Source organism: Saimiri boliviensis, chromosome X (genome assembly GCF_048565385.1).
Source record: "Saimiri boliviensis isolate mSaiBol1 chromosome X, mSaiBol1.pri, whole genome shotgun sequence".
In the NCBI taxonomy this organism is placed as follows: domain Eukaryota; kingdom Metazoa; phylum Chordata; class Mammalia; order Primates; family Cebidae; genus Saimiri; species Saimiri boliviensis.
The window spans coordinates 35,023,829-35,312,186 of record NC_133470.1 but is presented as its reverse complement, the minus strand read 5'-3'; the positions used below and the strand labels follow the sequence as shown (position 1 = coordinate 35,312,186).

General features: G+C 39.0%; 1 protein-coding gene, 1 long non-coding RNA gene, 1 other non-coding gene and 2 pseudogenes across 3 annotated transcripts; 1 reads left to right on the top strand and 4 right to left on the bottom strand.

Moving 5' to 3' along the window:
• Nucleotides 1-15,743: 15,743 nt before the first annotated feature.
• LOC101048920 (large ribosomal subunit protein eL6 pseudogene) lies at nt 15,744-16,669 on the bottom strand (annotated as a pseudogene).
• A 43,904-nt stretch (nt 16,670-60,573) lies between these two features.
• Nucleotides 60,574-187,078, bottom strand: TSPAN7 (tetraspanin 7). The gene is made up of 8 exons (XM_010334819.3): nt 186,939-187,078; nt 83,221-83,409; nt 78,412-78,486; nt 75,551-75,646; nt 73,666-73,821; nt 68,199-68,282; nt 61,820-61,895; nt 60,574-61,552 (listed from the first exon to the last, which is right to left on the bottom strand). Exons 1-7 carry the CDS (start codon nt 187,017-187,019, stop codon nt 61,827-61,829), a joined length of 750 nt encoding a protein of 249 aa, XP_010333121.1. The 5' UTR covers nt 187,020-187,078; the 3' UTR covers nt 60,574-61,552; nt 61,820-61,826.
• Nucleotides 142,029-142,090, bottom strand: LOC120366682 (U7 small nuclear RNA). The gene has a single exon (XR_005581262.1). It is a non-coding gene; the product is annotated as a U7 small nuclear RNA (small nuclear RNA).
• Nucleotides 187,079-187,285: 207 nt separating the features above from the next.
• LOC141582769 (uncharacterized) lies at nt 187,286-230,099 on the top strand. Its single transcript, XR_012515640.1, has 5 exons — nt 187,286-187,676; nt 189,145-189,304; nt 222,345-222,432; nt 227,056-227,296; nt 228,261-230,099. It is a non-coding gene; the product is annotated as an uncharacterized LOC141582769 (long non-coding RNA).
• A 31,895-nt stretch (nt 230,100-261,994) lies between these two features.
• On the bottom strand, nt 261,995-279,657 carry LOC101052208 (BAG family molecular chaperone regulator 1 pseudogene; annotated as a pseudogene).
• Nucleotides 279,658-288,358: the final 8,701 nt, after the last annotated feature.

The following is a 288,358-nucleotide window of genomic DNA, read 5'->3' as shown; positions in this document are numbered from 1 at the left end:
AAGTACCACAGAAAATGGAGAGGCAAACTGCACCTAAAGTGAGCTCAGATTCTGAACCAACATGAAACTTTCTCTAAAATCTAATGGATTGTGGTTGAGTCCACGTAGGTCAGCAGCCTTGCTGTATGATTGGGGATTCTCTGCATTATAGTCCATGCAGAAAACACTTTATTAAAGAGTAAGTCATTAAAATATGCCAATTTGAAACTTACATATGTTCTTTAAATCTCAGCGGTAACCTCTGCAATTGTAAAACTTAATCTAAAAAGATATTTTGGGGGTGAAAGAGAAGTTTTTTATGACTGACATTGTTTAGAATTACTTAGACATGCTAACAAGAAAAAAGAGACCAACCTGTGGTTGGTTTTAGTGTTGTTTGTATTTTCTTCACAAAAAAAGTGTCCTCTTATTGCCTGCACCAGGACCCAACTGCGCCCACTGCCCTGCCTACAGTACCCATAGCTTCTAAGCATTGAGAAAAGCAGCCAAGACAGTACATTCAATATTGAATATTTAACATCTTCAATATACTCTTCTTCCGTGAGTTCTATCATCATTCCTCACCTCTTACCCACTCAAAGCTTACTCTCTATGCCTTCATTCATACATATGCATGACTAAATGATTTTGAGCCAGGTGATGGCGTGGCAAGCTAACTGACAAATCCAGCATCCTATAATGTTTGATGACAAATAATCAACAGCTTAGGCTTTCATTCAACACAGGCCTTGTCTGGAGTTCTTCTCAAGGCATCTCTCACACCAAAAGGTAGATTTCTTCCAAGCTGTTTTAGCATGTGGGTGTGGAGCTATCACTACAGGGTTTGGCCCATGACCCTGTCATTCATCTCTGCTCTCAGATCTGTTCCCATCCTTTTGTATCCTCCACAATGTATTGCAAAGCACTTTATTTCTCTGGCTTCTGGGAAGGTTGAGCCAATAGAAAGCACAGGAAGACTGGAGGGAGAAAAGAAGGAAGAAGCCAGGTGATCTCCCTACCCTTTCACTGCCTAAGGCAGCATCTCTGCAATAGCTATGTCTTCTCCACAGAGACAAATTTCCTGAAAAGTTAATGAAGCTGAAGCTCCAGGGCTTCTCACTTGCGCAGACCTCTTCCAATGCCTTGTGTGTATCACTTTTTAACAGCTTTATTGAAATATAATTTACATACCATAAAATTCATCCATTGTAAGTGGATGCGGTTCAACGATTTTTAGTAAATTTATGGAGTTGCATCACCATCACCACAATCCCATTTTAGAATATTTCCATCACCTCCAAAAGTTCCCTTGTGTCTGTTTTCAGTCAATCCTGGCTCCCAACCCCAGGCCCTGGGAACCAGTAATCTACTTTTTATCTCTGTGGATTTGCCTATTCTGGACACTTCATATAAATGGAACATGGTCTTTTGTGGCTGGTTTTCTTCACTGAGCCGAATGTATTTGAGGTTCATCCACATTGTAGCATATGCTGATACTTCATTCACTTATATTGATGAATAATGTTTTATTGTCTGGATAGTCCTCATTTTGTTTAAATATTCACCAGCTGATTGACTTGTGTGTAATTTTGTATTTGTAATTTGTATTATTTTTCTTCAAAAGGGTTCCCCAGGGCCAGGCGCGGTGGCTCACGCCTGTAATCCCAGCACTTTGGGAAGCCAAGGTGGGTGTATCACCTGAGGTCAGGAGTTCCAGACCAGCCTGGCCAACACAGTGAAACCCTGTTTCTACTAAAAATACAAAAATTAGCTGGTGTGGTGGCAGGCGCCTGTAATCCTAACTACTTGGAAGGCTGAGGTAGGAGAATTGCTTGAACCTGGCAGGCTTAGGTTGCAGTGAGCCGAGATCATGCCACTGCACTCCAGCCTGGGTGACACAGTGACACTTTGTCTCAAAAAACCAAAACAAAACAAAAACAAAAAAAGGATTCCCCAGATTGTGTAAACTTCGGGCCCCCCAAAACCTGAAGCTGCCTCCTCCTCTATGTGTACAGCCCCCTGTGATCCTGGCCTCCTAGTATCCATCCCTTGTGTCATCCCCTCTCCTTGAGTGCTTTCTTCTAACAATATAGCTGAAGTATTGGGATGTCATTTCCAAGATTAGATTACAAAACAATTGTGACTTCCATCTTGTTCTTCCTTTCTCACATGCTTTATCTCTCTCTCTCTCTCTCTCTCTCTCTCTCTCTCTCTCTCTCTCTGTCTCTCTTGATTTCACACTCTAGAGACTAAAGAAATCTGTCATAGTGCTCTAGAGTAGCCTTGTGGAGAGGGCCATGGGACAAAGAACTTATGTCTTCAACCAATAGCCAACAAAGGCTTGAGGCCGGCCAGCATCCATGTGAGTGAGCCTGAAAGCAGATCCTCCCTTAGTTGAACCTTAAAATAACTGTAGCCTCATTGACACTTTGATTATAGCTTCGTGAGAGGCTCTGAGCCAAAACCATCAGCTAAGGTACTCTCAGATTCCTGACCCACAGAAACTGTAAGGTATTAAGTTTGTTGTTTGTAGTGGTTAAGTTTGGGGATCATTTATTTTGCAGCGACAGGCAAGTACAATCCCCATCTGGTAGCTTTACTTCCCACAGTCCCAGCAGCCACCGGGCAGCCTTCTCTACGTCTCTGGCTCCTGCCCTATGGCCCTAACTCCTGATCTCTGGTAACATCACTGCCTCCCATGTTGCCCCAGTCCTAAGGGTGGTAGCAACTTCCTGCTGTGACAAATCTTCGTATTGCCTTATGGGTCCGTGTTTGACTTCTCACTGTTCGAGGACCTATGCAACAATCTTCTGGTATCCCCACTCTGTATTAAATACCGAGAGTGGTTTCTGTTTCTAACACAGCAAGGCAAAACATTTCATCTTCGATGACATGTAGCCTCACTCGAGCCTTCACAAGTCTGTTTAGAGAAAGAAAAAAATTAGCGTGGGACTGAGAGTTCTGTGGATCCTAGAATCAGTCTTCGCAAATAAAATAGGCTAAGACAGGAAGGCACCCGCTGAGCTACCAGATAGCAAAGCAACAGCTCTGAAAGGTGATGACAGAGTGACTGAGCAGCTCTTGTCACTATCCCACTCTGAGGTGAGCATTCTGGAGCAGGGAGAGAAGGTGTGTGAGCAAGAATGTGTATTCTCTAACAGCAGCAACCATCCTTGGGATTCCCCTATGCAGAGTCTCCCTGAGGCTACAACAGGCTGAGGGGAGGTCAGAGAGATGTGTAAGGGGAGGACGTGATCATCATGATAGAAGGCAAAGCCCAATCCTCTGGGGCCTGAGCAGCTTGACTGGGGGCTCCATGCTGCTTATGCCGATGGCCTGGCTGCTCTGGGAATAGACTTAAGCCCTCATCACGAGAAACCAGTTCCCACAGGCTGCTGTAGTCTGCAGACTGGTGCTCCAGGCAAGGTGAGGCATCCTTCTCCACCAATTGGACAAAGAAGCTGCTCTTTCCTAGACCAACTGGGAAAACAGAAAAGAAGCCTTTGGGCTTGATTTCTATCTTTCAGTTCTTATCTTGGTTGGGAGGAGGGGCTGTTGGCTGGGGAAACTGTTTTCCTGGAAAGCTCTCTTTTTTTTTCTTTTTTGCTCCCAGCCCTCAACACTGTTATTGTCTCTTCTGGGTGGGGGTCCAAGAGTAAACTGAGCAATAAAGACAGGCAGGGGCATCTTTTGGCCCCTTAAAGGGTAATTGTCCTGAACAGCCAGTCATCATTCTTCACTTACACCCTGTAGCCCTGGATTCTGTCTCCGCTGCTTCTGGCGGCTTCTCCCTTTCTCCTGTGTTATTTCATGGACCAACACCTTCGGATGCACCCCTCCAGCTCTGACTGAGGAATTGGCAGCTTCTTCTGACACAAGTGAGCTCAACAGCTCTCCCCACATCGCAGAGGTGATGAATTGCCTTGGAGTCATCATGCCCCTCTCGTCAGTGCAGACACCCAGCTGACAGAGGGACAGACAGAATGTTGGCAATAGGCAAGGCTGATGTCAGAAACCCTATGTGGAATTTTTCTCTGAGTGCACAGTCTGAAAGAGAAAAAGGGCATACAAAGAGGGAAATTAGGAATAAAATGGCTAGGAGTATTATAAGATTGATTTCACTCTCGCTGCAACTGTCAGCTGTTTGGGGAATCTGAGCCCAGGCCTCAGCTAGAGCTGGGGAGAAGTTACAGAACAATGGCTAATAAGAAAGACAGTTCCCCCTCCTTCTACAGACCACTGCTGCTTTCTCTTGCTGGAATAGATTTCACCAAGCAATTTAGTATTGACTCTCATCATTTACATCTTCATTAAATATTAATCAGATATCCTGCAATTGTTCATTGCTTTTAAATCTGGGCTGGATTCTTTGAGGCACTGTGCTGGTTTGTTCTGCTCTTGTTTGGGCCTCCAATTTCTCTGGGATGTCATCCTCAAAGGTTATTGGGCACCAGGCTTAGGTATAATGCAGGGTACAAGCTCAGAAGCAAGGGAGTCACTCATTGCTCACCAGTGTGTTTGATGGTTATTACTTGTGTGATGATGGGGAATAACATACATTATGCAGGCTCTCAGGACTGTGTTGGTGAATTACATATCACTTTGTCCTTTAGTCTGTTAGCACATTCATAAATTACAGCAAAGCCTCGGCAGAGCTTACATGGAAAACCATCATTTAAAAAAAATCTTTTCTAGTGTCTTTAATTTGGGGACCACGAATCAATTAGGTTACCAGTTATCATAAAGTCTTAATGAGTTGAAAAACAAACAAACAAAACAAAACAAAAAAAACGAAAACCATCTTCATTTTGTGGATGCGGAAGAAGATTTGAGGACAAACAGCGGTGAATATGGAAATGGACTCAGGTTTTGACAAGGATCCACTTCCCCAGTGGCAGCTTATTGTTGCACATTTTGTGGGGCACATTAAGGGCAAATTGAGATTGAGTTTTATTGAGATATTTGAAAATGAGAGCATTCCTTCAGTGTATTAGTTCTAATGCTTTTGACTGCATGTATCTAAATACCCAACTAAAAGAGCTTCATCATTAAGGATATTCTCATTTTTAATATACCAAGATACCCAGAGGTGGGTGGTGTCAGAGTTGGTTTGGTGGTTCCACACTGGCACCAAGTACCCAGGCTTCCTCCATCTTTCTGCCCTGACCTCCTGAGGGTATTTATAGCTACCTAGGCTTGGCCCCTCATGGTTCCAAAATGACTGCCATGGGTCTAGGCATTCGATGAAAACACAACAATCCCCAACTGAAGAAACGAGATGTCTACACCCGTGAGAGATTTCTTATTAGGGAAGAATTCTTCTCAGGAGCTCCCCTCTTCCATTCTCATTGGGCAGAACTGGGTCACATGTCCATTCCTTAGCTAAGAGAGCCTCTCCAGTGAGAAGCTGGTATTTTCAATCTCTGGGAAGGGAGGTTCTCTGCCATCAAGCAAGGAGGAGGAAATAGCCTTTGTGTGTATTACCAGCAGCGTCTGCCACACTTAGTTTCAATTTTTATTGCATTCTTAGAACATGTCTAGCACTTTGTTAGGCACTCGCAGACATTACACTGTTTACCTAATTAAGCTGTAATAAAGTTAGAATGGCCAGTGAATAATCTCTGCAGTCTTAGAAGCTAGTTGTTCATCTATTGATCTCCGCAGCCCTAAAGCTGTTCCTTGGCAAATAACAGCTATCCAACTAACTATTCAACTAACTTTAACAACCAAGTGAACTGAAACTCTGTGTTGAAAAGAAGGACTGAAAAATGCTATTAACATGGGTTCAAACAACCTGGATTATTGAGACTTCAATTTTCTTTGTTTCTAGCAGAGAATTAACCTTAAAATGAGACCGAATGGGCCACATCTGATACTCAGTGTAAAAGCCACAGCTAAAAGGTCTTAATTCTTCTTTCAAGTTAGATAAGTACCCCAAAGAGCTGCAGATGCAGACTCACCACAAGGAATGTCTCAGAATAAAAGGGTTCAAATACTGTGGTGCTCTAGAATATTAGTTTAGGTTGACCCCATCGACTGGGCTTATTCATTTGAGCCCAATGAGAATATATTATCATTCACCTATGTTTTGCATTGAAGTTTCTGTCGACAAGTAATCAAGTCTCTCCAGATGTTTCACTTGCTGTAACAAAGCCACTGTGACAAACAATAATGCACAGATGTTCCCTTTGAAACCAGATTAAAAATGTTTTTGTTAATGTTTTCAAATTATCAAATGAATTGAGAAGGATATGGATGCAAAATTGGTTTTAGGAATATCTATTTGAAACTGGATACTTTAAAAATTAATTAACTATAACCTCTTTGAGTAAGATTAATCAAACTTCAACAAATAACATAGAAAAATAAACATTGTGGGCTTTGTTGTCAAGCAAGATTCAAGAGGATAGAGATGAAATTTGCTTTTTCACAGAGGAATTTTAATTCTCTTTGTTTCATTTTTTTCACCTATCTTTTCTTTCTCTTACTGTACTTTACATGGTTTGTATTCACTCTTGTGTTACTCTGAGTCCTTGTTTCTGAAATGATTTTTTCTTTATTTGCTGACTGTGTGCTTCTCCAGCCCATTTATTCGAATGACCTGAAAGGCTGCCAGTTTTGAGTGGGGTCCAGAACAGAAGAAGGCTCTACAACAGGTCCGGGCTGCTGTGCAAGCTGCTCTGCCACTTGGGCTACATGACCCAGCAGATCTAATGGTGCTTGAGGTGTCAGTGGCAGATACGGATGCTGTGTGGAGCCTTTGGCAGGCTCCCATAGGCGAATCACAGCAGAGGCCGCTAGGATTATGGAGCAAGGTGCTGCCATCTTCTGCAAATAACTACTCTCCTTTTGAAAGACAGCTCTTGGCCTATTCCTGGGCTTTGGTGGAAACTGAACGTTTGACTGTGGGTCATCAAGTCACCATGTGACTTGAACTGCCTATCATGAACTAGGTCCCTTCTGACCCATTTAGCCATAAAGTGGATTGTGCACAGAAGCATTCCATCATCAAATGGAAGTGGTATATACATGATTGGGCTAGAGCAGGTCCTGAAGGTACAAGTTGCATAAGGAAATGGCTCAAATGCCCATGGTCTCCACTCCTGCCACCCTGCTTTCTCTCTTCCAGCCTGCAACAATGACCTCATGGGGATTTCCCTATGATCAGTTGACAGAGGAAGAGAAGACTAGGGCCTGATTCACAGATGGTTCTGCATGATGTGCAGGCACCACCCAAAAATGGACAGCTATAGCACTACAGCCCCTTTCTAGGACATCCCTGTAGGACAGCAGTGAAGGAAAATCTTCTCAGTGGGCAGAATTTTGAGCAGTGCACCTGCTTGTGCACTTGGCATGAACGGAGAAATGGCCAGATGTACAATTATATACTGATTCATGGGCTGTAGCCAATGGTTTGGCTGGATGGTCAGGGACTTGGAAGAAGCATGATTGGAAAATTGGTAATGAAGAAATTTGGGGAAGAGGTATGTGGATGGATCTCTCTGGGTGGTCAAAAACTGTGAAGATATTTGTACCCCATGGGAGTGCTCACCAACAGGTGACCTCAGCAGAGGAGGAGTTTAATAATCAAGCAGATAGGATGAACCATTCTGTGAACACCACTCAGCCTCTTTCCCCCACCACCCCTGTCATCACCCAATTGGCCCATGGACAAAGTGGCCAAGGTGGCAGGGATGGAGGTTTTGCATGGGCTCAGCAACATGGAATTCCACTTACCAAGGATGACCTACCTGGCTATGGCCACTGCTGAGTGCCCAATTCACCAGCAGCAGAAACCAACACTGAGCCCTCGATATGGGACCATTCCTTGGGGTGATCAGCCTGGTTACCTGGTGGCAGGGTGATTATATTGGATCTCTTAAATCATGGAAAGGGCACAGGTTTGTCCTCACTGGAATAGACACTTACTCATGTGGGTTTGCCTATCCTGCACCCAACGCTTCTGCCAAGACTACCATCCATGGACTCATGGAATGCCTTATCCACCGTCATGGTATTCCACACGGTATTGACCCTGACCAAGGCACTCACTTTATTGCTAAAGAAGTGTGGCAGTGAGCTCATGTCCATGGAGTTTGCTGGTCTTACCATGTTCGCCATCACTGTGAAGCAGCTGGATTGATAGAACAGTGGAATGGCCTTTTAAAGTCACAATTACAATACCAACTAGGTGACAATACTTTGCAGGACTCAGGCAAATTTCTCCAGAAAGCTGTGTATGCTCTGAATCAGCGTCCAATATATGGTACTGTTTCTCCCATAGCCGGGATTCACAGCTCCAGGAATCAAGGGGCAGAAGTGGAAGTGGCACTATTCACCATCACCCCTAGTGATCCACTAGCAAAACTCTCACTTCCTGTTTCCATAACATTACATTCTGCTGGCCTAGAGGTCTTAGTTCCAGAGGGAGGAACACTATCAACAGGAGACACAACAACGATTCCATTAAATTGGAAGTTAAGATTGCCACCTGGCCACTTTGCGCTCCTCCTACCTTTAAGTCAATAAGCTAAGAAGTGAGTTACAGTATTAGTTGTGGTGACTGACCCAGACTATTAAGATGAAATCAGTCTGCTACTCCACAACAGAGGTAAGAAAGAGTATGCATGAAATACAGGAGATCTATCTATTAGGGTGTCTCTCAGTATTACTGTGCCCTGTGATTAAGGTCAATGGGAAACTACAACAGCTTAATCCAGGCAGGACTACAAATGGTCCAGATCCCTCAAGAGTGAAGGTTTGGGTCACTCCACTAGGAATAAAACCATAACCTGCTAAGGTGCTTGCTGAAGGCAAAGGGAATACAGAATGGGTAGTAGAAGAGGGTAGTCATCAATAGTAGCTACAGCCACGTGATCAGCTGCAGAAACAAGGACTGTAACTGTCATGAGTATTTCCTCCTTCTTTTGTTAAAAATATGTTTGTGCATGTATACACTTGTACTAATAAAATATCTTCATTTTTATTTCATTTTCCATTATCATGTGACATAAGATTTATTGACTTCATATCAGTATTTAAGTACTGTTAACTTTAAGTAAAAGTATTTGGGTTGGGGATTGGTGCATTTCTGGTTATACAAAGGACAGTTGTATTATGTTAGGCATAATTATGACTTTATTATTGTCTTCATTTGAAGATTATGTATAATCTCAGGAGATGTGTATGGGTTCAAGTTGAAAAAGGGTGGACTTGTGATGGTTAATATTTAGCGTTAAGTAACATTGAAGGGCATTGAACACATCCTTTTTGATGATTCAGAAATGACTTTAAGATCTTACAACTCATAGTCATTATTTTATCTCAAATATTTCACTCATTAAATCCTATAATCACTAATTTAACTAATTATGCTTAAATTTTTCTATCTACCTAGATGGTTTAATAGGTATTTATGAAATGAAAATATCAGATTAGCCAATTTTTCTATACATGAATTTTATGTGCAATTATGGTTTTGCATTCTTCTTGATATACTCTAAACTCAGCCCAATGTAATAAGTTTAGAAGCCCCAACAGGTGCTGTAAGCTTTACATTGATATACTGAAGTTGGGCGAGTGTCCTCAAAGTTTCTGCAGTTACAGGACAGACTTGAAAAGTAAGTCTTTAGCTTTCTATCCATATATGCAAGGCAGTAATTATAGGCTTGAGAGCCACAGAATTTTGTATTGTGCTTGATGTAAAAAGGAAAAAAAACAAAACAAAAACATAAGTGGGGCACCTCAGCTGGTGATAAAGAGGTCAGACTCAATCCATTATTTATTTGCCATCATTCAGTGATAGTTTCTCTTATGCTATGAAGTTCGCAGGAATAAGATCACAGGAATGTTTAATAAAGCAATGAGTTTCTCCATATTTCAGCTATTTTCTTGTAGGACTACAAAGCTAATAAGAATGTTTAAGTAGGTTGACAAGAAAGAAACCAAGATATTTTTAAGATCTCTTCTTTCATCTACTATCCTACATTTCATTCTTGCTACCGAAACCTCATATAGAGGTCAAACTGGAATGTTTCATTCATAGATGTGTAGAACAAATCTTGTCATCAATTAAACACCACTCTTCTGATTGACAGCTCAATAATGCAGTGAAAATAGCAACACGTGGATGATGAAATTGTAGGTTACAATAATTCAAGATACTGGAGAAACAAGCTGGCATGATGGCTCACACCTGTAGTCCCAACTACTCAGGAGGCTGAGGTGGGAGGATTAAGCCCAGGAGTTCGAGGCTGCAGTGAGCTATGATCATGCCACTGCACTCCAGCCTGGACGACAGAGTGAGACCCTGTTTCTAAAAAGAAAGAAATTGGAGACATAATTTTTTCTGATATTTACATCAAATCCATTTTCTTTTTAGATAACCCCCACTCTACATCCATCCCCCCAGATATGTGCCTGTGGTGTGGGCACACACACATATAAACATATTTAAATAAGTCAAATGACAGATGACGTAGAGTAGTACAATTATTCCTATGTAGTAATTTTGCTTAGTAGTGAGATATTTGAGATTTTTTAGACATATTTATGATCAAGTCTATAGTCAATTTTTGTATGTATTCTTAGGTGTTCTTGAGAAAAATATCTATTTATAGATTGTTGGACTCAGATATATGCAAGACCATTAAGTAAAACTTTTTAATTGTATTGTATGAATCCTCTATATCCTTATTAGGATTTTCCCCTCTTAATCTATATATTTCTGAAAGAGATATGTTAAAATTACCCACTAATGGCACAGTTTTTAATTTTTTCTGTGCAATATTGTTGATTTTTGCTTTATATATATTGAAAATCTATTGTTAAATGCATGCTAATTCATGATTATTATCTTTTTCTTTTTAACTATGTAATGAACAACTTAATATCAAATAATGTTTTTGTTTTGAAGTATATTTTATTTGATGTAAATATTGCCATATCTGACTATTTTGCTATTCTTTGCTTGGTATATCTTTCTTCTTCATCCCTTTACTTTCAATATTTTTGTGTCATAATGTTTAGGGAGTTTTTCTGGATGAAAAAAACACTTCGAACTTCATATGGAACCAAAAGAGAGACTACATAGTCAAAACAATCCTAAGCAAAAAGAACAAAGCCGGAGGCATCATGCTTCCTAACTTCAAACTGTACTGCAAGGCCACAGTGATCAAAACAGCATGGTACTGCTACCAAAACAGAGAGATAGACCAATGGAACAGAACAGAAGTTTCAGAAGCAACACCATACATCTCCAATCATCTGATCTTTGACAAACCTGAGAAAAACAAGCAATGGGGAAAGGATTCCCTGTTTAATAAATGGTGTTGGGAAAACTGGCTAGCCATGTGCAGAAAGCAGAAACTGGACCCCTTCCTGACATCATACACTAAAATTAACTCCAGATGGATTAAAGATCTAAACACAAGACCTAACACCATAAAAATCCTAGAATAAAACCTAGGCAAAACCATTCAGGATATAGGCATAGGCAAGGACTTCATGGCTAAAACACCAAAAAGCAATGGCAACAAAAACCAAAATAGACAAGTGGGATCTAATTAAACTCCAGAGTTTCTGTACAGCAAACGAAACAATCATTAGAGTGAACCAGCAACCAACAGAATGGGAAAAAAATTTGTAATCTGCCCATGTGACAAAGCGTTAATACCCAGAATCTACAAGGAACTAAAACAGATTTACAAGAAAAAAAACAACCCCATTCAAAAGTGGGCAAAGGATATGAACAGACACCTTACAAAAGAAGACATACATGAGGCCAACAAACTTAGGAAAAAATGCTCATCATCACTGGTCATTAGAGAAACGCAAATCAAAACCACATTGAGATACCACCTCACACCAGTTAGAATAGCAATCATTAAAAAATCTGGAGACAACAGATGCTAGAGAGAATGTGGAGAAATAGGAATGCTTTTACACTGTTGGATTGGAGTGTAAATTAGTTCAACCATTGTGGAAGACAGTGTGGTTGTTCTTCAAGGACCTAGAAATAGAAATACCATTTGACCCAGCAATCCCATTACTGGGTATATACCCAAAGAATTATAAATCGTTCTACTATAAAGACACATGCACTCATATGTTCATTGCGGCACTGTTCACAATAGCAAAGACCTGGGGCCAACCCAAATGTTCATCATTGATAGACTGGATAAAGAATATGTGGTACATATATACCATTGAATACTATGCAGCCATAAAAAATGATGAGTTCGTGTCCTTCATAGGGCCATGGATGAATCTGGAAACCATCATTCTCAGCAAACTGACACAAGAGCAGAAAACCAAACACCACATGTTATCACTCATAGGCAGGTGTTGAACAATTAGAACACATGGACACACAGAGGGGAGCATCATACTGCAGTCAGTTGGGGGGGGTTAGGGGAGGGACAGTGGAGTGTGGGGAGGGTGGGGAGGGATAATGAGGGGAGAAATACCAGATATAGGTGACGGGGGGATGAAGGCAGCAAACCACCTTGCCATGTATGTACCTATGCAACAATCCTGCATGATCTGCATATGTACCCCAGAACCTAAAGTACAATTTTAAAAAAAAGAAACTATTTTATAACTTTTTAGCTTAATTCACATACATTATTGTGGTTCCTAAAATATTTTTATTTATTTCTAATAGTTTACTTTGCATTTCCTTTGTATCATACTTTTTCTTGTTTTTCTTTTTGTTTTCTTGAATTGCTCCTTTTTTTTTTTTTTGCTTCTTCCTTTTTCTTTATCTTCTGGTTTAGAAGTTATGATTCCATTTGTTTACTTTAGTGCTGATACTTAAATGCTTAGCATGCATACTTGACTTGAAAAGTTAGCATCTCCACCATACTCTTGAACAAGGTAAGACCTTGGAGCACAAATTCCAAGCACAATCCACCCACCTTCCATGTTTTTGTTGCCCAGTATTTAGTTGTCCATTGTTTTTAACATCCTATTACTTATCATCATTGCTATTGTTTTTATAGTTAATGTGTATTTAGATTTTAACTCCATGTTGAGCAATGACTTAACTCACATTGTTTCTTGCATTCCACTTCTTCCTTCTGGGTTCAATACCATTCTTACTGAAGTGTATTCTTTAAAGTTTTATTTTTTTTTTTCAGCAAAGATCTTTGAATGGTCAGTGCTGTCACTCTTTGTCTAAGAATGTCTGTTTTGTCTCAATATTGAATGGAAATCTAGCTGAGAATAGAAATGAGGTTGACAAAGATAATATTCAATTGTATTCTGGCGCTATTGCGGCTGCAGTCACTAAGTCTGTTTTGAGTGTAATTTTTGTTGCTTGGTCTTTTTTCTCTGATTACAATTTTCTATATGTCTTAATATTTTTCAATTTCATTGTGATGTTTCTGTATTAGGATTTTTAAAAATTTTCCTATTTTTGAAACAGATGATTAACATCTTTCTTCAGTTATGGAAAACTCTCATTCATTGTTTCTTCAAATATTGTCTCTACCCCATTTTCTCTAATTACATTTTCTGGAACTCTTATTAGTTGTATGTTGGATCTTCCAGTTCTCACCTTCATGTTTCCTAATCTCTTTGACATATATCTATCTATTCATTTCTCTTTGCTAAATTATAAGTAATTTTCTTAGGTTGGTTCTCAGCTGTGTCAAACCTACTAGTTGAATTTTTCATTCTAATGACTCTATTTTCCATTTTCCCTTTTCAAATATTTCTCTTTTTTCATAGTGTTTTCCTTTTACTGTTTTTTTAAATTTTTATTTATTTTTATTCATTTATTTTTTGACACAGAGTTTCACTCTTGTTGCCCAGGCTGGAGTGCAATGGCGCAATCTCGGCTCACCACAACCTCCGCCTCTTGGGTTCAGGCGATTCTGATGCCTTAGCCTCCCGAGTAGCTGGGATTACAGCCATGCACCACCACGCCTAACTAATTTTTTGTATTTTTAGTAGACATGGGTTTCTCCATGTTAGTCAGGCTGGTCTCGAACTCCCGACCTCAGGTGATTGACCCGCATGGGGCTCCCAAAGTGTTGGGATTATAGGAGTGAGCCAGCACACCCAGCCTTATTGTGGTTTTGACTCTTTTAATCATTTTTAAAATGTCTCATTTGGTTCATGTAGCTTAAAAATCAAAACAACATATTCCTCCCTGCAGTAACTTTCTTTATTAGTTTTCTGTGTACCCTCCCAGTGTTTATTTATGCAAATATAAGGATTTTTTGAATGCATATTCTGATTTTTCCCTTTTTTTTTTCTTGAGACAGAGTCTCACTATGTAACCAAGGCTGAAGTGCAGTGGCACGATCTCAGCTCACTGCAGCCTCTACCTCTTGGGCTCAAGCCATTCTCATGCCTCACCCTCCTGAGCAGCTGGGATTACAGGCCTGCACCACCACACCTGGCTAATTTTTTATGTTCAGTAGAGACAGGGTTTCACCATGTTGGCCAGGCTAGTCTCCAATTCCTGGCCTCAAGGGATCTGCCTGCCTCAGCCTCCAAAAGTGCTGGGATTACAGGTATGAGCCACCATACCCAGCCTAATTTTTCTCTTTCTTACCATAAAGTAGTATTATGTAGATGATATTGTGTCTTACTTTTTGCACATAAACTCATGACCTCATTCATTTTTTACAATGGCATAGTATTCCATTGTGTGGACATACCATTGTTTAACCAGTATCTGATTGCTGGATATGTGGGTTGTTTCCAGCCTTTTGCTCTTACAGATAATACTGCAGTAAATAACTTACACATGTGTTTGTTGTCATTTTATATGTGCTCAGGTGTATCTGTGGAATAGAGTCACAGAGTGCGATTGCTGGGCAAAGGGTACCTGCATGTGTAATTTTGACAGATATAAACCAATTGTTCTCCATAGGGGAACATTTGGTTAGGAGTTAGAACACTTGTGCCCCCACTAACAATGCATGAAAGTGCCTGATTCACCACACTCTCATTAGCGGAATATGTTGTCAAACTTCTTTAATCATTTTTAACATATCTGACATATATTATACTTCAGATGGTTACACTGTTGCCGGTTCTCAGTCTCTATTTCTGTGGACTTCTTCATTGTGAACCATTTCTTTTGATGTTTATAATTTGTGTTAATGAGCATCTCTTCAGCAGAGATTTTTTTCTTCCCCTTTGTTCTGTTTGTCTGTTGCTACAAATTCTCCCAAAATATAGAGGCTTAAAATGACTATTTTACGTTGCTCACATTTGTGGGTCAGAAATTCAGGGAAGGCTTGACTAGGCAGTTTTTGCTTGGGTTCTTTCATGCTGTTGCAGTCAGATGCCAGCTGGGCCTATAGTCATCTGAAGGATTTACTGGGTTACACATCCAAGATGGTTAACTCACGGGGCTGGAAGCTGATTCTAACTGTGAGCCAACTGCTCAGCTGACACTGTAGGTGGGAGCACCTACACGTGGACTCTCCTGCATGGCAATTTTCAGATAGCGATTTTTTTTTTTTTTACATGGAGGCTTAGGACTCCAGCATGAATGTTTCAACAAACAAGATGGTAGATTCAAGACTTCTTAAAGCTTAGCCTCAGAAATTAGGTAGTATCACTTCTGCTGTGTTCTGTTTGTCAAAACAATCACAAGCTTGCCTGGATTTATTTATGTTTATTTTTGTTTTTTAAGTTATTTTTTCTTGTTTCTTTCAGGGTCCTAGTAGAAACCTGCCTGGAATTAAGTAGAGGGAACATAGACCTCAATTCTCAGTGGAATATAGAAAATATTTTGGCCAATATTTTTTTAAAGGTAATTGGTTATTTAATTAGATTATTAGGACATTTAAAATACCAATTTGTGAGGATAAATTCCATTTGTTAGGGCAAACACAGATCGCAGGTAGCCCTGGAGCTGAGGAATAGCTTTGATTTTTGGTAGAATTTGTGAGTCCACAGCTTTCTGATCAATCTTGCGCTGCTCTGTAATCTCGTATTTCTCTTTTTCTGTGTCGAAGATCTCACCTTCCTGGTATCTGGGCTTTCGCAGCTTCTTCTTCTTGAAGTAAGCATCAGTAAGATGTTTTGGAATTTTTACATTGCTGATATCAATTTTGGTTGAGGTGGCAATGACAAATTTCTGGTGTGTTCTTCGCAGAGGAACTCGATTGAGGACCAGAGGTCCAGTCACAAGTAATAAGCCACTAGCCAGCTGCTTCAGGAAAACCACCCTCTTGCCCCTGTGGCGTCCAGTGAGGATGATCAGAATGGTCCCGGGGGTAATGCTGGCTCGCAGTTTTCTCACGTGCTGACTAAAGGGTTTTTTTTGCCGTGGCTCAACAGCTTTCGAGGCACATCTTCAGTAGGATAATACCTAGGCATTTTGCGAAGTTTAACCACCCGGGTACCGCCGTTTTTGTCACCACCAACTGGTTTTGTAACAGTTGCAAGAACCTTCTCCTTCTTTTTTTTTTCAACCTTGGATTTAGCGGCTGAGTACTTCCTCTTGTACATGGCCTTTCTGGAGTACATGGCAGATCGGGAATACCTGCCGATTCCTCTGACAAGGACAGGATTGCGGCTGCAATGGGGCTTCCCCTTCTTGGGCTTTTTAGCCTTGAGGTGACCCTTTTTCACTTTGCTACCAGCATCAGCCTTCTTGGCTTCAGGTTTCTTCTCTTTAGTATCCGGCTTCTCAACTTTTTCACCCGCCATCTTGCAAGATGGGAAAGAGCTTGGCCAATATTTTTAAAAACATCTCTGACAACCCCTATACCCTGTATTGTAGGATTCCTCCAAATTTTTATTTTCTATTTCTCTCGGTCAGATGGCTTAGAGATTTTGTTGGTCTGACACCAGTTTTTATTTTAACGTTTTAGACTTTTATACTGTATAGGTCGTAAAAATTTATATTCCATACCCACTGTGACATGTACCTTGGGGTTAATTTTCTTTCAGGAAATATTTTTTTAAAATCCATTTAGAGTTTTGGACAATGACAACCACCCTTGTTAAATTCTTGGGCCAATCAGTAGTTTTTCTAGTCTACCTTCATTGAGGAGACGGCTCTTCTGGAGTCCTTGCTTTATAAAATGAAATAAGTTCCAACTCATCCTTTATGGATCCAAGGCCATGTCTTCTGTTTTTTTATAGACATTTAATCCTAACACCTGGCCATAAAGACCTCCATTTGGGCCTGACACTGCACCCTACTCCCATCTCAAACCCATGGAACTTCGCCTTTGATTTCCTCTTATTTTTGTACTTGTAGGAATTTCACTTTATTTATTTGAACTAAACTATATTTTTAAAAGTTATTGGTGATGTATTTCATACAGCATCTCTATGTGTTTGCAGTAGGATTATCTATAGTAACTTGTTCCACCACAGTCCCAGGAGTCCTCAGTTCTAAATTTTGTAGCTTTGAAAAGGGAGAATTAGTGAATTCCTAATTAAATCGAAGGTAAGTTTAAGAGGTCACCATTAGTGGGCAAGAATGAAAGTTTTCCCTCCACTGGCATGCTTTCCGTAAGGGCATCTCCTTCATATTTTCTGGTCTAGATCAATGGGCAGATGCCATTTCAGCCAACCCCAAATGACAACTGAAATATGTGTAGTCACTGCCTTTTTGCCATCCAGCATAGCTATTCTTCTTGTCTTAGATTTGGCAGGATAATCAATAGGACCCAAATGGCAATCAATTTCATGTGATTGCACTTGGTTTCCCATCAATTTCAATGCTGACTCTATGGCAGAATAATGAGGAAAATCTGATGCCAATCATTGCCTGTGAATGCCACTGCACATCTTTCTAGGTGACTGAACAGCATCAAAAAGAAGAAGGAGAGAAAGTTGTGCTGGCAAAAAGATAGAGAGAGGACAGAGCAAGCCCCAATGCTGGAGATGAAGAAAAACATGTTAATGGAGTTGTGAAAAGGAAAGCTTGAATCATGACATTTCTCTGATCCAGCACCATAGCAAAACCTTCTGGGGTTGGTACAGTGGAGATAATATCAGCCTCCAGGGCACATAGCCTGAACAAGATTCCAAGATATATTTCTCTAACAATCATGATGTTTAATGACTTAATCTTAGTGAAGAAGTCTGCTGTAAGTTCCCACTAGGAGCTGATGTGTCAAATCTCTTTTTGACGATCAAATATCATTTTCCTGAAGCCAAGGATCGTATTTTTGTATACCCATAAGGTACCCAAACATCGTCCATCATATGAATTCTCAATGAATAATTGATGGAAATATATGTTGTAACTGTTATTTATGTATATCTTTCTTGTAATCTATGGACCTAATAGGTGGAATTAGCATTCTCTGGACTTCTTTTAACAATTACATCTTAATATGACATAAGACAGAATCATCACAACAAGCAAAGGATCACAATAGATCCTAAAAAGGAGGCAAAGTTTGTTAACAGGTCGGTTAATACAATGAAACACAATCAACTTAGATTTCTGTAATATATATTTAAAATTTATATTTATATTTTTTGAAAAGGAAGTGCATTCACAATAGTAGAATGTTCAAGTGATACAGAAAGACATATATTAAGGCATAATTCCCTCTACCACCCTCCCCATCCACCCCTTTCTCTACTGCCCCTTTTAGGTAACCAATTGTACTAGTTACTTGTGTTCCAGTGTTTTTCCATATCAGTGCATAGAGAAGAGTGTCTGTTCTATTTCAGCAGCCACATGGTATTCCACTGTGTGGATATGTCAAAGTTTATTTAACTAGTTCCCTATTAATGGACAGTTGGGGTATGCTCAGTCTTTTGCTATTATAAACAGTACTTCAGTGAATAATTATAAACATGTATCACACGTATATGTGCAGGTGCATTTGTAGAATGAGTTCAAAAGGTAAATGCATTTCTAATTCTGAGAGTGTCAATTTGCATTTCCACCTGTAATATATGACTCGTTGCCCACAACCTCATCGATAGAATGTGTTGTTACAAGTTTAGATTTTTGCCAGTATTCGAGGTGAGAAATAATACCTCAATGTGATTTAATTTTCATTTGCATTTCTATAATGATAACTGAGATTAGGCATATTTTCACAGGTTTTAGAGGCAGTTTATATTAGTTCTTTTGTGACTCATCTATATTCTTGATCTATTCACCCATATTTCTTGAAATGCTTCTATGGTTTCTTCTTTTTCTTGTTGTTCTTTTTACATTTAAATCTATGAATCATTTAAAGCTTGTTCTAGCACACAGTCATATGAGATATGTTGAAGTATGGATCCAATTTTTTTTTCAGATCACAACCCAGTAATCCAAAGTCCTCTTGAGCCTACTGACTAGAGATGCTACTTTTTTTTTATCATTTAACTTTTCATTTTATATACACTGAAAGAGTTCTTTTAGGCCTATTTAGATATAGAAGTGACAAACAATTGTGAGGTACCCTTGAGTTCAGAGATATTAAATCCGAAATTCACAGATGTCAATGTGTGAATAAACGTGCATCATAGAACTGATGAAATATAGTATATTTCTTCACTGACTGTGTTTGTTTGCTTATTATTAGCTTCTACCACATTACTACAAGCTCTTAATTCTAATTACTATTTTAGAATAAACGTAGAGATGCTATTTTTGTCATGTAGTAATATCATGTACCTGGTTCAATTTGTGGACTTTCTGTTCTCTCTCATGGGCCTCATTCTTTATTCGCCCACTTTTCCAACTGCTGAGACATACTTCACTGCAGATTTGAATTTCTGGTAGGGCTAGTGTCTTCATATTGTTTTTTGTGGTTTTTTGTTTGTTTGTTTGTTTGTTTGTTTGTTTCCAGAACTTCACTACTCTATTTCTAGAGAATATTGCTTGTAGTTCTCTTTGTGATCATTTAATCTTGGGTGTAAGGACACAAAGAACAAAACAGACTTCTGCATATGTTATAGGAACTTCTTCCTAGATAATTTTTCTTCTCTTATTACAGAAAATTGAAACCGACAGTGAATGAACTTTGTAAGGTTGCAGGACTTTTCCTTAGTTCAGCTAAAGATGGGGTCCTTGTCTGTCCACAGTCAAAAAAAAATTTAGGCTCGTAGATGGTTTAGAGTGTGAGTAAAGCAGGGTTTTATTGGATGAAAAGGGAAAAAAGGCAGGGGGAAACAGGGACTCTTGCAAGACCAGAGTCCCTCCACTAGAGTGCTTCCTGCCAGGCCCAGGTTCCACACAGGAAGAGGAGGGGCCAGGCTCCTCCCAGCTGCAAACTCCCTATGAACTTCCTGAGTTTCCACCTCAGTGGGCAGGCTGGTTGGAGTTTCTCCAGGGACTCCCTCCCACCTGGCTGTCTCATTCCCTCCTCTAAAGAAGTACATCTAACTGCCGTTACATTAAGGAGAAGGACTGGCCTGGCGTGGTGGCTCATGCTTGTAATCCCAGCACTTTGGGAGGCTGAGGGGGGTGAAACACCTAAGGTCAGGAATTCAAGACCAGCCTGACCAACTGGTAAAACCCCGTTTCCACTAAAAATACAAAAAACTAGCTAGGTGTGGTGGCAGATACCTGTAATCCCAGCTACTCTGGAGGCTAAGGCGGGAGAATCACTTGAATCCGGGAAGTGGAGGTTGCAGTGATCCCAGATCTCGCCATTGCACTCCAGCCTTGGCAACAAGGTAAGACTCCATCTCAACAAAAAAAAAAAAAAAAAAAAAAAAAAAAAAGAGGAAGACCAATTTTAACTGCTTCCTGCTGACAGAGGGGCGCTGTTTTGGGGAAGTGGCAGTCAGATCTCCCTCAGAGGCCTATCTAAGGGTTCCCAGCAGAATGGGCCATCGCCAGAGTCTCTGATTGCATGACTATTTGAAATCTGATAGCCTGAAGGTAAGAACTGGGTTATTAGAAAACATGTATCAAAATGAAACAAGGGAGGGGTAAAGACAGCTAAAAAATTCCCGGGGCTTTTACCAGTTTACACATGGAGAGGGAGGCTAAAAGCCTGACTGGTAATAAACTTTACTCTTTTGCCCGCATGTTGGGCTTCTGAGTTCCCTTCCTCTGAGTCTGATCCTAAGCCAAACAGTTTAAGGTTTGGGAAATTAACTCTTTTCAGTTTGGAGGATGCATCTGAGGGGAGTGTCTCATAGTACACTGACACAGTTACCTATTGGTGAAGAGAGAACCGAGGAGAAGAAATGGAAAAGAGAGGATGACTTTTAAAGGAGTCCCAGGGGCTCAGGATGCATTTGAAAGGAATACAGACTGAAGATGAGTGGCTACCCATCTATTTAAAAAGGAGCAGGGGTCCCTGGTTCCCTCCTCTTCCTAGCAAATGCCTATGGTCCATGACGGAGAGAGGGAAGAGTGTCTGCTTTCCGTCTTCCATTCTTGCATCACCGAGTCCCCGCTTCCTTGGCAGGTCCCGCATGAGTGTCAAAGTGACTTGCACGCATGAAGCAGGTGGTTCTAAAGAATAGGCATTATCTGCTCTCACTTATATCTCTTTCCCACCTACTGCCAGTAGCCTTGGAGTTCCCTAGACCTCATTTATGCCATGGATATTAATGTGGCCTTTATCCATGAAACAGAAAGCTTGGGGTTGGCTTAATTGGCAGGAATCAGCCATGCTCACTTACACTGCGCCTTTTAATCTCTGTTGTCATTTGCCTTTGGATCCCTCAGATCCAGTTTTCTTTCCTAGGGCTTTGATCTGAAACTTGGAACTGAGTTTGAGACAAAAACGTGTCTCAGGGTGTTGCATGGACACCTTAACATCAGCTGAATGCTAAGTTAAAAATGTGGAACTGAGTCCCTCCAACAAGGGAGGGGAAAGGATGTTTTGTGACACACCCAGATAACTGGTGGCTGTAGTTGTGCTTGCTAGGATTTTGGTGCATGGTGCTTGGCTTTGGTTAGCTCCTTTGGCCTTACTTTCCCAAAAGGAAACTTCCGGGTGATGGCCATCCTACTTATTCCCATCACCTGGCAGGATTGGAAGGATAATTGCTCAGAACTAGAATATTGATCCGTATTTCTACATTACCCATCCTTTCTGTTCTTTATGAACTGCAGCCAGAAATTACTCATTGGTTCACAGGAACAAGCAGGGTTAATGTAAAAATGTAAGCAAAAACTTAAAAACAACTGGTGAGTTTATAATTTAATGGCACACATAAGTTTTGAAATGTGATTTCTCTCTCGCCAGTCCTCATGTTTGTTAGAAAACAAATCATCATAGAACCGAGTGGTGGCAAAATAGACTTTAGTTTTTATACTTGGCTTGATTATTTGCATAAAGTACAGCAAGAATAATTACTTCTGCATAGGCCTTTTGGATTGGCTTTGATGGAATTCTGTTCCACAAGAGATCTCAGATAAGATCTTTTAAAGCCAAGCCCGGCAATGGATTTGTATCCTCAAATACCTGTGAGTTGAGTGATCCTCTCTTCTTATGGTCCCAAGATAAACTTGGAGCTCCTAGGCCTATTAGATAAAGTGACATTCTTTACTGACTACAGGTCAGGAACCCTGTGCAGGGCTCTGCAAGTTGAGCTTGACTTCTTAAAGGGAAGCATATCCTACCAGTCAAAGCCTTGGTAAAATAACCATTTTCTCCAATTGTGTCCTGTTACAAAAGAAAGATGGATTCTTATTGCACTGATGCAAGCAACTATATTGCCATAAGTTAAGAATACTCACAGAGAGTTTCCAAATCCTAGAGGAACCAGGCAGAGAGAAACAAACATGCTCCAGATTTTGTTCATAGGAGTATATCTCACTCAATTATTAAAGGCTATAAATAGTTTTAAATAAGTTTCCTTTACTATTGAGGAAGGAGACCCAGGCATCTGGGATTACCTCCCCTCTCTGTCTTCTGCACTGCATTTCAAGAGAAGAAAAAGCTGGCCCACCGGCGCCTCCTGACTTTACCTTCCTGTAAATAACACGCTTGGTATTGGGGAAACACTCTGAAAGACACTCTTTTTACCTAAAATAAGATCAAACCCCCACCCCACTCCTCCATCCGGAGACCAAACATTTTCACATGTGATTCCTAAAACTGTAAACCCCAACCCCTTTCATATGTGATTTCTAAGGCTGTAAACCTAAGATTCTTCTATGTGTAATATCTAGAGCATAAGCCTATATAAAGGCAGAACCTCCGTTTGTTAGATGAGCTGAGTTTGAACAAATTATCACTAGGCTTCCGGCTGTAATAATAAACTCCTTCCTTTCCCATTCGGTGTTCGAGGGCTCTGTTTCTTGTGGCTGCTCCTGCAACACTACGAAGAAAACAAATAAGAATCAGCAATATTCCAAGCAAAAGTCAAAAAGATTGCTTCAGCTTTCTGAGTTCAGTCGATTTAGTTACCTCTTTTTTACTTGATATTCGTGAACATTGCAGCTTTTCATGAGTCCTGCATGTTTTCCTTTATTCCAATGTTACAGTTGCCAAAGTTATCAGAAGCCTGTATTTGAGAGCACCTGTTACAGTTCTATAGCTTATTATAAGCCATCTTTTGAAAAGGATTAAAACAATTGAATCAGCAATTTAATTTATCTGTGACCAGCAAAATGTCCAGGATAGTTACAGTTAGAAACACAGTTGACAAGAAAGTTTGGTTATCTCCATGGTTTACAATAACATAACATAGCAAACTGAATTATGATTGACAGCATATATTCAGACATTAGAATTTTAGAAATCCCATCCAATTTTGGAACATATACTAGTATTATTCACAACAGTATAACCTAAAGAAGACTGAAGATCATTTTGGCGATCCCATGTACCTATCCGTGTCAAATAATCCTTTTTACCTCTCTTTTCTGGATGTTTCAGGGACTCGCTGAAAGTTCTGAAAAGCGAGGTGTCAGAAAAGACAATTTTAAAATTTAAATTTGATTTTGGGAAGCCTTTTAAATATGTTTAAAGCACTTCGTATTATAAAATAGAGTTCCAGTTTACCATAAACTATTTATTTGCCCAAAATGATGACTCAGAAATTTTAAAGGAGCAAAAACCTTTCATGACCCTTTTGAATTTAGTTAATACGTATACACAGAGCACCTCTTCTGCAAGATTATTTTCCACTTTCCCACCACTTGTTTGAACCTTCAGTTTTCCCTATCTAACTCAAAAGAATCATTTAACCCTAGGCAAAAATTTATATTTCCACGCCTTCTTATAACCTTTTACATAAAAACACATTTTACTGTTCCTATGCCCCTTGCATGTAAATTTATTTTCAGTAGTTTCAATTACATGTTAAAATCGTAACTCCCAGTAATTTTTAACTGTAAGGTAAAACTTGGTACAATGCTTTAATTGTTTTCTAACTGTAGCCAAGGTTTGCCTTCTTAGTTAAGAGCCTGTTAGTTCCACATGTCCCCAGGCCTTACCAATTGTGAAACCAGCAAGTCAAATAGTTCTCAAAACCCCCAAAACAGTTAGTAACCTTAAAACACTTAGCAAACCTTGCATCTGACCTGCATTTTACCAATAAGCTTTAAGGCTGTTTTTATTTCTCAAAGATTAAAGTCACGTGCACTGAAAGGTACCACAGATTTTATATTCCCTTTAAAAATATTTGATTCAAGTACTTGTCTTTCTTTAGGCCAAATTAATTAGAGCTCTTTTGACAGACATTACACACAGTACACACACCGACATGCAGAAGAATACACAGTCACTGGGCTGGGCCCTTTAAGAGACGGGGATAGGAAAACCTGCAGATACCAAACTAGAAAGAAACGTATTCCCTAAGGCAGGATTGCTAAACAAAGCCTTGCCAAACGGCTAAGGGCCATGTCCCCAGGATGTAAAACAAGATGGAGGCTTGCAGCACAAACCATACAGACATGCAAAGCACACCAGATTGGCCACAGCCCAAGACTAGCCCCACAAATCCTTTTTCACAATTAAAGCTTTACAGGAAATATAAACAGTGATAGTTGGGGGGTCTGGTCTAGTAAAGGGGAAAAAAACAAACTTTAAATGTTAACTGCTGACAGAGTGGAGAAGAGGAAAGAAAAAAATGTTAAAATGCCTGGGAAGAACCTCTTATTTTTATGCAGCTGGTTCCTTCACCAGAGAGAAAAGATTAAGCTTGATTACTGTCCAATGGAGTAAAACCCCTTGGCTGGGAAAGGGAAAGGCTGCCCTGGCTTGTAGCTGGGAACCAGCCAGCGGCTGTACTGAATCCCTGGGCCGTGAATCCCAGCCCTGGAAGGGAGTAGAGAGCGGTGGGGAGCTGCTGCTCACCGGAGTCCTGAAAAGGCAAGGAAAAGGCTCTGAAAAGGCGTCGGAGCGACTGGGGGTGGGGCCATGGTTTCCCCCACCCTCTGAAGTCCCAGGATGAAAAGGCTTAGAAGCAACAGTGAGAGGTTTTGAGTGCCTGTTTCATTCACGGCTTCTTGAGCCCCTACGTTGCATGCCAAAAATGTTGCAGGACTTTTCCTTAGTTCAGCTAAAGATGAGGTCCTTGTCCATCCCACGACCATGAAAATTTAAGCTCCGGGCTCCTCCCTGCTGCAAACCTGGTGAACTTCCCGAGGCTCCACCTCAGTGGGCAGGCTGGTTGGAGTTTCTCCAGCAACCCCCTTCCACCTGGCTGTCTCACTAAGTTTAAATGAAGAGTTTTCTTGTGACCCTAAGGCCAACTCTGCATTGGCCAACATAACCCAGAAGAAGCATGCTGTGAAGAATTAACTTATCTCATTCAGTAACGTCAGGTAGGTAAGCCCAAAGCAGTCAGAGACACATTTTCCCAAGTCCTAACATGGACTAAGCCAACAGGAGTTAAGGCTTTGGCTTCTGGTCCAATAGCCTTAAGGGAAGAGCTAGAGAATGCAGCTGGTTGGCTCCGATAGATGAAAGTGGGGAGAGATGCCATGACGTTTGTGAGTAAACCCTGCACCCAGACTGGGGCAGGTATTACATGCTTTCCTACCCCACCTTCAGCTACCCCTTTCTCAGGCTGGAAAATGGTAACCCAAGCAGCTAGGCATGGCCCAGGAGGAGACATTCACATGATGAGCCACTGGTATTTATCCCAGAAAAAGCCCATCTGCCTGGGGAGGGACTAGGGTTTGGAGAAGTCAGGAAGGACATCCAATAGGAAGGTCCATTTGAACTAGATCTGAAAGGATGAGAAGTTTTCTCATAGATGAGTTTAGAAAGGACATTCCAGAGAAAGGAAACAGCACAAAGGCACAGACGTTCAGGGATGCATAGTGCATTTGGGGAACAGCAAGTAGTTTGGTGGGGCTGTAAATAGGCATTCTGGGCTGTCGGTAGTGCCTATGTGGACAGACAGATTCTGCAGTGTTCTCTATGTTAACACCTTGAACGCTAACTCTAACCCTTTTCTCTAGTCCACAAAATCACCTACCCCCCAAAATATTCTTTATTCAGCCTGTTGTGTATTATAAAAATCTTACTTTCACATAGCAAAAATTTAAACAGTACTCATGTCTTTCTTGCCACCCCCCCCCTTTTCCCAAAAGACCACTGTTACTATTTCTTATGTCGTCTCAGGATTTTCTTTCCAGAAACATGTATTATGGGTACATGTCATTTTAAAAAGGAGATTGTACCATGGTGTTTTGCAACTTGCCTTTTTTTTTTCACTTAATTACTAATCTTTGCTTTGCTATAACTACTTTCGAAAAGTTTGCACCATTTGGGGAATAACTTTTTAAAAAAATTGACATAATGTTTCCTCCACAAAACATACTAAATAAATGCATCATAATAAGGGGAATTTTTACATTACGGTTTCAGGCAAAGATGCATTCACCAATTTACTTGAATAATGGTTTCCAGTCTGAGATTATCATAAGGAACTAACTGGAACTGTGCACCATGCTTGGGTGAAGTCAAAATGTTTTACTTTGTATACACAGACCAAGTGAGAGGGGTGAAGCGTTCATTTTCCACATATCTTCGGTCTGTAATTCACATATGTTATTTCAACATGATCAAAGCACTCCATGTTTAGCCTTTACTCTGCCCCAAAGATGTTTTTCTATGATGTAACTTTATCATTATTATTATTATTATTATTATTGGAGTCAGGGGTCTCACTGTGTTGCCCAGGCTGGTCTTGAATTCCTGGGCTCAAGTGATCCTCCTCCCTTAGCCTTCCGAGTAGGTGGGATTACAGGCGTGTGCCATCACATAGCTATTTATTTATTTATTTAAGATGGAGTCTTGCTCTGTCACCCAGGCTGGAGCGCAGTGGCACGATCTCAGCTCACTGCAACCTCCGCTCCCAGGTTCAAGCGATTCTCCTGCCTCAGCCTCCCAAGTAGCTGAGATTACAGGCATGCACCACCACGCCTAGCTAATTTTTATATTTTTAGTAGAGACAAGGTTTCACCATGTTGGTCAGACTGGTCTCAAACTCCTGACATCAAGTGATCCACCCACCTCGGTCTCCCAAAGTCCTGGGATTACAGGCGTGAGCCACCGTGCCTGGCCAGCTAACTTTATTTTTGAGAAGAGTTTCAGCACAAGATAATTATGAGTCCATATCATGATAAAGAAAACACACAGAAGCAGAATTCCCCTTCCAAGGAACGACTTCCTTGCACCCCACTCCACCACCACCACCCACTGTCAAGTGTCTTCTTTTTGGGGCAAGAATAATGGACCTTCATTTTGTACACACTTGCAAATTAATGTTTGTTACTTACACAAAGTTATTTTCATATTTCAAATTGATTTTTTTTCTGTCTGCAAAACATTTTGGGGTATTTGAGTTGGGTTAGAGCACAACCCAATTTTTTCCAATAAGATTAATGTAGGCAGTTCTTTAGGAAACAGCTCTTCACAGGGTGGCAAGGTTTTCGGGAACAAATAATAATCTTTAAAAGAGGATGTGGAGAGTCTCTAGGGATGTAGATCATGGACAAGGCCACAACAGCACACCTCAATCTATAAGCTTTTGTTTGCGACTTCCCAGTGACCAGCGTATGCAGACACCACAGTGACCCTACTCAGCCTCCTCTTACCGGATGAGCTACATTTTGCTTTTAAAAAAGGAAAAAGAAAAATCAACAACAAAAAAATGTGGCAGTGGATATCCTTTCACACACATCTTGAGGCACTTGTGCAAGAATCTTTGTAGGAGAAATTTCTAGGAGTAAAATTGCTTGGTCAAGGAGTGTATGCATTTACAATACGAAAGTGAGTGCTGAATTTCCCTCCTGGAAGACGTACCAATTTACACTCCCATTAACGCTGGACAAGAGTCCCTACACCCTTACCAACAAAGGATGATAGCAAACATTTTCAAATGTGAAAGCAGCAATCTGGCTTTTTTTATCTGCGTTTCTTTAAATGTTAGTGAAGTGTAAGAGTGAAGGGAAACCTTTTTCATGTGCTTATTATCATACACAGTTCTTTTTCTTTGAAATGCCTCTTTATGCCCTTTGCCCATTTTTCCATTAACTTGTTAGCCTTTCTTTTATTGAACTGTAAGTCTTCGGGATTTTAAATAGGGGTGGGATACAATCGCATTTTAGAAAGTTCTTTTGCTTTAGAGTACCAAATTGATATTATAGTTTATCATCCACTTGGCTAATGTGCTCATATTTTAGTGATTTCTGAAGAATCGAGGCATAGGTTTCTCTGAGGCTCTGTGAAGTAGAAAAGCTACTATTAAAGTATGAAGTTTATAAACTCTTATGGATTTAGTCTCACTGAAGTAGTGTCTTATTATTTTTTGTTGTTGTTGAAGTTTGAGAGTTAAGCAGAAAATAACAGTAACCAGGAAATGTGGCAACAAAGAGAGCAGATAAATTATATCATATGAAAATGAAACAAAAACTTAATTTGTCAGACTATTTCAAAAGTACATAACAAAAGATACACCTCTGTTGTATTAATTTTTCTGAAATGCTGCTTTGATTTGTCTCTGAAGGGCAGGAGTATTTCTTCTTACTCCTCTCTGGAGGATACACACGTGGTCACAGTTTGCTGATAAATAAAGTCCTGTTCCTGCACTGAACTTTCCATTTCCCCTTATACAGCATCTGAACTCCCCAAAGCAGGCACTCATGCCTTTAGACACCTGGCTTTGAGCTACCTCTCGATTCTATAATGTGAAGTGGCTGCCCCATCCATAGTAGATAGTACATTGTCCTCCTCTTTTGTGTGATGTTCCCCTGTCTTGGCGATCCTCCGCCTATGGCCCATTTGGCCCTCAGGGTCAGCCAACTTCTGCTTCTCTTTGAAATCTTCTTGCCTCCCTTACTTTCACAGAGTCCTCTAGACCTCACCCTCCCCAGCTCTTTGGCTCTTCTCTGGGCTGTCATTCGACTTATTTTATGAGTGTACTTTGCTTCCCCCCTAGATTAGAGGGCTCTTGAGATCAAGAATCCTGTGGTAGATTTCTTAGTATTCCCTCTCTTCCCATAATGATTTTCATAGTACTAAATACTCCAATATTTACTAAATGATAATGACATGAGTAGGATGTTTGGATGCTTTTAATCTACCATCTGAGGTTCTTCTCAGAACTTTCTGCCACAAGATGCCTGCTTCTGACCATTCCTTCTCTACCCTAGCCTGGTGACCCACATCTTCCACCTATACCTTCAATGCTGGAGTTCTCTGAGGGTTTAGTCTGGTCCTTCTGCTCTACTCATTCTCTGGAAAAATGTCATCCACCCTATCTTTTCTGCTTCTGGTGACTTAAGATTGCAGTTTAGGCCAGGTGTGGTGGCTCATGCTTATAATGCCAGCACCTTGGGGAGGCTGAGGCAGGCAGATCACTTGAGGTCAGGAGTTCAAGACCAGGTTGGCCAACATGGTAAAATCCTGTCCCTACTAAAAATACAAAAATTAGTCAGGTGAGGTGGTGGGTGCCTGTAATCCCAGCTACTTGGGAGGCTGAGGCAGGAGAATCACTTGAACCCAGGAGGCAGAAGTTGTTGTGAGCCAAGATCACACCACTGTGCTCCAGCCTGGGCAACAGAGCAAGACTCTGTCTCAAAAAAAAAAAAAAAAGATTGCAGCCTAAACAATCTCTGGAGCCATACTTTTAGGTCCACCTGGCTGAAATTCACATGTCTGCCAAATATCTGCACCTAGATATCTGTGAAATACCTCAGACTCTCAAATTACCTAAAACCCAATTCATTGTTGTCACCTAATTATGTTCCTCTTCCTGAGTTCACCATCTCCAATGGTGGCCCCACCGCCCTGCCAGCCATCCAAGCTAGAAATCTGTGTCATGCCTGATTACTCGTTCACCCTCACCCCATCCGTATAGCCAGCCAATGACCAAGCCCTGCCAATCTGAATCCCAAAATGCTACCCCCTTTAACCCCAAGTACCAGTGCCTTAGCTCAGGCTTGCCTCATTTCTAGATCATTGTACCACTTGCTAAATAGTCTCTCTGATCTTAATCTCATGACCCTCAAATCCCTCCAGAACAATAATTTCCCCTACTCAAAACAGCTCTCAGCTCTTTGTTGCCTAAATGTTGCAGTCCCTGACCCTCTACCTGGCATATAAAGCTCAAAGGGCTCTGTCCTTGTCTATTCCTGCTTTATCTCTCACAGCGCCCAGTGAACACAGCAGCAACATAGAACTTCCATGGTATCTGCCCACCCCACCACCACCATCACACCCATCTTATTCTTGACTTGCCTCTTACTAAAAATGTCTGCCTCAGCTCTAATGTTCTTCCACCTTCTCTTTACCTGGTCATCTCTAGTTACCCTTTAACAGTGAACTCAGGGTCCCCTTTCTCAGGAAGCAAAACATTTTCTGATATCTAATCTCTGTCATCTCCCTCCCCTACTCCCAGCTAAGCAACACCCTATCCAAATCACTGATTTCAGAAAGAACGTAATATTCTATTTATTTGTGATATTCCCTCTTTTCTATATCTAGTTTTCCACTTGACTGCAAGCTCCATTAGGACAGGGCTCATATTTTTTACATCTTTAGTCTGGCACGTATTAAGTCTCTAGTTTTCTGAATGAAAAGCCAATAAAAAACAATTTTTATTCCTCAGCATATAGACAACAATTGCAGCAATATATGGATGACACTGGGAATACTTCACAATCCAGCATTGACCACCTTATAAAAAGTTGTTTCTTCATGGGCTTATGTAGGATGAAGGCTTCAGAAATTGGCAGGAATTACATGATTTACTACATACGTCTGACACTTAGTTTTTCTATCTTTTGTAACTTTTCCTGGCTAAACTTCAACACAGCATTATGGGGTGAACTCTTGCTTGTTATGAAATGACTGTGGTATAGGTTAAATATGTTATGTGTGGCAATGGGCTGCTTTATACATTCAGATTTGTTTGGGGATATTGCTTCTGGAATCAGACACAAGTCATCCAGTGATGAGGGAACCACGAGTAAGCCAGAATGCACCTAGTGCCTGTCAAGATGAAAACTGGAGTTGGAGAAGCGTAGAAATAAAACTGTATTGCCATTGCATTCAAGTAGCTGCTATCACGGCCCTTGGGTCAGTATTCCTTATAAATGGTTACTTAGGCATCGTAATAAAGACAAAACAAAAAATTGGGCAGCTTTATTTTGGTTTCTGGTTCTTTGTAAGGAAATAAGATAAATATAAGTTTAACTTAACATATAGGAAGCAATTGTCAGCAGTCTATCTCAAGTCACTCTGAGTGGAAATGGGTTCGCTGGTAACCTGTTGGCCGATTTCTGTCTTCATCTGCCCCCTAGTGGTTCATTTGGAGTAGTTGTCCCTCAATCTGTGGTGTTTTGAACCATTTTTGGCCTTTTGTTCAGGAAAGGGAAGAGGATTTTCCCTAGAAATGTAGACGCCTGTAATCCCAGCACTTTGGGAAGCCAAGGCAGCGGATCACAAGATGAGGAGTTCAAGACCAGCCTGGCTAATATGGTGAAACCCCATCTCTACTAAAAATACAAAAAGTACCCGGGCATGGTGGCATGTGCCTGTAGGCCCAGCTACTCGGGAGGCTGAGACAGAAGAGTCACTTGAACCCGGGAGGTGGAGGTTGCAGTGAACCAAGATTGCGCCACTGCACTCCAGCCCAGGGGACAGAGTGAGACTTCATCTCAAAAAAAACAAAAAAAAAAAAAAAGAAAGAAAAAGGAAATGTAGAAAATAGAGTGTCTTTTTGTATACACCCTAGCATCTTAAAATTGAAATTTATGGAGTATATTTAATTTCTTTAATAACTACCCAGCAACTACCCACTCCTGAAAGCCTAGTTTAACCTGTACAGAACTACATCAACTCTTATTTAACACAAGCCTGGCCATGCCTTCAAAAAATACTGAATCTTCTTGATTCTGGTGGAATGATTGACACATTGATTTTATTACCTTCATCCCATCTAGAATTATTAAAATTTCGTTGTTCTGCTTGATCTTCCTTCTCAGCTAATCTTTGTGAGGTTTGTGGTTTGTAATCGTTATGTAGCCAGCATTCTCAAATAATGTAGTCTTCGTTTTATATTAATCTGAAATGGAATGTTATTGGGTAAAATACCCCTTAGGGGTATAATGAAAAGGACCCATTAATTTTCAGGGCAAGAGGGCTAATTACTCCCCTCCCCACTTAAGTCTAGACTAATTGCTAATAACTCTTTATAGAATTGAGTATTGAAGCTAATTTTGATTTCTTCATTCCAGTGTACAGCTTTTCTGAAATACTTGGCCAGAACAAGAAAAGGAGCTTTAGAAGGTTGGGTGTTTAATAAATATGCTTTATGATGTTGCAGTTTGTAAGTGAGTCAAAATTGAAAGAAATATGGGGCTCCATGAGGGAATGCTCATGTTTTTAATTAAACAGGGCTGTAATTGGGTGACCTGAACATTTTATGAGTGCACACATGGGCAATGCTTCATTGGAGACACTTTGTAGCATCATTATAGAAAATAAAGAAGGGACAGTATAGCGTGGTGGTTAACACCATAGCCCTATTGCCAGTCTACTAATTCATTGAGAATTCGAACTTCACTAGTGTGACCTTCTGGAAAGTTGCTTAACCTCCCTGTTTCTCAGCTTATTAATCGGTAAAATGGAGATAACAAGAGCACTCCCCAATTCATATCACTGTGAAAATTAAATGAGATAATGTGTACAAAATCTTAACAGTTCCAAACATTAATGCTAACAAACGGTGTTAGATATTCTTAGGATTAAAAGACATTCTCAGATTTGCAAAGTCATATTCGTAACATTATTCACAATAGCCATGAGGTAGAAGCAACTCAAATGTCCATGGATAAACAATATGTGGTATATACATACAATGGAATATTATTTGGCCTTGAAAAAGAAGGAAATTCTGCTACTTGTGATGGCAACCTGGGGGACATTATGCCAAGTGAAATAAGCTGGTTATAGAAGACAAATACTGTATGATTCTACTTGTATGAGATATTTAAAGTAGTCGACTTCATAGAAACAGAAAATAGAATGCCGGTTACCAGGGATTTGGGGTGAAAGAAGAATGGGGAGTTGTTTAATGGGTATAGAGCAGGCGTCCCCAAACTATGGCCTGCGGGCCGCATGCGGCCCCCTGAGGCCATTTATCTGGCCCCCCGCCGCACTTCAGGAAGGGGCACCTCTTTCATTGGTGGTCAGTGAGAGGAGCACAGTATGTGGCGACCCTCCAACGGTCTGAGGGACAGTGAACTGGCCCCCTGTGTAAAAAGTTTGGGGATACCTGGTATAGAGTATCAGCTTTCCAGAATGAAAAAGTTCTGGAGCTCTTTTTCACAACTATGCGAATATACTTAATACTACTAAACAGTATACTTAACAGTGGTTAAGGTGGTAAAATTATGCTATGTGGTTTTTACTGCAGTATTTTTTTAAAGACATATTTTCCTAAAGGTGAGGGAGTTTTGGGGAGGTCTGTATCTTGATGTGGGTGCTAGTGATATTAGTGTGTTCATTTTGTGAAAATTCATCCAAAACGTGCTTTTGATATAAATACTTTCTGTATGTCTTTTGCCTTCATGAAAAGTTTTAAAACAAAGCTATTCCATTCCCTCACTGATTTGCACTCACTATCACATAGACAGAAAAAGCACACAATTTCTTGGAGAAACAATTTCTTAAAATATTTCCATACACAGAAATGACTATTTAGAGGCAAGCAGGTGTGCTTTGAATTCAAGACATTCAAACATCCTTCATACATTGCTACAGCCTAAATAAACCTAAGAAAATGTGACACAGTGCAATGGAGATAGAATTCTTACTAACCTGTACAAGAATTTTATTCACTTTTTAAAAACAACTGCCCTTAGGGAAAGACTCAGAAGAATTCAGCAACACAAATTATACCTTTTTTAAAATAAATAATTAACAATTCATAATTGACATAAATATATTTATAACAGCTTTACTGAGATATACTCCACTTACCATAGAATTCAAGCATTTAAAGTGTACACTTATATTCAGAGTTGTGTAACTATCACCACAATCAATTGTAGATCATTTTCATCACCCCAAAAAGAAACCCTGTACGCTTTAGCAATCATTCTTCATTTCTCCCCAACATCTATCCACCCCCAGCCCTAGGTAACCACTAATCTACTTTCTTACTCTATAAATATTATTTATAGCTTATATAAATGGAATTGTACAATATTTATCCTTTTGTGACTGGTTTATTTTACTTAGCTTAATGTTTTTGAAGTTCATCCATGTTGTAGCATATACCTGTACTACGTTCTTCTTTACGGCCCAATAATACAGATGCATCTCAACTTATGATGGGATTATGTGGTGACAAACCTATTGTACATTGAAAATATCATAAGCCAAAACTGCATTTAGTTGGGTGCAGTGGCTCACGCCTGTAATCCTAGCACTTTGGGAGGCCAAGGTGGGTGGATCACTTGAGGACAGGAGTTCGAGACCAGCCTGGACATGGTGAAACCCGTCTCTACTAATATAAAAATTAGCCAGGCATGGTGGTACACCATGTAATTCCAGCTACTCAGGAGGCTGCGGCAGAAGAATTGCTTGAACCCAGGAGGCAGAGGTTGCAGTGCCACTGCCCTTCAGCCTGGGCGATGGAGTGGAACTCTGTCTAAAAAAACAAAACGAAACAAAACAAACTGCATGTAATGGACCTAATCTACCAAATATCATAGCTTAGCCTAGCCATTCTTAAGCATGCTCAGAACGCTTACATTGCCCTACAATTGGGCAAAATCATCTAACATGAAGCCTATTTTGTAATAAAATGTTGAATGTCTTATGTAATTTATTGAATACTGTACTGAAAGTGAAAAATAGAAAGCTTGTATGGACACTTGAAGTACGCTTTGTACTGAATGAGTATGGCTTTCACACCATCATAAATTTGAAAAATTTTAAATCAAACCATCATAAGTCAGAACCATCTGTATTTCATGGTATGGACATACCACCTTTTATTTATCAATTCATCAGTAAATAGACATTTTGGTTGTTTCTGCTTTTGGGCTATTATGAGTAATGCTGCTGTAATCTTCTGAGTACAAGTTTTTCCATGAACAGATGGTTTCATTTCTCTTGACTATATGTATACCTGAGTGAAACTGCTGGGTCTTGACACACATATTTGACATAAATAAAAGTGCACCCATTTAAAGTGTATGATTTGATAAGTTTTGACATGTGTACACACATGAAATCATCACCACAACTGTGATTATAAACATATCCATTAATCCCACTCCAAAAATTTCTCATGCCTCTTTGCCCCTCCTTATCCCAGCCCTGCCCCCAGGCAATCACTGATATAATTTCTGTCACTATGGAGGAGTCTATACTTTCCATAATTTTATTTAGATGGACTCACACAATACATAGTCTTTTGTCTGGTTTCTTTCACCTAGCATGTTGAGATTTATCAATGTTCTTATGCATATCATTAGTTCATTTCTTATTATCCATTCTATAAATATACAAGAAGTTGTTTATTCATTTACCTGTTAACAGACATTTGTGCTGTTTACAATTTTTGGCTATTACAAATAAAGCTGCCATGAACAGTCACGTACAAATTTTTGTATGGACCATGTTTTTATTTTGCTCAGCTGCCTAGGAGAGGAATGGTTACATCATATGTAGGTTTTTCTGTAACATTTTAAGAAATTGCCAAAATGTTTTCCAAAGTAGTTGGATCATTTTACGTTCCAGCCTGCAGTGTAGGAGCTTTTGAGTTGTTGTGGTAAATCAACACTTACTATGGTAAAATCACTTTTTAATTTTTTAATTTTAGGCACTCTAGTAGGTGAGTAGTGATATGTTATTGTGGTTTTAATTTTCATTTCCCTAGTGACTAATGATAATAAGTGTGTTTTTATTTACTTACTTCCCATTTGTATATCATTTTTGGTGAAATGTCTGTTCAATTATTTTTCCCATTTTTACTGCATTGTTTTCTTATTGAGTTTTGAGATTTTTTTATATACTAAAGAGACAAGTTATTTATCAGATTCATGCTTTGTAAACATTTTCTTAGAGTCTGTAGTTTGTCTTTTTATTCTCTTATCAGTGTCTAATCTACAAAATCTTTGTGAAACCACAGGTGAATATTTCCTCCTATTTTCTTCCTAAAAGTTTTATAGTTTTAGGTTTTACATTAGGTCTGTGATTCACATTAATTTTTGTATGCAAGGTGTGGCTATAAATTCATGTTTTTGCATGTGAATTTCCAAATGTTTCAGCACCATTTGATTAAAAGGATATTTTTATCCACTCTGTTGCTTTTGAAACTGTGAAAAATCAGTTGTCCATATGTGTGTGAATTTATTTCTGAACTTTCTATTCTGCTCCATTGATCTCTTTGCTGATCTGACTCCAATACCACACTGTTCTGATTACTGATGATTTACTTAATTATTGAAATTCAGTAGTGTTAGCCTTTCCATTTTTCTACTCTTTCTAAAAAAAAAATTATTTTACTTTAAGTTCTGGAATACATGTGCTGAAAGGTTCGTTACATAGGTATACATGTGCCACGGTGGTTCGCTGCACCTATCAATCCATCATGTATGGTTTAATTGCCCCACATGCATTAGGTGTTTGTCCTAATGCTCTCCCTACCCTTGCCCCCCACCCCCCAACAGGCCCTGGTGTGTGATGTTTACCTCACTGTGTCCACGTGTTCTCATTGTTCTTCTCCCACTTATGAAGGAGACCATGTAGTGTTTGGTTTTCTGTTCCTGTGTTAGTTTGCTGAGGTTGATGGTTTCTTTTTCAGAGTTATTTTGGCTATTCTAAGTCCTTTGCATTTCCATGTGAATTTTGGAGTATGTCCATTTCTACAAATAATAATAATAATAAAAAGCTGCCAGGATTTTGATTGGCATTGCATTGAATTTATCAATTCAGAGGAAGTGACATCTTTTCAATTTTGAGTCTTGTGAATAATTAACAAGGTATATCTCTTCATTTATTTGGGTCTTCTCTATTTTCTCTTAGCAATGTTTTTTAGTTTTCAGTATATAGGTCTCATACACCTTTTGTCAAATATATTTTACAAATATTTACCAAGTATTACCAATTAATTACTAAGCATTTAATATTTTCAATGCTGTTGTGAATGGATTTTTAAGAATGTCAACTTCTGAATATTCATTGTTAATTCACTTGTTAGTTTCTAGTTTTTGAGATTGTATTGTCTGTCATAGAAAATCATATTTTCTTTGAATAAAGACTTCTATTACTTTCTTTCCAATCTAGATGTCTTCTATTTCTTTTTCTTATATGATTGTCCTGGCTAGAACTTCCAGTACAAGGTAGAAGAGAAGTGCTGATTTCTGAGATAAATAAATGATGACTCTTTATCATAATGTATTATTGTTTTTATATATTGTCAGATTAAATTTGCTAGAATTTTGTTTACAATTTTTCTACTCATGTTTATAAGGGATATTGTTCTGTAATTTTCTTTAATGTCTTTTTCAGGTTTTGGTGTTGGAGTAATGCTGTCCTCATAGAGAATTAGAATTATCCCCTCTTAAAGAAAGAATTATCCCCTCTTTCTCAGTTTTCTGGAATACTTTTTGTGGAATTGGTATTATTTCTTCTTAACTGTTTGGTAAAATTTACAAGTGAAGTGATCTGGACCTGGAGTTTTCTTTGTGGGATGATTTTAAACTACACTTCTGATTTCTATAAAAGGGCTGCATATGTTAAATTTATCTTCTTGAGTGAACCTTGCTACTTTATGTTCTTCGAGAAATTTTTGGCCATCTAAGTTGTCAGATATATTGACATAAAGTAGTTCAAAATCAGTCTTGCCAATATGGTGAAATCCCATCTCTACTAAAAATATAAAAATTAGCCAGGCATGATGGTGCAGGCCTGTAATCCCACCCACTTGGGAGGCTGAGGCAGGAGAATCACTTCAACTCGGGAAGCAGAGGTTGCAGTGAGCTGAGATCATGGCACTGCACTCCAGCCTGGGAAACAGAGCAAGACTTTGTCTTAAAAGAAGAAGAAGAAGAAAGTAGTTCAAAACATTCCATTAATTAACCTTTCAATATCTGCAGAATTTTACCGATGTTACTTTGCTCACTTCTGATATATTGGTAAGTTGTGTCTCCTTTTTATTCTGATCATTCTGACTATAAGTTTGTCAATTTTATTCTTCAAGAATAAACTATTAAACTGATTTGTTTACTGTTTTCTGTTTTTCTGTTTCATTGTCTATCTGATCTTTATTATTTCCTTTCTTCTGCTTATTTTGAGTTTAATTTCCTCTTTTTCTAGTTCCCTCAAGTGGAAATTGCTATCATTGGCTTGAGATTAAGATTTGATTATTTTCTTTTTTTCTTATTTTATTTTATTTTATTTTTTATTGCATTTTAGGTTTGGGGGTACATGTGAAGAACATGGAAGATTGTTGCATAGGTACACACGTGCCAGTGTGGTTTGCTGCCTTCCTCCCCTTCACCTATATCTGGCATTTCTCCTAATATAGGCATTTAGTGCTATTGATTTCCTCGCAAGTTTTGCTTTTGTGGTATCTCATAAATTTTAATGTCATCTTTTAATTTTATTAAATTCAAAATGCTTTCTAATTGCCTTTGGATTTCTTTCAGTTATGAGCTTTTAATAAGTATGTTTAGTTTTGAAATATTTGGGGGAATTTCCAGAGATCTTTTTTTTTTTTTTTTATCAATCCCTACTTTAATTCTATTGAGGTCAGAGAATATACTGTGTATGAATTTGAATCATTTTAACTTTATTGAGACTTGTTCTGTGACCATAATATGGTCTATCTTGGTTGATGTTCTATGTGTACTTGAAAAAAAAAAATGTGGCCAGGCATGGTGGCTAACACCTGTAATTTCACCACTTTGGGAGTCCGAGATAGTCAGATTATTTGAGCCCAGGAGCTCGAGATGAGCCTATGCAACATGGAGAAACCGCATCTCTACAAAAAATAGAAAAATTAGCTGGGCATGGTGTTGCATGCCTGTAGTCCCAGCTACTTGGGAGGCTGAAATGGGAGGACTACCTGAGCCTGGGAAGGTTGAGGCTGCAGTGAGCCATGATCACACCATTGCCCTCCAGCCTGGGGAACAAAGTGAGACCTTGTCTCAAAAAAAATGTTTATTTTTCTGTCACTGGGTGGAATGTGCCAAAAATGTCACTTGGGTAAAGTTGGTTGATTTTATTGTCAATTATATTCTTGCCGATTTTTTACATTTATTTTTACATTTCTGAGAGAGGGACATTGAAGTCTCTATAATTGTGGATTTGTTGATCTCTCTTTGTAGTTCTATCATTTTTACTTGATTTATTTATTAGTTGTATAAACTTTCAAGATTGTTATTTCTTCCCGGTAAACTAATCCCTTTATCATTATGAAATGACCCTGTCGAACCCCAGTTATATTCTTTGCTCTGTAATCTAATTTGCCTAATAATGATATAGCCACTCCAGCTTTTTATTAGTGTTAGTATAGAATATCTTTTCCATTTCTTTTGCTTTTAACTTATTTGTGTCTTTATAAAGTGTGTTTTTTATAGACAACATATTAGCTGACTCTTGCTTTTTATCTAATAAGACAATCTCTACTTTTATTTGGGGTATTTAGATCATTTATATTTGATATGATTATTGACATGGTTAGGTTCATATTTATTTTTATTGGAAATGAGGTCTCACTATGTTGCCCAGGTTGGAGTTCATACCTGATTCACAGGTATGATCATACCACACTCTAGCCCTGAACTCATGGGCTCGAGCAATCTGCCTGCTTCAGCCTCCCGAGTAGTAGCTGGGACTAGGCATGTATGCCACTATGCCCAGCTTAGGGTTAAGTCCATTATCTTGCTACATGTGTTGTTTTGTGCTTTATTCTCTTTTTTCCTTTTTTCTATCTTCTTTCAGATTGAATATTTCAAAAATTTTATTTATCCCATCTATCGACCTGTTAATCATAACTTTTTTATTTTATTTGTTGGTTTAGGATTTATAGTATACATCTTGACTAATCACAGTCTATCTTCAAGTGATGTAATACCACTTCACATATAGTGAACCTTATAAAAGTGTATTTCCATTTCTCCCCTTCCAGTCTGTGTGCTATTGTTGTTGTACATTTTATTCTTATATATAATAAAACTTACACTACATTGCTATTATTTTTGTTTAAATAATTCTCTTTTAAAGATATTTAAATAATAGAAAAGATCTTATTTACCCAAGTAGTTAACATTTTTGGTGCTCTTCATTTCTTTGTGTAGACATATATTTTCATCTAGTATCATTTTCTGTCTGCTTAAAGGACCTTTCTTAATATATTTTATAGTGTGAATTTGCTGATTCTTTCAGCTTTTTTATGTCTGAAGAAGTCTTTATTTCACTTTTGCTTTGAAAGATATTTTTGCTGAGTGTAGAATTTAGGATGAGGGTTTTTTTCCTTTCAGTACTTTAAAAAATATTGTTCCACTCTCTTCTTACATTTTTGTCTCAAAGAGAAGTCCATTGCCATCCTTATCCTTGTTTTAATGTATGTAACCTATTTGTCCTCTGGTGGCTTTAAAGGTTTCCTCTTTGTCACTGGTTTTGGGCAATTTGTTTATGATGTGCCTTAATGTAATATTCTTCATTTTTCTTATACTTGGGGTTTGTTGAGCTTCTTGGATCCATAGGTTCATAGTTTTTATAAAATTTGGGCAACTCTAGCCAGGCTCAGTGGTATGCACCTGTAGTTCCAGCTACTCTGGAGGCTGAGGCTGGAGGATCACTCGAGCCTAGCAGTTTGGGGCTGCAGTGTGCCATGATGGCACTTGTGAATAGCCACTGCACTCCAGGCTGGGAAACACAGTGAGACCCCTGCCTCTAAAATAAAAACAAGGCAATTCTGGCCATATTTCTTCAAATACAGTTATAGTAATCATTTCAATGTTATTATCTGCTAAATCTAACTTGTATTTTAGTCCTGAGTCCTTTTTCATTGATTGCCTTTTTCCTCATTATGAGTTTATTTTCACACTTCTTTGCATACTGGTAAATTTTTATGGAGTGCCAGACATTTCGAATTTTACCTTGTTGAGTCCTAGATATTTGCGTATTCCTGTAAATATTCTTGAGCTTTGTTCTGAGACAGCTCAGTTACTTCAAAACAATCTAATCTTTTCAAGTCTGTCTGTATTTCTTTCTTCTTCTTCTTCTTCTTTTTTTTTTTTTTGAGTTTGAGTCTGAGTTAGAGTCTTGCTTATTGCCCAGGCTGTAGTACAGTGGCACATTCATGGCTCGCTGCAGTCTCAAACTCCTAGACTCAAGTAATCTGCCACCTGAGCCTCCTGAGTAACTGGAACTACAGGCATGTGCCACCATGCCCAGCTAATTGCTTTTTTTTAAAGGTGGGGTCTCAGTATCTTGAACAGGCTCATCTCAAACTCCTGGCCTCAAGTGATCCTCCCACCCCAGCCGCCCAATTTGCTGGGATTACAATTGTAAGCCACCACACCTGGCCTGTGTGTTTCAAGATTTATTAAGGGAAACAGAGCCATGTTTATTCCACAGCTAATTATTCCCCACTACTGAGGCAAGAGTCTTTTGAGTACTCTACTCAATGCTTTGTGAATTATGAGTTTTTCTAGTCTGGCTGGTGGGAAGAGGCACTATTCCTGGACTTGTCAGAGCCCCAAGTACTGTTACCTCTAATCCTCTGGGTAGTAATTTCCACAGATATTGGTAGTTTTTCCACATAGATACATTGATCTCTACTTTACTGAATATTCAATTGGGTCCCTCTGTAGATCTCTGCAGAGTTCTCTCTTTGCCCAGCTCTCCCCTCTCCAGTATTCTGTCCTGCAAATTCTAGCTCAAGCTTTACCAACCCATAACTCACGGGCTGCATGTTGTCCAGGATGGCTTTGAATGTGGTCCAACACAAATTTGTAAACTTTCTTAAAACATTGAGAATTTTTTTTGCAATTTTTATTTAGCTCATCAGCTATTATTAGTGTTAGTGTTATTTTAAGTGTGGCCCCAGACAATTATTCTTTTTCCAGTGTTGCCCAGGGAAGCCAAAAGACTGGACACCCCTGCTCCAGCTATTTGAGTCTGCTGGGATTCTCAGCTCTGTCTATTCTCAGAGAGTCTGGCTCAGGGAGTTTCTTCTTCCCACATCGTAACTTTGAAACTCTCTCAAGGTAGTAAGCTGGGGCATGCACAGTGCTCTTCTCCTTTGTTTTCTATCTCTCAGGGATCACTGTTCTTCTTTTCCTGGTTCTAGTGCCTTGAAAACTGTTGTTTCATATATTTTTCCTGATATTTGGTTGTTTCAGGCAGGAGGGTAAATCTAGCCTCTTGTACTTTAAATTTGCTGGAATTCATAGTCCCTTATATATACCTATCTTAAAACAAAAACAATTTCTTTCCAGTTAATCCTTCAGTGGTAGAAGACTTTTTTCAATATTAAATTGTTCTATTTTATTTTTCTGCTTTTATTCTTAATTCTGTGAATTTATAAGTAATAAAGTCTGCATTTTAATTAATGCTTTCAAATTTCACTAGTTTCCCATCACAGTGAATCATGCAAAAAGGCAAAAATTCAACTCAAAAAGACAACTTTTGCTGTAGAAAGGTGATCTTCCACAAATTCTGCCCACAATGGTGTGTGTCTGTATGTGTGTGTGATCCCAGAGACACTACACAGATGTTGGTAGGGAAGGAGCTGGAGGCTGGGTCTCCACTGATGGGATTGTTCCTAACTGGGGAGGCCTGGCTTGTTTCTCAATTGTCTTAACTTTGAAGAATCCTCAAAGAATTTGGGTGGCTATTGACCAATTATTCAGCTATGTTAAAGTGGTTTCATGGGTATTTAGAAACATCTTGTCCTACACCCTTACCATTTTGTAAATGAGGAAATACAAGTGTACAGCTTTTAGGAGACTTACACAAGTTCCCCAGGAAGTTCTGAGATATAAGCTGAGACTCAGGTCTCTGGACTCCCATCTTCAGAGTGTTCCCACTATATGGCACCACAGCCGTGCTCACAGATATGACCATATTAGTGCAGTGGTAACCCTAGCACTCATGGGGCATTTCTGAAACACCATTTTTGCTGACCGATGTTTAATTCATCCTCCTTCTTAATGCCACTCTACTTCTTGCTTGTGAGCAGTTTAAACACTGGGGACTGGGATGGGTATTTCTCATCCAAGCATAGAAGAATAAGGCACTTCTTGATACCAAAGCAGTCTAGAAAATTAGTCATTAATGAAAGGTGAGCTTGTAATACCCCACGGGCATTTCCTTTGCAAACTAGAAGTTCTCAAGATGCTTTCTTTTCACTTTCATCACCCTAGATTAATGAGGTATACTTGACAAATAAAAGTTGTATATATTTAAGGTATAAAACATGATCTTTTGATATACACATATATTATGAAATGATTACCACAATCAAGCTACTGAACATATCCATCAATCACTTCACATAGCTATCATTTTGTGTCTGTGTTGTCAGAACACTGCGATCTACTCTCTTAGCAAATTTCAAGTACACAATACATTATTATTTTGTAGAGACAGGGTCTCATTATGTTGCCCAGGCTGGTCTCAAACTCTTGGGCTCAAATGGTTCCCCTGCCTTAGTCTCCCAAAGTGCTGGGATTATAGGCATGAGTCACAGCCCTGACTCAACACATCATTATTAACTATAATCACCATGCTGTACATTAGGTCTCTAGAACTTACTCACAAGTGACAGTTTGTACCTTTTAACCCAGATTCCCCTACTTTCCCAACCTGCCAGCTACGGCTTTCTTTTTTTTTTTTTTTTTTTTTTTCTGAGATGGGGTCTCACTATGTCACCCAGGCTGGAGTGCAGTGGTATGATCTTGGCTCACTGCAACCTCCATCCCCTGAACTCAAGCGATACTCCCTCCTCAGCCTCCCAAGTAGCTGGGGCCATAGATGTGCGCCGGCTAAGTTTTTTATTTTTAGTAGAGATGGGGTTTCACCATGTTGCCCAGGCTTATCTCAGACTTCTGAGTTCAAGGGATCCACCTGCTTTGGCCTCCCAAAAAGCTGGAATTACAGGCGTGAGTCACTGTGCCCGGCCCCACACGTTATTTCTATGGGTTTGCCTTCTTCAGATTCCACAGAAAGTAAGATCATGCAATCAATAGTTGTCTTTTGATGTATGGCTTACTGCACTTAGCATAATGAACCTCTAGGTCCATTCATGTTGTCACAAATATTCTTTTTTAAGGCTTAAAAGTCCATTGTGTGTATATACATATATACACACATACATGCTACATTTTCCTTAGCCATTCATCTGTTGAGGGACAATCAGGTTGTTTCCATATCTTGGCTATTGTGAATAATGCTGCAATGAGCATGAGAGTGTAGAAATCTTTTTAAGATTTTTATTTCATTTCCTTTGAGTATATACCCAGAAATGGAACTTCTGGATCATATGGTAATTCTACTTATAGTTTTCTGAGGAAACTCCATGCTGTTTTCCATAATGCCTGTACTACTTTACATTCCCACCAACAGAGTTTAAGGGTTTCCTCTTCTCTACATCCTCAACAACAATTGTATTTAAATTATTGATAACATCATCTCACACCCTTCAAGTTTTATTGAGATTTAAAATATACAAAGTGTACAAATGTTAAGTCAGTTGGATGAATTTTTACTATTTATACATCTGTGTAACCATCACCCAGATCAAGACAAAAGGGATTCCAGGAAGACTTCCAGAAAGCTTACTCATGCCCCTTCCAAGTCAATACCTGCCCCTTATAATTACTACTGTAACTTCTATGCCTATTGATTAGTTTTATCTGTCCTTGAATTTCATATTAATGGAATAATAATGTCTTTTTCATATTCTTTCACTCAACATTTTAAGAGATTCATCCATATTATTGTGTGAAACAAGTTTGTTTTCTTTTATTGCTAAGTAATATTTTAGTCTGTGAATATACCATAGTTTAGCCATTGTCCTGTTGATGGACACTTGAGTTGATTCTGGTTTAGAACTATTGTGAATAAAGCTGCTGTTGATATTTTTGTAGGACTCTTTTGGTGAAGATATGCACTCAATGTTCTGAGCTATATGCCTAGGAATACCCTACTATGAACTATATCTGAAGGCTCTTAATACCCATATTGTAACATTGTCAATGATTAATTTTACGTATCCAACTGCCCTTCTAATTCCCAAGGTGTTACTCTGGCTGCCACAAAGCACAAGATGCTATTCCTGACCTTCTTTTCTTCTTCCCCAAAGAGAGTCACTTCTGCAAAGCCATCAAGAATTAGGATAGGTGGCAGCAGAAGAACCCTTGCACATGCCCTATAGCTCCCTAGGAGGATTTTGAATGGAGCCTTGGTTGTCTTTCCCCTTAGTGGGGTTGATGATAGCATGGGATCCTGAGAACATGCTGGGGGTGGGGGGGGAAGCAGAATTGCCCCCAGGGAAAAAAATGAAAAATTGAATATTTTATTTCCTTCAGCAGAAGTACTTATTAAAACCAAACTGGGCAAAAGGGAAGAAACCATCAAAATAATTGCTTTCTCTCTAAAGAGACAGCCCCTTGTCAAGGTAGGTGGTGGGACGTAAGGAACGTTAGCCACATTGTCAGGATTGCTTTTCTCATTGAAGATATGAAACACCCAGAGGCTGGTTCTATAGTTGCTGGGTTCATTTCACTCTGTGCCATGCCTTTATTCATCAGGCACTACGCAGAAGGTAGCACTGAATTAGGATAATTATCCCTGTGTAGCCAGTAACTTTCATAATAATTTTACAGTCATATGAAAAAGCAGACAAGTTGTTTGTCTGAAGGACAACAGATGTGACTGACTGTCACCTTCTTGCCTATCTAGATGAATTTTAATATGTAGTTTTTCGAACTTTAAATAATAGCTTCCCCAAATCTCATAGAACTCTCTGGGAAAGAGGACATTTATCGTCATTGCCCAATCCCTGCCTGGAAAGTTATTAATGATCTTTTCTCTTTTCTCATAAAACTGTTTTGGGATTAGTCTCTGTTAGGCTGCTGGTTTGAAGTTAGGAGGTGGGCTGTGAATGGGTTTGGAATAAATGTGATGTGTCACCCTTGGCCTTCTTTGTTGAAGTATAGTTTTCTTTAGAACCTCATTTTTAGGAGTCTACAGAGATAAATACCATAAGATAGTGTTGATGTTGGAGTAGGAATAAATCACTACTACTAGACTTTGGGCTAACAGGTCAGACTTCATCATTGTGTTTCAGCAGTGATCTAGGAACTAGGAACAATTTTCAGTTCAGAGAAATGCCCTGGCCCCTGGAATATTCTCTCCCACATGTCCTAATGGCACAAACACATCTTTAAGGCTGCTAGCAGCACCTTTACTTACCTAAGACTCATGAGGAAAAGCTACTGGTGTCCTGAAACATGTGATCTAAGAAGGTACTGTGTGAAGGTAATTTTAAAAATCCTATGTTCTCATTGACTTACGATTTCAGAGCCATGTGACTTCAGTTTTGGTAGATTTTCCATTGGCACTGCTACCTACTACTTTGGCTTTATGTTTGCTTCTACACTTATTCAACATAATCCATCCCAGGAAAATGGTTACATTAAGACATATTTGTTTTAAAGGTTTCAAAAATTGCTTGCAATTTATTTTTAAAGTTAAAATTTGAACCAAGCTACAGGTGGCCTATCCTTATACCTACCTTTGTGGTCAGGTCCTCCACCACCAAAGCATCTCCCCTGCCACCACACACACACACAAAAATCTTCTCAATTCTTGCACTCAGAATTAAGAAGTGAACATTCGGAAGATTAATAATGGTTACTCCCAAAGATCTATATCATTAACATAAAATTATTTGGGGAGTATTATAACAAAGTCTATTGATATTTGAATCATTGTTTTAGTTGATACAAAAGCAATGGTGGTGTTCTCTCCCCTCTTTCTACCCCATTTTCCTTCCTATAAGAGCACATTTTCTTTATAACAGTGAAAGTATGAAGACACTAGAATCACGAAGATGTTTAATAATTGGAAAATCTTCAAACCAGTTCACCATTTCTTGTATAACAAGGATATTATGGTGTACAGATTAGTTCAGAAGGAGTTAAATATGAATAAAGGTTGCTGGGAAGATTAAAATTCTTAATTGAAAACAATTTGATTGAGTAAGGGTTATTTTGTGATAAACAGCCAGGTTTTAAATTTCCTGTGTCTTGCTTATAAGACCAGCATATACCTCCACAGAGAAAAGCAAGTTTCTCTTTATTTTAAACATAATCATAGCCAACCAGTAGAGTCCCTTTTGAAATGAAATGCTATTATTTCAACGGAACTGAGTGGATATAGAATCACTTGTGTCAATTGAGGAATGATGAGGTTCATAACTTTTTAAAGGAGAGCTTTATTTTTCATAAAGCATTGCAGCCTGCAGGGTGGCAGTTTTGACAGTCTAGGAAACACAGCCTTGAACCAGAAGCCAGAAACAGATACTCTGAGGAAGGGGAGAATAAGACAGGAATTCCAGCTGAATGAGGTGGTCAAATGTACATATTGAATAAGCCATAGGAGGAGTCATGAATAGTTATGAAACGGGAAACATGAACATGCGCAATTGAGCTTTATGCCCTTCTGTGGGACCCATGTTCAAAAATGGTGGTGTTAGCATGGTCCAGTAGTGGAGTTTTCAGCCCTCTGACGTTAAAAAGTGAAGCAGAGGACATGAAAACTCTCACTACTGCATTCTCTGTAGACTGGCCTGAGCCATGATTGGTGGTCTCTTATCAGAAGGAACGCTGGTCAGTTGTTGTGCCAAAAGGGACGGCCCACAGCAGGTGGTTGGGTGATATCAGTGGTGGAGTCTTTCAAAAAGGTTGGTTTCTGTTTAGCCTTTAGGAAAGAAAGCCTAATGGCAGTTAGCAAGGGAGGAGGTATTATAAGGTGCGTATGACCTCCCATCCTGTCAGGACCAAGAACTCGGTTTTCAAGGTTATTCTGAGGTCCCCTTGGCCAAGCAGGAGTTCATTCAGTCAGCTGGGGGGCTTCTAATTTTAATTATATTTCTCAGTTGTAGTAACTTATTTACAATTGACCACTCGACATTTGCCCATTGATCACACATGCAGTGGTCGACGAGCAATGTGTATTTTCATAGTTAATCTGTGTGAAATGTGGCTATGCAATTTAAGCATATGTTGGCATTTTCAGCTGTCATGAACACTGGGTTTTAAAGATCACGACTCCAGGAAGTTTTAGTTCCTTCATCTAAGAAATAAAAAGAATGCATACCCTCTCGGGGTACCAGTTTTGATTTCTTGCTTGTTATTATTATAGGCATGCATGCATGAATCATACCAAAATCTCACTGCAGCCAGATTTTTGAGCAAGAAAATAGAACTTCACACATACTTTCTTATAACTCAGTTCTCTTTGTGTCTCCGTTAAAGTGACTTTGGGACCATTGAGAACTTAACATTGCAATTTTTTATTTTATTTATTTATTTGATATAGGATCTCACTCTGTTGCCCAGGCTGGAGTGCAATGGCACCATCATGGCCCATTGCAGCCTCAACCTGCCCTGCTTAAGTGATCCTCCCACCTCCCGAGTTGCTGGGGTTACAGGCATGCACCACCATGTCCAGCTATTTTTTTTTTTTTTTTTTTTTTTTTTGAGACGGAGTTTCACTCTTGTTACCCAGGCTCGAGTGCAATGGCACGATCTCGGCTCACCGCAACCTCCGCCTCCTGAGTTCAGGCAATTCTCCTGCCTCAGCCTCCTGAGTAGCTGGGATTATAGGCACGCGCCACCATGCCCAGCTAATTTTTTGTATTTTTAGTAGAGACGGGGTTTCACCATGTTGACCGGTATGGTCTCGATCTCTTGACCTCGTGATCCACCCGCCTGGACCTCCCAAAGTGCTGGGATTACAGGCTTGAGCCACCGCGCCCGGCCTTTTTTTTTTTTTTTTTTTTGTATTTTTTGCAGAGATGGGATCTCGCCATGCTCCCCAGGCTGGTCTCAAACTCCTGGGTTCAAGCAATCCACCTGCCTGGACCTGCCAAAGTGCTGGGACTACAGGTGTGAGCCACCATGCCTGGCCAACATTGCAGTTTTAAAAGCGAAGTCTGTACTTGCCTATTTACACAATTTAGTTTTCATTAAAAAGAAACTGAACTGTGAAGACCGGGTTTTCTAAACCACATTTCTAGGAGAGAGAGGAGTGGAAGAAGAAAGGGGAGCTTTCCCCGAAAGGTGTCCTCTTTTGAGTGTTCAGTCACCTTCTCCTTTTCCCCCAACAATCCCCTGCTGTTTGCTTTATGACTTAATGAATGCAAGAGGCCATTCTATTTACTGCCTTCAGCAGTTGGAGCTATCCATGTGGCTTCTTCCCCTAGAGGAACTTCACAGATAAATTATTGCATACAATTACATACAATAAATTTAAATTGAACAGCGTGAGTAGCAGGCAGGCTAGTCTGAGTGTTTCTATGGAGTTAATCCCTGGTGAAGAGGGAAAATCACTGCATATAAATGAGATCTCATTGCTGTCCTAAACCAGTTGATAAGTGATACCATCTGCTGGAAAGGAATTCTCAATGTCCTTGACACTTGCCCCACCCACTTACCAGAATAACCATTCTCCAATTCACTATGTACCAGCTTTCACACGCAAGAAGGTTGGGTGGGCTGCTGTCACCTTTCCCCAGTGGCATAGGGTCCTAGCTAATTGACTTATACTAAAAACCTGATTTGCTAATAGAAAAACAACCCATATTTTTAGGACAACAATCATATTAGGGCTCAAGCTGTGGCCTAAATCAGTTTTCTTAACCTTGGCTGCGTATCAGAATCCTCTGGGGAACCTTTAAAAATCCCAATGCCCAGCCTATGCCCCAACTCCCAGGTGATTCCAAAGTACAGCTAAGTTTGGAAACCAATGGCCTAAATCCTAAATCAGTACTTCTCAAATTTTTGTGACTACGAATCCCCAGGAGGTCTTGTTAAAATGCAGATTCAGATTTTGGGTGGGGTGGAATCTCTGGGTTGAGATTCTGCAGTTATAACAAGCTCCCAGGTGAAGCCCACACTGCTGATCCAGACTACATTTTGTGCAGCTCTGATTCCTCTCGTTAGTGTCATAATCTAACTCAGTGATTTTCAAACTTTTTTCTTAAAGCTTTTGAAACAAAGAAAAATAGCTCGAGCAATCTGAGTATGTGCAAAGTTTAGCAGGTTCAGAGATATGAGTATGGGACGTCAGTCATTCTACACCCCACAACCATGCTGGGGACACTTGTTTAAAGTCACATGTACCTGACTACCTACCTCCTTCATTAGCCTTATGCTCCTCAAATTTGTGATACAAAGAACAGTGTATAGCCAACCTATAGTTTACGTTATTTTAATGTAAATTCTTGGTAAGCAACTTAGGAATCTGCCTCTTTTCTCCTTAAAAATCCACTTGTAGGCCGAGCATGGTAGCTCTTGCCTGTAATTCCAGCCCTCTAGGAGGCCGAGATTGGAGGATCCCTTGAGCCTAGAAGTTTGACATCAGCCTGGACAATAGAGTGAGACCTTGTCTCTACTAAAATTCAAAAAAATTAGCTAGGCATGGTGGTGCATGCCTGTAGTCCCAGCTACTGGGGGAGTAAGCATGAGGTGAGGTGGGAGGATTGCTTGAGCATGGGAGGTCGAGGCTACATGGACCCATGATTGTACCACTGCACTCCAGCCTGGGTGACAGAGGGAGATCTTGTCTCAAAAAAACAAAACAGAACAAAAAACAAAAACAAAAACAAAAAAAAACTTGTAACTGCTGCTAATTAGAGTGTACATTCAAAGCAATTTAAAGCTGTAGTCCAGGATGACCATCCTCAAACTTTGAGCTCAAATAAACGCTATACTTATGTCTTCTGAATTCATTATTTAAAGTTGACACTATGAAATCCTTTCTTCAAATCCAACCTGACAGCAAAGCCTCATATATACCACAGGTAGAACTTGGGTACTTCAATAGTAAAGTGCCAGAGCCAGTCCACAAAGCTAATCAACCATGATTACATCATGTACATTCCTTGTTAATGTACATACCATGAATACCGTTATGCCCTTCTGCCTGATGTTAACTCTTCCTTGCTATGGAATATCTATAATTAGCAATTAATCGAATTTCTGAAGGTTTCTTCAGGGTCCTAATTTGTAAGAGATTTTTAACCTCTTTTGCATAACCATAAATGGCTGGTTTCCACACAGTCACCTGTGGCCACAGTGCCCCACCCAAAGCATCATGTATATATAAATCTGACTTCAGCCCATCTTTAAATTAACTCAAATGAGATATTAGAGCCTGACTGCTCATGTTCATGAACTAATTCAAACACATAGTTCAAAGTTCAGCTGTTAAAGTGATATCACCAGTGTCACTCATTTTCATTCTAAGGCCTATCTCTAACTTTATTCATTCACACATTATCTTCCTGTTTCTATGAAAATGTAAGTTTCATGATGGCAAGTACTTTCTCTGTCTTGTCACCACTGTAGCCCCACACTCAGAATCGTGCCTAATACATAGTAGGTGTTTGATAAATATCTATGGAACAATTGCATGAAGAAACTTCACCAAAAATTCCAGAGACAGGTTAGGTAGCCAGTGACCATGTTCTCTGGACTTGGCAACTGCATTAACCTTTGTGACCATACAGTCAACACAATAAGCTGCAGCATCTGCACTGTAATTAAGTTCATTCAAGCAAAACTATCTTCAGTAGGGACATTTGCCCTTCTAGAGAGCAAGCACATTTTGATTTTATCTGTTGTCAAACTGACCCTTTGCTCATTATAATAGTTAAAAACACACCCTTGGGATGGAGATTTAAGACACTAATGAGACATGCAACATATGAACAAGCATGTACAGGTACTGCTCATGTGCACCCAGAAGACCACCCAGAACATACTAATAGGAACACCTCTTTCCAACTCTTTATGAGTAATTATGGAAGACCCCAGAAAGGGAGTCTCCCTAGTGCCAGTCTTTGCTGTCTCATCCTAATGAACAGCCTGCCCTGAATTCCCTCTCCCAGGGTGTACTGTTTATTTTGCACCTAATTTTCACAATGTTCTTTTTCTTTTGCAATAAATTACTCTATGCCATACCTCCTTTGCTGTGTGTCTCTTGTTTAAATTCTTTTAAGCCAAGAAGAACTGAAGTATCACATCAGCCATCAACATTCCCATTTCTTTTCATCCAAACCAGAATGATTTGGACCTTCCCTCCGTTTGAGTCCAAGTTGGTCTCACCATTATCACTACTCTGGGTTTCTATCCTACTTTCAGCTCTATAGTTATTGGTAGCTGAACCGTACACATTTGACTCCAAAGAAGAGTGCGAGCTAGGTATTTGAAGCTAGAAGTCACTACCATCAACATGGTAATTGAAGCAACACAGATGGATGAAATTGTCCAGGAGAACATAAAGAAGACAGACTGGGTTGAACCTCAGGTACTCAATCTTTAAAGAAAATGGTTTCCTATGCTTTGCTGTACCTCCCTAATATGCCCCACTGCCATATACAAACCTGCACAACCAGATTATCACAAATTTCTTCTGCTGTAACCTGATTTCTAGACCCTTACTATTCTGGAGGGTACATTGGACATACTCATTTATCTGTTTATCAGTGTCTGTTTAAAAATGTAATATTTTTGGCTACCAAAGCAATTACCAATAAAACAACCCTACCGCTCCATTTCCTTAACAGTATCAACCATAACTTAAAAGAGTCCTCATGAAGTAAATAAAGGTAATGGAAGAAAGGGTAAAATCAAATACCAAGTTACTTTTAATGATTTATTTTCAGGGATATTTTATGAAGAGCTGTGTGGTAATACAGAATTGAGATAATTACTAGATTTTTCTTTTTTTCACAAGAAAGTCAATATCCAGAAATTAGAAAATCTTCCCAGATAATGGAAAAATAGTTTTGATATTTTGAAAATTTTCTGAGTATGATTTTGTTGACTATCGGAACTTCTACCTTCATAAAAAAGAAAACAAACAAAAACAAATAATTAAAAAAAGAACTACCCCCTAAAGAGAAATATTTGAGGAGGCGATGCCAAAAATGTCTTGGCTCATCATGAAAGAAATGAAAAACATCAAGATCAATGAGAGTAGAGTATAAACTGTAAAATGGTTCTCTTCCTTAATTTAGTTGCTATTCTCTATTAACTGTGAGAGTCATTCAGTAAGTCCCAAAGGGAAGTGAATCAAGTATAGTTGTGGCAGGTTGCCTCCAAGACAGCCCCCTGTGGTCCTAGCCTCCTGATATTCATACCCTTGTGTCATCCTCCTGTGTATGAGCTAGATTAACTCATTGACTTCTAACAAATAGACTACTACAGAAGTGGTGGCGTGTTAGGTTATAAAATAGTGGCTTCTGTCCGCAACACTCTCTCTTTGATTGCTCATCTTGGGACAAGCCAGCTACCAGGTTCTGAGGCAGTCTTGTGGAGAGGCTCATGTGGAAAGGGACCAAGGCCTGTCAACAGTCAACTGAATGATTTCAGAGGCGGATTCCCTTCCCCCAAGTTGAGCCTTCACAGGAGACTACAGCCCCAACCAATAGCTTGACTATAACCTCATGAGAGAATGTGAAAGCCAAAGGCATCAAGCTAAGTCAACTTGAATTCCTGACATATAAAAACCCGTGACAATAAATGTTAGTTATTCTAAACTGCTAAGCGATGGGGTTATGTGTTATAAAGCAATAGATAAGACAGTTTTAGTCATACATATCACATTGGACTTTCACAATCAACTGTACAAACCTGAATTATTATAGTAGACTACTACATTACAAGATCTGCTATATCCATAGAAATTAATCAACGCTGCTTGAAAGCATTTTCTTATTCTTCTTCATGTCTCATTGTCTATATCTAGTAGGTCTTCAAATAATCATTTGAAAAAATTATATCATTCCCTGGAAATGCCGCACACTAGATCAAAAGTTCAGTGCATATATCATCCAGTACTGTTTGTTGCAGAGAGCTAACAGGGCCAGGAGGAGTTCATTTATTTCTTCTTGGATCCTTTTAGTGTTTATTAACATATTTTTAACGTGCTTTAGGTTCTTTTAGGAAACAAAGACAACCGCTTTTTCTCCTCCAAGAAACAGAATTCTGGAGATTCTGACTATAAGTCTAGGTGAGAAACAAGGTTGGATCATACCAGTACTACTTAAGACATATACTTACTTTGAGGGCAGTGGGAAAAATTATGACATACCCATGAGACAAAAATAGTGATGCATTAACCGGTAAAGAAGACCTAAGGCAAAAAAGGAATGCCACAGAATTCTAGAGATAAAACCGCAAATAGTACTTAAGGAACAACTGACATAACCTAAGAAAATATATTCTATGAGACCAGTTAAGCTTCTGGCACACAGTTTAAGGACTTGGAGTTCATTCATTCATTAGTCATAAAGTAATGTGAGAACTTGGAAAGTGCTTAGTTCTGTGCCAGTCACGGGGTGGATACAAAGACAGTATTGACATCACCCTTGCCCTCAAGAACACTGTTACGGGAGGGAATAACTGTTAAGGAGGGAGACATGCCAGATATACGTGACGGGGGGATGGAGGCAGCAAACCACCTTGCCATGTATGTACCTATGCAACAGTCCTGCATGATTTGCACATGTACCCCAGAACCTAAAGTACAACAACAAAAAAAGATCCTAATCACCTGTGAGTAAAATTACTTACACGTAAAATAATTAGAGAACTAGAAGGCAGCATATAGTATACTGCAAATAATATACATCCTGGCAACATGGCAAATTGAAAAGAAATGGACCTAGACACATCACGTAAAACCTCTAACAGTGGATTAAAAATATATTTAGGAAATAAATATACACTGCTAAATGAGATTTATAGGAGGCCATTGTTTTGGAGTAAGCTCTTATTATAGGCCCCAATAGACCAGACTAAAAATCCAAATGAAGTCACCCATCCTAAAGTCACTAAACCTAAACTAAGTTGTTTTCTGACATTGCAAGGGGAAACAGCTAATTTCCCTAGCAGGCCAGTTTATAATCTTCAATAGGCTTGATAATGAAGTTCCCTCTGCTTTAATTCTTACACAAAAAAAGTGTCCTGAAGTAACCTGATGTTAACTATTATTTTTCTATTGCCCTGTTTCCTTGTCCTGCTTTACAGGAAAAGTAGCTTTGAAAGGACTACTATGCTCTTCATTCTTTGCTTTTGCTTTCTTCAGACTTTCTCTGTCTATAAAGCCAACTCCTTCTGCTCATCTCATTAAAACACTGATTCTGTTTCATAGAACAAAGTGTTGCCCAGTTCTAGAAGCACAAATAAAGCCAATGACGATTTTTAAACTTAATTATTGTAATTTTGTCTTTTGGTGATACTTTTCTGGTGCAAATTGTGATTATTCACCACATATAGGTCCCTGAACCCAGAAGATTAAGAGACAAGAAGCAATGGTGGGGGTGGGGAGGGGAAATGGTACACATTTAGATAAATCTAAATAAACTGTAAAGCCACTAATAGTTAATATTCATTTGGGGAGATGGTAGAAATAAAATGTCAGGCAACAAAAATATAGAAATTAAGTGGTGACAATAACTAAAACAATCTAAGGTCTTTTTGTTATTTTGAAGAAAGATCCCTATCTTTCTCAAGAATTCTTATTCTGATTAATTTTAAATGCAAATATTCATTAAGAGATTGACATTAGCCTCTAAAACAATTAAAATATAATCTATAATTTCCGAAGAAGAAATATAAACATATTGTAATTCAAGAGAAGAAGAAAAGAAAAAAAATAGGAAGGAAATGAATAGTAGACAGAAAAAATAATGTGGTAGAAATAAAACCAAAGCATCAGTAATAACAACACATAATTGAACTAAGCTCTTCAGTTAAAGCTTTCTCAGATTGGACTGAAAAAGAAAACATAATACAGTTATGTGTTGTGAAAGAGACATGTCTAGATATGTCTAAAAAATATTACAGACTGAAACCAGAGAGATATAGAACGATACTCTTGGCAAATACCCATCAAAAGAAAATAATCATAACTATAATATCAGAAAAATGAATGTTAAAGAAAAAATCATAATTGAGGAAAAAGAAAGCCAGTCCATAATGACAAAGGAAATGATTCATCAATGAGACATAATCTTGAACTTGCACGTCCCTAGCAATACAGCTTAAAAATATATAAAGCAAAACTGACAGAATCCACAGTTATAGTGGGGGATTTTAATGGATCATTCTTAAAAATTGATAGATCAAACAGATAAATATTCATAAGGACAGATTATTTACTAATATTCATGAAATTTACTGTTTGAATATATTCACAGGGTTGTCCTAATCCTGCACCCAACAATGAGAGAAGATACATGCTTTCAAGCACACATGGAACAAACACTACCCACATACCCAGGCACAAAGCAAGTCTCAACAAATAAAGAATCTATTATGCAAACCAAGTTTTTTGGACAAGAAAGTCCTAAAATCCACATTTGGAAACTTAAAAAAAAAAATCCCAATATGTGGTTCAATGAATAAATTATAATGGAAACTGCAAAATGTCTAGAACTGAAAGATTAAAAAAAATTTCAAATTAAAACTGAAATGCAGCTAACGTAGTACTTAGATGAGACTTTACAGTCTTTCATGAAATTATTAGGAAAGATGATTAAAAATATTAATGAGCTAAGAATCGACAAAAGAGAAAATCCAAGGAAACCCAAAGAAAACAGAAGGAAGAACAGATATTAATGAAATAAAACCCAAACAATAGAAAAGATGAAACCAAAAGGCTGGTTCTTTGAAAATACATAAAATAGACAAATTTTCAGCATGAATGGAAAAAAGAGAAGAAAGAAATAATGCGAGGAATGAAAAAGGGAACAAAATTATATGTCATTAAAATTTCAAAAATAAGACATTACTATAACAACTTTATAAACTTGAAAGCAGAAATGATGGACAACATTCTGGAAAATATTAATACTTGATTTAAAATGCGGGGCACAGAAGACAGTTGGTACAGTAGGCTAAGACTGGAGTTATCAAAAGAACATCACAGAAAAGATGGTATTTGAAGATGGGAAACCTTAGGAGAAGGCGTGTCAAACAGGGAGAATGAGAGTGAAAGGATGGGATAAAACAATCTTGAATAAATAGGACAGACATGGAGCACAAGGTGAAAAAGGTAAGCTGAAGCCAGATTCTACTACAGAGGTTCCCACTCTGCCTGGACATTCAAATCAACTGGGGAGTTTTAACAAAATATATATATACATATATATATATATATATATATATCTCAGGCCAAACCTCATCAATCTCTGTGCTGGGCTATGATTTACAATCTCAAATATCTATTACCTAAGTTTTGTTCAAAGGCTTTTAACATTGACAATTAAATGTGTACAAACAAGAAAACCTTTGTTTTATGTATTTTCTTACTTTAAACCTAAATTCCTAAGCCTGTCCCCCAATATTTTTTTTCTGAGTCTGATTGCTAGGAAATGCTCCAACATTTTATTTCATTTTACTTTTTTTCTTTTGAGACAGGATCTTGTTCTGTCACCCAGGCTGAAGTACAGTGGCACCATCATTGCTCACTGCAGCCTCAACCTCCTGGGCTCAAGTGAACCTCCTGCCTTAGCCTTCTGAGTAGCTCAGATTATAGGCATGAGACGCTGGGCCTGGCTCCTGGCATTTTTAATGACATGTTTTAATTATTTCCTCCTCCCAGCTGCAAATCTTTATATTTGTAGAAAATGTAAACTAATTACATTAGATTAAGCACAATTCAAATAAAAGGCAAAGCTCCTTCTAAAGTCAACCAACAAACAGTGAAAGCACTGTGGAATCCAACATTGCTCTTGCTAGGAAGAAAGGACTTTCAATATTTTGAATTATTTGTGTCATTTCTACCTCTAACCAGATGTATTGTTAATCCAGAACTCACTGTTCTTGAAAAGGCAAGTCTCAGGCTGGGAGAAAAGATTTGCAATACGTACATCCAAGAAAGGACTTGTATCCAGAACATAGAAAGGATTCCTACAAAACAATAAAGACAACTGATTTTAAAATACACAAAAAACTTGAACATCTTACAAAAAGAGGAAATCAAAATGGTCAATGAAAAAATGAAAGTGTGAGGCACATTAAATCTAGATAACATTATGCACCTGTAGAATGGCTAAAATAAAACAGACTAAGAATAGCAAGTGTTGGTGAGGATGTGGAACAACTAGATCTTTTTTACATTGCTGATGGGAGAATAAATTAGTATAACCACTTTGGGAAAATGTTAGGTAGTACTTCCTAATGCTAAACTTATCTTACTTCTGAGCAATCCTACAAATGTATTTATGTCCACCAAAAAGCATATACCGTAATGCTCATTGCAGCTCTATCATAGTAGCCAGAACCTAACAAAACAATTAAAAATTGAAAACCCCCAAATGTCCAGAATGGGTATACTGTGCTATATTTGTACAATGTAATCCTATACCACAATGAAGACAAGACTATGTTTACATACATCATGTAACTAACTCTTGCAGACACAATGTTGAGTGAAAGAAGGTACATGATGCAGTCCACAGTCTGTGATTCTATTATATGAAGTTGAAGAAGAGACATAACTAAAATATGGGAATATAATTCAGATTAGTCATACTCCTGGGCAGGGTTGAGGGGATGTGAGAAGGCTGTGGTTACTGACTGAAAAGGGACACAAGGGCACCTTCAGGGGTACTGAAATATTCTGTATATAATCTGGGCAGTTGTTTATGCTGGTTTCCACATAACGTGCAAGTTGAAATTGTACACTTAACATTTTGTGTTCTTTACTATAAGTAATCATTATACCTCAACAAAGGGAGGTGGAGGATAATAAAAAGAAAACAAAAAATATTTCAATTTCTGTCTTTTAAGTTTCCTTTGAAGGAGGAAAGGACATTACAAACAAGTCATTCAGAGTTGAGGCATGAACATTTGATAGTTTTAAAGTAAAATCAACCTTGGTCCAAATGTTTCACATTAAAAGTATGTTATTCTGAGATCTGAATTTAATTTAGAAAGCATATAGATTTCTTACCGAAGGATACCAATAAACATATAGTTTGCAAAAAGATGAACCACGGGTTGAGCTCTATTTAGGATTTTAAAGAAAAGCTTCATTTCAATATATAATGAAACAGAAATTAGAAACTGAACTGTCAAAAAATTTTGAGCTACATATGTTTCCATAGAAGAGCTCTCCTTTATTCACTAAATGGCTGGCCTTTTGAAGAGGGTCCAACTGAAGGTGTAAGCAGTGTCCTTTGTCAGTGTTGTAGTAGGGTTTACTCTACGCAAGGTTCAGGCTAATAAATGCATATAGTTATAAAGCCATCTCCATTATAATTACAGGTTGTACAATAGAGAAGAGGGAGCCTTTTAGATCCACTCATTTGGTAACAGATCAATTTATGCTTTTACTAGGTTTTTGTTTTTTGGATGACTCATCAAGAAGGGAAGAAATTGATTGCAAATAATATACTGCACCTATTGGTAAAATGCTCTTTAAATCACGTGTAAGCATTCCATACTTCAGTACAAACTGGGGCACTGCGATGGCTAAAGCGTAGGATGTAATCTCTTCTCTAGATTGCATTTATTCAATCCAACCGAGAAAACAAAGAGGAAAGGGAAGAATATAGGCTCATTAGAAATGATGAAGGAAAGAATAGACGCTTGTTTCCTTTTTTAAAAAATGAAATCCAGATTTTAAAAACTCAGCTGAAATCTTTGTATTTATTTCATGAGTTTCAGGCCCAATAATTTCAGAGGCCTGAAATCATACGGAGGCTCTATTTCTGCAGACAACAATGTATTCTGTTCATGATAATGGTTAGAGTTTCTGAAGTGCCCACACAATAATTTTAAAAATCTAACCCTTTAGCTTCTCTGCTGCCTGATGCTATTTTGGTGGGGTAGGAGCACACAGGGAGAGGTGTGTCAGTGTATGTGAGGTCCACCTGCCTGCAATGTCCTGAAGAGCAAGATGGAATAGAAATGTGTTTAAAAACTTTCGTAAGAACCAAAAAACAGAACCAGAACACAGCTGTTTGTAATTGCTCTATTTATTAATACATATATCACAAATGTTCACAATATCAATGCATTCTTGTTGGCATGCTAGACAGAGGCATTATTTTTGAAGATCTTTTTAAAATATTTTGACTTGTTCCCCCTTCACACTCATTTTTAAATTGATCTGATGAGGTCCTCAATGTCTATAATGTCAATGCAAGAAAAAAGTACACAGAGAAGTAGTAAAATAACACAATAGCAATTAATTGGGGAAAAACAAAATATCATGGCCTTCACAAGAAGCAACAACACAGCTTTGTAACAGGATTATACAGGTTTCAACTGAGAGGCAAAGATGCACTAAACTGCCTACACATACCCAGGTATGTAACAAAAGGAGACCACCTAAAGCTCAGTTTCCTTCATGCATGACACATGCTTTTTTTCTCCTCATGGACAATTACCGATGTGTTTCTTTACATGTCTTAGGCAGCCTGAAGAAGGTAGGAAAGCCTTAGTAGAGGGAAAATCAAACCAAATAAGATTAAGTCAAAAGAACAGATAACTATCGTCTGCTTATCTACTTAAAGGTGTGTGGCATTTACCACAGTGAGGAGCTAACAGGAGCCTCCCACACTACATGCAGGGCCCAAAGGGGCCAGCGATGGTGTGACAACCAGTCACCGGTGATGAGTTGCAGTTGGACCAAGTACAGATGGAGGGGCTGGCCCATGCAGGGCCTCAGGGTGAGGTTCACTAGGACTAGCTGCAGGGGGACCTGGCTACACTCTGTGGCACAACAGGGCTTCACAAAATGGACACTACATGTGACATGGGCTAAAAGGTGGAGCAGAGACTGGGTAGGAGTGTCAGTTGCACGTTGGGGGCTAAGGGATAGGAGGAGCAGGGCAGGTGGATTATGTACTGTGCTCTAACATTCTTTGGAAGTCTTTCAAAGATTGATGCAGCTCCTTTTTAAAACAGGTCTCTTATTCCGTCGTTCTTGAAAGACTAAGAGAGAAATTAAAACACGTCAGTGATTCACCAGTAATAAGGCCTTGAAAAGAAAGGTAACATGCTGAAAAATGCATTCCCACATTTTTCACAAAGGAGCCAATTATACTTCCTTCCCACAACCACGGAAATCAGATTTCCTCACATGGACGAGTGCCACCCGGATCAGGTGCTCAATGGCCAGGCAGTACTCCTGCACATCTGAAGGGGAGTATGTGTCCCAATTTTGTGTCCCAAAATTAAACACTCCCCACTGCCACCTACCTTCTCCTTACACCATCTCATACTGATTGGCCGTGATGAACCGGGACAGACAGCAGGCCAGCAGCATGCCAATCAACTGTTGCCAGGGAGAAAAACAAAAATGAGACTCTCAAGTCACTGAACCACATCTTTCTTTTAATTGATAACAATTTTATATGTTTATGGGATATAATGTGATTTTTGATATATGTGTATCGCTAGACATAATTTTTTAAAGAAGTTTCTGTATGTAAATAGGGAAAGGGCCCTAAAGCAAAAGATAAAACCCGATTTCAACCATGGGATCTCAGCTGTTGAGAGTCTAACTGCAGGGTCAACTGGAGGTTCTCAAACTGGCCATCATGTTCCAGCTATAGCTCACTCCGGCCATTGAATAACAACTTTTGACACTTAAGGCTATTAAAATTTATTCATGTTATGAGAGTAATAAAAAAATAAGAAACAGATTTAGTGATATATTAACTAAAAGGCTAAAATTTAATTCAAAGCTATAGCACATGCATTTGGAAGATTTCTCAGCATACTATAATATCCCAGCAATACCCAGCTAACAAAATAATAGTTCTTTCCTTGAGGCAAGAATAGAGACACTATTCTTGACCAGGTACATTCACCAGTGAGGTAAGAAAGCCATGGCTTGTGAAAAGCCATAGGAGGGGATGGGGGAAGTGGGACTTTATATTCTGTCTCTCAACCATGTAGACATCTTAGGCCTAAGTGGGCTCATCTATACCCAGGGCCCACCTCCTAGCTTTTTAGGGGCCTCAGGACAACCAATGACATACTACCTCCACCTCCTCAGAAGATTCTAGTCCTCCACTTGTCTTTGTGCTTTGAGCTAAACTATGGCACAAGTGAATCTAATAAAGATGGCTGTGATACTCTCAAGACACCCTTAAGCACATCTTGTTCTGTTCATTAGGAAATTCCCACTCATGAATCTGGAGGATCAACATTCTTTGGAGAGGAGCCCAATTGTGCACTTGTGTTTAGAGGATGCTTTCTCTTGGCCAATGTAGTCCCTTCTCCTTAGACAACAGGGCATGTTTTGCTGGATCAGGGGTGGGAATAACCTGTGTCACTAAAAGTGTGACCCCAGGACCAAGAGCATCATAATCACCTAGGACCTTTTTAGAAATGCACATTCTCAGTTCTCACCCCAGACTTGCTGAATTAGATACTCTGGGGGATGGGGCCCAGCAACTGGTGTTTTAACAACCCTTCCAGGGCAGGGAACTGCTCATCCAATCCACCTAGTCACCCTTATCTTTCAGGTGAAATACCTGCTGCCACTTCAGGTCCCACTGTTGGTCAGGGCCACACCTGAACTCCATTTTCCTGGCTCTTAACCTACCCATGCAGTTTCCAGTTCTCATCTTTTATCTTCCTTTTTCAAATTAAAACTGTGCTGTGAAATATGCAAACTATAACCTCTTTCAGGTAAGGAGACATCATTGGACTCATCCTGTCTTCTACCAAGACTCTGGCCAACATCATTTGGTGCCATAAAATACAAAGTCTCGTGCACTTACTGCCAAGTGGCTGAAGATACCACGACTGTAACCTCCAGAATATTTTGCCAAATGAGAAACTAAAATATGAGTGTAACAACCTTGAACCTCATAGCTTGTCTCTTTTTGTTACAACTTCCATTTTCCAGGTTCAACACCAGAACACACTTCATAATGTAAAAAATCAAATAAGTGTCAGAGGTAAATAACATATTGGGGTAGAACAAATTACAGTCATCCCTTAGTGTCTGCTGGAGATTGGTTCCAGGACCTCATGAGGATAGTAAAATCCTAGGATGCTCAAGTCTCTGATACAAAATGGTGTAATATTTGCATATAACCTATGCATATCCTCCTTTATACTTTAAATCATCCCAAGATTACTCATAATACCTAATACAATGTAAATGCTATATAAATAGTTGTTATACTATATTGCTTTTATTTGTATTATTTCTTGTCGTATTGCTATTTTCAATCCACAGCTGGTTGAATCCATGGATACAGAACCTGAAGATATGGAGGGCTGACTGCAGATATGGAGGGCTGGCTGTATTGAATATCCAGGCTGGAGTGCAGTGGTACAATCTTGGCTCACTGCAACCTCTGCCTCCCAGGTTGAAGCAATTCTCCTACCTCAGCCTCCTGAGTAGCTGGGATAACAGGCATGCACCACCACACTCAGCTAATTTTTGTATTTTTAGTAGAGATGGGGTTTCGCCATGTTGACCAGGCCTGAGATGTCTACATGTGTCAGCTGGGTATGGCTGGGATATGGGCTCAAATGATCCTGGGCTCAAATGATCTGCCTGTCTGAGCCTCCCAAAGTGCTGGGATTACAGGCATGAGCCACTGCACCTGGCCTGTATTGAATCTGTACCTTAAACTGTACAATATTACAATCTCAGTTTTCCAGATAAGAAAATTGAGAGTTGTGAGAGGTTAAAGAATACGCCCCAAGCTACACAGGTAATTCTCAGAACTTGGGTTGTACCCTCTTCTCCTATCTAAGAATAGCCCCAGCCATGTCCTGCCCTCTACATAGAAGAGGCAAACAAGTCTTCTCAAGGGCCCTCAAAAAGAAACAAATGACTGGCACATAATGAATCATCTTAGCAGCATTTTGACCCTGAAGGAGGCCAGACAGGAGGGTGAGGATCAGAAAATGTACAGGTAGGAATAGGATCTGTATTTTCTTATGAGTACCTTTTCCCTTTCAATTTCACAGACTTAAGTCTTTTTGTTTTAAAAGCACAAAATGAATTCCCTTCAGGTGCTATCAGAGGCAGGAACAAGGCTGATCTCTGGCCTTAAAAGTTAATACAGCAGGCCAAGTAAAGAGGTCAGAATTATAATCCTGGATCTATAGTAGCTGCCCAACTTCAAGCAAGTCACTCAACCTTCCCCTTCTGGAAAACAGCTCTACTTTCTTTACTCAGAACTATAATATTACATGATATGGGGAATTAATCCAGCCCAACAGGTTCTAAGTCTAGCAAAGCCCTGGGTCTATTTACCTTAGACACAGAAGTGCTAAATACAGAGGTCCAGAGGACACCCCATTACCCCATCACATTCACACATGCCAATGTACATATACACAATGTCACAAATTGAATAAACATGTCCATGCCCAGGCATCCCACGGCTTTTGGCTTCCAGGCCATATTGGGGGTGGGGATAGGACAGGGGTAATGTGCGTGCATGCTCTGTCTCTCTCTCTCTCCCCAAGCCCTCGAGTGAAAGAGCAGTTGCCAAAGATGCAGTGAAGAAGTACCTACTAAACACACTCAACCTCTTGCTATAAATTTATAGGCAGCAGGCCCTGCCCATCAAGTCCCGACAAATGAGGTTTAGCTTGAGAGGACAAAGGCAATGGAAGTTTATAGACAGAAGTGTTCAATGCTTGACATAACCCTCCTGCTGTCCAAAAACAGCACTCAAGAGCTTTCAATTAGCTAAGTTAGCTAACAGGGGCAAAGTTCCTGCACAGTCTACTAAAAGGCTAGACCCAGCTTAGTTTTCCTAATACTTTATACCACCTTTAATCTCTGAGACAATAGATGTGCATGACCAGTTTCTTCCAACAGATGATAGCATGGAGGTCACAAGAGCAAGCAAAGCAAAAGGCAAGAAAAAGGTCAAGGGCAAGCGAACGAAAGGCGGGGGGAGGGGAGAGAGAGAGAGAGAGCTCTGTTCTTTCCTACCCACTTTGTCCTCTCTGTGGTCTCTACTTAGTAGAGCCTTCTTTATTATAGGAAGGCTAAGGAATAGGGCAACACAATTGGTTCATCAATATCAGCTAACATTTGCTAAATTTTACTATGACATTGGCTCTAAAATTTCTGAACACATGTAGCTAAAGGTCTGGCTCCAGGTCACTGACCAGGATCAATAAGGCTGGTTCTTTGTGAACAGGTATCTGGTAAACGGCCACCATTGTCCCAGGATGCCCCGGATTTATGGACGTCTGGAGGCCAACTTCAGCTTTCAGGAACCCTGAGTTTGACGGCACCATAAATAGCTGCAGTTCTTGGTGCATCTGGCTGGTAAATGACAGCCATAGCAATCCCTCTCCTTGCCTGAACCTGGGAACAGGTCTCAAGTCTCTACCCTGCTGGTCCTGCCTGACTACATGGGTGAATAGTACTGGCACTGTGGTGTGATGCCACTGGGCTTTGTGTTTTATTACCCCAACAACTATGCGGTACCTTGATGAGACCTAAACTCACTGCAGAGAGTTTCGGAGTTTGAGGTTCCTTAAGGCCAAAGCCCCTCTTACTGCCCTAGAGGGTCACAGGGCATATTAAAAAATTCACGAATCACAGATTTCTTAAAGGTAGCACAGAGAGATTAATGCTTATCAGGCCAGATAACTATTTGTCTAATCATAAATTTCTTCATTGGAATGTGTGAGAGAAGAGTGGAAGAGAGGTGTTAATCAGATTCATTACGTGGAGAAGGATTCATTTGATTTATCTCATTAATGAAAATAGGATCCTCCTGATACCACACAATACACTTATGGCCACATGGGAATATTCTTGGATGGTAAGGTGTTTCATTCACGAGATTCCAGATTCTTTGAGGCTCTCTTCTCCTCATGTACAATACCAGCATAATGTCCCTTTATTTTTTTCCTCCGATGGGACAGGCCTCCTCAACGCCAATGCCAAACACAAGACTACCCTTTTGATGTTAACAATGTGATGCTACACATGCATGTGTTAAGTAAACAGGATGTTCAAGGCTGTCAAGTGCATCCTGCACATTTGCATTAGTCACCAGGGTTTGGGGATCCTCTAAAACGTCCCTCAGTCATTAGACTGATGTTACTGAGTATTATTATTGAAATATTATAGCCACTAGAAAAAATTTTAGAGTAGCAATTGCTTTTCAAATGTCTCTGGAGACTGAGTTAATTTGCATTGTTTGTGACCCCACTCTGGTTTGTCTGTGTGTTGGAGTGTTGAAAGTTTAATTCACTTCATGAGCTGTAAGACAAAAACAAAAAATAATGAAGCATGGTAAAAGATAATTTTGAAATTGCAACAAGAAACACACTTGTGTTGGCTGAGCCCACATGCTCTTGTGAGATAAAACGTCACACAGGTATTGTAACTGCTTAGGAAGAAAAGCTCTTCTACCTCTCTAAGGGTGTCTACTTACAAAAAGTAAACCATCAGACTAAAGTTCTATTCCTTAATCTAAGTGAGGGTTACACAGCTATGTTCATTTTGTGGCAACTTATTAAGCTGTAAACATAATTTATGCACCTTTCTGTATATTTCACTTTTCAATTAGAACGTTTTAGAAACAAACTGGAATAAAATTAAAGTGCATCGGCATTGCTAAGCCAGAGGGCCAGAGATACAGATGGGTGGGGAAAAGTAATTAGAGTCCGAGATAGCCTATGCAGAAATTAGAGTTGTGGTTTGTTGTAGACACCAGGTCCTAAATAAAAAGAAATTTTAAAAAATGAAATGAGAGCTGTGGAGACATTACTCAGACAACATTAATTGGGCTTTGTTTGAAAAATGACCTGTTGGTCTGAACAAAGTCTGAGTTAAACCATAAACAAAGTTTGCTCTTGGTTGTTAACTATACATGTCGATTCTTCTGCCCAAAGCAACATTTTAGCAAGGATATATCATTTGTCTGGGAGATCAGAAGCCTGTGGGACCATGCCCTGCCTGGTGGAGGTAGGCTACATTTTAGATTTAGCTTAATCTTGTTCTATCCTCAAGTGTGTGTGGTTTACTTAATTGGCATAGTACTTCTCCCATTGATTTTTAGACAGCAGGTAGAGATAAAGGGATATAAAATTTAATAAACAAAATTTGGTTTCCTCTTAAGAAACCAAATAAGAATAGTCAAACCTCTTACAGTCAAACCTAGAGATTAAAATAATGATCACAAGCTGAAGTTTGCTAAATTTAGGCTTTCTTTAAAAGGAAAGATATCATCCATAATACACAGGAATTAAGAGAGAACAAAAAAGGGTCAGATCAATCAGGAAAAAAGCTTCCCCCAAATCCAGATCAGCCATTTGATGTTCTGCATTGTTTATGCTCCAATTATGCCAGCACGTTATTCAGTGAACCTCTATTTGACCTACAGAAGTAGCCAGTTGTTTATCTGCAGCCAGTCATTAGTTGAACTGTAACCGATATTCCCTTGATGACAAAACTTCGTTTGAGTTGAAAAAGAAAAATCAATAAACAGATCACCTGAGGACTAATGAGCAAGGTGCTTTGACCCCATCTATCAGCTTTTCCCAAAGCACAGGAAGGCAGGCTGAGAATCTCGAGGCCAGGGAGGGAGGTAGAGGAAAGGATAGATAGGCTCTGCACAATTATGTGGGCTACCTGGGAGAATGCGATTCCAAACGCCACTCCAGCGATGATTCCCATGTTAGTCTCCATGAAACTAGTTACCAGATCATAACAACCCTGAAAAAAGAAAAACACTGTCTTGGAGACATGTTTTTACTCAGGCTAAGCTTTTTACTCAAGCTATGTGTACTGAAAACACTCCCAACACACACTTCAACCTTAATTCAGCAAATATAATTGCAACTCACTCTAGGGATTTATTAGCATTCTTTTCAAACTTAAAAACATAAGAAAAAATTTTAAACATACACAAAAGTGTAGAGACACATGACCCTTCCCCTGACATCACAAATTAATATTTGGTCGATCTTGTTTCCTTTGAACCTCCCCGACTCCCATCACATTTAAAGCCAATCCCAGACACAATTTCATCGACAAATGTTTCCATAGTAGGACTAAATTTAGCAAGAAATCTGTAAGATCTATGAAACGAACACGATAGAGATAAAGGAGTAGACCTGAAAAGATGAAAAGACATTCTGCATCCTTGAACAGGAAATCTCAGCATCATAAACATAGTTACTAGCATTTTGACGATGAATGACAAAACTTGAATAAATAAACTGAAATCATCTAGCTAAAGGGAAGTGTTTGGGTATCTGCCAACTTGATGAAGTTTTAGGGTTCTTCCTTATGAGACCATTAGAATTTTTTAAATAGGGAAACCTTATGTTCTAGGGTCATCTTTTCCAGAAAGAGAGTATTTGTAAATATATTTATTTAAACTGGCAAAATCAGCCTAGAGTCTTTATTCAGCTAGGAAGACATGGTCTTTTTCCAGTTTTCTGGAAAAGGGCTTCAATTTAAGTGTATAAAGTATGTAAAAAATAAAGACATTAATATAATAAACACATTAAGGCTGGTTCTTGTTTATTAAGAATGGCACACTGAGTTTTAATAACATTTGAAGAACAACAAAAAAAACCCAACCATGTTTCCCCCTTTAAAGTTCAAATTTAACAATTTAACATTTCTTATAGCTGGTAAAAAATTATGCCCATGTTGTGTCTTCTATTAAGTGATAACTATATAGACTTGTAGTCTGCTTGCATAAAAAAAAAAGATGCATTAACTTAGAAGTAGTGCTTTAAGACATGTTGTCTTTTGTTATTTAAGTTCAGGGGTACATGTGCAAGTTTGTTATATAGGTAAACTTGTGTCGTGGGGGTTTGTTGTACAGATTATTTTGTCACCCAGGTATTAAGTCTACTACCCGTTAGTTATTTTTCCTTATCTTCCCCCTCCTCCCACTCTCTAACCTCCTATAGGACCCAGCGTATACTGTTCCCTTTGTGTGACACATGTTTTCAATGCAATTGACAAACTATATTCCTTAGTTATCTGAAGTAAATTTGAAGGCCAGGGTGGGAGTGGGAAAGGAAATACATTATCACTCATGGGGAGTTTTGAAATTTGATTCCCCATAGTAGAAGCTTGCTGATTTCACTTTTACTAGTGACACTATATATCACACTATTTTTTTCTTTCTTTTTTTCTTTTTTCTTTTTTTTAATGGAGACAAAGTCTTGCTCTGTCACCCAGGCTGGAGTACAGTGGCGTGACCTCGGCTCACTACAACCTCCGCCTCCAGGGTTCAAGTGATTATCCTGCCTCAGCCTCCCAAATAGCTGGGATTACAGGTGTGTGCCACCATGCCTGGCTAATTTTTGTATTTTTAGTACAGACGGGGTTTCACCACATTGGCCAGGTTGGTCGTGAACTCCTGACTTCACGTGATCCGCCCCCGTCGGCTTCCCAAAGTGCTGGGATTATAAGCATGAGCCACCATGCCCAGCCTCACACTGTTTTTCAAAAGGTAGTAGAAGGGAGAAGAGTTTGAGCTAGGAATAAGACAAAATGGGGAGAGATGTGGATTTTCTAACGCTTTCCCAAAATGTAGCAGCTAAGACAGCAGTTTGCCGGGCTGGTCATCATTACTCTATCTTCTCCCTGCAGTGGCAATGGGGCTAAGAAATGAGGTCCAGATCAGCACCAGTGTTAGGTTAGCTCAAAATATGAAAACAGAAGCCTGATAATACAACCCAGAGAAGCAAAATGAGCTATTTTCTTATTCTGGAAAATAGTTTGGCATAGATTTGTTTTTTTCTGCACACTTCAGTTCTACACTTAAGCTGAATATATTTTCTAAAGTATGATTTCTACTCCACTCTAGAAGATTTTAGAGTTGATCACATTATTTTTGGTAAGGCCACTCCAGCCAGTAGGAGAAACCAGAAAAAGGAAATGACTGCCTGGCATTAGTACAGCCGTGCCAAAATAGTTCTTTCTATACCTTGATCCTCAATGTATGGTTCTTGAAAGAGCAGTATTTCACCACCTACGAACTTGTTGGAAGTGCGGGATTGGCGGTCCCACCCCAGACCTACTGAATCAGAATCTGCCACATCCATGGGTTGTCCCTTTTGACATATTTTAATGAATTTTAACCAGATACCCAGATGCTTCACATGCCCATTAAAGGGTGAGAAGCACTCTTCTGTAAGAAATGTTTTCTCATTATTTTTTACTCCAAATAAGAAAGCAAGTTAATGAATCATATCAGCAATAGGGTTACTTAAAATGAGAAGATAAAAGTGACTTCATTTTTTTTTGTTTTTATTTAAACAATAAAAGACCAATGTCAAAATAAATGTTTTCCATCTCTGAATTTTTCTGTTATTTACTGCATGGACCCCAAAGTTCATTTTCCAGGTCTCAGCACAGATCTTTCTACGGTAGGAGCTGCTTTAATACTACAACCACTGGCCATGTTTGCATTCAACCTTAAATTCTTCCCTAAACTATGATCTTATCTACTCACAACAATCTCTCATAATTTCCTAATATGAAAGTCTAGTTGTAAGGTGTGAAATAAATCTACACAGACCTGCTAAGTATCCTAGGAAATAATCAGAACAGTTCATGTGCTCGCCCTCTCAGCAGGTCTAAATCAACAGTCACCAATGGAAAACATCTGCAAGTGGCAGACTTTAACTACCAGGAGTAGAAGGCTAGTCCCAGACAGGTTATGGGAAAAGGTATCTCTGTAGCTGCCAAGCAGAATAACTCTATTCCTCTTGCTCTTACAAACTGTCAAACAATTCCTATGAAGTAGGATTTCAGCCAATGCTATGAGCCAACTGAGCCTGCAGACATTTCATCATCCTGCTAGCAAAACCAAAATAAAACCTGTCCCCAAATCCAAGCAATAAATATCCTATTTAACTGTTCATACTTTCTTCCTATTCTATCTCAGTTATCTGTACAAGACAGGTCTCTCAGTCTTCCCGGTAAGAGCCAAGTATCATCTTTCTGTGCTATCAGAGTACAGAGTTCAAGACACCAAAGGATCTACAGGGATGAGCCATTTATTCTAAATCACAGGATTCCATATAACTAGAATGTGCTAGTAGTTAAGCCTCCTAGGGGAAGGAATCACTGGGAGGAGAGGTAACATTTATAAGCATCTACTATTACCCCATTCCCATGTCATCTTTTATAGATTAGGTGTCTGAGATTTAGCAAGGAGAAGTTATTTGTCTCATAAGTTCCAGTGGGCATTAAATAAGAATGTCTAATGAAACTCGGTAGACAAATTTTAGTTTTCATTCACTTTTTTCCTCTGAGGGAGTCAGGTTGGAGGCTATAAGGTAAGTAAGAGAGAAGTTAAGCAGATCTTCTAAGTATTTGAGGTGGCCAGGAAAATATAAAGTTGGATTGTAGTAGAGAGGTGGAAAGTGAGGTCAATGTGTAAGTTTATCGATGAAATGAAAAATGCTACCCTATCTCTCTTTCTGGAAATAACTGTAAGGATTATAGATGCACTATAGGATATGTCTCCAAACTTGTTTTTAGATACTAACAAAAGATCCTCCCTATAAGAAAATCCTGCATCATTTCAATAAAAGACTCCATGTGATGTAGAAGACAGATTTCACCACCATCATTTATATTACAGTTAACATGTATCACATCTGTGCCATAACCTGTACCAGGCACTGTGCTTTTGATACTTTATCTCATTAAATCTTCAAATCAAGCCCAAGGAGCATTTGCTATTATTATTCCCATTTTACAGATGAGAAAAGCAAGACTGAGAAAAGCTAAGTAACTTGACCGAGATCACATAACCTACAAGTGGCTGAGTCAGAATTTCTACTGGAGCCTGACACTAGACCCTGTGCTCCTGACTTCTGGATTCTCAATTTTCACAAAAGAAGAGGAAGTCTGAGTGGGAAAAAAAAAGACTTGGGTACTGCTTTCATGAATGTCCTTCTTAGGCTCTGTTATATCAACTATCTCACTGCCGTAGAGCACTTCTTGCCTTCCATAAATTGGAGTGTCTACCACATGCCAAGTATGTTTAGCACTTCATAAAATGGAAGCATAATGACACATATGGGTGCTCAGTGGGGATGTCCATGAAGAAGCCAGAAGTTACATTATTAACTAGTAAGAGATGAAGGAAGCCTCAATGTTTGGGTCCATAAGAAAATTCCAATGGAAACAGATGTCCTTTTAACTTGGACAATAAGCTGTTAGTACTGAATCTTACTATCTTTTCTCTCTGAATTATTCAGTAGTTGGTACAGATTACGTAGAGTTTTGAAGGCATCATAAGAACAGAATTTTATCTTAGCAAGAAAAGATTTACCCCATGACTGAAAAACAGAAAGTAAACACAATAGTAGGTTTTTTTCTCCCTTTTGTTTGCCAAAATGTATTTCATATATGGTATTTCTCTAAACATTTAGGAATGTAGATAGTCTTCACATGCAGTTACATCATGTCTTCATTTTATTATCTGTAAAGTGGAATACAGAATTGATTTTCCTCTTCCCTATTAACACTTCCTTTCCCTCATTTCCACTATGTACTAACTTTTAAATTTCATTTAGTCCTCTTTTTTCTTTTCTCTGATTTCTCTGGGAGTCAGGAGGTTGACAGTGAGTTGAATCTGAGTTGCTGATTTCTTTTCGCATGGCAGTGAACTCCCTAAAATAAAGGCCACCCTCCTAGCAGAAGTAGATGCTGTCTGTCAACTCTACTGCCCTCTTGCTATCAAGTATGACACCCAGCTGCAAACAATTTCATGTTTAGATGGCATATTAAGCAGAAGACGGACACCCAAAAGAAGAGAGCCAACATTCGCTATCTGACATAAGCATCGGGGTTAACAGAAACCACTGGCTAAACCTTCCTAACTATCCGTGGTAGATCCTTGCTGTGGGAGAGAAAGACAAGGCTGATCTGAGTTACTCACAGCTTTCTCTTTTAGAAGTGAGCAGCCTCAAGTGCCTCTCCCAGGCAATCAAGGAAAATAAGATTCTCTTTTCCTTGACTCCCATTTCAAATCTATTTGCCAACATTTCAACAGGAATGAAAAATCCCTCCCAAGCATTCACCAGTGGTCCAATCAGGGCTGGGAGAAAGCAGGTACCTTCTGGTTAACTTTGGTGGCGGCCACAGTCAGATTGTGTAGATCTTGGGGATTACAATCGGTTTCATTCATGCAGCAGCTGGGGGGGATGCCATGCTCCAGGAAGTAGGGGCTGGTGCTCCAGTTGGTGTAGTTCTGCACGCCACAGCAGCTCAGCTATTAACAGGGAAAGGAAAAGAATTAAAAAGTAGCAGATCAAAGACAATGTGGTCTCCTCAGTCACTGCCGTATAACTTTTACAAAAGAAACACGCGCTAAAGCCTAAGATAACATGTGCAGCTTTGGTGAGTCAAGATGAATGGAAGGGGTAGTAACTATTCTATTCATTTTGATGCTTGTTTGATCTCCAAAAAGGAAGTCCTAGATAATATACTGCATTGGCTTTCTTATCACCTCCACAAATAAAAGCAGTGCTTCAGTGTCCAACTCACAATCACCTATTGATATAGATGTATTCATCCACTAAATCGGGACTATTGGGTGATTGGCAAATTGAGGCAAAGACAGTTACAAAAAACTCTCCACTGGGATCTCTACTAATAAGTAAATAAATAGTTCTTCTTTTTAAAATTTTTTTATTAAATGCACATACAGAAAGGGAGAGCTGATGTTGGTAAACTATAGCCCAGGAACTGCCTGTTTTTGTAAATAAAGTTTTACTGGGACACAGCCACAACTATGTGTTCACATACTATCTGTGGCTGCTTTTGTGCCACAGTGGCAGAGATGAGTACTTGTGACAGAGTGTATGGCCCTCAAAGCCTAAATATTTACTATGTATTCCTTTTTTTTTTTTTTTGAGACGGAGTGTCACTCTGTTATCCAGGTTGGAGTACGGTGGTGCGATCTTGGCTCACTGCAACCTCCGCCTCCTAGATTCAAGTGAGGCTCCTGTCTCAGCCTCCCGAGTAGCTGGGATTACAGGGGCACACTGCCACACCTGGCAAGTGTGTGTGTGTGTGTGTGTATTTTAGTAGAGACAGAGTTCCATTGTGTTGCCCAGGGTGGTCTCGATCTCCTGAGCTCAGGCAATCCACTTACCTTGGCCTCCAAAAGTGCTAAGATTACAGGTGTGAGCCACCACGCCTGGTCTTTACTATTTGACCCTTTACAGAAGAGGTTTGCCACCCCCAATACAGAGAATGTTAAAGCAAATGGGGCAAAAATATAATTAATTGGTAAATCTGATTATTCAGTTCCTTGTAGTATTCCCAAGACTTTTCTGTACATGTTGGAATTTTTTTTAAAAATAAATAACAAAAAAGACTGCTTCTGAAGTAACCAAAACCAAGAAAACCCCAAGCAAAAGCCTCCTTAGTGATTACTGATGAGCAGTCAAGCTTAAGCACCTGCACCTGCCACCCAGACAGGCACTCTCTCTTCTATTTCCCCCATATCCTCAGCAAAGCAAGAGGCAGCTCACGCCCTTCACATACCCAACAGATCCTCAGTTTCTTCTAGGTCCACTCTATACACCCACTCCACTGCCCCAGCCAGTGAACACAGCTCACCTGAGCTCTCCACCCAGCTTGAAGATACTGATTCCAGAAAGGCAGCCTCTGGGAGCCAACTCTAAGCAAGGTTGTCACACATTCACTGCCTAACTCCTTCCCAAGGGTTCAGATCTGAAGAGCAAATGAGTTGTTTTTGGCATACCTGCAACCCTTACTGATGCAAGGCACACTCAAGGGAGTAGTCCTCCTTGACACTAATTACCTGAGTAACCGGCACCTGGACAAAGACTGGGTATTATCTTGGCAATGGAACTGGACTAAGAGTTGAAGAACGGAACCGATATCAACTACTGGGCCAACCTACTCGCGGCCCCTAAGTCTAAGCCCAGACCTCATAGATAGTTCACACCCCCATCTCCTCTGGAACTTACGCTGCGCTGCACATGGTCCACTGCATGGCTCCTCTCATCATTGCCATTGTAATTCTGCATAGCATCCGTGTAAGTCCTCAGGAAGGTGTCCTTGATCTATGGAAGACAAGGAGGAATGTGATTACAGTCCACCACAGCCCAAACTGACTTCAATTCTTACCAACTTATACCCTAATATAGCCTCTTCTGAAAGTCTCGGTATAAATGTAGGCCAGGGAGGCAATGCCCCATTTTTTGAAATGGAAAAGCTCAAAACATTTCGCGGTGGTGGGTGGGGGAGAATGGTTAGGCTCAGGAATTTAAAAAATTGTTCCCCTCAGCCTCAATCCAGAGAAAGTCTGACCAGTTGAATGACCTACTGGAATGACCAGTCCATTTCTGAAAGGGATACAACGGTGAGCTGCCAAACCTCAGGCATGAGGTTTCTACTTATTTTCTTTGAATTGATTAATGCCCATCTTTCTATAACTTCCTCTGCTCTTACACAGGAGGCTCATACAAGACAAACCACTTTGGTGGACAGAATGACTGATGGTTTGGTCAAAAGCTGATCCCCGTTTTACCATAGGAGTGGGGCAAAACCAACTTTCACTTACCTGTCTTTATTGAGGCCAATTAAAAAAAAAAAAGGCTAAAGGACAAGGACTTAAAAAGATTTGCTGGGCACAGTGGCTCATGCCTGTAATCCCAGGACTTTGGGAGGCCGAAGTGGGCAGATCACTTGAGATCAGGAGTTCAAGACCAGCCTGGCTAACATGGCAAAACCCCATCTCTACTAAAAATACAAAAAAAAATTAGCCAGGCATGGTGGCAGGCACCTGTAATCCCAGCTACTTGGGAGGCTGAGTCAAGAGAATCGCTTGAACCCAGGAGGTAGAGGTTGCAGTGAGCAGACATTGTGCCACTGCACTCCAGCCTTGGCAACAGAGCAAGGCTCTGCCTCAAAAAAATAAAAATAAAAAAAATAAAAAGGTTAACAAAACCTTTTCTATGAACACATTTGACTTTGGGAAAACTTTCAAGCTCTGTTTCCCTGGAAATGTGATGAAAGTGAAGTGTCAGATGTGTTACCAGGCCACTGAACTTGTGATAAAACTGACCCCCAATTGGTGACATGCCTCCAAACTGGGAGGACAGCAAATGACAATAATTACGTGGTGGGAAGCTTAGGGCTAAGTATGGTGACTCTCCTAACTAGGCATATTCTTTGCTAAAATGCTGTAAACTATGTCCATGGGACAGTTACAAGAGGTAGATACACAAGTGACATGTAGCTTCTAAGCTAAGGTGGCTACCACACCCAGTTGTGTCATCTCATTTCACTGCACTTAAGCTGTCTCTTAGGATGGGGGAGTACGCAGAATAGGCGCTGGACCATTTTATGGACTCATGGTGGAGAAACAAGTCCACTGCTGCCTCGCAGGCAAGCTGTGCTTCCTTTGTTCTATCTTTTCGCTTTTGTTAAGTGGCACTGAGACCTATTGTCATCATGTGAGTTTGACTGTTTAGCCAAATTCAAGACGAGCACTGGTGGTCAGAGTTGCACTGTACCCTCCTCCCACAACAGCTCTTAGGGTTTCACACGAAAAGAGGTTAAGTAGATGAGGATTTCCAGGCCCTAGGCAGCAAGCACCATTAAGAGAAAAACCCCTCCATAGAGCACACTCCCAGCAATAAACAAGAGGAAAGTTCACAAGGGCTCAGGTAGGAGCAAGCCAGGCTGCTCCTGGCGTTCACACGTACACGAGGGGCACTTTTTAGGGATGCTGAGGCTGAAACTTCATCAGGTGTCACTTCACTAGAGACTACGAATGGGGTCCTAATTTCAGATGCAGCACCCATACAAACTGGGTTCTGGCAGTCAGCTTTGGCATCTGGGATACTGTCTCTGGTAATAGGGAAAAACAAGGCATTAGTGAAGGGAGTAGAGAGCACACAGGCAAGCTCAGGCGGAAGTGAACTTGGCCAAGCCCAAAAGCGGGACCTTTAAGTGTGCAGCAAGATGTGTTAATGAAAAATTAAAGCCTGGGAATAGATAATGCAAGACTTTCGAGACTCACAGTAACACTTGCTGTGTTTTCCACCTGTATCTTTTTTTTTTTATTTTTAACACATGTGTATCTACTTCTGGCTTTACTATTCTTTATGGAGTACAATGATAAAATTTTGAGGCAGCAAGACAATTAGTTTGGCTTGCCTTTATGGTCTTAGAAATCTTGTTATACAGATAAACACTTGTGCCTTATTAAAGTAGCTATTTTAAAAAGAAAAATAGAGACAGGGTCTTCTCTCTTGCCCAGGCTGGAGTGCAGTACCTCCCTGCAGCCTTGACTTCCCAAGCTCAAGTGATCCTCCCTCCTCAGCCTCCTAAGTAGCTAGGACTATAGGTGCAAGTCACCACCTCCAGCTAATTTATTTTTTTATTTTTTAGATATGGGGTACTCACTAAGTTCAAGGCTGTTCTTGAACTTCTGGCCTTAAGAGATCCTCCTGCCCCAGGCCTTGCAAAGCTCTGGTATTGCAGATATGAGTCACCATGCCCAGCCCGAAGCAGCTATTTTTAAATGAGTATTTAATGCATATTGAAAGTCACTGCTTTAAAACTGGGGAGAGAATCATTTTATGCAGTGGCTACATAGAGAAACACAGTGAAGATCAACAATGAAAGTTTCAAGCTTGGTGGAATTCCTGCATTTAGAACTTCATGAAGATTTCAGGTCATGTGACCTGGTATTTGGAAAATAGCAATACTACTGAAGAAATCAGCTAGCCTATATGTACTTTTTACACATTTCAAGAGGTTTCAAGAATCCTCCTCCCAAACACCCCTTAACTGAGTTCTGAACTTTGTGTATACTTACCTCATGACGAAACACAAACCCTGAAATGCCAGCCACAAGCTCAGCCAGGAACACCAGGGACAGAAACATGGCATACTGAAAATTAAACACACAAGGACAAAGTCAGATACATCAGGATTAAGAAGAGGGCTTCTTCAGGGTAGGTTACTTTCAATCAGCAGGAATTAGACAAGTCCTCACACTCCCTAGACAAAGTTTAGAGAAAGTATGAAATATTCTTCTGTAAATTTCCCCACATAAGTCTCAATCTAGGAATGTGTGTTTAATATGCATATGCGTTTTGGAGTACACAGGCTGGGGAGAATTCATTGAGAGACTGGCATTGTGCCTGTCAGCTTGGCTCACCTGGAGAAACCTGGAAGGAACTTTCACAACTAAAATATCCACTCTTTGTTACACTAGAATCTTTGAGCTAGAAAAAAACCAAACTGCTCTGAAGGTCACAGGACAGATTCTGCCCTGTCTGGGGGTCCATTTTTACCACCTTCCTACGATGGTCTGCAAGCCAACCCCCTGTGGCTGATTTCATTTTGAAGCTGTTCCAATCGTTGGAAAGACTTCCTTTCCCTTGGCCACAAGTCTGCCTACTTCTAACTTCCACTTACTAGTGTTGGTTCTGCTTTCAGAAGAAATAAGAACCAGCCCAATGTCTTTTCCCTAACGCTAACCCATCATGTGTGTGAGCACAGCCAGGATGAGAACCTGCTGCCTGGGCAAACTCCTCCAGCTGTCTTAACCACAGCTCAGATGAAACAGTTACAAAACTGCTTCATTTGGAATTGTATCCCTCCCATTTGGGCCCAGGAAGCCAAACACACACAAGAGGATGTTCCTCTTCAGATTGGTGGTCATCACTGGACACAGTAGCCACAGCGGCTTTCCTGTGGGGTTGCCTGCCTCTCTTGTTTGGGATGCTGCATGGAATTTATAGTGTTTCAAAAAGTAAATACACGATACTAATGTTATTTGCAAGCATCTAACATCGTTAGTGCTTTTCATCTCATGCTGGGGGTACTTCCCAAGTTTTTCATATGTGCCTGCTCATGCAATCATGTCTAAGTTCCAGGTTAGTACATGGTATTTATGAAACATTAAGGGTAACTTTGAAAAGCAGATTAAAAAAAATGGATTCCTTACCTACAAGCACATGTCTTACAATCTGCTTCTTCTCATCTCAAAATAAAATATAATGGTTTTGAACATTTGCAATGGCCCTAAATGATGCTATGGAATTTGGATAGCTTGCATGTAGCCACATTACTTACCTGTAAAGTATACACATGTCTCATAAAGTACATATATGTATGCAGAATCATTAATTATTTTTCTCACCCAATGGCACATATATTGAAAGAGGAAATATTGGCTTAAAATATCAATTTCTTTCTAAATATTAACAAAATTCTCTACAAAGCACAGCCACTCAAATACTAAACATGTAGTTATAAGAATGCCCCATGTACATGACTTCTCTCCCAACTTCATACAAAATGCAATTCAAAGCACAGTTTGATGTCAGACTCTCCTATTTTGCTGATGGGATAGTCTCACACTAGGCCTAGATTTTTCCAGAAAGTTGGGTGGGAAAATAACTGTTAGCAGGCAGGTGGAAGAAAGGACATTTGTCTCTGTGGTCAGAAGTCCTCCTAGGTTTGAATCCTATCTTGTTATGGACTAGCTCTTAGAAAAGAGGCAGCCTTCTCTGGGCTTCCATAAAGTAGACAGTTATTTTCAGTTGTTTGGCAATTAATGAGGTTATGTGAGGACTGCAGAATTCTAGACTGGCAGTTAATCAAGCGACTTCCGTTCTCATCAGCCAGATCAGCAGTTTTCTGTGTCTGGCAAGTTTTCTGCCTCTAGGAGCTTTCAGAGAGTGGCTGCTTTACCTACAAAAGGCCTTGGCCAAAAGCCTGTTGGGAAGAACTTGTGCTAAATACAGGTCGGTAGGGGTTACAGCTTTTTTTCCCAAATGTAAGCACCAGAGTTGAAATAGTTTTAGCTTTGGAAGGAAACATACAAGGGTTCAAATCCCAGCTTTCTATACTTTAGCTGTGTGAACTTGGGCAGGTTACCTAAAACCCCAAGTTCTTATCACATAACATGAAAATACAACCTACAGTACATGGTGGTAGTAAGGAGAAAAATAAAACGTTATACGTACCCAGTACAGCATCTATCACATAAAAAGAAGTAAATCATATTTTTAACATTTTATTGTTTTTAACTGACATATAATTGTACATATCTATGGAGTACAGTATAACGTTTTGATACATGCTTACTCTGTGTAATGATCAAATCAGGGTAGTTAGCATATCTATTACCTAAAATATTTCTTCATGGTGAGAACATTCTAAATCCTCTCTTCTAGCTATTATTAAATATACAATGCATTATTGTTAACTATAGTCATCTTACTATGCAATAAAACACCAGATAATTCCTCCTAACTCTAACTTTGTACCCATTGGCCAATCTCTGTTCGTCCCTCCTCCCCTGTCTTTAGATAAAAAATAAAAAATGCTGATGAGGATGTGGAAAAGGTGGAACTCTTATACACTGCTGACTGGAATGCAAATTAGTACAACCACTATGGATAACAGAGTAGAGATTCCTCAAAAAATCACAAATAGAACTACCATATGATCCAGCAATCCCACTGTGGGGTATACACCCAAAGAAAATGAAATCAGTATGTCAAGGAGATATCGGCACCCCCAGGTATATTGCAGCACTATTGACAGTAGCCAACCTGAGTGCTCATACACACTGGATACAATGTGTCTATACACAGTGGGATACTATTTGGCCATAAACAAGAATGAAATCCTGTCACTTGTGACACCATGAATGAATCTAGAGGATTAAGTGAAATAAGCCAGGGACAGAAAAGACTAATAGCTGCATGATCTTACACATATGTAGAATCTAAAATTTGATGTAAAATATATTTTTAAAGACCCAAATTAAGCCCAAAACCAAAAAACATCTCTACCCCCCAAAAGGCTCACCTGCCGGTGAACTTGTGTTAGGAGAATAAAACAGTAGTGTGGTGTGTAACCACCTCCAGAGGAGGCCATAACTAACTGTTCCATTGTTTATACACATATACTATTTATGCCATTACACTCAGCTATGGGATACTTCTGCCCCACAGGCAAAATTAGAATTAGAACATAAAAGTATCCCCTCTCCCACCCCTGTCCAGTTATAGTATTTGAGCAGGGAGAAACTTTGGTAATTTAGTCCAATTCTATTTTGTCACAATTGGAAACAAAGGGCCAGGGAGGTTACATTCTTGCCACTAAAAACTTAAGCCAGTTAGTTGGAATCAGTCAGGTCTCAACACCACATCTCTTCCCTTCTTGTTTGAATGGATGGTTTTTAAAGAAAGTTTTCTTTTCTATGCTTTTGAAGTTAACTCTCCCCTTGCTACTCACTGTGCTAAGAAAAGGCTCTCAATACTGGCTACACGATAGAATCCTCTGGAGAGCTTTTTAGAAAATAAGATGCCAGGGCCTGTGGAGTCTACTTCCATCAGCCAGAGGTGGGATGCTGGCAAAGGTGTTTGCAAATGGCTGCCCAGGTGATTTAATCACGTATCCAGAGTTGAGGAGCACGGCACTAGGCCGAAAGAAACCCTAGTGCTTATGAGAAGTACTAGAAGGTAGACTCAACGTGTTAGAATAGAGTGTCAGGTGACAGCAGCAGAAGTGCCTCAGGATGGGCCTCATTATGGCTTGCCCACCAACCTGAAGAATCAGTAGTGGCTGAGGCATCAGCCTCCTGTATGGTCTGCAGGATAAAAAGGGGCCAAGTCAAGCACCACTTCTATGAGGTTGCCAACAGAGACTGTCCAGTGCCAGTTGGGAAGACGGATTCTTTGGAGTGAATTGCTCTCACACTCACACACGTCACTAGATGGTATTAAATGTTACTACAACCTAGGGCTACACAGGGATAGGCAACATGGCCCTGATGGAATCTCTGCTTCCCCCTTCATGAAGTGAGTTGCCAGAAATAAATAATTTTAAACAAAATTTTCATTTAAGGAGAGGTCTTTGCTAATTTTTATCTATAAAATCCTTTAACATTAATCTCCATCAATGAAGAACATGAACAGTGAGTAGAAATTAGGTAACTGGTATACCTACAAGTTAAAAATCACAGTAATAGCCTTTCAATAGTCTGCCCTTACCCTCTGGGAAGCATCACTGCTTTATCTGTCCTGTGCGAGTATGCAACCTTCCCTGGTCCTGGTGGCCAACACTTGACACTGCATCAGTCCTCTGGGTGGCAGGCTCTGGCTTAGCTCAACTCATAGCACTGAGCCAGGGAGTGCAAGTTCAGAGACGACCACACACATGTATCCGTGCATCGCCAGGTTCAAGGAGGTAGAAAGCATTTCTCCAATAGGAACTCGGAGGTGGAAGTCAGCTTATGTTCAGGATGCTGCCTTGCCCACCAAAGCTGCATGTCACATGCTTAAGGAAACTTCTAAGACAGAGTTCAAAACTGAAACAGGACATCTTGTCATGAGGATACAAATGGACTACTGCAATCACTGGGCACTGCTTCATCATCATCTACCCATCATCTCTACTGGGACTAGATTTAGGGTGCCAGGCTGTGATTGGGTTGTTTTTACCTCTAGGGGATTAAAGGATACATTAGGAAAGAGTCTGCACTGAAATTAGAATCAGTGAATGTTAAGGTCTTGTCTGTGACCTCAAGACAAACCACTTCACCTCCATGTAATTTATATTTTTACAAAAATATAATTGAGAACGCATGTTGTGACACACTCACCAGTTTCAGCATCCATGGGCTACCGCGGCATGTAGCAAAGCATCCAAACAGGCCAAAGACAACAATAGTGGTGCCAGTTCCGATGAGCACATAGGGAGCATTTGTGGAGTTCTCGGCAATAAGGGAGATATAGGTGCCCAGAGTAAGTTTGCCCCAGACTCCAACAGCCAGCAGGATCACCCCAGTGATCTGAAAGAGGGAGAGGAGAGTGTGAAGCTATTGCCTAGAAAAGTGAGAATCAGCACAGAGCAATGTGGCCAAATTTGAAGACTCAAGTTTCCATGAACAAAATCATACTTGCTGTAGGATTCCCTAAGCAATGAGAAATGTCAGAGAGTGTTAACTAAAATCATCATAAAGACACCTTTTTTCCCCCAATAAGCATGCCCCTTATATAATCCCATATGCAATTATTGCGTTAATTAGAAGTCAAGCCAGCAATAAAGAACTTCTTTTTTAAAAAGCAGTTAACAAAGCACATCATACAACAGGTCTGAGAGCTTTCTTCCCCCAGCTGCTGTCTGACACCAAGCTAGGAATAACCCCAGGAAGAATGACAGTTGCCCTCTTTGACGGCACGTGTGTACACAGTATATTTTATGAACATCCTGCACAATGTTTTCAGGAACATAGTGATTCTCTTTGATTATTATTACAGAAATTTCCACAAAAACAAAATATGCCAAATATTTTTGAATCCCTATTGATGTGCTGTCTTAATACTTTATTCAATATAAAACAACAGAAGAATCTGCATAGTTCCTGGAATTAGCTGTAATGCGATTTGCCAAATCCCACTGATCAGTCCAAAGGAAATCCCTATAGCATGCCTAAACTAGAACCCTGCATCAATCAGGCCCTTACTTTATGGGATACACTCCAGGCTGCATGCTATGCCTAACTCTCCACTGCCTGCAGGCCATACGCCCTGGCAGCTTTAGCTGCTAAAGCCATTGGGGTTGCTTTATATCTCTAACAAAATTCCAAGCTGGTCTTTCAGGTCACCAATAGCTTAGTGACTCAAACGGACAGCCTTCTAACTGCTACCACTTCTGATACCTCATGAAGCTTGAAAGAAACCTGGGTGTTCAAGAAAGACCATCCCCTGTTTGGCCCCACCCTAGAGCCTAATATCTCATAACAAATGCCCTTTCTAGTTTGCTCACTCAAGTGAGGGGTCAAGATAAGAAAAACGGAGAGAATTGGTATGATACAAATCAATACTCACCTTGCCAAGGCTTCCCTTGCCAATCAATACACTGTTCCTAATGTCTGTGAGCACCACCAGATGTATGCTATACCATGAACCAAATGGCTGGGCCAGTGAAGATGCTTAGGCCTCTCTCCTTTATGCTCTGAAAATACTTTCTGTAATTTGGAAACCTCGAGCTCCATTATCAGACTGATTTTGTGTGTGTGTGCAGGACTAAAATGGTCCCTGTACCTTTCACTGCATAAGGTAAGGGTGAGCTCTACCTATATGGGGGGAGAGGTCAGCAGAAACAACAAGAGTTTGGTGACACCTCCCCACCCCGGCAGCTTCTTCTCTACTTTGTAGAATCTTCACCGTGAAAGAATTAAAAGTTTTAAATCAGAAAAAGATTGAGGAACTGGTGCTCCTTTTATCAGGCAAAAATAAACAATTGTGATGCAGTGTTTACGTGAAAGTGTTTGACACTAATATTTGGGAGAAAGTGGCCCCGTGGAGGTTGAATGCCTTTGAAAAATCCCAATGAAGATGGCCTACTGAATTAAGAAAACCAAGAACGCTGATGTTGCCAAGAATTGTAAGTCCTCTGCTGACACCCAGTGGTTGTTTTAAAAAGTACCTTCCTTGAGCAGCCTCTCAAACACAAAATGCCTTTTACCTGCTAAAATCAAATTTTAAGAATCAACTGTCAAGTCGTTGGGGTAAAAATGCAATGGACACTGTAGAAAAGGACAGTGCCTGAGCCATCTTTTACTAATGGCTAGCACAGTACCAGGCACAGAGTAAATGCTTACTATTCCATTGAGGAAAAAAAAACCTTTTTCACTTCTCTGTGTCTTAGAACTTGTATTTTATAAGCTTATCAGACACCAAATACTTATACAACTTCTACATCAGGTAAATACTGCAAGGTGATTTAAAATGGGACCAAAGAGAAATTTCCCCTATACTTTCCACTATAGCATTATCAGCCTAAGCTGTAAATATCACAATGTAAATGTATTGATCAAAAACAAAAATTAAGTTAAGCTAGTCATTGTTTAGGCTGAATATAAACCTCATTCAGAAACTTGCAACTTCATGGGATTGTTCCCAAAGATTCAGTAACACTTCAAATATGAACTGAGCAGCTGCATTCTGTGAACTGCTATTGCTGATCCTTATTGGAATGTGATTGCTTTAATGAAAATGTATAGTGATGATCAAGTATGAGAGTCTGATAACTTACATTTCTGTGACCAGTGATTTCATGAAGTTCAGTTGCTACCAGAACAAATCTTACATGCAGTATGTCAAAGTTAACAAAAAATCCTGATTTTAAGGCAAACAGTACCAAGATCATTTTAACGCCTTTTTTCCTTTTATAACATAATTTATCCTAATGCAATCATTGTCTTGTATATGAAGCCTCTCCCTGTGTAAGTGCAACACCTACAATATCAATTTGTTAAAATGCTCATATAATATAAATGACACAAATAATCCATTTTCAGAAAAAGACTTTTTAAAAAAATTTCAATAGGTTGTTGGGGAACAAGTGGTGTTTGGTTACATGAATAAATTCTTTAGTGGTGATTTCTGAGATTTTGGTGTGCCCATCACCTGAGCAGTGTACACTGTACCCAATGTGTGGTCTTTTATCACTCACCCTGCTCCCATCCTTTCTCCCCAGTCCCCAAAGTCCATTGTATCATTCTCATGCTTTTGCATCCTCATAGATTAGCTCCCATTTATCAGTGAGAACATACGATGTTTGGTTTTCTATTCCTGAGTTACTTCATTTAGAATAATGGTCTCCAATTCCACCCAGGTTGCTGCTAATGCCATTATTTCATTCCTTTTTATGGCTAAGTAGTGTTCCATGGTGTGGAATACTACAGGCACACACACAAATTTTCTTTATCCACTCGTTGACTGATGGACATTTGGACTGGTTTTATATTTTTGCAATTGCGAATTGTGCTGCTGCAAACATGCGTGTGTAAGTATCTTTTTTGTATAATGACTTCTCAGTAAAAGACTCCTTAAAAAGATCTCAGTGGCGCCTCTTAAAGTTAGCCAGTGGGTGCGAACAAGCACAATACTATGAGCACCATATTGCATGGCAGAAAAAACATCCAACATCCTGACCTTGACCAAGTTAATCCCCCTGTAAGCTTTCAAGGGACTCATGTTCCTCTTAGTAACATGGAGACTGGGTTAGACATGTCCCTGCCAGCACTCATGAGCTAGGAATCTAAGAATAACCAAAAGAGGAAAGGCCTTCTCCAATATTGCTACTGTCATACTCAAACACTCCTGATGAACCAGCTGTGTCTTAAAAAGCCTGAACTCCACATATATAAGGCCTTTTGTATATACCACAGCCCACCTCTTCAGCCTTATCTCCCTCATTGCCCCTATGCACTCTATATGGTTCCAGGAAAACAGCTATTCTCTGGGAAGTTCCCAACCTTTGTTCATGATGATCCTCTTACCTAGAATTCTATCCATCCTATCTATCTTCTTACCTATCCATCCAATCACTCTATATCCTAAATTCTTATGGTACACAGTTTACTTACCCCTCTTAGCCTCCTCAAACTCACTCTGCAGTATACTATGGTGCTGTGGTACCCTACCCACCTCCCACGCATATCCAGGAACACACTCTCTTGAAGATGGGAGCTGTGTACCTTACACACAGTCAATGTTCAGTACATGTCTATTGAATGAATAAATAAGCAGCTAATTATAAAGAAAGTAAAAGAAGTTTCATGTTAGCCATCTATTAGCTATACTTCTAAGCCTCTGTGAAGAACTATCAGAAATGGTAAAAATGCCATTCTGGACCATTGAGGGCCAGTAATCTGGGAAAATAACAATGCTAAAGACAAAGAAGAAAAGATTAAACAGACAAGGGAGAACATGGTTAGGTTGCGGCACACCCTTAGGTGATAAGATCATATTTGGTGGCAGTAGTGGTGGTGGATATGAGGTGGGTGTTAGAAGAAATTGGAAGTTGAAGGAGAAAACACACCTACAAGCAAAGGGCTAAAGATCCATAAAACACTCTAACTGGAATTTTCTCATGTTCTTCTTACTATAAAAATGTTTCTCACTGAGAATAAAAACCATACAAAGATAAGCCCAAGACAAAAACCACTATCATATGTATGATTTTTTTTTTCTTGGCTCCTGTCAACACACATTCACTCCACACATGCACTTTTGCAAGTACCCACAGGAAAGTCATATTTCAAACTAAAAAGCAGGAGACTTTTTTTTTTAACATGTCTCTCCTGCTTTGAGGTGCAATGAGTAAGTTCAGAGTTCACCAAAGCAATTGTGTGTCTGAGCTCCTCAGAGACCTCAAATCCCTAAATCAATCATTAGCATTTATTACCTTTCTCATGGAGCTTTTGCTTCTTTCTCAGAAGAACTGATCAGCAAGCAGCCAATGCTGTGGTTCGAGGAGGAGACAGATAGGAGACCACAGATAAACTACATGAGTGGCCTGGTGAAGGACCAGCACCACCTTATATGCTCCAAATCAACCACAAACCAGGATGGCAGGTCCAGCCTTCCATCCGCAGTAACCAAGCTGAGGCTCTCACTTTCTTGCTTATTCCCAGCATCTCATTTTCTATGTGCTTACAACACAGCTCAAAATTTATGGGTAGCAAAGTACCACTAGCTACTATCAATTTAGGCTGGTGATGAGGCAGAATAAAACTATAATCATGGCATCAGAAAAGTTAGATCAGAACTGAAAAGCCTTCTGTGTGATGATACATATGACTTTAAAATTACACTTGAAGAAAACTTACAGATAGGTTTGGAAATATGCCAAGGGGTATCCAAAAGACTTATTAAGGTTTATGTTAATCCTAAAATGGATATTAGGGGAGCAGGCAGCCAACATAAACAATTCCCTTGCTCTTGCCAGGTCAACCTGGCTAATGCTGAGAAGTCTCTCCGCGGACCTTGTAGCATCCTGATCTTCAGAGAGGTGCCAAAAATAGAGGGCGTCCACCTTTCTCACCTATCCAGAGGCATTTTACTTAATCCCACTCTGTTTTGTGCATGCAGACCACAGACCTTATGATGAAACTGCTGCAGCTGCTGTGCCAGGTGTGAGAGGGTAAAGTCCTCATTTCCCCTCTCTAAATTCTTAAGACAAGGTTCATAATCCCCACCTTCTATGTGAACATATGCACATTACTCTAATGATACAAATTCATATTTCCTATACCATGCAATTAAAGAAAAAAAAGTTTTTCAATTGAAAAAACAAACGTTGAATCACAGAGGTACAAGCTATCAAAAAGAAATTGCTTACTAAGTAGCCACATGGAATAGAAAGCACTGCAACTAAAAACCAACAAAAGGAAACACAGGCAAGATGATAGGCAGAAGTCTTAGCTAGATTGCATTTTAGAAGACCCACAATTCAATCATCCCAGAGGTTTACAGGTTAATTCCTTCCTGGCAACTACACACAGAGGTATTGTGAAATATCCTCCAGAGAATTCTGTAACTCAGAAGAAAATGCATGACACTAAAACTCCATATGCATCATCAATAATTAAAATCCATGGCCAGCCGCGGTGGCTAATGCCTGTAATCCCAGCATTTTGGGAGGCCGAGGCAGGTGGATCACCTGAGGTCAGGAGTTTGAGACCAATCTGGCACGCATGGTGAAAACCCATCTCTACTAAAAATACAAAAATTAGCTGGGCATGGTGCTGTGTGCTTGTAATCCCAGGTACTAGGGGGGCTGAAGCAGGAGGATTGCTTGAACCTGGGAGGTGAAGGTGACAGTGAGCTGAGATCATGCCACTGCACTCCATCCTGAGCAACAGAGCGACACTCCATCTCAAAATAATAATAATAATAATAATAATAATAATAATAATTAAAATCCACTTTCCTCAGATACTAGATTTTAAGAGGAAAAGTACCTGACAAATTGTTCTTTCAGCTGATTCTTATGTGAGTGTGTGTGCCAAGGGGACAAAGAGGAAAAGTCTTTGCACAACGTGGGGACCTGATTAGGTAGAGGTGGAAAAAGCAACCAGAAAAGCACAGAAACCAGCAGCTTCTATGATGTCATGATCTTATCTTTAAGAAGTAACAGTATGTATCCATTATATTTATAACTTAAAATTTTATTACAAATTCTGTGTATAATTAGTGTTTTTAAAATAGACTAAGAACCAGAATTTATTGGGATTCCTCACTGGGCTTGAGAACCCATTCCAGATGAGTGGTAGAAAGGGACTCAATATATTTAAAAGATTGTTAGCTGGGGCCAGGCATGGTGGCTCACACCTGTAATCCTAGCACTTTGGGAGGCAGAGGCGGAGGTGGGCAGATTACCTGAGGCCAGGAGTTCGAGACCAGTCTAGCCAACCTGGTGAAACCCCATCTCTACTAAAAATACAAAAAAATTAGCTGGGTGTGGTGACGGGTGCCTGTAATCCCAGCTACTTGGGAGGCTGAGGTGGGAGAGTCACTTGAACTTGCAGGGCAGAGGTTGCAGTGAGCCCAAATCATGCCACTGTACTCTAGCCTTGGTAACAGAGCTTTACTCTGTCTCAAAAAAAAAAAAAAAAAAAAGAATGTTAGCTGAGTGTGGTGGCTCATGCCTGTAATCCCAGCTACTCAGGAGACTGAGACAGGATGATCACTTGAGCCCAGGAGTTCGAGGCCAGCCTGGGCAACATAGCAAGACCTCCATCTCAAAAAAAAAAATTAAAATTAAAAATGTTAGAGCTCTGGGCTGGGGGTTAGAAGACCAGGGCTTCAGTTGTAGTTTTGTCACTAATGAGCTTTGTGACTTTGGGCAGATCACCTGATGTTTCTGGGCCTCAGTTCCCTCTTCAGTAAAATCAGGAGGTAGAGAAACCTGATTGCCAGTGCTTCCCTCCCAGTTCTAACATTCTGATACAACAAATCAGAATCTCAAACTTGACATACTCAGTCACCCTGAAATATATTTATAGCTATGCCTTTAGGCAAACAAAAGAGTTTCTAAGGTTCTCCCAGTACCTGATAAACCACCAGCAGCAGGGGTAGGAAAGTGGGCTCATTTCTGGACCTGAAGCCCACTGTTCTGTCAGCTTTCCAAGGTAGTGAGAGGTTCATGGGTAAGAAAGGGTAGGAAGAATGCCCAGTAGGACACGCGTTTGTAGTTTTACACAGACATGCAAAAAGTTATAAGCTCGCTAGCATAACAAAAGCTTTACTTTTTATAAGAAGATCCCACTGTTATCTTAATGGCTGTAAGACATGTGCTTTGAACTCTTCAGGTAAGTGTTTTGGCCAATTCAACCTTTTTACTCCATCATTTTTGTATCTGTGTGTACATGCATACATGTGTACGTGTGTGTGTGTGTGTGTGTGTGTGTGTGTGTGTAAGACAATACATGTTACATGGCTGAGAGGTTAGTGGTATCATTGAAAAGAGACAGAGAAGTTAAGGGGCAGGGGAGTGAGATAATCTTAAATGCTGACTTGTTAATATGGAATCTAAGAACCAAAAGGAAATCCAGAGACCGTCTGGTCCAGGCTCTGTCTTCTATTGGGTTTCGGGTGACCAAAGGTCACATAGGCAACATGCTCAGATGGCAGTTGTGAATGTGGGGCTGGAGTTCAGGAGTAAGTCAGAGCTGCAGGTGAGGGCCGAGGCCAGAAGTAACAGCTAAGAGGAAACAATGAATCTTAGAAAACAGAAGTAGAAGATTGTGGGAAGGTTAGGGACTAAGGCTGGAGGAAGACTGTCACTAGAACACAAGAGGACAATGCTGGAAGACGGGACAGCAAGGAGACACAAAACAGAGTGGGCAAGTCTATGAAGGTGGCTGCCAATGACAAGAAGTAGGACACGGAAGAAAGAGACTTTTTCTCCTTTAAAGATTTATTGGAAACAAGGCCAGGCACAGTGGCTTATGCCCGTAATCCCAGCACTTTGGGAGGCCAAAGCAGGAGGGAGGATCAGTTGAGGCCAGGAGTTCAAGACCAGTCTAGACAACATAGTGAGACCCCCATGTCTAAAACAAACAAACAAACAAACAAAAAAAAAAAAACCGACACATACACAAATTAGCCAGGCGTGGCAGCACACACCTATAGTCCTAGCTACTTAGGAGGTTGGGGTCGAAGGATCACCTGAGTCCAGGAGGTCGAGGCTGCAGTGAGCTAAGAGTGTACCACCACACTCCAGCCTGGGTGACAGAACAAGACCTCATTAAAAAGAGAGAGAAAGAGAGAGAGAGAGAGAGAGAGAGAGAGAGAGAGAGAGAGAGAGACTGATTTGTGGGAAACAAAATGCCAGCACAATTCATTGACCCCACACATACTAATGAACAAACAGGGTACTCTTTATGCACCCAGTACAGTCCACTGAGATTATATTTTGTATTTAAATATTACATCCTACAGCCAATTCATAGACTTCAAGTTTCAGGAGCTAGGTTATGAGCCTAGAGTGATTTGTCACAAACTCTAGCTTCTATTTGGATTTTATCAGTGATCAGACAGAGTCTAAAATGCACATTGTCTAGCAAGGTCTAACAAATGACAGATGCTTTTGAAAATATGAAAATGACTTTGAACAGCACTCTGAAAAGCCAGAAATTCTAGCTCTGGCTGTGGGTCTTCATATGTGTAGTGAAACAACTAACCATTTCATAGGAAATGGCTCCAAGCATGCTCTAAGTCCAGCAAACAATACTTCCTTCCCTCAGTTAAGTCGCAACCACCAGCTTACACTAGTCATGTTGCATATCTGTGTCATCATCTACAAAGTGGCAGGACTAGCCACAGGGCCCTTCCAGTGCTAAAGTTCTTTGTTTTTTGTTTGTTTGTTTGTTTGTTTGTTTTGTTTTTTTGAATTTCCCAGTGGTCCTCAAAGGGGCAAAGATAAAATTGAACTGTTAGCTAGGATGCCAGATACTCTGGTCAACACAATCACCAAGGGGCTGCACCTACTAGGCTCTGTACTCATCCTGGGAGTTCAGCTGATGGGTGGCTCAAGGAGGCGGCTGTCTAGAGACTGAATACTCTCTAATGTCCTATGGGCCCATGAAGTGGTAGAAATTGACCCATATGGTGACAGTATTTTCAGAATTTAGAAAAAAAATCTGAACATGGTAGAGATCTTTGAAATTGGCCTGTCACAGAATATAAGGGTATACAGTTGCTAAAATAATAATAAATACCACCTTGTTAAGAGAGGCTTTTACTATTTGAATAACTAAACCCCTTCAAATGAGGCCCAAGCAACTCTACCTTAGACTTAATTCCACTATTGAACAAATAGAGTCACAGAAAATTCCTGAACATGGTATTAGGTACTCTGTATATCCCACTGGGAAAAGAGAAAGAACGGGAAGCCCTATTGAATTGGTTTCTTGTTTCTTTTATATTACCCTAAGAGCTTATGGACTTTAGGTTTCTTCCCCCTAAGCAAAAAGAAAAGAAGAATTTAACTGCACACATATTCATACATTGAGAAACGTTCTATTACATCAGAGAGGAATGTTAAGGGTAGTTTATTCTGAGCCTCTTGGCATTTCTTTTTCTTTGTAAGCATTGTTGAGTTTTCCTAGCAAATGTTTAAAACAGGACTTAGGTTTTTGATCTATACTAATAGCGAAGGTCTTATTTCAACTTTGAGAGTCCAAGAGCAGATGAAAGAAAGAAGCAAACAAACCAGAGGTTAAGACTATATGAATGTAGCTCATACCTTTTGTTTCATGATGACCCCAGTATATAAATAGACATCATATAGGTAATGCCTATTAGGAATTGGGGCCAGCAAAGCCACTTACCAGGAGATTTACGTACTTAGAAATCAGGACCAGCTGTAGTGGCTAAAGTGACGGAAGCTTGATGTTTGGGGGATTCCCTCTATGCCCCACCTCCTTCATGAAACCCCCACATTGACCTCACGTATATCTAAAATCTTTTGGCACAGTTCAATATACACTGAGGCCACATGAGTGCCAGGAGCACTAACAGTCTCAGCACCACCAGGAAGAGTTGTGGCGAGAAACCCCTTCCCTTTCTTCCATTCCTCAGGTAACCAGTGCTGTGAAAAAATGGATCAAATTCCACACTAATAAGACACTTTTAAAAAAGATCATGTCAGAATAAGCTTATAAACAAGAGCCATATATTAATGTGTGTTGACAGAATGTTTCTACTGACCAAGCATTTGTTCTGTGTTCTGCCCTGTATTAATTGTATTAATACATCAAGATTTTAAGAGTATTGTGGGGAAGGAATAAATCATTTCCTCCTTTATATCCACCAAAGCCTCAGTCATACCTTGTACCTGATTTTCCAAGACAACATGCTGTTCAAACATTCTGTCCTAATATCCATCGAAACAGAATCACTGCTTATCTAACAATGATTCTCAGTTTTTAATTTGAAAGCCAGTCACTATGCCTATAGTACAATGTGCCTCTGGAGCACATAGTAGGAGCTCAATAAATACAGAATGAATCTTGATGACGAGCTCTTCTTCAAATTCCGCTCCTTTTTTAGTGGCTATGTCCTTGTGAATTTTGGATGGAAATGAATCTGGAAAAACGAATCATAACAATTCTTCCATAAATGGGAACCTAAATGCCAACCTGAAGATGGCACACTTCTTTTTCATAATTATGTTGTTGAACAGATTTGGCTTTCCTGCAGTTCCATTATTTTCAAAAGAGAAAATCTTCTTTGCATAATTCTATATAGGATTATCATCTTCAAAATACTGAAACCAAAACCATTATCCTAATAAATACTTCATATACAGAAAGAATCTAGAACTCAGATGGCAAAAAAGTCATTGAATTCCCATGCTCTATGTGGCTATGCATCAGTGAGGTGTGATAGGATGGGGTTGTTTGAAGAATCCATGTCTCCTTTCAGGTGAAACTTGAGCCAATAAGACATAATGTTAGAAGAGGACGTACTATTAGATGTGGAAAACCCTGGATAAGAAAGCATGCATGCTGTGTTCAAGAACAAGATTCTCATATAAATAGTAAGGTAGGATTCTCCGTCCAGTGATCCTAACTTTCTCCTGATGTCATTTAAGGAAAAAAAATTAAAAACTTCTATTAGTGACTTAATTTACTTTCCTTTCAACACTCATATGTCTACACTGCATATATATGTAGTACTGCCACTAAGTGCAACATACAGGGAAAATTTGGATGTCTAATGTTGACAGAGTACTATGAAAAAAATAACTTTAAGGTAATAGTAATATGGTTTTGGCCAAAAAAAAAAAATCTGACATTTCAGAAAAGCACAAAGGGGACACTTCACCACTTCTACCACTACTACCCTAGGCCAAGCCTCCATCTCCCCTTGCATCCACCCTTGCCCCCATGCTCTATTCAACACAGCAGTTAAGGTGATCCTGTTGAAACCTAAGTCCAATAATATCATGACTTTGCTCAAAATCCTCCCACAATACTTCATCTCTCAGAGAGAAAGTCAATGTTCTTATCCTGGCCTGCAAGGTCCTACCTGACCTGCAGCCCTCACTGGTTCACTGTGCTGCAGCCTCACCGGCCTCTGTGCTTACCCTCAATACTCTTGGCATGCTCTTGTCTCAGAGATTTTGCACTTGCCCTGCCTTCTGCCTAAAGTTCCAAGATCTCTCATTTCTTCAAGTCTCTGCTCCTCCATGAGCCCTTCCCTGATGACCCTATTTGAAACCAGAATTCTACTCCTCCGCAGGGCTCCTGCTTTATTTTTCGCCATTGCATCTATCACCTTTTACACCATTTACCTTACTCGCTTAGTCTGTCTACCAAAATGAATGCTAAGTTCTGTGAGGGCAGGATTTTTGTCCTATTCACAGGCGTATCCCCAAGGCCAAGACAAATGCCTGCCCATAGGAGGGGCTCAGTAAATATTTGCTAACTGATCAAATACAAGACAGCAGGCAGGTAAGTAAGTGTGAACTTTGGAGGCATAAAGTCTGTTGTCACTAGCACTGCATCAAGGAGGCCAAATGGTGAGCCTGACTACTGGAAGGCCCTGGCAGATGCACTCAGATAAAAACCCATTCTTTGATCAATTGCTTCTAATCCAGCACATGCTTCATAAATGTCTGCTTTTGGCCACAAGGGGGACTAAATGAGAAAGCATGGGAATGGTTCCTGCTAATCCATCACCACTAAGAGAAAAGTAATTTGAAGGTCTAATAACTTATAATTCTATGAGGTCTGTGGCTGATGGTTAGGAGCCAAGAGAATGAACAGTATTTTTGTAAGAATTCCCTCTCTTAAAAAAATGTACAACTGAGGGGCTATCTGTGTGCCCTGCACTATGCTAAGTGCTTTAATGCTTTATCTGGCTCAATCCTCTTAATAACCCTATGAAATGTACCCAAGGTCATCGCTACTAAATAGCAGAACAAAGCTCTGACCCTCCACCACTGCTTTCCTTTAATGTCCTCTTTAGCCTGTCTGTAGAAGGTTCTTGCTCCTCAATCCTTTACTCCTAACTCTTTTATAAGAAGAGTTCATAAGTCAGTGTCATCCATCCTGGCACTGATTTGTCCTTGAATAAACACTGAGAATTTGGCTGCCATCATTAAAAATAAATAAGATTTATGGGCATGGCCAATATTTCATTTATTTTAAAAGGCTATCCATCCCCCGCAACCACCCTACACTCAAGTGGGTACATTATGGAAATGAAAGCATGTTCCACTCCAAGCTATAGTTTGCAACTTTAAAAGCCAGTATGGGAAATAACTATCTTCATGTATATGTCAAGGTGAACCAGATACGTTCAATAGCATAAGCACCAGGAACAAACCTATAGAAGGACTGATCCAAAGAATCAATAAAGCTTCACAAACACACAGGAAACTGTAGCATCTTGAGTATTGGTTTTCCACCAAGCACATTCTAGAATGAAAGCTTAGGAAACTTAAGTACTCTGGTTTTGGCCCTGAGAAGAGAAACAAGAGGCTACGGGCGCAACATATACGAGGAGAACCCACTCTGAAACCGTGGAATCGCCTTTCAGAGTAGCTCTGACCAAAAGTGATGGGCTGAGTCACCAGATAATGCAGCCTCATCGTATCTGCTCACCCCACAGCATGGGAGTAGGAGTTGATTGGCTGTTCATGAACTAAGGGCACAGTCCAGAAACACAGTTAACTGTGTATTTATGTGATAAATGACATTTATTGAGCAGTACCGTGCTCCTTATACGCTTCATCACGTTTATTCTTAATCTCTGTTTCACAGATGAAAACCTGAGGCTTTCCGTTGTTGACTTTCAGCAACCTGCTCAAAGTCACAAAACGAATAAGTGGTATAGCCCGGAGTCGTCAATTTCTGTCCAACTTGAAGGCAGTTTTCCTGGCCCTTATGATATGCTGCCTCTGGCGGCAGTGTAAGTAACAGCAGGCAAGGCTGAGGGCTGAGTTCCTCTGTCCAATATTATCCAGTCACTGACCTCCTCCTCTAGGTAGGTGAGTGCTAAAGAGAAGCCTGGTTTTCTTTATATTGCCTAAGTGCTTCCTAAGAGTGAGCTATAAGGAAACCAGTACCCTGAACCAATTTCCACAGCAAGGTTTCTTGGGCAGTTTCTAATTCTCAACAGCAAGGAAATATGGGTAAAGGCAGAGTGGGAAGAAATGAACTCTACAAACTGAACCTGTGGGCGCTGGTCTCTTCCCTTCTCCTTTCCTGGGCCAGGCTTCCCGTGCCCCTTACTGGGCATGCTCCATTTTATGAACTAGGCTGTGTTCCAGATTATTTATATATTACTTGTTTGAAATTCAAAGTGCATTTTCTTCTAGAAACAGTGTTATACACCATGACTATGTTTCTAGGCTAGTCCTCAAAAGTCTATATTTAAGCCAGTATTAGAGAAAGTTACAGGGAAACAGATCTTTGGCTCATTACAAGGAAGAAATTTCTAATAATAGGCACTGCCTAAAGTGGAGTGGGTTGCCTTGGGAGGTGTTACAACAGAAGGTAAACAGCTTTCTGGGCAGCCCCACAGAGACTCTGGATTCAACCATGGCACAGAAGTCCTATGGCTGGGAATCCAGCAGGAAGAGCTAAGTTGCACTATTTCTCAAAAGCTGATCTCATTCTGACTATTGTCCCAGAAGCCTTGTGATTTTGCTAGCCAATTATCTCCCTGGATTTTCATATATGGATGAATAGGAGCTTTAACAGCACAGGAATTAGGGAAACCATTTCCCCAGATCTGGAGTTTCATTTCCTTTGATCTTCAAAAGAAGCGATAGGTCATATAATTTTGTCACATTAAGAGCAAGAGAAAAGCTTGTTCAGTGCAATGAGGTTGCAATGAAAATGAGCTGTGTTCTTTAAAAGAGGATATGGCACTGGAAGTAGTATTTGCCTTATTGTTTTAATTCTTCTATTTTCCATAAGCAAATATACTCTACATCTCTTAGAGTCAGAAATCCTGGATGACTTTAAGAATCAGTGAAGTTGGTTAAAGATAAATTTATAAAAGCTATAGTTGCAACCTTCATACTTTTCACATATAGACAAAGATTCTGTCAAAAACCTGATGTATATTGGAATTAAAAAAGAAGAAGTGTTTAATAAGGCGCTATTAGTAATGGTACATTGCACCAGAGATCTATTCCTATAGAAAATTACACAGCTCCACATGGCTATGGGGGCAAATACAATTCCACTTTGGACCCTGAGGTAACACAACCATCGAGCTTGCTCCTGCAGGATACATGATGGGCTGTACCTGCTCAGTCCTCCTGTTCCATCGCTGCCCAACCAGGTCCTACCTGCTCTTCAAAGCACAACAAAGATGTCCTTTCCACCAAGAGGCCTTTCCTAACATTCAAAGACAATAATCATTTCATCCTCTTCTGAATGTGCTTAAGATTTTCCACATATCTCTTATGACTGACATTTTTACCTTGTATTCTAAGACTTTGTGAACATGTTGTCTGCACCCCCAGTCATCTGCTCCCTGAAAACAGTTGAGTCCCTCATGGGAATGTTATTAACTATATATATATACTTTATATATATGTATGTTAATATATAAATATATATTAATATATTAATTATATATTATATATAATATATATTAATAATATATATATAAACTATATGTTTATATATATAGTTTATATATGTGTGTGTGTGTGTGTGTGTGTGTGTATCTCTCTGTCTCTCTCTCCTGATAATGAAAAGATGAGTCCCTTATGGGACTGTTACTAAATATATATATATATATCTCCTGATAATGAAATGTGATCAGAAAGAGCACTTTGATTGCAAATAGCTCTCACCAAGGACACATTAACAGGGCATTCTTTGGTTTCTGAGGTTGCTAAGAGGGCATGAGATGGGAGAGGTTAGGCAGGGAGCCTGAATATCTAAAAAAGGCTAGAGAGATGCAATAGTCAAGTTTGGAACCAGCAGTAAAAGCTGTTGCATTCCTTCCATGTTGTGCTTAGAAACAAATATGACTGTTGTGGTCTTAGACAAATGAGAAGTCCAGAAAAGTATAACCTGGTAATCAGGTCTCTCAACTCAAAGGCCAATGATGTAAGCCTCTTCCTTCCCCAAGCGTCACCAAAACAACTTATTTTAGAAAGCTAAGGCTTCTCAGCAAGAAGCAGAAATCCTTCCCCTCTAACAGTGCCAGCTGAAAGTGATTGGCCCAGTGACCACTCTTTAAAGCAGCATTGAAGGGGCCAGAACTAGTTACGGCCAAGGACATGGTTTTCCTGGGCACCGGAAATCTACTGGCTCTTACCATATGTCTTCCCTCACAGCCAAGGGCTGTCTGAAGCCCTAGCATACACTGTGAGTAATTGTGGCCAAGGACTGCACTGGCTTGCTGGCAGGATGGACCAGCAGGCACCATGGCTATATTCTTGATATTATGTGATACAATTCTTGATACAATTGATATTATTTTTACTAAACTGTTCTCCCAACTCATTTTACTTTGTATAGTTCAATCATAAAGTATCTTAATCACAGATCATGTGGCTACTAGCAAGAGATGATACATGCCACCTTGAGCAAGGGGCTTCCTGAGGGCCATGGGCTGGTAACTCCTGGGGCAGGAGGCCAAGGGAGCTACCCTTCCCTATAGGCAAGGCTCTGGATGTACTTCTCTTGCACATCTGCTGCATTCTTCTCTATCTGTGCACACTGGCTCTCTCTGTACAAAACCTCCCATTAGAGCATTCCCAATTCAAACATCCAACAGAGACTGGTGAGCAGCCTTGAACACTTTTTTTTTTTTTTTTGAGACGAAGTCTCGCTCTGTTGTCCAGGTTAGAGTGTAGTGGCAGGATCTTGGCTCACTGCAACCTTCGCCTCTGGGGTTGAACACTAATTTCAAATTCATGGAAGAGAGAGTCTGATGGGGCCCATCTCAGGTCAGGTGACCTCTCGGAAGCCATCAGCTGTGATGAGGTAAGGGCCATGTCCCAATATCCCATCTTATCAGCAAGTGCAAGGAGAACAGATGGTCAGAAAAAGCTGTGAGCAGAGCAACCCACTGATTAACATGCCTGTCACTGAGAGACTTGGCCATCCCTTTCCTCCTGAAATAAAGGATAGGGACTGTGAAGCAGCCTATATGTTTAAACTTTAAACACTGACTTTAAACACTGCATTCTGTACAGCATGAGAAAACTGTGGTGATAGACCTATTACCAGCACAACCCTTTGTCCCAAAGGGACCCTGGGGAAACCCAACTCAAGTAGCCACAAGCACCCTGTACCCGTGAGTGAGCAGAAGCTCTGGTTGGCTAACCAGGGGGACTGCAGGGAGGGTACAATACTGGCAACTCCCAGGAGGCCAGACCCTTCCCTAAGGTCCTCCCAAAAGCGTGGCTTAGGTGCTTGACCACATAAGCCTCCATGCCAAGTGACTTCAAATAAATGAAGACATGCTCTTGAAGGAATTGGCTTGTTGCCAAACTCACCATACTCTATGGACCATTCAAAGTAGGTATCTCTTAAATAATCCAATGGCGTTGGCAGGATCCTTCAGATATCCTTTCACCTTCACCGAGCCTCTCACTGCATATTGTGAAACACCAACCCCTTCTGACTTGTGAGCTCAGCAAGTGGCTACCATTACTACAGCCGGGACTCTTCCCATGCAAGATTGAGGGCTTGGTAGTCAGGAGAAATGTGTCAGTGTGGACAATACAGCATAAGAAGAGGTGTCATGCTGTGTTACAATCTGTTAACATACTTATTTGGGGTGAAGAAAGAGCCTAAGGACCAAGCATATATAAAATAAGTGCCTTCTAAAATGCTAGAGGATATTAATAAAATTTTTAAAAAGTAAATAATATAGTAAATAAAAAGCAAGCAAATTTGGGATTGCACCAGGGATCCTCCTTATCTAACAGGAAGAACATAATACTGGCATCTGGTTTTTTTTTTTTTTTTTTTTTTTTTGAGGCAGAGTTTTGCTCTTGCTGCCCAGGCTGGAGTGCAATGGTGTGATCTCAGCTCACTGCGACCTGCGCCTCCCACTTATCTCAAGCGATTCTCCTGCCTCAGCCTCCGGAGTAGCTGGGATTACAGGCATGTGCCACCACGCCCAGCTAATGTTAAAATGCTTATGCCTGGCTGGGCGTGGAGACTCCCAGCTGTAATCCCAGCACTTTGGAAGATCCAGGTAGAAGGATTGGTTAAGGCCAGGAGTTTCAAACCAGCCTGGGCAACATAGTGAGACCCTGCCTCTATGACAAAAATTTAAAAAATTAGCCAGGCATGGTGGTGTACACCTATAGTCCTAGCTACTCTGAGGATGAGGCAGGATAATCACTTGAACTCAGGAGTTCAAGGCTACAGTGAGTCATGATTGTGCCATGGCACTCCAGCCTGGGCAGCACAGCAAGACCCCAATTCTAAAAGATAAAGAAATGTAAATGCCTGAACTAAGCTATAGCGATAGAAATCCTAACAGTGACATTCCATGAAGGGGTCAGGAATGACAGAAGGGGACACAGAGGTGATGCAAATAATCTTTATTTTTATTGGAGTGTATTGTGACGGAAGACCTCAAAACACATACAGAAAAAGAATAAGTGGGCCAGGTGCGGTGGCTCACGCCTATAATCCCAGTACTTTGGGAAGCCTAGACGGGTGCATCACAAGGTCAGGAGATCAAGACCATCCTGGTCAATATGGTGAAACCCCGTCTCTACTAAAAATACAAAAATTAGCTGGGCATGGTGGCGCACGCCTGTAATCCCAGCTACTCAGGAGGCTGAGGCAGGAGAATTGCTTTAACCCAGGAGGCGGAGGTTGCGGTGAGCCAAGATCACGCCATTGCACTCCAGTCTGGGTAACAAGAGCGAAACTCCATCTCAAAAAAAAAAAAAAAAAAGAATAAGTGAAAAAATGTTATTATATAATCATTGGAGAGAGCAGGAAGAAGAAAATAGCTCTTGGATTTTATGCAACAAGTGAAATTAAAATATCTAACATTTGTAAGCTGCTTTACAGTTTATAAAGTATATTCATTCATAAAATTCCATTTAATATTCATAATAATCCCATGAGGCTCACATAATCAGCATACCCATTGCAAGATGAGAATGCAGACTCAGAGAAAATTAAGTATTGCCCTATGTCCCACAGTCTGTTAGGGACTAAGACAAAGCAAAAATCTGATGTTCTGAATCATAGGCCAAGTCGTTTTGACTACACCATGCCAAGAACTTTTATTAGTTTTCTTGGTTACTTGGTATAGTTCATTGTATTTTGTGTATCTGACTTGTGCTCAACCTGGTTCTCTACATTGCAAGCTCCCCTGAACAGTAAGTTTATTAACAACATTATCCAAATGTATAGGAACCAGGGTTGACAATCTCCCGGAACCACAGGACTCGATCGATCTTTGACTAACATCCAGCATCTTGGGCTCTTCCATAATCAAACCATGAGAATAAAAACTAAACATCAAAGGGTTAAAAGAAAGCCTGTTCAGTTAATGCTGCCACAATTTTGTTGTTTTCCAGATTACAGTTTCAAGTTGTCTTGAAACTTCACAAATGTCCATCTTATCCTCCTAATAGCATGCAAACAATTGAGGTTAGGGACCAAATCGTTGTGTTTTACATTTCCAGGAGCAGCCAGGATGGTGTCCTAAATATAGTACACAATAAATGCTTATTTTAGCATTTGGTACCTTCTAGAAAGCATTAGTGTTAAAAACAGAATTCTGTGACACAAAATTTTGTATCACAGACAAAAAGATCTCTCAGTAAATCTCATGACAAATGTACTATGAGGGTTTACATATTAACTGCATGTATTCTCTCCCTTTAATCCAAGCAGGGGAATCATTTTACAGGGCTTAACTAAAGGATTCTAGCTATCAAAACCAACCTGTAGAAACTTCTGTGTTAAAAGAGTAGTGAACATAACTTTTTTAAAGTGTGCATTTCCAGCTGAATGTAATTAGAAAAAAATCTATAGGCAGCACAGCCCAACTTTGATGCCTATTTTCTCTCCTAGTGTACCCCTCATTCTCACTGAAAGTCAGATGGCTTTCAGGCTGAGTTATCTTAAAAGATAAACATCAGCACTGTTCTTCCTAAATGGAACACTAAGCTCTGACCTCAGTGAGGGACCATGAACTGAGACAACCTGTTTTCCTGTGGCCACCAGTCTCTGGCAGTATTAAGACACACATATCCCAGAATAACAGATAAAAGCAATGAAGTACATAATTGCACCTGTGCTTGAACATTCTTGATATTTTTAATTAAAAATTAAATATTATCCCCAAATTCTATCACCTTAATGCAGTTTTTGAAATTTGGGGACATTCCACTCCACATGAATGCATATAATTACAGCATGTAAATTACACATCATCATTCACTTGAACAAGTAGTAAGAGCTTCTCAACTTTTGGTAAGCATAGAGCAGCTGATGCCCTCCTTTAAGATTATCTGGCATTTCACAAGTTCTTCCAAGCAATGGTAATTGTGAACACACTTTCTCCAACTACATACACCTCCCTCCTTTGCTTTCTGACATGCTCCTGCTAAGAAGCCCTGTTTTACATGCATTCACTTCTCCCAATATTTCTACTCTATTCCACTGCCACTTCAGAGAAGGAGTAAAACAAACACTACCTTCACAAAATCCCACAGTTACACACACTGATATTTGTAGGAGCCAACCCTGCAAACAAAATTACTAACCAAAGTCATAGCCACATCCTGTCTGCCTCAAATCCTGCAGCCTTTTTTTCTTTAATGAACATGTAATACAAAAGATATTATAGAAAAGCTCTATGTTATTGGATCTATACTTTTTGCCAGATGACTTTTTCCAAAGTTTTAATGTATTTACAGGGTTTTTATAGAAAGTATACCAATTATTATTAGTTTAAAAACCAGAGTTTTAAGTCTGTTTGGCCAAAAAGTCTGGCATTTCCCAGGTAATTGACAAGAGGTACCTTAACTTAAACATAAATTGGGCAAGCACCCAAAAACCAACTCTATACTTTCAGGTTCTTCATATGTAAACTGACTATAATTTCATAGTGCTGATGAAAGGTTTAAATAGATAAGTTCTGTAATGTACTAGCCAGGCATTCAGGCCTGGTAAACAAGAAATGTCAAACAAAAGCAGTGGTCTTCCCACTGCTATTTTTGTTACGTTATTATTGAATGCTTCCAAGTATTTCCACAGTCATGCATGCTACCAAGAATCTGTACTGTCCAGAATCCTTTTATGTTCTGAATTGTCTCTTGAGAGAGTCTTTCATTCTGTTAAGCATCTAGACATTAATAAATCCAGAGGTTTGCTCTGGCTTTTGGGAAAAATAAGTGTTGTTTTACAGCTAGAAAATACTCATCTTCTTAATTACTGCACAGTCATTTCTACACTCACTGCTCAAGAGAAAGTTTGCTGTCATTCATTTTCTTTTTTTTCCCCCTTCAAATCATCCCGTGAACACAAATTTAATTTATTTGGAGAGGGGGTCTTGCTGTTTTACCCAGGCTGGGCTTGAACTTGCCATCTTTCCATGTCAGCCTTCCAAGTAGCTGGGACTACAGGTGCATGGCTTTGTCATTAATTTGCAAATCAGCAATAGCAGCTGTTTTTAAATTGAGCTCTTGGAAGAGGCACAAAATTTGTCAGCTCCTTTGTCTGCAGGTCTGCCAATAAGATTACTGTGGGGACCCTGTCAAGGAGAACAGACCCAGCCAGGAAGCAGTGGGCTCACAGAGCAGCAGAATTAGTAGCTCCTGGGAATTAACAAGGACTCCAAGCCTGCCCCTCTCCCGACTCCAGCCAACGGAAGTGATGCCACAGATCACAGGAGCAATAAGCAGCCTGAGTAGGCTCAAACTGGTGTTGGTGTATGAATGCACATGGGTGGGGTGACTTCACCGCAAATACTGATGTAATGACATTTTCTAAACCCTCACTGGATACCACATTAGACACCACTGTCAGCAGCAAGAGAGTGAGGGGGAGGAGGCCACAGTGGCCATGATAGCAGGCTTAAGGGTGGTCTTCCTGGGTTATAATAATCCTGTTCTATACCACCTACCACCTAGGAGACCACTGGCAATTGACCTGTGTGTGTGCTTTCCCTCATCTGTAACAGGGAGTCAATGATGATCAAGTACCTACTTGACAATGCTGATGGGAGTATCAAACAAATTGATATGTATAAAGTACTTGGAATAACACTTGGTGCATCAGAAGCATTCAATGTTAGCTACTATCTTCATCAACATCATCTAGTCCAACCCTCACAATTTTACAAATGAGAAAACAGAGGCTTGGAGAAGCAAACTATTTGCCTAAGATCACACAGTGAGTTAGAGGCAGAGCCAGGACTAGAATACATGTCATTTATTCATCCCTAGAGATTTCTTTAAAAATGTTACCTTTAAAGGCCTCTAAACAACTTCCATATGCAGGGGTTGGTGGGGGACTGTAAAAGAGTCCCTGGGGAACAAGGACAGCCTTATCAGGACTGTATATAGTGACGATATTTAATTTATTCTGAAAATCGAAATTCATTAAGGAAATATATAAATCAAAAGGGATACTTATTATCTGAAAAATGAACCTATTGTAGACTATATGAAGATATACTTTGATATAAGTGTGCTTTCTCCTCATTCCCAATAAACTCTCTGATCACACAAGGTGGAAATAAAGATTTAACATCACAGAATGTCACCAAAACAACAGTGCTGCTGTTTCTTAAGCTCAAGGTCAGAAGCATCAGCACTTCTCAGCAAAATGTTCCCCCAAACAGGTGACTCAGAATAATTTTAGCCTATACATCACCCTACTGAATCAAAACCTCTCTCCTGTGCATAGTTTACTGAGGTCAGCGCAGTTTGGGAAGAAGGGGGAGTTTGGGCCCCATTAATTTTATTATATGCACTGGAGCCATCTATCCTGCACCGGAAGCAACATTCATACTGTCAGAGTGAGAGAAGCACAGGGCATTGGCAGGATTCCATAAACCCCAGAGATTTACCTTGTTGGTGTTTTACAGGCAAGATACCACCCTTCCTGTCCCTCCCTCCCACCATCTCTCATTCATTACCACCAAAGCAAAAACTGGGTTAAAGTTTTTAAAATTTCACTCCTTAACCTATACTTACATCCCTTGGAACTAACTGATCTTTTTCCTGTCACACCCAACTTCCATTCTAACAGTTTTGCTTTTCTTAGTAAAATTGGGGAGATTTTAGTTTAGTATAGGCTAAATCTCAATTGGATGTTTCAGTATTAAGTACTTTCTGCTGAGTCTTAGCTACCAATCACGTTGCAGACACATACCCCCTCCTTGTGACTTTTTTTGCTTTATTTATACATCCTCTTTTATATTTATTTGAACAAACAGCCTAACTCTATACCTTTGTTCATACTGAAAAGCCCTCCTCCTCAACTACTAATGTTCTACTCATCCTTTATAGCTCAATGTGGGTTATATTTTCTCCCAGGATTTAAATCCCCTATACTCAAATCTGATGCTGCAACAATACCTAGCAAGCTGCAGCCCCCTTCCCAATATAATTTAGTGTTTTTCCTTGTCATCTGCCTGGACATTTAAAAAGCTTTGCTAAGGACCCATTGTGAAAGTTTCCCCACTCTCCACCCCATTCTTCCCCAGCAGAGGTTCTCTCCCCTTTCTGGGCTGCTGGTCACTGACACCATCACCATCACTATCACCACAGCATACAAAGCACTGCCAGGGGCTAGGAACTCCTGGAAGCATGTATCAACTTATTCAATCCTTATAATAATCCTACCTTCCATGAGGTAGGATTATTACTCCCTATTTTACAGATGAGGACACGAAGATAAGGAGTGGTTAAATGAACTGCCCAATATTACACGATCAGGAAATGTCAGGGTCAGGATTTGAACCTAAGCAGAATCACTCCAGTCTATGCTTTTAACTACTGCCCTCCAGCTGCTAAGCTGTTTGTATTATGTGATTACTCTCTATCTTAATCATTTCCATGCGCATCTTCTCAGTAGCAGGAGCCTTGCTTAGGTCAGACGTTGTTTCTTATTGAATCTTTAATCCTCTGAATTTTGTTGCATTTAAGTCAATTTCTCTGAGTACTGTAGATTACTGCTATCGCCATTTATTCTTTCCTTATTTGTTTTGTGTCTTTGCGCTCCAACTAGATTTTATTTATATTTTTTTTAATTTTATTTTTGTTTTTTTTGGTTTGGTTTTTTTGTTGTTGTTGTTTTGTTTTGTTTTGTTTTGTTTTTGAGACGGAGTTTCACTCTTGTTACCCAGGCTGGAGTGCAATGGCGCGATCTTGGCTCACCGCAACCTCTGCCTCCTGGGTTCAAGCAATTCTCCTGCCTCAGCCTCCTGAGTAGCTGGGATTACAGGCACACACCACCATGCCCAGCTAATTTTTGTATTTTTAGTAGAGACGGGGTTTCACCACGTTGACCAGGATGGTCTCGATCTCTTGACCTCGTGATCCACCCGCCTCAGCCTCCCAAAGTGCTGGGATTACAGGCTTGAGCCACCACGCCCGGCCTAGATTTTAAACTCTTGGAGAGTAGAGACAACCTCTCAGCTTTTTCTGAGTCATCCTCAGTACTCAGCAGAATAATGAGCAAAGCATAATTATCCTATAAATACCCACTGAGCGACTGGGTGGCTTTTTTCCTCTCATGATGGTATTGTCCACTTGTCCTTATTCAACATCATTTTGTTGAGTTTTTCAATTAGTCATGTCACCCTGAATCCTAAGTCCAATCTTGAAATGTCCTAGCTGCAGTGGTTCAATTTAATCATAAAAATAACCTCGAGGTGGGCTCCCTTTAATCTCTGGGAACCACTGCAGACAGGGTTGAAGAGAAGCTGCAAATTCACTCTTGCAACACAAATGCACACACTAGAGCATGCCGGAAACAGAACAACAGAAATCGCTAATGGCTTTCAGGAGCAACATGACAAGTACTGTAAAAGGAGGAAAGCTCTTTGTACCTAACTGAAATAATGACTTTATACTTTGTAATGAAAATGAAGAGGCAGTAGCAGCATGAGGCATATCAGCTAATGGAGAATGGCTTCATAAGACCTGAGAAAAAAATGGTAAGAGGGCTTTCCAAAAGACTAGAAGGAGGAAATCCAGGAGAAAAGCATTTCTTCTTTTCTTTTCTGATACCTATTTACTCTCTCCTTTTTTATCTTACCTTTGCCATGATCTCGGCTAAGACCTCTGAGTCTCAACCTCCAATCGGCAAAATGAAGATAGTATCTTCACCATGAGGACAAAATGGGAAAGCACTGTGAAAATTATATGCCATCAGACAAAATTCAGACCTTATTGTTTGTGGGAATTTGAAGGAGTACATGAACAACATTTAAAAAAAAGATCAGAAGGTGAATTAAGAGGGGAGAGAGAATGGAACGAGGAGGAAAGAGACACATAGTTCTTTCCCATGAATTTCAGTTTTAGGGTCCACCAGAGAAGGGTATCACAGAGAGAACCCTGCTATTGGGTAGAGACGGTCAGAGGACAGCTGCTTCCTTTCCTTGGACTCCTTTCATCATAATTAACTCTGTCAACACCACTCTGAAGGTAAGGATAAGCAATAATAGGTTCAGCAAGTTAAGAACAACATACATGCCTTTCCATGGGAACTTGCATTACTAGTATCATCATATAGCTTTCTTTGTTCTTCAGCTACAAACATACACCTGGAGGGAAAACCTTCACTTGAAAAAGTTCAAAGCCTCTCTTCAGAACTGCAGACAGCAGAAATTCTTAGAGAGGGGGCTGCACTCTGGGTATTAATCATGCTGCAAACATGTTTGAGATCTCCCACTGGGAGGTTGTGTACCAAGTATCCAAGGCCAAGAATCTCCACACAAATCCTCTACCAGAAAGACTGACTGAGCACAGGCTTTGGCTTTTCATCTGACCAGGCACAAAACCCAGCTCCCATGAATACTTAACAGCTGACCTTTGACGAAGTCTCCCTTACCTCATATAAATGAGGATAACCAATTTCACAGAGGTATAGATGATATTAAATGAAATATAGCTAAAGTGCTTAGCATTGTGCCCGAAACATACAAGTGCTCAACAAATGTACTGCTAACCACTGTTGTTCAACCTCCAAAGCAGCATCAGCTTCAGCTCATAGGCGGATGTCTCCTACTTAATGTGATATGAGAAGCATGAGGTAGATCTTGCTCCAGTGTTTCCTTCCCACACAGTAAATGCCAGATCTCTTACAATTTCATTTTAAATGCATATTCTTTAGTTAAATGTCAGCATTTTAAGAAGGAAAATACCTTTAAAAGGCAATAAAATAGCAACTCTTCTTAAAGAATAAATCAAGTCAGCCTTGGCAAGGGTAGGAGGGGCTTGCTTGTTCAAGAGATGTCCACTGAAAGTCTCTCTCTTATCACAAACAGAGTATTTCCAGGCTTCTCCTGGAACAGTAAATGCTGTGGACAAAAAGATTTAGGGTAAGGTCGGCCTGGGTTACATTTCAGGCTTTATCAGTAAGCACCTAGCTGATTTGAGTACAATCTCATTGACCCTCAGTTTCCATATCTGTAAACACAATAAGATGCAATCTTGGGAGCTGCCCTTTTGTTCTCATATTTTGCTGTTATGGTACTTACGCATTTTGAAAGGGGGTGAGGAAGAGGCTGGCAGAAGTAGAAACATGTTGAATGTGGAGTCCAGCACACAAAAGGGGCTAAAGAAATGGTAGTTTCCTCTCCCCTACAAGAAAGGCACCGTAAACATTCAATCCTGAAAAACTAGATTTCAATTACCTTCAGGCTTCTAAATGCAATGAAAATTCAGTCTTGACACCAACATGTTTTAAACCTACTTTTGCTTCTCCCGGCATCCTCCTTGTCCCATTTCAAAAACGCTTGAAGGTACATGACAGCAAAATTTGGACAGATCCATTGTAGAACAATACTATCCATTTTTGCTTATGTATATATTTTTTAAAATCCTATCTCATTCATGGCTGAGTTTTCTAGAAGAATCCAGAAAGAAGAATCTAGAAGAATTCTAGTAAGTAGAATCACAATCAGAAAATAAGTGGTCCTGATATAAAATGTAGTGATTACAATGAAAGTGAGAAAAAATACTCTCATCCCTTTAGGATATGAATCATTGCTCAGAGATGAGGGAAAGACTAAATCTGAACTTGAAGTTGCCAAAGCAGACCCCACTGATGAAGACAGTGCATACCTTCTTACCCAAACCAAAGAAGAAGCAATACAACCATCCCATAAGAACCTCAACCCAAGAACATGTAATACTTACATCTGACAATCACCCAGTATGTGGCAGAATGTGACATGTCACGAGAGAGACAACTCATGTGGCACAAGAGTACAGAGAGCAGGAAATCACTTCTCACCAGGAAAAGCAAAAAAAGATTTAACAAAAGGTAGCATTCAGACTAGGGCCTACAAGATAGAATGGATTCTGATGGCTGGGGATGAAAAAGAGAGAACATTGCAGTCAGAAGGGAAAATATAAGAACCAAATCAGATGAGATGCAAAGGGGCCATCCCACATGGCATCTGAGTGCTGAACTTGTGTGCTAGACTCAGTGGAGTTCCTTCACCACTCACTTAGCTATGTGACCTTGGAGAAGTTACATAACTTCCATAGCACCCAGTTTTTTTCTCTCTGTAAAAGGGGGATGATGACAGACACCTCAGGGGGCTGTTACGAGGATCAGATGAAATAATGTGAAGTCAATCACTTAGGTCTGTGACTAACACTAAATGCCCAATAACCCGGAGCTGCTGCTATTCTTATCTCATTATCACAGGAGAAGTCCCTTCTAAAGACTAAATAAATGTGCCTTTGAGGATACTTCCTAGATGTGCCTGGGGAGAGCTTGCTAAAACAATTCCTTACCCATATAATCAGTCAGAGGCAAAGGGTGTCGGAAAGATAGCTAAATGTATTTCTCCATGTACACTAGGAAGCTTCTATCTATTAAAGCATGAAAAGAAAAGACACTTAAAGCCTTTCCCCAGCAAAGTCCCTGCTTGCTGTATGCGTTAAACCCCTGCATTCCAGAGAAAAGCCTTGAATATCCAAAATGCTTACAAAGCGTCATACTGGGCTAAATTGAATTTTCTTATTAATCAAGAATTAATAGAAGACTAATTTGTCTTAATTCAAAAAAAATCTGGAGCCCTTGAGTACATCCCTTGCCTTAGAACATGCAGTGCGGCAGTAATTTAATCTGTCTTTAATGATTTAAGATCTGGCAGTGCCCCAGGCCCATATAATCAAGGAAGGTTCCACACAATTGAGGCTTGCAAAGTAGGAGTTGGCTCAACTTTAAAGGTAAGTTGATGGGAATGGAAGGTACTTTGAGACTAAGGTAGAAGATAGGGCTCTACAATCAGGGGCTTCCAGACGACCAAGATCTACATAAACAATCAGATTTATGCTGAATATCCATATACGTACACATATACAGCTTAAACACGGCTTTCTCAAAACAATACTTACCCTCACTATGAGCATGTATTCTACTTCCTACTCCATTGTATTCAGTATTTTAAATGTTGATCATGACCCACTAAGATGATCTTAGTAATCCACAGTCTGAAAAACCATTTTATAGGTAGCACCCAGATTGTACCATAGGGGGCCTGCCACGACGACAGAAAGTCACATAGGATGAAGGATGTAAGTCAATACAATTTCAGTGTTTTAAAAATGGGCAGAAGATTAAAGACTGTAGCACTTACCAGAAGTGGGAAGTTAGGGGAGAGAGAGGTATAGCTCCCTAAGGTGCAGTTGTAGGAAGTTGCCCATTCTCCCTACTTCCCAGAGTCAGCCAGGGACCCATGCCATGCCCTACAAAGTAGGGGTGAATAGTGTGGAATCCTTAACACTTTCATTACTAGGCCAATCTTGGGTGGCTGCCTATAGGGGGCTCTCTGGTGGCTCCAGGTCTGATGTAACAGCCAGTGAAGCCCCCTGAGGCTGGAGCAATCTGTTACCTCGAGGGGCCTATAGCGTACACTAATATTGACACATCCTTCTGCTGCAGAATAAGCCAAAAATCACTAAAATATGAAAATATTTTTTCACTCATTCAACTGTCACATATGTCTGTGGGAACCCCAAGTACACCAGCGGCACTTCTCTACAAAGAACCTTCTATCAATGGGGAGCCTAGTGTGTCATGGACCACCTGTGTGGCATAGCACTGCCATCCAGGGAAAATAAACTTGCAACTCGGAGAAAACTGTTGGCAGCCATCCACATTGGCAAACTGCTGTGTGCATGTGGCACATGGGAAGATTCCTATCAGCAGGGGCTTGCACTCCTGTGGGGAAAGATGGCTGCGTTTCAAGAGGCACTGAGAAGGAAAAAGTGAGTTCAGCAGCCTCAACAATAACTAAGCAGCACATGAAGGAAAACAAGCTCTGCTGAGCTGGGCCACCCAAGGGATCTGGGGTTGAACTGAAGTAATGATAGCCATGATATTTCTAAGTCTAGGAGAAAGGACACAAGATTATATATCTCTTTTAGAATAGACTGGCATTGAGCATGTGAAACGGAAGCAAACTGGGGAGGGAGTTTTAGAGGAAGCGAATATTTGCCATGGTGCACAAGGTTAAAGCAACATCAGAATAACTGTATTCATGGGAACATGCAGGTCATATGAATTAAAAACAATACTTTTTGAATTTTACAGGAAGGAAATCTGCCCCCTAGAATACCCAAAGGCCAATTTGCAAGTCACCAAAAGCAGTAGTAAGCTGAAATCCTAACCAGGACACAGGAACTTCCAGGGTTGCTAGCTAAGGAAACACCTCCCAGAAAGTCAGGATGCAACAATGAGCCTCAATTATGAAGGGGCTATTTCTTATATAGTCATGTGTTTTGTAACATATTGGCTATCTGCTCTGTGGTGTTCCTTCAAAAGGGCTATAATTGTATTAGAGAAATTATGGACAAAAATAAATCCGGCCAGGAATGGTGGTTCACACCTGTAATCCCAGCACTTTGGGAAGGCGAGGCAGGCAGATCACCTGAGGTCAGGAGTTTGAGAGCAGCCTGGCCAACATGGTGAAACCCCGACTGTAATAAAAATACAAAAATTAGCTGGGCATGGTGGCAGGTGCCTGTAATTGCAACTATTCAGGAGGCTGAGGCGGGAGAATCACTTGAACCTGGGAGGTGGAGGTTACAGTAAGCCAAGATCATGCCATTGCACTCCAGCCTGGGTGACAGAGTGAGACTCTGTCTTGGAAAGGAAAGAGGGGAGGGGAGGGGAGGGGTGGGGAGGGGAGGGGAGGGGAGGGGTGGGGAGGGGAGGGAGAGGAAGAAGAAAGAAAGAGAGAAAGGAAGAAGAAAGAGAGAAAGAGAGAGGGAGAGAAAGAAAAGAAAAGAAATCCCTGCCCTATTCCTCATGCTGATCCAGTTAGTCACAGGGAATACAGGCGTGGCTTCTGTGGGCCTGCCTCCCACCAGGTACCTCAGGCACTGTCCTCTACCGTTGGTGTTGTCTTTCACTTCTGCTCAATGTGATAGCCCTGGGGCTGGAGTTCCGCCATTTTCCATGACGCTCTCCTCTTTGAGTTCAGTCTCATCTGAAACTTATCCTGGGGATTTGCTTAGCAGTCTCACTGATCCTAAGTGCAAGAAATTTGATTTTGAACAGGGACAACTGTTTGGAATGGAAAGTAACTTGCAATTTTAAGTGTTTCTCTATAAGGAGAGAATAAATAATGGTTATTCACTCAAAGTCAAAGTGATGTATATGGAAGAATTTGTATGAGCAAGGGAAAAGAAATCAGTAAAAGAAAACTGCTTCTGTCCTGGCTGACTTATTAAAACAGTGGAGAGGGCAGGTATACTTAAGCTATTCTGATCAACAGTGAGAGGTTTTTACACTCAAATGTGGCCTCTCTGATTCTGTGGTATGGCCCCTTTACGTTTTGTACACATAGACACACACACAAAATCCCTAATTAGCAAATGCATATAAATTAATGGGGCTACAAAGAAGGAATTTTTAAAGTTTCAAGTGAAAATAACTGAATCCTTTGTCAGAAATGGGAAGTCTGCAATGAACTTCACGGGGTACTATTCATAAAGGCCCTCACAGTGCAGGGCCACCCAGATCCATGGCCTACCTCAACTGAAACGGCCCAGATAGCTAGTGTTAACAGTGTTTTAGAAAATGGGCTTTGGGGTGAGACAGAGTTGTGTTAGAGTCCTACTCTGCAATTTATTGTTGTAGAACTTCGGACACATTATTTCTGCTTCAATTTCCTTATCTGCAAATGAAGGTAATATTAGTACCTTTTTCACAAGGTTATACTAAGGACTGAATGAGGTTAACACATAGCGTGGGACATACAAGTGTTCAATAGACATTAATATCATCATCATTTTAGATTATTCCAGAATTTATTTTTCCTCTCTTTCTGGCAAATATGTTTCTAAGAACAAAAGAGCATTAATTTTCATCAACGGAGACGGGAAATGGTGTGAATTTTTTAAGAAATGTAACCAGAGACCTACATCATCTTCCTCAGGAAATGGAAATGTATAAAAGTAAGATCCCTTTATGGCACGACCTCTGCCCCCCGCAAAATCTTGCCAAAACCTAACAGAAGAGGCATTTCATAACATTTTTCTACCTTTGAGGGCATCTTGGTCTCAACTAGAAAATCCTTGGACTCAAGTTAACGTCGAAAACTCAAACTAGATCTTGGGGTGTATTTCATTTAAAATTAACTTAAAATTGACTTAACTGACTGGACTAATTAGCTCCTTTCTCTTCCAACCTTCAGAGTTCCAAGTAAAGGTATAATTTATCTTCATGGAAGGAAGTTATAAGTCATAGAACTATTCCCAAGTACACATCTGTAAAAGGCTGCTATTAAAGAGGGAGAGAGAGGAAGAATAATCTGAAGAGGCAGCAAGAGTCCAGGCAGCATGTATTCAAGTTCACTGCCTGAAAGTTCACCATGGAGTCAGAATCAAGGCTATGCTTGTTCCCCCACCCCTACCCAGGGACCACATCCTGCTTCCCTTGTGGCCTTCACCGGAGATAACTGTCCTCTTGCTTATGCTTGGGGGAGGGGCTCACTTCCCAGATCCTTCTTGACCATGGCTTATCAGGTTACGCACATGAGCAGCAGTAGTTCAGAAACATCATCTGGCTGAGGTTCAAGTGCTCATCCTGGCACCTGAGTCTCAATTTTCTCGTACCCCAGAGAGGCTGGAAAGAAGATTTATGAGGACCCCTGGAGGCTGCAGAGAGCTGTGTCAATAAATGTGAGGTGTCTTATGAAGGAAAGGGAGCAAGAAGGAAAAGAAAATCTGGATGCTGGGAATAAAGTCCCTAAGTAGATGGGAGAAATTGGTCTGCTGCTACCATGGTGGCTTTCTTTGGCCCCTTCTGAAATTCATCCCATCTCACAGACAGATGAGGTAGAGCTAGGGGCCTAGCCACAACAACTGGATGGAGATCTGTGGGGTGAAACACAGACCAGCAAAGTCACAGTCCTAACGGGAACGAGGCAAGTGCCAAGTCCCAGAAACCAGGAACATGGTTCTGTTTTAAATTAGCTGCAAGACAGATCTCTAATAGGATATGGACAAATGTTTTACAAAATCCTGCAATTATCCACATATATGCATGAGTTGTGGAATGATACAGGAATAAATACTTGATGGTGTTTACCTTTTTAAGCCTTACTCAGGTCTTTGGAGATTTTAGATTCTTAAGGATGTGTTCCAATTTGACTTTTCCTCTCCACCAAATCTCCAAATACCTCAGTGGTCTCTCCTATCAGGCACCCAGCTTCAAGGACCTTCTTGTCAGTTATTTCTTTGTACTAAGACCATCTGCATACATATTTAAATTAATTCCAATGTAATTATTCCAATTCAAATTAAAAGTGACAATGACTGATCCAAAAAATTGTTATTTACATCCTTTCAAGCACCAACCACCATAAACTAGGCTAACAGTGCTATCTTACATCAATCTTTTACTAATATGAATGAACTAGCAGTTCTGACAGGCATCTAGCAATCATCTCATGTATAAATTTGAAGGCTGAAGTTAGTTAATAAAATTTTAAAGAAACTTTTAGCAAGAATAAGCAAGTTAGTAAATATCATCTACAAACATAGTATAAGAGATCACGCAAGCATTTTTTCAGACAAGCAGCAATATAATCTACAGGTATTAAAATAGTATTTTATGGTCTACTTTATTCAAGTTGAGAAAGGACTTGGAAATGTAAAAGGAAAAAAATTTAAGAAACCAAATGACACTAAGCTGTAAATAAGAAACGCTCAGTTAGCTATGAAACCCAATAAAAAGTCCATGTTGACATGAACAAAGTATCAAAATTTCAAGTTCTACAAAAAAAATGGACGGTCAAAATAAGTGCTTAGTTTTTCAATGTGTATGTTGAAGAAAATACTCATAATTAACAAGTTGGATTTACTTGGAGAACTAGCCATATTATTACCACACTCAATGTTATAAATATACTAAATAGAACATAAAAATTTAAAACCTAACAATGATTTTGCTAAAATAATCAATTAAGGATGTCTTTATATCATCATGTATATAAGCGTATTGGCCCACTTTGTATCCATCATTTGTGTACATAACTTCTATTATCGGACAAGCTCCCTTAAAGCCAAATTTAGGCATTACTTAACTTTGTAAGGCCTTAATCAAAGTATGCACTTGATAACTACTTGATGGCTGAATCAATTAGGAAAATCAGTTCTTTAATAGAAAAACTAAAATAAATCTTTCTCTGACAAATAGTTGAAATTGAGTTGGCTTCAGTATCATCAAAGTATTATGGATATCTTTACATATCCTAAAAATCTATCACATGCAAGTACAAGTAGATTTATTCTGCTTTGTTACCTGAAACAAAACCAAGACCAGAAAGATAGAAGTTTCAACAAGACATACTAAAAAAGAAAAATTCCCAGTAAGTAAATCTATGGCACACATTGCCTCAACTACTGGGTGAGGTTGTATGCTCCCCATCTCTAGGGCTTGGATGCTCCTTGATCCAGGAAATGGCAGAAGAGACTTCTGCAGTTCATGAACTAGACCAGATGACCTCTGGTCTTCTATCATTGTACGGTCAAACATCCTCCTCCAACTTACCCTCCTCCAGATTACCTTTCTTCCTCTCTATCAGTGATCTGGTTTGTACTCTTGAGTACTGAAGCAAAAAAAAAAAAAAAATCTCCCTAATAGTGATGACAGCAACTAATACTGAAGCCTTATATTGTTCCCTTCCTGGTAACACCCATTTTGTAGATATACACATGTGTAACGCTGGGTAGAGACATCTTCCTGACAGTATAATGGTGGCAAATGAAAGTCAATGAATATTAAAACATTAAATTATGAAACTGAACCAGATTTCAACTTTTTCCAAGATTAATTAGATGCCATAAGGACAACCATTTCAAATCTTCCTTTCTGGCGGCTGACAGGCAAATAGATGTGAACTTGTAAAGGGGAAGTAGCTCAACAGAATTAGTAGCTGAAATTAACTCTGGTGGTTCTTGTTAACACAATTCTCTATGGCCCCAGCTCATTTTAGTGATCCCATTTTTTAGAATATCTTCTAACAGTGTTGCTTAGAAATAAAACTTTGTATAAAGGGTTAATAGCCACTGATTTTGGAGTATTTGCATGTGGAAGGAGAGTTTTATGCAAACTAAACAAATAGTATACTAGCTCAGAATCCTATAATCTTGTCCAGGGGGATTTTACCAATTAGCATTATCATTGCTACTGGTAGAAAACCCAGATCAATTGCAGTAACTTCAGGATGCTGTGCTGTTGAAATCTTAATGGCATTAGCACAATTAGAAAGCAAGCATTTACGCCAATTAAGACAAGTCTAATTTTAGAACCAATCCACTAGAGAATGTTCTCTAAATGATGTGTCTTCTCTGTAGTTTAACACAGTCATAAGACCTAAAAAAATTGCAAAAGAGATATCAAAGATGTGCCAGAGCTGAAAAAGCCTTTGGAAGTTTTACACCTATTGAAAGCACTGTCCTAATGAGGTATGGTCACAATAGGAAAACCAAGAGTTTAGGTATGTTCAACCTTGCATAAGGTACAATGGATCATATAGCAAGAAACAATTGCTATTTCTTTAATCCACATCGCTCAAATTAGGAAAGCAACAGACAGATGTCTTGAAAGTGTAGCAATTATTCCATTTAAACCTGGGATTCTGGAAAAACATCAAAACAAGGAATGAAATGTCAATCCTGAAAGAGCCAATACTTCAAGATGGATCCTGAGTGGCTAACAACCTAAATCCAAAATAGAGGCAGGTCATAACACATGCATTCCCAGGAAACCCCTAAACTCACTTAACTTTGGGACTTCCATAGCGGTCTGTTCCTGTTTACACTGCTTGAATTAACCAATAGTCTGTGGCCTGCATCAACGAGTCAGAAGTAAGTTTGCCTCCTTAATTTGCATGAGAGAATCAGAGTGGGAACTTTCTACATAACAGACAACTCCTCTTTTTGTTCTCTCGGAGCACACCTTTGTTTTATACTGAAGGACGCATTTTTCAAGTTTGCAAACTCTTCACTGAAATTTTCTCTTCTCTTTTTTTAAAAAAGAAAATTAATTTCAGTGAATTTGTTGGCAGAGGCCATGTGTATTCAAACGGTGTCTATGCAAATTGTGGGGCACCGAAATTCCCAAAAGAACTGTGGCAATTCAAAAACATATCCACCCCAGTCCTCACTAGTTCTCTAAATTGTTCTCAAACTTCCTGCCATAAAATGCACTGAAACCACCATTAAAATGCCAGAATTAAAAAATGTATAATCAATGTTGAAAGATTCAGATGGTAAATATTTACTTTCATGTTTGGATTTTTCAAAAATTAAGAAAATAAAAGCCATTTGTATTTTTAAAAATTATTACATCTATGAATAATGAAGAATTCTAGCCAACTGATCACATGCTATCGAATTTAAAGGGGAAAAATATACCCGTCTCTCTGTGACCCAAAGAAATGTATAAATGGGCAGTGAAGGTGAAAAGGTTAATATTCAAGATTTATCTAGTTCTTGGTGCTATATTTCTGTTCTCACATTGCGCAGAGGTGGAAATGGGTACTGCTCACTTGTCATTACAAATGGGGCGTTTCTGACCGACGTGCTGATCACTGAGGTTTTCTCAAGGCAACTTGGGAGTGCAAAGAGATCCTCTGGATCTATCCCAGATCACATTAAAAAGAGGGTTCTAAAGGTTAAAAGAAACAATAAGAGGGATTTAAAAAGACATGCTGTCTCCCCAGATGGCCTAAAGGCATACAGTGAACATGACATAATCATTGCATCAGAATAGCAGAGATATACACAAAACTGCCATATTACACATATTTGGTCCCCATTTTGTATGTGTGGATTTAAAATTACATTATATTGAGGATACTGCTTATACTCATAAACAGTCTTTACCTGGATATATCGATATAACATAGTCCTCACCATCGGGCCCAAATTTGAGTTTAGATGAAGGTAAATTCAGTCCTCCCATAAGATACATAAACAAACTAAAAACAAACAAAAAAACTTTTAGATTAATATTTGTTAGGAAATACCTGTGCATTTACCATCCTTTAAACACATGAGTTGTTGATTTCCAAATATCATGAACATAAGGATGGGCACAGAACAGAGTGATAGATCCATTATATATTTTCTTCTAAAAGCAATTACACATTTGGCAAGAAATCAAAATCATAAACTTAACAGTGCATGGTAACACTTTTTAGACTACATGGAGGACACAATCATTTTCTAAACTGGTTTGGACATTTTGGATTGTAACTTGGCATAAAATTAAAATAGGGAAATTTAAGTTATCCCTTTTTGTTCATTTATTCTTAACGAGGTTCTAAATTTTGAAAACAGCTGTCTTCTCAAGCATAACCGTAAGAATCCTAAACCTTCTATAGTACGAGACTGTAAACTGGAAGCCGAACTCATTCTGGCTGTAACTATACAATTAGGCCAATTTTAGAGCCCAAAGAAAAAAAAAAGTCAATACCTTTTAAATGAGAATGGACTGGTTTCCAGAGTCTACAGACAAGATTCTAAAGGCACTCTATCATTGCAGAACAGCAAATGCTAAATTGAGCAGAGACCTTAATTGATACAAGTCTGGTTTTCTCCAGACTCTTTTTCTAAAAAGCCCACAAGAAGGCCAAATTCCTATAAGTCCTACATATACACGCAATGCTAGCCATACTTAAGGGGCACTGGAGGCCCTCAGGTCAGAGGAGCATTAAGGTGGAACAAGCTGTAGATCTTTGTCTCTGAGTATCATACCTCCTGTTCCTTTTTCCTAAGAGGAGTGCTCTAAAGTGGTGAGTCTTTTATGACATATATGCATCACATGAACACTGCCTCTTAGAGCAATTAGGCTCAATATTTCTTCTTAACTTTGCTATTCCAAAGCTTTTCCAGAAACAGCATAGTGGTTCTCAACATGTTTTCTTCCAGTGCTGCTCAAAAAGCAACAAGGTGCTAAAAGGTAATCAAGTGAACCGTGTGATAATTAGGGATGCAATTTAAGCACTTCAAGTGTATTGCTCCAAATTTAATCAAGATTTTGTTGCTTACAACAACAACAAAGTACATACACTGTGGTGGAAGATTCTCCATATTGTATCACATAACCTTCTTAATGCTACAGGTCCGTGTTATTCATTGCACTAGCCAGTGGCTACTGAGCACTTGAAATGTGGCTAGTGCAAACTGAGATGTGCTGTAAGATGTGGTGTAAAACACCAGATTGCAAACAATATGAAAAATAAAGAATACAAAATAGTTCATGCATATTACCTATTTCTTTTTACTTTTTAATGTGGTACTATATAATTTAAAATCACTTAAGAGGCTCACATATTGTTTCCATTGAACAAAACTGCCACATATTTTCTTTAAAAAAGAAAACAAAAATATCAAAGGGGAAAAGCATTTGAAATACACAACATGGTTTTTGACTATATCTATGTTACTTAAGATAAGCCCAAAGACCATCCAAGGCCTAAAACTTACTGGCCATTAAAAAGAGCTAAAAAAATGCAAAGCCACTTGCATCGCACAAACTTAATATACTCCAGTGAATGGCGTTCCTTTTAATGATGATGTCATCAACCCTCCCCTAAACAAATACTTGGCAAATGTGAAATGAGAATCAAGTCAATGAATTGATAAATAACTCAGTTTTCCAAATCCACCAAGGGATGGTCAAGAGGTCAGAGGTGTTAAAAACCATCAGAACTTGACAGCTGAATATAAAATAAGGAGCTTTGACATTCAACTCCAAGACTGATCTGAGATGAAACAGAAGAATAAGGCAGATAATACAATCTTGTATACAAAGATTTTCATTGTGCTACTTAAGTCAAAATGCATGACATTCATTTGAAAGCCTCCACAGATGGGTACTATACAGCCTGTCCACCATGCATAGGTAAGGATTCTTTTCCTGCTCAGTAAAAGAAGACTGGAGGTTTTCTTTTCTCTTTTTATTTTTAACAGAATTGCCACTGTAAGTGTTCCTAAGACAAAAAACCCATATTTCTCTAAGTTTTTCCAAAGCCACATTCATAGTCATAAATAAGTCCTCACTCATAGATGTGTCCAGGATCACTCCTGGTCATTTGCATACCTTGCTTGGGACTTACAGGACACTCCTGGGAGTCCACTTACCAACACAACTCCCATGCCCCACAATGGGTATTGTGGAGGGGGTATGAAAAGAGTACTTGGCATTAATGCCAATGGACTCCTATTTCTGGACATTGCTCAGGAGAAGACAGTAGGATCTAGACCTCTGCATCTGAAAAGCCAGTTCTAGACAGTAGGGAAGTTCACCTTCATCCAAGGGAGTTCAGAGAGACAGCCCAGTTCAAGCCACTTGAAGTTAGGCAGGCATGTTTCCTATATCCAAGTCCAGAGGCATCTCAGCAGGTTATCTGAAAGAGCGAGCTATAGAGTCCCACTGAGGCCACTAGAGCACTTAGCAAGAGCTGGGTGGAGGGCACTGCCCTCTAGAGGAAGCATGCATTATTACCAGTTTAAGGTATGTATTCTGTGCCATTGTATGTCAGATACATATGTATATCTGTGCCATCCCCTCACAAGGGACAAAAACCGCTTAAGGTATGTATTCTGTGCCATTGTATGTCAGATACATATGTATATCTGTGCCATCCCCTCACAAGGGACAAAAACCGCTTCGTTTGAAAGTATCCTAAAGATAAAATAATTTTTAAGTGACTTTTTTTAAACCACAGAGTTTGAGTCACTTTAGCTTTGGTAGGGGTTTGAGACAACTATACAGACTTTACATGGTAATCTGGCCCCAACATTCCTCATTGTGGCTCTCATGATCTTGACTGGGCTTACTCACATGCCTGGGGATTAGCTACCTGGCAGCTTATCTGTGCTGAAAAGGGGTGTTGGACAAGTACATGCCTTCACACCTACCCCCATATTTTAAGCTTATTGTTTACAAAATACTTCGAAAATATTACCTCACTGACCTAACAATCTAAAAAGTGTTAACATCTCCTTTTACATATGTAGAAACTAAGACCAAGAGCGTAAGTGGATCAGTTTCTTCTGATGGGCCGCAGAGTGCCCACTATGCCAGCCAACTACCATACCTGCTTAACTTAACAAGTCATCCTTGCTCATCCCTCAATGTAAACTCTTCCACCCATAGTCTCTCCAGTTTCCCTCTTTATCCACTTCCCCAATGTGTGATAAATTGCAAAAACTGCCCCAATTCCCCACCTCTTCCTACATCCTTGCCCTTTGCTATATAATTTTGTGACTTTGGAGCTTAGCTATGTGACTTTCTTTGACTAATTACATATCAGCAAAAGTGATCCATGCAGAAGCTTGAAAAGCACTTGGGCAATTCTGCTTGCTTTCATTCTTGTCCTCTGTCTTTACTATGATAAGGACACACCCAGGCTAGTCCATTGGTCCCAGAAGAAAGATGAGATACACACAGAGCAGAGCCAAGATACCCCAACCAAAGTCAGTATAGATTAGCTGACAGCTAGGTAACCCCTAGACATGTAAGTTCAACCAAGACAATTAGAGCCACCTAGGAGACACCCCCATCTGAATCCAGAAACATGTACAATAAAAGTATTATTGAATGCTCTCAAGGATTTATGGTTGCTATGTAGCATTAATGTGGCAATGGATAACTGGTACTCACTGCAACACCTCCACACACCTACCCAAAGTCTTCCCATTGTTACTCAGTTATTTTGTTAAGAAATAAACTCCTCTCTTCTGAAAGTGCCTTTCACTTCTCAGCCCTCTCTGGAACCCAGACCTCCTGAGGGTACTGTGTCTTCTGTGGCCCTTTCTCTTATGCCCAACATACTAATTGCTATGAGGCACGGTTAGCATCTTTCTCATGCCCCAGTGCAACTTCCAGATCACTGCCCTTTCATTCTCGAATAGTCATCCTGCTCTCCTGATGCTCAGACCATCTGGCTATACCATATACCACACTCTATCACTTCCTATTAATGTCAAGTACCAATCTCTTTATAAAGATTGACAGCTGGTTGATGGTTATACTGTATTCCATGCCCTATCATCCAGGGTGACTTCTTGCCTTTAGCATCTCAGTTCTGAAGTATTCCCAATGGCAATGATCTTCACCTTCATTCCATGTCTGCCACCTACTCCCATGGCCAGAACATAAAATTTGTCAGAACCTTAAAATACCTCCAGAATAGTACATTTAAAATCCCAATCTCTTACCATAACCCTCTCATTTTCCCCTCTCACTTCTTTAGTGCCACTACATTTATTTTTCAATCATTTCTTCAAAGCCTGCCCTGTCCCAGGCACAATGCCAAGCACTGAAGAAATAACAATGGACCGGAAACAGTCTTTGCAGTGACAAATTCACGTGATTCCCATCCTCAATATATTCCTGACACTGCTATTACCTCCTTTGGGTCTCTTTTCTGCTCTCCGTAAGATAATGATTTTCAAAATACTATCTCTTCAAACTACCTACTTGGTCCCATGAAGTTCCCACAGGTGACTTATATCTTACATATCACAAAGAAAATTGAAGCTATCAAAAAGAAAATTGCCTCATACCTCTAAAATTTTCATGCATCCACACTTGCTTCATCCTCCTTCCCAATTTTCAAAATCAAACATGTGTCCTGTTCAAAACTAATGCTTTGAACAGGACTTGTGCTCTAGATCTCATCTCCTGAAATCTCTGCTCTATTATTTTCCCCTCTCCACTGGGTCATTAATACACAGTAGTTATCTTCACGCAGGACTAGCTGCTCAAACAGATAAACCCTCAAGTCTCTCTCTTAACATATCCTTCTTGTTCACATAGAATTACACTGTGGATATTTGGAAGGAAGCCATCCAAACATGGTCCTCAGTTGTAGCCGACAGATGGGGAAAGAATGGAAGATCACCTGGGGTGGCAAGGCTTGGAGGTGACATACGTTACTTCTGCTTTCATTATCAACTAGAACCCAGCCACCTGAACACACCTAACTCTGAGGGAGGCTGAGAAAGGCAGTCTAGCTGTGTGCCTAGGAAGAAGATGGAATGGGTTTGGTGAATCCTACTGTACACTTTGCCTCAGTAGGTAAGAAAAGGAGTTTTAAAATCAGAAAAATCAGGATTCAAATCTCAGGCCTGCAATTACTGGGTGGGTGATGGTGAGCTGATTGTAGGATTTTAGACAGATTAAGGGAGACAATAATAAGAATTTCTGAAGCTCAACAGGGTGGGAAATGTATCTACTCCGTGCCTTGGTAACTGGCTAGATACATGTTGCTACTGCTCTAGAGTCTGGAAAAGTATACAGTTCACAGGTGAGGGGGAATTATTTTTCATTTTTATATCTTCCATAAATGGGTAAAAGATATGGAAAATTCCAAGGATTTCTGGTCACTTCCAGATAACAAAAAATTAGGACAGACCTCTGCAAACTGCTTTCAAGACTTTATTGTAGAAACTTTCACACCTTAGCTGTATATTAAGAATCATCTGGGGAAATTTTTAAAATCCTGATTCCCAGGCCACACCCTAAACCAATTAAATTAGATTATCTGGGGGTGAACCCAGGCAGGAATATTCCTTTAGCCCCAGGTGATGCCAATGTACAGCCAAGGTTGAGAACTACCAACTTAGAGGAATGAATATTCAATATTGCATTTTTGCTTTCTAATTCAAGGGAGCAAGATACAGTGAGATTAAATACACTATTTATAATGGTGTAAGACAATTCTGCCTTGATTATTTGTACTTTCTTGACTTAAACATTTAGACTCCAGTTATAATAACTTCCTAGGCAATGTTTCTTAGCTTAGAGAACATTAATAACTGAAATCTATTTCTTCCGTGATCTGTGAGGTTACTGAGTACTACTAACCTTACTTAGAGAAGTCAACATTCATTAGCCAAAAAACAGAGAAGTCTCTCAACTGTTAACATAAATAATTTAATAACCTAAAAATAAGTACAATAATTGTCCTTCCATAGTACCTTTCATCATGAATCTGGTTTTCAGGGTCTCAAGAGATGTGTGTGGTCAGAACCAATCTGGCAGCAACCTTTCCTCCAGCTGGTAGGCATAATGCAGCTTTAGAATGTGAAACTTTAAATAACAACATTTTGAAGGCTGGTTGGGGTTGGGGGGTCATAGCTTACTAGGTAGATAACAGAAATGCTGAAAAGCAAATTATGTCTAATATATTATTTGGTTGTGTCTCTTGCCTGGAGCCATCCTAGGCTATCCATCTTACAAATGACTGCACTGGATGGCTCTGAAGCAAAAGAAAGCAAAACAAAAGAACACTCAAAAGCTCAGAGTTGTTTGCCAAGAGAATAAGAATTCATGCGACTCAAGTGTGACCTTGGGTCTCTTTCCCCATTCTTAAAATAAGCACAGTGGATGACAACGTGGGTTGTGTTTCAGTTCTAACACTGAGATACTTATTTCTCCTCCTTGTGACTCAACCAAAGGCACTGGGGGGTGAGGAGGTCATGAAGAAGTATCTAGAGCATAATTTAAAAAGTGGGGGTTTAAGGAAGGGTGCAGCTGTGGGCAGAACTGGTTTTTGTTTTATTTTGAGGGAAGAAAAATCTGTTCAGTTTGGGGACATACTGAGTTTGGGATATCAATATAGAGATGGTTGTGGGATATGAGTCCAGATTTCAGAAGAAAGTCTGAAAGTTTTCAAGATTCAGCTATTAGGTTGGTGCAAAAGTTAGTGTGGTTCTTGTCATTACTTTAATGGCAAAAAAACCACACTAACTTTTGTACCAACCTAATAATATATAAAGTCATGAGATGGCATGAGGTCATCAAACGAGTATAGAGGAAAGAACCACAGACTGAGACCTGGAACCCACCCTACACTGAGGGACTGGAGAGAAGAATAAGAACTAGTAAAGGAGGCTGACAAAGAGCAACCAGTGAGATAGAAGGGTAGCCAAGAGAAGGAGGTGCTTTGGAAGCCAGGTGAAGAGAAACTCCCAGAAAACACAGTGAGCTTTCAACTTCTTAGTGATTGAAGCTGAATCCTCTTCATGATTATTTGGAGGAATGGAAGGTGAGTTCCAGGAAGGTCTTTGATCTTACCACATGGCATTAGCTTCAGTGCTTGTCTCGTCATTTAAAAAGAAAGCCAACTTTCTCAGAAACCAAAGGTTCTGCTAGTAATGCTTACAAATGGGAGTAAATAAAACTGACAGTGATCATACTTCAATGTTTACCAAGTGCTGCCTCACACGGGTTCTCCTTGGATCTCCAAAACTTCCCTGTGAGGTGAGAAGGGTTAGCTTCAACTGTACAGATAAAACAACAAACTAAAAATCAATCAAGATTTAAGACCAACCATCTAGGTGGTAGAAAAGCCACAGAACTTAGGTTTTCTGACCTCAAATCTTTGGTTCCATCTTCTATACCATATTACTTGGTATGTAAATGATGAGAAAACCAGTTTCTTGCTCCCTTCTGTAGGCAAGGCTATCCCAAACACAGAGAAATACACACACAACTAATATTTGCATATTATTTTGCAGATCACACTAGTGCATGATCAATGTCAGAAAAAGAGGGGAAAGAACCAAGTCTGAACTAAACATGTTATAGAAACCAAGATTAAAGACAAGCATGAGAACTAGGACTGCTTTTTGTTGTCTCACCATGGGTTTACTTTACATTCTACTGAAGGTAAATTGCCAGCATGGTACATAATCCCTCCACTTTCCCAAGTAGGACCCAATTCTGATCTAATGCAAGGTATCACATACCAGTCAGAATCCTAACTAAAGTTACAGTTTCTTCTTCTTTCTTTCTTTTTTTTTCTTTTCTTTTCTTTTTTTTCTTTTTTTTTTTTTTTTTTTTTTTTTTTTTTGCTTAAAGACAAGGTCTCACTCTCTGACCCAACGCTGGAGTGCAGTGGAGTGGTGTAACAGAGAACTCTTGGGCTCAAGCGATCGATCCTCCCACCTCACCCTTCCAAGTAGCTGAGATTGCAGGCACATACCACCATGCCCTGCTACTTTTAAAAAGTTTTTATAAAGATGGGGGTCTTGCTATGTTGCCCAGATTGTCTCAAATTCCTGACCTCAAGCTGTCTTCCCACCTTGGCCTCCCAAAGGCATGATCCACTGTACCTGGCGCAAAGTTACAGCTTCTTATTTAGAGGCAAGAAAATTCAGTTATTCTGACCCTTTCAGTCCCAGTCAAATCAAAGAAAGCATATATCCTAGAACTAAACATGAAATATTTCAAGTTCTTTTAAATAACTAACTTCAGGACCAATAACCAATATACTGTGGGGTCTGGCCAAGGCATGGCAACCTGAAATTTTTCAGACTCACTTCAGGGATCCAGAAGCAGAGTACATTAAATCAGTACTTTTTGGCTTTATAAATTAGTTTAGATATTTGTGGATCATTGGTCATAAAAAGCCAAATGGTAGATTATAAATGCAAAAGTTACTTATATACAGCATACCTTGGATTAAAATTCTGCATCTGCATCTGTTTCTGAAGTCAGCCTCACTGGAGAAAGTAATTCTAGAACATCAGCGAAACTAAACGGGACAGGTCACCACAATCACATCAGTTTGGATGCTGTGTTTCTGAAATGCAAGTGACAGCAGCTATTCCTTCTTTCTGATAAGGAAGCCACTGCATTTTTATTTATTTCTGAAAGATCGCAAATAAATGCAATACAAAATTTAAAAGATACAAAGGGATATATGATAAAAAGACTCTGAACCCAGAACCCCTAACCTCTCAATTTCCTTCCCTGAAGCAAACCACCGTTACCAGTTTGTGTTCAGGGGATAGTTTGAAATACTTTAATGAGAATTCCTTTGATCTTCCACCCCTTTCTTTCTAGCCTTACATTTTACTAGTTTACTCTTTGTCCTTTTCCTAGATGAGCTTTTGTTGTATTGTTGGTTTTAGACATTTTGTTAAAAAATCCCCATCAAAAGCCATGGTCTACCACTCTTCTCATATAGCTACAAAGGCAGACAGCATCTCATTCAGAGATTCAGGTTTAGTTTACTAGGATTATTTTCTAAAAGTTAAAAGACTACCAATGACAAAATAACCCAGTATATCTGCCCAGGACTTCTCAAACCACTGTGTCAAGTGAAAGTAAAAGAAAGAAGATTGCCCTTAAAAGTAAAAAATAAAATTAATCATGCTTAAAAATCAGTAAAGTTGTATATTCTAAGGGTAAATTAAAATGTTTTTCCAAACCTTTGCAATCCTTGCTGATATCTAGTCCTCCTATCTTAAGCCTTCTCACTCAAGACATGGCTGCTTCTTAGAGTACAAGATTATAAATTTGTTTGGTATTTAATAGCTGCAGAGTCTAACACCCTTGGTTGTTTATGCCTTTCAAGATCCATAGGCTGTCCAATCTATTCAGAAGGGAAAGCATCTCTAATTCCAACAGGCTTTAAGTACATATTCACTGGGATTCTACTATATGCCAGGCATTGTGTAAAATGTTGGGAACAGAGTAATGAAAAACACACGTCCTGCCCTCCATGAGTCAGGAATTTCAGCACGCTAAGGGGCAGAGACCAATCAAAAGTCACCCCATACTCTATATTCCTCACCAAATGTAGTGCTAAGATATTCTTAGATTCCACCTGCCCTATGTCCAGTCCTTTTGTCTGATGGTGGGTTTCTTCTCTGCTCTGACAGATTGTGGGTTTCAGACCTGGGTTTGATCCCTTGAAGGTGGAGAGTAGACAACAGAGGAACTGTCTGTACCTTATAGCCAGGTCTCTAGAGGCCAGATCAGGCCACTGCTGGAGTTGAGGAAGGGAGATTCTGATCCCTTTCATACATTTTCTCTATACAAAAATTGTAGGTCCACAGTTACAAGTCCTCTGCTTCATTTGTGACACAGAATTAAGATAAACCTGGCTCCCAATCTCAAACAGAAAAGGCAAACAACTTCTAAACCAAGGGCTCTAAGAAAGGGATTTTCTAATGCCACATGTTGAAAGCCTGTCTCCCAGGAAGGGACTCAAAGACCAAGTCAGGTCTTTGCTCAACAATAAGAGATAAGTGTTAGGTATGGCCATCCCATCTGCTCCCATGAGAAGGAAAATTCTTTACATGGCGGTAGTTAAGATATATAAGATCCACCAAGAGGATTTTGCTGACTCCCTATCATCACTAATGAGTTAAAGTTGCAACTGAAAGGCAAGAAGAATGGCAGAACTGTAGTTTTGCATAGTCACCCTACCCCCTTCACAACTCACCTACCTGCTTTCTCTCCATGTCCTACCACTTATTTCCTAGAATTTGGCTTCCTCACTGCTACGCAAACAGACGAGTCCATCCACCCTTGCCATGTCCCTCAGAAACTTCTAAATGACTCTAAATACAAATAAATATATCACACTACTTTCTCTAGCACAGGGGATAGATACCACTGTCTTAGGGAAAAGAATGGGAAAATACATTATCTTTAAGTTAGGAAAATCTGAGTAGCTTCATTTTTGCTTTGGAGCATGCACTTCCTTAATTACTTTTCTTTATTTCACTTCCAAATATGTTTATGAACATTCTGTATTTATTACTATCTGCAACACCAAAATAAGATGATTTATAAAATGCAGGAGAGCCCCCAATCATAAAAATTCATTCTTAAGTTATATACATTTTTACAGTTTTGTCAGAGTATGCTCTGTGTTGGCAACCCATGAACACAAAACCGAGCATGTCAGTACTGCAGATGTCACAGAGCTGCTCAGATTTTCAAGCTAATTTAGGAATGAAGGGTTATGAATCTAAAATGACAGTATGTCCTGCCTGCTAAAGAAGCTCCTACCCTTTATACAACTATCAGCCCCCTTAAGGCTTCTGTAATTAACTAAATTAAGCAGCAAAGGATCATTTAGAGACAATGCAAAGGTCTTTCCTGTAGCTCTTGAGAGGGACTCAAGGCTGAGGCCATGCCTGAGCTAATAAACACTGATAACTACACCATTTCAGGTCCCATTTGGAGTCTAAACAAGGTGAGAGCATGAACAATATCACCTGCAAAGAACACTTGCCGTGCTCTTTTAGGAATCACCAAGTACTCAAAGCAGAGTGAACGCAACAAGGGCAGCATCCCAAATTCCATAGCAGGGCAGACTCTGATGCTATGGGGACCCTGGTGTGAGTGGGGCCCAAACAGCTGCCGTGGCTGCTGCCTCCCAGTCAAGCAGGAGGCCTGAGATATCCCAGGGGCAGCAGTGACCACCACCTGGACACTCTTATCACTTAGGCTCTTGATGCTAGCAAAAACAGTACATTTCTTGGCTGTGTGAGATTTTGCAATTCATGGTAATTTGACATTTCCAGCAAAATGGGCAGATCCTGAGATTATATCTCAGGACAAGATGGGAATGAAATGCTTAGCAAGACACAGGTCCCAAAGTGCAATGCCCTCAAAGCCACAGTTTCATTGCCAGGAAGAAAAGCCATCCAGCTTCCACTATAACACAACTACTTTGGTCTACAGCCTGTGCCACTCAGATCCCTCCCCACCTACCAACCACCCACAGAGAGACTATTTGATCAACAACTCCCAATCTCATACAGCCAGGATCTGTGTCCATTGTTCAATGAGGTACCTAGACCTAACACAACATCTTGCAGAGAATTAGATGAAGGAAAATGTCTGCCCTGTAAACTGCTGAACTCATTGAGCAAAGGAATTAACATGAAGGCTCTACTAGCTAGTATGCAATGGTATGGCTCTCAAGTTAGCTCAGCGACTAGAATTATAGTCTGAGAAGCCAGACTGTTTGAGTAAAAGACTTGTGGGGGAATGAGCCCTCCTTACCCTCCCACTCTCTCTCAGACACAAAGGTTCCTGCTGGAAAGCAAATCAGAGGGGAAATTATGCCTCAACCGCCCTGACTTGACAGTAACTTCCAAATACTCTCTATCAAAGACACCCACCCGTCTGTCCGTCTGTGATCCCTTTGCTTATTCACACAGAGAAAAAGTCCAACAAAAAGGAAGTCAGCTGGCTGATAATCTGGGGGCTTTCTGAACTTCCCCATACTCCGGAAATGTACAAGTAAGGTCGGCTATTGTATCCACGGGGGAACAGCATTTGATGGAGAACAGTGGCTGGCAGTTAAAGATCAGTAAGAAAGTAAATGTGTAATGGATTGTGAACTTAACGGGTTCTGACTTCCCTAACATGCTCATTCATGTCTCTGTACTCCTGATTATTTAGGATTCATGCTTCCTGTTCTCCTAATCTGTACCATCCTACGGTCCTTCCCAGTGATGGCCTGATTCTCTCCATCTTCCTTCCTCCACCTTCCTGAGGTTCACTGCACCAACAGCTTCCAAGTTTCATTCTTCCTCCATCACAAACACCTTCCTTAATTCACCCAAAATATTTTTAAATGATCAGTATGGCTTAAGTCTCCATCATTTTGTCCTTCTCTCTGATATGAGCAAACAAATAGTAAAAATGTAAGATGAGGCTGTTTCTCCCAATAGCCAATCTTTCCCTGTATTTTCCACACCCTACAACAAAGAAAACTGTCACCCATCTGATCAAATGGATTGGCAAGCCTCACAAGATGAGGGTTGATTTCCATAAATCAGAAGAGACTTTCAGAGCAGGAGTATTCTAAATAAAGAGAATAGCATACAAATAATGAACCAGTGTTGTTAAAAGTGTGGCATGCAGTCTTCCTGCTTGACCAGAGCTTTGAGAATCTGTTCAAAATACAGATTTCTGCATATAACATGAGACGTACAGAACCAGTCTCTCTGGGATGCGTAAAATGCAAAACTCTATTGTCTATAGAGTACATCCCTCTAGGTTATGAGGTTCTAAGCTCTCACTGTGTTTGAGCTATTTTCCAACTTTATAAGTTGTAGGCAACTGGAAGATATTAAAAACTCTGTCACTGGAAGATATTAAAAACTCTGTCACTGTGCCTGACTTCCCTCCCCCTTTAGGGGAAAAAATCAGTTTTGCTTCCATTTGCAATTTTATTCCTTTACTGAATGTAAATTTGTGCTTTTTGACTTTTTCCCTTTGAACTGCTTATAACTTCTGTCAGGTTCCCTCACGTGAGTAAAATGAAATCTTTAAAACATGTTTATCCTTATCTGTATGAAATTAATGATTTTGCCTTTTCTGAATATTATCATTTAACAGAGATAGGCCCAGGAATCTCTATTTGAAAAAGATGATTCTTCAGCACAACAAAGTGGAAAAACCAGCACTCTGGGGCTGAATGCAACCAGCCACACTCTTTGTAGATAGTTTAATTGGAACACAGCCACAGACACTGTGGCTGCTTTCGAGCTTTAGTGGAGTAGTTGTGACAGAGACCCTACTAACTGGTCCTTTATGGAAAAATTCTGCCAACTCCTGCTCTAGTGAAATAGCTTTCAAAGTCAATATTCCTCAAGAAAATCTTTGAGTCACCGCAAGGCAAATCTTGTGGACAGGTTGGCCATGCCATGGAAAGCTCAGTGGAAATACTGGCATTGAGTATGGTACCAGCACTCAAAGGTGAGAGGAGGCTCATAGGGGCTCAGGGAAATTGCATACAGTGGCTCTGAGGAAAAATATATTTCATGTAGCAAGAGTGGCCCACCTCAGTAAGCTATGGAGAGTGCTTCACACAATCATTCAGCAAGCACTTATGGAGAACCTACCACCACCTATAGCAGGCAATGGGTACCCCCATAGATCAAGCTTGTCCAGCCCACCTTATTTTGTTGTTGTTCTGTTTTGTTTTTAGGCTTTTAGCAGCCTGAAGCAATGGTTTTTCGTTTCTGTCTTTAGTGATAAGCGGAAAAGAGGGATGAGGAAGGGGCTTTACTGGCCAATCAGAAACAGAAACTAAGAATCCATGACTGTTTTCTCGCCCTGAGACACCCCTGCCATAGATGAATGAGGCAGGAACCCTGCCCTGCAGATGACCACGATCCAGAACATCATTATCAGCCACCTCTGTGTAGTAGTTAAGGCATAGCAGTTGAGAAAGCAGCTCTGGTCTTTGTAAATTTAAAGCCCAGCTCCACCACTTACTAGCTGTATAACCCTGGGCACACTCTCTGTACCTCAGTTTTCTCATCTGTCAAGTGGAGCTACTCATATAGTACCCACCTTTGAGAGTTGTTGTGAGGCTTCGGTGAGTTAATACACATAAAACTCTTGGAACAGAAGCTAACAAGTACTAAACGCTGTCAATTAGTGCTATGACTATGATCAGAGCCCCCAATTACACACCAGTTGCTGCAGTAGGCCTCTAATGTGCATTCTCTCTAAACCTTACAACAGTCACACAAGCTGCAAATTAACCCCATTAAATGATGCAGAAACAGGCCCAGAGAGTTCAAATGACTTTTTCAAGAATGCAAGGTAGAGACAGGATTGAAACCTAGATCTGACTCCTAAGTCCAGTTTTCCTTCCAGTCATTCTCTTTCGTGCGACGTTGTGTAGAGTGATGGTGACCCCAAAATCACAAGTCTGCCTTCTCAAGGTCTTCTAAATTTCTCATGGGATTCAAAATCTGGCTTTAGAATAGCAGATTTTTCTACTATGAGATACCTAAATATTTCTCTTTAGGCAAGAATGGAAGAGATGATACCCTCATGATTAAAAAGTGTTAAAATAAATTAAAATATTTTAATATTTTAAGCATTTTATTTCTCTCAAATAAAATATTCATGGGATATGTTACCCATCATTTTCTTCTCTAGGTAAAAGGTCTAGTTAAATCTGAAAAACAATAAAGTAATGCAGTTTATGGAGTGTCCTTATAATGTTCTTTTTTTAAAAAAAACAAACCAACCAACCTTGAGAGGACATTAAAAGGCCCCAAATGTGCATTTTAAACCAGCTTAAATTGGTCCAGTGCTCTTTTAATCCCTTTAAATGAAAAGAGTTCTCTCTATAGAAACTAAAAATAATTTGGCTTGAAACGCTGTATGAAAATGGAACCCCAGCTCATTTCAAGGCTTCCTAGGCAGAGGCAGGTTGATATGACTTTGCATTGGGGAAAACAAAGCTTATTTTCAGCTATGTGTAAGTATTTTATATTCTATTCTTGTAGGAAAAGGGCTAGCTATAGTTACAGAAAAGAATATAAACAGAATCGTGTTTTTAACTAAGCAGCCATGCCTAGAAAGCTCACTGAAGCTGAAACCTGTTATAAGGATGATAACACTCTCCAACACTCGAGGGGAAAAAAGATTTCATTGTTTAGCAATATTTCTAATATTCCAATATTCAAATCTACCCAGTCCATACTTAAGGCTATACACAGCTCTTTAGTGCTGAAAACAGTTTTTGATACATAATTTGGAACAATTTGGTTTGACAAAGGTTTACCAAAAAAAATAATTAAATCTGTAAAGACTGTACAGCTCCCATGTATGGCTGTATTCCTTTTGCCAATCAATGGCTTCATACTGTTGCAAAAAAAAAGAAAAAAAAAAAAAAAGAAAAACTCTCAATAGGGAAATGTGATGTTGGTGCTCATTACACTGAATAGGTAATGAGTTACCTAGCCTTGTGGCCATATAGAAAACAAGTCCTTCATTACTGTACAATATCCCCCATAAGACACACATTCTACTGGGTGGGCCAGAAAACCATGCATGCTTTGTTCTCCAGACAGACGGCACAACGGCGCCCATGAATGACCTTCAGCCACACACCAAGCTAGCAGGGAGGCGAGAGTCCCTGCAGCTGGGGAAAGCAGGTGCTTCTCACACTTTGTGGGTGCCCCATTCACTTTGTAAAAGCCCAAGCAAGGTTACGCAACTCAAAACATGTCAGAATAGTTTTCTCCTTCAAAGTCCAATTAACTCATAGAGATCTTAATAGGATTCACAGGCATTATTTCAAGTTGGCCGCTGGTGTATGGGAAGAGCTGGACTTGGTAAAAACTTTCTCAGGGTTTCAAAACCCAAATCTTGGACTGCATTCAGATCCCAGCACTGCCACTTTTTAGCAGTGACCTTGGATGCACTGCTTAATCTGAGTTTCAATTTGTCTTCTGTAAACTAAGGATAATATCCATTCCTACTTGCATCTCTACACATGAAAAGAATACAACAACAGTACCTGGCCCAAAGGTGTTCCATAAATGGTAAGAAACCTTGGGCTTTGAATAGTCAAAAAATGTACTGGATTCAATAGTGTAAAACAAACAAACAAAACCAGGTTAAGTCGGTGGACCAGATACATGCATCTAACTTCACTCTCTTGAAACCCCATAAAAACCATGTAAAGGAATTGTTTTTTAAAAGACAAATTCAGGAGAACAGGAGATGGGACAATAAGAACAACATTTTGAAAGCTCAAAAGCAGACAGATGAGTGGTAACCAACCCAGCAGGCAAGGGAAAAAAAGATCTCAAACCAACAGTAAGCAAAGTTAAAAATGGGCACCAGGCTCTTCTGGTACTGAGGGTTAAGGGGGTGTCAAATGTGCAGAGGCTGGAAAGCAAGGCATCTGAAAAGGTGTTATATCTAGCTCCCTTTTCCATTCCACAGAGGGACTGCACTTTCCCCAGCCAGGAAAATATCCAGAGGCTTATTTCCTAAAGAAGGTAAAACATAGAGTACCTATCTTGGGAGGCATGCACAGGCCATGTGTATTCTAATGAAAATAGGGCAATTGAGTGACCAGATGCACACTGAATCCTGAATCCAGAGACACTGCCCTCAAGTTCTCTTTCCCCAAGAAGCTCCCAGACTAAACACCAGACCTACCCTTCCTGCAGGAAACTTGAAGCCTTCTCTAGGGCATCTAATGACCCAAGGTGAAAGACCTAAAGATACTGTCACAGATATTTCTCAACAAATGTCCAACCCAGGTCACCCTATAGCAAAAACAATTCCAACAAGCTCCACCAACCTGCTTAGCTCCATGGCAGCTTTCCAGTTCCCAAGAAACCATGGATTATCAGACATCTGAGAAAAGCCTCTACCAAGAAAGACAGATCAAGATAAGCAAACAAAGAGCACTGGGAACAGAGACTATACACCAGGTGTCCCCAAACTTTTTACACAGGGGGCCAGTTCACTGTCCCTCAGACTGTGCTCCTCTCACTGACCACCAATGAAAGAGGTGCCCCTTCCTGAAGTGCGGCGGGGGGCCAGATAAATGACCTCAGGGGGCCGCATGCAACCCGCAGGCCGTAGTTTGGGGACGCCTGCTATACACCTAGGAGAAAATTAAGCAAGTATGTATCAATGATATCCTGGCGACATAAGATACTACATCCATAAAATAAGAAAATAATTTTTTTAACCCAGGAAATTAAAGAACCAAGACAAATATTTTTGGAATTGAAAACTGTCATGAGAAATCAAAAATAAGAGAAGTGTTAGAAGATATCACCTTCAAATTACAGCAAATACAAATAGATTAAAAAATAGGAGAAAACAGAAAATCAGATAACTGCTATGGAGATTCTAGCTCCTGAGTGTTAGTTACAGAATGAAAAGAAAAATGGAGAATAAAAGAAATGTTTCAAAAATAATTTCCCCAAACTGAAGAAGTATCAGAATGAAATGGCACATGGTATGTCATAGAATGTCTAGCATAGTGGATGAAAACAAACCCATGTCATGGCCCATCAGTGTGACATTTCAGATCCTTGGGGACAAAAAGACTTTACAAACTTGCAGAGAGAAAAAGAAATCAGGTCCTAAGTATCCTATCAGGCATCAGAATGGCTTCATACTTCTCTACAGCAATAGTAGAAATAGGAGACAACCGATCAATGTATTAATTTTCCTTTAGAGCTTTGAATTATACACCCTAAGTCCCATCAAGTATGATAGTAGAATAGACATTTTCGGGTATGCAAAGCCTCAAAAAATTTACCTCCCTTATCCTCTTTCTCACAAAGTTACTGGATGTGCTCCACTAAAACCAGCAAGCAAAACAGAAGACATAAAAAGACAAGAAGCTCTAACTCAGGAGAGAGGCCAAGGGAAGCTCCAGATGACAGCTGTGTACTAAAAGAAGACAATCAGTCCAGATTGGTGCAACATGACTCAAGAGAGGGGCACACTGAGAACTTTCTCTTTTTTTAATTGAGACAGGGTTTCAGCATGTTGGCCAAGTTGGTCTCGATCTCCTGACCTCGTGATCTGCCTGCCTCGGCCTCCCAAAGTGCTGGGATTACAGGTGTGAGCCACCACGCCCAGTCCACACTGAGAACTTTCATCGCAAGATGCCTGCTGCCATTAAACCTGAAAATGATGAGGTGAGCTGGATCCAGCTTCTTCTGTTTTGCTTTTCCTGGCCATGGGCTGAGGAGATTCCTGCACTTCTCCGCTGCCTAGACCAGCAAAGGACTCTCATTTCACTCCAAGGCAGCCGTCTGAGAACTGGAGGCAGGCATCAAAGAGCCGAAGAGCAGGCAACCCAGAGCAGCCTGGGATCGCTCCCCACCAGCACCACATTCCTGCTGGGCGCTAAGCACTCATCCCACACTACAGTGTTGTCAAATGTCCTGCTTATCAGGAGCCCCATTTTTCCTCAGATTTACTCATGGCCTTGCCAACCAACTTCCGCACAGTAAGTTCTGAAAGCAGGGGCCAGATTTCTCCTAGAGACCTGACTGGGCTTACCTTCTCTTAGGAACTTCATCAAACAAAACCAATGTCTCTTTCCTTGCACAGCTAGGTTTGTGCTTGCTGCTTCATTTTCAAAACCATGCAATATATTGTTTAGGAATACATACACAACTCTAAAATATAAGGAAGGAAATGAGTGACAAGGCAGGGTAATGGTTATCTCTGGAGGGAGGGAATGTAATGCAACTGGGAAAGGGAACAGAGGAAGGGTCTTTAATGAACTATTTTTCCATTTCTTAAACTGGACGTGTGGGCCCATGAGTATTTTTAAATTATTCTTTATACTGTACCTATATCTACTAAACATTCTTTTGTATTTACAATACATTTTGCAATTTACAAGATGATTTGGGTCACAGTCTGTTACCAAGAGTACAAGAATCTGTACCGTTTGTCTCTGTTCTGTGTAACAGCAGTATTCCCACCATCACGATCCTTTCATACAGCCCAAAACAGTAGTCACAAAAAGCAATTCTTTTTTTTTCGCTTTTTGTCATAAAAGAAGACATTTTATGGCAGGAACAAACAGAAACAAGACCCTCTGTAATTAGCTTTCATGTACAGCCATGAGAAATGCCCTAATGCTCCTCAACTAGTGGGGATTCCTGCAAGCTGACAGGCTTCTGAGAGAAACTGAAGTGTCTAGCCAAAAGAGATTGTTCTCACCATTTCCCCAACGTGACTTAGTCTTGTTTAAACAAACTGGTAATTCCAAAATAAATACCCCAGACAACAGGTTCACTTTCCTAGCATGATTCAGATAAAGTAGCAGAAATGTTTCTCGTTAACTACTAACTCATGTTTGGTTGATTTCCTTAAACACTACGTATGCTATGCTCATACCACCACGACTAAAAGTCACTTTCCTTGAAAGGCATTTTGCTATTCAATTTCACTAAGCTGCTCCAACAGAAAAACTCTTTCCAAATTCTCATGTGCTAAATGTTTCCCTTCTGTGTCTAGTCAAAGAAAGAAGGAAGTCATTCTACAGAATTCACAGAAGATTGAAGATGCTCATGCTGTTTAGCCATCTGGCTGAGACATGGCCTGCCTTCCCTACCCACCAATTTTCTCTTACCTCATTTGGAATTCACCTCAAAATTCAGATGCAGACAATCAAAAGCAACTGGGCACTGATTGAGTAAGAGCATTATATTCCACTTACCTGACTAATAAAGTGAAACAGCTGGCGACATTATATTAACACCAATGGATTTACACCCTGACTTTTCTAAAATATCACTGGAACCAGAACTCCAGAAAGAATAATTTTTCCCAGACTTAAACTGCCTCCACTTGAAGAAGATTGCTCCATTGTGAATAGGCTCAGCTCTTAGAAGACTCAGTGAAGTGAATCAAGATATCGCCACAGTACTCTTCCTCAGACGTTTCTGATAAAGTACTGGCCATCGGTAATGACTCTTCTCCCAGATTAGAGCTTCTCAGCCATGGTTGCCCGCTGGAATCACCTGGAGAGCTTTAAAAACTATTGGTGCTTGTGTCTCACCTTCCAACAATGATTTACTAGGTCAGGGATATGGCCTGGGTTACTTGAGTTTTGAAAGCTCCCCAGGTGATTCTAATGTGCAGTCAAAGGTGAGAACTATGGTCTATTAGAGAATAGTGACCAGTTTCCTCCTGTCGAAAATATAAGCTAACGTTTCATAAAAACCATCACTGCTGTAACAGTGTGTATGTTTATATGTACCATGTAGCATAGCTAAGTAATTAAGAGCAAAGAATCTTGAATTAGGCTGCCTGGGTTTGGCTGCTGGCTTTGCCATTCACTGGCTGAGTGATCTTGGACAACTTATATAACTGCCCTGTGCCTCAGTTTCCTTAGCTGTGAAATGGGCTAATATGAGTACTCATAGCTCACAGAATGGTATTAAATTAGTTGATATTTATAGAATGCTTAAAACAATAGATATGACACAGAACATGCCTTAGTAATGTTTGTTGGGTAAACTGTCAAGCCAGTTTCTGTCAAGAACCCCAAATAATTCACAATCAGATAAAACTTTCTTTGGAATGCCAATTGTACATTTTTAGCACAAAAATCTCTGATTTTTTGTACGTCCTCTTATTTTTATAATGGTCTTTTATCTAGCTCTGGCCAAAGGGGCATTTTTTGAGGTCCAAGAAGGAAATTTAACATAACCTAGCGACATTCTTTATTGCTGTGTCCACCCCTCTCTCCAGCATTTCAGACATCCATGTCATTGTTAATAACCTGGTGTGAAATCTGAGCACTGGATTTGCAGGAATTGGCAAGAATAGCTTTAGAATTCCAAATTTTTATTTTGAAAGGAGTATGTCACTGTCTCACTTAGAAGATAAAGGAATATTTTTTCAAAGATTCTCTGTAGCCTTGTAGCAGACAGAGGTCCTTGGATTTTTCTTACTTAAAAAAATATATATATTTGGCATGCAGCTTTAAATATATATATATTTAAATATATATATATTATGTATATATATATATATTTAAAGCTGCATGCCAAGCACCATGTACAGAAATTTGTTAATTCAAATAATATTTAAAACAGGAAATCAAAACTGAATGCAGTCCTGAAATTTGAGCACAGACACTTGGCTGCACAAGATTTTCAAATACAGAGATAAATATAAAATAGCTTTTGAGGAAAAATAGTTTCATACATGTGGCTCCTAAACACAAAGGAAACCTGATGGTAAACATTTCAGAGTCTCTCTATCTTCCACCAATAATAGAACTGATTTATTATTGAGGCAGTGCAATAATGCTACAGAAAGGTTGTATGAAGAGAGACAGCTCCAAATAATACTCCCAATACCACTTCATATACATTCAACTTGCTAATGCTTTCATTCAAAAACCAACACTTAAATTCACTAATGTCAAGAAGTCGCTTCTTAAAAATATTGAAAGCTCATTTTGAAACATGCAGATTTACTCATCAGACATTGCTGAGAGAGTGTGTAAACAGGCTCATTTCTACAGGGCAATTTGGTACTGCGTATCAAAAGCATTTACAGAGTGTTTATCCTCTAACCCAGAATTCAGCTTCTAAGGATTTATCCTTGGGAAGTAATGGACACTCATGTGAAAAATGCATGTCCAAAAAAAGTCATCATAACATTGCTTAATAGCAAAAGAGAGCACTGATTACCTAGGGGATGGTATATTCATACAATGGGGTCCTATGGCATAGCAAAATATTGAGTGAAATGAGAAAATACCTGTGATAATGTTATCAGGAAAAAGTGGTTAAGTTATTGGATAGCAGGTCTCCATTTTGTGGAAAGTAAGGATACTAATCACTGAAAAAATACATGGAATGATACACAGCAAAATGTTAAAGGAAGTTATCTCTGATTAATGGGACTGTGGGAAATTTTCTTTCAGGCAGTAATTTTTAATTATTCAATTATGTATGACTAGCACAATAAAATGAACAAAATAGCTAAAATTTTAAAAATAAAATGTAATAAACACATTGAATAATACTATATATATAAAATAAAGAAGGAAAACAAACCACTTTTCAACTTTCCCACATTTCTTAAGAGTTGTCTAAAATAAGTTCAGCAATGGCACCAAGGAAATTGACACATAGTTCTTAACCACTAAGAAACGGCCAGAAAACAAAGGCAGTGGAACTGCCTCACTTAAACCAGATACTGTCTTCTGAAGTGAGGGCTACCTCCATTGGATTGGAGGCAGCAGTCAAGTGTTTTAAAATCTTAGGCTCTCAAGACCCTAACTTTGCTATACGCTAACAGTTCACTTATCTCATTCTTTTTTAAATATTTTTTTCTTTTTTTTTTTTTTTTTGGCAGGGAGCTTTCTGGTAAAAACCAGAAAGCCTGCTAGACAAATTCTAAAAGAGCTATAACACTACTGTTTTTTCTCTTTAAATGGCATCTCAAGAACTCTTCTGGAAGTGTGAATTGCCCAAAGGAAACAGATGTTTAATGGAACTGAAAGCTTAGTGTCCCCAATTTACTTTGACTTACTTCTTATAACACTCTAACCTCCCTCCCCTTTGCTTTATTTCTCCAATTCCCTCATATTTCCTAAAGGCTGGGGTCATTTCCTACCAGGGGCCAGGCTAAATCAGGAAAGATTCAAGGGATTCTAGAGTTTGGGGGTGCCTGGGAAACAAAAAGATAGCTTTGAACCCATTCAATACTCATTTGTAATCTTAATTCTAACTCAGAATTGGTTCTTCTCTTTCCCACCTGTTTTTTTTTTTTTTTCTCAAGGCTAAAACTAGACCAGAGACCAGTCTTTCTGCAGACACTAAACAAAGCCACGTTTTGGTTTCTGCAGGATCAGGAAGAAGGTGAGTCCTAAAAATGGTTGGACAAGTTCAATCGTCAGTGCTCACCTCTGGCCTCACACAGATGCCTCAGATGTCAGAACATGAAATCACCGAATTATAGAAAATTAGAGTTGAAAGTAGCTTTGTAAATATTACAGATGAATGCTATGAAAAGTGTGCTCACTGGTCTAGCAGCAGCAGTACTGCTTGGGTGCTTGTTAGAATTGCAGATTCTCCAGTCCTACGACAGGCCCACTCAATTAGCAGCTCTGAGTGTGGGGTCGGGGTAACTGCATGTTTACTAGCTCTCCAGGTGCTTGAGGCTGACCTAAGTGAAAACTATTATAGAGTAAGAAACTGAAGCACAGTGAGATTATCATTTGTCTTCAGAAAACTAGAGAGAGGGAATAAAGTGATGAGACATCTAAATAAAGCTACACTCTTTTTTGGTTTCAAGATCTGTAATGTACCCACAGGTCTCTGAATTATCTTTCATTCCTAACTGTCTTCTGGTTTTTACATCACTACCCTTAGAGAAACTGTGGCAACCAATAGAGAGCAGCCCAAATGCAGTCCCTGGAGCATGAAGGAGTATTTAATTCAAACTCTTTTAACAAATCACTAGATTAATGAAATTCATCATACATGTGAGTTTTGGGGTATCAACTGCATGCAAATCATATCTAAGAAGTTAAGTGCAGACTTCTAAAGTAGTTCTCAGAAAATCAGAGCAGCAAATGCTAGAATAGGAACTTGACTATATATTAATGTAAAAGAAGAACCGGAGTCCCATATCTTATTTTCTCAGGCTGTCCTTCTCTACATCCGCACCAAGACTCAGAGAGGAGCTCTGAAATGTAGGCAGTTTTAGCTCACAAAAAAATATGCATTTCTAAAAGATCATTTCTAAATCTTTTGTTTGAAAGCTGGACACATTTCCTCATTAAACAATGTTATAAATGGTCTTAAATGTCTAATCAAAATAGATTTACAATAAAGTTGACATTATTAAAAAATCTAATCATTTAAAAATGCTCGGCCAGGCACGGTGGCTCAAGCCTGTAACCCCAACACTTTGGGAGGCCGAGGCAGGCGGATCACGAGGTCAAGAGACCGAGACCATCCTGGCCAACATGGTGAAACCCCGTCTCTACTAAAAATACAAAAATTAGCTGGGTGTGGTGGCGTGCGCCTGTAGTCCCAGCTACTTGGGAGGCTGAGGCAGGAGAATTGCTTGAACCCACAAGGTGGAGGTTGCAGTGAGCCGAGATTGTGCCACTGCACTCCAGCCTGGCGCCTGGTGACAGAGTGAGACTCTGTCTCAAAAAAAAAAAAAAAAAATACTTCCACTGGAAAAAAAAGTTCAACCTCCAATTTAAGTACACCTTCATGAAGGGAGCCACATTAGGTATGGGAATCATAGCAGTAGCTTCTGGTGAGGCAGAAATGTTGGGGGTGGATGTCTTGTGTTGCATTCATCACTTCCCAGTTGTAAGTTACCAATATTATGGACTTAGGATTCAGGATTCCAAGATGAAGAGATCATACTTACTACATCGGCTACTACCCTAGAAAACTCTGACCTAGTACCTTGAAGCAGGCTGTAGCTCTGGCTTGTCTGGGTACCAAGGCCAAATTCAACTGATGTCTTATCTTTTACATTTTTCATCTCTTTTACCCCCAAGTTGGGCTAGGTCCTGCCTCTTTGTAATTCTAGTCTCCACCTAATGTTACATAAAATATATTAATGTCTTAAGAATTTATTATTTTTTCAAGGGAATTAGTCTAATTTCTAATCCCTTTTAAAATATTAAATTCATAACACATTGATATATGTTTATTTAAGAAACCTTACATCCCTTAACTGTTGCTCCCAATTCACCCCACATCCTCTAGTGCTAGGCAAATACTAATTTACTTTCTGGCTCTATAGATTTGCTTATTCTGGATCATTTTATACAAATGGAATCATATAATATCTGATATTTTGTGACTGGCTTATCCATTATATAGCATGAATCAATACTTCATCCCTTTTAATTTCCAAATAATATTCCATTGATGTATATATCACATTTTATTTATCCATTTATCAGTTGATGGACATTTGAGTTGTTTCCACTTTTAAGCTATTATTAATAATGCCCCCAAATGCCCATTTATACACAAGTGTTTGTAAGAAAATATGTTTTCAATTCTATTGGGTATAAACTTAGAGGAGTGAAATTACTGGATCACATGGTAACTCTATGTTTAACCACGTAAGGAAATGTCAGACTGTTTCCCAAAGTGACTGCAGCATTTTACATTCCCACCAGCAATTTAGAAGGATTCCAATTTTTCCACATCCTTACCAATGCTTCTTTTTTATTACAGACATTCTAGTGAGCATTAAGTGGTATTTCATTGCAGTTTTGATTCACATTTTCCCAATGGTTAATGATAACATGTATTTTTCTGTGTTTATTAACCTTCTGTGTACTTGCTTTAGAAAAATGTCTAGATTCTTTGCCCATTTTTAATTGAACTATTTGCCTTTTTAATATTGACTTTTAAGAATCCTTCATATATTGTTGATACAAGCCCCTTTTCAGATATATGATTTGCAAAAATTTCTCCCTTTCTGTGGGTTGCAACATCTGCTTTTTTGCTTATCACACTGAATGTGTCTATCTGAATAATTAAGTAGTACAGAATATCAACTTATTCCTGAATATTCAGCGCAAGTGGTTGCAGTCACATGCTAGCTGGCTTTCTCACTGCTTGGTACCACCTAAGAACCTTGTCATTATTCTTCCCTCAGCCCGGAACACTTCTGGAGCACATGGCCTGTGCCCTCACTGCATTCAGGCCTTGTTTCAATGTTACCACCTTTAAGAGGCTTTCCCTCCCCACTTTCTCTAAAGTTGCAACTCTTCCCGCCCACCTCTCCATTCTCTTACCCTGCTTTTATATTATGTAAGTGCAATGAAAATATATCAAGAATTGAGATTTGTCAGAAACTTTTGTTTGCCTTTGATTACTGGTAAATTGAATGTTTTCTTAGATGTTTATTGGCAGCCATGTGCATATTTATATTTCTTCTTTGTAAATATCCCATTCATGACCTTTGTTGATTTTTCTATTGGCATATTTATCTTCCTTGTTAATTGTTAGAAATACTATGCCTTTGTCTATTATCAATAATTTTCCCAGCTTGTGTTTTCCTTGTTTATTTATGCTGTTTGCCATATGAGAGTTCATTTTTATGTAGACTAGTCTATTTATATTTATTCACTGCCTTTGATGATTTTTCAAAAATACACAAAAGTGATTAGGTATTATACTTAAGACACTTATCATAAAAATTCCTGTGTCAGACTGCCCTATAATTACTCATTCAGAAAGCACATATATCATACTACTGCAGAAACTTGTTTTTTCTTCATGCTCAGTTCTCATACCTCATCACAGCAACTAGTAGTATTGCTTTCATTTTATATTAAAAGCATTTAGCAACTAAAATGTCCACTGTAGGGGATGACTACATTAATAATCCCAGTAAGTCACACCTCCCCATATGTAAGCCCTTGCGTAGTCTCTCCTCCCACAGTGACACTGAGCTTGGTGATGTGACTTGCTTTGGCCAGTGAGACATAAGCCAATGTTATATAGATAGAAGCATGAAGAGTGCTTGTTCATTATTCCTGAGAACTCGTCTGCTATGATGTGAAAAGCTTAGGCTGGCCTCCTGAAAGATGGGAGAGAATGTAGTGCTCCATCCCAGCTAAGGCCCAAATGCATGAGTAGGCCTAGATGACACCGTGTGGAACGGATATGGGTCATCCCAGTTGAGCCTAGCCCATACTACCAACATACCTAATTGTGAACAAATAAATGATTGTCTTCAGCTGCTAAGTTTGGGGACAGATTTTTATACAACAATAGCTAATCACATTCCCTTACTGGTAAATGTATCTTATAATTCAGTTCAATGAAGTGCTATGCAGCCAGTTTATCTTTCAAAACACACACAAAAACATAAAACATTTTTATGCTCAGTTAGAAGAAAAACATGGAGGATACATATTTGTGTCAATGGGGATAAATTAAATGGTAGATGGTTTATGCCAATTTCCAAAGTTACTAATTGCATTTATATTTATTTCATGTAAATTTTATGAGTTTTTAAATGGAAATTCTTTTAGTAAAACACCCTTTAAGATACATCTGTAGAGTCTCTATTCTGGGGCTTCTCCCACAACTATACTTACCCCATGGCAGGGGCCACAGTCTCTACCATTGTGTTCTTAGGAATGACTCCCCTGACTCATGTTTGAGCAGTTTTATGCGATTAGCTAAGTCCCAAAATAATATCATCCTATCTGTATGATATACCCTATATGATATGTACTTCGAGAAAGAGAAGTATCCCTGCTTATTAACAACTGCATATTTTCACATACAGTTTCCATACCTATTTCAGAGTATCATGGTCTTCTATACTCTACTCTGTAGTATTGATACCTACGCTGCGGTATTCATGAGGGGACACCTTCTGCAAAGGAGACTTCGGAAGGGCAGACCAAATGTCTACTCAAGGGACTTCCCTAAATGAAGGGAAATTTATAGAGTTCAATCTAATGTGTATATAATGCTGGCTGATTTTTTTGGATGATGGTGTTCAGGAGGTCACAGTTTGGTTTAAACAGACAAGTTAACCTATTTCATGAAAACACCACTACCGCTATCTCAAAAAATCTTGTTCTAAAGCCACAGTTCATTCAAAGCCCTGGGTATGTGATCTTGAAAGGGAAGTGCTAATGTAATGCCCATTGCTATTAGAAAGAATATAAAGCATCTTTCCTGCTTGTTGGAAGAAAAGAACATCACTTTTTTGTAGAAACTACACAAATTCAATCAAGCAATAAGTCTATGACACTTGCTAGCTATGTAGGCAAGAGAAATGAGGCTTGGAAAACAATTGCTAAATTATACCCTCTCAGGTCTCCTATTTATAGGTTGTCAAATTGTAAGATTCCACTCTTAGCTGGGCTGGACAGACGAGACAGAAACAGCATAATATCTTTGGAAGTGACAAACAGCTGGCAGAGCTTATGTGCTTCCCTTGCTGATAGAAGAAATAGAACAAAGGGCCAAAGAAGTGAATGGCACTCAGTAAGCCCAAAGTGAGATGCTTTCCACAAGTGGGCCTTCCATTTCTGCGCTTTACAAAAAAAGAATGTAGGGGGTTGGGGAGAAAAACAAGATCAAGGGAAACTTAAGACCCTTTGTATGTTTAGGCTTTCCAGCTGGGTACACAGCTCACCCAAATATCTATCATCTCCTGCTGTTACTAAAAATATATGGAACAGCTCTTCCAGGAGGAAAATGGTCATATATCACCAAGGAGACAAGAAGATACTCATGATATGATTTTTTAAATGACTTGAGAATCCAAGCAATGCTTGATTCATCTCTCCGGACTCTGCCAAGAGGGTAACTAAAGTTTCTGCCTAAAAAGAGATTTCATTCTCAGAATTTTGCCTGTTCACTTCTGATACTGGAAATCAGCTGAAATTTAAAGTGCCTTAAAACTAGTTCATTGTGAAGGCAGACATTCTGGCAGGAAAACTAGAAAAGGCTGCCACCAAAATAAATGCACATTGTCTTGCACCAACTGCTACTAGAAAGAGATTTCAAGGATTCTAGCAGAAAAGAGAATGTAGGATTGACAAGAAATTGAGCATGGGAGTGCTACTGGAAGAAATGTAAAAATCATTTTCAAATGAAGGGTATTTCTCACAAAATTGGAAGGCAAAGCTTTCTTTCTATGATATGGAACACGGAAGAAACAGGATGCATATTTTTCTCACAAGTCTCACACAGTTGCTTTTCTTTGAATAGTGTCCTTTGCTTGCTTCCTGCTGCCAAGAAAATGTAGGGCAAGCTAATGCAAGCACTGCAAAATGGGGGACTCCATTAAACCTGATTGCAATTCATCTCCACATCCCCAGTACTTGACTGACTCAAAAAAGGCTGGCTATTTGTGCAATGTTCCCATAATTTTATCATTTTCATAATGTCTATTGTCTTTAAATTCACCATTAATATTACATTTTATATTTGGTCATTATGTTCCCCTTCTTTCTCATACAAAATATGTATGATTCTTACATATGTGCTTAATTCTTATTCAAGAAAGGATAAAGAGGTGGCGGCTCCCCTAACATTTCCAAATAGGATTAAAAAAAAAAATAAGTATGAAGCTTGGGTAAAGAGAATTGGATAAATCCTATTAATCAAAATCCTTGATTCATGAGGACTCCTCATGGCATTCTTGTGTTTATTACATTAATATGCACATACACACATGAACGCACTACCTACCTCAGAGACTAGAACATAGATAATAACTTACATCTCCCTGTGCAGTCACCTCCATCCCCTTCCCCTGCTTCCCTCATTCCAGGAAAACTACTATCAAGAACCATGTATTGTGTTGACTTTGATACATTCCTGTCATACAATCCTGGGTGACTTACTTTAACTTATTATATTAATAAGATTCATCCACAGTGTTGTGTATTGCAATAATTCATTCATTTCTACTGCTGTATATTACTCAGTGTATGAATCAGGGAAAGCAGGAAGTAAAATTTAGAGTATGAATACTTTATTGCATTAATTTATTTTACATTTGTTACTTCTTAAACAAATGTTACATAAAGCATCATTTGTTTTAAGACAATTGACCATATAAAATAAGTTGCTACTGTTTTTATTGTACTTTATAACTAATTTATTCACTTTCTTTTTTTTCATATTTTCCAGGATTTAATGCTTATTGTGGATTCTATACTGGGTTTTCTTATAAGATTAGTGATATCAGAACTGGTGCAGATTAGGGCTGCTGATCCAAAGTCAGTCTGTTATAACAGTAGTCAAATTAGACTCACCCCCAAATTCTAATTTATTTAACATTTCCAGTGATCTCATGGCTAGAAACTCCTATACAAGATATAAGGCACTAGTGACACCAAGTTGAACAAAACCATTCCTTTTCCTCAAAGTTCTCACTGCCTAATGGAGCAGGAGAATAATAATTTTAAAAATTTACAATAATACAAGAGATAATTTGCAGAGTCTTAGCCCCGGAATCAACTTCCTGGTAGAAGAAAAATAAAAGGGTATACTAAACAGAGGGACATTATGGAAAGTCACAGAGGTGGGAGAGTTACCAAGGGGTCAGGGGTCTCCAAGCATAGTGGTAAGAAAATCAAGAGTTAAAACTTAGAGCATCTTGAACTTTGTCCCAAAGCAACTTTTTCCCAGGGAGCTACTCAGAGATTTCACACAGAGGAGGGGTAGGATCAGATTTACTACACTGCAAAATGGACGGCACTGGAGAGTGGGCTGTGGGTAAGAACAGTTAGAATACTAGTCTAGGATCCGAGCAATACATGATGTGGACCTGGACTGAAGCAGTTGCATGGATCATGGATACAGGAGAGGAGGACACAGAGTTCTGTGATATTTATGCAGCAAGTTGACTAAAAAGAAGACAAGACTCAACAAAAATGAGCTTAACATACACATTGGTGGTGTAAACGTAACTGCAGTACAATTGTTTCAAGTGCCATGCCTATAAGAATAAAAACTTGCCCATAGGAAGAGAAAAGCCTCTCTGGAATATTGCTTCCATCCCAAGAAGGCTTCCAAATACTGAAGTATGTTTTCATAAATTACCAGCTATTATTATTATACACACAGAGTACAACCCCAAAATTTCTTATGACAAGATAATCTTGCTATCATCCACAAAAGAGAAAATATGATATCCAGTTAAAATCTTACTCTAATTGTGTATTAAACATATAGTTCATTCTCAATAGTCACAGCACTTATGTTTTATGAAGTCACCACAAACATCGAATTAACAAATACCAAACCATTGCTTTTAGGGGAAACACAGAAGTAGGTTCCTTCAAGCCTGTGATCACAACACTTCTGTTAACTAATCAACATATAACCTTGTTTTATATGTGTTTGTTTAAAGACACTGTATTTAACATATATTGTTGGTTCATTATCATTAACTCACAGCCAACACTGCTCTAACTCATACCCAAAGGAAGTTTATCTAATACACAAATTTTCTCTGTAAGGCATATCACAGCCTTCTTGTGCTTAGGAACATTAGACAGCCCTTCAGTACTACCTTAAACACCAAAATCAACAATATAAAGCACAAAAATCAGGGAAAACACAGCACTAAATAGACTACAAAAAATAAATACTTGTTTATAGTATGAGAGCTGAAATAAGAAGGTAAAGTATTGCCTTGCTTGACCTTAACAGGAAATGTGCATGTCAGGTAACTCAGATTTTTTCACGTCTCTGTACATGTCTGTGAGTGACTACAAAAGCATCAGAAGTACCGATTTGGGGATTACAAATAGTAATAGATTATAGCAAGTCAGCAAATTTGCAAATCCAGAATCCACAAATTATGAGAATTGACCATATTTCCAACAGATTATGTCCTACCTTGAGGCCTCAAAAAGCGCTTTTGTAGGTGGACAGAGAAAGTAACAATGCCAAATTTTTACTTTTGTTCTTTTCCAGAATTAGATCAAAAGTGTCTCTTCAGACTTCATATCAAGATGACCCCTTTGCTCATCTTCCATGAGCCTGGATAAAGCTCAGTTTTAAATATAAGAAGATGAAAGCTTTGAAAAATTGAGAAGCAAGTTCTGATTTCAGGAAAAAAGAATGAAAAGGACCAGGAATGAATTCTAGATGACCTGATTCCTAAACAAATGTTCCATCTTCTGTGGTAGTGCTTCTCTAACTTTAGTGTGCCCCTGAATCCCCTGGGGAACTTGTGAATAATGCAACTTCGGTTCAGAAGGTCTGAGGTGAGACCTGAGGTTCTGCATTTCTAACTAGCTCCCAGATAATGCTGATAATGCATAGACTTTGGGGAGCAAGGGTGTAGATCACAAGCTCCCCCAAGAAATTTATCAGCCTCAGTATGAACCTACATCTAATAGATGAGAATTACTTAGATTTAAAAAAGCACTTCAGTTTAAAGTTATACGTTACCACATTAAAAAGTAAGTAAACATTCGGAATATCAACGGTTCTACATGTAAAGCAGTCTAGAATTGACAATGCTATTCATTTTACTGCCTAAGTCTATTAGTGTTGTAAGGAAAATAAAACAAAGTAATTAGGATCTCAGTACTGCTTTCCAAATAGGATCTCAGATTTGGGAGTATTTTTCTTCTCTCTCAAGTGACCATTAGCAGCATTAAGGAAGTAAAGATAACAGTCATCTGAAAGATACAGAATGCTTCATTTGCAGGCAACTGACACACAAGTGGGCAAAGTACCACTTGTCCATTTTAACATGCAGATAAGGGAAGCTGTTATCTGCAGATTAAGGCATTTGCTTCTCATTGCCTCTGTGCTCTTACCCCCAGATACACACAATAAATCAAAGATGACTTTGTGAAATAAAGGGCAGTAAAAGCACAGATCACACATCCTGTCATTTTGGAAGGAAATCTGGCACCAAACAGCCAGTGAGAAGAGCAATTTGATGCAAATGCCCCAGGAGAAATTCGATTTCCAAGATATAATTCAGAGGAGCATTAGTCTCCCATAAAGAGTCATAGAGCTACAAAAATAACCACAAACCAGATAAAAAGCAGACTGTGTTCTCTAGTACTGCAGAGGGACAGACAATTGTAGAAAGCAGAGAGTAAGAAAGGCCTCTGGGACACTCAAGCCTGATTCTTTCAGGTCACTGATTCCAACTTGATAGTTTGTGTTTAATAATTTAAATTCAACAATTCAAAGTTCCATTTGAGACTAAACATAGGGTTCTTCACCACTTGAGCAAGTCTGATTTTCCATGCTACTGGAGGACTAGTCATAGCTGGTTTTTTTTCCTTATACCAATTTTCTTTCCGTACACTTGATACGAATTGCAGTTAAGAAGAAAAAATAATTGTCTTCATTTGACTACTTCTCACTAACATAACCTTGTTTTGTTGTATTTTTAAATTTGACAACAAAAAGATGAAATACAGATAATTATACTTCAATGAGGACCTCAAATTTTAGCTCAAGCTATGAATTGAGAATATTTCAGAACATATGTAATGAGTTATATGAAAATAAATGATTAAAGAAAGAGCAGAAATGATAAAATGTAATGCTCAAGGGACAAAAGTTAGATATTAGGAGGAATGTATTTGAAACAACAGACACACTGGAAAAAGTCTTCATCTATATTCATTTACAAATTTGGTTTTGCTTTGCTCAAAACCATAGGAGAAAAGAATTGCAAAGAAAAGATGCTATTTTCCGATACACATTAGAAATTTTTCAAGCAAATGGAGGGACAAAAAAACTATTTGTCCCAGGAATCCCACTTTTAGGAATCTGCACTAAGAAAACATCTCCAATAAAAAAAATACACATGTACAAGATTATTCATTAAAAAGTTGGCAATTACAAAATATTGGAAGCAACCTAAATGTCCATAAATAGGAGAATGTTTAACTAAACTATGATACAGTTACATGATGGAGTACCAAGCTGCTATTAAAAAAAGGAGGATAATCTCTATGAACTGATATGCAATGATTTGCAGGATGAACTGTTAAAAGTTAAAAAGGCAAAGTACAGACTTTAAGTGTCCTCACCACCACCCTCTCCATGCATGCACAAAATGGTAACTACAGGTGATAATGAATATGTTAATTAATTTGACTATGGAAATCAGTACACAATATACACACATATTAAATCATCACATAGTTTGCCTCGAATATATGCAATTTTTACTTGCTTAAAAACAAAATGTAATTGTATTTTTTATAAATGTGTAAACATTTTTAAAAAGCAAAGTGCAAAAAAGTATCTGTAGTATGCTACCCTTCATATAAGAAAGAAAACATTCATGTATCTTCTCATTTGTGCAAAATAAATACATTAAGAATAAACCAGAAAGTAAAGATATTGGTTATCTAAGGCAATAGATGAAAGGGATGAAAACACGGGGGACTGGAAAGGAATGCTAGGAATGAAAAGGGAATGACACTTCTGTGTATAATGTTTTGTATAGCCCTGACTCTGAGAAGCATTGTCATGTTTAATTTACTGAAAATATAAGTCAGTAAAAAAAACACCCAGTGTGTTTAAGGGAAGGAGACAAAATGGAATATAAACACTAACAAAAGAACCTAATTATATCACAAGTAAATAATGAAACCACACTGAAGACGTTGGGGAAGAAAAGAACTGACCTTATTAACTGTGTAAAACAGCATCTTGACTGGCAACTGTATTTTAAGACAAAAGGAAAAAACAGTACCCAGAAGTACTCTAGTTAGTAAATGTGTTTCTTACAAGGGAACAGGTTAGCAGTTCTGAAACTACTCCATGTCTACTAGGATTAAAGAAATACAAAAATATATTTACATACACTGCAGATAATGAAAACCAGATTTCTCACCATCAGAGAAAGAAGGCTATAATAAACCATGTGTATTAGATTAGAATCAAGGGTTTCAGTATGAACTCATAGTTTTTTATAGATGAATGGATAGATTGACAGATGAATAGATAAATAGAAAAAGAGAAGCTCAGAAAATGTCTTAGTTCATTTTGTGCTGCTATAACAGAAAACCTGAGACTTCGTAATTCATAAAAAACATAAATTTATTTTCTCACAGCTCTGGAGGCTGGGAAATCCAAGATCAATGTGCCACCATCTGGCAAGGGCCTTCTTGCTGTGTCATCCTATGAAGGGCAAAAAGAAGGCAAGAGAGAGCCAAAAGGAAGCAACACCCATTCTCTTATAAGAAACCCATTTTGAAATAACAAACCCATTCTTGCAATAACAGCATTAATGCATTCATGGGGCAGAGTTCTCACAGCCTAATCACCTCTTAAGGGTCCCACCTCTTAATACTGTTATAGTGGCAATTTAATTTCAACATGAGTTTGGGAGGGGACAAACTTTTAAACCATAGCAGATAAATATAGATGTGTGTTTGCATAGTTAGTCCACTCATATATACTTCTTAGCTATTGCTAGGGCCAAGAAGCAATGACACTCCAGTAGCAACAAACATACCTAGCACCCAGTCCCTAGTTTCTAAATACCATTCTTCCATAAAAGGAACCATAAAAGGGTGAGACGGAAAAAATACTTGCAGAATTAGTGGTCAGAATTTTCTAAATTGTATGCAAGCAATCAGTCCACATATTCAAGTTCAACAAACCCAAAGCGAAACATGAACTATACCAAGATACATCATTTAAAAATTGCTAAAAATCATTAAGAAAAAAAATTTAAAAACCAGAGGGGAAAAAAAGTTACATATGGTAGAACAAAGATAAGGATGACATACTTCTCATTAGAAACAATATAAGCAAAAAAACCTAGGAGCAACATCTTTAAAATACAGAAATAAAAACAACTATCAAGCTAGGATCTATACTAGCAAAAAGATCTTTCAAAAACAAAGCTAAAGATTTTTTCAGATATATAAAAACTGAAAAAATAATTATCAATCATAAAATATGTTAAAATAAGTTGTTCAAGAAGAAAGAAAATGACATTAGAAATATGGGTCTATGTAAAGAAATGAAGGGCACTGAAATAATTGCTTGGAAAAATATAAGATTCTTTTTTTCTTATTTAAATCTCTTTAAAATATAACTGACTACACAAAAATAATTAACAATGGAGTGTGGTGGTACCCCATAAATATATACACCTACAATGTACCCACAAAAAGTAAAAATAAATAAAAATAAAATGTATTAAACAATAGAAAAAAAGGCTAGGAATGGAGAAATAGATATATACTATGACAAAGTTCATAGACTATAAGCAAGGTGATATGTTATCACTTGAAGGTGAACTTTTATAAGTTAAATATGTATACTATGAACAACAAAGCAACCAATAAAAGCACAGAATAAAGAATTATAGCTAATAAGAAAACCGGTAAGATAAAATAGAATCATAAAAATAATAAAAGATAAGGCAGGTAAAGGAAATAGAGAGGAGATGGGACAAATAGAAAACATGGCAAGTAACAGATTTGAACCTAACCATATCAACAATTATATTAAGTGTCAGTTGACTAAACACCCCAATTAAAAGGCAGAGATTGTCAGATTAAATTAAAAAGCAAGACTTAACCACATGCTGGCTACAAGAAAGACACTTTACATATAAAGGTACAAATAGGTTTAAATTTGGGATGGGAAAAGAGATGGTTTGGCTCTGTGTCCCCACCCAAATCTCATGTTGAATTGTAATCCCCAGTGTTGTGGGAGGGGCCTGATGGGAGGTAACTGGATCATGGGGTGGATTTCCTACTTGCTGTTCTGATGATAGTGAGTGAGTTCCCATGAGATCTGATTGTTTAAAAGTGTGTAGCACTTCCCCCTTCACCCTCTTCCTCCTGGTCCAGCCATTTAGGACATGCTGGCTTCCCCTTTGCCTTCCACCATGCTTGTTTGTTTCCTGAGGCCTCCTCCAGCCATGCTTCCTATACAGCCTGTGGAACCATGATCTAATTAAACCTCCTTTCTTTATTAATTACTCAGTCTCAGGTAGTTCTTTATAGCAGTGTGAGAACAGATTAATACACATACTAACACAATTCAAAAAAGAACTGGAGGGGTTATGTTGTTGTATTAATATCAGGCAAAATACATTTCAGAGAAAAGAATTTTAACAGGGATAAACTTATTTCATAATGATAAAGGGCTCCATTTATCACAAGGACATAACAATCCTAAACATGTAAACATTAGGCTTCAGAAAAGAGCTTCAAAACACATAAAGCAAAATTCACAGAACTGCCAGGAGAAACAGACATAGCCACAATTATAGCTGGAGATTTCAAAAAGATTCTCTTGATTGATAGAACAAGAATTGAGAAAAATTAGTTAAGGATATGAAAGACTTAAACATTATCAATGTTGACATAACATTCCACCCAACAGTAGAATACACAATCTTTTCTAACAAAAACGGAATATCTGCCATGATAGGCTATATTCTTGGCTATTAAACAAAACCCAATAAATATGAAAAGGATTCAAGTCATACAAAGTATGTTCTTCCCACAAACAAATAAATTTAGAAATTAATAAGAGAAAGATCTCTGGAAAAACCTCCAAATATTTGAAAATGAAATGGTACATTTCCAAGTCATTAGTGGATTAAAGAAAAAAAAAGAGAAATTAGAAATAATTTTGAACTGAATGAAAATGAAAAGACAACATATCAAAAATTTGAGGATGCAGCTAAAACAGTATTTAGGGAAAAATGTATAGCATTTAATGGCTATATGGGAAAGGAAGAAAGGTCTCTAATCAATGACTTCAGTTTCTACATTCAGAAATCAGAAAAACAAGAGAAAACTGATCCCAAAGCAAGTAGAAGGAGGAAACTGGGATCAGAGCTAAAACCAATACAATAAGACAATGAAAGAACAAGAAAGAAAAATTAATGAAACCAAAAACTTGCTCACTGAGAAAATCAACAAACTTGATAAATCTCTAGTTAGACTGATTTGAAAAAGCAGGGAGAAGACATGAATTACCAATGTGAGTACTGAGAAAGGTAATAACACTACAGCTTCAAAAGATACTGAAAGCATAATCAAAGAGTATTATTAAAAATATTATACCAATAAATTCAGTAACCTAGATGAAATGGACTAATTCCTTGAAAGACACAAACTACCACAGCTCACTCAAAAAAACATCAGACAACCTGAATTGATCTATATCTACTAAAGAAGTTGAAATCATAGTTAAAAAGTTTCCCACAAATAAAACTCCAAGCCCAGATGGTTTTGCTGGTGAAATCTCCGAAACATTTAAGGAAGACTGGTACCAGTTCTACATAATCACTTTCAGAAAACAGAATAAAAAGGAACACTTATCAATTCAGTTTATGAGGCCCACATTCTGTTGTTAAAAATCCCAACATTGTAAGAAAACCATATACCAAAAACCCCCATGAAAATTGATGCATAAATTCTAATTAAAATTTTAGCAAAATTACCAGTTTGGGCAACACAGTGAGACTCCATCTCTACAAAAAATAAAAAATTAGTCAGGCAAAGTGGTGCACATCTGTACTCCAAGCTACTCAGGAGGCTGAGGTGGAAGGACTGCCTGAGCCCAGGAGGTCAGGGCTGCAGTAAGCCATGATCACATCACTGCACTCCAGCCTGGGCAACAGAATGAGATCCTGCCACAAAAAAAATTTTTAGCAAATCAAATCCCACAACAGAAAAAAGGATAATACATTATGACAAAATAGTATTTTGCAGAAATGTAAGGGGTTGTGTCATAAGAATGTTGGCAAAAAGTAGAATCCATATCAGACCAGAAATTTGCAGTCACAATACCTTAGAATTATCACCAATTAGGCCTTTACAGAGCAGTAAATGGAAATTAATGGTCAGTGAAAGGAGCACAGTATGTGGCGGCCCTCCAACGGTCTGAGGGACAGTGAACTGGACCCTGTGTAAAAAGTTTGGGGACGCCTGCCTTAGAATTATCACCGGTTAGGCCTTTACAGAGTAGTAAATGGAAATTAATGTCAACCTACTGTATAGCATCATAGCTATCTATGAATTTATGTTTTATCAAATGCACAATTTATTTAGCTTCTATCTCATAAATTAAGAGGGGAATGATAAATCTGGTTTTCTGCAACAAAAACAATGGATTGATAGCTTTAATGTATAAACATTCTAATAAAAAAATCAAATACCACTAACAGAAAAATAGCCAGAGCAAAAGAATAGAAAATCCATAAAATGCAAATAATTCTTTAAGTTTCACCTCATAATATAAAAGGGATATGTCATTTGCCATCTTTAAATCTATAAATTCCAAATTTTAAAAATCCTTTGTCAATGGCAACAGTGGTTTGTGATTGACATTTTCTTATACAATTAATAGGGATATTGGTAAGCAACCTTTCACAAAGCTCTTCTAGCAAAAGTTTTCAGGATTTAAAAATATTCATGCTTAATTCTAACACAAGTTAATTAAACAATGAAATGTGAAGACAAAGATTTGCTACTAATCATAATCTTATATTAGTAAAAAAGTGGAAACAGCCTACTATATAACATTAGGAAAATTGCTAAATAAATGAATTTCATCATGGCCATTTAATGGTATTTTTAAAGACATGAGAAAATTCTAATTGAATGAAAAATATCAGGACACAAAACTGGTACACCAATATTTCAAATCTGTCTCACACCCCAGGTTTTGAAAGTTTAGCACCGCTCTTCAAGTACTTTCACCGAATTGTGACCTGAAGTGGCTAAGCAACTAAAGGCTTGAGAAGCACCAAATAGAAAATCTGAACTCAGAAAATCCAATCCAACCTTCTAATGCTAACCTGGCTGCGACCTGGGGGTGAAATAGTCACAGATCCATTAGCAAAATGGCTTCCACGTCAAGAGGCATGCTGAAAGTAAACAGTAGAAGAATATGCAGTGAAGAAGAGTAGAGACAAATGGGAATTTAAATGCCTGAGGTATTTGTTCATATTCTAGTCCATTACAACGATAAACTGGGATCATTTTATTAGTGCTTTCTTTCAAAAACTAGAATAAAGCCATTTCAAAATAACACTTCAGGATAAGCCACTCACTCCTGGAACTCGACTGCCAGTACATAAAAATAGCACCTTGGGCTAAGAAGCTAAGGAAGAAGAGACAGAGGATGAACATCCAAACAAAAAAGTCTTTTACTGGTATTTGAAATATTCTTCCAAAAGAGTCCTGATTTTTCTCAAGTTGGAAAACCATTTTTATCCTCAGTTATGAAATAGTAAGGTTACCATGCAAGGCGACACAATTCATCCCAAGATTACATCGTGGAATTGGCAGAGTTACTCAACATGACTTCTTTCTCCAACAATTATTGATTGGTGGATACGGCTAAGAAAAGAAAACCAGCAAATGCAGCATTTTAAATTTGTGGGTACATTCTTTCTTCCTTTTCACAGAATATCATTTCAGCACTGTGGATAGTTTGCCTAAAATAAACCCACAAATAAAACCAGTAAATTCCTATGGTTATTCTGACCCATAGCCTGTAGTATTAACATGTAGTTGAAACCTCTAAATGTTTCAGTGCTCCAATGCTTACTTCATTTTTTGCCATCATGCAAGAATTGGTGTGTTCTCATTACACCACAATGATGAGAACATAAATCAAGTTAGACCACCCTTCTATCTAACTTTTCTGTTTCTTCTAGAGACACATTAGCAAACTCCCTAAGAAACCTCAATTACAAATACTACCTTGACTTGAAAAGGGAACTAAAAGGAAAGGGAGAAAACACCTGCCAAGCAGACACATTTATCATTCCAAGACTCATCTCAAATCATCTCCCCAGCTCCAATTATAGCAATTAGTGTTCAAGACAAACCTCTCACTCTAAAAACGTGATTCAGCAATGGAATCAGGGGTTTCCATCCACTTTACTGCAGACAACTGCTACTGACCAAGGTTAAATTCAACCACCAATGCAACCAACCTTCGGGAAATTATCCTTTAGGAAAGAAATATATATCCTATTTTTGCTTCCTAACAGTCAGTTTTGTTTTATACCTTTAGGAACAACAACAACAACAAAAAACCTAGAAGATGCAAAGAGAATTCAAGAATTTGTGGACATAAAACTCAGTATTTTGTGAGAAATATTCATATAGATTTCCTGTTTTACAATATAAAAACTCCTCTCAGCGAATCATCCAGGGGTCAAATCATGTCCAAGTAAAATTAAGAATCTTTAGATTAATATTAAAATATGGTAAAATTCAGAAGTCAGTTCAAAGGTGTTATCCTTCATTCATTACCATGTATTCTACCTATCAGTTACAAGCTACCTGTCAGTACCTGAATTACTTCAGGTTTCCTTCTGTCTTAGAATATAATATTTTTTTAATGAATGCATATTTGAAACTACATAAAACTTAAACATATCAAACATAGTTATGATGGTGGTCCCATAACTGTACACATTTGTCAACATTTGCCAAATTATACACTTAAAATTGGCAAATTTTATTGTGTATATGTGTACATATATAGAATCTTCACAACAAAGTGGATTAAACAATCATATTAGAGTTCCACAGAACATAAATGTGAACTGATAATTCACTCACAAAACATTAAAATAACAGTGAATGGGGAGAAAACGTAAGGAAAGAGAGAAACTTATTTACACTAAAACAGGGTTTCTCAGTTTCAGCACTACTGACATGTTGGGCCACATAATTCTTTGATGTGCAGGGCCATCCTGAGCATTGTAGAATACTTAACAACATCCCTGGCCTCTACCCACTAGATGCCAGTTGCACGTTCTCCCTTCAGTTGTGACATCCCAAGATCTTTCCAGACATTGTCAAATATCCCCTGTGGGGAAGGGCAAAATCGCCCCCCAGTTGAAAACCTTTGCATTAGACACTTATTTAAAAACCTATCATGTAAATTCAGCTAAGGCTAGTGGTGAAAGGTAACAAACTGGGAGAAAGGGGAGAAAATGAAGAATACTGACGGCTTAAGAGTTATTTAGAACACTTTCATATATGGGTAATCAATACAATCAGTGCCTTCCTCCATAGCTAATGAGCACATGCAAATTAGAAAAGATCTCAAGTACATTTTTCCAGGAGTCATCATTATACTCATGTGTCAAGTGTCATGGCCATAAATCATTGCCATTGACCAACTCTCTCAATAACTTCATAAGTTGGTGATTTGCTCCAGTAGAACACAGAAGAATTAAAGAATTGATCATATACTCTGAGGACAGAATGAAAATATGCATTAGACTTTCAATAGATGACTTTTCAATAAATTGGCTTTTTAAAAATTCAAGTCCCTAAGTTTAACATTTAGTCACATTAAAAGAAAAATCTATACTACTCATTCCTACTAATTAAACTAACAAAATACAGTTTAAATAAGGCCCTGTGTGGGACAGACTCTGGGCAAATAGCTCATTTGATCTTTTTATCTCCTATGATATACCAGGTTAAAAGAAATAATTTTTTTTATAATTCCACATTTGGGAATATATTCCAAGGAAATAACCCCCAAAAGAAATTAGATGCAAAATATTCAAAGCATTCCTGATATCAAATATTGCAAAATTCCAAATTCTGCAAACTGAAGTGAAGCAAAAGACACAATACTTTATCAGACACATAAATGATGGCTGAAAGAAATTTGAGCAATCCATTTAGTCCAATGCCAGGTCTCTGAACCACTGAGGGGATCTGAAGGTAGTAAAGAAGGTCCACTGGGCATTCTTAGGACTTAAAAGAAAATGCCTAGGCCAAGGTTCCAGGTGGTGGTGCTAAGCTGCAAGATTCAGAGAAACAAAGAAACAAGCTCAATCAGAACTCAGTAAGTGATCTTGTATTTGTTCATTTGCATTGCATTGCTATAAAGGAATACCTAACACTGTGATTTTTAAAGAGGTTTATTTGGCTTATGGTTCTGCAGGCTGTACATGAAGCATGGTACCAGCATCTGCTTCTGGTGAGGGACTCTGGCTACTTCCACTCATGGCGGAAGGCAGTGGGGAGCCCCCATGTCACATAGCAAGAAGAGGGAGCAAAAGAGAGGGGAAAAAGGTTCCAGGTTCTTTTAATCAGTTGTTGCAGGAACTCTTAGGAATCTAACAGAGCAAGAACTTACTCATTACCAGGAGAATGGCACCAATCCATTAATTAGGGATACACTTCCATGACCAAAACACCTCCCACTAGGTCCAACCTCCAACACAGGGAATCATATTCAACATGAAGCTCAGAGAAGACCAATATCCAAACTATATCAGATCCATTGAATAATTATATATCTTTGTATTGTATTAAAATTATTATCTGTATGCAAATATTTTATACATATTGCATAAAAATTCCAAGAATTATATAAATAAAAACATTTCTTAAAAATGTAATTTATCTTTCAACTCATAGAAGTTAGGGGAAAAATAAGATGCATCTTATGGGAAAATGAAGGCCCAGAAACTGATATAAGAATGGGCAACAAACATATGAAAATATATACTTCCTCATTATTACCCAGAGAACGCAAACTGAAAGCACACCTACCAGATTGAAAAAATATTGAGAAGTTTAATAAGAGGAAGTGCTGGAGAAGATACAGACAAATAGAATTATCACCAATATACAACCATTGTAAAAACCAGTTCAATAGTTATATATTAAGTTAAAGATGCATCCATGTCTTCACACATGTTCAACAGGAAAGAAAAGAATGTTTACAGCAGCATTATTTATAAAAGCAAATTGAGGACCATCCAAATTTCTAATAATGGAATAGGTAATTTGTGGTATAGTCATATAACTAAATACTATACAGCAATGAAAAAGAAATATAGCCCCACGCAGTAACATGGAATGGATCTCAAACAACATTAAGTTAAGGAAGTTACAAAATACAAAAACTATTATTCGATGTATATAATGTTTAAAAATACACCAAAAAAAGAGAAAACAATTTGACCACTTAAGAGTACATTCATAGGTGGTACAAGTATAGAGAAAATCAAGGAGATAGATGGTAAGTAAGTTTGTATAGAGTTTCTCAGGAGAGGGGAGAGAGGAATGAGAAGAATATAATAGAGAGGGAGGGGGAACTCAGGTGGCTTCTGGGAGTACTGACAATGTTTTCTTTCTTAACCTGGGAGATTAACTACATGAGTATGTGATTTTTAATTAAATTATTCTCTAAGCTGTACATAAATATTTTTGCAGCCTTTTATCCATCTCTCACAACATAAAGACTTTTTCAAACACAAAAAAGACACGCAATCATTTATACGTATGCAATTCTACACCTGAATAACATTAACCAGGAAAAGCAAAACTCCACATGTTTGAGATGCTTTGAGAAATCAATTTGGACAAGAGAAATAAGTGGATAAATTTTCAAGTTCAGATATAAGGGAAAAGAAGAGAGAAGGAAAGGATCGTACAAGTTTCAGGAAATGGCAGAATGGCCCACCCTAATTTTATTACTTCATCCCAATCACAATTATATCAACAATAAAGTGCTTTAAATCATGGCCATGTTTTAATAATGCCCATGTGAACATTATCTAAAATAGTCCTTTTCCATTTCTACTCCATTATTTATATATCTCCCTTTAAAAAATCAGGTTTATGTTTCTTTGTGCTAAAATAATTCCTAATTAGAAAAGTAAATCTGGTGTTGCTGTCAATGCAGGGAGAATAATGGCAAACCAAAACCAAAAATTGACTTCTAAGTGACATGCTTCAGCAGATATCAATAACTAGAACAATCAGGTTAACGATGGTCAGCAAATAGCAAAAATACAAAACAAAACAAAACAAAACAAAAACAAAAAACACGGAATTCTGCATCATCTGAATTGTAGATTATGGACCTTCTTTATCCTTCAGTACTCAGCTCAAATGTCACCTCCTCAGAGATGCCTTTTATGATAACTCTATCAAGTAGGCTCCCACACCAGCACCTCATGAACTCTTTCCTTCAGAACACTCACCAGTGCTTGAAGTTAACATATTTATTTTCTTGTTTATTGTCTATTTTCCTCCCTTCCTAACAGATCATCTTGTTCATTCTGTTCACAATTAAATCTCAGCACCTGGCATTTAACAGGTGCTCAATAGTCCTAGCATATTTCTTGAATAAATGCAATGAGTAATTAGGGAAGGCTGACAAGTAAGCAAAGGATTACTATACAACATGAGTACTATAATGGATGGGCAAAGTTCAAAGAAAGCATAAAAAAAGGAAAATGACAGGCAGGGAGAGCATGTCATGAAAGGCAAACCTTTCCAGAAAATGTGACATTTGAATGAAATCTTGAAGACAAATGAGATTCACTAAGCAGAGGAACTGGAACTGGTGACCAGAATGAAAGCTAAAAATGGGGAGGAGGTGCAGTGAGGACCGTAAAGGGTCTTTTATCAGCACATGCATGAAATTTTGAACTTAGTCTTGCAGATAAATTGAAACTACCAATTTTATCACACTGGCTTTATGAGATTGTTTTGGAATAACTATTTCAACAGATTGGGTGGGATAAAATGAGGCTAGAGGTAGGAAAACCAGGAAACTGCTGTAAAGGTCCAAGTGAGAGAAAAAAACAGTGGTGAGATGAAGAGAAGGAAAGGGATGCAAGAGCTATTAATTTAATCTAAGACTGAAATTCACCAGGGCTTGGTGATTGATGGGATGTGAGAGGCTGAAAAGAAAAAATCTAGGATTTGTAGTTGAGGCAAGTGGATACAATAGATGCAAGGGAAGATTTGTGAGAGGCAGGAGTGAGAGAAAAAAGACAAACTCCATTCTTTAATTGCTGGAGCAGGTGTAGGGAGCTACTTTACAAACAAAAGGTAACAACTTTACACATTATGCTAAATTTACACTTAATCTGAATGCAGCTTTCTCAGTCTCTCTGATTAATGCCCATCTTACAAATAGATTTTTTAAAAATACCAACCATCCAGAATCCTTATTAGTCAAACCTTTACAATGATAGGGACCTCACACAAAGGGAGGTTAGAGGCCCCAAAGCAGGGTTAGAAAAATATTGACATGGTTACAAATGAACACTCGATTTAAGCCAGGTCTGTTGAAGTTAGGCCCCAGGATCTAAAATACTTCCTTCTGCCACCTGATAGATCTGCAACAGGAGAATGGTATCTCAGTTTGGTGTGATAGTATTAACAGAAGTAGTACACATGTGCATTAACTAATATCACTTAAACAGTTTGTGTTAACGATCTTTGGATTTGTAATGTATGATGAATTATTGTCACTGACGTTGGGGTATAGCTGGTCTTACAAGCAGAAAAAGAGGTCCATCTATAGGATGTGATTTTAACAGCCTAGGAGGAATTTCTTTTTAGAACTAGACTTTCTCCAATGCTAATACCTTAAATTCTTACCAGAGGTAATATAGCTAATTATCCTGATACAGGCAAGAATTCCTCTTGCCAGTCATAGGCAGTATCTGTGACTGGTCAAATTATTTTCTGAAAGCAGGTTCAGGTAGAGGAGGCAAGATCATCCCAGCGGACAAACTTTTACTTGGCCATGTGCCAATGAGCCTTATCTGTGCGTCCATATGCAGATTACTTTGTCTAGCTTGTGTCAGCTCATAGGAAAATGCCTGATGATTCCCATTGCTTTCACTTTGTTTCTTTAAAGCAAAGCAAAGTAAACCTTGAATCTCCAGCAGCTTTTAATGCCTTAGCTTCTGTCTTGTTCAAAGTGGTTGACGGCTTATAGCCATAGGAGGAAAGTTCACATTCTTACCATATTTCACAGCAGTAGGAGAAATAATACCCAGATGTCTGAGCCAGCAATTTGGAGTGTTTTAGGCACACGATAATTTTGTTTTCAATGGCAGAGTGGAAAGACTATCCCCATGAAAGTCTTCAGGATTCCTTATGTCTTACCCACAGCAGCCATAAACTAAAGGGAAGAAAAATGTTTATAGATTTGATATGGTTTGGCTGTGTCCCCAACAAAATCTTGAATTGTAGCTCCCATAATTCCCACGTCATGGGAGGGACCCAGTGGGAGGTGACTGAACCATGGGGGTGGGTGTTTCCCGTGCTGTTTTTGTGATAGTAAGTCTCCCAAGATCTGATAGTTTTATAAAGGGGAGTTCCCCTGTACATGCTCTCTCTCTTGCCTGCTGCCTGCAAGATGTGTCTTTCTCCTCTTTTGCCTTCTGCCATGATTGTGAGGCTTGTGAAACTGTGAGTCCATTAAAAACCCTTTTCTTTAAAAATTAATCTTGGTTATGTCTTTATTAGCAGTGTGAGAACAGACTAATACAAGATTCAAACCTTTGAAAGTGAATGAGCCATTGCTCAGTTGCCTGCAAGGCACTGTCCTGACATTAAGGTCTTTTAGACCATCTCCAGCATCCACTATATGTAAACCTTTGTAACTCTAACTTGAGAAACTGAAGTTTTGAGCTGGGCCGATAGAAAAAAAATGTGACAAGATGGATCTGGCCTCAGTTTTCCACCAAGGAGCCATGTAGGATAATTATCCCCACTACAGTTGTAAACTTTGACCTTTGTGGAAAACAGAGGCTTCTCCCTTGTGTATTAAGTCTTGGCCAGCTTTTGGAAGCCAAGGCTGGAGTTAATGAGAATTTATCCCTTGGGGCAGCAGAGAGTCTCAAAGAGTACCGTCCAACCCATCTCTCCAAAGGTTTACCCTGGAGAACTGTACTCCTGGAATCATGCACTGGGCCCAGTGGAGCTGGAGAGGTCCAACTTGAAACCTCACTTTAAACATGACCTTGGGGCACACTCTGGACCTCAGCTGCCTCCTCTCAAAATGAGTAGTAGTAATTACTTCCTCAATAGATTGTTACAAAGATTAAACAAGATAATGCATGTGAAGTGCTTAGTACTATCCTTGACCCTGATTAAATGCTTAATGATCATAGTAGCAGCTATTAATAGTAGTAACAACATCACCATAACTTAACACAGTCAACAGCACGCAGTGGGTACTCCTTTGTTGCTGACAGAAAAATTCGTACCTCTCATTTTGCTCCACATGGACCACACAGCCCTTTTCTAGGTTCAAGCAATAATAATCCACTTTGAGAAAAACTATCCAAATCAAGAACAGAAGTATCTTCTCTCTCCAAAACCACTAAAGAAAACACTTAGGAACAGGGCCCATATTTGCCTTAAATTTATTTATTTTTGGGGTAAGTATGGAAAACAGGAACAAAATATATAAAATCCGAATTGTTTAATATTCAATATGCTACACTGAAGACCCTGTCACAAAAAATGAACTAAACTTCTTCTGTAAAGGGCCAGATAGTAAATATTTTAGGCTTTCTCGGTCATATAGTCTCTGATGTAGCTATTCAACTCTGCTGTTTTGGTGTGAAGGCAGCCATAGAAAATACATAAAGTTTATTTACAAAAAGAAGTGGCTGGCTTGATTTAACCCACAGGCCATAGTTTGTCAACCCCTAAACTAAAGCCAGGTCTGTCAACATGTAAACATACTAAACAATGTTGAACAAAAATGCAAGTTCCAAAACAATATGCATGGCATGATTCATTTATAATTTTAAAATATGGAAATCCTTTATAATTATAGATATGTAAATATTAATATGTGTATAAAAATAAGCCCAACTGATAAACTCTGAATTTATGACAGAGAGGATGAGATATAGGGGCATCAACTGTAAATTTTTCATATTTCTTTAAGAACTGAGTACCTGAGGCAAATAAGGCATAATGCCATGATCTACTATCTAGTATATCTAGTAGTAGATACACTATTTAGTTAGTAGATATACACAAAATTATCATATTGTTCTCTGTTTTAGGATTACATTTAAAATACATTGCCAAAAAATTTAAATGCCTAATAGGAATGAAATAAAATTCTTTGAGGAGACAAGGCTTAAAAATCAAGTTAATGGGCCGGGCGCGGTGGCTCAAGCTTGTAATCCCAGCACTTTGGGAGGCCGAGGCGGGTGGATCACGAGGTCGAGAGATCGAGACCATCCTCGTCAACATGGTGAAACCCCGTCTCTACTAAAAATACAAAAAATTAGCTGGGCATGGTGGCGCGTGCCTGTAATCCCAGCTACTCAGGAGGCTGAGGCAGGAGAATTGCCTGAACCCAGGAGGCGGAGGTTGCGGTGAGCCGAGATCGCGCCATTGCACTGCAGCCTGGGTAACAAGAACGAAACTCCGTCTCAAAAAAAAAAAAAAAAAAATCAAGTTAATGTATTGTTGCTTTCCATCATTTATTTATTTATTTTTGAGTCAGAGTCTCACTCTGTCACCCAGGCTGGAGCACAGTGGCACAATCTTGGTTCACTGCAACCTCTCCCTCCCAGGTTCAAGTGATTCTCCTGCCTCAGCCTCCTGAGTAGCTGGAATTATAGGGGCATGCCACCATGCCTGGCTAATTTTTGTATTTTTTTTAGTAGAGACGAGGTTTCACTATGTTGGCCAAGCTGGTCTCGAACTCCTGACCTCACATGATAGGCCCACCTCGGTCTCCCAAAATACTGGGATTATAGGTGTGAACAACCAATCCTGGCCTTGTATTAATTTAATGAAATCCCTAAAATTGACTGGATTAATGAACTACTACATCATAAATGATGATGTAGTAAACAATAAAGGCACTCCATCTTTTAGACATAAAACTGTATACTAGAAAATGTCCAGGGTAATTTTGACTTTTTAAAAAAGAATTAACAGTTTTCTTCATTATAAAAGAAGTTCATGTTATATATAAAAGGAGGAAAAAACCTTGGAAAATAAAGCACACAGAAAGTAGTAGTCTATCAATCGTCTTATCACCCAATCACAGCTGTTAATATTTTGATGTGGGTCCCCTTGGAGATTTGTTACATGCATTTTTTTCCTTACAAAAGTGGCTTACCATATATTTATGTATATATGTGTATACATATACACCCACATATGTATACCTATAGGTACACAATACATATACACATATGTGCACCCATACATATATATGTATATGTATACATATGTACACATACACACACATGCATATATATGTAATTTGTAGATTGCTCATTTGAAGTGTTTTTAGTACAATATTCACCTATGTACCTTTCTTTTCCTCTGTTTTTTCTCTCAACATTAGTAGCATGCTATATACTCAGAGTTTACTTCTAACATCTTAGTTTAAAAGACTTTGAGTTTCCAATGATGTGGAGAAGTGTACTTTTCCTCCATTTGTCATCTAGATGGGAAAAAAAAGCCCCCCAAAGTGCTCATTGAGGCACCACTCAAAGAGCTGCCTGTTCTAAGCTATTTACGTAACAGTCAGGCCAGCTACCACCTCTGTATATCATCAGGGCTATCTTTTGAAAACCACAACATACAAAGCAGTTACTTGTTTGTCCTCAAAACATCTCTGAAGGATATAAACTAAAACAACCTGCAGCCTCACTTCCCAAATAGAGCAGCAGCTGTTAAGGAGATTAATAAATAACTTGCTCTTACCCTGCAGGAGAACCTTTATCCCTTAGGAGAACCTTTATCCCTTAGACAAGACTTTACTGGAATCGTAGGCATCCATTAATGCTGTTAGCCAAATGGTTTGCTTTGCTGTACCTATTACACCTATTATCAGCAAGCAACTCAGCATTAACTGCATTTATAACTCTGAGCTTACTGTGTAGTTGAAAAGACTACTGTTTACTATCTTATGCCTCTTAAATGAACATATGGCCTTTCACAACTTTGTATCTCCTCCCCAACCTCCTCTTTTAATTTCAATCATGTCTTTCTAGCCACTTCAAACATCGACCTAATCACTCATTTTGGTTAGCCAAGGGGGTTTAAGGGGGGAGGAAATGAGGAGGCTAGAAATCATACCCACTAAGTCAGGCCTCACCAGAACTATGAAAAGCCATTCTTCAGGCCAGAAGGGAAAAGCATGAGCTGCAACAGCGCTGTCCAGGAACCTATAAAGTCTAGTGACCAGGAGGAGTTCACTGGTCCAACTCCAGCTGTCCATTGCTCACATACATCTGCTACTTCACATACATCTGCTACTTCTCTGGGTCACTTTCTCCTTCTGCCCCTACACCAACCACATCTCTTATATCTTGAGTTTGAATGCCTAAAAAGAACTCCTCCATTCAGATCTTACAAGCCTTATTATCTCAAGTTCCACAGACAAGCCAATAAACAAATATTTAAAGGTCAGATCTGCTCTCCAGTTCAATCAACTGTGTTCATGACAGATAGTGGGGAGGGCCAGGAAGTACAGAGATGGTCAAAAATAAATAATTGCCTAGGGCCTCCTCTATCAATGAAAAATATAGGCAAGCAAGCTTCTGAGAACCAGCCTTTTAAATCTACCTTTGTCTCAAACTAAACACATGCAAGGAAAATGGAACACATCATATTAGTCTCAAACTCACTCTAAGGCCTGCATTTTCATGAGAGTATCACCATCATCCAGGCTCTTTAAGCACAGAATACTGGGGTTCTCTCTCACAAATATTCTTGCCACATCATAAAGAAGCTGTCCCCTGTCCTCCATTCTTCATTCTCATTTTCACCCTACATTAGACTTTCATTCTCACATAGTTAACCTGGTTTCAGCACTTCTTGCTTTTCTTATTTCAACCTAACCAACTTACTACCTCCTCAAAACTATGGACTAGTCCTCACCTACTGGCCAAAGCAGGCCCAAAGCCCTAACTCATACAGTCAACCCCCAAAAAGGCTTACGTCTACTTACCTAGACTTGGTGCATGCCTCACTTTTTATTACAGCTAAACATATTCCTGTCCTGTCCTAAACACAGAAATCATTCTGCTGAGAGCCCTCATTATCCTCTCCGAAAACTACTTGTCAAAATCCTGTCATTCTCTGAGTGAACTCTGTCCACATGACCTATCTAAATTCCCCAGCCCCACAAGCTCTCTCTCTTACAGTTCATTGATTACAGTTCCTTGCTGTCCAAGAGAGATATATTGGTAAGCCACATATCTAACTTTAAATTAGGGTATGACAAAGCTTCAATCAAAAAATCACATTTGAAGTAAAAGGAAACTGGTGAAATTAATCTTACGAGTATATTTAAACCACTATATCCCAAATATTATAATTTCAACATACAATTAATATAAAAAATGAGATATTTTACAGTGTTCATACTAACTCTTAAAAATCTGGTATTCATTTTACATGTAGAGACATCCCAAGTTTGGACTATCCACATTTGAAGTGCTCAGGTGGTTAATTTTGGACAGTGAGTGACCAGCTCTTTCAAGATAAAAATCATGAGGCTTTCTTCATTCCCACTCCTATAGGCCCATATTAAACTTTAGATTTTAATTCTTGAGGTAAGAATTGGACATGCCTTCTATTTTTATCTCCTAGAACAAGAACCAGTAAATTATAGCCCATCAGTCATATCTGGCTGCAAATAAAGTTTTATTGCACTATAGCCTTGCTCATTTATTTACATATTGTCTATGCTGCTTTCACACTACAATGGTAAAGATGACTAGTTGCAACAGAGACTACATGGCCCACAAAGCCTAAAATATTTACTATCTGGCCCCTTACAGAAAATATTTGCCTACTACTTCTCTAGAGCAATAATTCCCAAAGCGTGATTAGTGGACAAACCAGTGGCTGGTCAGCAAACAGTTGTCAGTCTACTCTGAGAAGAAGTTTGTACCAGAAAGTAAACACACTTTTTGTAACAAAGCTTTCTGAATGAAGGAAGCAGTATATTAATTAATAGTTTGACATGAGCTTTTTATCCCACTACAACTGTTTGACTTTATTGTACCTTTTGTCACATAATTTTTAAAAATTTCATAACCAAACATATTGATTTTTTTATTTGTTTCCAAGTTTCCAGCTTAAGGCAGTCTCTCTGACTCCTATATTGTACATATTTCTTATATTTTCTCATAGGATTTTATTTTCATATTTGAGCATTTAAACCAATTGGAAGTTTTCATAACATCTAAGTGAGGGCTCCAATTTTATTTTCTCCCATATAGATATCCCATAGTACCAGCATCATTTAAATTTAGTTTCTCTCACTGAAATGAATGCCCCTTTTCATTTATTAAGTCATATTTACTAGAATTTATTTCTGGATTCTTTATTGTTCCACTGACCTGTCTATTTCTAAGCCAACCTCATATTGAATTAATAGTGATTTTATAGTTGTAATAATTTTGTATTGCTATATAAAAATATTACCACAAATGTAGAGGCTCAAAAGAAAGCACATTTAATATCTCACAGTTTCTGTGGGTTGAAAATCTGGGCACAGAGTAGCTGGGTCTTCTCTTTGGGGTCTCATAAAGTTTCGATCAAAGCATCAGACAGGGCTGTAGTCTCATCTGAAGTACAAATGGGGAAGAATCTGCTTCCCAGATCATTTGACTGTTGGCAGGATTCAGTTGCTTGTAGGTTCCTGAGGGCCTCAGTTTCTTACTACCTTGTCAGCCAGAGATTGCCGAGTTCCTTGCCTTTTGGCCCTCTCTACAGGACAGTTCATAATATAAAAGTTTGATTCTTCAAAGCCAGATAGGAACAGAGTATTTCAGCAAGATAGACTTTACAGTTTTATGTAATAAAATCATGCAAACATAGTCATATACATTTTATCACTTTGTTATATTCTATTAATTGGAAGAAAGTCACAGGTCCCACCCACACCCAAGCACAGGGGATTACACAAGGACATGAATATCAGGAAGTGAGGTTATGGGGCCCATCTTAGAGTCTTTCTGCCACAATAGTATATTCTGATAATGAGTAAGGCATATACTTCTTTTCCTCCCAGAAATATCTCTTGATTTTTCAGGTATTTATTCTTCTATGTAAACAATATAATTTTATCAAGTACCATCTCTTCTCCCCTCCCCAAAATCCTGTTGGTATTCTATTGGGAAATACATTATAAACATTTTTAGAAAACTGATATTTTTATGATACTAAATCTCCCCACCCAAGAACACCTAGTGTCATTTAATCTGCTCAGATCTCATTTTATGACCCTAAATAGGATTTTATTGTTCTTCATATAAGAGCCTTGCCTTTCTTACTAACTTTACTCTGAAGTAGTTATGATTTCTGTTGCTGATCTGAATGAAATGTCTTCCTCTCTTTCCTAAGGCTTATGCTGAAATAATAAAAAAAAAACAATTAATTGTTGTATATTTCTCTTATATCTAGCCACCTTACCAAATTTTCTTAGTAGCTTTTTCCTAGCATCTCCTGGGTTATTTAGTTTACTACAACTATATCTGAAAAAAATAATTTTATCTTTTCTTTCTCCAATGTTAATTTTTCTCTTACTGCATTTGCTAGATAAACCAAATCATAAATAATAATGGTAAACAAGAATCTCTGTCTAGTTTCTTATCAGCTCAAATAATTTTAGTATTTTATTACTTATTTGAACAAATACTATTGGTTTTAATATTTGTTGAATGAAAATCGTCTTTGTGCGACCCGCAGAGACCCTTCCCGAAATAATTCAGTCCAAGGAACCGTTGGGCTGAGTCCAGGTTTATTGGGGTCTGCAGGCAACTCGAGCGGGAGAGGGAAGAGCTGCACCCAGCAGCTGCCAGAGAGGGTTTTTATAGGGGTGGCGGCCTGTTTAGGCGAGGTGTCGCGGAGTGATTGGTGGCGGTTGGACATGGGCGGAGTGGGAATATCGTGACGTGCAAGGGTTGGCTTAGCTTTGGCGGGCTAAAGTGAGGAGATGATTGGTGGAGGCTAAACAAAGAAGAGGGAAGAGCCTTGTGGCTAGGTTTTGGCGGGCTGCTGTCGGGGCGTGTACGGGTTTTGGCGGGCTGACGCGGGGAAAGCGATTGGCTAGTCTTGTTGCTGGGCAGATCAACCTCTAGAGGCGGTCAGTGATTGGTCTGATCGGTTGCTGGGCAGAAGGTTGCTGAGTCACCCAGGGTTGTTTGTGCTTGGGGCTTGTTGCTGCCTGCCGGATGTGGGCTCTGGATATGGGGGAAGGGCTACTTTTACCTAACAGTCTTTGTTAATAAAAATAATGGTAGATACTCCACCCTCAAGGAGGTAGAACATAACTTTAAAGTGTGGACTGTGCATTGTGATTTTCTTTGAAAGCATACAGTATGAGAACGGGGAAAAGAACAAATTTACAGTGGAGAAATCTGACAAATTATCTCACTCCAGTGATCAAACTCAGTATCAACAGTGATAAATAATGTTGGTGGTATGTATCCTTAATAGGATATGATTGAAACAGCACTTTACCTCTGTGGTCTTCTTACCCAGAGCACATAACTACATTCTAATCATGAAAAAAGCATCAGGCAAATCCAAGTTGAGGGACATTCTACAAAAAGTATCACCGGTACTCCTCAAAACTGTTAATGGTCAAAAACAATAAAGGTCTGAGAAATTGTCACAGCCAAGGGGAGCCTAAGGAGACATGACTATTAAATGTAAAATGGTAGCCTGTAACAGAAAAAGGATACTAGGTAAAAACTAGGGAAATATGAAAGAAGTATGGACTTCTGATAATAAAAACATATCAATATTGATTAACTATAACAAATGTACCATATTAATGTAAGCTGCTAGTAATAGGGGAAAATGGTTATATCATATATGGGAACTCTATGCACTATCTCTATAATTTTCCTGTAAACTTAAAGCTGTTCCAAAAATAAAAGTTTATTTCAAAAAGAATGATGGAAGTCACCAAGTCCTCATTTAACGTTAAGTGTCATATTTATATTTCTTCACCCTAGATAGAAATACCTTTATCCCAATGACAGGACCAAACTCTGTGAGTCCAATTTTTGGTTCCTGTTCAATCCACTCTGTTAACTCAGCTCTCTTTGGTAGCAAACTATAAAACCCTAAAAGTGAATCATTCTTAATTTCCAGGATGGTGAATGTTCTGATCAATTTATTTATTTAACAAGTATTGATACAGTACCTCCCATGTGGAAGAAACTCAGAAAGATGAAACACTACACACTAAGGAATAATGTTGCCAAAACATATATGTATCACACTTTAGTTTATAAAGCACTTGAATGTCATTTGACCATCAACACTAGACTGAAGTGGGTAATCACAGTTATCCTCAATTCTAAAGAGGAAATTGGGGCTCAGAGAAAATAAGTGATTTGCCTAAGGTCACACATCAAATGTGCCTGCCAAGACTTCACATTGTCCAATTTTAAATCCTCTGTGATAGAAGGCAATAGTTAAAAGAATATCAAGTGAGTGATATGTTTCAAAATATAAAATAGAAATTTTGAGGAGCTAGAAGTCCTCAAAAGCTTCACCAGAAATAGAACTTCAACCCAAATAGAGATGGGGATGTAGAAAGGATGTTAAGCAACATTTTCCACCCAGTCTTATCAAGATTCGGGCTCCTTTTCAACCCCAAAGGAGTCTACATTTGGGAAGTCCTACTCCAATCCCTGGAAATCATAAACAATTAATTAGTGTTTATGGAGTGATTAGAACAATGAACTGATCCAGGAATTCTATACATCACCATGATCATGTTTGAAGAATGAGAATTGAGGTGCAGAAGCAACTTAATTTCACTAAGAAGAATTAGCAGTCTGAGGTAAAAATAAAAATCTCTGTACTAAGAGGGAGAAAATGATTGATTGTTCAATAGCCATGGTAACTAGTAACCACCAGCACCAGCTTTTAAACCTATTTGATCAAGGACAATTCACCTCAGACTAATCATCAATGACAATTCAACTTGCTTCAGGGAACACACTTCTGGAAGCCAATTACAATGAGCTTCACACGATTCAAGGTCAACCAAACAGCAGAAGACACACTGTAATGAACATGCTTCTCAGAGTCAATCAATAATAGTCTCACTCAAATAACCATGCTTCTAAGGTCAAGTTCAACCACTCATGCCTCTATAACCAAAACACTGCTATACTTCCAAAAAATATCAGTAATCTGCTTCACTCATAGACTATGTTTGACTAACACAGTTGTCTCTTACTCCAGTAAATAATGAATTCTGGTTTTTGTTTTACATGCTGGATTATGGTCTCATGTTTTGACAGAGGTTTGTCTTTGACAAACCAAGACTTTCCCCTAACTTCTCAGAACAACCGTGGGAAAAAAAACAGATTCCCCTAAGGAATGGAAACTATTCCAAATTCCAAGAGTTCACTTGAAGACCCTTGCCAAAGACCAATTAAGTGGGTAACAAAAATACTATATTGGCTACATCTTGTTTTGCAGAATACTCTCCTCGACCTAGGTTTATGGTACCACAGATCATATCATAGGAAAGCATTCATGAGGTAAGAATTCATGTATAACAAATGGCATCACAGCCCATAGAGCTAAATCCCAGGAATCAGAATCACCTTGGGATTTTTTTTTAACTCACACACCCAGTTTTCTCTTCATATCAATTAAAACTTAACCTCGGCCGGGCACGGTGGCTCATGCCTGTAATCCCAGCACTTTGGGAGGCCAAGGTTGGGTGGATCACGAGGTCAAGAGATCGAGACCATCCAGGTCAACATGGTGAAACCCCGTCTCTACTAAAAATACAAAAATTAGCTGGGCATGGTGGCACATGCCTGTAATCCCAGCTACTCGGGAGGCTGAGGCAGGAGAATTGCTTGAACCCAGGAGGCGGAGGTTGCGGTGAGCCGAGATCGTGCTATTGCACTCCAGCCTGGGTAACAAGAGCGAAACTCTGTCTCAAAAAACAAAACAAAACAAAACAAAACCTTAACCTCTATGAGATAGGACTGAGAATTTGTGTTTTTAAAATGTCCTTGGTGATTCTGATACACATTGTTTTAGTCAGGAACGATCAGCATGGTCTGCTAATAGTGTAAGGCCATTTTGGTTTACTGAGAGACACTGCAGACCTGGTTCCAGTCTCTCAGGCAATGAAGACCAAATTAATATTACCAATACTAGGTTAGATACTCCGTAACTACCTGTGGATCCAGAAGGCTCAAGTGAATCAAGCCTGCTATTATCTACTGAGTTCTCCCTGGATCAATGTTTCTCAATCCTAATTGCACAGGTGAATCACCTGGGAGCATATTTTGGTATATCAATGCTGGCATCCCAACCAGACCAACTGAGTCAGAATCTCTTAGAATGGGATCTAAGCATCTTTTTTAGGGCCCCTTAGGCAATCTATGGGAAACAGGGTGAGAATCACTGATCTAGACTGTTCACCAGTATCTGTGCCTGACCTACCTCATCATCCTCTAGTATAAGGCAACTGGACTTCCTCCTAGAAACAGATGATGATGGGAAAAGCCCACCATATCCTGCAGAAAGCATGAAAGAAAAATCTTTCAGAGTCAAAATGTGATCTTAAACTATTTTAAATGCTTTACGCTAAAAGCCCAGGCTCGACCACTATGCAATATATACATGTAACAAAACTGCGCTTATATTCCCTAAATCTATAAAAGTAATAATAAATGTTTAAAAAGGCAATAAATAAATAAAATGCTTACCTGTTTAACTGGTCAAATAACCAAAAGGAAAAACAAAACAAAGAAAACCCTCTCCTATCTTTTTCCTCTACACCCTTTTTTTTTGATGAATATTGGGGCTCTGCAGTAAGATGAAAAAAATGTTCAGCCAAGACTGAAAAACATTCTGTCATGGCAAGGGGAATAACAGCCAAAATAAGAAATTTAAGAGCAGCATTCCAACAATCTGCTTGCCATGAGGAGGTAACTCAGACTGGAAGTTGCTGTAATGGGACTAAAGGAGAAAAAGACATAAAAAAATATTTTTAAAGTGTGTTTCAAATGGGTTTAGCAGTGCATTAGTCATCTATGTCAAGGGTTTAACATGTTTAAACAAAGAAACACAATCACGGATGACTTTCAATTTTCAGCACCTTCTGAGGTGCTTACTTAAAGCAGTATATAAAGAAGAATCACTGAATGATAAGTAATGCAACTCACAATAGGGTCAAATCAAGGACTCTAGTTGTGATTAGAACGGAGAAAAAGCATTTCATTCTATTTGGACCAAAATTAAGCTCATTTCCAAGCAATGACTGAGTGAAAAAGACTTAATGTTCTCCAAATGTTATAAAAGGTAGGTAGTTCACACTTCCTAACTGCATATTGTATATGGTAAGTTAAGTTGATAAAATAAGAAAAAACTCCAGATTATAAAGTACAAGTCCCATAATAAGTAACAGAAAAACAGCAAAGCAATAGTCAGTTTAACATCAAGTTCCTCTCCCCAACACACACACCACACTATAAACACTAAATTAATCCAGCAAGGTCTGAATTAGGTTAGAAGACACATGAGAGTTCATCCGGTGGGAAGAAATTAGAAGGGCAGAAAAAGCAGCAGCAACCTTCGGAGCTTCATTTCCATTTGTCCAGTCGCTGATGACCAGATGACCTTATAGAGGATGTGTCTTAGTAAGCCTGTTCCAACCTAGAACACGTCACTTGAAATCCAAAAGCTTTTTTAAAATAGAAAAATGGATACCAGTATTTATTAGAATAGCCTGACTACTGCTGTTTTAGATGCTCTATTCAATCACTCACAATCAACTGGGTATTTAATTAGTACCATCTGATGTAGAGATACAGCTATAAAGGACTTCCAGTTAAAGATGATGGATTGAATGCATCCATTTACCTTGGCTATTTCCCAAAACTCCACTGAAATGACACTAAAAGAATATTTTTAACCTACAATAACAAAGAGAGGAGACAACCACAATGATCTCTTCAAAGCTGAGAAAAGGCCAAATCTTATGGCAGCTGTGAGAGAAGCCCAGAATAAAATATTTGCACCCAAACACCCCCAAAAGACTCAGGAGTTACTAGCTCCATGCACACCTGGAACTAGGGAGGAAAGAGGAGCTAAAATAAGTAGGTTCCAGTAGGAGTTTTTTGTAAAACAATTAGCGCCCCCCGACCTCAACTTCCTGTCTCTGGCCTCTCCTGATTCTACTATAGGTTTAGAGATTTATTCTTTGGAGGGTGAAACAGATGGTCTCTGAACTGGGTAATACAATAACAGTGGACATGGATTCTACACCAAAAACAGGAGCTTAAGCAAAGGTGTATGTACTGTACATAGACACTTCTATATTCTCACCTTCTTTATTCAGAGAGCAATTAGAAGATTCTTCTGTAGGAAATCTGATGAGACCTAAAGATATTGACCTTGGTCCTAAAACTCAACTGCCCAGTCAAATCACCCAAATTACAATAGATAAACACCTACTTCATGCTAAGGGCTTCCAATCAGCTTCACAGTGCCCCCTCTTAAGCATGTACAGAAAAGAGAGCAAAGCATGACCATAAATTTGAGGTAAGCCTGTAATATGCCAGAAAACAGAGCAGTCTGAAGGAAACTATGCAGGAAGAAGCAAACTAAAAAAAAAATCACTAATATTTTCAGAGAGATTTTAAAAGTATATTACATTCATGAAACAAAAACAGGATGCTAAAAAAAAGAACATTCAGACCTCAAAAAGAAGCTTCTAGAAATTAACATATGAAACAAATGAAAGATGCAATAGCAGCAAGATAAAGTGGAAGTGATCTTCCAGAAAGCAGAGCCAAAAGAAAAAAGAGGTAGAAAATAGAAGGGGAGAAAATTAGAAGATCAGTCTAGGAGGTCCAACATCCAAATAGGACAGAAAAAAAAAAAATGAAGGAAAAGAAAGCAAAAAACAAAAGAAAATTTCCCCAAACTCAAGGACCAGATTGAAAGGTATACAGAAAATTTCCAGATTGAAAGGGTACCCAAGAAACAATTAAAAATAGACATATACCAGAGCATATTATTGTGAAATTTCAGAGCAAGCAAGAGATCATAACAACTTTCAGAAAAGAAAAGCAGGATTCAAGAAGAATCAGAATAACATCTGATTTCTCAACACTAACAAACAGGAAAAAGACTTGGGGTAGAAAGAGACAGAAAAATTCTGAGGATAAATGGTTTCCAAACTACAATTCTACACTAAGCCAAATGATCAAATTAAGTGCAAGAGAAAAATAAGATGTTCACACCTGTAAGAGCTCAAAAAATTAATCCCCCAATACATTCTCTCTAGAAAATTATTAAACTTGCTCCACCAAAATGAAAAAAAAAAAAAAAACCAAGGAAGAGAAAGACATGTCATCTCAAAAACCGAGGATCCAACATAAACGGAGACAGGATGCACCAGGATGATGGTGAAGGAAGATTATAATGATGTCTACTGTTTCAAAGGCCCAGAAAATACTAGTCCAGATTGAAGATCAGAATGCTTTGGGAGAAATGCCTCCAAGGAAGAGAAACTGATATGGCACATGAAGTGTTTGAACAGACTGAGTGAAGAAACACAGATCTTGGGGAAAGTACAGAGATAAATTAGCAGTGAACATGGAAATTAAAAAGCAAAGGATCAAACAAGGCAATTCTTAACTGCAGAGAAAACAGAAAGCTATGCAAGTAATCATAATATACACACTACACGGCTCAGCTGTGACTAGGTTTACCTAGTCATATTAATGAAATCACTGACTGCTGCTCTAACCAAAATATGATCATGATAAAATGATATATTAGGGTCTACTATAATGTAGGGAAGATACCAGTATGGGAGAAAGGGGCAGGAAGGCTAAATCTTCATCTTCCATAGTGGGAAGACAGCACATAACATCTAAAACTGGAAAATTGAGAAACAGAATATGTATGTTACTTTAAAATGCAAGTAAAATGCCAAAAACAACAGCTAGTACTCAATGCCTTACATGTAATAGACATCCAATGAATAACTGAATTGTATTGATGTGCAAAAGAATAACTATAAAGTATGTGCCTGACATGGTTTGCCTGTGTCCCCCTCAATCTCATTTTGACTGATAGCTCCCATAATTCCCATTTGTTGTGGGAGGGACCTGGTGGGAGATAACTGAATCATGAAGGTAGGTTTTTCCTGTGATGTTCTTGTGATGATGAGTAAGTCTCACAAGATCTGACAGTTTTATAAATGGGAGTTCCCCTGCACAAACTCTCTTGACTGCCACCATGTAAGACATGACTTTGCTCCTCATTTGCCATCAGCCACAATTTGGGTGCCTCCCCATTCATGTGGAACTGTGAGTCAATTAAACCCCATTCCTTTATAAATTATGCAGTCTTGGGTATGTCTTTATTAGCAGCATGAGAACAGACTAATAAGGTGCCCAAATTCAAACACTCTTTAAAAGGTTAGCAGTTGCTCTTTAAGATTTTTCCCTCTATTTATCCCAAGTACCTAAACTTTCTGGACAAAAATAAATTGAATGATGATTGTTTTAAATTACTTTTTCCAAAAAAGATTAGTGATGCTTCTCAAATGAAAAAAAAAATCACTGATATTTCACCATAAAAGAATTTGATAGCACTATTGACAAGCTAATTACCTTCTTAGATCATCAAGGAAGAAATCAGGCCCAATATACACTGGAATTAATCAAGGAAATTTCTCTTCACATGTGGTGGATTTAAATCTTAGCTTAGAACTCAGATGAGTATTTAAAATACATTAAAAATGTATAAACCAAACAAAAATTTACCTGTTGAGCAAAATATATATTACATTTCTTTGCTTAATCTTGAAAATGTTGTTTGTGAAGGAAGGAGATATATATATATATATATATATATATATATATATATATATATATGGCAAGATAGCTACCTTTTTATTCATGCCTAACAAATTCTAATTAAAAATTTAAATAACTAGGCCAGGTGCGGTGGCTCAAGCCTGTAATCCCAGCACTTTGGGAGGCCAAGGCGGGTGGATCATGAGGTCAAGAGATCGAGACCATCCTGGTCAACATGGTGAAACCCCGTCTCTACCAAAAATACAAAAAATCAGCTGGGCATGGTGGCACGTTCCTGTAATCCCAGCTACTCAGGAGGCTGAGGCAGGAGAATTGCCTGAACCCAGGAGGCGGAGGTTGCAGTGAGCTGAGATCGCGCCATTGCACTCCAGCCTGGGTAACAAGAGGGAAACTCCGTCTCAAAAAAAAAAAAAAAAAAAAAATTTAAATAACTAAAATGTCTGACAAACTAAATGATCACAAAAATATAATGATTGAACTATCATTAGGATAAACAAGTCCTTGTGTAAAATCCACTATTCCCTCTTTCCACATATTTATTGGAGGAGTGCATTTAAATCACTACAGGTAGACTAGAAATAACACTGTTGTTAAAAACTTCCCCATTGAAGTGAGTTGAAATAAATAACTGAGCCCAAGAGTAGTCAATAAAATTTCATTTATTCATTCATTCATTCATTAAGGAAAATAAAGTATTTAGTGAGTAAACCTACTATGGGCCAGACACTGTTTGCTAGTCTTTAAAGCACAGGATAACTTACTCCTAAGTGTGTTTTTCCCTTCTCTTCTATAAACCTGAAAATAAAACATACAAATCAAGAAAAATAAAGGACTTGTTTACATAGCATTCAGGTGATACTATTTAAATGAAAGACAAATCATCCCATCCATTTGAACACAATTACACAAAGAGGTACCTACCTTTTGTCTTCAAATAGTTATATGATACACCACAGAGAATGCTTTTCTTCGCATGTGATTGTGTTGCACATGCTCTGCTATGGTGGTTCCAAACACCAGTAAATATAGAGTTTTGCGTAACATTCCATTTTTTCTTCACAGGACTTACTACTATGTAAGTCCAGTAGTGCAGAGGCTGGTGGCACTGTTGACATTTTGAGCAAGGTAATTATTTGCTGTGAGTGGTTGCCTCGTATACTGTTGGATGTTTAGCAGCATCTGTGGCCTCTACCCACTAAATGCCAGTATCATCCTTCCCTGAGGCTATGGCCAAAAACATCTACACATGTTGCCAAATATGGGAAGGGGGCAAAACTGCCCCCTTTTGAGAACCACTACTTTAGAGAAATGCCTCAGAGAGAGAGTGTGTGTGATTATAAACAGAAGAGGAAGCCAGGTAAAACAATAATCTCTCTTTCAAAACTGTATACTTCTGGTTTAACATATGCGCAAGTATGTCAACCTTTTTGATGCTGTTGCTCTACCACCATTTTAAGTTCAAATGCCTTCTAGTCCTAAATCTAAATTAAGGTAAAGAAAGGTAAAAACTCTTATTAAAACAACTCACAAAGAACACAAAGGAAACAATTCTGTTTAATCTTTCCTCCACCTTCCACTTTAAAGAACACCAAGGTCATCTTTTTGTAAATTACCTAGCATAATCCCAGAAGTTTTGACAAATATTTGAGTACCTACTATGTGCCAGACATACTTCTAGGTGCTAAAGAAAGATTCATCAACTGCATTTACTGAACTGAGGAATCATTCCTATAAACATTTAACAGGTAAATATTTGTGACCATGGTTTTGGCAAAGGATTCTCAAATATGACACCAAAAGCATGAGCAAGAAAAGAAAAAAAGTAGATAAGTTGGACTTAATAAAAATAAACTTTTGTACTTCAAAGGACACCATCAAAAGACAACCCACAAAACAGGCAAAAATATTTGTAAATCATATATCTGATAAGGGACTTGTACCCAGAATATATAAAGGGTTCTTACTACTTAATAATAAAAAAAACTACATTTAAAAATGATCAAAGTATGTGAATAGACATTTCTTCAAGGAAGATATACAAATGACCAACAAGCACATAAAAAAAAGACACTCAGCATCATTACTTATCAGGGAAATTCATATCAGAATCACAGTGAGACACCACCTTCACACCTACTAAGGCTATAATAAAAAAGTCAGGTAATAACAAAGGTTGGCAAGGATGTGGAGAAATTGGAATCCTCATGGTCAAAGGTAATGTAAAAGGGTGTTGTTGTTTTCTGAAACAGGCTGGCAGTTCTTCAAACAATTAAACTTGGAATTACCATGTGACCTACCAATTCAACTCCCAGGTACATACCCAACAGAAATGAAGAAGATATGTTCACACAAAAAATTGTACATGTTTATAGCACCATCATTCGTGATAGCCAAAAGACCCAATCAACTAAAATGTCTACCAATAGAGAAATGGATAAACAAAATGTGCTATAGTCATCCAATGGAATATTATTCAACCATAAAAAGGAATGAAGTACTGATATACACTACAACATGGATGAACCTTGAAGTAATTATGCTGAGTGAAGAAAACCAGTCACAAAAGGGCAAATATTGTATGATTACATTTATATGAAATGTCTGCAATACAGAAATCTGTAGAGACAGAAAGTAGTTGCTTCGGGATGGCGGGGGTGGGCATGAGGGTGAGAAGCTGAAATTGGGTGGAAAACAAGATAACAGCTAAAGAAACATGGGTTTCTTGTGAAATGATGCAATGTTCTAAAATTGACTGGGGTGATGTTGCACATATCTATGAATATACTAAATATACTGAAATACATATCACTTATATGATATACTAAAATCTGTGCTACTTATACTAAAACTCACTGAATTATATACTTTAAATAGGTGGCTTTTGTGGCAGGTGAATCATTTTTCAATAAGGCTACTTAATGTCTTGTTTAAAATACCCTCACACATCTGAAGAGATCTTATTCTTTTGGTTGTAACGTATGAAATGATTACAACAACAAGTATTTAAACTACTGAAAATGTTCCAGGTAAATATTTGAAACTATGAAAATCTTGAAAGTAGAAAAACTTAAGATGAAGGCATCAAGGAACTTCTGGGGGACATAAAATGCAGTGATTGTTTAAGATGTATTGGGGGCGTTAAGTAATTAGATTCATGGGGGTGGAATGTAAGCAAGGAGAGTTAAAGTGTTCATGTGAAAAGCTTCAGCCTGGAAGATCCCCTTCTTTACCAGGTTGCAGTGACTCTGAAAGAACAACATTTCTTCATGTGCACTGTAAACCTTATTTTTAAGGAAGCTAAAAATAACCCCCCATATGGTTTACTCCAGTAATAAATAGGAAGTCAAGTAAATGATAAAGAGCCAAACAAAAAGAGATTTAAGGAAACACATAAAAAGCTAAACCAGTTCCCAGGAATGGCTACTGGGAAGTTTCAGCAATCAGCATGTGTTATTGCTTTTTACAGGCAGGGCATAAGATGATATGATCCATCCGTGCATGGCTCACAATTCCACTACTGAGACATTTCAACCTGTGTGGTTATCAGTCCAAATAAAGTCCGTTTCTGTGTTTGCCTTGTGCAATATGCCAGTTAATCTATCCTAGCTCATTGCAGAGCTCCTGATATTCATGATCCGGAGGGTCCATACCTTCCTCGACTTGAAGAATCACCAATGCCAGCGATAAGGAAATGCCCGGTGGCATTAGGAATATTTTTGATCCTCAGTAAATCTCTGCTCCTTCCTTGCCCATTGCAAACAGTCTGGTTTGCCATCTAGCTGGTTCTCGGTACCTCATACAGCACTGTGCTCCAGTTTCAAAGGAAAATTAGGGCTAATATGTGGTGGTGGGTGAGGGGCGGGGGCGGGGGGAGGGTGGTGCAAGAAGAAAAACAACCAAAGGTTGTTCTCGGTTTTCCTACAAAGCCTCAGATTTCAAAATGAATGCCGTCGAAGCTAAAATGACCCAGATTTGGGGGACAAGGGGGGAAGAGGCTCGATATTCATTCCCCTGCGGGATAGCTGTAGCTTGGTTATGGGAATAAGGAACTAGGGGAGACGAGGTCATTTACATGAAAAGAGAAATAACGGGGAATGTTCTTTAAGTACCACGCACCTCTCCCAGTGAATCACTGCAGTGTCAGCCCTGCACTGATTCCATGATTTGCCAAACAGGATGAGGTAAGGCACAAGCCTGGAGCCCCCTCCTCCTCCCCCTCCTCTCTGCTCCCCCGCGCAGAAAGGCACATCCCTCCGCGAGGTGCACCACACAGCCCCCCGCGGCCCTGGTTGAGGGGCTGACGTCACCCTTCTGCATTGAGCTTCAAGGACCGATGGCAACACTGGACAGATGGGGAGTAGAGTTGGGGCGGTATCTCTATCACCAAGTGGCGGCGACCCTCCCCCAGGGCGCTGCGGATTGTGTTCATGCAGTGATAGAATGACCAGATAGGGAGTGTAAGGATGCAGGGAGGTAGGAAAGGAATCCAAACACTCATCTCTTGGGTCACCAAGAAACCTCAAAGATGCCCCAGGCTTATGTAAGACCCTCTCCCTTTCGTGCGCCTCCACGCGGTGACAACGCCTGCTCCCCATCGTGCGCTTCTGGGACTCTGGTCGCCCTTGCCCAGCCAGGCAGGCACAGTGCTTCTGGTGCCTCCCTCCCGCAGACCCGTGGGGTTGGGAATAACTGGGAATTCGAGATTAAACGCCACGCTCCCGCGTCCGCTCCTAGTCGGCCACAGGTTAGCTCCAAGAGGCGCCGCGAACCGGCTGGTAGGGGAAGGGAGAGAAGGGTGTACAGCGAGGAAAACAGACAAATAAACCCGCAACTTTCCCCAGGAGCTGACCCTATCCCGGGTGATTAAAAAAACACTAATGCATTAAAAAATTTGCGGGGAAGGTCGACAACCTACAGTAACCGCCACTACGCAGCCCCTTGCAGCCTGCGCGGAGCGAGGTCCAGGGTTCCAGCAGCCCAGACCTGCACCTTGGCATCCTGCATCCCCGACCCAGCACCCCGCGCCTGTCTCCTTAAAGAGGGGTCCCAGATTTGATTTTGGTTTGGGTTTTCCTCCCCACTTCCTTTCTCACAGCATCATCATAGGGACCGATGGACAGCGGCTCGGCCACTGGCCCGGCGCGGGCACTCACCCAGAAGACGAAGGAGTAGATGATGAGGAGGGTTTTGAGACAGGTTATCACAGGTTTGGTCTCCATTCTCCTCGATGCCATACTACAGAGCTCCGGCGGCGTCGGCGGCGGCGGCAGCGGAGGGCGGGCGCGCGGGAGGGGGGAGGAGGCGGGGCGGGGCGGGGCGGGGCGGAGGCGCGTGCCGCGAGAGGCCTTGTGAGCGCGCAGGCGAGGCCGTGCGCTTGCGTGAGCGAGCACAGCGCGGGGCTCCTACTGAAAGAGCCGGGCTGGGCAGCGACTGCGCATGCGGAAAACACCGCCCGCGTCCGCAATCCCGCGCAGGCTCAGATCCTCAGCGGAGGAGAGAGGCGAGGCAGGCAAGGCAAGGCGAGACCGGGCGCGGCAGGACCGGAGGGAGGGAATGGGAGAATTTATAGGCAGGGTCAGAGGTCACCGGAACCTCTCCCAGTCCTCCCTGGCATTTAGATTTCTGCATTGTATACAGTAGGGCGTTACGTTTGCAGGGACAACTGCACCTGGCTATGGAAAATTTATGGGTGCCCCCCAAGTCAGTCACGTTTCTGCATTTTGACACCCACCAGGGCCTTCTCACATGGAAGTGGCCCAGTAGTCATGTCCTTGGCAACAAGCAGACCTTGTCTGTGCCAGGAACAGACTGTGACAGGTGGCCGGAGATACAGCTGGAGGGACGGACAGGAATCCAGGAGCTGAGACGCCAAATCCTCGCCGCCACCACAGGTATCTGCAGGCTCCTCCATTTTTTAGATATTTCTTACATTTTGAAACGATAAAACGAAATGGCAAGGTCCGTATGAGGCACCATTCTTCCTACACGTACAATGTTTAACAGATAACAGAAAATTATTTAATATACCTGAGAATCATTTGCCGCACCCTAACAAGTACAGACCACCTCCCTCCTATAAAAGAGAGCCACATCGAGATCAAAAAATAATGTTCACAACCAATATGGAGTTCCTCAAAAAGTTGTACATAGAGTTTGCATGTGATCCAGCAACTCCATTCCTGGATATTTACCCAAGAGAAATGAAAATATATGCCCACACAAAACCATGTATATGAATGTTTATAGCGGCATTATTCACAATAGCAAAATTGGGAACAACTCAAATATCCGTCAGCTGATGAGTGGTTGAGTAAAATTCGATGCATCCATACAATGGAAAATTAATCGGCCACTAAAAAAAATGAAGTACTACTGATCAATGCAACGCAGATAAACCTTGAAAATATGCTAAGTGAAGGAAGTCAGACACAAAATACCACATATTGAATGATTCATGTATAGGAAATATCCAAAATAGACAAATCCATACAGACAGAAAAGAGATTAGTGGTTGCAGGGAGTGGGAGGAAGGAATAAGGAGTGACTCTTAATGGTTAAGGGGTTTCTTTTTAGAGTAATGAGAATGTTCTGGAATTACATAGTGATGGTGGTTGCACAATATTGTGAATTGCTAAAAACCACTGAGTTGTACACTTTAAGAGGATGACTTTTATGATACATTAATTATATCACAATAAAAATGTACATTCCACCCAGATATGGTTTATAGAGGAACACACATAACAGATTCAGTGGGAGAGTTAGCTTGATTGCTGAGACTCTAGTAAAAAAAAAAAAAGCAACACTATCACAGGTAAACTCAGTCGTGAATGATGATATTAAGGATACCTTTTGTGAAAGAGTAAAAAAAACAGTCAATAAGGCTTGGGAAAAACCTGCCAAGGTCAGTTGTTACAGGAGTAATTATTACCTCTATCAAGTTATAATGATCTCAGGTCAATAAGGTCACTGTATAAACAGGAGACAAATCTGAGGAAGAGGAGAGCCTATTAAGGAAATTATCAACCATAACAAAAGGGTATGTGAGCATAGAAGGGTGGAATATCGATGCAGGTGAAAGAAGGGATAGATTGAGCAAGGTGTCTGTTATAAAAAGATCTTGCCACACTGATTCTCAATGCTGGATACTCATTTGCATCACCTGGTGTTTAAAATCAATTATGAATGCCTGTGCCCAACCCCAGCTATTCTGAGTCATTTGGTGTGGGGTGAAAGCTTAGTTTTTTTAGAAGCTCTTCAGGTGGTCCGAATATGAAGCAAGAGTTGAGCTTCATTGCCCTGTTCTGTGATGAACTTAAACCCAACTTCAGAGAGGATCTTTCTCTTTCATTCTTACAGTCTTCAAGCTGATTCCAACTGTTGCAGCAGCAGGGAAAGGATACTGAAGACTTCAAGCCCAGCAAGATCAAAAGGTCTTGGCCACGTATAATTATTCTGTGAAGGGGTCAGAAATCTCAATGTTCGGTTCAACAGTGACACTGCTAAGCATCATAATTTGGTGAGTTAATATATAACATTCACAGAAGACACCCATCAGTGTAAACTAACCATCTCACAGTTTGGAGCATTTTTGGAATATCTCTTAGGTCCAGATTCTTGAAAACTTGGACTGTTCTAGCAAAAATACACCATTTAAATGTAAAAATAAATATGAATATTCAGTAATGTAATTAATAGATAAATTAACATAGCTCGTAGCTAAATCCTTGCTCTCCAGTTGTGGCGTGTGACATATATATATAGGGTGACAGGACATCCCAGCTTGCCCAGGACTAAGGGATTTCCCTGCATTCAGGATTTTCACTGCTAAAATTAGGAAGGTCTTAGGCAAACCAGAACATGTTGGTCACATTATCCCTGAGCTGGTAGTATTGACATCCACTAGAAGAGCTGTTTGAACATGCAGAACCTCAAGCCCCACTCCAAGCCCATATTAACAAGATCCCCAAGGGAGTCGGATGCACAGTAATGTCTGTCATCTATCATAGATTGAATTGTGTCCTTTCAAAAGATATATTGAAGTTCAGACTAGGTGCGGCTGAAGTCCTAATCCCAGTACCTCAGAAGGTGATCTTATTTGGAAATGGGGTTGTTTCAGATATCATTAAGACAAAGTCATACTGGAGTTGTGGGGGCCCTTAATCCAAGCACTTTTAAGGGCTAATATCCTTAAGAGACACAGGGAGAGGGTCATATGAAAACGCAAAGACACATAGGGAGAAGGCCATTGTGACAAGAGAAGTAGAGGTCAAAGAGTGCCAAGGATTGACAGTCACCTCCATAAGCTAGGAAGAGGCAAGGAAAGATTCTACCCAGAGTCTCGGAGAGGATGGCCCTGCTGACACTTTGATGTCGGACTCCTAGCCTCTAGAACTGTGAGATAATACATTTCTGTTTGTTTTTTTTTTAAGCCACCCAGTTTGTGGTACTTTGGTACAGCCGCCACAGGAAACTATCACATGTCTAAGATTCACTGATCTATAATGCATCAATATATAACCACAGCTACCATATCACCAAGCAACTCACAGTAGCACCATTTACAATAGCCAAAATGTGAAAACATCCTAAATAAATGTCCAGTGACAAATAGATTAACAAAATCTATTTTGTGGCATATCTATACTATGGGATATTATTCATCCATAAAAAGGGATGAAGTACTGATGCATGATACAACTTGGATGAACCTTGAAAACATCCCTATGCTGAGTGAAAGCCAGATGCAAAAGGATGCACATGTATAATTCTATTTATATGAACTTTCAAGAACAGGCAAATCCATAGGCAGATTAGTGGTTGCCAAGGGCTAACCCTAATGGAGAGGCACTGCTTAATGGGTATGGGGTTTATTCTTGTGGTAACAAATAAATCCTGGAGCTAGATAGTAGTGATGATTGTGCAATAGTGTGAATGTACTTAATGTTGCTGAATTGTACACCTTAAAATAGGTAAAATGGTAAACTGTATGTTAAGTGTATTTTATCACACACAAAAGTAATATGTAACCATAGCAAGTCCAAGTGTCCTGTGACCTGAAGGAAAGATGTAGGTTGAGGAGCTGAAGGAAGAACAGCAAGGCTCAATAGCAGGAGGCCAAGAAGGTATAGAGAAGGCTGGAGAGAGGTCAGCCCATCCAGGTCTTTTTAGGTGACATTAAGAATTTTGATCTTTTGCCTAAGAGTAAGAGAAGTGTGTGCTTTCTATTTGCTTCAAATTCAGCAAGTAATTCAAGGAAAACTGGACTGCTACCAAAGCATCAATGCTCCTACTGTCACCCCCTATATCTGTTATTCATATAACACCACAGTGATTTTGTTCAAACACAAACCATTTCTTGTCACTCTTTGGCTTAAAATTCTCTAGTGGCTTCCTGTCAATGTACTTGGAATCAAATTTTAACTCTTTGCCCTGACTTACAAAGCATATATGAAGCTGGCCACAGTGGCTCATGCCTATAATCCCAGCATTTTGGGAGGATGAGGCAGGTAGATTTCTTGAGCTCAGGAGTTCAAGATGAGCCTGGCCAACATGGCAAAACCCTGTCTCTACTAAAAACACAAAAATTAGCCAAGTGTTGGGGGCACGTGCCTGTAATCCTAGCTACTTGGGAAGAGGCAGGAGAATTGCTTGAACCTGGGAGACAGAGGTTGCAGTGAGCCAAGATCGTGCCACTGCACTCCAGCTTGGGGGGCAGAGTGAGACTCTGTCTCAAAACAAACAAAACAACAAAAGCCTGTATAAACTGGCTCTGACTCTCTCTGCCACTGCTCCCGCTTTGGACCCGTGCTTCAGCTGCTCTGGCCTTCTTTCTGTTCCCAAACATAGACTTCATTCCACCTCAAAACCTTCACGTTGGCTGATCGTCTCTTTGGAATGCTTTGCCCCCTAAACTTTGAATGGTTGGTCCCTTCCTTCCTGTCATTCAGATCTCAGTATAAATGTCACCTCCTCAGAGAGGCCATTTCAAACAAAAATGGTCACCTGGTCACTATACGTTCTAATTCTCTGCATAGCATTTATCTAACATTTTCTTATTTATGAAAATGTGCTTGGGTGGGTGTTTTTTTTTTCCTGTGTCTCCTACTAAAATGTAAGCTCTACGGGGAAAGGTGTTTTTGTCTTTTGTTCACTATTATCTCCTCAGCACCTAGATACAGTAGAACTCAAAAAACTTGTTGAACTAATGAATAGTGCCCAGTAGTCCCTCAAAAGATGATTGTTGACTGGTTGAATAGGGATATGATATTAGAAATGGGCCTTGAAGTATGAATAAGATGATGGTGTTCTTTGAGGATTGGAGAAGGAGATCATTACGGGCTAGGAACAGCATGAACAAAGGCAGTTTGAACAAAAGCAGAAAGCTCTCTAAGAAAAGTGATGAGGCACGCTAGAACACTGCTTTGGTTTCAGTGTCCCCTCCAAAACTCATGCTGAAACTTATTCCTTAATGTAGCAGTATTGAGAAATGTGATCTCTAAGAGGTGATTGGGTCATGAGGGCTTTGCAGTCGTGAATGAATTAATCCATTTATAGATTAATGTATTAATGGATTAATGAGTTATAATGAGAGGGGAACTGGTGGCTTTATAAGGAGAGGAAGAGCGACATAAGCTAGCACATTAGCATGCTCAGCCCCCTCCCCATGTGATGTCCTGCACTGCCTCAGGACTCTGCAGAGTTCCTATCAGCAAGAAGGTTCTTTTTAGATGCAGCCCTGCAACCTTGGACTTCTCAGCCTCCATAACTGTAAGAAATAAATTGCTTTTCTTTATAAATTACTTAGTGTCAGGTGTTCTGTTATCAGAAAAATAAAACAAACTAATACAAGGACCTAAAGGAGGAAAAAAAATACAGAAATATAGGTTGGGCTGTGGTGGCAGAAAGCCTTGCTCAGGCCAAGTTAGACCCGCCAGTGTAGGCAGTAGGGAGCAGTGGAAGGTCTCTCAATAGGGGAGCTATGTGATCTCACCTATGTTTTAGGAAAGTAACTTGGGAAGCAGTATGAAGGGTGAGAGGTTGCCAAAGAAAGAGATGAGAAACAGGAAAAGAATTAGGAGGTAATTGCACTTGTCTAATTGGGAGTTGAGGGAGGGCTTCATCTAGAAATGTGGCAGTAGGGCTGGAGAGGAGGGGCTGGCCAGAGCATTACATCTCAACCCTGGCCATATGAAAATCCGCTGGAAAGATTTTAGGTATATGAATGCCTAAGCTCCATCCCCCAGGGATTCTGATTAAATCAGTCTGTGATGGTGTCCCAAAAATTAATATTTTTTTAAGGCTTCCAAGATGTTCCAACTTGAATTGAAAACCCTGTAGCAGGTAAACCATTTGGAAATAGAGTAGATAGCCCTCAGGACTGAATGGATCTGGGTGATGAAGGAAAATATGACTGACTTTTTAGTTTGATTAAACGTTCAGGACAGCTTTTAAAATACACAACCCTGATAATATATGGTACATCCAAACAGTGGGCTAATAAACAATTATTAGAAAGTATGTATATGAAGAGCACTTGTAGTCACAAAGGAAAAGTTTTGTTATTAAGAAAAGGGCAAACAACAAAAAATATATATGCAATATGACCTTAACTATGTAAAAAACATAAAGAGTTTGGAAAAAAAAGTGTGTAAAATTTCCACAGTGGTGCTTCTGGGAAGGGAGGTTATAGGTGATTTTATTTTCTCTTTTTTATATTTCCTCTATTTCCGAACATTTCTAAATGAACATATATTACATTTGTAATCAGGAAAGAATATTCTATAAAGGAAGCCCTCTGCCCAAAAGATTAAAATATTGGCCGGGCGCGGTGGCTCAAGCCTGTAATCCCAGCACTTTGGGAGGCCGAGGCAGGTGGATCACAAGGTCAAGAGATCGAGACCATCCCGGTCAACATAGTGAAACCCTGTCTCTACTAAAAATACAAAAAATTAGCTGGGCATGGTGGCGCGTGCCTGTAATCCCAGCTACTCAGGAGGCTGAGGCAGGAGAATTGCCTGAACCCAGGAGGCGGAGGTTGCGGTGAGCCGAGATCACGCCATTGCACTCCAGCCTGGGTAACAAGAGTGAAACTCAGTCTCAAAAAAAAAAAAAAAAAAAAAAAAAAAAGATTAAAATATTAAAGTTTTAGGATTTAAGGGGGGGAAACCTTGAACTATCTTGAAAACTTGCTGATATGAAATTTGAACATTCAAATTTCATCTGTTCATGTGTTTCTATATTTTTAAATATATCTGAGTGTTTCTAGGATCTCTACGTGAGCAGCCCAAATGACATTTTACCCTGGGATTCAGAAACACCTACAGGACTCAGACTAGACCTGTCAAGGGTATGTTTGCAAAAGTCACTCAACCGAAGATGGGAAAGAACTGACCTTTGAAAACATGGTTCAAGGAGCCTTTGTTAGTGTCAGAGAGTTGGGAACGTTCTGAGGATAGCCCAATATAGGCATGAAATGAATGAGGCAGGCCCTCACCTTTCCTCCATAGCCTTGGGGGTTAATGAGATGATTTTAACAAAGCTAAATTAGAAAAAAAAAAATTTATGAAGATATTGGGAGCACAGTTTTGTAGCCAATATAGCTTGTTCAACAAAAAATAGTAGGGACAAAAGTTACTGTTCTTGTTTCAACAGAATGACAGTTGAATGGATCAGAACATGAGGTAGAAACATAAGAGACTCAGACAATTTCCCCAAAAACAGAACAAGCTAAACAAGAATTAAAAAGCCAATGCCACTTAGTAACAGGACTACATTAGTGAGACTTACAGTGGTAGCACTCAAATGATACCTAGGGAGACCGGGTTTGTAAATATGAGTTCTACCTCCCTTCATATTGGGGACTCCCTGAACATGGGACAAATTTGAGAGGGGTTAGAGTAATTTTGTTTTCGTTCCTTGACCCAGTAATTTCTCCTCCATGAATTGCCCTAGAAAGATAAATACATGTGGCCGGGCGCGGTGGCTCAAGCCTGTAATCCCAGCACTTTGGGAGGCCGAGGCGGGTGGATCACGAGGTCGAGAGATCAAGACCAACTTGGTCAACATGGTGAAACCCCGTCTCTACTAAAAATACAAAAAATTAGCTGGGCATGGTGGTGCGTGCCTGTAATCCCAGTTACTCAGGAGGCTGAGGCAGGAGAATTGCCTGAACCCAGGAGACGGAGGTTGCGGTGAGCCGAGATCGCGCCATTGCACTCCAACCTGGGTGACAAGAGCAAAACTCCGTCTCAAAAAAAAAAAAAAGAAGATAAATACATGTACAAAATACATCTGCAAGAATACTAATTGTAAAATTCATTATTGGAATAGTGAAAATAGAAAATATCTAAATATTCATCAATAATGTGTTGCCATATATTCATTCATTCTACAAATTTTTTAAGTACCTACCATTTGCCAGGCACTATTCTAAGTACTAAGGATATAACTGTGAGCCAAAAAAACAAGGCCCCTGTCCTCAGGGAGCTTGTACTCTACATAGGAAGGCAAATGATAAAATAAATGTTAGCATATCCATACTATAGAATTCTATGATGTAATTTAACTGTATTAAAACATAAGATCTACGAGCAAAACACATTATACGTAATTTTTAACTTCCAAGTTAGAGGAGAGAATTATAATATCCTACTTCAGTGATTATAATCACAAAATACACTAGAGTGTCTATGGGAAAAAATCAGCATAAACATACATGACCATCTCTGAATGTTATTAAGAAGAAATTCTACCTCTGCAGATGCTCACTTGATTTTTTATAAGAATTATATTTATGGTAAAAATGAAAACATTTGAAAAATGCTATGTATAGAGGCTAAACCCTAAAAACACATTTTGAAAAATTATCAGGACCTTATGGTTATTCTGTGGCTACTGGTATAATTGGCAATACAAGTAAAATTTTTGTGTATTTCAAGGTACAAAAACTATAACTTAAGAATAATCTCTGCAGATCTCAACCAAATGAGAATATAATGCGAAGACAAGAATTTTCGAGGTCAACTATATAATCGTTACTCCACATGCACAGAACTCCAGTGTTCTTCCTTTTACAATGAACACAAATCTATTCTTGGATGTCTAGAATAGAGTTACTTAGAGCTGCTCTGTTTTATGTATTACCTTTTTCTTGCTGAGCTCAAGGAGGACATATCCCTTCTTAAATACCTCTCCTGGAAATTAAATATTGTCCACTGGATTCAGAAACTATCTCACTGATGGCTTTGCTTTTTACACTTACATTGTGTCTTGAAATGATCTAAATATCCAGCAACAGGAGATCAGTTTAAAACATTACATTGTTGTGCAGTAATTTTTCACTTGGCTCCCAGTTATACTTTCAGTGTTCTCTCTGTATCACAGGGAGCTAGAAACCCGCAAACTACATTTCTCAGATTGTTTTCTCCAATTAGCCTCCTGTTAGATTTGTTAATGGGAAACTGGTGGAGAAACTATGAGGTGTCAGGGTGGGGGTGGGGGTGGGGGTGGGAAAGAAACCTCTTTTTTTTTTTCTGTCTCCAGAAGTCCCTCCAGCAGTAGTAGCAACAGCAACAGTGACTATAGGTAGCCATTTCTTTCCAAAACATCTGTGGCAGTTTTGACAGCATTAGTAAAGCTGTAGCATCCTGTACTCCTACTCAGTGGGAGCAAAACCCCCAAAAGCAGCAGTGTTAGCATCACTCACAGATCAGCATCAAGTTATAGGTTGTGGGTCCCAGCCCAGGAGTAATAGAGGTTTCTGGTCTCTAGGTAACACACACTGTAGTCAATTGTAAAACTAGTCAAAATTCTTTCTTTCCCTTTCCATGACCTTTATCAATGTGACTTTGCAGCTCTTCCCATAAGAAGTAAAATTTATTTCTTCTCTCTCTGAATCTGGGCTAGCCTTGTTTCTTACTTTGAACAATAGACGACAGTGAAAATGACATTGTGATAGTGCTAAGCTTAGGCCTCAAGGGGACTCACCGTCTTCTCCTCACTCTTTTGGAACCCTATGACTGCCATGGGAATAAGCCCAGATTAACCTGCTAGAGAATGAGAAACCATGTGCATCAGAGTCTAGCCAGCTCTCTTGTCTCTGCTGATAACTCAGATATGTAAAGGAGCACAGCCACAATCTGCAAAGTCAACCCAAAACCAGCAGGAAGGAGTTCAGCTGAGACCAGAGAACTACCAAGATGAGCCCAGCCTAAATTGCTATCGAATTGTTTTTAAAATAAAACCAGTAAGTTAAATTAGTTTGTCACACAGCAATAGCTAACTGATATACACCTTTGTCCTTTTTGTTTTTTCAGTACTTTTTGTACCTTATAGCAAATTACTAGCATTGAATCATTTTCTGCATTAAATATATAGTTTCTGCTTCCCTGACTAGATAGTGACTTACAAATGCTATGTTCATAAAATGGAATTCTATATAGCTATGAAATTAGTGTTGAAGCAGAATATTTTGACATAAGGAAATTTCCACAATATTTTTAAAGTAAAAAAATAAATTGCAATGAAAGTACCAATGACATTCTTCACAGAAATAGAAAAACAATCCCAAAATTTATATGGAATTACAAAAGACTCAGAATAGCCAAAGCTATCTTGAGCCAAAAGAAAAAAAACTGGAGGAATCACATTACCTGACTTTAAATTATTCTATAGAACTGTAGTAAACAAAACAGCATGATACTGGCATAAAATAGGCACATAGACCAATGCAATCAAATAGAGAACCCAGAAACCATACATCTACAGTGAACTAATTTTTAGCAAAGTTGCCAAGGCCATACATTGGGGAAAGGACAGTCTCTTCAATCATTGGTGCTAGGAAAACTGGATATCCATATGCAGAAGAATGAAACTAGATCCCTATCTCACACCATATACAAAAATCAAATCAAAATGGATTAAAGAGTCACATCTAAGACTGCAAACTGTGAAACTACTAAAAGTAAACGTTGGGAAAACTCTCTAAGACACTGGATTGAGCAAAGATTTCTTGAGTGATACCTCACAAGCACAGGAAACCAAAGCAAAATGGACAAATGGGATCACGTCAAATTAAAAAATGTCTGCACAACAAAGGATGCAATCAACAAAGTAGAGAGACAACCCACAGAATGGGAGGAAATATTTCTAAACTACCCATCTGACAAGGAATTAATAGCCAGAATATATAAGGAGCTCTAACAACTGTAGGGAAAAAATACAATGATCTGATCAAAAATGGGTGAAAGACCTGAATAGATATTTCTCAAAAGAAGATATACAAATGGCAAACAAGCATATGAAGATGTAGTCAACATAATTGATCATGAAAGAAATGCAAATCAAAACTACAGTGAAGTATCATTTCTCCCAAGTTAAAATGGCTTTTATCCAAAAGAAGGCAATAACAAATACTGGCAAGAATATGGAGGAAATGGAACCCTTGTACGCTGTTGGTGGGAATGTAAATTAATATAGCCACTATGAAGAACAGTTTGGAGGTTCCTCAATAAACTAAAAGTAGAGCTACTACATGATCCAGCAATTGCACTGCTGGATATATACCCAAAAGAAAGGAAATAAGTACACTGAAGAGATATCTGGACTCCCATGTTTATTGCAGCATTATTCACAATAGCCAAGATTTGGAAAACAACGTAAGTGTCCAACAACAGACTAAGGAATAAAGAAAATGTGGCACATATACACAATGGGGTACTATTCAGCCATAAAAAAAGAATGAGTTGCTGTCATTTGCAACAACATGGATGGAACTGGAGGTCATTATGTTAAGTGAAATAAGCCAGGCACAAAAAGAAAGAACTTTGCATTTATTTGTGGGAGCTAAAAGTTAAAACAATTGAACTCAGAGAGATAGAAAGTAGAATGGTTATCAGAGCCTGGGAAAGGTAGTTGGGAGGAGGGAGTGGTGATGGTTAATAAAAATTTAAAAATTAAAAAGTAAAATTATGAAATTATAGTGTGATGCCAAGTTGGAGATACACACACACACACACACACACACACACACACACCCCATAATTTGGAGATGTGTATCTATATACACATATAAATAATTATTACTTTGTAAGCCAATAGCACTTTGTGTGTTTTTATTTACATTTTCAACATTTATTAAATGTTTTATAAAAGCATGACTTATAATTAGAAAAAGTTTTATTTTGAATTGTTAAATTTTAGGGCATCTAGATTGATATTTGGTTTGAGAGAATTGTGAAATCCTCTGTAAATTCCTCTTTAGCAACATATTCGAATGACTTTTTTTTTCCCAAAAAATAGTTAACATGAGAAAACTGTCTTAACCCTGCTAGTGGTATTCCAAGCAAGGTTGCAACCAGTCTTGTTCCTTATAATCCATAATCATCCAGTAGCATCTGAAGTGGGACTTGAACATTTTTTTCTTTCTGCCCTCTTTCTAAAGCTTCCAAGTAAACTTAGAACACAGCAGCTGCTGAAACATCCGCCTGACCCATTTCCCCTGTATGTGTCCAGCTCTAGATAATTCATTCTGGAGGTATATGAAATTTTGATTACTAAGAGTCTTTTATTAAAAGAATGTTGTGCTTTTACACTGACTCTGATACCTGTGATAAATACTTTATTCTGGTGAAAGGAAAGATGTAATTGATAGAGACTTGGCTCAGAAGAATTTAACCAAAAAGATTAAAGTTCCAGGCATGCAGGTTCTGAAAATCATTTTTACTACTTTTAGTCAATTATATCATGTTTATTGATCCTATTTTTTAAATCCAAAGGTTAATTAATATTCACTGAATTTAGTAGGAATACTTTCTACACGATGGTGACTATTTTTAGTTAGGTTTGTTTATTAGAGAATTATCTTTGAGTGTACTTTAATAAACCCAATACATAAAAATGAATATGTTGAAATTGCTTCTATCCTATTTAGTTAAGTGAAGTGTACTTTAGCTGTTAAAACATGCATCCATTATGTAATCTAGGCCAGGCCCTTTCTTATTGAAATGCATGAGTGACTACATTTAAAGTGAAGACTGGGTCAGTGTGGCTGAAGCAGAGCAGAACATTGAACTTATTATCAATGAGTTAAACTGCTGAATTCAGTCAGTGTTGGTGTACATAACCCTGGCCCTAAACTTCCTTTTGTGAGAATTATCCCCATTAGTAAATTTCTAATAATTGAGTATGTCATAATCATAACTGAAAAGACATTGATCAGCCATTGGCATCAGGATTTGAACCCAAACAGTCTGATATAGGAGCCTGTACTCTTGACAATAGGGAGAGTTATCCATATCAGTGAATTTCTAATAATTGGGTACATCATAATCATAACTGAAAACATTTGTTGATCAATGATTGGCATCAGAATTTGAACCCAAACAGTCTGATACAGGAGCCTGCACTCTAGGTTTTGGAATCAGCATGCCTGGATTGCCTCCTGGCCTCTGGCACTTACAAGTTTTCACATCTGTAATATGAGCATAGTAATAGTACCTACCTTATTGTCTTCATGTAAGACAGTCTATGTGAAGTGCTTAGAACAATGCTGGCATAGTGAATGCTTATTAAATGTTGTTATAACAGCTGTGCCACCTCCTAATTACAGCAGGTTATATCTATAAGGAACCTTAAAGATGATTACATTCACTGTTTTCAACTGGACATCACATCTGTTAGTATATTATGAAATCAATTTGAGGGTTCTCTTTCAGCATTTCAAGAATAAAAAAATATAAGTGCATCACATATCGTAAGTTGTTTCATGAAATGTTTGCTTTGGGGGTAATAGCAGATATGATAGATGCTCTGCTTATGTCACTCAGGTCTCTTCTACTGGTTCTGCTCATTCCCCAGAGTCTTTGTGTTACTCTCCTATATGATACCCCCTCAAGCTCTTCAGAGAACTACCCTTCAGCTATTGGAGCCACATGAACCCATTGTATTATATTGTTTATCTGTTGCTGCACAACAAATTTTTCAAAAACCTAGTGACTTAAAACACCAAACACTTATTGTTATCTCACATGGTTTCTGAGGGTTAGGGATCCAAGAGCAACTTAACTGGGTGATTCTGGCTTAAGGTCTCATGAGATTTCACTCAAGCTGTCAGCTGGGGCTACAATCATCTCAAGACTTGATTTGGGTTGGAGAATTTGCCTTCAAACTCAAGTCGTTGCATGGCTTGGTTCCTTGCTGGCTATTGGCTAGAAGCCCCAGTTCTTGTCATGAGAGTCTGTGTCATGGGCCTCTTCATTGGACTACTCAGAAATGGGACCTTGCTTCCCCCAGAGCCAGTGACCCAAGAAAAAGAGAATCTAAGATGGATGCCACAGCCTTTCACATTTTAATCTCGGAAGTGTCATATCATCATTTCTTTTTATTTATTTTTCTTCCTTTAGCCTTTTTATTTATTTTTACTTCTTCTCCTCCCAACAGACAGTCATTTTTGCTGTATTTTATTGGTCACACAGACCAACAATGGTATAGTGTAGGAGGGAGCTACACAAAGGTGTGATCATTGGGGGCCACCTTTGGGGGACTGGCTACCACAGGTACCATGAGCTCTAATGCTTGGGAGGTTACATTCTATTGGGGTAGCCTGTAACCAGTGATTGACTGGTGATGAAGTATGAAAGCCTAACTCTCTTGCCTCAGGCTGGTCAAATTCTATGAAGTATTTTATGCACTATTGCTCCCCCTGGAATAAGACTGAGGCTGGGACTTGGTTGAAATCTCACACTTGGTTGATTTCTACCCTTCTCCTCCTCTTTCCTCTATCTCTTCTATTCTAGTACAGTTTCTCCTGGGAGCATATCCTTAATAAATTGCACTCAAATCCCTATTTCAAGATCTACATCTGGGAAACCCAACCTAGGACAAGATGTGCTGGCAGTGGTGATGGTGGTAGCAGTATGTGTATGTGTTTGTGCGTACGGGTCAATATAAAATATTTCTTACTTTTAGTCATGATTAAAAACATTGACTTTAAAAAAGTCTTGGATTTATATCATTTATATCATTCCCTTTATTTTACAACTGAGTAAACTGAGGCCCAAACGGGTATTTGGTTCTTTGTATCTCACAAACTGGTAATATTTCTGACAGTGAGACCACCTGTGATAGTGTTTAGCCTCAAGGGACCCTTATTTTTTTAGTAAAGAAGTGGAACAATTTATAGAACATATCAACATAAGCCTATCTTTCCACATGGAGCTACCACTATTCTGTCCTGACGGATCAAATATATCAAATTTTTAAGAAGTACTAATTAGAAGAAAATTATCATGTAAATAGAAATTTAACAGAAATCAAAACAAAAAGTGTTTTAAAATGTAATAACTTAGGACTTACGTTTAGAAAAAAACGTATTTTCCAATGAGTTACCCTGTCTGTAAATTGAAAGAGTGAACTTGGCTACACATAGAGAAAGTAAAACCTGATTCTGGCTAAGTGACTCTAAAATGGGACTTTTTTTGTTTGTTTGTTATTTTATTTTGTTTTTGTTTTTAATTTAAAAAGCAACTGAGTTCATTGAAAACTATGGCCCTTTCTGTAAAGAAACAAGCACTCATATATATATTTCCAGTGGAAAACATTATATCTGCTGTGAAAGGCAATTTGGCAATATTCATCAAAATTACTCATGCAATTTGGACCCAGGAATTCTACCTCTAGATAGGTATATTTGCACATACATATATAAGGAAATGTATAGGCAAGGTTGTTTGTTGTAGCTGGGTTTTCTTGGTAATAGTAAAAGTTTGGAAGTTACCCGGTGTCCATCAATTGGGGATTTGTCTAAGAAATTATGATACATCCACACAGTAAAATGCTATGCAACTATAAAAAGATTGAGGATGCTTTTTATGTCCTGATACACTACAAACTCTATAATATATTATTAACTAAAAATGCCAAGGCGTAATCCAGTGCATATGTAATTTTTGTGTAAAAAAGGAGGAATTGTGAATATTTATTTTCAAACACTGGCAATATAAAACAAGCAAAAAACAATGTACACAATCTTAAAAACTGAGTTAAAATAATAAAATGTATATGTTCAATCCTCCCCTTAGTATAATGAAATGTACTACTTTTTGAAATTGAAAAAATGTTTCCCAAAGCCTGCTGCTGGGTTCCTTCATCTGTCAGGATTTAAGCTAAATGTCCTGAAAGTCAATGTGTAAATGTAAGTAAATCACCCAGTTACCTTCTATGTGTAGCAATGCCAAATTTGAATCATCATGTAATGCCTTCTTCAGGATATAAATTGACTTGATCATGGTACCTTAAAAAAATTACACTCTTAAACCAAGCTGTGTCAGAGATAAAGGAGAAAGGCTCTGAATAGGAATGGCCAAGTGGAGAGATAATGGTGGTGGGGGGAGTTGCGGATGGAGAGCCCAAGTAGAAACCATACAAACAGACAAAGATTCAATAGTTGTGAATATTGATGAACACAGTAATATTCATTTTGATGATCGTAAAAGATTTCCAAGTCTCCTCAAGTACTTACAGATACGGCATTATCAATATAATTTATTTAGTTATGAGAGAAATACTTGACATAATAAGCCATCCACTATCTTTTATGACTATCTAGAGATGGGTGATGCCAAGAGAAATAGAAGGCATGTCCATCAGATTGAGTAAGCCTTGCTCCAGCATCAAGGATGATCGAAGTAAAAAATGAGAATGATAAACATAATTGCTAGGTTTTTGGGCCACACTCTGCTCTAATTATGAATCTTCTAGTTTTTGGATTATTTTTCCTGAAAGCCCTGAAAATGGTAAAAGGGGCTAACACAGTTGTGAATTATTAGGCCCATGAGCACTAGAGAAATTAAGTATCCATCCATTGTCTACATGGAGGGGAAAACATAAAACAATGCAGGCCCTTTGCTCAGCCTGTGGGTTTAAGTGTGGAAAGTCTCTGGAATAGAAGAGCAGAACAGGATTGAATCCTCGTGGGCAGAATTCCAATTCTACTCTTCCAATGACCCGTGGGAAAATTCAAGCACCCTTGCCCCATTGTTGCATGAAAGGGAAAGTGCATCTCACTTGCAATGCAGTACTCTCTCAATGTGTTACCATGCAGGGTCAGCATCAGCCATATTCACTTCCTTTTGGATTTCTCTCTGAGAGTGTCAGACATCAGTTTCCCAAGCTTCAGAGGCATATGTGAGGCTCAGTGGCCACCTTGAAGCCAATGATATTACTTCAAGATAGATGATGTGCTAAGGATTTAAAACCACTGCTTTTGATCCATCCTCTTTGCAATTCCAGTGCCTCACTCTGGCATGTGAATGTATTTGGAATTTACTGGTTTTCCTCCACCTTTGGGAACTCAGCCAAAACTGAAAATGAAACCAGTTTTATTTTATCCTTTTATGCAATTTCTCTCTTCCCTAGCAGAATATGGAATTGAGCTTATCAGTAGCAACTCTTTTAAAATCTTCCTGGACATCTCACCATGGAAGTTATTAGTAAACCAAAAAATGAGCAGTTATTTTTGTCTCTATATTCTTTGCCACACCTAGCACAAGGCCTCATTTAACAGATGCTCAGTACATGCCTACCTGAATTGAGCCACCTGCTTTATTTTACATTGATAAAATCAGTCAGATGTAGATAAAATGTTAAAATGAATTACATATGAGGTGTAGAGTTAAAATCTAGAACTACTACTTTCCTTTTGAAAGGAGAAATGCTTATCTTAACCTCAGTTTATAACTTTGAAAAATATGCTCTTATGTTTTGATTATGAATTCCTAGATAAGGCAAAATAATTTTCAACAAATAATTCAATTATCTTTAGTTATTGGACAACTGCAATTGCCCTTTTAACTTTAAACCTTAGAAACAAAGCTTCACATTGATTCCATTTTTCTTCAAATTTGATATGTTCTATGAATAAAAAATAATTGGTGATAATTATACTATTGAAAGCATAAAATTTAAATTATAGACTGGGAGAACACTTACAGGCTGTGAGAAAATATTTGTTAATCAGTATTTAATAAAAGTCTTGGCCAGGCACGATGGTTCATGCCTGTAATCCCAGCACTTTGGGATGCTGAGGCAGGGGAATCACCTGAGGTCGGGAGTTCGAGACCAGCCTGGCCAGCATGGTGAAGCCTCGTCTCTTCTGAAAATACAAAAATTAGCCAAATGTGGTAGCAGGCACCTATAATCCCAACTACTCAGGAAGCTGAGGCAGGAGAATCGCTTGAACCTTGGAGATGGAGATTGCAGTGAGCTGAGATTGCACACTGCACTCCAGCCTGGGCAACAGAGTGAGACTCCATCTCAAAAAAAAAAAAAAAAAAAGTCTTGTATGTGGAATATATAAAGAGCTCTTACAACTCAATAATAAGACAACCCAATTAACAGTGACAAAAATACTTGAATAGATATGTATTTCACCAAAAAAGACATACAAATGGCTGATAAGTACATGAAACATGTTTAGTCATTAGAGAAATGCAAATAACAAAACACAATGAGATGTTTGTTCACATATAAAAGAATGACTACAATAAGAAAGACAGACTTTAATAAGTGTTAGAGAATATAAATAGGAACTCTAATACACTGGTGGTGGGAATGTAAAATGATACAACAACTTTGGAGAAAGAATTCAAGAAAAATGAGAACAGTGTTTACACAAGACATTTATACATGTTCATAGCAGTATTATTTATCATAGCCAAACCCCAAAACAATCCAAATTCCCATCAACTTGAAGAACGAATAAACAAATTGTGACATACCCATACAGTGGAATTTTAGTTGGCCATTAAAAGGAACAAAGTACTGAAACATGCTACATGGATGAATGTCAAAAACCACACACAGAAGACTGCATATTGTATGATTCCATCTATATGAAATTCCCAAAATAGGCAAATCTATAGGGACAGAAATTAGGTAGTGGTTGCCTAGGGCTGGGAGTAAGAATGGATATTGAAAATGGGCATGAGAGGTCTTATTGGGGTGATAAAAATGTCCTAAAATTGGATTTGTGTGCTGGTTGCAAACCACAAATATACTAAAAAGCATTTAATTGTATACTTTAAATGAAGCACCTTTATGGTATATAAATTAGATTTCAATAAAGCTGTTAAAAACATTTAAAATTTTAGGTTACAGGCATTCCTTTCTACATTTTGTACTGATTTTTTTCTTATTTGATTATCAAACAAATTTGAAGATGTGTTTGTATATATGTTTTTAAATTAAGAAATATGTCTTAATTGAAGGAAATTCAGAAAATATATACAAAAATATTATTTCCATAATTCCACTCCCTAAGCTAAACACTGTTAGTATTTTGGTATATATCTTTTGTAGGGGATATCTGTTAAAGTCCTCATATTCATGGCTGCCCATTAGCTTTTGGATAATCTTTTTATACAGCAGGTCCTTGAATGACATTGTTTTGTTCAGAATCATTTTGTTATAATATTGATGAGAAAAAAAAATGATTCTTAGTTGGGACCACTGTCTGTGTGGAGTTTGCAAATTCTCCCCATGTTTTCCATGGGTTTTCTCCAGATATTCCGGTTTCCTCCCTCATCCTAAAAATATGCATGTTAGGTTAATCTGTGCATCTACATGGTCCCAGTCTGAGTGATTGTGGGTGTGTATGTGAGTGCACTTTGTGATGGAATGGCATCCTGGCCAGTGTGGGTTCCTGTCTGGCACCCTGAGCTGCTGGGATGGCCTCCAGCAACCCACAACTCTGAACTGGAATAACTGGATCAATAATTATCTTGCTTGTTTTTACTAACATGTGTTAAATGTATATATAGCTCACATCCATTTTAATGTTTAATATTAGAAGTGTTTTGGTCTTTATTTAGAAGTTTGGTGATGTTTTTTTGACCAGAAATATGCCATAGGAACATCACTCTTGTTTATATCAATTAGCCTATGAGAAAATTGCCTTCCTTAGGCATTGTATCTAAAGTTGCAGTTTCCAAGAACCTATAGACAATGTTAATTGAGGACTTACTATAGTTAGGGGATGTGATGGTTTAGAAACCTGTCTGAAAATTCTTGATTCCTCTTATCAAATGGTGGAGTCTAATCCCTTTTTCCTTGAACCTGAGAGAACATTTGTAGTTACTTCCATGACTCGAATGTGGTGGAAATGATGCAGTGTGATTTCTGATCTTAGCTTGAAAAAGATTATATCACTTCCACATAGCTTTCTTTTGGAATATTCACTCTTGAAACTTCGCCAGCATGTTGTAAAGAAGGCGAGGTCACGTGGTGTCAAATGCTGGCTTCCCAAATATCACCAGAGCAACAAATTGAAAAGACTTAAGTTGAATGTGTTGCTTAAAGTGATACTTCATGAAGTCTGAGAGAGTCTCAGAGCGGGAGGACAAGGTGAGGCTATATTCAGAGCTGGGAGTTTGGTTTATGAGAGACTTTCAATACAAGAGCTTAATTAGAATAGGATAAGGGTCTTAGAATTGGTGGATACTACAAGGTAAGCATTTTGAGGCTAGAGGCTCAAATAATCTTAGGATGTAAACTCTTCTACTGAAGAATGATACAACTTTCAGGAACTCCTGTATAAAGCAATAATTTTACTTGCAACTTTTGTCTTTCTGGGCAATAGTCTACCGGAATGCTAAAGTTATACTAACAAAGTTAATGGAATAGTAAAGTCAGGTTAATGTAAACAACTGTGTAGGGGGAGAGAGTTTGGTTTTTCATGGACAGGCCACATGTAGTTGTCTGGATGATGGCCTCAGTTAAAGTCTCAACCTGAAAGCCATCATCAGTCACTAGATATGTGACTGACTGAGATTTCATATTATTTTAGCCCCAAGCTTACACTGAATGAAACAGATTGTCTCTTGCCCAAATTTCACATTTGTGTGCAAAATAAATGTTGCTTTAAGCCATTAAATTTTGGGACGGAGTGTGTGTGATGGTTAATTTTCGGTATCAACTTAATGAGATTAAAGAATACTTGAAAACCTGGTAAAGCATTATTTTGGAGTGTGTCCGTGAGGATGTTTTCAGAAGAGTTTAGCTGTAAGTCAAAATAGACTTGGTGAAGAAGATCTACTCTCTATGTGGGCAAGTACCATACAATCTGTTGGGGATCCAGAAAGAACAAAACAGAGAAAAGATGAATGTGTGGATCAGTTAAAGCTGGGACACACTATTCCTCTCCTGTCCTTGGACAACTCCAGACTCCCTGGCCTTTGGACTCCAACATAACAGCATAAACTCAAATTCAAAGCTCCACTTGCAGCTACTGTACAGGGATGTGACCTAGACCCCAGCAATCAAATGCATCCATGTAAGATTGTGATTTAGAAGGCAGCAGTCTTTGGTGCTTCCATTTCTCCTGTAGATGTTCCTGGCATCTAGTGGCATAATGACAACAGCTTTCTGGTGTTTGCACAGTTGAATTCCTGCCCCAGATGTGGTACAAGGATAGTGGCAATGCAGGCTTCCTCTAGTGATCAGTGGCAGTAGTGTATCAGTTCTGTTTTGAGGCATGGTTTCAGGTTCTATTCCTGGAAATTTGGCTTCAAGCTCAATTTACCAGCCCTCTGAGCCCTTGTGAGAACTATTAATGAATGACTTTTCTACTTAATGACTAATCTGATCGAGAAATTGGTACCAAAAGAGGTTGCAAGCAGCAGATTATTTTCTCAGGAGAATAAGGGAAAATTTCAGATTAATTACCCCTTCTAATTGTTGTTGATATCTCCAGATATTCAACTGGTAATCCATGAGATACTTAAAGAAATAGCTAACTAAATTATTATCTATGCTCATTAGGAATAATGTGCTCATTTGGGGCAAGTCTGAAGGATCTAGTGGAAGTTGTAATAGAATAATATGAAAGGCTTTAAATAATTCAAAATTTACAGTATAACCTAGCTTCTTCTAGCTGAACTTGGCAGCTTAAAGAGAAAAGCAGCCTCAAAGTTTTAATGTCTTATATCAAGACAAAACCAAGAAATTGTGGATTTTCTATTATTTTATTCAAAGAATCTCTTATCACTTGTACCCACTGGAGTGAGATAGTTGAAAACAAAACTCAAATTTTGATTCTTGGGCTGCTGCATAAAAACAGTGGTTTACCAGATATTTTACATAAAAGTTATATTTGGATTAGGAGAGTGTGGGATCCCAAGAATTGAAATGGGCACATATGGTAAGACTCATAACTCAGTACCCCAAACCTTAGAATCTTCCTTTCTCTCCTGGTTGATGAGGCTGTTCCTTCATTCCTTGAATACCCTGTAACAACCTTGCTGGTAGTGTTACCTTTAAAAGGAAAGAAGATTCTATTTAGCCTCTCAGGTCATGGCAGGCTCCAGTTGCCAAATTGCAAATTTACTGATGTATATTGGCAAGAATCATAATAGGTTCAGTGGGTGCTATACCAATGAAAGAAGGACAAAATACTAGGTAAGGCTCAGTTCATTGTTTAAGAAGCACTTACCAGGAAATTCTGATTCCATTGTGTTAGGTTAAGATGCTGGGAGTGGTTTCAGTTGTTTTTTCAGTTGGATTCAATAAAGGGGCCAGAGTAAAGGAAGTTTAGATGTTAAAAATTTCTCAGTATGATACAGGTGAAGCAATCACGGTTCCCAGGAGAGACCAAGAAGCTTCCCATGAACAGTTCCCAGGAGCTGCTGTCCAATGGGGAGCTAAACCAAGAGCCACTGAAGGAGTGCATAGTGGTGTCTGGCAGCCGCTGGCAGCATTTCTCCCAGAGCCAAAAGGAGCACTGCCAAAAGCTGGCCAAAGAGCTGCAGAAGTGTATGAGGTACACCTGGGCCTCTGCATCAAGAGTCTGTTTCCCCAGGACCATGTAATTTATAAAGAGTATATCTCCAATAAACATAAGAGCATGACTAAGCTTTGAGGCCTGAATTCCAAGTCCAGCTGAACTACCCTGAAATCCAATTAGGAGTCTGAGGAGGAAGACAAGGATGAAGAGGAAGAAGAGGAAGATGATGAGACTAGTGACTCCTCTGAGGATGATGGGGACTCCTCCAAGTCCAGCATGGAGCATGAAATCAAGGACAGGGACACGAATAAGGAGGATGACAAGGGTAAGGATGATGAGGAGGATGGCAGTGAGGATGAAGGCAGTGAATCCACCAGCTCCTTCTCTTCAAGGGACTTCTCAGGTTCTGACTCCAATTGAGGTCAGCCCCACCCTGAGACAGCCAGGGATAGCCCAGGAGCTCACCTCTCCAATTGACAACCTGTCCCTGGCCTCTGCCCTCCCCTAATTTCTTAAACACATGCACACACACACACACACACACACACACACACACACACACACACACACGGTGGGGATAGGAGGCTGGAGGAATTCAGATCAAGACTCTACAGCCTCAGAGACATCCGCCCTGGGTGGTCCTCCAGGAAAAGCAACCATCAGACTGAGCCAACACCAGACCAGTCCTGCCCACCCCCACCTACTTGTGACTTGTGCTTCTTGCTTCAGTGATGTAACAAGGAGTGGAAATGAGGGGTCCCAAAGAGTTCAGCGAGGCCCTTCACAACTGCAGCTCAAACCAAGGTTGGGTGACACCTTGGGGAGTACCCTTTCTTTTTCAGAGGGGCTCCCTGTCTGGCCACCTGCATCAGGACTGGAGGCAGGGATCAAGTCAGAAGAGGAGAGTAAGTGCCTTTGTGAAAATAGGCACTGCCCTGATGGCCCTCTCCCATGCCCCTTGTAGGAAGGAGCTGCCTGGACCCGCTTATGGGGAAGGGGATAGAAGTGTTTTATATGCATATATATTAAGCTGTGAACAAGATGCTTCATTCTGAAAAAAAATGAAGCGCATGATTATTAGTAACAAGCAAACTACTGACTTTCCATTTCTCAAGTTGATCATGGACATGTAATTTTCACAAAAGTTTTGAAGCCATTTACCAGTCACCCTGGAACCCAAAATAATATCATTGACTGGCTACATAAAATCTGAGGAGATAGATCTGTGAGAGATACATAAACATTAATTTCAAAACTTCATAGTTTCTTTTTTTTTTAATTTAAGTTCTGGGATACATGTGCAGAACGTACAGGTTTGTTACATAGGTATACGTGAGTCATGGTGGTTTGCTGCACTTATAAAACTTCATAGTTTCAAAACTTCATAGTTAATTTAAGAAGCTTGGGCCTGAAGATGGCAATTTAACATGTATTAACACATTTTCAGAAGGTGTATTTACATATCACTCAGTAAAGCATGACTTTTAATTTAGATCAAATCATCATTTTCCTAAATTAGTGTCTTTCATTTTTATTCCAAGTCTTCATGTGCATATATTAAAAATCAACTGATAGATGTTATTGTGTCCACTCCATTAGCAGAACTTTGCAAAGAATTAAGCGAGGTCATTTTTATATCAGTGTTATTGAATGCTTCAAATAAAACAATCTGTTAATTACAATGGCCAAATTTTTCACACCCAATTCATTGAATCAAAGTAAAATTTTTAGAAGTTCATTCTGTCAAGAAGAAAATATGGTATTATTTTGAAATCTATTGAAAATTGATTTTTAAATTGCAACATTGAGGATTCAGTTATTTGTTTTATGATATAATATGAAAGTATTTTTTGTGTGTATGAAGCAGTGTTATGGTAAAAACAAGTTTTGGTTTTTTTTAATTGTACTTTGGGCTCTGGGGTACATGTGCACATCCTGCATCCTGCAGGATTGTTCCATAGGTTCATACATGCCATGTTGGTTTGCTGTCTCCATGCCCCCCATCACCTAAGTCAGGCATTTCTCCTGATGTTATCCCTCCCCAACCTCCGCACCCCCAGCTGTCCCTCCCCTCCCCTCCCCTCCACCCCCCACCTACCCCAGTGAGTGTTGTTCCCTTCCCTGTGCCCAAGTGTTCTCATTGTTCATCACCTGCCTATGAGTGAAAATATGCGGTGTTTGGTTTTCTGTTCTTGTGTCAGTTTGCTGAGAATGATGGTTTCTAGATTCATCCATGTCTCTGCAAAGGACACAAACTCATCATTTTTTATGGCTGCATGGTATTCCATGGTGTAGATGTGCTACATTTTCTTTGTCCAGCCTATCACTGATGGATATTTGGTTTGGTTCCAGGTCTTTGCTATTGTAAATGGTACCACAATGAACATACGTGTGCATGTGTCCTTATAATAGAATGATTTATAATCCTTTGGGTATATACCCAGTAATGGGATTGCTGCGTCAAATGGAATTTCTATTTCTAGATCCTTGAGGAATTGCCACACTCTCTTCCACAATGGTTGAATGAATTTACACTCCCACCAACAGTGTAAAAGTGTTCCTTTTCCTCCAAATCCTCTCCAGCATCTGTTGTCTCCAGATTTTTTAATGATCGCCATTCTAACTGTCATGAGATGGTATCTCAATGTGGTTTTGATTTGCATTTCTAATGACCGGTGATAATGAGCATTTTTTCATATGTTTGTTGCTGCATAAATGTCTTCTTTTGAAAAGTATCTGTTCCTCTCCTTTGCCCACTTTTGAATGGGTTTGAAAAGCAAGAGTTTTTTTTTTTTAACTAAATGAAATTGCCTATGGAGCAGAGGTGTACTTGAATTGGTTGACATTCACACATAATTCAAAATGATTATGAAAGAGCTATGATATTATACCACTCAAAATAGAAAAGGCAGTTGTCAAAATTTACCAAGGCTCTACACACACATGCACACACACACACACACACACACACACACAGAGAGAGAGAGAGAGAGAGAGAGAGAGAGTGATTAATTGAAGTAAAAATCTTTTCTGATAAACATATCGAATTAAAAAAATGTAGTTTGGTAGCACATGATTTCTCTCATGCTGAGGAAAAGTGTATATAAGAAAGTCTGAGGGAAATGTAAAAATTAAAGTTTAAGTACAATTTTCAAATTTATATTTTGGCCTTCTTCCCAAAAAAATTGTAGTAGATGTACAAATGTACCAAAGTAACATTTCTATGAAAATAAAATACTCTGGAAACATTTAAGTGAGCTAAAATTTACATTTCCTATATTTCAATATTTTAATGACTACTGTGTATAATTTGCTAGCTAGTACAGTTGTTTTACTAAGATTTGTGCAAGAAGTCACCCTAACTTTTACTTTCATATGTGTAAAAATTTTATATGTATATATACACACACACACACACACACACACACACACACATAAAATAACAAAATTATGCTCTTAAATATTTCCTCTAGGCTTCTTGCTGACCTCCACAGAAAGCACTTGGGCTGTTAAGAAATACAATGAGACAGAACAGATCACTAATAAGAAAATAAATCGATAGTCCCTTTCTGCTGCTCAGAGCTGTTGTTGAGATGAATTTAATGATAGGATAACCAAAAAGTTGTTGCACTTCGAATACAAGGTCTCTTAAGAACCCGCTAAGAAGGAGGAAATGATATTTTCTGGCCCTCCACTATTGTGCCCTGTGTTCCTGTAGATCTTTGTTACTATCCAGCTGCCCAGTATCCACTGCCACTTCCCAGGGTACCCCAATTTTCTTTTTGTGAATATCTCTTCCTGATTACGGTAGTCTTGGTGTAAGATAATTCCAGGTTTCTGCCTCACCCTTTGGAAGCTGAAGGCATCCAGTCCTTCCTAGCTTTGCCTACTTTGAGAGCCAGGAAAGAGAAATTGGTCTGAGCTTGACAAATCTGATATTCTTTCCCCAAATTTTGGATCCTGAGGAATTGATACAATGAAACAAATGTAGGTCATGCATTTATTGGTTATTTCCTACTTAAATTAGTTGCTATGAATTCTGTGGCCTAGGCCTATAGAGTGACCTTGGTTTCTGTAAGCTCCGGCCTGATTTTCCAGCCTCTGCCTTCAGTTAAGCCAGAGATCATTTTAATTACTTGCAAACAGGAATCCCAAATGACACCTCTTCCTTTAGCAGTGCTTTCCCTACATCTATCTCAAGTAAATTATCCTGCCCACCTTGCTTGTCTCTGATGAACTCATATTTTGCTAAAAGTAATTTGCACTAAGGTCTTAAGAACTCAGTATGCTGCTCTTCCTAGGAGTCTTAGAATAGTGGAAGGTTCTTTAAGGAGGTTCTTACCAAAGTTAGATAAGCTTTGAGAGGTAGGTGTTCAGACATTTGATCCCTATATGAATATAGAGTGAAATGCCACCAATTTTTGAATACTTTGCCATATGAGTGTTACTGTGCTACTTGAACACGTTGCAGACAATCTCCATGATGACATTTTGAGGAAGGTATTATCATACAGATTTTACAGATGAACAGTGAGAGGCTTGGAACAGAAAGAATTTGCTCAAAGTCATCAAGTGAATATTTGGGAAATCCAGAATTTCAATCTATGTTATTTGGCTCCAAAGTAATTTTCTTAACCATTGGCATGTACTGCCTCTCTGTATGGTAAGAAACTTCTGGGGAAAGGATTTTCTCCTTCAGACACTCTGTAAGCATGTTTTGCCATTTCTATGTGGAACTAGCCTAGCACATGCACCCAAGTACAACATACCCACATGGAGGCTGACATTTCTTCTCTGTGTGAAGCTGGATAGCTTGGTTGGGCCAGAACAGCAGTGTTCTTGTCCAGTTGTTTTTCCAGGACCCAACTATTATTTCAGTAGATTAATGAGGGATAATTTATATATAGTAATATGTGCAGATCTTATGAGTACAGATTGGAAAATTTTAACAAAAATATATAACGTGTAACCATCACCTAGCTCAAGGTATAGAACATTGCCATCTCCCAGAATTAGCCAGTTCCCCCAACCACAGAGCAAACTAGTTTTAAAATTACCACAAGTTTTGCTTGTTTTTGAACTTTAAATCCTTTTCTTGTAAGACAGGGTCTCATTCTGTCACTCAGGTGGGAGTGCAGTGGCACAAACATGACTCACTGTAGCCTAGACCTCCTGGACTCAAGTGATCCTCCTGCCTCAGCTTTCCTAGTAGCTAGGACTACAGGTGCAAGCCACCATGACCGTCTAATTTTATTTATTTATTTATTTAGTAGAGGCAAGGTCTCACTATGTTACCCACGCTGGTCTTGAACTCCTTTGCTCAAATGATCCTCCAGCGTTGGTCTTCCAAAATGCTAGAATTATAGTTATGAGTCACCATGCCCAGCCTGTTTCTGAACTTTATATAAATGGAATCATATACTCTTTTGTATAGGGCTTCTTTCACCCAACCTAATGTTTCTAAGATTAATCCATGCTGTTGGATGCATCCTAATTAGTTTTTTCTATTGCTCATTCACTGTGTTAATATACCCCAGAGTTTTTGCTTATTAATTTTCTTGCTGATAGACATTTGGGATATTTTCAGTTAATGGCTAGTCTGAATAAAACTGTTCTGAACATTCTTATCCAAGTCATTCTATGGATATATACATGTATTTCTTTTGGTTAATATATACTTAGAAGTGAAATTGCTAGGTCATTTGAGAATTTGTATTCATGTCTTGTCCACTTTTTGATGAGATTGTTTGTTTTTTGCTTGCTGATTTTTGAGTTATTTGTAGATTTTGGATATTAGTCCTTTGTCAGATATATAGACTGTGAAGATCTTCTCTATACAAATGGCCAAGAAGCACATGAAAGAAATGCTCAATATCACTAATTATCATGGAAATGCAAATCAAAATCACAATGTGATACCACCTAACACCTGCAAGAATGGCCATAATCAAAAAATTAAAAAATAATAGATGTTGGCATGGATGTGGTGAAAAGGAAACACTTTTACACTGTTAGTGGGAATGTAAACTAGTATAACATATGTAGAAAGCAGTGTGGAGATTCCTTTAAAAACTAAGAGATCTACTGTTTGATCCAGCAACCCCACTACTAGGTATCTACCCAGAGGAAAAGAAGTCATTATACAAAAAAGGTATTTGCACATGCATGTTTATAGCAGCACAATTTGTAATTGCAGAAGTATGGAACCAGCTCAAATGGCCATCAATCATATATGATGGAATACTACTCAGCCATAAAAAGGAATGAAATAATGGCATTCACAGCAACCTGGATGGAATTGGAGACCATTATTCTAAGTGAAGTAACTCGTGAATGGAAAACCAAACATTGTATGTTCTCATTCATATGTGGGAGCTAAGCTGTGAGGACACAAAGGCATAAGAATGATGCACTGCACTTTGAGGACTTGAGGGAAAGGGTGAGGAGTGGAGCAGGATAAAAGACTACACATTGGATACAGTGTACACTGGTTGGGTGATGGTTGCACCAGAATCTCAGAAATCACCGTTAAAGAATGCATTCACATAACCAAACACCACCTGTTCCCCAAAAAACCTATTGAAATAAAAAAAAACTAAATTAAAAAAGAAAACTAATGCAGGAACAGAAAACCAAGGACCACATGTTCTCACTTATAAGTGGGAGCTAAATGGTAAGAACACATGGACACATAGAGGGGAATAACAGATACTGGGGCCTACCTGAGGGTGGTGGATGGGAGGAGGGAGAGGAGAACAACAAACACACAAAAATCCTAACTGTTGGATACTAGGGTTAGTACCTGGGTGATTAAATCTGTACAAAACCCCCCATGACGTGAGTTTTCCTGTATAACAAACCTGTACATGTACCCCTGAACCTAAAATAAAAGTTTAAAAAACAAAAACAAAAAGGTCATAAGAGGAAAATATGGAATATTTCATGATTGTAGTTAACCCAATTAATTAGAATGTAAGTTGAATCCTAAGTATTCATTATTATCGCCATCAAACTCATTGAGTCTCATATTTTATATTTGTTTCCTATAGAAATATCCTGTATCCTCAGATCAATTTTCAGATGCTTCACTTTTCGTTTCTGTAAGTTGAACTTAAAGTGTTATGGAGGTTATGAGTTAAACATTTGGATATGACCCAAAAAAAGAAATTGCTAGGCAATGAGGAAAGAATGTATCAAATTTTATTAGAAATGACAAGGATGTACAAGTTTACATTCCTATCAGCAATGTACGAGCATTCCAGTTGCCCCACATCTTCACCCACACTTAAGTGGGTGTTTTTTATATTTACCATTTTAGTGAGTATGTACTTTTATCTCACTGCAGTTTTAGTTTGTATTTTCCTCATGAATAATAACATTGAGCACCTTTCATATATTTATTGGTAATTTGAGTATCTTCTTTCATGAAGTGCCTATTCAAGTCTTTTGTTCATATTTTTATTATTGACTGACTATGAAAGTGTATAACACCATACTTCACCAGCCATACAATCTTCATTCTAAACACATGTCAGAAATCATAATCACTGACTGACTGACATTCAATGGTTACCAAAAGCTAAGCTGAAAGAGGTCATATTTATAAGGATTGTCTTGCATTAGATGTTTCTGCCTGCTCTTCAAGACCAGAGGTTTTAAACTGGCAGTGACTGACCAGCTCTGGACTGCAAAAGAATTTTGTTGAGTTAGTATTTTTGATGATATATTTGCTAATACATTAAAAGTCAGAATAACTCAAATCTGGGAACACAGGGCTTATGCTTCCCCCTGGGAGTATTGGCTGAGGCTGAGTAGTAGTAGCTACCCTTAGACTGGGCATGTGCTTTCCAGTTTAACACAGCCCCAGCCCCTAATCCCTACTATCTTATACCCAATCTGCTTCACTCACTTTCATTACCTATGTGGCCTCCATAGTCATGGGGGAATTTCTATTCTGGTCACAGAACAAGCTGGGTTTCTGTGAGAAACTGGTTTATTATTTCCCTGTGAGTGTTGTGAAATAGATAACTCACTGCATTTCCCTCTTAACTCTACAAATGCACAAGCAAATTTGTGACTCAGTTGCAAGAAACCTCATACATTTTATATATTAAACTTTATATTTAGTTTTTTCCCCAATCTTATCATTCTTTATCTTGAATTTTTTACTTAAAATATCTTGCAGAGAATTTATTTAAATTTTTTTGGAACAAAGCCTTTGCATATCTATTAGGAGTAATTTCTTTAAAAAAGAAAAACTAGCCATTAGCTATGGAGTGCAAATAATTCATTTTCTTCTCCATCTCCTGGAGGATGGTCAAGGGGAATGAGATAGTTGACATGGGTGTGAAATTTCTCAGCAGGCCCAAGGCCTAGAAGCTCTAAAGAAAATACGATCCCTGGTGAAAACAAGAAGGAACAGAGTTTATACACATTTGGTCAAATCATATTACAAAAAAAAAGTTACCATATCACTACACACGTATTGGAATGGTAACACAGAGAAACTGGATCACTCATACATTGCTAAAGAGAATGGAAAATGGTATGGCTACTCTGAAAAAGAACATGACAGTTTATTACGAAACTAAACACATGCTTATCATACAACACAGCAATTTCACTCTTGGGCTTTTATCCCAAAGAAACAAAAATGTAGATTCACACACACACAAATATACATGAATGTTATAATATTCAAAAACTGGAAATAACCTAGATGTTCTTTAAGGAGTAAACACTTAACTTCGGAATATCCATACCATGAAATACTACTCAGCTGTAAAAAGGAACATGCTATCAATATACATAACAACCTAGATGGATCTCCAGGGAATTATCTTGAGTAAAAAAAGATAATCTCAAAAGTTTACATACCATATGATTTCATTCAGTACATGATGAATGAATTTTATATAACATTCTTCAAATGACAAAATCATAGTTATGGAAAAGAGATTAATGGTTGATAGGGGTTGGTGGGTAGTGATGGCAGGAGGGAGGTGGCTGTGGCTATAAAGGGTGCATAAGGAGTTCCTTGTAATGGAACTGTTCTGTATTTTTAAATTTTTATTATTATTGTTATTATTATCATTATAATTATTGTAGAGACAGGATCTCACTATGTTGCCCAGGCTGGACTCAAACTTCTGGGATTCTCAAGCAATCCTCCTGCCTCAGCCTCCTGAGTATCTGGGACTATAGGCATGAGGCACCACACACAGCTATTCTCTATCTTGACTATAGTGGTGGTCACATAAAACTACAAATATGATAAAACTGCATAGAATTAAATACACACACACACACACACACACACACACACACACACAACTGCATGTGCAACTGGTAAGATCTGAATAAGATTGGTGGACTGTATCAACATCAATTTCCTGGTTGTGATACTGTACTATAGTTAGGGATGATGTTTTATTGAGGGAAATTAGGCAAACAGTAAATGGGATCTCTCTCCATATTACTTCTTAAAGTTGCATACAAATCTGCATTTATCTCAAGATAAAAAGTGAAAAAAAAAGAAACCACTACACGAAAGTATTGATTAAAACTTAACTTCAAGCCAATTTAACCAATATTAAAGCAAAAGGGTTTAGGTAATTGTGTACAATTCAATAATATAAAATAATATATATTGTCCATTATATACCTTATTGGTCTGGCAAAGAGCCTGTTTCAGTTACTATTGCTATATAACAAATTACCCCAAAACTTGGTGGCTTGAAATAATGACAATATTAATTTTGCTTACAAATTTGTAATTTGAGCAAGACCCAGTGGAAGGGCTCATCTCTCTGCTCCATTTGGCATTGTTTTGTTTTTGTTTTTGTTTTCATTTCTGTTTTTGTTTTGGAGGGGAAGGGATACCTAAAGACTGGGGGCAGAAATCATTGGAAAATTCACTCACTTACCTGTTTAGTGATCAATGCTGGCTGGTTTATGCTGAGATCATGGCTGGAAATGTCAAATGGGACATCTCCATGTGACCTCTCCATATTGGTTGGGCTTTCTCATAACAAGAGGTCAATGATGACAGTCTCCCAAAAGAGAGAGCCCAGTGGAAATTAATCATGTTTATGAGCTAGCCTCAGAAGTCATGCAGTGTCACTTCTGCCATGGTCTCAGTCCTGTCCAGAGTTAAGGGGAGTAAAGGTAGACCACATCTCTCGATATAGAAGTGTCAGCATCACAATGTAAGGTGATCGTGCTGGAAGGAATATATTGTGGCCATCTTTGGCAAATATAATTTAGTAAAGGGCCAACACAGAGTAAATATACAATGCACAATTTTAATAAGTGAAGGAGAGAGAGAGTGGCTAACCAAGCATATGCTTTGTTATATCTTCTTGCACCACCCTTGCCCTCTTCTCTGCCCTGCTGGGCAAATACCTTCAGTCCCACACTTTGAAAATCTGGTTCTCAGAAATATGTTAACACTTCTTTCCCTAGAATATATTGACTATTATGGTAGCTTTGGAATGTGTTGACTTGGCAAGGCCAAACTACATTTATAAGATATCTCCTTTCTATATGTTTCTGGTTAAAGTGGCCCACAAGAGAAATTCTTATGTAAGATTTAGAGAGCAGAAGAGAACAACAGCCATTTTGTAACTCACACACGCTGTCACTGATCTGTTAACTCTCCTCATTGGAGACATTCAGCATCTGGCCTTTAACTGCTCCATTCTCCCCTGACTCCTCTTTCAGATGCTTCTACTCCTGTGTAGGGTGTGTGGGTTTAGCCCTGTGATGAAGCCTCCCAAGCTTCTACAGAACAATTATACTATTAGGTCTGTGCAAAGGTAATTGTAGTTTTGCCGTTTCTTTTAATGCTAAGGTCAGAGGCAGCAAGAACTGTCACGGGTTTCAGCCTATCCTTGTCTTCAGCTTGTGCTTGTGGGTTCCAGCTTATTGTTGCTTTCCCTCATTTCGTAGCCATCTTCCCTTCCCCACCTGCTTGCCCTGTGGACTTTAAGCTCCAGCATCATAAGTGGCAAAGACAATCTTACTGAGACTACTTAACCATCTTCCATAATTGTGTAAAGTTAAATCTGTTTGTGTGTGTGTCGTGGTTTTCTTTCTCTAATTGTACCCTAGATAATACAGAATTTGGCCTCAGAAGTCCCCAGCTCAAGTATTAAACTTCCTGTGAATTTTTAAACAGCTTTATTAAGGTCTAATTGGTATACATACATATTGATTAATTTTTTCATTCATCCAACATTCAACATATATTTTGTTAAGACTATTGTATATCTCCATTCATATAGTCTTTCTTTTCAATAAGACAATTTCTTTAAAAGTGGGACTAAGTATGATTTAACTTTCGATATTTTTGAAAGATCTGTTAAATAAATAGATGAGAAAATAATTTTTTGTAGGAAACTAAACCTCATTTTTTCTGTGGTGGAAAAGAGTTTTAAGTATTCAGGACTTTTCAGGAATAATTTTGTTTTATTTGGGGACTTTTAAAGTCCAGATGAAATGCTGGGATTTCAAGCTGTGAGAGAGATGTTTTGGTTTTAGGCAGAGGAGGAGGAGGAACATTTAAGTACATACTATTGTTTAGCTTTAGGCTGTGTCTTTTTAGCACCTCCCGAGGAGCTGTAGAAAGGAAAATAATGAGAACAAAGAACCTTTTCACAAACATGCATAGGCATACTCAAATAGCCATTCCTGGGTATTCTTTACTCTTTGGCTCTGAGGAAGGGAAATTGAGTTGATTTGGTAATTTATCCAAAATAGTCTCCTTCAAACCATCTCATGATAGTCTTACTGACAGGGGCTACTTAGCTGCTTTTAAACTGCATAAATCACAGTTTAAAATCTTTTTCGCAGAGGGAAACATTACTGTGACTCATTTTTCCTTGAAGATAGATAAGCAGCAGCTCATGCATTTTTAGAGAGTTTGTATTTCTGTGGAGCTACATCTATTTTGCAATTTAAAGATTTCATTTCGACTAGGCACGGTGGCTCATGCCTGTAATTCCAGCACTTTGAGAGGCCAAGGCAGGCGGATCACTGGAGGTCAGGAGTTTGAGACCAGCTTGGCCAACATGGTGAAGTCCCATCTCTACTAAAAATACAAAAATTAGCTGGGCATGGTGGCGCATGCTTGTAGTCCCAGCTATTGGGAGGCTAAGACAGGAAAATTGCTTGAACCTAGGAGGTGGAAATTGTGGTAAGCTGATATCATGCCACTGTACTCCAGCCTGGGTGACAGAGCGAGACTCCATCTCCAAAAAAAAAAAAAGGTAGCAAGGAGATGCTGTATCAGCTACTACAGCCTTAAAACAAAGTTGGTGTCTCTTTGGACTTTAAAATTGTTCCTATGCAGCTTATTTTATTTTTGTTTAATCAAATAAGAGGGTTTTTCCATGGTAAAAAAAAAAAAAGATTTTATTTTCATGACTGACTGATATTAAAAGCCTGCAAGACCCCTTAGACTTTGTTTAATTATGTGTAATGTCCAGAGTACCTAGCCTTTATGTGATGTCTAAATGTTGAAAGATTTAAAGCACATTACTTGGCCAGAGCTTCTGAGTCTTCACACATCAAAGTATACAAATGAAGAAAAAAAATATATACCTAAGTTTTATGTAAATTAGACCAATGCAACTGCTACACACATGGGATACACTGGGTTGACTGTCTCAGTTGTTAATATATTTAAATACTTCATACTGGTTGGTCAAGAGACGCTGCACCGAGCTCCACAACACTCCCCTTCTACCTGCCACTGAAGCTACCTCTGCTCCTCCCCTAGGACTCCACAGAACACTCTTTGTCCCAGCAAATAAAGAGCTATTGCACACCACATTGGGCTGCCTTCAGGACCCTGCTCCAATATTCAGGTGGGTCTTCAGTCCAGTGCCTGTGCTATATACCGGTATTAAATATTTTGACTATCTCTCATATACAAATGTGGTGGAGAAATGGCTGGCATGGAAGTTAGGGGATTTAAGTTGGGGTCCTGGATTAACCTCTGATATGGTTTGTTTCTCCCTTCAAATCTCAACTTGAATTGTATCTCCCAGAGTTCCCACATGTTGTGAGAGTGACCCAGAAGGAGGTAATTGAATCATGGGGTATAGTCTTTTCTGTGCTAATCTTGTGATAGTGAATAAGTCTCATGAGATTTAATGGGTTTACCAGGGGTTTCTGCATTTGCTTCCTCCTCATTTTCTCTGCTGCCATGTAAGAAGTGCCTTTTGCCTCCCTCCATGATTCTCAGGCCTCCCCAGCCATGTGGAACTGTAAGTCCAATTAACCCTCTTTTTCTTCCCAGCAATGTAAAAATGGACTAATATGACCTCTCTGACCCTCATTTTCTCCCATTTGCTTATTTATTAAAAAAATTATTTGGCTGGGTGGGGTGGCTCACACCTGTAATCCCAACACTTTGGGAGACTGACGCAGGTGGATGACTTGAGGCCAGGAATTTCAGACCAGCCTGGACAGCATGGTGAAACCCTTCTCTACTAAAAATACAAAAATAAGCTGGGCATGGTGGTGCATGTGTGTAATCCCAGCTACTTGGGAGGCTGAGGTACAAGAATCACTTGAACTCAGGAAGTGGATGTTGCAATGAGCCAAAATTGTACCACTGTATTCCAGCCCAGGTGACACAGCAAGACTCTGTCTCAAAAAAAAAAGAAAAAAGAAAAGAAAAAAATTTTTTAGATACAGGGTCTTGCTGTGTCACCCAGGCTGAAGTACAGTGGCAATGATCATGGCTCACTGCAGCCTCAAGCAATCCTCCCACCTCAGCCTCCTGAGTAGTTGGGACTACAGGGGATACGCCACCATGCCCAGCTAATTAAAAAAATTTTTTAGCCTACATTATCTCTTGGAGACTCTTGCTATGTTGCCCAGGCCAGTCTTGAACTCTTTTCCTCAAGTGACCCTCCCACCTTGGCTGGCATGAGTACTCAGCCAGTTTCTCCCATTTATAAAATGGGAGGTTTGGACTGGATTATAGCTAATGACCTTTTGAGTTCTATTCTGGGATTCAGTGATTTAGATAGATCAGAACATTTTTCATTTTTATCTGGAGGTTTTGGTGTCTTGCAGAGGGAAAAGAATGGCTAAAAGGAGTTGGATAACTTGTTCCAAAAAGCTGGCCAAGCAGTTGGACTTGTCAAGAAAAAAAGGCAGTAGAAACAAAACAGAGAACACTGTATAAAATCCCTGCCCAACTATGCTGAGAAAACCTTTGCAATTCTGATTCTAAAACCTCTAAAAAAATTCATATTGGAGGTGGAAAGTTCCCAGAGAAGGGCAGCTAAGAGACTGGACAAGCTGGTGATCTCTTTATTTGAAGGCAGATTAAGATTTGTGTTACTTCTGCTTGGAAAAGCAAAGTTGAGTAAGAGGGTCAAAGACTAGACATTTTTGAAAGACATAGAGGGATAATCACTGACTTACTCATCAAGCCTTTATAATCCTGCACCTGGAAAACAGCTCTTAAAGATTGATAGGGCTAAATTTAGAGTCATGGTCTTCTCTGCACACCAGTAAGTGTGAAGTCTGGGTGATAATACTCGTGAAACTTGTTACCCCAAGAAGGCCTATGAGCTGTTTACACTGATCCAAATAAGGTAGATACTAGTTTATGGTGATGAATCTATAAAATATGGAGGGACACTGATGTTCAGGGCACATCAGGGAAGGCAGTGCTGATCTCTTCTAACTCAGTATGGCCACTCTCCAAGAGAGAATGTAGGCCAAAATGGCACCTAGGTATGCTTCCAGAAGGGCATTTTGCTTTTCTTTTTTCCCCTTTTTTGTTTTTCTTTATTTTCTTATTGTTATGTCATAGAAGTAATGAATGATCACTTGCAACAAGAAAATTTAAACGGTTCAGAAGACTGTGAAATTATAAGTAAGTTTGTTCCCCTGCCAACATTGCGCTTCTTAGAGGTAACCACAGGAAAATGTGCCTGTCCATTTTTATTTGTATAAAAATATATGTATGATCATAAACATACAGTTAACTTAATATCTTAGGTACCTCTATATGAGGACACATCCACTTATTTAATTATTTTAGTGACTAGATTCCATCATGCAAATAAGTCATAATTTATTCAACCTACTAATGAACACTTAAGATGTCTCCAGCATTTGCCACATTTGCAATGTTACAATGAATATTTTTGTATCTTGTATATATCTTGTACTTCAGTCCACTTGTTTGTTAGGGTGCTTTTATACAGTGAAGTTTCTGGGGAAAGTATGGCTACATTAAATTATATCACATAATACATTTTGATAAAATGGCCAAATTTTTCCACCAACTTATGCTCTGTTTATGAGTGTTCCACTTTCCCTATGCTATCATGATATGACAATTTCTATATTTCCATGTCTTTATGCCTCTCCTCCTGGCTAAGCAGAAATGTATTCAGTTAAGTATATTACTACACTTCTAAAAGCACAGATGTTATGAGGATAGCAAAGTGATATAAATAAGCTTGGGAACTTGGAGAAATGCCATATAACAATATCTCTGTTGGCTAAACGGATACAATCACATAGAGTTTTCTGGTGAATTTTATTTCCACGTCCCCAAACAGGGTATTAGATCTGAATTTCATTTTAAAATTTTATTCTATTATACATATTGTTCATAGAAAAGAGTATGCCTTGGAATGTTTAAAGAATGAACACCTGTGTAGAATCTTGTTTATGGCAATTAAAGGTTGAGTTGACTAAAATAATGGTAGTTTTCATCTCTGTCAACCTGATCATTAGGTAGATCACACATCCTCCTCTTCCTGCATCAGTCTTTGCCTCACCCTCCCTCTACCTGTATACAGTAAAGTAGATGTAATTAATAGAGCTTATCCCTTTAATTTTGTGACTATTTTGAATGAGTTATTTACAACAAACATTGTGGGTTTGTTTGAATTAAAAAGCAAAGGGATTAAGATGTCATATATCCCAGGATTATATGCACATTACTAAAAACCAGAGCCTTACATCCAAGACATGAAACACTAGCTGTGAATTTTTCAGCATTAACAAACAGATGGGAGCATAGTTGATGGAGTGGACCTGGAGGGAGACCTATGTGAGGGGTGTGTGTGTGTGTTTGTGTGTGTGTGTGTGTGTGTGTGTTGGGGAGGTCGGGTGGTGGTCCATGTGCTTCTGAAACACACCTGCTGTCTCCAGTTATGTAATTTGGTGAAAGAATGCCAGGACTTGGCAGCTAAATGATGGTAAGAAATAGCTCTTCTCTCTCCTCTGCCTCAGCTTGCAGCATATGGTCCCAGAGACTATTACAGGCAGGAAGATAACCTGGATGTCCCATGCCTGAGCCAGTTCTCACCCTATTCTATCCCAGCTGCATGCTATAGCACCACAGAAACACAGACCTTTATGTGTCTGATCAAGAGGAAGATATTTTTCAAGAAGGAATGTGGAACCTAGACTAGAAATTTCAGCAGGCTTATATCCCTGGGCATTGGTTTTTATCACTGTGGCTTCACTTCCCACACCCTGTGACCATGGACATTCACTGGCTTCATGTTGCTCTTTCACTTGAACAACATACAGCATTTTTTAAGCCTCAGTAGTCAGAGGGATTTGTTTGCAGAACCTAATTCTCATACTAAATAAATAAATAAATAAGAATCACTTCCTCTTTTGCAAGGCTGCCAACTTGTTTACTTCAAGGGGCAATTATGTCACTGCCAAAACCACACTGATAAATAATCTCCTTGTATTTGAATTTTAAAATGAAGCTCTCTAGAGGATTAGGCTCAGAAAGAATCAATGATAGCTTACTTTGCTGGACTCAAACTCAAGTTAAAATTTGCATCTTAAGAAGAATTTTTTTTTTTCTATTTTGGGCTGAAAGAAAGAATAATGATGAAAGGGAGTTAAGACTTACCTTAGTAATTAGAGAGTCCCAATGGATTAGACTTGCTAATAGAAACCCAATTAATACACATTTTGGAGGGATTTTGTTAGAACTTGTAAATACCCCAGAGCTGGTTCTGGATTGTCAGCTTTTTTTTTCTTTTAAGTTTACAATTATGTTTTTGTTGTATGTTGTATAATAAGTAGGACTAGAGAAAATCAGTTTCTATTAAACCATGTGCAAGTCTCTAGTACTTTAGAGCTTCAAATAGCTTCATAATTTCTTGTAGTCCACATGTCATGGCCCATCCTTTCATCAAAGAAGCCCACCATTAGTAGAAGAATCAACATTGCTTCATTTTTGTCTGGAGATTGGAAAATGCTGCACTTAGTAAGTTCACAGCCTCACTGCCAACAGGCAAGCACCTGCCAGGTTGAGAGGGTACAGCCATCTGGAACAGCAGAGAATGGGGTGAGGAAAGCTTTTTCAATTTACAGAGAAAGCAATTACTACATAAAATGAGTGAGATGGAACAAAAAAAAATGAATGCCCCGTCTAACCACCTGCTGTTCTTGATCTAGAAATAATTCAATCCTTTGGTTATTTGCAGGGAGCTTTGGGAAGAAAACACATTTCATAAATCCCCATGGCTACAGAGATTGCTGCAATAGTTATCATCAGGCCTATTGCCCCTGGATTCCTGCAGACTGTTACATGACTCTGTTGACTCTGAGTCACCGGCACCTGCTGCTGTGAGGAACCTTTAGGTCCTCACTGCTGTTAAACTCAGCATGAGAGTCTGGGAGTGATGGATCCAAGAAGATGAAATGGCTGCCTTGGGCCCATTGCAGGTATTAACACTCTCAGTTTTACCTCAGGTGCAAGTCAGAAGATTGCAATGATAAAGTTTATTCCTTTAATCCACTGCACTATGAGTCTGACAATATAGTCATGGACCACATAGCTTCAATGGGCAATTATGTCACTGCCTCCTGAAATTATGTTTCAGTCAACCACAGACCACATATATGACAGTGGTCCCATAAGATTATAAAGGAGCTGAAAAATTCCTATGATGTGTGCCTTGTGAAGTCATAGCTATCATAATGTCATAGCACAATGCATTACATCTTGTGGTGATGCTGGTGTAAACAACCTACTGTACTGCCAGTCATATAAAAGTATAGCACATACAATTATGTACAGTATATAGTATTTGAATATAATAAAGTACTGTTACTGATTTATGTATTTACTGTACTATATTTTTATCATTATTTTAGAATATACTCCTTCTACTGATTAAAAATAAAAGTTAACTGTAAGACAGCCTCAGGCAGGTCCTTTCAGAGGTATTCCCGAAGGCATTATTATCATAGGAGATGACAGCTCCATGCATGTTTTTGCCCTTGAAGACCTTCCAGTGGGACAAAATGTGGAGGTAGAAGGCAGGAACACCAATGTCCTGACCATATGTAAGCCTTGGCTAATGTGTGTGATTACACTTTTGTTTTTAACAAAAAGTTTAAAAAAAATAAATAATTTAAAAAATAGAAACAAGCTTATAGAATAAGGATATAAAGTTATCTTTGTACAGCTATATAAAGTGTGTCTTACATTGTTACTACGGTAAAAAAGGTAAAAAGTTTTTAAGTTTATAAAGTAAAAAGATTACAGTAAGCTAAGATTAATTTATTAAAGGAAGAAAAATATTTTTATAAGTTTATTGCAGTCTAAGTGTATAGTGTTTATAATAGCTACAGTAATGCACAGTAATGTCCTAGGCCTTCACATCCACTTACTACTCACTTACAGACTCACCCACAGCAACTTCCAGTCCTGCAAGCTCTGTTTATGGTAAGTATCCTATGCAGGTGTACCATTTTTTATCTTTTATACCGTATTTTTACTATACCCTTTCTATGTGTAGATACATAAATGCTTACCTTTATGTTACAATTACCTACAGTATTCAGAACAGTCACATGCTATACAGATTTGTAGCCTAGAAGCCATGGGCTACATCACATGGCCTGGGTGTGTAGTAGGCTCTGTCGTCTAGGTTTGTGTAAGTACATTCTGTGATGTTCATACAAGGACAAAATCTACTGACACCACATTTCTCAGAATGTATCCCCATCATTAAGGCACTCATGACTATACTGGAAAGAACCTTTTATTGCATCTACTTTTAGAATTCTAGTACTCTTTCCTGTGGTCTTCATGATGGTGAGCAACAAATATTCAGCTCTGTGATTAATCAGCCCAGTTCTTAGTTTCATTTCCCCAGGAAGGAAACATCAAGACAGGTATTCAAATGCATGTAGCTTGTTTGGGAGGTGACTTCAGGGAACACTGTTAGGTGAATGGGGAAGTAGGATAGATAAGAAGAGGAAAATGGACTGGGTGTGGTGGCTTATGCCTGCAATTTCAGTACTTAGGGAGACCAAGGTAGGTGGATTACTTGAACCCAGGAGTTCTATCTAGACCAGCCTGGGCAACGTGGCAAAACCCTGTCTCTACAAAAATTAGCCAGGTATAGTGGCACACACCTGTAATTCCAGCTACTCTGGGGGCTGGAGTGACAGAATCACCTAAACCTGGGAGGTAAAGGCTGTAGTGAGCCATGATCATGCCGTTGCAGTCCAGCCTGGGTGACAGAGCAAGACCTTGTCTCAAAAATGGAAAAAAGAAAAGAAAGAGAGGAAAGCAATACCAAGTTTTCCAGCAAGATACCACTGTAGAATCCCCAGAGAAACTTCAAGAGACAATATAGAACAGGATTTGGCAAACTACCATCCATGGGCCAAATCTAGCCTGGTTTTATACAGCTTGTGGGCTAAGAATGGTTTTGATGGTTAAAGAATATCAAAAGAAGAATTTTGTGACACATAAAAATTACCCCAAAAATCAAATTTTAGTATTCATAAATAAAGTTTTGTTGAAGTGTAGCCATGCTTATTTTATTTACAAATTGTTTATGGCTACTTTTGTTGTATAAAATTGCAACTCTGTACATTGTAGTAATCTCTGTACAGCAGAGTTGAGTAATAGTAATAGATATCATGTCACTAGCAAGGCCTAAAATATTTACTGTCTGGCCCCTAACAGAAATAGTTTACTGACCTGTAATGTAGAACATGCACCTCAGAGTTATCCCATCTGAGCAGCTTGAGAGCTGGGGTACTTATCAAACCAATTTCCATTCCTCATGGGATAAGGGCTGCTCCTGGACAGCTTTCATTTCCCAGTACTTAATAGTATGCATTGCCATAAATGGAGAATACCCAGGAATTATGAATTCTCTGAAAATTCGTGCTCAACTCAAAAAGACATAATTACATATTTCCCCTAATTAAACATGAAAACGTGCATTTTATAAATTCCTAGTTTTTCAGATTCCTGAGAAAACTCATTTGTATTCTGGGCCCAAGACCACAGAATGAATTAAATAGTTCTGCCTATTTCTCAATTATGGATTGAATTAAGCAATAGAACAAGTTATATATAGAAGAGTATTAGATTCCAACTCTGCTGCCTATGTGGCGCATGGCTGATAGTATAAAGTACCTTTTCGTAATCCACAACATCCATGATAACGAGTTAAGTTGGAGCTGAGAATGTCGTTTTCGTCTGCATAACTTCACCAGGTGAATAGTGAGATATTTCAATTAGAATAGTATCAAAACCCAAATGGAGATGTTTATAGATTTAATTTTATATTTAGCAATATTATGCTTGTGAATAACTGAAAATGATAAAACATAAAAGGCAGAAGCATTGTCTAAATAAAATGTAAAGCAAAATCAGTATTCACTGAGGCAAGACATGTTCTGGTAGCAGATTCTAGATACCAGTCATTCTCAAGACTGTATATTCTCTGCACAGCCAATTTATTTTATTTATTTATTTATATTTATATTTTTTAAACTTCTATTTTAGGTTTAGGGGTGCATGCACAGATTTTTTATATAGGTAAATTGCTTATTGCTGGGGTTTGGTATACAGATTATTTCATCACTCAAGTAATAAGCATAGTACCTGATAGGTAGTTTTTCAGTTCTCATCCTCCTCCTACCTTCTACCCTCAAGTAGGCTCTGGTGTCTAATGTTGCCTTCTTTGTGACCATATGTGCTCACTGTTTAGCTCCCATTTATAAATGAGAATATGTGATATTTGGTTTTCTGTTCCTGCATTACTGCGCCTAGGATAATGGCCTTCAGCTCCATCCATGTTGCTACAGAGGACATGATTGGATTACTTTTTTCTGGCTGCATAGTATTCTGTGATTTTCTTTATCACATTTTCTTTATCCAGTCTATCATTGATGAGCATTTAGGTTGATTCCATGTCTTTGCTATTGTAGATGGTGCTGTAATTAATATATGCATGCATGTGTCTTTATGGTAGAACAATTTATTTTCCTTTGGGTATATACCAAATATTGGATTTGCTGGGTGAAATGCCATCTCTAAGTCCTTTGAGAAATTGCCAAATGACTTTCCACAACAGTTGAACTAATTTATATTCCCACCAGCAGTGTATAAGTTTTCTCTTTCCTCCATAACCTCAGCAGCCTCTGTTATTTTTTGACTTTTTAATAAAAGCCATTCTGACTGGTATGAGATGGTATCCCATTGTGGTTTTGATTTGTATTTCTCTAATGATTTGTGACATTGAGCATTTTTTCATATGTTTGTTGGCCACGTGTATGTCTTCTTTTGAGAAGACATGTCTTTTTAATGGGGTTGTTTTTTGCTTTTAAACTTAAGGTCCTTATAGATTGAAGGTATTAGACATTTGTCAGATGCATAGTTTGCAAATATTTTCTCCAATTCTGTATGTTGTCTGTTTACCCTGTTCATAGTTTCTTTTGCTGTGTAGAATCAGTTTAATTAAGTCCCATTTGTCAATTTTTGTTTTTGCACAGCTACTTTTAAAGTGAAGCCTAAACATAGCCAATTTCATACAGCCTTATATTCTAATTTACTTAGATGTTCAAACACCATGAAATACTTTCTGTGTTTTAAAGTTAAGAATAGCAGTACAGTGTAAAATCCAAAATGAGAAATTCAGAAAAAAGTCAATTAAAAACAAAATCAATTTCTTACTCCAAAATGATTTCATGTTTTTTTCTGGTCACTAAAACTAAGCACAATTGTTTCCTCCAATAAAATTGTTAGAGGTTCATGAGTTTTAGATGTTGTTTATCTCCCAACATACCAGTATATTATTAAAAAGAAGAAAGTCTATTTGTCCAAGCTGAGATTCACAGTTAGAGCAATCTGTACACTTAAATGGTCTTCTGCATGACCCTCTTATTTTATGCCGTACATGCTAAAGAATGCCCAAATTAAGTGCTGCCAAATGTCCTCATGCCCACATAAACTACCCTCTACTAATTTGAAGGGTTAGCCTTTCTGTCTTGGCATTATCCCACAGACATACATGCCTCCTAAGCAAAGCTGTCCCAGTTTTGTGGTCTTAGGAAGATGGTTGCTGATAGTAGAGTAGGAAAGTACTAATCTTAACTACACCGACCTGCTTCTGTTTTTCTGGCTTGTCATATCTGTTGTTCTACGGCCAGAAGGCATTTTTCTTTCCACTATTTAAAGTAGTCTTAATACTTCTACTGATTCATTCAACTATTTATTCTTCTGATAATTTTTTTAGTTCCAACAACATGTCAGGCAACATACCCTCAACTCTCCTCACTTCATCCCCAACTACCACATACTCTTGACTTGTCTCAGGTAAAGCAGATATGGGGGCTGGAGGAATGTGTGCACTCTACTAGGGTCTTCCACATTACCACAGCCACCAGAACCACAAAATAGATCTTCACAACTTTAAATAGTGGAATAAAGATGAGGTTTATTGACTCCAGGCTTGAGGCATTCTGGGTTGAATCCCCTGAAAAAGCTTTTCAGGAAACCAATGTGATTTTATCAGCAAAATTTACCTTGTGAATCTTGAAGGCCTTTAGATAGCTGTGTAGACCAGGCTATCAAAAGAAATAAAAGTTATTAAACATTGAGAGGTCAGAATCCCAACTAAGGTTTAGGCAGTATACGTTTGTGGTTAATGGCATGGCTTTTCAAATGGATGGTGATTGAAGTTCAGCTCTATCTGTGCCTCTAAAATCAGTTTTGTATTCAATATTAAAAGAATACTATGTCCTCCATTAGGCTATGTAGTGAAGTATATGGCTGTAGCAATATGAGTTCTGTTTCCTTTCTCCTTTAAATTATACCTAAACGTTTTCCTTAGGATTCCAACCTTAGAATAGTAGACTTGCAAAAAAGGTTTATCTATTCCTAGTGTACCAGTGTTGTGTCTTTTCCTCTTCTATTGAATCTCTTTGTTTTAAACAATGACTAGCCTCTTGTTTCTGTACTCTCAGGAGGAATCCATTATACCACAAATCAAATATCAATGATGCCAATGAGATCATATATGCTTCAGAATATTAAAATATTAGATTGTCTGTTTATTGCTTTTAATGATCAATACTCCTTGGGTTGTTTGTTATATACCTAGAGTAGCAAACACCTCGTAAGCATGCTCTAATCCCTCTTCCTGAACAGGGCAGGCATTGCTAATCAGCCATAGCTCTCTAAATGCAGCTTCAGAATATTCCCCAACACAAAGTTCAGGAATCATTTATCAAGATGAAGTCTATTGGACATTCTTGGTATATTATGATATGAATCCTATTATTAGGGGTCAATATCAAGAAAATTACTTTTGAGATAGGTTTGAGCCAGTTTTTAATTTGGAAGGGTTGAAAAGAGAGAATGAGAAGAGCAAATAGAGCATTGCTCATACAAAGCAATGTTTTTCTAAGGAGAATGCTGATCGGATTTAATTTCCATTCTAGCAGACGGATTTTAATGTTTAAACAGAATCGCTTGGGTTTGAAGAGACCTCTCATGGGTTATTTAGCTCATATCTCAGGACTACCACAAGATAGATCTCATTATTTTTCTTAAATCCTGTCTTAAAAATGAATGAGTGTCTAATGAGTCTTTAAATAGTGATTTTACTACCTCGTCTGGTAGCATGTGTCGTAACTTCTGTATTCTAACAGCTTCATAACTTCAGTGTTCTAATAGCTACCAATTCAGCTCTAATATTTATTTAAAATTTCCCTATAGCAGCAGTTTATTGCTGCATTTTCTACACTTGCTCCATTTTTAACCTTTGAGTCTAGTGACTACTAGCAAACACCGAAGAAATATTAGCTACAGATGTTATGGATGGACTGGTCGCCATAACCACCTTCACTTAACAGTTGCTCCTGACCATTTCTTAGTTTGAACTTCATCTCTCCTAAGTTCAAACGTGAAGGATGTTTGGCAATCATGCCTCTGGCCCTTTGGATTTAATACAGTACTGTTATCCTGGGTGTTGGCTTTTCTCATTTGCTGCTTCTCTATTTCTTCGTATCAGGGCTGCTTCAGCCAGGAATCCCTGCAGTGCTTCTCCCTATTGTTCAGCACTAACACCTGTATAGGAGGAATTGAGGCAAATTCTTCTAAAGCCTCATTTAAAATGCTGATACTAAAGCATGATTATATCTGGACTGTGCATGTCTAGGTCTATAAATGTGGGTTCTTGCCACCCGTAAATGAAGTAAGAAGTTATCTTTCTGTTATGATTTGAGTGGATAGCCTCTCTAATTAAAAAAAAAAAAAAAACCAAAACTTCCCTACTCAGAAGTGCTGGAAATTGAATCACTGAAGAGTATTTTCTCTTGATTAATCACAAGGCAAACCAAGGTTCTCTTTTAAACTGATGATGATTTGAAAGGGTTAATCCATTAGGTCAAAAACTCCTTAGTATAAATTAGATATTTTCCATCCCACTTTCCTCCCAAATAAGTGAGCAAAAGTAGTACACTAGAGTTCTTGGAAGAGATGCTGAAAGGAAAAAAATAACAGCAAAAATGGGTAATGGAAAAGCACCAAAGAAAAATATTGCTTATTTCTCCATGTGGTTATGGGCTAGGCTGAAGTCAACTCAAATCCACAAATGTAAGACTTTTTTCATTGTGTTTCCTTAAGGCTACGTTCCAAATCAGTATCCCTGCTACTTGTCAAGTGTTCTTTATTCATTAATCCTACCTTTGGCTGCCTGGAACTTCAAAGATTATCTTCGTGCTATCTTATTACCAGGGCCTGCCTAGGAGGCCTTTCTTCTTTTTTTCTTTCCATCAAATCCTTGGCTTCTCCTCAAGGCCAGGATCATTATATACCCACCATAAAACCTTATCTGAGACTTCAGACCTTACTCTCAATTTACTTAGCAAACATTAAGCCATGCAAATGAAGAGTAATGAAACTATGTTCATTGTGTACTCACTATGTGGCAAGCACTGTGCTAAACATGTATCATAAGGTATTTCATCTTAATATGTACAACCATATCAGGTAGGTATAATTATCATTATAAAATGAAAATGAAAAAGTAAACATTAATGTTTTTATAGGAAATAGAAATCTACCTGGAAAACTGTCCCTCACCTAAGAGATTTAAGAAATATGTTATGTCTTATGTTCTTAAGGTAAGCCGTTAGATAGAACAGGTCTGGAAGATTCTAATTCAAAACCTGTGAACATTTCACAAAACAGCTTTCTAGCTAGTGCTGGGAAGCTTTTTAGTATCTGGATGTCTGGAAGGTCTATGAGTGAGATGAAGTAAAATTTTTCTGGGAAAGAATGTAAATAAAAGATTTATTAAGTAATTATTGGTGACATGGAGCTTAGATTCAGTAGCATGCCACTTTGACAGTATCTGTTCTTTAAATATAGTCACTCCAGCTTTGTTTTTATTATTTGCATGGTATTAATATATATTTTTTCATCCCTTTGACATACTTATACTATTATATTTGAAGTGAGTCTCTTATAGACAGTATATAATTGGTTCTTTGTAAAAAAATCCATTCTGAAAATCTTTGACTTTCACATTTATATTTAATGTGGTTATTGACATGTTTGGATTTATACTATTATTTATTTTGTGATTGTTCTATTTTTTATTTCTTTGTTTTCCTTTTTCTTCCCTTTTTGGATTATTTGGACATAATATTTCATTTTAATTTGTCTATTGTATTTTTAATGCCTTTTAATTAATTTATTTTTACTTTTATTGTATTTGTTTTTTACTGCTCAGAGAAAAAGAAAACACTACAAGCATTTTTTTTTTTTTTTTTTTTTGAGACGGAGTTTCGCTCTTGTTACCCAGGCTGGAGTGCAATGGCGCGATCTCGGCTCACCGCAACCTCCGCCTCCTGGGTTCAGGCAATTCTCCTGCCTCAGCCTCCTGAGTAGCTGGGATTACAGGCACGTGCCACCGTGCCCAGCTAATTTTTTGTATTTTTAGTAGACACGGGGTTTCACCATGTTGACCAGGATGGTCTCGATCTCTCGACCTCGTGATCCACCCGGCTCGGCCTCCCAAAGTGCTGGAATTACAAGCTTGAGCCACCGCGCTCGGCCTACAAGCATTATATTTTGTGTTTTTTCTAGGGATTATTATATACATACTGAACTTTTCAGAGTCTACTCTGAATCGATATTTTACTATTTCAAGTGAAATAAAAATTACCACCATATAGGTCCCTTTACCTTACCCCCTTTCTACTGTAGATACCTTTTATGTAGTACATTTACATGTATTGAAAATCCTATCATAAAATGATATGTTTGGTTTTCAATCATGAAATGTATTTTTTAAAACTCCAGAGGAAAGAATATTCTATTTACCCAGATGTCTACCGTTTCTTTTGCTTTTTTTCCTTTCCTGATGTTTCAGCTTTCTCTCTGGTGACATTTCCCATCTGTCTGAAGAACTTTCTTTAACAATTCTTTCAGAAAACAACTGCTGGCATTAAATTTTCTTTGTTTTACTTCATCTGATAATGTCTTCATTTTACTCTCATTATTGAAGGACTGGATTGACAGTTTTTTTTCTTTTAGCACTTTAAAAAAATTGCATTCTACTTCCTTCTGGTTTCCATGGTTTCTGATGAGAAATTTGCTAATATTCAAATTGTTATTATCATGTAAGTCATGTGTCATTTTGTCTGGTGGCTCTCAAGATTTTTTCTTAGTCATTAGTTTTCAGAAGTTTGATTATGGTGTGTCTAGGCACAGATTTTTTCAGGGTTATCCTATTTGAAATTTGCTGAGCGCCTTAAGTCTGTAGGTTTATGTCTTTTGCCAAATTTGGGGAGTGTTCAGCCATTACTTTCTTACATATTTTTTTCTGCCGCATATTCTTTCTCATTTTCTTTTGAGGGTCCAATTACACAAATGTTAGCTCTCTTAGTATTGTCCTACAGGCACCTGAGGCTGTTTGTTATTTAGAAAAATATTTTTTTCTCTCTATCATTTGGATAGGATTATTTCTATTGATCTACCAACAAGTTCACTATTTCCTCTGTTATCTCTGTTTTTGTATTGAGCCCATCTTGTGAGTTTTTATTTTGATTATTGTATTTTTCATTTTATTCCTCTTTATCTTTTATTTCTTTGCTAAGACTTTCTGTCTTCTCATTTATTTTGAGAGTATTTTTTCTTTTTAAATTATTTTTAAATGTTTGTGGGTACATAGTAGATTTATATACTTATGGAATACGTGAGATATTTTGACACAGGAATACAATTTGTAACAATTGTATCTGGATCAGTGGGATATCCTTCACATCATCAGCATTTATCCTTTCTTTTTGTTACAAACAATCCAATTATACTCTTTAATTATTATCTCTTTAAAGTCTCTGTCTGATAATTCCAGTGTCTGTGTCATCTTGGCGTTGGTTTCTGTTGGGTGTTTTGTCCATTAGAGTTGAGCTTTTTTGTGGTTCTCTCTATGCTGACTAGTTTTGGGTTTTATCTGCACATTTTGGAAGACTATAGGTTATGAAACTCTGTATCTTTCAGTCCTGTAGGGAATGTAGTTTGTTTTGCTGTAATAGACAATCAACTTGATTGGGTTCAGGCTGTACATTCCAATCAGCCTTTTTTGAACTGTGGTTCCAATGCCAGTTCAGTTTCCAAAGCTTTTGCAGTGCTATTCAGGTCTGTCTCATATGTGTGAAACCCAGCAGCCAATTTAGTACCTAAGCAGTGTTCTGTCCCATAATTTCACTCTCAAAATCTTTGGTATATTGTTTAGTGTCAGATCCATACATGCACAACTAGGGAGGGAGCCTAGGACTTCACAATCAATTTTATGAGGTTTTTTTTCCTCATACTTTCCAAAATGTCCCTATTACTTTTTCTTCCCTGGAGCTCAACTTACAGGCCGTGACCCTCTTACAGTCTAAGACGGGACTTTATCTAACTATGTTGTGCTGTGTACTTCCAAAAACTGAACCTGTGTCAGTCCTGAACTGAAACAGCAGGAGGGCAGATAGAAGGAAAAAGGCAATGGGGATTCACCCCACCCTTTTGGGACATAGCTATTTTGATCAGAAACGGTGATTCTCCTCCCTCAGAATTTTTATTTTGATCAGAAATGGTGATTCTCCTCCCTCAGAATTTTAGGCATCTGTAGACCCCCAGTGCTGCTGCTGTCTCTACTGCTACTGTAGTTACTGTAGGATGGCCTGGAGTGCAGAAGAACAGAGAAAAGGGAAAAATCTCAGAGGATTCCCCCCAACCACCCTCTCTCTGAGCATCAGGAGATCTCTTCCTTGCTCTTCAAGACAGAATTAAAGAACTTTTCTGTCCATGCCAGAGTATCCACTTCTAGGTTTTAGGATGCCTTGAATCTAGGCTGGAGATAACAAAAGAAAAATAAATGACAAATTCAGTGTCAATTTGGTAGCACTTCAGATTCTCGCCTGTCTTCTCTTTTAGTCTGCCCACCACTGTTTAGTTTTTTGAGTCCTCAAATAGCTGCCCCATGCATTCTCTCCAGGTTTTGTGGCTGCAATGAGTGAGAAAAACAGGGTGGAGTTACACCATTTTACTTGGAACCAGAACTTTCTATTTCTTTTATATCCTGCTACAAATGTATCTCTGTATTTATCACAGTTACTTTTGATATTTTTATAACATTTTCCCTTAGAAAAAGCCTCTAAAACATGATGTTTTGCTATACACATACATAATAAAATGGTTAACACATCAAGTCAACATATCAATTATCTCATAGTTACCATTTTTTATGGTAAGAACACCTAAAATCGACTTTCTTAACAAATTTCCATTATACGATATTAAGCATAGTCTTCATGCTGTACATTAGATCTTGAGACTTATTAATCCTACATAACTACACCTTTATACCCTTGACCCACATCTCCCTGTTCCCCACTCTCCCATGCCCTGGTAACCACTATTCTACTCTTTGTTTCTATGAACAGGATTTGACTTTTTAAGAGTCCATATATAAGTGAGATCACACAGTATTTTTCTTTCTATGCCTGGCTTATTTTACTTAGCATTATGTTCTCCAGATTCATCCATGTCCATGTTGTCACAAAAAGCAAGATCTTCTTTTTCAAGGCTGAATAGTATTCCATTGTGTGTGTGTACGTGCATGTATGTGTGTGTATTTCTCTATGCATTCATCGACTAATGGACACTTAGGTTGGCTCCATATCTTGGATATTGTGAATAATGCTGCAATGAACATGTTTATGCAGCCATCTCTTTAATGTACTGATTTCATTTCCTTTGGATGTCTACCCAGAAGTCGGATTGCTGGATCATATGGTAGTTCTATATTTATAGTTTTCAGAGAAACCTCCATACCGTTTTCCATAATAGCTATACCAATTTACTTTCCCACTAACAGTGTAAGTGAACGTCTTTCTCCACATCCTCTCCAATACTTATTTTTTGAAATGTTCTCAGAAGAAAGCTGTAAGGAAGGAAGTGAGGGAGGCAGGAAAGACAGGGGAAGAAGCTAAGCAAAGATATGGTTTCAGCAGAAGCCTAGCATCAGCCTGATCTCACAGTAAGTTATAGAGCAAAGACAGCGCCACACAGTTGTCTTCCTTGAAGCAAAGGGACTGCATTTTTGCTCCTACATACCAGTCTGTCATTGACTGTGTTGGTGGGTACATAACCTTTTAGGCATCTCTGGGTGAGGTTCCCATCAGCTGAGAGTAATCCTCCAGAGAACAGTGCAGCTGTGAGCTGTTAGCAGCCAGCATGCATAACTACTAAATATAAAATAAATAGAGCTAGTCGCAGTTCTGGGTAAGATGGAGTAAGCAGCTGGGGATGGATGCTCTGGGTGAGGCATCAACACCATCATTATAATGATTAATCACACATTTCAGTGGTGATTGTCACTGAATGCTGCTATTTCCTTCCAAAACACAGAGAGAATCACTAACTAGTTGTGGCATTGCAGGAACCATGCCTGTGCTGAAATAATCAGCCTCTAGGGTAATGATTCTGAACATTAAGTGTGCATGAGAATTACTTAGGGAGCTTGTTAAAGATGCAGATTCCATCACCAATCCATAGATTCTTGTTCAGTAGATCTGCTATGAGAGCTGCATTGTAATAAGGACCCCTGTGATTCACTTTGAGATTATGGAGGTGGTCATAGAACCTATTTCAGTGATGGCAAACGTCATTCTGCTTTAATTATGTCTCCTCAACTAAGTCTGAAGCTCCTATGGGCAGATGTTAAACTGCAGTAATTTCCCCTATAGTGACGTTCACAACCATAAAAATGTCATATACAGAATGTTTTAATTAAGCCCTTATCGATTCATTGTTCTTGTGATCCAAGTAATCACTTTATAGGGGGCCTGAAATAAGGTGACTGTAGGTATCTGAGGCACAGAGAAAAATTCTCAAAGCATGAGCCACAGGAGTTGTGGAACCCTAGGAGGCAGCTAGCCCCATCAGCAGTGAATCATAACTTTTTAAAAATAATCTTCAGACAGCCCAGGGGCATCAGAGGCTTACTGACATAAAATGCCCATCTCTGCCAAGTGCCCTTCACCATGAATAGAAACGTATGGCTGGGATGGGCCTGAGAGACTAGCATCTGTTTTTACAGCTGTGATTGTCCATTCAGATTGAGGTCAGCATCAATCATACCATCTTTCACTATAAAGAACAGAATATTGATCAGGACTCAGGCCTGCCTACCAATACCAGCTCCACTTTGGGTAGCCAGACAATCTAAGATCAGAAATGAAACAGTATTTCTAAAAATATATTTAAAAAACTAAAATGAGTATGAGAAACCAATAGACTATCAAGTGTTCCTTTCATTCCTTTGTAAGAACTAGGCTGCATGCTGTGACAGTACAGGATTTGCTTAGGAAGATCTACTTAATTAGATAAAGTATCTTCCCATAGTAAATCTAAAAAATAAGCAGTTATGCTCTGCTGCATTTTTGTCTTCTATGATTTTAATAGCTTATCCAGCACACAGTACTGCACACTGAAATAAGGCAGTTATTTTACCTTTTTTTCTTTTTTTTGAGACAGAGTCTGGCTCTGTCACCCAGGCTGGAGTGCAGTGGCACCGTCTTTGCTCACTGCAACCTCCCCCTCCCGGGTTCAAGAGATTCTCTTGCCTCAGCCTCCCGAGTAGCTGGGATTATAAGTACCCACCACTGCACCCAGCTAATTTTTTTATATTTTTAGTAGAGATGGGGTTTCACCATGTTGGCTAGGCTGGTCTTAAACTCCTGACCTCAGGTGATCCACCCCCCTGGGCCTCCCAAAGTCCTGGAATTACAGGCCTGAACCACCACACCTGGCCATTTTATCTATGCTTGATGACCAAGTGGAAGTTATGAGGTTGATCCAGTTGTAGTTTAGGAAATCTGACATATAAGAGAGCATGTTAACATTTTATGGCCCATTAAAAGTACAGAATTTTAAATGATTACTGAGATCAAAATGTCATTTATTATCACAACAAATAAGTAGTTTGGGATTTGTTATTCCCAAAGTGAGCATCGCTGAGGCTGACCCTTGCCCAAGGGCATATTTATAAATATATGGGCCTTTACCAAATGTGTGAAGCACCTAGTTGTTTATATTCACTTAATGACTGACTCTTTGTCTGCTACTGAGGTGTAGTTAAATGAGCTTGTTGTTGGCTGATGAATCCTCCCAGGACTGAGGAGGTCAAAGTAAAGAACCAGTGTTGTGTGGCAACCCATGATCATCTGTCTTACTTCCTTGAAGAAAGAGAAGCCCGGAGCTGAGGTGATCAGCAGTAGGCAAGAATAGATTAATAGGCATCATTTTTTCTGGCTGCTTCTTGTAAGCAGCTAGGCTAGTCTAGTTATGCCTCTGAGAAGAGGTAAAAAATGACAGGGTGAATTGGGGAAGCAACCAAGGAGTCATAATCGCGAAGCCATTTTGTCACCTGAGTTTAGTAGTTTCTAGAGGAATCCTGTGACCTTGCAGTGAGTGTGAGTGAATTGGGCTGGACCACGTATAGGCTAGGATTTTATTCTGGGAAGCCCACTCTGAGACGGAGCATAGGAGACAGGATGTTTATTAGGGTGCATCCTCGGGGCCAATATCTGGGGAAAGGAAGGGAAAGAAGCAGAAGCAGGTAGAGGACGGAGAAGATGAACTGTGATGGAGGCCCAACAACAGCCTAGGCAGACCCCTCAGGGAGCTCTGAAGTTAGAATGGCCTTTCAGAATTGCCCCCAGTTGGACCAAGGTGGCTGGAAATTTCTTTTTTTAAATTTTTATTTCTATAGGTTTTTGGGAAATAGGTAGTGTTTGGTTACACGAGTTAGTTCTTTAGTGGTGATTTGTGAGATTTTGGTGCACCCATCACCTAAGCAGTATACACTGAACCCACTTTGTAGTCTTTTTTTTTTTTTCTCTTCTTTTTCTTTTTTTGAGACTGAATCTCACTGTGTTGCTCAGGCTGGAGTACAGTGGCCTGATTTCAGCTCACTGCAACCTTTGCCTCCTTGGTTCAAGTGATTCTCCTGCCTCAGCCTGCTGAGTAGCTCACTGCCACACCTGGCTAACTTTTGTATTTTTAGTAGAGATGGGGTTTTACCATGTTGGCCAGGCTGGTCTCAAACTCCTAGCCTCCAGTGATCTGCCCGCCTCGGTCTCCCAAAGTGTTGGGATTACAGGCATGAGCCCCTGTGCCTGGCCCTCCAACTTTTAGTCTTTTATCCCTCCCTCTCTTCCCACTCTTTCCCCCTAAGTCCCCAAAGTCCGTTGTGTCATTCTTATGCCTTTGCATCCTCACAGTTTAGCTCCCACTTATGAGTGAGAACATACGATGTTTGGTTTTCCATTTCTCAGTTACTTCACTTAGAATAAGTCTCCAATGCCATCCAGGTTGCTGCAAATGCCATTAATTCATTACATTTTATGGCTGAGTAGTATTCCATCACATATATATACTACTTTTTCTTTATCCACTTGTTGATTGATGGGCATTCGGGCTGGTTCCACATTTTTGCAATTGCAAATTGTGCTGCTATAAACATACGTGTGTAAGTGTCTTTTTCATATAATCACTTCTTTTCCCCTGGGTAGATACCCACTGGTGGGATTGCTGGGTTGAATGGTAGTTCTACTTTTAGTTAAGGAATCTCCACACTGTTTTCCATAGTAGTAGTGCTAGTTTACATTCCCACCAGCAGTGTAGAAGTTTTCCCTTTTCACCACATCCACACCAACATCCAATTTTTTTTTTTATTGTGGTCATTCTTGCAGAAGTAAGGTGGCATCACATTGTTATTTTGATTTGCATTTTCCTGATAATTAGTGATGATGAGTGTTTTTTCATATGTTTGTTGGCCATGTGTATATCTTCTGTCGAGAATTATCTTTCATGTTCTTAGCCCACTTTTTCATGGGTTTGTTTTATTCTTGCTAATTTGTTTGAGTTTGATATAGATTCTGAATATTAGCCCTTTGTCAGATGTATAGATTGCGAAGATTTTCTCCCATTCTGTGGGTTGTCTGTTTACTCTGCTAACTTTTTCTTTTGCCATGCAAAAGCTCTTTAGTTTAATTAAGTCCCAGCTATTTATCTTTGTTTTTATTGCTTTTGGGTTCTTCGTCATGAAATCCTTGCCTAAGCCAATGTCTAGGAGGGATTTTCTCAATGTTACCTTCTAATGTTATCTGAAACTTTTATAGTTTCAGGTCTTAGATCTAAGTCCTTGATTTTTGTATAAGGTGAGAGACGAGGATCCAGTTTCATTCTCCTACATGTGCCTTGCCAATTATCCTAGCAGCAAGGTGGCTGGAAATTTCTATTCCTGCATTGGTAGGTCATTGGATATGGACAACCCCAGAAGGTTATCAAGGAAACTACCACTTGGTCACAGTGGTTCACTTCAGCTGAGCCAATCCCTGAAGAGGCTGAGAGCTAAGGCCTGTCTACCATCAGTGCTCCTAGCATGGGAGACAACAAGAACCTCATTGAGGAGGGATCTGGGCAGTGCACCAGAGTGGCCAGAACACCTGATAAAATTTGGGCTGTGGCTTATCTGAGTGATAACACCAGGTAATGGGAACTAGGAACAACAGTGCTAGTTATCAAAGGCAAGTCGTGCCACCTGAATTTTGTTGCTTATGCCTCTAAGAAATTTTAAGACCCAACAGGGAAGGGCAGACTTGAAGAGTTCTGGACCTGGCTCCAGCTCTGTCTACAGGAGTAGGGCAAAGCTAGAGTGGAATCAAAGGTGGAAGTGACACAAGGCTGGGGTTGTGCATGGAACATCAGAATGGTGGGTGGGTTTGCCATTCTAGGCCTTCAGCAAGTGCCAAGCAGTCAAGATAGGGCATCTAATATGAAACATGGAGTAATAATAGTTGGAAGTCTATGCAGTCTGTTGGGATGTAGGGGAACGCAAAGCACTGGGATACAAGTGATTGCCACTACTCCTTATTAAGTGCTGGTGTAGTTAAGGAACCATGCTAAGCATTTTACACATACCATCTGATTTAAAACTGCCAACAATTTTGTATAGTACATATTAATATTTTCATGTGTATGGGCAAATGAACCAGTTCAGAGAGGAGATTATTCAAAATTGTATAGCTGGTAAGTGGCAGAGACTCTGGAGATAGACTGCCTGCATTTGAATTCTGTCTCTTACTAGATGTATGACCTGGGACAAATTACTTAACGTCTCTGTTCCTCAGTTTCTTCATCTTTAAAAGGGGAATAACACCTACCCCTTATAGCTGTTATGAGCATGCAGTATATTAATAGCATAAGTGCCAAGAGCAATGCCCAACACAACTTAAGAACTGTGTAATTGTTTATGAACTAAGTGAATAGACCAGTTGTACTCCATAGCCTATGTTCTTGACTATTATGCTACCTTGGCAGGATTCTGATTCCCAGGATGTGTAATGATAGAGCTAGGCAGCCTAAGCACTAGGAAGTACCTAAGAGGTTAGGCAACTAATCACTCATTCATGCACTTATTCACAAATATTTATTGAGAATCTCTATGTATGGGCTAAGCATTTTTCTGGGTAATAGAGATAAAGCAATGAATGAAGCAGGCAAATTCTCAACCATCATAGAGCTTATATGCTAGTGGGGAGACAGTTACTAAACAAAATAATTGAATATTGGCCCCCACTGTCTTATGTAGATGATGGAGTGTTGGATCCACCATAGCACATGTATGCCTATGCAACAAATGTGCACATTCTGCATATGTACCCCAGAACTTAAAGTATAATAAAAAATAATAATGATAATTGATAAATGTGTAAATAATGGCAGGTAGTGGTAAGATAAATGAAGGAAATGAAGGCAGGGTAAGAGTACAGGGAGCCCTGGAGCTGGGGTTATGGGAAAGGGCTAAGTGTGTGCTATTTTAGAAAAAGAGATGAGGAAAAGCCTTTCTGATGAGGCAACATTTGAGCAGAGACCTGAATGAAGTGAGGAGGGATTCAGGCAGTAATCTGGGAGACAAGCCCAGGTAGAGAAAATAACCAGAAAGGCAGGATAGCCCTTCAGAGTTGCCCCAAGTTGAGTGATGTGGGCTGCCTTTAGAAGGAGAAGAAATCTTGGGTGAGACACTTTTCTTCAGTGGAAGCAATCTCCAAAGAGAGCTTATAGCAGATGGCCATACCCCTGCAGCTCTACCAGCAGCTGGGGAAAGAAGTGTTTCATTCCTGAAGGGCAATCTGGGTGGTACATCCCAACTTCCAGCACCCTGTAACTGTTTTCAATAGCTTGTTCTACTATTTCGCTTGCTCCTGAAGAAACCAGTCTTTGCTACCAAAGAAGGTATGCTGAACATTTTGAAAATTTCATCAAAGTTACTGTGTAAAAGTGCAAAGATTGAAACGTTATTTTGGGTTTAAGTAGCAATGTAAATATTGGACACTGATTCCTGAACAACACAGGGGAAAGGAGTAAAAGTCTTGATCTGAAAGTTTTTAGGAAGGGACTACTTGGCAGATGGGTGATTTTAAAATGTGATGCCATGAATTCTTTTGCAACTCGATAACACATCAGCACTGCCCACACATCCTAGAAACCATGTGAATGAAGAAGGCTGTCATTAGAACTGAGAATTGCATTGCATTTTGGCAATGGTTCACTCTTAGGCCAGGTTCAGGTTTCCCAGTTTCTGAACTGTAACCAGTAATTGCTATTACTGTGTTTGGGAGATAATTGCTGGAGATTGTGGCAAAAGGATAGAATTCTCTTCCTTTTAAGGCATCTTAATCACGATTTTGGCAGCATGGAAGGCTTCAACTTAGTAAACTGAGCAGCCATTTCCAGAGCAGAGAAATAAGCTACTGTTTGACCCAGAGATGGAGCTTTCAGCTGTTGTTTGTTGACCTGAGCTGAGGGAAACGAGATGACAGATTGGACAAGCAGCACACCATGCAATTTATGCCCTTCATGGACTGTCAAACATTAATTTAATTTAATTTTAATCATTACCATCTGGTACTTATATAGCAAGTCAGGCCGAGATACATATTTCCTTATCTTGAACTGGTGAACAGAGCTGTGTTTTGGCCTGCAGCCATGTCCATACACCCCAAGGAAGGGGTAGAAACACTGTGGGAGGGCAGATTTGTATGAATGCCAGGCATGCAGCCATCACCAACCCTGAATGCTGTAAAAGGGACCAGTTGGTGCTAGTCCCACCATGGGTCATGGCCCCTTCTCCTGTACCAGTCATGGAGGCATAAATGCTGAGTCATGTCTTTGTATTCCTTGACATTGAGAATGGGAACTAGCTGGGGATGGTCTCTGTATAAACTGAGGCATCTGACTCTGTGGCTTAAATCTCTGGAGCAGGTAAAGTGACCAGTAGCCACATTTAATCTGTTCATTAAGAAATTACTAAGCACTGATAGAGATAAGGATTGGGACCAAATGATCTTTGAGGTTCCATTACCCTGAGCATCTGTTATTTTTTTGTGTCAATCATGGTGCCAGACCCAGTAGAGAATATGGAAGAAGTATAAAGCAACATTCCTGTCCTAAAAGCCAGGTCAGTCCCAGGAGGGATTCTCTTTTCTTCTCAGTCCTTAGACTGAACCTCAGGTCATTGGTGGCTGGTAGGGATGAGAAGGTTGCCTGGTGAAGTCCCAGAGGAGTAAGCGAGGGAGAATGGATGAGAAAGCCCTGAATTTTAATTTCTTCATTGCAAAATAGCTTGGTGCCCGTGAGGCTAAAGGATGCCTTTCAGCAAGCTAGCTCTGGCTTCAGGAGACAAACACTGAGCCCTGTTCATTGCTTTGTGGGCAAAGATCATATGACCTACTTGAGAAAGGAGAGCAAGTTTCCCCCTTTTCTTTGAAAATAGAAACAGGTCTTTTTTCCCTTGATTTCCTGCAGCAATTTTAAGTACATGCTTATTGCCCCCAAAATCAGATAACACAGAAAAGTAGAAAGTAAACAAATGGTCACTCACAGAGAAAGACAACTATTAATATTTTAGTATATACATCTTTATACACACACACACACACATACACACACACACACACACACACACACACACAGAGACACATATTTTTTAGAATTGGATTATGCTATAGGTAAGGAAAAGCAGAATCTCTTGCCAGGTGATTTCCTTTTCCAACCAGATGTCAGTATGACCGGAAAGAACATCCAGGGGCTTCAAGCAGGGAAAGGGAGAGTGGCATTGCAAAATTTGCCACTTCAAATTTCAAGGCCGGATGTTCTTTCCAGCTCAAGCTGTGCCTGTCCAACCCACCTCTTGGCAACTCTCAAGGACAGACTTGCCAGCCCTTCTGAAATATGAGGCCACCTCTATTCAGAATATGAATCTTGTTTCTTTCTATGAAACATTACATTTTTCCTTTGAAAAAAGTTAACAGAAAGCACTTTTCATCATGGAGGGAGAGAGGCAAATACAGCATGGAAGAAACATTTTCAAGAGTTAAAATAGAGCATGGTAAAGAAAGAGAGAATCATTTTCTGCCCTCTTTCCTGACTGTAAGAAATTTAAACCATATTTTATATTTTTCTTTATGTTAAAAGGGAAGACTATTGCATACAGAACTCATTTTAAGTGGATGTGATCTACAAGTGTATTTTGCCCCATGTCACGATGAGATTGCAGCTATCTTCTTGGGGGGATTTCAAAACCTTTTGGAGAGTGACCAGAGAATAGAGGCCCACAGAGCCAGGCCACGTAAGGAATGGGAGAGTAAGCCATGTGGGTTTCCGTGGACAAGAGGGAAGTCTTAGTTTAGTGGGAAGATGGGCTGGACTTATTTTTTATTCTTTGGGAAGCTAGAACTGGAATGAAAAGATCAAATGTACTGTGAGGTACAGAGCTGACACATGAGATTTAGGAAGGTGGAGAAGTAAAAGGAGTGAAGACAGCTAATAGTTATTGAGCACCTACTGTGTGTCAGAAGTTGAGCTAAATTCCTTGTATTTTTAAATTTTCACAGTAATCTTAAGAGGTAGATAATATTGCTGATATTTCATAGCTAAGGAGAGTAAGACCCAGAAAAGTTAAGTAACTTGCACAAGGTTACATAGCCATTAAGTGGCAGAAACAAGTTTAAATTCATGTTTGTTTGGCTCCCTTACATCACACTCTCTAAAAATGGCATGGGTGAGCTTCCTGAGCTAATGTGTCCCTGGGTACCTGGGTGCATTCAAGAAAACAATAGACGGTTATTTGTTGGGGCTGTTCTTCAAAGGATTTGTGCATTGTTATAAAGCTGGAACACATGGTTTCTAAGAGTCTTTCTAACTGCGTGTTCTATCAAGGTCCCTCTAAAACATATCACTCTTGCTTGTCTTCAGGACACCTACCGAGGGCATGTTTAGAATTTTATTTTTGGCTAGGTATCATCCTCAGAAAAAAGAACTGAAGACAAATGCCCATAAATGTTCTCTTGGAGGACCAAATCCAGCAGACATTGTTGGTACGGTACCCATACCCCATCAGCACTCACCATGCCCATACGTGCCCATGGGGGTTCTTCTGCAAATACCTACAACTCTCCACCTCAGGGCTAGCTTTTGGTTCTTGAAAGGCAGGCCAAAAGTGCCAGGAAGTTAACATCTTTGGAAGTAGTCCTCAGCTAAGGACAGATGGGAATTAGAAGATAACTATTCCAGCTTCCATGGCCTTGTTTGGGATAACTCTAAGGCATGTTCCATACAATCTCCCAGAGTTCCTCAGGAGGAATGAGTCCTAGGTTACCATAGGGGTAAACCTGCTCTTTAACACAGACTTTATTAATGTTTCCCCCTTCACTCTCTCATTTCCCCTCTTCCCTACTGGTACTTCCAGGGATGACCTTCCAAATGAATTAGTTGCACTCAAATCTGTGTCTCAGGGTCTATTTTTGAAGAATCCCATACTAAGGCACCAACATGTACAGGGTTTCTCAACCTCAGCACTAGTGACATTAATTTGGGGCTGGAGATTTGTTTGTTTGTCTGGGGGAGGGGAGACACTGTCCTGTGCACTGCAGGATGTTCAGCAGCATTTTTGGCCTCTGCACACTAGATCCCAGTTGTACCCTCTCCCCAGCTGTGACAACCAAAAATGTCTTCAGATATTGTCAGATGTCTTCCAGTGGTGGGCGGGGTGGGGGGGGGGAGATGGGGGGTGCAGTGGGAAGGGCAAAATCAGCCTCAGTTGAGAAGTACTGCTTACTTGAGGTACCTGTGGGAAGCACAGGGAAGGTAGGATTTGGGGAAGCAGACCTGTTAAGGTGGACCATGGGCAAGCTTCTCGGTGATTTTAGTGGAGGGCACAGGTGGGGTGAGGAGGAGACTGAGTATGTGTCTGTTTTGGGAGAGGAAAATGAAAAAACTCTTCTTATTTCATAACTGCGTGGTGCAAGGTGGTCCCTTGTCTAAACCTGAAGAACAGCTCAGAACTAAACTCAGTATCCCTTACAGTTTCCTTTAGAAAAATCAAAAATATACAGAAACCATTCTGCTGTTTGTGTAATATCAATTTTCAGGTGAGTTCAGTTTGGATGACGGGTCCTTAGGCAGCTATTTCACAGCCTGTCAGTTTTTGGGTTGCAAGGGATATTTTGACTTTTAAGTACTTGTGTGAAGCTGTTTAAAAAGTCAATATGTGGTTCCAATATGGGGAATGCAGTCAAACAGAGTAGATGGTCAGATAAAAGATGCAAATGCTTTCTTAGCTACGAGCTTTGGACCTGATTTAGCTGGTATGTGTACAAATGAGACCCCTAAGAGAGTGACAGAGTTTCAGGGATGGTAAAGGAGGCTACAGATTTAGGGTCCAAAACCCCTGTATTCCCTGTAAATAGAAGTAGCAAAGAATTATAAATATAGGTTAATACCTATAAGATAGTCTTCATCTTATCTATTAGATTTCTGGTAAAAAAAAAAAAAAGTTCTGATTGGGGTTCCTCATTTACCACTGAATTCTGACACCTTCCAAGGTCAAGCAGGGTAGCAAGCTGGTGCTGGATATTATACACGCCCTGCCCAAATTCCCTTCTCCCTGTTTGATATGCTCAGCACTCAATTTCAGTGTGTTTTTCTGCTAGTTACTAGAACCTGTGACCTTCTTTGGTGGCTTTATCTTGGGCTAATGGAGTTGCTTCACTTGTACATACCTCCCATGTACTCTGGGAGTTTTTATCACCCTGGGGAGGCCCATGGCCACTGGGCAAGAATATAAAAACCCAGTTCCCTTGTCTCATGTTGAAATAAACTCTAGTGATTTGCACTCCAGAGCTCCATCTTGGGATCATGACTAAGCTGAGAGTTTCCTGATATTGAAGCTTTGTTTATTGGCTTCTTTCTCTGTCCTACTTTCCCCACTTTGTTATGGTATCCCCTTGGGAGCACTTTCCCAATAAATCACTTGCACAGGAATCCTCGTATCTGGGGAATCTGATCAGATTCCCGAGGCATAGCAAAGTATATATTTGAGTGAAAGGGAAGGTGAATTTTAACCACTCACATGTAATGTTTCAGAATCTTACCCTATCCTACAAAATAGGCACTCATTTTTTTTTTCTATAATGGATGATGATCTTGGGCTGGAGAACTGAGAAAACAGACTTCTGCCACCTATGCACTGCTCTTCCTGCTTCCACAACTATCAGGGCCTCAGGAGGCATTGATGCTTGCTTGGTTAAGGGAAGTAAGAGAAGTTGCCATTGCTTGTGTTTTAAATGCCTTGATCTTTAACACTGAAAGCTGTACCTTTGTGCTTTTGTGCTTTTTGTGCTTTGTGCTTTTCAGGTACACTGAAAGCTGTACCTCTGTGCTTTGTAGCCACAGAGGATAGTGATTCAGCAAAACAGGTCTTCAGTGAGAAAATTTGGATCAAAAACATATTGGGATCTGCTTCTGATACTTACTGGGGTTCGAGAGGATCTCTACAATTTTATTCCAAAACTGATCAATCATCTAGCACCATTTTTTGGAGTTCTTTTTATTTGTTTAGCAGCATTTTCTTGTGCATTTTATCATTTAACCTTTGTAGCATACTTGTGAGATATTATCTCTATTTTATAGACAAGAAAGCTGAAGCTAATAGTGGCTATATTACCTGCCTAAGTTCACACTCATAGTAAGTGACAAAGCTGTGTTTTGGGCCTACCTGGGTCTGATTCTAATGACTGTGTGCTTAACTACCTCCAGAGTATGGCTCTGATATTAGCTCTTTTGTTTTCTAAAGTAATGAGGGAAAGATTTGTCAACATTTGCACTAGGCAGAAAACTGTCTCATCTGGAAAAGTATATGTGTAGACGTTTTTCTCTTCCAAGAGGAATAAGTAAATGTATAGGCAATTGAAATATATTAAATAACCCTGACATGCTGTAATACAGATAATATTTTATATGGTCAAGTTTTCTCTAAGCTCAGCATTTCCTTATTATAAGGTCAATATGATGATTAATGGTTTATATACAAGGTAGAAAAAAATCATTTTCTTTGCAGTCATTTGGAGAATATTATATCTGGTTTAATTTCTCTCTTATTTAACTGCTAGGGTTGTTTGTGGGTTTTAATTTTTGCTTTTCCTCTTCCTCTATACTCCTAGCCTCTTTTTGGCCCTAGTACCAAGGCCAGGAAGACTGTAGACCTATGCCTCATGTTTTATCCAGTTAATTCCCCCCAGGATTTAAAAATGTGACTATTCCTGAATTTTAGCAGTTTTTGCAAACCTCAAATGCAATATGAGAACACTTTTGGACTACAACTGTCCATGAAAGAAAATGACAATATATCCTGTATTTAAATACAGGATATGTGTTCATATTTTACCTTAAGCTCTAAAGGAAGACTCCAGGCTTCTTTTTGAAATTTTAAGATGTCAATTTTCAACAGAGAAAATACAAATTAAAAGTAGCTGAGAAAGAATTAATTTTTATTTTTATTTTGTCCGAAGTTCAAAGCAAAACTCTTTTCTCTGGGATTCAAATCTTATTTACTCTGAATAGATTATGTCTTCTTGTTTAATAGAAAACACATGAAAGTGTTCTAATTGTGAAATAGCACCAGACAAGTGGTATTTAGGAAAATAAAATACTAAGCATTGAACTCACAAAGCCAGAATAGACCCTGTGAGAACTTCTTCCAACGGAATGGCCAACTCATTCAACTTATATGGATTATTTTCTATTTTGGTAGGATTTATAAATCTATATTTTTCATCTTTTGCACTCATTCACATGATGTTTCAGTTAATGGTGCAATGTCCTGAATCCTAAGAAGCCACCAGTACCTAACAAAACACCTGGTACATATGACATTCAGTAGAACTTTCTAGAAGAAATAATTGGGTCAATGAATAAAAAATATAAAGTGATGAATAGGAAATTTATGATAGGGTTCTTACTGGTGTGATTAATAAAATGGAAACAAATCATGGTCAAATTCAATGTTTAACAAACTATTCATAGTACAGGGTTTTTTTTCCTTCTCAATGGGTAAGGTGACCATGTAATATATATGCCAAACAAGGACTCTTTTGAGAGGGAAAGGGGTGCTATTAATCATTATAACAAGACAACAAGACTACTCTGGACAAACTGTAACTAATGGTCACTCCTAATGAGGGATTAGGAGCAGGAGAAAAAATATGTGATAGGCCTCTAAATTTGAAAACGGGAGTTTTAATTCACAAATGAAGATTTAGAGGGGTTTCTCTATGAGTACTTTTGATGTTCTTATATCATATTAGAATTATTGTAAGAAATGAGCCAAATGACAAATAAAGACTCCTTTCTAATAATTAGGTAAGAAAGAGGAATTAAATCATTATCAAAAGCTACAAGGAGAACTGTAAAACACTGGTAAAAGAAATCGTAGAAGTCACACACAAAAAACAGAAACATATCTGCTCATGGATTGCAAGAATCAATACTGTTAAAATGACCATACTGCTCAAAGCAATATACAGATTCAGTGTACCTCCTGTCAAATTACCAATGTCATTTTTCAAAGAATTAGAAAAAAGCAATCCTAAAATTTATATAGAACCAATAAAGAGCCCAAACAGCTGAAGCAATCCTAAGCAAAAAGAACAAAGTTATAGGTATCACATTACCTGACTTCAAATTATATTGCAAGCTATAGTAACCAAAACAGCATAGTACTGGCTAAGTATAGACACATAGATCAATGAAACAGAATTGAGAACCCAGAAATAAAGCCACATACCTACAATCAACTGATCTTTGGCAAAGTTGACAACAATATGCACTATGGAAAGGACGCTGTATTCAATAAATGGTGTTGGAAAAATTGTATAGCCATATGCAGAAGAATGAAACTGGACCCATATCTCTCACCATATACAAAAATTAACTCAAGATAGATTAAAAACTTAAATGTGAGATCTGAAACTATAAAAGCCCTACAAAAAATCTAGGAAATACTATTCTGGACATTGCCCAAGTCAAAGAATTTATGACTAAGACCTTAAAAGCAAATGCAACAAAAACAAAAATAGACAAATGGGATTTAATTAAACTAAAAAGCTTCTGGACAGCAAAAGAAATAATCAACGGAGTAAACAGGCAACCTGCACAATGAGAGAAAATATTTGCAAACTCTGCTTCCAACAAAGGACTAATATCCAGAATGTACAAGGAACTCCAAAAATTCAACAAGAAAAAAAACAAATAACCCCATTAAAAGTGGGTAAAGGGTATGAACAGACATTTCTCAATAAAAAATACAAGCATCCAACAAATATATGAAAAATACTCAACATCAGTTATCATCAGAGCAGTGCAAATTTAAACCACATTGAGATGCCCTCTCACACCAGTCATAATGGCTATTATTAAAAAGTCAAAAACAAAAAAAGCAAAAAAAACAAGAGATGTTAGAAAGGATGCAGAGAAAAAGGAACTCTCATCATTGTTGTTGGAAATGTAAATTAGTACAACATATATGGAAAACTGAATGGAGATTTCTAAAAAACTAAAAATAGAACTACCAAGATCCAGCAATCCCATTACTGGGTGCATACCCAAAGAAAAATAAATCACTGTATCAAAAAGATACGTGCACTCCTATGTTTATCACAGCAAAGTGTCCTCCACTCCTATGTTTATCAACCATCATCCATCAATGGATGGATGGTTAGAAAAAGAAATGTGGTATATCTACACCATGGAATGCCACATAGACATAAAAAGAAATCGTGTCTTTTCCAGCAACATGGATGGCCCTAGAGGCCATTATCCAAGTAACTCAGAAACAGAAAATCAAATACAGAGACCCAGTATCTTGAATGTTCTCACTTATAAGTGGAAGCTAAATTATGGATACATATGGACATATAGAAGGAAACAATAGACACTTGGAACTCCGAAGTGGGGAAGGAGGGTGGTGAGGGTTGAAAAATTACCTATTGGGAACAAAATTCACTATCCAGTTGATGGATATACTAAAAGCCCAGACTTAACCACTTTGCAATATATCCATGTAAAAAAAGTGCATTTGTATCCCCTGAATCTATTTAAAAAATAAAATTTCTTTAAGAAATTTAAATATGTACAATGTTACTAATAAAGCTGGGTCCTGGCTGAATTATGTCATCAAAATAAATCTTGCATGCAATTAAAAAGATAAAATAAAGAGCTAGGCTGAGAGACTCTATGCCCTGTGATCCAACCCCGCCTCTCCCCATCCTGCCTGTCCCTACCCTCTAACCCTACTTCTCCACTTACAACTTCCGTAACTAATCTGCTCAATTATCTCCTGCTTCTGGGATCAGCTAATAAGCTTTTGTGGTTAGCTCCTGGTTACCCACCAACCATGAGCACCCAGAGCCACCAAAGGTATACCGCTGGGGTGGAGGCCACTATTGATCACCTGATCAACGTACATCTGTAGGCCTCCTATACTTCCCTCTCTCTGAGCTTCTATTTCGAACAAGATGGATCTCAAGGGCGTTGGCCACTTCTTTTGCAAGTTGGCTGAAGAAAATCGCGAGGGCACCAAACATTTATGCAGAACCAGTGCAGCAGCTGCAGCTTCTTCCAAGATGAGTAGAAGCTGCTCCGAGATGAGTGGAGTGGCAGTCTGGCTACCATGGAAGCCGCCCTGGCCCTGGAGAAGAACCTGAACCAGGCCTTTTTGGATCTGCATGCCCTGGGTTCCGCCAACACAGACCCCAGTTGCAGTGATTTTCTGGAAAGCCACTTTCTAGACCAAAAGGTGAAATTCATCAAGAAGATGGGCAACTACCTGACCAACCTCATCAGGCTGGCCAGCTCCCAGGCCAGGCTGGTGGAGTATCTCTTCAGAAGGCTCAAGGGCGACTGGGAGCTTCCAGAGCTCAGCAGCCTTTGAGGTGCCTCTCTACATTCTTCTGGCTTTAGGGTTTCGGCCTGAGCTTCTCAACATCCAGAAGTTCTCACCAAGCCATGGACCAAATGAAAACAATAAAAGGTTCTTTTTGCAAAATTTAAAAATAAAGCTAGGCTGAGTGGGAAAAAATGTTTGCAGAATAGCATGAAGGATCTGTAATCTGTTTAATGCTTTAGAGTTTTTAAGAAATTGTTCTTTTGTGAGTCACGTGTGTATTTTAAGGATCTGATAAAACTGTATTTTCTCTGTCAAGAAAAATATAGTTTCCTATTCACAAAATGTTGCATACAGTTTTAGTGGCTTAATAATTTCTCTGAGGCCGAGGAAATACAACATATCTACAACCATCCAGTCTTTGACAAACCTGACAAAAACAAGCAATGGTGTTGGGAAAACTGGTTAGCCATGTGCAGAAAGCAGAAACAGGACCCCTTCCTGACACCTTAGACCAAAATTAACTCCAGATGGATTAAAGACTTAAACATCAGACCTAACACCATAAAAACCCTAGAAGAAAATCTAGGCAAAACCATCCACGACATAGGCGTAGGCAAGGGCTTCATGACCAAAACGCCAAAAGCATTGGCAACAAAAGCCAAAATAGACAAATGGGACCTAATCAAACTCCACAGCTTCTGCACGGCAAAAGAAACAGTCAGTAGAGTGAATCAGCAACCAACAGAATGGGAAAACATTTTTGCAGTCTACCCATCTGACAAGGGGCTGATAGCCAGAATTTACAAAGAACTAAAACAGATCTACAAGAAAAAAACAAACAAGCCCATTCAAAAGAGGGCGAAGGATATGAACAGACACTTTGCAAAAGAAGACATACAGGAGACCAACAAACATATGAAAAAATGCTCATCATCACTGGTCATTAGAGAAATGCAAATCAAAACCACATTGAGATACCATCTCACACCAGTTAGAATGGCGATCATTAAAAAATTTGGAGACAACAGATGCTGGAAAGGATGTGGAGAGATAGGAACGCTTTTACACTGTTGGTGGGAATGTAAATTAATTCAACCATTGTGGAAGACAGTGTGGCGATTCCTCAAGGACCTAAAAATAGAAATCCCATTTGACCCAGCAATCCCATTACTGGGTATATATCCAAAGGATTATAAATCATTCTACTATAAGGACACATGCACACTAATGTTCATTGCAGCACTGTTTACAATAGCAAAGACCTGGAACCAACCCAAATGCCCATCGATGATAGACTGGATAGGGAAAATGTGGTACATATACACCATGGAATATTATGCAGCCATCAAAAACGATGAGTTCGTGTCCTTTGTAGGGACATGGATGAACCTGGAAACCATCATTCTCAGCAAACTGACACAAGAGCAGAAAATCAAACACCACATGTTCTCACTCATAGGTGGGTGTTGAACAATGAGAACACATGGACACAGGGAGGGGAGCACTACACACTGGGGTCCGTTGGGGGAAAATGGGGGAGGGACGGGTGGTGAGGAGGTGGGAAGAGATAGCATGGGGAGAAATGACAGATACAGGTGAGGGGAAGGAAGGCAGCAAACCACACTGCCATGTGTGTACCTATGCAACAATCTTGCATGTTCTTCACATGTACCCCAAAACCTAAAATGCAATTAAAAAAAGATAAATAAATAAATAAATAAATAAATAAAATAATTTCTCTGAGACCATTCTAGGTACTGTATTGTTCTAAATGTTATCCTTGGTTTTGCCCAGCAGAGCAGAGACCCAGTATCTTGAATATATCATATTGTATCCCCCTCAAACCCCTAAACTCATGATAAAATTGCTTTTCCTGATTTTTCAAGTTGATGCAATGCCATCTGCCTTTTCTGAGAAATGCAGTAAGAGTCCTTTGAAATTCATCTTTGCATCTCCCATTTGGTTGCTACAGAGAACACTGGCTGCTACACCACATGCTGACCTCTTTATGAAGCCTCTCAAGAGAAATTTCTTTCTGGTCTTAGTATTAGAAATACCAGTGCTTTACCTGGATAATTGGTTTGTTTTTGTTTTACAGACACTGTAAGTGATGTAAATAAGTTTCCTTTTCTACACTGCCTGCTAGAAAGCTTAGAGACAAATTTGTAGTCTACCCAGAGTAAATGAGTAGAATTGTATAAGCATTTTTGTATAAGCTTCATTCTTGGCCCATTTGTTATTCATTTCTTGGTACATGTTATGGATCCTCTGAAGCCACCTTAAACAAGGAACAAGGTTGTGTATAAGTAGATAAATAAAGTAAATTTTTAAAATGCAGATTTAAAAATGGCTCTACAGTTCATTTTAGAGAAAAGGGAAGATAATTTTAAGAAACACTAACAGAGCCAAAGTGATTAGAATGGAGGTGGGTCAGTTGGAGGTTAAATTATGGAAGCCAAGAGAAGAGAAGCAGCAAGTGTAGGATTTTCTAAATAATGCGTTTCATTTTTCTGGCCAGTTATTTACTCCTAAATCCATACGTTTGTGTCCCACAGATAGTGATAGGTGAGTATTGTTTTCCTTGTACTTTAAAAAGCTGGAGTTACAACTTTTTCTCAAACCTCAAATGTGGGAAGAAAAATTAATTCTTTTCCTACAGTTCATTTGCTTCCTGAAGCAGGAAGACCAAAGGCATGCTATCATTTCTTTTATCATGGAAGGGTCAGAGGCATTGGAAGACTATTTTGCAGAGATTGGAACAACTATTTTGCTTAGTTAAGGAGAAAAATGTATCTTCCTGTTTTCATGCAAAGTATTTTGATAATAAGAAAGAATATACTGGAAACTGTTTCCCTAGAGAAACTTTTTCCTGTTTGCTGGTTGTTGGCAGTAAGAGATGTACAGAAGCAGTTAACAATTGCCCTCAGATTTGAATTAAAATCTCTTATCTCTGTACTTAAAATATGTACTTAAAGTTATTTTCAAATTAGCACCCAAATATAAACACATAAATCTGAATGAGAAAAAAATTACCTAATCCTATGAGACCAATTGAAAGGCTGTAATTTCAGGTACATTGTTTGTGAAGAAATTTGAGAAAATTTGTTTCCAAGTAATACATAAGTCAGACCATTACTGATTAGTGTTTTTTAATGTCAAGAATGGGGCTGTAGAAGAAAGCTTTATTAAAGTCTCCCAAGTAGGTTAAACTGTTCTTTGGTCAAGTAGGCTAAATTGTTCTTTGGTCATCAAATAATTCTTGGAAAACACTTACTTGCTATGCAGACAATAAATGACTTAAGGTTCTCGGCAAATTTATTTGTGGAAGATGGGAATTTGATGACATTAAATTTCAAGAGATTAATTTGGAAAAAAAAGTCCTACAGTGATCTACACACACACACACACACACACACACACACACACACTCTGTGTGTGTGTGTGTGTGTGTGTGTGTGTGTACTTGCACAGAGAATTATAATTCTTGTATGACCAAATTCCTTATACCACCCTTTGAGATTCTTCTTGGTATTCCCTGTATAATTTATTAATACCTTTAATAATAAGAGTAATACCTTTTAAACCTTTTATAATATCTTTTAAACAGAATTTTCTATTACTTTCCTATTGTCGAAGTGTTGGGGGTGCCAATTGCTCATCCTTCCTTTCATCCAAGAAGCCAAATTGGAATCAAGATAGCTTTGCTGATGGTAAAGCAAAATTGGAGAATGTATGAGGGCTTCTTACTGCCACACCCTAAATTAAACAAACCTCATGGGAACTCAGGGGAATGCTGACAGGCCAAGGGAAGTGAGGAGGGCTTGGCAGGCCCATCACCTTGTCATTGCAGTGCCCCTGTGCTCTGGCTAATATGCAGCAATAGTCATCAGGCTCTGAGAGTTCTTCATATTCATGCTACTACTTCTCAAGGGCTAGAGTAGAAGTTTTCTCTCTTTTGGAAGTGTGATAAAGGTCTCCTGCAAACAACTGCAAGAGCTCTCTGCCATAGTCAAACTGCTCATTTGCTGTTCCCAGGACCTGTAAAGCTCCTGTGGTTCCCCTCACATGTAACGCTTTTCATAGCCTCCTTCATCAAATCAAGCCCAGCCTGCTTTTCAACCTAGCTCCAATCCACTTTCTATGAAGTTTTCCCTGACCAACTCAATCCAGTCATTTGGCATGGGTTCGTCTTTTTTGTTTGTTTGTTTTGTTCTCCAAACATTTATTGAGGTCCTACTATATACAAGACAATGTACTTGAAATAATGCTGTTAACAAGACAAAGGCTCCTTAGCCTAAGGAACATACAGTCTAATGTTAAAGGCAAATACTAACCAGACAATTCTACAAATAAGCTATCAGGGACTATAATGAATGCTGTGAAAGAAAAGTTATGGGTAGCCATGGGAGGATCCCATCTGGGAGCCTGATATTGTCCTAAAACAGTAGGTGAGGTCTCCATGGAAGGAACTTTGAGTTACATTCTGAAGGATGAATAAGAGTTATGTACAAAAGGGGTAGGGGTGGAGGAAGGATCGTGAGGAGCTGTCCAAGCAGCAGTAGCAGCATGTGCAAAGACCTCTGGATAGGAGAGGGCAGTGCATATGAGGACCTGAAAGAAGACCAGAGTGGCTGAAAACAGAGAACAAACAGGAGAAGGGCTTGAAATGAGATGGTAGAAGGTGTAGGTAAGGTCTTTGGCCTTTATCCTATGAGAAGTAGTGAGCCATTGGACATTTCTGAGCAGGGGACTGATAGGATAAGATTTGTACTCAGAGTGCTCTGTGGAAAATGAACTAGAGAGGGCCAGAGAGGAAGTAAAAAGACTAACATGGAAGATAAAGGTATAGGGAGAGGAACAGAGAGAAAATAAGAGAATGGGAGCATGTAGCCCTATGGTGGTTGAGAGGTAGTACAGCAGAGCATAAAAACAGTGGCTCTGAAACCAAACTGCCCAGCTTTGTACCCCGGCTTTTCCACGTACTGTCTGACCTTGAGCAAATTAACTAAGAATTCTGTTTCCTGACCTCCAAAACAGGGATAATACCCATCTACTTCTTAGGTTATGTGAGGATTAAATGGTAAATATATATTTAAAAACTTAGAACAGTGTAACAGACCAAAGTAACAACTTCTTATATGTTGTGGCTACTCTGTTAAACATAAATTATGCCTAGAACCACAGAATGGTTTTTCCAACTAATCAAAATGAAAACAAAAGACTCTTCTGATTGATGATGGGCATTCAAACTGTTTTTATTTATTTGTTAACTTATTAATTGCTTAGAGATGGGGGTCTCACTATGTTGTCCTGACTACACTCAAACTCCTGGGATCAAGCAATCTTCCCACCTCAGCCTCCCAAGCACCTGGGACTACAGGAATGTACTACTCACTATACCAGTGCTCAAAGTTTTTAATAACAGTAATGTTGCAGGGGAGTCCACACAATGGACATGAATGGCCTTGAAGGAAATACAGATCTCAGAAGGGTGTTGTTAACAGAAATGCCTTTGAAGGAAGCACATATTATTCCTGGGAAGTTTATAGTTGGCTTTACCACCAGCCTGCTTTACTCATTGTGGCTCCCTGACCTTGTCCTTCCTAAGCCATTGCTCTGCCTGGTTTCAAACACAGATTCAGTCAACACTGTGTTCTAACCTTCTGAAGATTGTCTTGGGGCAAGGAAGTGCATGCATTGACCATAGGCTTCATCACAGGAATGGCTCCCTGATATTTTATGTCTTGTCGCTAGTCAGGTCACTAAGGGGTAAGAACAATGTCTATAAACCAGTAACCCAGCCTGATGTTCTGGCATTAGGTCACAATGAGGGATACTTGGACTACTATGTGTCAAATACCTGTTCTAAGCCATTCTCAACATTTCTGGCTATAGATGCAACCTCCTAGTGATACTGCTTTTACATCTATGGGACTGTGTGATCACAAGAGCAAAAAAGCTCTTGTGTATCTGAAGACCAGTGTGGCCTATAAACCTAGAATTAGCTCAGAACAGAGGAGAGGTCTCACCAGCCCAAAGAACACATCAGAAGGTCGGATAGCTAGGAAAACCTAGCAGGGGAGGCCCTCTCCAGAAAAGGTAGGCTGCTGGACCACACAGCCACAGAAACACAATGAGAAAACAGACAGGTGCCTTACTGAAGATCATAAGGATAGCAGTTTTTCACTGAAAACCAAGGTAGGAGTAGGAAAATTGGCAATAGGCCAATTGTCCCTAGAAGAAATCAGGTAAATTCTTCTCTGGAGTGGGCAGAGCTGGTGGTACTGTCCTTCAGGGCAGCACAGCCTCTTTCTGCCACACCTTACTCGGCCAGGGCCAAGTTTGTAGACTGCAGCTGCTGGGTCTCCTGGCAGATGTTCAGCTCCGCTGTACCACACTCAGCTACGAACACCTGAACTTGTTTTTACCAAACGTTTCCTTTTTGATCCACTGTCTTTGAAATTTTCTGGCAGGATCAGTTTCAAGATCAGGATCTTCCAAGATCTTCATAAACTAGTTGTGGCTTTTCCTCTCCTATCAAGTTTGCAGAGAGCTTCAGTTTGCAAGTCTTTGGCCAGAAAACCTTGCTGGAGTCCAGTTAGCTATTTATTCAACTCTTAGAGTTTGTCAGCTTTCTTCACAGGCTTCTCCAAATCTTTTAATTTATTTAGTCCAACCTCTGCCTCTGGGGCTGTTCTTTTTCCCAATTAACATGACTTAGCAACTATTTTGTATTCCAAATGCTGACAAAAGTATCTCCATTTCCTTCAGAGATGTTCCCTTAAATATGGGTTTCTGAATAGACAATGGAAACCCTGTGGCCTCTCCCAACAACCTGGGTCAGGTCTTGGGCAATTGGTTCACCGCTGTCCTGCTGCAGGTAACATGAAGATAATGCTGCTCATTGCTGTGGCTGATGGTCACGCTGAGCTCGGCTGCCATGACCACCTGGTCACCTTCTCACTCCAGGCTGAGCAGGGCTGGATTTTTTTCTTCACCTGCAGCAAGCTTGTCCAGGGGGTCCAGGGTCTCCAACTGGTGAGGCTCCTGGCCTAGCCAACCACTTCCAGTCTGGATTCATCTTCTTCTCTTAGTTCTTTTATTGGCACCCACTAGACTGTGGGCAAATGGAAGCTGGAAGGCAGATAGCACAGTGGTTGAGCAATAGGCTCTGGGCCAGACTTCCTGTGGTTAAATACCACCTTCATTCTAACCCTTGGCCCAGTCCCTTCACCTTTCTCAGCACCAGCTTATTCATCTGAAAAACTGGAAATACATGCTCATGATCATGACACTACCCAACTCATAGATCATAGTGATGATTAAATGAGACAAACCATGAAAAGCACTTAAGCTATGGCCCAGCACATGCTAAATGCACAATAGATGTTAGCTACTTTTATCAACTGTGTCTGAGCTATGCTAGTAACATCTCAAGCTTGCTTCCCAATTTCAGAAAAACAGATAACTTTAGATTCTAGAGTCTCCTTTAATGATCATTCCTCCCTCTAAATAGCTTCTATGGGAATAGGAAGTAAAATGTAGGAATTTGCTCATTTTTTGATATGATGTTCAGTGAGTAGGAGGGGAGAAAAAGAAAATTAAGGAGGATCACTCTTTCCTCAACCAAATAAGTAGAGCCATCTTATTTAGGCCCTGGAATTAATTATTTTAATCACTATACTGCTAAAAAGCAGCCATAGCAGCATTTTAACCTCTTTCTCAGGAAGGACAAGCTGCACAAAGGGGTCATTTCAGAACTAAAACTAATTAACTACCGGCTGCTAGTCTGCATAGTTTCCAATTCTTGGAAGTCTTCTCCACCCACTCTTGGCCCACACATCCTCCTCCTTCCACTTTGTGGTAGCCTTGGATATACCAGAGTGAGGGAGCAAGGACTGAATTGGCACAATCAGAACTCTCTAGGCATCACTGGGGCCTTGAACTCTTTTGGACAAGGGCCTGTTTGAAGCTCTTGCTCTTTAGATACCATTTAGAGGACTCTTCGTCTCTGGAAAGAAGTGCAGTCTTACAGGTTGAGTTACAAGTGCTACTTATTTAGAAAAGGGGAATATCTTTATTACACTCATGTCATGTTATTTATCTCTGTAAGTCATTTAGCCATCCTGATGAATAATTTATTCATCACAATAATAATGAAGCAGGTACTAATCCCTGGGGGGTTGGGGTGGGGAGGGACACACATTAGGAATGAGTTTTTAATTAATGTAAGCTTTCTGCTGAGTGTAAATTCCCCAGGAAGCAGACATTCTCCTCAGGATTTTAGCAATTCTGATGGCTAAATTAGAGATCATAGGAGAAAGCAGATAAAAGTCTGGATTTTGCCAGGAAACCTCAAAAGCTTCCCAATTGTGCACAATATCAGGTCAAAGTGAGGGAGACGTGGGTAGAGGCAGCTATTCTGGGATTTAAAATCAACCATTTATTCCTGCTAAAAATTTGTGCCCTGAATATCATAATGAGAAGCATCACGTACATCCAAATTGAAGGGCATTCTACAAAATAACTGGCCTGGAATTCTCAAAGTGTTTAGGGTCAAGAAAGACAGAAAGACTGAGGAATTACCCTAGGTTAACAGAGACTTAAAAAAAAAAAGAATGACATCTAAATTCATGAACCTGGATTGGAGCAGGGTATGGAAACAAAATACTATAAAAGACATTGAATTAAAAGTTGAAAATGGACCATGGAGTTGTTAATGGTGTTGTATCAATGATAAACTTCCTGACTTGAATAATTCCATGGTGGTTAAGTAGGGGAATTTTCTTCCTTTTTGGAAAGACACGCTACAAAAAGATACCTGCACACGCATGTTTATAGCAGCACAATTCACAATTACAAAAATATAGAACCAGCTCAAATGCCCATCAGTCAACAAGTGGATAAAGTTGTGTATGTATACTACTCAGCCCTAGAAAGGAGCAAATTAATGGTGTTCACAGCAATGTGGATGGAACTGGAGACTATTATTCTAAGTGAAGTCACTCAGGAATGGAAAACCAAGCATTGTATGTTCTCACTTATAAATGGGAGCTAAGCTATGGTGCAAAGGCATAAGAATGATAGAATGGACTCTGGGGACTCAGAGGGAAGGGTGCGAGAGGGGTAAGGGATAAAAGACTGCAAATTGGGTTCAGTGTATACTACTCAGGTGATGTGTGCACCAAAATCTCACACATTACCACTACAGAACTTCCTCATGTAATCAAATGCTACGTGTTCCCTAAAAACCTATGGAAATAAATTTTTTTTTTAAAAAAAAAAAACACGCACTAAAGTATTTAGGAGTAGCTGAGCACAACATCTCCAACTTACTTGCAAATAAGTATGAAGGGTAAACTGGAGTTCTTGTACTATTATTGCAACTTTTCTGTAAGTTTGAAATTATAATCCCCCCAAAATCAATCTCAGATAATTTAGATCAGAGTGGCTATTTATTGGGACCCAGTTGCTCGTGGCTATACTTTCCCTATGTCTAGCAACTGTTATGTCACTTCCTTTTGCCAGGCGTGAACACTCTGACAGAGAGTTAGTAGCTTTGTTTTTTGTCAGTGATCATTTGTCTCCTCTGCTGGACTGTAAGCTCCTCTAATAAAAGAATTTGTTTTATTCATCTTCGTAACTCCTACATCTAGCATAGTACCTAACTTATACTAAATGCCCTAAAACAATTTGTTGAATAAATAGTGTAGTGGCTTTTAAGTGACCACTTGGACTTAGGTTTCCAGTTGCAGGGCTTCATGAACAATTTAACCAGCAGAAAATTTCATATTCTTTTTTTATTCTGAAACATAAATTATGTACTTTCAGATTTGTTATCTAACTCTTATCCCCCAAAAAGATGTCAACAATTTTTTAAAAGAGGTAATAGCCAAAACAAGGAGGCAAAGAAAAGGAAATCCTATTATTTTATTGCTACACAAGTGATACTACTGCTGGATTAAGTATTTTAATTTTTCAGGCCTTATGGTTTATATCTTCAAAGGAGGATCTGTGCTGCTTGCTTTTCTGTTGAAAAAATCAGTTTTTTAGCCGTTATATACATTTGGGACTATGCAGAGCTTCAGGATTTAAGATTGTTCTCAATCTGAAAGGTCACAGAGCATGATGGAAAATAGAGTTTGCTTTTCGGTTTTAGTCTCTGCTTCTATTCAGCTCTCATTTCACACTTGCGAGTGCTATCAGTACCTATACATATAATCTTATTCTTTTGGGCGTTACTCTCACCATCTCACAAAAACCATCTCCTGATGTTCAGAACTTATCTGATGTTCACAGTTATACCTCAGTATTATTACAAGCTGACCAAATGCTCATAGCCAGGCCATTTTTTTTTCCTGTGGGACGTAAACAATCTCACAGAACACCAAACACAGATAAAGATACCCTGCGACCATTAGAAAATGAAACAAAACAAGGTCACTTCATAATTTTGTCTAAGCACAGACAAAATCAGAGCTACTGTGCCTTTCACAATAGACCCAATCATAGGAGTGCCCCACTTCTGACAGCATCTGATCAAGAGCAAATCCCTGCTTCTTTGTTCCCCTCCCTTACGATTCACCCAAATCCCCAATTCTATAATAGTTTCTTTCTAACAGACTCTTACTGAGACACTGTAAGGTCCCCCATGATGTGTGTTTCCTCTCACTGCAACAAGTAAAAACCCATGTTGTTGAATTATAGCCATGCTCCTGGTCATCTTTGGCTGAAGGGCATAGACACACTATCCTGGAGAATATTCTTCCTGACCACACATTCTATCTACAAATATTTGAGGGGTATTTAAGGGTATCCAAAGAGGGTATGTGTAACTCCTTATTTCATTTAGTCAGAAGGTATCTATTGGTAACATTCATTTATTCATTCCAAAAATATTTATTGAGCATTGACTCCATAGCAGGCACTGAGCTGGGTGCTTTGGATACAGACACATTTCTCAATGATGTGTGTTTCCTCAGTAAGCTCACATTCTGTTAGTCAGGACTTCAGTACAGTATGATAAATTGTATAGGAGGAGTAAGAACCAGGTAGTGGTTTGCAAAAGAAAGCATGATTACTTGAGGAAAACTTGGAATACTTTAAGAAAGAGGAGCTACTTAGCTGATACTGACAGATTAACAGCGTTGACCCATTGGACAAGGGGGGAAGGGATATTCTATGCAGAGAGAAGCCACTTGAGGAATGGCTGGGATGCCTGGGATGAGAAAGTGGACTGTAAAGAAAAGTGTGGAGAGGAAGGCAGGGCCCCCTGATCATGGAGGGCTTAAATGGATTTAATCTTTCAGTGGCAAGGAGCTCTCCAGAATTTAGAATTTATGGGGGAAATCGACACAAATAAAAGCTGTGACCCCTGCAATGAGTTTTCATTACTGTAAAACTCACACATAAAAAACAACCAGAGAGCGACATAAGCAATAGAAAATTGTAGCTCTCCTATCCTCTTGCTCTACCCTAGATATTTCCTGTAAATAATTCCCATACCCATACAGTTCTTTGCCAGAGGGCACTCTTTGGCTATGGGAGCATGCTTGGTTTGCCAGTAGGATAGGCCCGAAGTGTCAAGTGTTAACTTCCACCCCTTCCCTAATAGCAACCCTAAACCAACTAGGGATGAAAATGAGTGGATGCATATCTGAGCATCCTCAGCAATCAGCAGGACATTTCTGAGGCATATTTTACACAATATCTGAGAAGGTGGCCACTGACATTGAGCCCCAGTTGTCCACAGTAGTAACTCTTTCATTTACACCCAGTGTATTGATTTTCCTTCTTTTCTTTTGCCATGCTTCCTGAGGTTATATCCCCTCATCCAATAAACTAATTGTACTCAAATCCTTGCTCAAGGTCCACTTTTTCAAAACCTCATATAAAGACAAGGGTCAAGTATTAAATTATATGTTACAGTCTCTATCAGCTCTAAGAGCTTCTGGAATAACCCATTTTTTTTCTTCCAACCAGCATGCCTCACCCTTCTGCCCCTACCACCTTTGCTCTATATATTGCTCATTACCTTGCTCCTAGTTAGGTAACAGACTAACCTCAGGGTGTTGACCCCAGAGGATACTCAGCCTGGAAAGCTCCTACTCCCATGAAAAGCTACTGCTTTTCTCCTAGTCTCATCTAGGGGAGTGAGTTGCCTGCCTTGCAACTTCCAAATAAACTCATCACATTTTAGGGGTACTGAGACCAATGCCAGTCATTGCAGCTTCCCAAACATTCATAAATATAACAGCTGGGGCTTGGTAAACACATTTTTTTCCAGCTAGGGGTCACATGGAGTTCTCTGAGTAATGATAGCCTTAGTGCTGGGCTTGACCATAAACTTTTTCATCTAAGTATCCAGGGCATGTACCTACTCGGAACATTTGAGCCTATTTCTCTGAAGCAAATATTAATGAGCTGGATATCTATTCTTGAGTCAGCTCACATTCTAATTATTATTAGCTGCTTACATCACTAAACTTGTATTTAGCATGACACCTGTTGCAAAAAGGATCATGTTTCTTTATGCCTGTAATAACAATTTAAATCTCTAGGATCAGTCACAATTCGACATTGAATTTATTTCTATTACAACATTGACTAGAAAAATCTTTTTGACATGGTGGGTTAGAGTAAAAAGCAAAACCTAAAACAGAAATTGGAGTGTGATACCTTTTTAATAATTGACGAAAGCCAGTAAGAACTTTGAGAGTATATATTAGAACATGGAATTTAGTAAGTTAGCAGGTTATGAAATCAACATTTAAAAATCAGTGAGGATGGTGCTTAAATGGATATATACTTTTGACCAAAACTCATTGAACTGTGTAGTTAAAATTTGTGCCTGTTGTTGCATGTAGATTAGACCTTAATAAAGCTGATTAAAATTCACATATACAAGCAATGACAAGTTAGAAAATATAATGAAAGAGAAGACGTCATTTAAAATGGCAAAACATAAACTAAAATTAGTAAAATACAATACCTAGGTGAAAACTTAGTTTAAAAAGTTTTGGCCGGGCGTGGTGGCTTAAGCCTGTAATCCCAGCACTTTGGGAGGCCAAGGCGGGTGGATAATGAGGTCAAGAGATCGAGACCATCCTGGTCAACATGGTGAAACCCTGTCTCTACTAAAAATACAAAAAAATTAGCTGGGCATGGTGGCACGTGCCTGTAATCCCAGCTACTCAGGAGGCTGAGGCAGGAGAATTGCCTGAACCCAGGAGGCGGAGGTTGTGGTAAGCCGAGATCGCGCCATTGCACTCCAGCCTGGGTAAACAAGAGCGAAACTCCATCTCAAAAAAAAAAAAAAAAAGAGTTTCAAAGCTTACATGAGAAAAACTAAAACACATTGCTGAAATATACAAAATTACACATGAACAAATAAAAAGACATACCATGTTCTAGGTTAGGAATATTCATTATCACGAGGGTGTCAATTCTTACAAATTTGCATACTGATCAAATATTTAACAGTATTAAATAATTATTAATTTGATGTGATAAAGATATTACAATTATATTTTAAAATGTTTAATCTTGTAGAGATAGATCTTCAAGTATTTATGAATAAAATAATATTGTTATCTGGGGTTTGTTTCAAAAGAATCCTGTGGTAGGCACAGAAGGGAAGTAGGTGAGAATATAGTGAATCAAGATGGTCATGTGTTTATAACTATTGAAACTAAGTGATAGTACCAAAAAGTTTATTATTCTGCTCTCCTTAGTTCTCCATATGATTTAAATTTTTTATATTAAAAATTAAAGCATTTTTAAATAAAGTATATTTAGAGACATAATTAATAATTTTCTGTTTTTCACCTTGTTGATCAAACAAATAAAACCTCAAATATAAATCAGTATCTTCCAAAGCCAAAACAAAAAGAAAGAAAGGGGGTTCAAGGAAGAAAGGAAGGAAGGAAGGAAAACATATATTGTCAAATAAGGTTAGAAAATATTGTAGACTTTTTTTTCCTTTCATAGATTCACAGTACATATTAGCCAGTAGTTTTTTTGGTTGTTTGTTTGTTTTGGGTGTCAGAGCCTTACTCTGTCATCCAGGCTGGAGTGCAGTGGTATGATCTCAGCTCACTGCAACCTCCGCCTCTTGGGTTCAACCAATTCTCCTGCCTCAGCCTCCCAAGTAGCTGGGACTACAGGCATGTGCCACCACGCCTGACTAATTTTTGTATTTTTAGTAGAGATAGGATTTCACCATGTTAGCCAGGATGGTCTCAATCTCCTGACCTCATGATCCACCTGCCTCACCCTCCCAAAGTGCTGGGATTACGGGTGTCAGCCACCATACCCAGCTGCCAGTATTTCTTTTAAAAATTAATTAATTTTAATTGTTTTTGTGACAGTCTCACTCGGGCTGGAGTGCAGTGGCACAGTCTTAGCTCACTGCAACATCTGCCTCCCAGGCTCAAACCTTCCTTCCACCTCAGCCTCCCAAGTAGCTGGGACTACAGGTACATGCCACCACACCTGGCTAATTTTTGTATTTTTCGTAGAGACAAAGCTTTACCATGTTGCCCAGGCTGATCTTGAACTCCTGGGCTCAAGCCATTCACCCACCTTAGTCTCCCAAAGTGCTAGGATTATAGACATGAGACACCATGCCTGGCCAATTTTAATTTTTAATTGACAAAAATTGTATATATTTATCATGTACAAATGTTGTTTTGAAATATTTATGCAATGTACAATAGTTAAATTGAGCTAATTAACATATGCATTACCTCACATACTTTGTGGTGAGAACATAAAATCTAGCCTCTTAGCAATGTTCAAGAATACAATACATTAATAACTATAGTCACCATGTTTTACAATAAAACTCATGAGCTTATGCCTCCTGTCTAACTGAAATTCTGTATCCTTTGACAAACTTCTCCCCAGTCTTTCCCCCACCCTTACCCCAACCCTGGTAACCACTGTTCTAGTCTCTACTTCTATGAATTCACAGATCAAAAGAAACAAAGAAGGGTATTACATATTGGTAAAGGGATCAATGCAACAAGAAGAGCTACTTATCCTAAATATATATGCACCCAATACAGGAGCACCCAGATACATAAAGCAAGTGCTTAATGACCTACAAAGAGAATTAGACTCCCACACAATAATAGTGGGAGACTTTAACACTCCACTGTCAATATTAGACAGATCAATAAGACAGAAAATTACCAAGCATATCTAGGACTTGAACTCAGATCTGGACCAAGCAGACCTAATAAATGTCTACAGAACTCTCCACCCAAAATCCACCAAATATACATTCTTCTCAGCACCACATTGCACTTATTTTTAAATTGACCACCTAATTGGAAGTAAAACATTCCTCAGCATTAGGAGAAATACCTAATATAGATGATGGGGTGATGGATGTAGCAAACCACCATGGCACTTGTATACCTATGTAACAAACCTGCACTTTCCACACATGTACCCTGGAATTTAAAGTATAATAAATAATTTTTTTAAACCTGGTGCAAAAAAAAAAGAAATAGAAAAAACAACCCCCACTTCATATTGAATCAATTTCAATAATTTTTTCACAGAAATAGAAAAAAACCCAATTCATATTGAACCACAAAAGACCCCAAATATTCAAAGCAATCTTAAGCAGAAAGAACAAACTGGAGCATCACATTTCCTAACTTGAAAATATATTTTAAAGCTATAGTAACTAAAACAGTGTGGTATTGCCATAAAAAACAGACACATACACCAATGGAACAGAATAGAGAGCTCAGGAATATAGCTGGTGATTCTTTTTTTTTTTTTTTTTTTGAGATGGAGTTTCACTCTTGTCACCCAGGCTGCAGTGCAATGGCATGATCTCAGCTCACCACAACCTCCACCTCCTGGGTTCAAGCAATTCTCCTGCCTCAGCATCCCGAGTAGCTGGGATCACAAGCATGCACCACCACATCTGGCTAATTTTTGTATTTTTAGTAGAGACAGAGTTTCTCCATGTTGGCCAGGCTGGTCTCAAACTCCTGACCTCAGGTGATCCACCCACCTCAGCCACCCACAGCACTGGGATTACAGGCATGAGCCACCGTGCCCAGCCAGCTGGTGATTCTTAATCAGGGTGAGCAACAGAAATATCCAGAGAGTTATTTCCTATTTCCTAGATCTTGGTGGGACCCAGTCAATTGTAGCTTTAAAAAGTTTCCCAGGTGATTCTAATGTACATCTTTGAATGAGAGTAGGTGATTGCAAGCATATAAAATGCTTAGGAAAGTTCTGCAGTCAAGAAACTTGTTTGACATTGCTTACCTTGATATTTCCTAAACTTATGTGACCAAGGAACCTTTTTTTTTTTTATCATGTAACAACTATTAAGATCTCCCCAAAGCTGTATTTTGTAACAGGCAGCAAAATGCAAATTTGAGCTTCTTTGAATGCTGTCTAAAAAATAGGAGTTTGGGTTAGATTACCTACAAAGTGTCTTCTGGCTGTAAAATTTGCAAACTGTAGAGTCCAAATATTTAGACTTTAAAGAGTTACTACTGACGTATCTAACTGTGTCATTGTATTCAGCCAAATGATTTCATCAATTAATAATGTACCAGCAAGTTTTAATACACTCTTAGTCCACATTTTTGATACCTTTCTGTCTTTCAAACTCACTCTCCTATCTCCTTCCCTCATCTTTCAGCTCAAATATAATACCAGAGTATAATTAGTAAAATCTTCTAATATATTTTTTCACTTTTTGTGGGAGGAATAGAATTTATGGCACTACCTTAAAAAAAAAAATTCGGCCAGCCGTGGTGGCTCATGCTTGTAATCCCAGCACTTTGGGAGGCCAAGGTGGGCGGATCAGGAGGTCAAGAGATCAAGACCAGCCTGGCCAAGATGGTGAAACCCCACCTCTACTAAAAATACAAAAATTAGCTGGGTGTGGTGATGCGTGTCTGTAGTCCCAGCTACTCGGGAGGCTGAGGCAGGAGAATGGTTTGAACCCAGGAGATGGAGGTTGCAGTGAGCCAAGATTGTGCCACTGCACTCCAGCCTGGTGACAAAGCAAGACTCTGTCTAAAAAAAATAAATAAATAAATAAAAAATGAATTCTGCCAATAGAATATTTATAGCTTTCAAAGAGAAAAGTTTAAGAAGACATCTTTTTATTGACTCTGAATTAAAAAGCAAATGTCAATGGAAATGAGCCCTTTGGAGTTAATGGTTGTTACTAGGGTGACCAACCATTCTGGCTTATCTGGGATTGAGCTATTTGCAGAAACACAGGACTTTCTGTCCTAAAATGAGGATAGCTTCTGACAAATCAGGACAGTTGTTTGCCCAAGTTGTTGCTAATCACGGTTTGAAAGGGATGGGGAAGATGTGCATGTTTCCATGTAGGTCAAGGGACATTATGCATTTGCCTTTATCTTCTAGCTTTTTTCTACTCCTACCATCATCGTGGCTGACTGTCGCTCAATGTCATCCATCCCATTATTACCTTTTCTTGCCTACTCAAAGAATGCTTTTAGGCAGCTGAGGTAGTTGGAGGGCTGCATCTTTTTCTATTTTACATCTGTCTTCTCCGATTTTTGATCTGTAATCCCATGGCAACGAGAGGAATAAAGAGTTGGAAAAACATCTTTGGTTGATTTCCATTTACATGACAATGTGCTGTTATGTGGGTGAGTATGCAGGGGCAGAGAGAGGCACACGTTGGAAAACATGCAGTTAACTGGGAGGTGCTGAACACAGCTTTGCTTGTGGTTGAGCAACAAGCCAGCTGGTGCCCAGTTTGTACTGTCCCTTATTGACTGACTAATTGATTGAAACAAGCACAAAACCAAAGGCTTATTTTGGATGCGTTAAAATAATATCTTTACCCAATCTTCACTGGTAATTTATTTGTTGTTTCCTTGGTTCTAAGGGTATCAAGTACCTATCACACTGGAAAGTTAATGCTTTTCAAGCAGTTTATCACCACCATCCTAGCTACGTTTATTGGACTGTAAAATCAGCAGAGGTGATAGATTATTAGTTAGCATCTATTGGTAAGTCACAGAGCTGGAGGTTGCAAGTGTTTCACTGAATAACAAGATTGACTCTCTATTTTCCAAGAAGCTTTTAAAAAATATCACACACTGCTTGGCTATGGTAGCTCATGCCTGTAATCCCAGCACTTTGGGAGGCAGATGCAGGTGAATAGCTTGAGGCCAGGAGTTCAAGACCAGCCTGGGCAACATGGTGAAACCTCATCTCTACTAAAAATACAGAAATTAGCCAGTGGCACATGCCTGTAGTCCCAGCTACATGGGAGGCTGAGGCATGAGAATAGTTTGAACCCCAGAGGTAGAGGTTGCAACCTAGGTGACAGAGCAAGACCCTGTCTCAAATAATGTCATATTTGATATATATGTAATTTATTATCTCCTCGTTTTTGTGGGTCAGAAATCCAGGCACAGCTTATCTGAGCCCCCTCACAGAAAGTCTCTCATGGGCTGCAATCAGGATGTTGACCATGGCTACAGTCTCATCTCAAGGCTGCAGCAGGGAAGGACTCCTTTCCTAACTCACTCATGTGGTTACTGGCATGTTTCAGGGCCTCAGTTCCTCATTGACTCTTGGGTGGAAGGTGCTCTGAATTCCCTGTCACGTGGGCTTATCCAACAGAACAACTTGACTAATCAAAGCCAGCAAAATGTTCTTCTAGCAAGATAGAAGCCAGTCTTATGTAACTAATCATGGAAGTGAAATCACTTTAGCCACATTCTATTTGTTAGGGGCAAATTACTAGGTCTAGCTCAAACTCAAGGGGAGAGAGTTGTACATGCGTGTGAATACCAGGAGACAGGGCCCATGGGGGGGCCATATTAGAAGTCTCTTCTTCATGAAGTAGTTTCAGAAGGAGTATAGCAAATTGCTTGGCTGAGCTGTCTCTGAAGCCTTGTTTGGATTCTTGGCATTGCCACTTACTAGCTATATAGCCTTGAAAATAGTCCGTCTTAATTTCTTCAAAGGCCAATTCACTCACTTATTTATTTATTTATTTATTTATTTATTTTAATTTTTTTTTTGAGACAAGAGTTTCGCTCTTGTTACCCAGGCTGGAGTGCAATGGCGCGATCTCGGCTCACCACAACCTCCACCTCCTGGGTTCAGGTAATTCTCCTGCCTCAGCCTCCTGAGTAGCTAGAATTACAGGCACGTGCCACCATGCCCAGCTAATTTTTGTATTTTTAGTAGAGACTGGGTTTCACCATGTTGACCAGGATGGTCTCGATCTCTTGACCTCGTGATCCACCCACCTCGGCCTCCCAAAGTGCTGGGATTACAGGCTTGAGCCACCGCACCCGGCCCACTCATTTATTAATCAGAATAATAATTAGCTCTCCAGGTGGTTGAGAGGAGTAAATTAAGGGAAATTATATATGTAGACATTTAGCATGGTGCCTGACACATGGCAAGTACTCTAAAACATGACTTTTCCTAGCCATGGTTCCCCAGCAGCAGACCCTGAGAGATATAGGAAGATGAGATGAGCAGAGGAGAAGAAGCAAGGGCAGAATTTTGGCAGACATTCTGTAAGAGGTAATTTCAGCCTGATCCTGCAGGGAAATTCTGCAGTGTGAGGCCTCCAAGTTATATCAGGCAGTTGTGCTTTCAAACTCCCACATTCTATAGCCGTTGGTTAACAGCCACCCCTATGTAGAGGTAAGGGATGGAAACTGTCAGAACTCATCCTCTGACCTGTGGGCAAAATAGCTCCAATAGCCTAAGGGCAGCTTTCAAAGAAGACCCCACTGAAAGGTAGAAATTCAAAGAACACTGAAATCAGTGGAGGAAGGACACATATAGTAAAATGGCAAAAACAATCTGAAGGAACCTGTCTGGAGCACTAACACTGTCCAATGTGTTACTCAGTAAAACGTAAAGGTTCCAGTCTGACTAGTGACATAAAACAAGTACACATAAAACTGTAATCAAATGCACAATATAATAATTTCTGTAATGGAAGTTTCAGCTGGGGTCTTGGCAGAAGTTTCAACCAAGTCTTTACAAGAGAAGACATCCAAAATGATTCTGAATGTTGGTCAGGATTTTAACAACCAGAGATGGTAGGAAATCTGAGAACAAGTTTAGGGAACAACAAATAATTCCGTTTTCTTGTAGGGTATGGTAGAAGCCAAGCATAGATGGACTGAGATAGATCACAGAGGAACTTAAACATAGGAATGGTAAATTTTACTCAACTAAAAAAGAAGTAGGAACTACTAAGGTTTTTGAGCAGGTGAGTGATCATTGCACTCGTTTAGCAAATTAATTTGACTTTGTTGGATATGATGAGTTGGAGTGGGAAAGGAATGAGGGAAATGGAAGGATAAATTGGAAGGTTATTAGAAAAGACAATATGAATGATTGTGAGGATTGGGAGTAGAGTAATGTAGTGAGAATGGAATAACGGGGCAAATGCAAATGTTGAAAAGGCAGAGAGCTTACAGATTTGGCAACTGCTTAGATACTGGGAAGAGCAAAGAACAGGCTTTGAGCTTTCGGGAAAAGGAGATAATTTGTGGGAGGACATAATGAACTTACTTTGGACATGTTGAGTTTGATATTCTGTTGGATTATACAGGGAGTAATGTCCGTTAGGAAGTTTTGAACGTATAAATAGAGCTTGAAGAAATAACTGAATTAAGAGATATAGGTTTCGTAGATAAAACAATGCACTTGGATTAATTCATCAAGGTTCAAGAGAAAGAAAAAGTAAGAACCAAGGACAGAGTCTTGGAGAGCCTTTAGAAGCAAGAGGAGGAAGAAAATCAGTGCAAGGGTCAGAGAAGGAGTATCCAGAATTAGGAGAACAAAGAGCCTTCAGTGTCATAAAAGTCAGGAGAATAGAGGCTTGAGGAGAACATCAAAAGGTGGAGAGAGGTGGAGAGGAATAGAAAGAAGAATATAGCAATTGGATTTACAATTGGTAGGTTATCTGTGACACTGGTGAGTGGTTTCAAAAAGATGGCAGAAATGAAATCCACATTTCAAGAGGATAAATGGTGAGATTATGAGAATTCTTTCAAGAAGTTTGAGTGCAGTGAGTTTGGCAGCTCGTGGGAGGCAGGATATAATTATTTTTAATATAGGATAGTCCTAAAAATATAAGTAAGGGGAAGGGCCAGTAAAGCAGTTGTAATGAAAATATAAATTGATGGAGCCAGATCTAAAGTGTCACTGGAAGAGAGTGAGGTCAAGAGAATATTCATATTCTCCCTTTCATTTTGGGCTCCAGTCAAGTAAGTAAACCTGTTCATGACAGCTTCCTGTAGCTGACGTTATTATCAGATCCCCGATTCCCTTTAAGCTTAGAATCTGTCAAATCATGAGTCAAATAGTGTCTCTAGTAAAAAGTGTTTAATTTCAGATGAAGCTTGCCATTTGAAAAGTAAAATGCTAAAGATGACTATATCAGGATGATGAATAGCAGATGCTTAACTAGCAGTGAGAGCTCACAAATCCACCCACAACACTCATCAGCATGAAGGGAAGCAATAACCCTAAAACAAAATGCAGTTTACAGACCTAATTTTTGGTTTCTGTGAACTAAAGTTTGCATCAGCATACAGATAAAACAACCTTCAATTGGACTTCATGTGCCCAGTCCCTCTTGATACCTATAAAGGTAAAGATTAGAGGACAAGTTTATTAGTCAAGAGCTCTAAACAGAACCAGAAATAAAAGATTCTTAAAACTAGTCACTGTATTATTTTTCATCTTCAATATGTTTTGTTTTTATTTAGATTTCTTTTCTCAGACATTAGGAAAAAGGATTTGAGATTCTAAATTAGGTCTGGAATGAGGAAAGTACAGCTATCTTTATGACATTATTAGTATTTTCCCAGAGTATCACCCTGGATTACAAACATTTCGCTTCTTAGAACCAGCAGGACCCCAACTTGTATAGAAAGGGGTAATGGCAGCCCCTGTTAAGAGTAGAAGTGGTGGTAAGGACCTCTGAAAGCAATTCAGAGCTAAGCTATACTGTGTAGCCACCTTCCTGCTGCTAGGTTTATATATGACATGTTGAACAAATTTGAAATTAAGTTAGCCATATGTTGTGTACACAGGGTGGTTTATTTTCACCAATCTGTAGCCCACATGAAAAAAAACAACAACAACCAAGGACCAAACAATAGAATAAAAATAATTCACAGATATAAATCAAGAAAACATTGCTGAAATGAAAGGAGCCTTAAATATACAGATTAAAATGGTGTACCTAGGAAAAACTGGTACTGAATGAACATTCCATTTATTAATATCTTAGCTCCAAACCTACCCTTCTATATTCCACTTGATGATACTGGGACTGGGACCTACAAATTACATTTTTCATCAACCAACTGGCTCCTTGTTAGGACTTGCCAAAGAGGGGATGTGATGATTAATATTAGGTGTCAAGTTGACTCCATTGAGGGATGCCCAGATGGCTGGTAAAGCATTTTTCCTAAGTATGTAGGTAAGGCTGTTTCCAGAGGAGACTGACATGTGAGTCAGTGGACTGAGAGAGGAAGACCCCCACTCAATGTGGGCAGGCACCATCCAGTGGTCTGCCAGTGTTGCTAGAACAAAGCAGGAAGAAGGGGGATATTCAGCTTGCTTGCTCTTCTTTCTTTTGCTCTCTCTCTCTATCTCCTGGAGCAGTACACCCTTTCCTCCCCCAGCCCTTGGGCATCAGACACCAGGTTCTTCGACCTTTGGGCTCTCGAACTTGAATCAGCAGTATTCCCAAGGTTCTCAGGCCTTTGGCCTTAGAATGGGGATGCACTATCAGCTCTCCACGTTTTGGCCCTTAGAGACTTGGACTGAGCCATGCTACCAGCTTCCCTAGAGGCCATGCTTCTATCTTTCTCCCCCTTCCAGATAGTCTGTTATGGGATATCACCTTGTAATTGTGTGAGCCAATTCTCCCTAATAAATTCCCTTTCATGTATGTATGTATATGTTATATACATATATGTGTATATGATATACGATATATATGATATATATTATAGCTATATATATGACATGTACATATACACACATATCATATATATATGATACACATTTTATATATATCCTATTAGTTCTGGTCCTCTTGGAGGACCCTGACCAATACAGAAAATTGGTACCAAGTAGTGGGGTGTTGCTATAAAGATATCTGACAATGTAGAAGCAGCTTTGAAACTGGGTAATGGGCAGAGGTTGAAGAGTTTGGAAGGCTCAGAAGAAGACAGGAAGACAAGGGGAAATTTGGAATTTCTTAGAGATTGGTTAAATGGATGTGATCAAAATGCTGACAGAAATACAGATAGGTTTACAAGGTCTCAGATGGAAATGAGGGGTTGGGAACTGGAGTAAAGGTAACTCTTGTTACCCCATAGCAAAGAACTTAGCTGAATTGTGTCCATCCCCTAGGGCTTTGTGGAAATCCATACTTAAGAGGGATGACCTAGGGTATCTGGCAGAAAAAATTTCTAAAAAACAGCAAAGCATTCAAGAAGTGGCATGGCTGCTCTTAGCAGCTTACAAATGGCAGCAAAGTAGTAATCTAAATTTGAAATTTATAATTAAAATGGAAGCAGAACATATAAATTTGGAAAATTAGCAGCCTGGCCATGTGGTAGAGAAGGAAAGAGCATTTTTAGGAGAGGAATCCAAGGGTGTTATGGTGCATCAACATGCTAAAGAGGTGAGCACGACTAAAAGGGAGCCAGGTGATAACAGCCAGAACAATGGGGAAAAGGCCCCCAAAGCATTTCAGAATTCTTTGAGGCAGCACCTCCTATCACAGGCCCAGAGACCTTACATAGAGGACAGACTAGTTTTAGGAGACACACCTGGGGCACTGCTACCTTGTACCACCTTTGGATACTGCTCCGCACATCCTGGCTGCTTTGGCTCCACCCGCAGCTCAAAGAGCCCCAGATACTGCTCAGACCACTGGGTCTTTTGGAAGGTACAATCCATAAGCCTTGGTAGCTTTCACCTAGTGTTAAGCCTGAAGACTGTCAGAATGCAAGAGTAAAGGAGGCTTGGTGGCTTCCACTTAGATTTCAGAGAATATGTTGGAAAGCTTGGGCTCCAGGCAGAGCCTGCCACAGGTGTGAAGCCCCACAGAAAGACTCTACTAACGTGATGCCGAGCCAAAATGTGGACTTGGAGCTCCCACAGAGATTCCCCACTGGATCATTGCCTAATAGAGCCACAGAACCCAGATTAATAGAGCCACCAGCAGCATGCAACCTCAGCCTAGAAAAGGCACAGACATTCAACTCCAACCAGTGAGAGCAGCTATATGGGCTGAGCCTGGCAAAGCCACGGAAGCAGGCTGCCTGAGACCTTGGGCACTCACCTCTCATACCAGTGTGCCATAGATGTAGGACATGGAGTCAAAAATCTTTTTGGAGCTTTAAGATTTAATGTCTGTACTGTTGGGTTTCAGATTGTATGGGATCTGTTATCTTTTCCTTTTGGCTGATTTCTCCATTTTGGAATGGGAATGTTTACCCAGTGCCTGTATCACCATTGTATCTTGGAAGTAAATAACTTGTTTTTGATTTTACAGACTCAGGTGCAAGGAACTTGCCTTGAGTCTCAGATGAGACTTTGGACTTTTGAGTTGATGGTGGAATGGGTGAAGATTTTGGGGGACTGTTGGGAAAGGGTGATAATATTTTGCAATTTGAGAAGGATTTGAATATGGAGTTTGGGGGTTGAATTATATGGTTTGGATGTGTGTCCCCTCCAAATTTCATGTTGAAAGGCAATCCCCAATGTTGGAGGTAGGGCCTAGTAGGAGGTGTTTGGGTCATGGGGGCAGATCCCTCATGAATGTCTTGGCGCCATCCTCATGGTAATGAGTGAGTTCTCCTTATACTAGTTCCCATGAGGGCTGATTGTTAAATAGAGCCAGGCACCTCCCTCCCCTCTCTCTTGTTTCCTCTCTTGCCTTGTGATCTCTGCACACCATGGCTCCTCTTTCCCTTTTGCCATGAGTGGAAGCAGCCTGAAGGTCTCACCAGAAGCAGATGCTGGTACCATGCTCCTTGTACATCCTACTTAACTGTGAGCCAAAACACCTCTTTTCTTTATAAATTACTCACCCTCAGGCATTCCTTCATAGCAACACTACACAGACTAAGCCAGTGACCCTATAGGGATATTTGTAAGACAGGAGAAGAGACCATTCTTTCTCACTTTTGCATAATGCTCTGGCAGCATTGCCCCAGCAGCATCAATTTGTTGGTTCCTATCTTCAGTTTCTTTGGCATTCTGACAACTGGCTGATCTTGCCCCTTCAGAGACAACAGCAGCAGCCAAGAGTACATATTCTTCAGAGGTCTGAGGATCAGCTCTGCAGGGCCTCTTCAAGTTCCTGAAATGCTAGGACCAGTCAGGCAGCACCCCTTCCTACAAGGTTACGGTCCCTGACTCCAAGCTTTTAGGTCCTGATAATTACTTCTGTTTGTTCCCACCCCTGTCATCCCATCTTAGACATGGTAGCTGTTTCCTGCAGTATTATCTCTGATAATCACCCTGTGTACTTACATAGCTGTCCCATATTTTAGTTATATCTTATTTTTATGTTTAAAGAATAGATGTTATTATCTTTATATTCACTTGTTTTTCATATTCTCAATTTGTATTTTATTCATTATTATTCCTTTTTGCATTTCAGACCTTATATCCACCATTATTTTCTCCTGCTTGAATGACAATCCTTTAGAATTTAATGATCTACTGACAGAAGTTTTTTCTTTTTCATTGTCCAAAAAAATTTTTTTATTTTTATTCTTCAAATATAGTTTCCATGGGTATGAAATTCTAATTGGACAATTATTTAATCTCAGAATATTAAAGATATTCCACTGCCTCTGGCTTCATGGTGGCTATTAGTCTAATAGTCATCCTTTTATAAATGTTTGTTAGTCTTTTCCTCTCTGGTTACTTCGGATATTTTCTGTCTTTGTTAATCCACAGTTTCACTAAAATATATGAAGGTGTAGATTTTTCTTATTTTTCCTGTTTGAGGTTTATAAGAATTTTACAATGAGGTTTGGATCTGTCAACAATTCAGGAAAATTCTTATCCATTATCTCTTTGAAGAGTTGTGTTCATCCATGTCTTTTAACTTTTTCTTTAATAGATTTTATCTCCTATCTCTGGGCTACATTCTAGATCATCTCTTTAGATCTCCCAGATGGTGCTACCACAACACATTCCTCTGTGGCTCAGCCTCTTGCCCCCTCATACTGCAGCAGTGCTGCAGGACTAAGGCTCACAGTTGCACCTTGTTTTTGTTCATATGGGCTCTATCTTGTGGCCCTCTCAGGAAACATGAATTTAAGTGGAGTTTATTCCTGGCACCCTCTCTGCTTCATAGTCCTCTACCTTGCCACATCTTCCCAATTCTCATTTCCCTCCTCCAGTAGTACAGGAACAGTCCAGTAAGTTGTCTGGCCTAAGGAGACATCCAATGAGGGAGTGAAATTCCAGTCTCCTTTTCTAATAGGCATCTATAACTTTATGAGTGATTCTCTTGAAACACCCACCTTGGCTTTCAAAAAGGGAAGTACCTTCACCCCCAGGTCAATCAGAGAAAGGTTGATGGTGATGGTGAAAGGTCAGAATGGCTTATTTTACAGATATAGAGTCATGAGCTCTCCCTGAGTTCTCCCATAGCATATACTAAGAAAGATAGGGTAGGGTCTGTTTTCTTTTTTTAATCTCCAGTTCATATTCTTTGCAGTGGAGTAGCTGGTCTCAACTCTAGATGGCTGTCTAAACTTAGATTTAGGGTACTAATTAGCCTTTCATTATCAGCTTTAGGCCTTAACTTTAATTCCAGGGAAACAGAAAAATCTCACTCAACATCTAACTACACATTATTTTTGAGAGAAATTGCTCAACCATTGGGATACTCAACCGTTAACTGTCAGTTGTATTCCCAACTTCACTCCTTAATGTATTGTGCTTAACTCAAATAATTCAATGAACATGTGTTTAGAAGAATTATTAAATCTTTCTGAGCTCTTAGTTCTGATATAGCAATTTCATTTATAATTTCTAAAATTCTATCTAAGGGATAATTTTTTAAACACTTTAAAATGTGTGAAATCTATATAACTCAATAGACCCTATCCTCATTTTGGGTATTCCCTAAAACAGAAGCAAATAAACAAAACATCTACTTCTGGTTAGCTTTTCAAATTAGAGTGAGTATAAGCACAATCTATTGATTGTCTGGGATGCACACACACTAGCATCATCCATTAACAATGTTAATTAGAGGAATCATCAGTTAAAGTATAGCAGGCCTTGAGCTGAGAATAGACATGACAGGAAACAGTCATGATCTGCTAATTATCTAATAACTAATGGATATTTGTGAGTTAAACAGCATTATGACACTCACAAAAAGTAAAATTTTTAAATAAGATGGCATATGCTTTTTGTAAAACAAGTTAAATAAAACAGAGAAGTACTAAAAGGAACATAAAATCCCCCAAATCATCTGACCTGGAGATTAACACTGTGAATATTTTGGTAAACATCTTTATAGACAAATTTTAAAAGAATCACTGCTTGTCATGGTTTTGTGTGTCACAAATATTACCATTTCAGATGCTTCTCAATATTTTCCATAACTTCCTCATAGTCTTTCATTTTATAGAAGATTAATGATTCCCTAGCATCTATTTGCAGACATTTGAGTAAGGAAGTGGGGTTAACCTCCAGAAAACTAGAATGTAAAGAGATCATGGAGCCTATTTTAGAAGCATCAGACTTTAAGAGTTGCCTATAATTTTAGGGAAATTTCTGAGATTTAATGAGGAAGACTGTATCTAAAGAACATCAGCAAGTTAGTTTTGCCGTGTTGACCTCATGTCGGTGTTAAATCAGTGGCAAGTTCTTTTGGTTTTCTTCTGTGTGAATCTTTATAGTTGTCTTTATGATGTCTTCTTTAATTGCTAAGCAGGACTGCCACCTAGCTTCAATTGCCTAAGCTTTGAGAATGTCAAAGCTTCCATTAGATAATGAGTGGCCAACTTGAAGGTCCCTTTAAATGCCTGTATCACTATCACTTAAAGTGCCTTTATCCCAGCCCAAGGAGGTTTTCATTTGGCTTTGTTATATTATCATTGCAGGCAGTGAAGATTTTAGAGGAAAAAATAGAATTATTTCTCTTTGTGTGATCAGAAGATACCGGGAATGAGCAGCCCCTTTGGCTACCCAGAGGATGGAGCCAAAGGGAGTATGCCATGGTCAAGGATGGTGGGCAGGGACATGCTTTATCCCCAAGGAGATCTTAAATTTCATATATCACTCACAATACCAGGTACTTTGTAATATAAATAATTATTTGTTGACTGTCAGAGTCAATGATTCCCAACCCTGGCTGCACATTAGAATTATCTGGGAATCTTTTAATCGGTATCAATGATTACCTCCCACCTCCAGAGATGCTGATTTAATTGTTCAAAGATTCTTCTCAGACACTAGTATTTTTAAGCTTCTCAGTGATTCTAATTAATGCCCATGTTTTCAAACCACTGACTGAAATAAATAGAAGGGAGAGGAAACCTCATTATATCTATAGTTTAAATAATAAAAGAAGCCAGTTTGAGCAGATGCTCAAATTTTGAGGAAGGAAAAATGAGAAAAAGAGTAATGATTTTTCATACTAGTCGTATTTCAGTCTGTTTTCTTTATAGGCAGGGTGACCATATAATATTTCATCCAAATCAGAACATTTCTGAGAGTCAAAGAGGGAGCTATTAACAACCATGCCAGGACAAAAATTAACTCTAACTGTCCAGGCAACTTGGGACCAATTGTTGCTATGCTTAGATCTATGGATTCCCTGTCTTCTTGACCTCAAAGTTAGGCTATATTGTTGTTGATGTTTTGGTATTTGCCTGTTGGAAGACTTTTAAGTCACTTTTAAAAATGTGTGTCACCATCATATCAAATTTTAGCAGTCATTTTTGGAAAGTTATTTTTTGTGTGTTTAAAAGATGCATGTTCTCAATATTCTTATTTTACTTCACCACCTTTCTCTTGCAGAAGAAATAGGAAATGCAACCCACATACATTGCCTTAAATTTTTTTAGCCACTGTGGATACTTTTTTTTTTTTTTTTTTTTTTTTGAGACAGAGTTTTGCTCTTGTTACCCAGGCTGGAGTGCAACGACGTGATCTCGGCTCACCGCAACCTCCGCCTCCTGGGTTCAGGCAATTCTCCTGCCTCAGCCTCCTGAGTAGCTCGGATTACAGGCATGTGCCACCATGCCCAGATACTTTTTTGTATTTTTAGTAGAGACGGGGTTTCACCATATTGACCAGGATGGTCTCGATCTCTTGACCTCGTGATCCACCCGCCTCGGCCTCCCAAAGTGCTGGGATTACAGGCTTTAGCCACCGTGCCCGGCCCACTGTGGATACTTTTTAGTCCTTCCAGCCAAAGTTAAGTGAGACAGAAGTTAGAAACCACTTACTGTAATTAAGTTTTTAGTTTGTTTGTGAATCTTGCACACACAAAGTTCGTCCATTTCCCATTAACGAAGATAATTAAATCTTAATTGGACTTAAGACTTTTGTGAATGTATAGTCTTAATTAATTCTATTTATTGATTAGGTTTATTCTTCTGGCTAAATGAAATGTCTGTGAGAGCTCTTTAAAGAAGTAGAAAGTGCCATATAAGTGAAAGACATTGTTATATCACTGAAGGTTGTGTTTTAAAACAAATAATCCTAATTTTCCTATGAGATTTGGTTCAATGGGTTTTCAATACTTTTCTTAACCTGAGAAATATTTTAGCAAATGAAATTTTACCTAAAACTCAATATATAAAATAGATTAAAGACCTGCTGCTTGTGTTTAAGTGAAAAGAGGAAATTGGGGTGGGAACAAGGGGAAGGAGGCAGTACTTTGGCTATTCTGTTCACTCCCCCTCTTTCAGAATAAAGGTATAGGAAGACAGTGGGAGAGAAACTTTTGGCTTTGAAAATCTATATTTTGTTCCTAGTTTCAGTCACAGCTTTCTACTAAAGCCCAAAATGTTAATTTACTTCCAGGGGTTTCCTTTTCAACTGATAGAGGATAACACAGTCTGCCATCTGCCTGCCACTCAGGGATGATATTTGAGCCAAAGATGGTAAATATGACATGCTTTGATTTGCCAATGAGAATTTAATTAAATCTAAAGTAATTTAGGTTTGTGTTTCTATAATAAAATTTTTACTAATTAACAACAACAAAAAAAAGCAACAGGCCCAAAGAGAGAGAAAACAAGATAAGAGATTTAGTTGCTGAGTTAAAGAATATTTTAGCCAGAATCTCTCTCTCTTTACATCTTCTGTTATTCATAAAGCCAAGTTAATAGATGTACATGATCTTTTCCCCAAATTTCCTTCTCTTACAACCATTTTCCCATCAGTTGGTGAATGAACAAATTGTGGTATATCCACACAATGGAATATTAGTCACTAGTAAAACTGAATGAACGTTTGATAAACATAACATATCTGAATCTCAAAAACATTATACTGAAGGAAAGAATCCAGGCACAAAAGACTATACACTCTATGATTCCATTTATATGACATTTGAGAAAAGACAAATCTAATCTATAGTATCGGAAGGAAGATATGGTTTCCTGGGGCTAGAGATGGGGAGTATCAACTAGAATGGGATGCAAGGGAGCACTTAGTGGTTTGAGAAATGCTTTGCGTCTTAATTATGTTGGTGCTTAAACAAGTTTATTTGTCAAAACTAATCAAAATATACACTTAAAATAGGTGCACTTTGGTGTATATAAACTACATGTCAATTTAATTGATTAAAAAGTTTCATTTTCTTTCCAAAGAAAGAAAGGTATGGGAAGAGAGTGGGAGAAAAACTTTGGGCTTTGAAAAGTTTTCTGTCAGTTCTTTCCAAATTCAACAAATACCAGTTTGTTCTTGGCACTGATACCTGTGGAACAAGGTGAAATATTACATTGAGATAGTCCTATGCAGTATATAGATCAGTGGGTCTGTTGTTATCTCCCACACACTATCATAACTACCTCTAGAAGTTTACACTCTAGATGTGAATGTTATTATAGTTTCTACTTCTATGTTTAGTCTTAGCTTCACATTATCCTCGGATTTATTTCATTTTCTTTCACCTAATGCTTGCTATTTTTATGTTGACATGCAACCATGCAAGCTATATGTACTAGAAGTTCAAGATAGAGTATAAGTTTTTAAAAGAAAATAAACTTATTTGGGTTTTAAAAAATTATAGCCAAAATCAATGTGTATTTTTACCTCACTGTATATATGTATATGTTTGTGTATGTGTGTATATATATGTGTGTGTGTGTGTGTGTATATATATATATATATATATATATACATATATATATATAAAACAGTATGCATCACACACACACACACACACACACAATCATTAATAGATTTAGGAATCAATGAAGTTGGTGGATTTGTGAAGACAGTTCATAACTGTGACAGGTTCAATAAATGAAATATTTGCTATGTTCTGTGAGTCTTCTCCTAAAATAGAAACTGATCAAATAGGATTAACAGTGGACACCCTGTAGTTGAGAAACCTGGCAAGAAATAACTCTAAAAAAACTAATTATAAAAGTATAGTATGGGTTTAGATGTTGCTTTTCATGTTGCTGGTGGCAATGGAGATGAGTAACAATAAGCCCTGCTCTTGTATTTAGGAATACTGAAAACCAGCTTTTCTTTCCTGGAATCAAAGCTATTTAATGACACCAATGGAATGTGTTGTTTAAAGGAGATTTGCTACTGGGAAGTGTGCCCAAAGAGAAGTAAATAAATTAAGTTTCAGATATGGATTTGAGGGAATAAATTTAAGAAGAACACTTATTAAGTACTTTTATATTTTATATATGAAATGTATAGAAATATGTCCTTGTAATAAGGATAAAAAACATACAATTCTATTTGAAGGTACAGATGGTGCCTGTATGTGATTGAGATAGGAATTGGCAGTGCAGACATGCTAACAAAATCTAAGAAAATATCAAATCTCAAATTTTGTTCAAAATCCAGAAAAGAAAACTAAAATGATGCAGCATAAAACATTTAGCAACAACTGTAATCTACAATTTTTGTGTTAATTAAAATGCTATTTTTTTTTTTTGAGATGGTGTTTCGCTCTTTTTACCCAGGCTGGAGTGCAATGGCGCGATCTCGGCTCACTGCAACCTCCACCTCCTGGGTTCGGGCAATTCTCCTGCCTCAGCCTCCTGAGTAGCTGGGATTACAGGCACACGCCACCATGGCTAGCTAATTTTTTGTATTTTTAGTAGAGACGGGGTTTCACCATGTTGACCAGGATGGTCTTGATCTCTTGACCTCGTGATCCACCCGCCTCGGCCTCCCAAAGTGCTGGGATTACAGGCTTGAGCCACCGCACCTGGCCTAAAATGCTATTTTTTAATGTTGAATTCCCTTCCTTTAACTTTTTCATAAACATAAATGCTCTACAGGCAAGTATACTAATTTCTCTTTCCTTCACCATGAATAGTCATAAAGAAATATGAATGATCACATAAACACTTTCCTTTCCTTAAGTTAAATGTAGATATAAACTAGGGCCAGTAAGCAATCATTCCAGTTTGCCCTATGC

What these genes read in the sequence shown, in the direction of transcription:
- TSPAN7 (XM_010334819.3), bottom strand. Translation starts at nt 187,019, where the DNA reads ATGGCATCGAGGAGAATGGAGACCAAACCTGTGATAACCTGTCTCAAA. An exon ending in TCTACTCCTTCGTCTTCTGG is followed by an intron (nt 83,410 to 186,938) that starts GTGAGTGCCCGC and finishes TCCCTCTTTCAG; the next exon opens with ATCACTGGGGTGATCCTGCT. An exon ending in TGGACCATGTGCAGCGCAGC is followed by an intron (nt 73,822 to 75,550) that starts GTAAGTTCCAGA and finishes CCCTGTTAATAG; the next exon opens with CTGAGCTGCTGTGGCGTGCA.